The 288,358-nt window shown below is 41.9% G+C and overlaps 3 protein-coding genes across 5 annotated transcripts; 2 read left to right on the forward strand and 1 right to left on the reverse strand.

The window, feature by feature from the left end:
- Nucleotides 1-13,102: 13,102 nt before the first annotated feature.
- Nucleotides 13,103-14,715, forward strand: LOC113265862 (elongation factor 1-alpha 1-like). The gene is given in 3 exon segments (XM_044389436.3): nt 13,103-13,359; nt 13,361-13,904; nt 13,907-14,715. Coding segments are annotated over 3 exon segments (1,281 nt in total). The 5' UTR covers nt 13,103-13,173; the 3' UTR covers nt 14,458-14,715.
- A 24,366-nt stretch (nt 14,716-39,081) lies between these two features.
- Nucleotides 39,082-106,385, reverse strand: LOC113265863 (ferritin light chain-like). 2 transcript variants are annotated; one of them, XM_044389364.3, is made up of 3 exons: nt 106,206-106,385; nt 102,157-102,239; nt 39,082-40,501 (listed from the first exon to the last, which is right to left on the reverse strand). In XM_044389364.3, the coding sequence occupies exons 1-3, from the start codon at nt 106,253-106,255 to the stop codon at nt 40,092-40,094; spliced, it is 543 nt and encodes a 180-aa protein (XP_044245299.2). In that variant the 5' UTR covers nt 106,256-106,385; the 3' UTR covers nt 39,082-40,091. The 2 variants fall into 2 exon arrangements, with proteins under 2 accessions (XP_044245299.2, XP_044245298.1); XM_044389363.3 differs by lacking the exons at nt 102,157-102,239; nt 106,206-106,385 and having other exon boundaries at nt 39,082-40,815.
- A 105-nt stretch (nt 106,386-106,490) lies between these two features.
- On the forward strand, nt 106,491-229,031 carry TSPAN7 (tetraspanin 7). 2 transcript variants are annotated; one of them, XM_026513299.4, is made up of 8 exons: nt 106,491-106,616; nt 207,147-207,335; nt 210,976-211,050; nt 213,411-213,506; nt 214,812-214,967; nt 220,343-220,426; nt 227,717-227,792; nt 228,038-229,031. In XM_026513299.4, exons 1-7 carry the CDS (start codon nt 106,536-106,538, stop codon nt 227,783-227,785), a joined length of 750 nt encoding a protein of 249 aa, XP_026369084.1. In that variant the 5' UTR covers nt 106,491-106,535; the 3' UTR covers nt 227,786-227,792; nt 228,038-229,031. The 2 variants fall into 2 exon arrangements, with proteins under 2 accessions (XP_026369084.1, XP_057166774.1); XM_057310791.1 differs by having other exon boundaries at nt 106,508-106,616; nt 228,553-229,031.
- The last annotated feature ends 59,327 nt before the right edge of the window (nt 229,032-288,358 follow it).

Below are 288,358 nucleotides of genomic sequence, written 5' to 3' on the forward strand. Positions count from 1 at the left end.
TATTCTCTAAAGCAGTACTACACAAATGATAAAGGGAACAATCCAACAAAAATATATAATAATTATAAATATACATGCACCCAACATGGGCACACTCAAATACATAAAGCAACTATTAACAGACACAAAGGAGGAAATTAGTAGTAATATAATAATACTATGGGACTTTAACACCACACTTACATTAATGGATAGATCTTCCAGATAGAAAATCAACAAGAAAATAGTGGAATTAATGATACATTGGACCAGATGGATCTAATAGACATATTCAGAACATTACATCCAACAGCAGTGGAATACACATTCTTTTATTTTTTATTATTATTTTTTTAGGTTCATAGCAAAACAGAGCAGAAAGTAGAGTTGCTATATACCTTCTGCCTTTCTTTTTTTTAATAATTTTTATTTTGTTATATTAGTCACCACACATTCTTTTTTTTTTTTTAAGATTTTATTTATTTATTTGACAGAGATAGAGACAGCCAGCGAGAGAGGGAACACAAGCAGGGGGAGTGGGAGAGGAGGAAGCAGGCTCATAGCGGAGGAGCCTGATGTGGGGCTCAATCCCATAACGCCAGGATCATGCCCTGAGCCAAAGGCAGACGCTTAACGACTGTGCCACCCAGGCGCCCCACCACACATTCTTTTAAAGTACACATGGAACATTGTCCAGGACAGATCACATGTTAGGCCACAAAACAACTCAAAAAGACTGAAATCATATCATGTATCTTTTCCAACCACAATGATATAAAACTAGAAATTAATTGTAAGAAAAAATCTGAAAAGAACATAAATGCATGGGGGTTAAATAAACAATGAATAGGCCAACCAAGAAATCAAAGAGAAAATTAAAAAAATACTTGGAGACAAATTTAAAAATGAAAACACAAATGTCCTAAATCTTTGTGATACAGCAAAAGGTGTTCTAAGAGGGAAGATTATAGCAATACAGGCCTACCTCAGGAAGGAAGAAGAATCTCAAAAAACAGCCTAATCTTACACCTAAAGAAGCTAGAAAAAGAAGAACAAACAAAGCCCAAAGCCAATGGAAGGAGGGAAATAAAAATCAGAGCAGAAATAAATGAAATAGAAACTTAAAAAACAATAGAGTAGATTAATGAAACCAGGAGCTCTTTCTTTGAAAGATTAACAAAATTGATACTCCATTAGCCAGACTCATAAGAAAAAAAAATAGAGACAGAGACTCAAATAAAACCAGAAATTAAAGAGAAATAACAACCAGCACTACAGAAATACAAAGTATTATGAAATAAAAATCTATAATTATTTGTAATCTCAGAGAGATCTGCAATCTCTCTACAAAGAGAATATTATGAAAAATTATATGCCAACAAACTGGACAACCTAGAAAATGGATAAATTCCTAGAAACATACAACCTTCCAAAATTGAGTCAGGAAGAAATAGAAAATTTGAACAGACCAATTACAAGCAACAATATTGAATCAGTAACTTAAAAACTCTCAACAAACAAAATTGATAATCCATTAGCCAGACTCATAAGAGAACAAAAGAGAGACAGAGACTCAAATAAAAACAGATGGCTTCACAGGTGAATCCTAACAAACATTTAAAGAAGAATTAATACCTATTCTTCTCAAAATATTTCAGAAAATAGGAGAGAGGAAGGAAAGGTTCCAAATTCAGTGAGGGCAGGATTACCCTGATACCAAAACCAGATAAAGACACCACTAAAAAAGAAAACTACAGGCCAATATCCCTGATGAACATAGATGCAAAAATCCTCAACAAAATATTAGCAAACTGAATCCAATAATACATTAAACAAACCATTCACCATGATCAAGTGGGATTTATCCCTGGGATGCAAGTGTGGTTCAGTATCTATGAATCAATCAACATGATCCATCACATCAATAAGAAAAAGGATAAAACCTATATGATCATTTCAATAGATGCAGAAAAAGCATTTGGCAAAGTAAAACATCCATTCGTGATAAAAACAAACCACTCTGAACAAATCAAGTTTAGAGGACACATACTTCAACATAATAAAGGCCATATATGAAAATCTAACATCATACTCGATGGTGAAAAACTGAGAGCTTTTCTCCTAAGATCAGAAACAAGACAAGGATGTCTACTCCCCCACCCCTTTATTCAACATAGTACTGGAAGTCCTAGCCACAGCAGTCAGACAACAAAAAAGAAATAAAAGGCATCCAAATTGGTAAGGAAGAAGTAGAATTTTCACTATTTGCAGATGACATGATACTATATTTAGAAAATTTTAAAGACCTCACCAAAAACTACCAGAACTGATAAATGAATTCAGTAAAATTTCAGGATACAAAATTAATATACAGAAATCTGTTGCATTTCTATACATGAATAATGAAGTAGCAAAAAGATAATTTAGGAAAACATTCTCATTTATAATTGTACCAAAAAGAGTAACATATGTAGGAATAAACTTAATCGAGGTGAAAGACTTGTACTCTGAAAACTATAAAACACTGATGAAAGAAACTGAAGATGATACAAACGAAAGGAAAGATGTCCCATGCTCGTGGATCAAAAATACCAATATTGTTTTAAATGTCCATACTTCCTAATGCAATCTACAGAGATAATTCAATCTTTACCAAAATATCAACAGTATTTTTCCACAGAACTAGAACAAATAATCCTAAAATTCGTATGGAACTACAAAAGACCCCAAATAGCCAAAGCAATCATGAGAAATAATACAGCTGGAGGTATCACAATTCCAGATTTCATGATATACTACCAAGCTGCAGTAATCAAAACAGGATGGTACAGGCACAAAAATAGACACATAGATCAATGGAACAGAATAGGTAGCCCAAAAAGAAACCCCTGCTTTTACGGTCAATTATCTGCAACAAACAAGGCAAGAACACACAATGGGAAAAAGACAGTCTCTCCAATAACTGGTGTTGGGAAAACTGGGCAGCTACATGCAAAAGAATGAAACTGGACCACTTTCTTACACCATACACAAAAATAAACTCAAATGGGTTAAAGACCTAAATATGAGACCTGAAACCATAAAATGCCTAGGAAAAAACATAGGCCATAAGCTCTTTGACATCAGCCATAGAAGTATTTTTCTAGATATATCTCCTTTGATAAATGAAACAAAAGCAAAATCAAGCTATTAGGACTATATATACCAAAATAAAAAGGTTTTGCACAACAAAGGAAACCATCAACAGAACAAAAAGACAACCTACTGAATGGGCAAAGATATTTACAAATGACATACCCAATAAAGGGTTAGTATCCAAAATATATGAAGAACTTATATAACTCAACACCAAAAAACAAATAATCCAATTTAAAAAAAATAGGCAGAGGAACTGATTAGACATTTTTCCCAAAGAAGACAGAGAGATGATAAACAAACATATGAAAAGATGCTCAATGTCACTAATCATCAGTGAAATGCAAATCAAAACCACAATGAGATACCACCACACACCTGTCAGAATGGCTAAAATAAGAAACACAAGAAATAACAAGCATTGGTGAGGATGTGGAAAAAAACAAACCCATATGCACAGTTATGGGAATGCAAATTGGTTCAACCACTGTAGAAAACAGTATGAAGGTTCCTCAAAAATTAAAAATAGGATTACCATATAATCCAGTAATTCTACTACTGGGTATTACCTGAATAAAATGAAAACACTAATTCAAAGAGATATATACACCCCTATGTTTATTGTAGCATTATTTACAATAGCCAAGATATGGAAGCAACCCAAGTGTCCATGGATAAATGATAAAGAAGATGTGGTATATATACACACATATATACACAATGGAATATTACTCAGCCATAAAAAAGAATGAAATCTTGCCATTTGCAACAACATGGGTGGATCTAGAGGGTATAATGCTAAATGAAATAGGTCAGTCAGGGAAAGACAAATACCATACGATTTCACTCATATGTAGAATTTAAGAAACAAAACCAATGAATAAAGTAAAAAAGAGACTAACAGAAAACAGACTCCTAAGTATAAAGAAGAAATTGGTAGTTGTCAGAGGGGAGGTAAGTGGGGGGGATGGATGAAATAGGTGAAGGGGATTAAGAGTACCCTTATCGTGATAAGCACTAATGTACAGAATTCTTGAATCATTATATTGTACACCTGAAATAAATATTAACACTATATGTTATATATATACATATATACATATATATGTAATATATGTATATATGTATATATATGTATATATATGTATATATATGTATATGTATATATACATATATGTGTATATATGTATATGTATATATGTATTATATATGTATACATGTATATATATGTATATATGTATATATATATATATATGTATATATGTATATATATATATATATATATATATATATGTATATATATATGAAATAAAGAAGTGCTACTCAAAATGCGGTTTATGGACCAGAGCTGGTCCCTGGCCTATGAACTTTTTGTTACCAGTCTGCAATAAGTACACAAACTGAGGGTATTTACAGTCTTTTATAGAAATTTAACATTTCTGTATTGTTTAAGTGCATGATCATTGTACTCATCTTGCTGAACAAGGCATAGACCAGATAGGGTGTTGAACTTGCTCAGATGAGTTGTATACAGTATGAGCTGTATACTTGTCCTGGGCGGTAATAAACAAAAACAAAAAGCTGTTGTTTTACCATAGAGAGTGTGAGAAGCACTGGTCTAAATCAGTAGTTGGCCAACTACGGTCTGTGAGTCAAAAGCTACTAGTCATCTACCTGGTTTTGCATGACTTTTAGTGGAACAAGACTTGTCCATTCATTTCCTTATTATCTATGCTGCTTTCATCCTACGGAGGCAGAGTTGAGTAGTTGTAGCACAGACACATGGCCTTCAAAGCTTAACCTATTTACTATATGATCCTCTAAAGGTTCACTGATCCTTGCTCTAAAGCTATGGGGGTTTTTTGAACTTTATTTGACTGTAATCCACAGTGAGAAGTGCATTTTACTCTGGAAACAAGTAGACACATACATATCTATGTATCTGAGACAAAAGTTTTACAAATAATATTTATTCACTCTACATTTGATGCACTCTTATATTTGTATTCTATTCTGCTTTATTTTATTTAAAAAAACACTGGACACACATAATAAATTAATATTACAACCTATTATAGATTTTTACCCATAATTTGAAAATCACTGCTTGAAATCCTGTAGCATGTGCCTGGCACAAAGATGGCACATAGAAAATATTTATTGAATAGTTCATTGATATTTACTCATATCAGAGTTATTTCCCCTCCATGTCATATAGGGTTTACTGATATTCAGTATTATTTCCACCTTCCATGTTCTTCCTTGTACCAGAAGGACTGAAAGCCTGGAAACTCTATTTTCCAGATTCCTTTGTCATCAAGGTTCCAGTTAGATTTTGCTATGGCAGAATGAAGGGGGAGCTATTATTCCCTAATGGCAGGTACATGGGGATCAACAGATGCAGGCAGTAAGCATAGGATTTTGCTACACTTCCAGTCATCCACCTGAGAATTATTCTCTCCAGTGCTACAAGCAGCTGAAATAATTGGTGGCAGCTTTGCTGTGATTCTTGTACTTCGACAAAAGGAATTTGAGCGGGAAATTACACAAAGGGAGAGTTACAATCAGTGGTATGCTGGTAAATGTTTAACAACTGGCTGTCTTATTTGTAGGGTGTGCCCATTTCCACAGTGTAAATGGCCAATTTCATCGTGGCATCAGTGAATGGTGAAGTCAGGTCTGTAAACTAGTGGGAGATGGCTGCAACACACTAGGTATAGTATTCCTAGTCCCAGTTTTCACCCACTGTCCAGGCATACCATATTTTACTTCCCAAAATATTTTTATTAATAGAGTCTATTCTTGTTATTCATAGTAATGTTCTATAAAGTCACTGCAAACATTGAATTAGCAAATACTGCACCAGTGCTCCTAAGGAAAATACAGGGTTAGGTTCCTGCAAGTCTTTAGTTGCAACATTTTCATCAACTGATCAGCACGTAACTTTGTTTTATCTGTGTTTCTGTTTAATGATACCTGATTTCAGGGGCGCCTGGGTGGCTCAGTCATTAAGCATCTGCCTTCAGCTCAGGGTGTGATCCCAGGGTCCTGGGATCGAGCCCCACATCGGGCTCCCTGCTCTGCTGGGAGCCTGCTTCTTCCTCTCCCACTCCCCCTGCTTATGTTCCCTCTCTCGCTGGCTGTCTCTCTCTCTGTCAAATAAATAAATAAAATCTTAAAAAAAATGGTACCTGATTTCATCTACATTGAACTAATGGCCAAAGCATTATACCTGAATGAAACTTAGCCAACTCAGCTATTTTCCCCATAAAGCACATCACAGCCTTCTTACACTTAGGAACACTAGCCAGAACTTCAACACTTTGGTTGGTGGCCATTTTTTTAATCATTTAATGGATTTTTATTAATGTGTATCTTTTTTTATTATGTTAGTCACCATACAGTAAATCATTAGTTTTTGATGTAGTGCTCCACGATTCATTGTTTGCTCATAACACCATTATTAACAGCAAAATCACCAGCAGAAGCACAGAAATGGGGAAAACATGGCACTACATAGGCTGCAATAAGGACACTTGTTTATAGTATGAGACCTGAAGCAAGACGGCAGAGCACCGTCATGTTCAACCTCAGCTAGGAACATGCACATTAAGCAAGCAACTCAAAATCTTCACTGCTCGGCACATGTCTGTGAATGACAACAAAATCACCACTAGCATTTATTTGGGTGTTACAAATACATTTTTGTGGGTAGGCAAATTCATAAATAAGGAATCATGAATCCATTTGTGAATCATGAAGATCAACTATCTATTATGATCACCCCAGTGACAAAATAATTAGGTCTTTTCATGGATAGAAAGAATAGGAGCGCTAGAAGAGTTAGTTGGAGAGGAGAAAAGACTTGGAATTTCGGCAAGATTTTGCTGAAGATTGTTTAAAAATCAACTTAAAGGAATTGCAAAGGGCTGGACAAATTAGATTTGTTACAGGATTTATCTTTCTCTAAAGCCCCAGGACCTCAGAATTCTAACCAAATCTAGACTCTTACTATAGATGTTTTAGTCTGCCAGTTGGCAAATGGGATGAACAACAGGGTCACTACCTTCACCCTGAGGACTTTATTGGAATTTATTGCAACACCAGCCTGCTTCTTATTGGTTTTCAAAACGAGGGAGAAATTGAGAAATCCTGAATTCTGGGAGCATCCTTATGAAGTCTGATCTTTTGTTCAGGTCTATTAAAAAATTAGACTGGTGCTGAAAGGGTTTATCACTTTTGTGTCAGATATTCCCTATTTATGCCTCTGGTTCTACTCTTCAGTTTTCTCCATCTTGCTGTCTGCCCTAGGAGCCAGCTTTTATAGACTGCATCAACAAACTTCTTAGTTCTCTGGCTCCTGGTTATCTAATGATAGACACCCATAAATCACAGAACGGTAGGAGAGTAAAGTCAAGGTATTCGTTCCTCTTATTGTTTCCCTGCTGGGTTGCCACAGGTGGGTGGTGGTTACATTTCTTTACCATATGACACAACTGCTGTTGGGTGGCCTTTTTTTGCAGCTACAGCTCTCTTTAGAGATTCCAGGAACTGCTCTCTTTACCCCTCCAGGCTTAGGATTAACGGTCCCTGCTCATACAAATTCCAGAGTACTTCATTGTTCTGTGTTGGTTTTCCTTAATTGTGCCCATACCCTTGGTAAATAGTCTTTTCATGAAATTGCCTTATTATCCTTTTTGGCATGTATGACAATAGGGTCATATTGTTACCTTTTGTGACTCAACTGGTAACAGTGGGTTCAGGTGCTGTCAGCCTAGTCCTTCCATTATAAAGGTCCCTGTTGACTTCCACTTAATGATTTTTACAACTTTTGATGATTGCTGCTAGAATTCTTCAACTATATAGTTAGCCTAAAATATAGCTTGTACAAGAAACAGAATAAATATTTCATTCTTTCTTTTTATTAATCAGTTTTTATTAAAAATTTTATTTATTTATTCATTTGAGAGAGAGAGAGAGAGAGAGCACACGATAGCAAGCATGAGCAGTGGGGAGAGACAGAGGGAGAAGCAGGCTCCCCGCTGAGCAGGATCTGGAGATTATGATCTGAGCTGAAGGCAGACACTTAAATATCTGAGCCACCCAGGCATCCCTTTATTAATCAATTTTTAAAACAGTGACTTGATGTTCTAGTAACTTCCGAACAAGCTCATTTTTTTTCAAAAATTATAAAATCATGGATATTTATATATTTGGTGTGCTTCATTGTTCCTTCTGATGCTCAAATTGTCCCATCTTTCACCAGCAGGAACCTTTTTGTCATGACTCCAATACACTTTGATAACTTCTTTGCTTTCTAGAACAACATGATATCTCAGATTCCTTTTATAGATTTCTGCTCCAGACTTGGAACTAAACATAACTCTAAGGAACTCTGATTCCTTTTTGTGGAAAATGCTATTTAGAGACCACAATTGGAACTTTAGGGGTCCTCATTCCTACCGGGTTTTCATTGCTTCTGTACTTTTTCAGTGAACAGAATTAGGAAATATATGCATTTTTAGAAAGTAAAAAACAAATCCTGAGTTTATACTGATATTTCCAAGTCAAATTTAAAGTTACAGGGTTCTTAACTTATTTGATTTTATATTTGTATCCCTTTTCTCTTACAGTGAAAATATTTGTTCCTAATTAAATTAACATAATTAATAATTTGATTTATCCTACTTCACATATCATTGTTTCGAAAACAATATCTTAAAGATTTATTATTTATTTATTTATTTGGGAGAGAGAGAGAGAGAGAGAGAGAGAGAGAGCATGCACACAAGCAGGAGGAGGGGCAGAAGGAGAGGATCTCAAGCAGACTCCATGCTGAGTGTAGAGCCTGATGTGGGGCTCCACCTCACAACCCTGAGATCATGACCTGAGCCAGAATTCGAGAGTCGGACACATAACCAACTGAGCCACCCAGGTGCCCCCAAAATAACAATATTTTAAAAAATAAGTCTATTGAGAGCAGTATAAGGGGGTTATTTGGTCTTTAGGATATAACCCTCAAGGAATGTAAAGGGATGTAGAAGAGATGCATTTTAAGGCACTTGAAATAATTCTTCTGTGGTTAAGCTACCATATGAATCTATAATTAAGTTCCATCATTAAAGTTTGTTTTATATTTTAGAGGTTGCTCACTTTTTATTCTAATTTAATTTTGGTTTTTGTGTAAAAAAATCTGTGATTCCAAAGTCAAAAAATGATAGAATAAGGTACATCCTGAGAGTTCTGGCTTCCATCATTGTTCTTGCCCACATATTCTCTCCCTCCTCCTGTAAGTGATACCCTTCATTAGCCCCTTCATTGAGGGAAATTTGGGTTATTTCCATTCTTTTTGCTATTGCATATAGGATAAAAGGAACAGTTTTTTTTTAAAAAAATATGTCATCTTGTGTTTTTGCTAGATCTAGAAGTGGGATTGCTTATACACAGGGAAGTGCATATGTAATGCTTTAGAGATGTTAGAAATTCTTCTCCAAAGGAATTGCATTTCCAATAGCTCTGTAATGAGAGTGTCTGTTTCTGAACAGCCACAGCAATGGAGTATGTTGTCAAACCTGAAATTTTTTGCCCTTCTGAAAATAGTATCTCAGTGTAGTTTCAGTTTTCATTTCTCTTATCATGATCAAGGTAGGGTATCTTTGCATATACTTGAAGGCAGTATATCTATTTGTATGTACCTCTGTCTTTTTGAGAGAAGAGAGACTTGAATGCTCTTCAAATTATGTAACATGAATGTCTTAGGTTAGGTTGCTAAGAGGCAGACCTTGAGACAAGGATTCATGTGTAAGTGAATTATTAGGAGGTATTTCCATTAGGCAAATGGGGAAATAGGACAAGGAAGGAAAGGAGGCCAAGCTGGGGTGTGATAGCAAGCAGAATTTCAAGGAATATTGCTTTGGGTCAATCTCAGAGTGGCATTAGAGAGACAATGTAACACACATCTAAGAATTGTCCCCATCAGGGGGAAAGGGAGCTGTAATATTAATTCTCTTCACTGTCTGTCACTGATTAGATGCTGCTCTCGGGGGATATAGATTCCCAGGTACTTCCAGCTTTCCGTGTCTCCAGGCATATCAAGTTTTAGCTGCCTAAGGGTAGTCAGTCAACTAAGAGACTTAGGTGCTGACCCCTAGAACAAAAGTCTACATAAGGACAGAAAGCCTGAAAATGGTAAAGGGATTGGAGGAGTTACCAGTAGAGCACTGGCAGCATCTGCTGCAATGAATAACTACCCATCCCTTATTCATGGAGTGTGAGCACTGTACAAAAGAGACATTTATCAGACATGATTTCAAAATCAACACTGGTGTCTATGATAAATGAGAGAGCATCATTGGCATTTTATGTACTTGATTTGACTTCATAACTGTTTGCTAATAACATGTGTTAAAAGAAAAATATGGTGTATTTTGTACACCCAGTTTTCCCTAGTCACACAATGTTGAGTCAGATGGCTCCTATGAGGCTGCCTTAGAACTTCCACAGATACCTAAGCTAATCCCTTTGTGTGAAATCAACACTTAGACCTGTGTTGGAATTAAAGCAGAGTCCCCCTGACACTAGCATGAGAAATAAACAGAGCCTTGTTTTCCCAGCTAATGAGAGCAAACAGCTCTATCCCAGGAGGCCTTCCTTAGAGGTTTTGCAACTGTAAGATAATCACAAGCAGGCCAGAGGTGCAGTTCAACAATCCTGAATGAGAAACCCGGAAAGGAATAGAACAAAATGCCTTGCTTGACACTATCTAGTGTATCAACCTGTGGCAAGAAGTTTACTGACAAAGCAAACAGATTTTACCTGTTAGGCTTTTGACCCTGGACTCCATGTTTTGATTCATAGAAGGATCTAAAGAGCTGTGAGAGCTCAACATCTCAGAGAGCAGAGAGCTGTTCCTAATTTCATCTATTTTCTTAAAGCTTAAAATTACTGAGTGGAAACATAGAAATTGACTCAGAGTGTAATTTCCCCACATCCATATTTCTTTTCCTTCCTCAATTCTAAAGTTGAATATAGGCAAATTTTAGGGTGAACCAACCTGTCTCAATTTGCCCAGACTTTCTTGGTTTTAGCATTGGAAGTCCTAAATCCAGAGTAACCCCTTAGTATAGGGCAGACTGGGATAGTTGGTTATCCTAGCAATTTCTTGAATAATTTTGGTTACATTAATGGTTTAGGACAGGGCTTCTCAAACTAAAGTGCATTCAGATTCCCTGGATATCTTGTTAACATACGATTCTGACTGAAGACCTGTAAGTCAGCATTTCTAGTTCCCAAGTGATGCTGATGCTACTGGTCTACTCACGGACCGCACTGAGTGGCTAGGGTCAAGGGCAGGCATAATACTGATGCTAAGGTTTTGCTGCAAATCTCCAACATTTGAAGCTTAATTTTAGTTTATCTCTGCTTTGAACTTAACTAAAGAAAAGTGTTTGTGTGATGATATTATTTGTTTGTGAATACTGGGAATAAAGAGAAAGAAATAAATTTACTTGCCCATAGTGCAGTTGGGTTTATGAAAAACAGTTTAAAGGAAGGGTATTCAACTTACAACAAAGCAAATTTTAATTGATGTGAAAATTATAGATGATGGTTGTTGCTCTACTTTTTGTATTATATTATTCACCTTTTATTTAGTTCTTTTCTTGGATTTTGAACAAATTTTGAACATGATATTTTTAGATAATTTTAATTTCATTAACATATCTGTATTGCCCATTCCTATCACAACCACACACAGGCACCATCTGTACCTTCGAATGGAGCTGTGTGTTTTTAAACTGATTTCCTTATTCTTACTTTACAGGAACATATTTCTTTGGAAAGTGCTCAATAAGGATTATTCCTAGACTTATTTCTTCAACTCCCTATCTAAAACTTCATTGACTTACTTTTCTTTGGGCACACTTCCCAATGGCAAATCAGCTTTGAACAACACACTTCAATGATGCCATGAGACAGCTTTGATTCCAGGAAATAAGAGCTGATTTTGAGAATTCCTAAATACCACAGCAGCAGGGCTTCCTGTTATTAATCTCCATTGCTATCATTAACATGATAAACAATATCAAAACCCACACCATACTTTTCCAATGAGTTGTCTAGCATTATTTTTTGCCAGCTTTCTCAATTACAGGGTATCCACTGTTAGTCATATTTGGTCAAGTTTCTATCTATTCTGGGAGAGGATTCATAGAAAACAGCAAACATTTCATTTATCAGTCTTATCACAGTTAAGAGTTATCCTCTCAAATCCACCAACTTTATTGGACTTCTAAATCTATTAATGGTTAGTAATTGTGTGTGCATGTGAACTAGTATGTGTATAAGTATAGTGAAGTGAAAATACATATTACCTTTGTCTATAATAAAATAAGCCCAAATAAATTTATTTTAATTTAAAAAATTTATACTCTACCTTGTACTAGAAATTATTTCACACATCTCAACATAAAAAAATAGCAAGCATTAAAAATGGGGTAAAAAATAAAATAAATCAGAGGATAAAGTGAAACTAGGAATAAATGCAGAAGTAGATACCATACTAATATTCACATCTAGAGTTTAAGTTTCTAGAATCGTATATAATAGAGTCCAAGAGATAAAAGCAAGCCAACTGATCTATATCTTGCACAGGACTAGTTCAATGTAATATTTCTTCTTGTTCCACTGGCATCAGTGCCAAGAGCAAACTGTTTGTCCTAAGAAAATGAAACTTTCAATCAACTAAATTGACATGTTGTTTACATACACTAAAATATACCTATTTTAAGTGTATATTTTGATGAGTTTTGACAAATTTACAAACCTGTGTAAACACTACCACGAATAAGATGCAAACATTTCTAAAACCCCTAAATAATATTCCCATGTACCCCATGCTGGAGAGCCTCCTCACCTCCGGCCCTGGGCAACTATTAATCTGCTTTCTGTTAGTATGGATTAGATCTGTCTTTTTAAAAATGTCATATAAATGGCTTTTTCACAACGGGTTTGCAGCCAGAACACAGGTGTCGTGAAAACCACCACTCAACCTAAACCAAAATGGGAAAGGAAAAGACTCACATCAAGATCGTCGTCATTGGACACGTAGATTCAGGCAAGTCTACCACTACTGGTCATCTGATCTACAAATGTGGTGGGATCGACAAAAGAACTATTGAGAAATTCAAGAAATTCAAGAAGGAAGCTGCTGAGATAGGAAAGGGCTCCTTCAAGTATGCCTGGGTTCTTGGATAAACTAAAAGCTGAACGTGAACATGGTATCTACCTGTGGAAATTCGAGACCAGCAAGTACTATGTGACCATCACTGATGCCCCAGGACACAGAGACTTCATCAAAAACATGATTACAGGCACATCTCAGGCTGACTGTGCTGTCCTAATTGTTGCTGCTGGTGTTGGTGAATTTGAAGCAGGTATCTCCAAGAATGGGCAGACCGGTGAGCATGCCTTTCTGGCTTACACACTGGGTGTAAAACAACTAATTGTTGGTGTTAACAAAATGGACTCCACTGAGCCACCCCACAGCCAGAAGAGATACGAGGAAATCGTTAAGGAAGTCAACACCTACATTAAGAAAATTGGCTACAACCCCGACACAGTAGCATTTGTGCCAGTTTCTGGCTGGAATGGTGACAACGTGCTGGAGTCAAGTGCTAACATGCCTTGGTTCAAGGGATGGAAAGTCACCCGTAAGGATGGGAACGGCAGTGGAACCACACTGCTTGAAGCTCTGGATTGCATTCTGCCACAAACTCGTCCAACAGACAAGCCCTTGCTCCAGTCAATGTTACAACTGAAGTAAAGTCTGTTGAAATGCACCATGAAGCTTTGAGTGAGGCTCTTCCTGGGGACAATGTGGGCTTCAATGTCAAGAACGTATCTGTCAAAGATGTTCGTCGTGGCAATGTGGCTGATGAGGGCAAAAATGACCCACCAATGGAAGCAGCTGGCTTCACGGCTCAAGTGATTATCCTGAACCATCCTTGCCAAATCAGTGCTGGATATGCACCTGTGCTAGATTGTCACACAGCTCACATTGCTTGCAAGTTTGCTGAGCTGAAGGAGAAGATAGATCGTCGTTCTGGAAAAAAGCCGGAAGATGGTCCCAAGTTCTTGAAATCTGGTGATGCTGCCATTGTTGATATGGTTCCTGGCAACCCTATGTGTGTTGAGAGCTTCTCTGACTATCCTCCTCTGGGCCATTCTGCTGTTTGTGACATGAGACAGACAGTTGCTGTGGGTGTCATCAAAGCAGTGGACGAGAAGGCAGCTGGAGCTGGCAAGGTCATCAAGTCTGCCCAGAAAGCTCAGAAGGCTAAATGAATATTATCCCCAATACCTGCCACCCCAGTCTTATCAGTGGTGGAAGAACGGTCTCAGAACTGTTTGTGTCAATTGGCCATTTAAGTTTAATAGTAAAAGACTAGTTAATGATAACAATGCATCGAAAAACCTTCAGAAGGAAAGGAGAATGTTTTGTGGACCATTTGGTTTTTTTGTGTGTGTGGCAGTTTTAAGTTATCAGTTTTTAAATTCAGTACTTTTTAATGGAAACAACTTGACTAAAAATCTGTCACAGAATTTTGAGACCCATTAAAAAGCAAAAGTCTAATGAGAAAAAAAAGGTCATATAAATGAAATCATAGAATATATGTTCTTTTGTGTTGGGCTTCTTTCCTTTAGCATAATATTGTTGAGATTCAGCTGTGCTTTTCTGTGTATCAAAAATCTATTTCTTTTTATTACCGAATAATATTCTGTTGTGTGGATATACAATTCGTTTAACCATTCACGAGTTGATGGACTAATGGTTGTAAGAGAAGGAAATATGAAACAAGCAAAACAAAACTGTAGACCTGTCACTTTGGCTTTATGAATAACAGAAGATAGAAAGAGAGTAGGATTCTTGCTAAAGTACTCTTAAACTCAACAACTAAACTTCTGCCTCCTTTTCTTTCTCTGGGCCTGTTGCTTTTGTAATAATTAATAACAATGTTATTGTACAAACCTAAAATACTTTAGATTTATGTAAATTGTCATTGGCAGAAATCAAAGCATGTCATATTGATCAACTTTGGCTCACATATCATCCCTGAGTGGCAGGCATCTGGCCGAATCTATGATCCTCCCTCAGTTGAAAAGGAAACTTCTGGAAGTAAACTAATATTTTGGGCTGTGGCAGAAATTTGGGACCAAAACCAGGAACACAATATCAAGTTCCCCAGCCCCAAATTACTCTTCTATTCTCTTCCTGCGCCTGAAATGTCAACTAAGAGGCAGAACTGAAATGAAACAAAATCATTTATTTGGGGTCTCATAACTGTCATCAGGAGCACAGATTTGGGTGGCACCATAAATTGTGTCCCACTAGGGAACAAAGTCAGTTTTCAAAGACAAAAGGGAATACTTGTATATGCTGTTTACAAAGAATTTTGATTGGTGTTGGTGGCAGAAAACTAATCTTAGCTAAACATAATTAGTTGCTAAGGCTATCACTAAGCAAACGGTCTGTTACTATAGCAAGTTGTAGATGTTTATGCAGAGTCCTTGGAATATCTGCAGTTTGGCCCAGTTCTGAAGTTCGTGGTTCCACCTAGTGAGGACGAGCATAAGGCCCACCACTTTAATGGCTTCCTGGCTTTATTTTAAAACCCCATTGACATAAGTGACTCCATTTTATTTCACCTTGTACATTATCCTGAAAGGGGTGAGGGAGTGGACTGAACAGGTTAGGCATGGTCCCCTTCCCCTCATCCTCCCTCCAATCACCTCTTCTCACTTCAACCCAAGCAGCTGGTCTTTAACTTGTTTTATCTATTGAATTTCCATGTAAGATTTCATTTGCTAAAATGGTTCTCAGGTTAAAAAAAAATTGAAATCCCATTGAACCAAATCATCCTAAGAAAATGAGGATTCTTGGGGCGCCTGGGTGGCGCAGTCGTTAAAGCATCTGCCTTCGGCTCAGGGCGTGAACCCGGCGTGCCGGGATCGAGTCCCACATCGGGCTCCTCCGCTGGGAGCCTGCTTCTTCCTCTCCCACTTCCCCTGCTGTGTTCCCTCTCTCGCTGGCTGTCTCTCTGTCACATAAATAAATAAATAAAATCTTTAAAAAAAAAAAAAAGAAAAAAAGAAAATGAGGATTCTATTTTAAAATACAAACTTCCCATGATATAATAATGCCTTCCACTTATATGATATTTCTATTTCTTTAAAGACTTTTCACAGACATTTCATTTGGCCAAAAGAACAAAGTTAATCAATAGAGGCAATCAATTAAGAGTATACATTCACAAATGTGTTAAGTCCAGTTAACATTTAATTATCCTTGTTAATAAGAAATGAACCCAGTATGTGCATGCAAAATCCACACACAAACTAAAAACTTAATTAGAGCCAGTAGTTTCTAACTTCTTTCTCATTAAACTTTGTCTGGAAGTCCTAAAAAGTATCCACAGTGTCCACCCCCTCCTCCAAAAAAAAGGGCAGTGTGTGGGGGTTTCATTTCCTGTTTCTCCTGCAGGAGTGTGGTGGTGGAGAAATGAAATAAGAATCTTGGGAAAGCAGAATTTTTTAAACCCTCAGAAATGACTTTCCAAAAACCGATTGCCAAAATTTGACATGATAAAGACATATTTTTAAAAAGTGACTTAAAAGTCTTTCGACAGGCAAATATTAAAACATCAACAAGAGCATGGCTTAACTTTGGGCCATTACTGAGACCAAGAGAAGAGGCAAGGCCATAGGATAGCAGAGTAACAATTGATTCCAGTTTGCCTGGACAGTTACAGTGAACAACCATCAACCATTGTCCTGGCATAACTGTTACTAGCTCCCTCTTTCACTTTCACAATTGTCCTGATCTGGATGATATGGTTATCCTATCTATGAGGAAATGGTGCTAAGCACACATGACTAAAAGTGGGGGCATTTCCTACATGTTTTCTATTTCTCCTTCCCCAAATGATGCTCAAACTGACATGTTGTGTGATCTAAATTACAGATACAGTGAGACTTCTGCTTCCTTCTATTCATTTCTACCACTGATTTGCAGCCCTGTGAGCTTGTTAGAATTATGAAAAATACTGATGCCTGAGAAACATCTTGGAACAATTAAATCAGTGTTGCTGGAGGTCGGGCCTAGTCACAGATACTGTCCCAAAGCTTCCCAGATAATTCTAATATGCGGCCAGGGTTGAGAACCACTGATTCTGACAGATATCAAGCAATTATTTTTATTACAAGGCACCTGGTAATCTGAGTGATGTTTGAAACTTATTATCTCCTTGGGGGAGAAGGATACCCCTGCTCACCACCCTTAACCAAGGACCATAGCTTACTCCCCTTTGCTCCATCCTCTGGGTGGCCAAAGGTCCTGCTCATTCTTGTTATTCTCTGTGCACACAAGAATAAATCATTCTACTTTTTCCTCTGAAATCTTCAATACCCATAGTGATAATATAACAAAGCTTAAATTGTAAAAGTCCAAGTGAAGAGCTGTTTTGCCCTGAGATAAAGCCACTTGAGGTAATAAGTGATAAAAGCATTCAAAGGGACCTTCAAGTTGGCCACTCATTATTTGATGGAAGCTCTGACATTCTCAAAGCTTAGCAGCTGAAGCTAGGTGGCAGTCCTGCTTAGGCAATTAAAGGAGACGCCATTAAGACAATTATAAAGATCCACACAGAAGAAAACCCAAAAGAAGTTACCGCTGAGGTAACATCAACAGGGCACAACCAACTTGCTAACATCGTGCCTTTAAATATAACCTTCCTTATCAAAGTTGGAGAGTTTCCCTAAAATTATGACAACTCTTGAAGTTTCTGGATGCTTCTCAATACTCCATAACTTCTTCATATTCCAGTTTTCTGAAGATTGCCCCTACCACCACCCTTCAGGCATACATCTACAAAGGGGCACTAGCTAATTATTTATTTTCTATAAAATGAAATAATGTGAAGGGATTATGGAGAGTACTGAGAAGCATCTGAAATGGTAATGTACATTACAGATAGCCAAAACAGTGGCAAAATGTGATTCTTTAAAAAGAACATTATCTGTATGTCTATAAGGTTGTTTACCAAAATATGAATAGCATTTATCTCTAGGTGGAAGGAACTGTGGAGATTTTTATGTCCTTTCTGTCTTGCTTAACTTGTTTTATAATAAGCATATTTCCTTTTATTCTAAAATTTCATTGTTTTTATGAGAGTCATAATGTCCTTTAACTTACTAATGTCCATTAGTGATTACATAATTAGCAGATCATGAATGTTTTCTGTCATCTTTTTTCTCAGCCCAAGGCCTGCTTTACTTTAATTGATGGGTCCCCTAATTAGAGTTGTTAATGGATGATGCCAGTGTGTGTTCATCCCAGACAATCAATAGACTGTGCTTGTACTCACTCTAATTTGGAAAGCTAACCAGAAGTTGATGTTTTTGTTTGTTTGCTATTGTTTTGGGACTACCCAAAATGAGGCTAGGGTATATTGAGTTGTGTAAATTTTATACACCCTTAAGTGTTTAACAAAATATTTTGCAGAGCACGTGTAATTTTAGAAATTAAAAGATAAATTGCTACATCAGAACTAAGATCTTGAAAATATTTTGTGATTCTTCTAAATATGTTAAGCATAGTTGAGTTGAGTTAAGTTAAGCATAGTTGAGTTGAGTTAAGCATAGTACATCAAGAAGAACAGTTGGGAATACAGCTGACAGTAACAGTTGAGTAGCCCAATGCCTGATCAACCGTTCTCAAAAATAATGCTTTGATGTGTAACCAGATGTTGAGTGGGATTTTCCTGCTACCCTTGCATTACAGCTAAGGCCCAAGTTTGATGACAAAAGACTAATTAGTACCCTAAATCTAAGTTCATTAAGCCATCTCTGGTTGGGGCTAGCCACACCCCTGCAAGAACTGTAAACCAGAGATGAAAAAAACAGACACTACCATTATCCACTCTACCCTATCCCTCTCCCAGTCAATATAAAAGGAAAACTGGGGGAAGAGCCCATGGGCTTTTAGTATCTGTAAAGTAAGCTGTTTTGACCCTTCACCATTACCACACACCCTTTCTCTGTGTTCGGGAGGATGCTTCCTGCTTCCCTTTTTCAAAGCCAAGATGGGGGCTTTAAGAGACTCATAAGGTTATGGATGCTTTCACTCTCTCCTTGGATGTCTCCTTAGCCAGAAGACTTATTGAACTGTCCCTTTACTATGGGAGGAGGGAAATAAGAATTAAGAGATGGCAAGGTAGGGAACTACCCAATAGAGACTATCAGGCAGGAACAAACCCCATTTAAGTTCATATTTCCTGCTGGTATAAAAGATGCATTCCACATGGATAGAAAGAAGATGCAACTGGGAGTTCCAGTCCTGCTGTACCACTATAGCATGGGAAGAAAGAGGCTTAGCCATCAGAAGAATGTGTTGTGGCAGTAACAACTTGAAGATCTAAAAAGCTATCTAGAATATAGACCAGAGACAAGAGATAAAAATTATAAAAGAAAGATTAAAAGACAAGGAGGAAAATAACCATTTAAAGAGATCATGGATGAGAATTTTCCAAAATTGTTGACAGACACTAAAATCTCATTATGAAATCTTAATAAATCCCAAACAGGATAAATAAAAAGAAATCCACATCCTTCATACATCCTAATGAAACTATGGATTAACAAAGACAGAGAAAATATCAAAATCAGACAAAGAGAAAAGACTAATAATCACTTATAAAGGAATGGCTATTAGATCACTAGCCACATGTGAAGCCAGAAGACAGTGGAATAATATCTTTAATATTCTCAGATTAAATAACTGTCAACTTAGAATTTTGTACCCACAGAAACTATATTTCAAGAATGAAAATGAAGTAGAAAACTGTTTTAGACTAAAATTAAAAGGTCTTTAACACTAGATCCTCATTAAAGTAAATTCTAAAGAACTGTCATTCAAGCAAAAGAAAATAATCTGATGTAAGATCTAAAATGCAAGAAGAAAGATAATGAATAAAATCCAAATTGAGTATATAAAATAATAAAACAAGTGAATATATAGATAGTAATATCTAATATTTAAGCACATAAGGAAACTGAGAAAGAGGAGATACACCTCAGTTCATTTGATGACTATAGATGTAATCAATATATACTCATGATCATAACAGCAAACTAAAGATAAAAGGGACCTCTCTAACCTGATAAAGGACATCTATGAATACTGACAGCAATTATTGCACTTGCTGGTGACAAAATGAAAGGATTACCATTAATATCAGAAAAAAAAAGACAAGGGAGACTTCTGTTACCACTTCTAGTCAACATTGTACTGGACATCCTAGCCTGTGCAATAAAACAAGAAAAAAATTTTAATGCATAAGAATTAAAAAGGAAGGAAAAGCTATCATGATGGCGGATGATGTGATTATCTGTGTAGAAAATCTGACAATTTATAACTTATTAGAGTTAAGAAGAGTTTAGCAGATTTCCTGAATTTAATAAAAAAGTATATAAGTCAATTGCATTTTTACAATGAATCAACAATCTGTTAGAAGATGTATCTCCTCTACTTCTTGAGTTTTGTTAGTAATTTTATTGCTTCATTTCCATATTTTACATTTGCAGTCTACCATTTACTTTAGTGTGAAGTTAGTGCCTACTGCCAGTTCATTTGCCATGGAGTCTCCATTCACTTTTGAGAAAATTTCTTATTTTAGTTTCAGGAAGATTTCAAAGGAGTGTATTTCCTGAATTCTTGTGTATCTGAAAATATTAATCTGTTGGCTCTATACTTGAACAACATTTTAGATGGTTGTAATAGTCTTAGGATTCTTTTTTTCTTTAGAAGTTTATAAGCATTACTGTACTTACTATTTTCTAGGGTTGAATATTACTGTGTAAGAATCAGAAGTCAACCTGATTTTTTCCCTTATAGATGGCTTTATCTTTACGTTTTTTTAAGAAGATTTATTTATTTAAGAGGGAGAGAAAACACTGGTGAGAGGGGAAGGGCCAGAGGGAGAGAGAGAATCTCAAGCAGACTCCCGGCAGAGTGCAGAACCCAATGTAGGGCTTGATCCGATGACCCTAAGATCATGACCTGAGCCAAAATCAAGAATCAGATGCCCAACCAGCTGAGCCACCCAAGCGCCCCAATCTTTATGTTTTAAGCCAAGAGAACACCCTCTTTATTTCTGAGGTCTAAAAAACTTGCTAAGTTTTGTTCTTTTTTTGTTAAAGATTTTAATTTATTTGACAGAGAGAGTGGGAGAGCACAAGCAGGGGCAACAGTAGAGGGAGAGAGAGAAGCAGGCTCCCCGCTGAGCAGGGAGCCTGACGTGGGGCTCAATCCCAGGACCCTGGGAACATGACTGGAGCCAAAGGCAGACACTTAACCATCTGAGCCACCCAGGTGCCCCGATAAGTTTTGTTCTTGCTCACTCTATCAGCCAGGGTCCAGTCATTAAAAGAGACTTCATACTAAGTATTTCAAGAGGGAATTTAATACAGGAAAATCTTCACAGATGTGAGAGAACTGAAAGAACAAAAGAAGAAGAGGAACCCAGAGATAATATCTGCAGGAAACAGCTATCCTTTCTAAGACTAGGAAAACAAAGGGAAGTGATGATCAGAACCTAGAAGCTTGGAGGAGGGGACTCCAATCCCCAAGGAAAGGCTGCTGCTTGGCTGGTGCTGTCACTTAAGAAGTTTGAAGAGACCATGCAGAGCTGAACCTCAGACCTCTGAAGAGTATGCACTTCTGACTGCTGCTGTTATTGAAGGAGCAAGATCAGTCAGTTATGGGAATGCCAAAAGAAGCTGGAAACAGGAACCAGCAAAGTACCTTTGCTGGGTCTATGCCGATGGGGAGTATCATGGAAACAAAAGGGAAGATGTTCCCTAGTCCTGCCCCTTATTGGCAGAGCCTAACAAGGAACAAGCTGGCAAATGAAAAATGTAATTTGAAGAGTCTCAGCCCCAGCATCACCAAATAGAATATAGAAGGGTATGTTTGGAGCTGAGAGATTAATAACTGGCATGCTCATTAAATGTCAAATTTTCCTGGGATACAGTATGCCATTCCCATCTGTATCTTCAAGGCTCCTTTTGTTTCAGCAATGTTTTCTTATTTTATATTTGTGATTTTTCCCCCCATTCCATTATTTGATCCTTAGATTTTCTTCTTGTGGGCTACAGATTGGTGAAAAGAAACCACCTCATGCACATAGCATATGGCTAAATTAATTCCCAGTTTGTTAAGCATAGCATACATAAATCTAGCAGGAGAAAAGAGACTACACAGCGCAGCATGGTTTTGCACACCTTTCAGAGGTCACCACTGCCACAAACACTAAGCCCTTAACAGGGAAACACAGGTGCTATTGTCACTGTCTGCACAGTGTAGGGCCTTGCTGCATCTAAGAAGCTAAATTTCATGTTTGTGATCCAGGATGATACTATGGAAAAATTCTCATAATGTCACAGATATAGTTTTACTTTCTCCATTCCCAGCCTATTTTATTTTATTTTATTTTATTTTATTTTATTTTATTTTATTTTATTTTATTTTATTTAGAACCCATTTTAGAACAACAAATCCCTTCTCCTGGCTGGGGTCTCAGAAAAGAAATCCAAACAATAAAACCCAAAATATATTGAAGAAAAAAATCACATAGTGACTAGTTGTACGATTCTTTCCTTTCCTGTTTTATTTACAGCTTTCGAGTAACAAATTTGTCCTCAAATCCTTACCTTTGAAAGTATCAAGAGTGACTGGCACATAAAGTTCAGTTGAAAGATATTTTATCTGTGTGCTAGTGTAACCTTTAGTTAACACAGAAACCAAAAATTAGATGTGGAAATTTCATTTTGTGTTAGGATGATTGCCCTCCTCCATAATGATGAGTGTGGTGGGTGGATTTGTGAGCTTTCACTGCTAGTCAGGCATCCGCTATTCCTCACCCTGATATAGTCATCTTTTGCAAATTGCTCTTCCAAATGGCAAGCTTCATCTGAAATTAGACACTTTACTAGAGACATTATTTGAGTAACAATTTGAAAGATTCTAAGCTTAAAGGGAGCGGGGGAGGATGATAACTACATGAGCCACAGGAAGCTGTAATGAATGAGTTTATTTACCTGACCAGTTGCCTGCAAAGACAGGAAGAATAGTTATATTCTCTTGACCTCAATCTCTTCTGGTGATACCTTAGATCTAGCTCCATCAATTTATATTTTTAATTACTTACATTTTACTGTTCCTTCCCTTTGCTTACATTTTTAGGTCTACCCGATATTAAAAATAATTATATCCTACCTCCCACAAGCTGCCAAACTCATTGCAATCAAACTTCTTGAAAAAAATTATTCTCATAACCTGCTCATTATTTATTCCCTTCAAATGTGGATTCCAGTTTTGCCGCCCCACTAAAACCACTCACCAATGTCACAGATGACTTGCAAATTATCAATCTCATTGCTATCTCCTTTTCCCCATTCCTCTCCATCTCTCTCCATCTTTTCATGTTGTTCTCCTTGAGTCTCTCTCTCCTCCTGACGTTTATGATACAGAAGCCTCTTTGTTCCACTTTTGGACTCTCCTTCTCTGTCTTCGGCACTGATTTTCTTCCTCCTCAGGCTCTTAAAGGCTTTCTAAGACTTGTCATTCTCACTCTTGCATCTTGATGAGTTCATCAATGTCCGTGGTTTCATCTTAGCAAAACTATGTCTCGATTCATTTATTTCCTCAAGCTCTATTCCTATGTTCACAACTTCATGATGGATGTCACTCCTGGGATAATTCAACAACATCTCAAACTCAACAGATCCAAAGGTAAATTCATTGTGTTCTCCCACGAATTATCTCCTTTCCCAAAGGCTGGAAGCCTGTTCCTCATTCCTCACTGTATCTAATCAATTAGGAAATCTGTGGCTCTCTGCTTTTGCCACATCTGCATCTGCCCCTTAAACTCCATTTTTTTCTTCTCCATTTGCTTTTTTAAAAACGTAAGTATAGTTGACACACAATGTTACATTAATTTCAGGTGTACAACTTAGTGAGTTGACAAGTTTATAGATTACGCTATGCTCACCACAAGCATAGCTACCATCTGTCCCATTACATCGCTATTACAATATCATTGAGTACATTCCTCATGCTGTGCCTTTTATTCCCATGACTTACTCATTCCATAACTGGAGACCTGTATCTCCCACTCGCCTTCACCCAACCCCCGTACCCCCTCCCCTCTGGCAACAATCAATGTGTTCTCTGTATTTATAGGTCTGATTCTGGCTTTTTTCTTTACTCTTTTTTTTTTTTTTTTTGGTTCAAAAGCTGTAGTATTCAAAACAGTATAATCCTGGCACAAAAAACCACATAGATCAATGGAACAGAATAGAGAGCCCAAAAATAAACTTAGGCTTACATGGTCAATTAATCTAGGACAAAGTATATACAATGGGGGAAAAGACAGTCTTTTCAATAAATGATTCTAGGAAAACTGGACAGTTACATATAAAAGAATGAAATTGGACTACTTTCTAACACCTTATACTCCATTCTTAACACCACTGCCCTACTCCCAATCCTCACAATCACTCATATTGTCTTTTGTAATAAGCTTTTAATTTCTCTTCCCCTACCCTTCTTTTCTCACTGCAATCCATCATATTCAACAAGGTCAAATTAATTTCCAAAACTAGATCAATGGTCATTTGCTTGCTCAAATGTCTTCAAGAGCTCCCTAGTTCCTTCTCAATTAAGTGCAAATTTATCATCCCTACATTCAAGCTTCTTTGTGATATATTCCCAACCCATCTATGCTTGGCTCCCCCCCACCATTGCTACTATACACTACAGGAAAACTGAATTACTTGTTGTTCCCTATACCTGTCCCTAGATTCTCTATGCCTTTATTCATTCCACTTCCCTCATCTCTACTTGTAAAATCCTAACAAATATTCAATATCATTTTGGATGCCTTCTTTTCTATCTTCTTTTGTAAAGACTTGGTTGAAACTTCTTCCAAGATCCAATCTGAAATTTCAATTATGTCAATTATTACATCCTGCCTCTAATTACAGTTTTCTGTGAACTTTTTTTATCCTCCCTACTCAGACTGGAACCTCCGTTTTTTAATTGGGTAATATATTGGACAATGTATCTGTGCTCCACAGATCCCTTTTTGCCATTTTACTATTATGTGCCCTTCCTCGACCAACGTCAGTGTTCCTGGAATTGCCAGACCAGCACCTGTGGTGGCTCTTCTTCAGAGTGTTGTCCTCTGCCTATTGGAGCCACTTTGCCCACAAGGTCAGGTGGCTAGCGCTGGGAGTCTCCATCCTCCCACTCTACACTGAGGTGGGTAGCAGTTAACCAGTGGATATAGATCAGAGGACTATGAAAGCACAGCTGCCTGACCTCAAGATGATACAACTTAGAGGGCTAACTCACACTAAGAATTCCCTGCAGGATCAGGCTAAAGATGCCCCTTGTAGGATCTTTGCTGAGATTCTATCTTTGCTTGCCTTCTTCTCATTCCCTGCTCCCTAACCCATCAGCCCATCTCTTAGGGTCCTGCCAGGGAGCCCTGGCTAAGACAAGTAACATTTTTGAGTACCTACTGCATGCCAGGAACCATGCTAAATGTGCATGTAAATAATTTCATTTAAATTTAACCCTCACAACCACTCTGAGAGCTAAGTACTATTATTCTTCTGAATTAACAGATGAGGAAACTAAAGTTCAAGAAGTTACTTTTTCAAGGCTATATAGCTAGTAGGTGGCAATATCAGAAATACAAATAAGGATTCAGAGGCAGCTCAGTCAATCATTTTGCTATGCTCCTTCCAAAACTGCTAAATGAAAGGTAAACATCTAAAGTGGCTCCCCATGATTCCTCCCTCCTGGTATTCACACCCATATTAATCCCTTCTCCTTCCAGTGTGCACCGGACCTAGTGATTTGCCGCTAACAAATACAATATGGCGTAAGTGATGAGATGATACTTCCATGATTAGTTATTTTAGACTGTGACTTCCCTCTTGCTAACAGACCCTCTTGCAAGCTTTGATGAAGCCAGCTCTCATGCTGGGGAGGCCCAAGTGGCAAGGAATTCAGGATGGCTTCCATCAAGATGCCAGCAAGGAACTGAGGCCCTCAGTCCAAACACCTGCAAGAAACTATCTTGCTGACAACCACAAGAGTGAGCTTGGAAGTGAATCCTTCCCCAGTGAGACTACAGTGACAGTCCACCTCCTGATTGCAGTTCATGAGAGATCCTGAGCCAGAGGGCTCAGCCAAGATGTGCCAGGATTCCTGACTCCCAGAAACTGGGAAATAATACACGTGTGGTGTTAAAAAATGGTTTTAAAAACCTGCTGCCCGGAAAGCAGAGAAGGAGTTAGTCTTACTATTCTGTGTAACACTTGCAACTTCTGGCTCAGCAACTCACCAAAGGAAATGCCAACCGATAATCTATCACCTCAGGTGATTTTACAGTTCAGTAAACTTAGCTAGGTGGCAAAGCTTAGTGTGGCGGCAATAAACCACTTGAAAAGCATTACCTTTCCAGTGTGACTGGGACTCGGTATCCTTAGAACCAAGTAAACAACAAATAAATTATGACTGAGGATTGGGTAAAGAATTTTTTAATGCATCCATAATAAGTGTTTGGTTTGGTGCTTATTTCGATCAATTAATCAATCAGTGAGGGGCAATGTGAATCAGGCACCAGCTGGCTTATTGAGCAATGATAAGCGAAGTTATGTTCAGCGTCTCCCAGTCAACAGGTGCCTGTGTCTGCCCCTGCATCTCCGCCCACATATAGCACAGCTGTCATGGAAATGGATATCGGCCAATGACGCTTTCTCCAACTCTTTATTCCTCTTGTTGCCATGGGATGACAGATTAAAATGCAGAAAAGATACAAGTAAAATCGAAAAATATGCAGCCCTCCAACTTTCACAGCAAGAAGAGGTAATAAAACGGAACGGACGACATTGAGGCACAGCTAGCCATGATGATGGTAGGAGTAGAAAAATTTCAGAACATAAAGGCAATTGCATAATGAGCCACGGGAAAAAATACACACCTTCTCCATCATTTTCTTTATCCTTTAAGTGGCTGACAACAACTGTCCTGATTTGTCTGAGACTGTTCTCGTTTTAGCACTGAACGTCCTGTGTCCCAGGAAACAGCTCAGTGACTGGCAAGCCAGAATGGTTGGTCACCCCTAGCAACAAACATTAATTCCCAAAGGGCTCTGCTCCCATTGACATTTGCTTTTTTAATTGGGAAGGGGGTCAATATAAAGCAATTTTCTTCAACTTTCTCTGTGAAAGCTATAAATATTCTATTGGCAGGGCCTATTTTTTAAGGTAGTGCCACAAATTGTATTTCTTCCACTAAAGAGTGATAAAGACATTGGAAAGATTCTACTGATCTAACTCAGGTGAAGTACTGAAGCTGAAAGGTGGGGGATGAGGTAGGGGAGTGGGTTTGGAAGACAGAAAACTGTCAAAAATATGGACTAAGAACACATTTAAATTATCAGTATATTATTGATGGATGGAATCATTTGGCTGGATACAAAGGCACAACTTAATTACGTTCGTAGTCACTTTTCATCCTTAGAAATCTGGGCTTTACAATCTGCAAATTTCACACAGCCAGAAGATGTCTCAGAAGTAAGCCAATTCAAACCTCAACTGTTTGTCTAGCCTTCAAGGAAACCTCAACGCGCGTTTTGCTGCCTGTGACTGACACTGGTTTAAGTAGATCTAAACAGGTGTTATAAGGTAAAAGGATTCCTTGGTTGCCTAAGTTTGGGAAATACCGAGGTAAGCAATATCAAACAAGTTTCTTGATTGCAGAAGTTTTCTAGGCATTTTATATGCTCACAGTGACTCTCAGAAATATACATAAGAATCACCTGGGGAACTTTTAAAAACTACAGATGATTGGGCCCCACCCAGATCTAGGGGATAGGAAAAAAAAAACAAACCCATCACTCTCTGGATAGTTCTGATGTTCACCTGATTAAGAATCCCTGGCTAATGCATACTGTGAATCTACAACAGTAAGAAAATATCTGCAATATCGGCTGTCACAACATTTTTCTAGCCATGTCTCCTCAGGCAAGGGAAACAAAAGCAAAAATAGACTATTGGCACTATCCCAAAAGAAAAAGCTTCTGCACAGCGGAGGAAACCACCAACAAAATGAAAAGGCAACCTACTGAATGGGATAGGATATTTGCAAATGATATTTATGATAAGAGGTTAATATCAAAAATATATAAAGAACTTGTAGCTCAACACCAAAACAAGCAAATAATCTGATTAAAAATGGGCAGAGGACCTGAATAGATATTTTTCCAAAGAAGACATACAGATGGCCAACAGACACATGAAAAGTGCTCAACATCTCTTATCATCAGGGAAATGCAAATCAAAACCACAATAAGATATCACCTTATACCTGTCAGAATGGCTAGAATCAAAAAGACAAGAAATAACAAGTGCTGGCAAGGATGTGGAGAAAAGGGAACCCTCGTGCACTGTTGGTGGGAATGTAAATTGGTACAGCCACCGTGGAAAATAGTATGGAGGTTCTTCTAAAAATTAAAAATAGAAATACCATGTGATCCAGTAATTCCACTACTGGGCATTTACCCAAAAAAACCAAAAACTCTAATTTGAAAAGATTTATGAACCTGTTTATTATAGCATTATTTACAATAATGAAGTTATGGAAGCAATGCAAGTGTCCATTGATAGATGAACGAATACAGAAAGTGTGTTGTGTGTGTGTGTGTATATATATATATATATATATATATATATATAGTATATTGTATATACAATTAAATATTACTTGGCCATAAAAAAGGATGAGATCTTGCCATTTACAACAACACAGAAGAACCTAGAGTATTATGGTAAGTGAAATAAGTCAGACAGAGAAAGGCAAATAATATAAGATTTCACTTATATGTGGAATCTAAAAAACAAATGAACAAACAAACAAAAAGCAGAAACAGACTCTTAAATATAGAGAACAAACTGGTGGTTGCCAGAGGGGTGGGGGTAGGGGAATGGACAGAATAGGCAAAGAGGAGTGGGAGGAATAGGCTTCCACTTATGGAATGAGTAACTCATGGGGATAAAGGGTATATAGCATAAGGAATACAGGCAATAATATTGTAATAGTGTTGTATGGTGACAGATGGTAACTACACTCACAGAGAGCATAGCATAACATATACAGTTGTTGAACACCTGAAACTAACATAACACTGTATGTCAACTATACTTCAATAAAATAAATAAAAATGACAAAAAAAACAGAAAAAAATCTGCAATATATTCTATTTAATCATATATATATATATATATATATATATATATACACACACACAGTTATATATATATATATGTTCTTTCTTCCCTCTCTCTCCCTCCTTCTGTCCCTCCATCTCACCCTCCCTCCCTTCCTTTTTTCTTCCTCTCTTTCTTTCTTTTCATTTTGGTCTTGGGAAACACCGATTTATATTTTGAGGTTTTGTTTGATCAATTATTCTAAAAGGAGAAAATGGAAAATTATAATGATATCTGTAAATAGAATTTGATTTAAAAACAGATTACCTTACACTTTATTTTTTTTAAAGATTTTATTTATTTATTTATTTGACAGAAAGACACAGCCAGTGAGAGAGGGAACACAAGCAGGGGGAGTGGGAGAGGAAGAAGCAGGCTCCCAGCGGAGGAGCCTGACGTGGGGCTCGATCCCAGGAACCCGGGATCACGCCCTGAGCCGAAGGCAGACGTTTAACGACTGAGCCACCCAGGCGCCCCAAACTTACACTTTATTTAACTCTTTAATATGAAAATTTAAAAACATAGAGGAAAGTAAGGACATTAGTATAATGAACTCCCTTATACCATCACAAATGTTCAACAGTTATCGACACATGGCCATCTTGATTCATGTATACTCTAAACCACTTCTCCCCCATCTCCACCACCAGATTTTTTTGAAGCAAATCTCAGATAATCATATTATTTTATTCATAAATATTTCAAAATGTATCTCTAAAAGATAAGAATTCTTTTTAATATTATTGCAATATCACTATCATATAAAAATTAACAATAATTCTTTAATACTATTAAATATTCAGTCAATATGCAAACTTAGAAGTTAACTTAAGATGAATTGACACTTAGTGACAATAAGTTTTCCTAACCCAGAACATAGTATGTCTTTTTATTTTTTCATGTGAATTTTTGTATATTTCAGAAGTGTGTTATAATTTTTCTCATATAGGTTTTAGACTTTTAAAAATAACTTTTCACCTAGGAATTTTATTTTATTTATTTTGGCTTATTCTCTGCTGTTTTTATTTATTTTTCTTTTTTTATTTGAGTAGTTGACACACATTACATTAATTTCAGGTGATGCAGGTTTCCAGTTATTCTTTGCTGTTTTAAATGGGTCTTCACTTCCATTACATTTTCTAACATGTTACCATTGGTATATTTCAAATTTATTAATTTTAATCAGCTTTATTAAGGTATAATTTATATGCAACAATATGCACAGATTTTAAGTGTATGGTTCAATGAGTCTTAATAAAAGTATATACCCATTTAACCACCATTTCCATTATTGATTTTTATATGTTGATTTTATAATCTGCTAATATACTAAATTCTATTTTTTAGTATATACTTTAAAAGTTCTTAACTAGCGTTTGGCCAGTCATTTCAAAAGTCATCATATTCCAATTTGTTTTTTCTGTTTTACTTCTCACTCTATCCCATCATGCCACAAAAGATTTTCTAGTCAGTGCTGTTACAGGAACAGATTTAATGTCAAATTTTGACTGCTCCTAGAGATTTAAATTGTTTTTACAGGCTTAAAGAAACATGATCCTCTTTGCAACAGGTGTCATGCTAAATACAAGTTTACTGATGTAAGCAGCTAATAATAATTGGAATGTGAGCTGACTCAAGAATAGAAATCCGGCTCATTAATATTTGCTTCAGAGAAATAGGCTCAAATGTTCTTCTCAAGTCTCAGTGTGTCCATGACCTGGATGTTTAGATGAATAAATTTGCAGTTGATTCCAGTACTAAGGTTGTCATTACTCAGAGAATTCCAAGTGACCTCTGTCTGAAAAAATGTGTTTACCAAGCCCCAGCTGTTGTACTTATGAATATTTAGGAAGTTACAGTGGCTGGTAATGGTCTCAGTGCCCCCCACCCCAAATGTGACAATTTACCTGAAAGTTGAAAGGTAGACAACTCACTTGCCTAGCTGAGACCAGAATAAGAGCAACAGTTTTGCATGGGAGTCAGAGCTTTCCAGGCTGTGTCGCCCAGAGCCATCAATATCATGAAGACAGACTGTTATCTAGGGGCAAGGTAAAGACAATATATGGAGCAAGGTAGTGGGGGCAGAAGAGTCAGGCATACTGGTTGGAGGATAGAGGTAGAAAATAATGGGGTTTTCCAGAACTTCCTAGAGCCAGTACAGACTATAACACATGAGTTTTTCCTTCATTTTTGTCTTAGTTTGTGGTTGTGAAAAAGCAGACCCCGGGCAAAGGTTTGGGTACAAGTAGTTTATTGGGAGAAGAGGTGTGATCTCCAGAAGCACGGTGAAGGAAGGAAGGAAAGGGTTACTGCTGTGGGCGTCTCCATCTCACTGGGTACTTCCTGAGATACTTTGTAAAACAGGCCTCAGAATTGTCCTACTGAGAGCTGAGGACACTGAGATATTTATATGCTAATTTCCATCCCTTATCAGTTCAAGGTCTCTGTGAGGAAAGGGGTGAGAGTTAACACTGGGCACTTCTGCACTCTCCCACATACAGATCAAGTGTGTTCCTGTGGCCAGAGTGCCCTTTGGCAAGGGGTTGTATGGGAACTATTTATAAGCAATTTCCAGGGTAGATGAAGGGGATGTGGGTGCTTTGATTCTATATTGCTTGTGACTGTTTTTTATGTGTGAGTTTCACTTACTAGCAGGAATGGAAACTCGGAATACATGGGCCAAAGCTTATATCTGTGTTGCTTCCTCCATAAATTCTGGCCAGCTCCTTGCTACTGCAAGATTAAATCCACTAAGCCCACCATGACCTAAGGCCTTGCCCAGATGTCCTATCCAGACTTCTCTTTGTGCCCCACTTTCTCATTTCAGTCACTCCAGTCATTCCACTTACCTCAAGTGCCTAGAATATCTCTTATTTCCTTGTCAACACCGATCATCTTTCAAGATGAGCGAAGTAACTCTTCTTTCATAAAAGTGTTCCATGTCCAACACGAGTAGAGTAATCCTGTCCTCTTTTGCAAACCATTACCTGGCTCTCACCTCTACAATACAATTTATCACACTGTACTGAAGTTATATTTTTATGTGTTAGTCTTGACTACCAGAGTGTGAGCTCATTGAGAAAGTAAACTGTACCATACATTTCTTTAGTTCAGTGCCTGGTATATAGTAAATGCTCAAGAAATATTTTTTGAATGAGTAAATGAACATAACCAATAAATACTTCCTGATTATGTGAAACAAGAGACTGGACATACCTGCTTTGGACACTTCTAATAATACCTCTCAAATATTTATAGATTGAACAGAGAATATTCCCCCAGAATAGGGTATCATTTCCCTTCAGGCAAAGATGATCAAAAACACCTCTGTGTTATTTGCACAAAAAGAAACACATAGGTCAATGGAACAGGATAGAGAGTCCAGAAATAAACCCATGCTTATATGGTCAATTAATCTATGACAAAGGAGGCAAGAACATACAATGGGGAAAAGACAGTGTTTTCAATAAATGGTGCTGAGAAAACTAGACAGCTACATGTAAAAGAATGAAACTAGACTACTTTCTTATACCATACACAGAAATAAACTCAAAATGAACTGAAGACCTAAATGTGAAACTTGACACCATAAAACTCCTGAAAGAAAATATAAGCAGTAGTCTCTTTGATGTTGGCCTTAGCAATATATTTATGGATATGTCTCCTGAGGCAAGAGAAACAAAAGCAAAAATAAACTACTGGGACTACACTGAAATAAAAAGGTTCTGCATAGCGAAGGAAACTATCAGCAAAATGACAAGTCAACCTACTGAAGGGGGGAAGATGACTGCAAATGATAAATCTGCTAATGGGTTAATATGGAAAATATATAAAAAAACTTAACAGCAAAAAAAAGAGAATCCAGTTTAAAAATGTACAGAAGACCTGAACAGACATTTTTCCAGAGAAGACATACAGTTGGCCAACAGACACATGAAAAGTTGCTCAACACCACTAGTCATCAGGGAAATGCAAATGAAAACACAATAAGATAGCACCTTACACCCATCAGAATGATGAGAATCAAAAAGACAGGATATAAGTACTGGCAAGGAAGTGGAGAAAAAGGAAGCCCTATTGACTGTTGCGAACCCCCATGCACAATGCAAGTTGGTGCAACCACTGTGGAAAGCAGTACAGAGGTTCCTCAAAACATTAAGAATAGAAATACCACAAAAACACTAGTTTGAAAAGCTATTTGCACCTCTATGTTCATTGCGGCACTATTTACAATAGCCAACATACAGAAGCAATCTCAGTGTCCATTGATAGATGGATGGATAAAGAAGATGTGGTGCACACCTTCCCCCCCCACACACTGAAATATTACTCAGTCATAAAAAGAACAAGATCTTGCCATTTACAACAACATGAGTGAACCTAGAGGGTATTATCCTAAGTGAAATAAGTAAGACAGAGAAGACAAATACGATATGATTTCATTGTAGAACTTAAAAAACAAACCAAAGAAAAACAGAAACAGACTCATAAATAGAGAAGAAACTGATGGTTGCCAGAGGGGAAAGAGGGGAGGGATGGGCAAAATAGGTCAAGGAGATCAAGAGGCACAAACTTCCAGTTATAAAATAAATAAATCACAGGAATTAAAAGCACAGCATGGGAAATATAGTCTATAATATTATAACAGTGTTGTATAGTGACAGATGGTAACTATACCTACCATGGTGAGCACTGCATAACGTATAGAATTATTGAATCACTAGTGTACCTGAAACAAATATGGCATTGTATATCAACTATAAACAATAATTTAAAAAAAAAATCAAAATAAAAAACACGCCTGTAGTTAAACAAATTGGAATTTTACTCATTGCAAAAAGAGAACACATATCATGAGGGACTTTGGGGTATCTCAATAAGAGTGTGTTTGAAAGAGACTATGATAAGATTTGGGCTCTTCATAGATGATTTGGGGAGGGACAAAAGAAGCAGAGATTTGCTCTAGACTAAATGCTGTCAGAAAGCATGGGCGATGCTATGATTGAGTATTTTGTAAAGGTATGGTCACTGATTTTGTCTGTGCTTAGACAAAATTATGAAATGACCTCCTGGTTTTGTTTCATTTTATCACGATTGCTGAGTAACTTTATCTGAGTTTGGTATTCTGTGAGATTGTTTATGTCCAACAGAACAAAATGGCCTGGCTGTGAACATCATTTGACGAGCTTGTAATAATACTGAGGTCTAGTTATAAACGTCAGGGAAGTTTTGAACATCAGGGTATGCTCTTTGTGATGACAAGTGGAAAGGAAGGCTCGAAAGAAAGGTGCTGATAGTATTCACAAGTGTGGAATGAGAATTGAAAAGAAGGAAATAAAAATGAAAGTCCAACTGAATCTTTCAGCCTGCTCTGTGGCCTTTCAGGTTGACAGGAGTTTTAAAATCCTGAAGTTCTGCATAGTACTAAAGGCATACAATAGCTGAAACAAAGAATTTTTTCACCAGAAAAGCAAGTAGAACAGATTCTCCTTTGAACATATAAAACCATAAGATCTGAAAAATTAAAATACTCAATCCAGCAGCACTATCACTTGTGTAGTGATAAAATAATAGGATTTCCTTTTCCTTGCCTCCCTGTTCTGGCCATTCTCTTTAAAAAAAAAAAAAAAAACTGTTGACACCCTTTTTGGGGATAAGGGTTAGATAAGAAATATGTAAGTATATAATTTATATTCAGGAAGAAAAAACAAATTTGGAATTTTCTGGTAGTTAAATTGTTTGTGAAGCCCTGTGACTAGAAATCTAAGTTCACAGGGTCATTTGAAAGCTGTTACATATTTATTCAACACATTACTTTTGAGCATTTAGTATAACTTAGGTACTATGCCAGATGCAGTAGTTACAGGTCTAAATTATCTGTAATTGACTTTTGTGAGACAACTTCTTATTTAGATACAATTTCAAACTTACAGACTCACCAATTGTTTTTCTTAACTCTATGCAAGTTGGAGAAATTGGACCCAGCCACCCCTAAATACTTTATAGTGTGTGTTTTCTAAAAGGAAAAACATTCTGCTATGTAACTACCATGCAATTACCCAAATCAGGAAATTAAATGTTGATATAATACCATTATTGAATTAAATTTTATAAATTGTCTTAATGTCCTTCATTGTTTCTTTTTCCCTACACAGATCCAATGCAGAATCATACATTTAGTTGTTATGCTTTTTAGTTCTTTAACCTGGGACAATTCCTCAGTATTTCTCTGCCTTTCTTGACCTTCACGCTTTTGAGAATTACAGGCAAGTTGTTTTGTAGAATGCCCCTCAATTCAGATCTGTCTGATGTTCTCTCATTATTAGACTCAGGGTGTGAATTTTTAGCAGGAGTATGTGCTTGATTTTAAATCCCAGTACAGTCTCCTCTACCCACATCTCCCACACTTTGGACACCTTATGCAGGCGGGGGACCTCTGAGGTCTCCTGGTGAAATGCAGACTTCTCTCTGCTTTCTCTTATGATCCCTAATTTAGCCATCAGAATTGCTAACATCCTGAAGAGGATGTCTGCTTCCTGAAGAATTTATACGTAGCTGAAACCTTATATTAATTCAAAACTCTTTCCTACTGTGTGGCCCCCTCCCAAATTCCCCATGTACTAGTGCCTGCTTCATTATTATTGTGAGGAGTAAATTATTCATCAAGGTGGATAAATGGCTTAGGGAGATAAAAAACATGACATGAATGTAGTAAAAACGTTTCCCTCTTCTAAATAAGTAGCATTTTTAGCCCAACCCTTTAAGAGTATACATCCCTCTGGAGAGAAACAGTCAACTGCACAGTTCCCCCAAAACTAGAGCTTTAAACGGGCCCTACAATAAAGGAGAAGTTCAAGGCCTCAGTGATGCCTGAAGTTTTGACTGTGCCTATTCAGTGTCTGCTCCCTCATGCTGAATATCCAAGGCTACCATGGAGTGGCAGGAGGAGGATGTGTGGGTGAAGAGTGGGCAGAGAAGACTCCCAAGAATTGGAAACTATGCAAAGTGTAGCAGCCAGCAGCTAATTAGTTTCAGCTCTGAAATGACCCCTTTGTGTGGCTTGTCCTTCCTGAGAGAAAGGTTAAAATGCTGTCATGCCTGCTTTTAGCAGTGTGGTAATTAAAACAATTAATCCCAGGTCCTAAATAAGGTGGCTTCACTTATTTGGCTGAAGAGAGAATGGTCCTCCTTCATTTTTCCCTCTCCTACTCACTGAACATCACATCCAAAAAATGAGAAAATTCCTGCATTTTACTTCTACACATAGGGCCTATTTTAGAGGGAGGAATGATCATTAAGGAAGATTCTAGAATCTACAGTTGTCTATTTTTCTAAAACTGAGAAGCAAACTTATTTTGAGATGTTACTGCCATAGCTCTTTATGAAGCTCTGCTGGTATACAAAGTCAGTTGATAAAGATAGCTAATAATTATTGTGCATTTAGCATGTGCTGAGCCACATCATAGAGATTTTATATGGTTCCTCCTATTTAATCCTCCCTAAAATCTATGAGTTGGATAGTATTATCCTTATTATAGTCCTGTCCGGTTTGTCAGATGAGGAAGCTGGGACCAAGAAAGGTGAAGAGACTAGACCATGATACCTCAGAGCAGAGGCAAGATTGGAACACAGGCAGGCTGGCCCAGAGCCCATTACTCAACCACCATCCTACCTGTATTTCAGATCCCAACGTGCCTAGAATCTAGTGGGTATCACAAGACAACTAAGAGAAGATGAATCCTTGCCAGATGAGTGGATCAGGTTCATCAGGAAAGAGCTCACAGAACAAAGCAGATTTAAACAAGGCTGAAAGGTAGACTGAGTTTGATTTGGTGAAGAGGGGTATGAAGGGCCTTCCAGGGAAGGGGAGCTACGTGAAAACTGCAAATACTGGGACAAGAAACTGAACACTTTGGCTCTGGCAGACAGTGCCTGCAGCCATTTGCAGGAGACCTTTATCTCCTAGGCCTCATACTACTACTTCTTTTTTTTTTTTTTTAAGATTCTGTTTATTTATTTGAGAGAGAGAGAGGGCACGAGAAGGGTTGGGGGGAGGGGAAGGACAGAGGGAGAGGGAGAAACAAACTCCCTGTTGGGATCATGACCCGAGCCAAAGGCAGACGCTTAACCGACGGAGCCACCCACACCCCCAAGTATAAGGAATTTCATCATAGCCTATAGGAATCATTTATTATAACTCTCTGTGCAAGTATGCGCGTGCACACACGCGCACACACACACACACACACACACACACACACACAGTGGTTAGCCATAAAGGAAATCACTGTGGGACCTGTTTCCAAATTAATCTCTAGAGTTTTAATGTCATCAACTCCCCATTTTTCCACAAATAAACTTGCCAAGAACCTTAGGTCATTTTAAAAAGCCAAACTAATATGTTGTCCATATGTCTTTGAATCATTTATAGTCTTCCCCACAAGTCACTATTTTCCAGCAATTATGTGATGACCAAGGAATATTTCAGTCTATTTGGGAGACTTTATAAAGCTTTCTCCTATGGCCTCATTCTTTTTTTTTTTTTAAAGATTTTATTTATTTATTCGACAGAGATAGAGACAGCCAGCGAGAGAGGGAACACAAGCAGGGGGAGTGGGAGAGGAAGAAGCAGGCTCATAGCAGAAGAGCCTGATGTGGGGCTCGATCCCAGAACGCCGGGATCACGCCCCGAGTCAAAGGCAGACGCTTAACGACTGAGCCACCCAGGCGCCCCTATGGCCTCATTCTTGACATTAAAAGACACTAATAGGTAATGACAAATATAATGTCATCATTTGGAAATAAATGTTTGCATCTTTCTTCCTAAATAATCGACCTTACATTATAGTCTTTCAATTGATCTCACAATATTAGGTGATTTTTTTTCTCATTCTGATTTATGTGTTTATTTTGATTGCTAATTTGAAAATAGTTTTGATTTTAAGTACATGTTTTAAGTACAGAGACCCAAGTTTTAATTCAAATCTGAAAATTGCTAACTACTTCCTTATATCTCTTACTGCCAACTACCAGTAAATAGGCAGAATTCCTTTCTCTAGGAATATCTTTTCCAGCATATTCTTTTTTTATTATCAAAAGACTTTGCATGAAAACAGGAAGATAAGGTTTTCTCCTTAACTGAGCAAAACAACTGTCCCAATCTGTAAAATATTCTTCCTATGCCTCTGACCCTTGTAAGATAAAATAAATGATAGTATGCCTTAGGTCTTCCTGCTCCAGGAAGGAAAGGTGCTGTAGGAAAAGAATTGATTTTTTTCAACTTCTGTGGTTTGAGAACAAGTTACAACTCCAGTTTTGCAAAGTGCAAGGAAAATAATACATAATTATTAGATTCCTATCTGTGGGACACAAATGTATGGATTTAGTAGAAAAGAACTCACCAGAAAAATGAAGCATGTTTTTAAAAGAATGCTACATTTTACTGCTTCTCCTTCTTTTGGCTTCTGGAATTTAACCTCCATCTGACCCACCTCCATTCTAATCACTCTGGCTCTCTTAGTGCTTCCTTAAAGTTATCTTTTCTTTTCTCTGAAATGAACTGCAGAGCCATTTTTTAATCAGCAATATTTAAAGTTTATTTATCTATTTATACACAAACTTGTTCTAGAAAGGGTTTAAGGTGGCTTAAAAGGATCCATAACATACACCAAGAAATTAGTAACAGCACAATCAGAAATGAAGCTTGTGTAAAAATGCTTATACAATCCTACTCATTTACTCTGGGTGGACCACATATTTGGCTCTAAGCTTTCTCACAGGCAGTCAGACAAGGAAACTTAATTAGTTACATCATTTACAGTGTCCATAAAACAAAAACAAACCAATTACCCAAGTGAAGAACTCTTATTCCTAATACTAAGACCAGAAAGAAATTTCTCTTGAGAGGCTTCATAAAGAGGTCAGTGTATGATGTAATAATCAGTGTTCTCAGTAGCAACCTAACTGGAGACACAAAGATGAATTCTGCAGGGCTTTTTCTTATTATATTCAATATAGCAGATGGCATCACAGCAACTTAAAAACCAGGAAAATCGATTTTATCATGAGTTTGAGGGTTGGCGGTGGGCACAATATGATGTGGTCAAGGTACTCAGCTCTCTCCTCTGCTAGGCAAAACTAAAGGTAAATTTTAAAACAATAGTTTAGTCCAGTACCAAGAATGGCTTCAGAGAAATTCTAAAACCTCTAAAACTGTATGCATTTTATGAATAGGTTAAGTTCATTTTTCTTGACAGAGAAAACATAGTGTATCAGATCCTCAATGTACACAGGCAATTCACAAAAATTAGGAACAATTTCTTTAGAAAGTCTAGAGAATTAAACATACTACGAATCCTTCATCCTATTCTGCATATCTCCCCCACCCCAGCCAAGCCTAGCTTTTTTTCCCCTCTCTGCAAAAAGAACCTTTTTTGTTTCCATTTGATCTCACAGCTTGGACAAGTGTTTCATCGTGGTTAAAAAGTTGCCTCCTGGCTGGAGAAAGAGGCTCAAGCAGAAATCCCGACACCAGTGGAATGCAGACAGGTTCCTCAAAGACTGCTGGGCACCGGAGTCTCCTAGTCATGCTTCGGGGTAAGCCTTTCGAGGAGATACTCGCTCAGCCCGGCCTGGGGGCCAGCCAGCCTGCGGAGGTTGGTCAGGTGGTCACCCATCTTCTTGATGAGTTTCATCTCCTCTTCTAGGAAATGGCTCTCCAGAAAGTCACAGAGACGAGGATCTGTGTTGGCAGAACCCAGGGCATGCAGATCCAGAAGGGCCTGGTTCAGGTTCTTCTCCATGGCCATCGCGGCTTCCATAGCATCCACGCTGCTAAGCCACTCATCTTCCGGTAGTTTCTGCGCATCCTGGAGCTGGGGGCAGCCGCTCCACTGGTTTTGCATCTTCAAGAAGCGCTGGGCACCCTCATGCTTCTCCTCAGCCAACTTTTGGAAGAAGTGGCCCATGCCCTTCAGAGCGACATCGTTACCTTCAAAATAAAAGCGCAGAGAGAGGTAGGTGTAGGAGGCCCGCAGATGCAGGTTTACCAGGCGCTGGAGTGCAGCCTCCACCTTGGCGGAATAATTCTGGCGGAGCTCGGCGCTCATGGTTGGTTTGCAACGTGGAGCTAAGCACAAAATATGGCGTTTGCAGGTCCTGGAAATCGGAAGTCTGGGATAGCCAAGATGATTCCACCGGAAGTTGCAAATGGAAGGGGAGGGGCTGGAGGGTGGTGAGAGGTTGGCAGGGATAGGAGGAGGTGGGCAAGGGGTGGGAGGACCCAGTCTGTTCGATCCAAGAGACAGTTCTAGGGGGCTGCTGGGTACACTCTGACGCTAGCTTTTGATAAGAATTTAATTCTTATTTCTTTCTTAATTATTAGAAACAAGTCTTTATCTCATTTTGCCCCAATTCTTACCATAATTCCAAGATGAGGTAAGAATGTCCATGGTAAGAATGTTAAATATTGGTAGTGAAATACCTCCGATCTTCATTTCTTCATTTGTGATTTAAAACTCCCTTGTTTCTTATTTTAGAGTGTATGGGAATATATTGTTTCCTGTTCTTAATCCCTCATTGAGGGTGACTGTTAGTTCCAGTTTGCCCAGAGCAGTCTTTTTGTCCTGGTGTAATTATTAATACCGTACCCTAATAAATAAATAAAATAAATAGTGCCCCCTTTCACACTCAAAAGGGTCCTTGTTTGGAATATACATTACATGGTCATCTTACTTATTAAGAAGGTCAAAATCCACACTACGGAATGAGAAATGGAGAGAGCTTGCAAGACATTGGGTTTGGACATAATTCATTTCCACTTTATTTATCACACAGTAAGAATCCCATTAAATTTTCTATTCAGCCTTCATGTTTTTCATGTGTTGATGCATTCATTCCTTCTAATAGAAGTTCTACTGAATACTGTTTATGTGCCAGGTGTTTTGTTGGGTACTGGTAGCTTCTTGTGATTACCCAGGTACTCCACCATTAACTGAAACATGTCATGTGAAAGGGCACTAAAGATGAAAATGTAGACTTATGAATCCAACCAAAATAAAAAATAACCCATACAGGCTGAGGTAGCTATTCTCAGTTGGAAGATGAGGGTAGAACTAGATGTTCTCATAGGGTCTTTTCCAGGTTTGTGATTTCAAGCTTAGCATTTTATTTTCCTAAATACCACTTGCCTGGGGCTGTTTCACAATTAGAACACTTTCATGTGTTTTCTATCAAACAGGAAGGCATATTCTATTCAGGATAAACAATATTTGAACCCAGAGAGGGGAGTTTTGCTCTAAACCTTGGACCCACATCTACGTGAATATAAAAATTCATTCTTTTGCAGCTACTTCCAAATTTTATTCCTATGTTGCTGGAAACTGACATCTTAAAATTTCAAAAAGAGTTCTGCAGTCTCTGTTCACTGTGTAAGCTAAAATATGAGCACATATCCTGTATCTACACACAGGATATATTGTAAATTTTTTTCATGGAAGGGTTGTTGTCCAAAAGTGTTCTCATGTTGCATTTGAGGTTTCCAAAAACTGTTAGAATTCAGGAAGAGCACATTTTTCAATCCTGGAGGGAACTGGGTAAAACAGCGATAGTTCTGCAGCCTTTCTGGCCTTGGTTCTAGGGCAAAAAAGAGGCTGGGGGTGAAGAGGAGGCGGAAAAACAAAAATTCAAACCCAGGAACAATCCTAGCACTTACTCAAATAGGAAAGAAATTATACAAGATGGAATACCCTCCAAATGATTGCAAAGAAAATGTTCATTTTCTACCTTGTGCATAAACCATTAATCATCATACTGACCTTGTAATGACAAAACGCGAAGCTTAGAGAAAACTTCACTATATAACATATGATCTGTATTACAGCATGTCAGGCTCATTGAATATATTTCAATTTCCTATACATTTATTTATTCTTCTCAGAAAAGAAAAATGCCTATATACACCTTCTCAGATGAGATAGTTTTCTGCCTTGTGAAATGTTAACAAATCTTTCCCTCACCACTTTAGAGAGAAGAGAGTCAATGTTGGAACTGTACTCTGATAGGTGGTTAAGCACATAACTGGCAGAATCAGACCAATGTGGGCTCAACTCCCAGCTTTGCCACTTCCTATGAGTGTGACCTTAGGCAAGTAGCATACGCTCTTTCAGCCTCAGCTTTCTTGCCTGTAAAATGGAACTATTATTATCTCACACATATATCACAAGGACTAAATGATATAATGCATGAGAAAACACTGCCAAACAAGTAGAAAACACTAAAAAATAGTGCTGTATCATCAATGAATTTTGCAGTAAAATTGTGGGGATCCTCTCAAACCCTACTATCAGATTCATATCCCAATAGGTTTTTTTTTTTTAAGTTCAATTAGCCAACATATCCCAATAGGTTTTTATTAAAATTTTTTATTATGCTATGTTAGTCACCATACAGTACATCATTAGTTTTTGATGTAGTGTTCCATGATTCATTGTTTGCATATAACACCCAGTGCTCCACGCAATATGTGCCCTCCTTAATACCCATCACCGGCCTAGCCCAATACCCCACCCTCCTCCCCTCTGAAGCCCTCAGTTTGTTTCCCAGAGTCCACAGTCTCTCATGCTTCATTCCCCCTTCTATTTACACCCCCTTCATTCTTCCCTTCCTTCTCCTACCGATCTCCCTATTTCTTATGTTCCATAAATGCGTGAAACCATATGATAATTGCCTTTCTCTGCTTGACTTATTTCACTTAGCACAATCTCCTCCAGTCCCGTCCATGTTGTTGCAAATGTTGGGTAATCGTTCTTTCTGACGTCTGAGTAATATTCCATTGTATATATGGATGACATCTTCTTTATCCATTCATCTGTTGAAGGGCGTCTCGGCTCCTTCCACGATTTAGCTATTGTGGACAATGCTGCTATGAACATTGGGGTGCATATGGCCCTTCTCCTCACTACGTCTGCATCTTTGGGGTAAATACCCAGTAGTGCAATGGCTGGGTCATAGGGTAGCTCTATTTTTCACTTTTTGAGGGACCCCCCACACTGTTTTCCAAAGTGGTTGTACCAACTTGCATTCCCACCAACAGTGTAAGAGGGATTCCCTTTCTCCACATCCTCTCCAACATTTGTTGTTTCCTGCTTGTCCATTTTTGCCATTCTAACTGGCGTAAGGTGGTATCTCAATGTGGTTTTGATCTGCATTTCCCTGATGGCTAATGATTTTGAACATTTTTTCATGTGTCTGTTAGCCATTTGTATGGCTTCATTGGAAAAATGTCTTTTTATATCTTCTGCCCATTTTTTGATTTGATTATTTGTTTCTCGTGTATTGAGTTTGAGAAGTTCTTTATAGATCTTGGATACCAGCCTTTTATCTGTAGTGTCATTTGCAAATATCTTCTCCCATTCCGTGGACTGCCTCTTAGTTTTTTTGACTGTTTCCTTGACTGTGCAGAAACTTTTTATCTTGATGAATTCCCACAAGTTCATTTTTTCTTTTGTTTCTCTTGCCTTTGGAGATGTATCACGAAAGAAGTTTCTGTGGCTGATGTCAGAGAGGTTACAGCCTATGTTCTCCTCTAGGATTTTGATGGATTCCTGTCTCACCTCGAGGTCTTTCATCCATTTGGAGTTTATCTTTGTGTATGGTGTGAGAGAGTGGTCAAGTTTCATTCTTTTGCATGTAGCTGTCCAATTTTCCCAGCACCATTTATTGAAGAGACTGTCTTTTTTCCACCGGATGTTTTTTCCTGCTTTGTCAAAGATTAGTTGCCCAAAGAGCCGAGGGTCCATTTCTGGGTTCTCTATTCTGTTCCATTGGTCTATGTGTCTGTTTTTGTGCCAGTACCATGCTGTCTTTGTGATCACAGCTTTGTAGTATAGCTTGAAATCCGGCAACGTGATAACCCCAGCTTTGTTTTTCCTTTTCAACAATTCCTTGGCGATTCGGGGCCGTTTCTGATTCCACACAAATTTAAGGGCTGTTTGTTCCAGCTCTCTGAAAAATGTCATTAGTATTTTGATCAGGATGGTGTTAAAAGTGTAGATTGCTCTGGGTAGCATAGACATTTTAACTATGTTTATTCTTCCGATCCATGAGCATGGAATGTTTTTCCATCTTTTTGTGTGTCTTCTTCAATGTCTTTCAACAATGATCTGTAGTTTCTATAATATAGATCCTTTACCTCTCTGGTTAAGTTAATTCCGAGATATCGTATGATTTTTGGTGCTATTGTAAATGGAACTGATTCCCTAATTTCTCTTTCTTCAGTCTTATTGTTTGTGTATAGAAATGCAACTGATTTCTGAGCATTGATTTTGTATCCTGCCACATTACTGAATTGTTCTATGAGGTCTAGTATTTTGGGGGTGGAGTTTTTTGGGTTTTCCACATAGAGTATCATGTCATCTGCGAAGAGAGACAGTTTGACTTCTTTTTTGCTGATTTGAATACCTTTTATTCCTTTTTGTTGTCTGATTGCTGTTGCAATGACTTCTAGTACTATGTTGAACAATAATGGCAAGAGTGGGCATCCTTGTCGTGTTCCTGATCTTAAGGGAAAGGCTTTCAGCTTTTCCCCATTGAGAATGATATCCGCTGTAGGCTTTTCATAGATGGTTTTTATGAAATTGGGGAATGTACCCTCTATCCCTACACTCTGAAGGGTTTTAATCAGGAAAGGAACCAGGGAATTAAAGAAGAGCTTACGCAATTTATGGAAACCAATGAGAATGAAAACACATCGGTCCAAAACCTATGGGACACTGCAAAGGCAGTCCTAAGGGGAAAATACATAGCCATGCAAGCCTCACTCAAAAGAATAGAAAAATCTAAAATGCAGTTTTTATATTCTCACCTTAAGAAGCTAGAGATGGAACAGAAGAACAGGCCTAGGAAGATCGGTAGGGGAAGAAAGGGATAAAGAAAGGGGGGTAATAAGAAGGGGGAATGACGCATGAGAGACTATGGACTATGAGAAACAAACTGAGGGCCTCAGAGGGGAGGGGGTGGGGGATGGGATAGGCTGGTGATGGGTAGTAAGGAGGGCACGTATTGCATGGTGCACTGGGTGTTATACGCAACCAATGAATCATCGAACTTTACATCAAAAACCAGGGGTGTACTGTATGGTGACTAACATAATATAATAAAAAAAATTAAAAAAAAAAAAAGAAGAAGAAGAACAAGCCTAACCCAAGCACGAGAAGGCAGTTGATCAAGATTAGAGCAGAGATCAATGAATTAGAAACCAGGAGCACAGTAGAGCAGATCAACAGAACTAGGGGCTGGTTCTTTGAAAGAATAAATAAGATTGATAAGCCACTGGCCAGACTTATTCTAAAGAATAGAGAAAGAACGCAAATTAATAAAATTATAAATGAAAGGGGAGAGATCACGACCAACACCAAAGAAATAGAAAGAACCATTAGAAGCTATTATCAACAACTATGTGCCAATAAATTAAATAACCTGGAAGAAATGGATGCCTTCCCGGAAACCTATAAACTACCAAGACTGAAACAGGAAGAAATTGATTTTTTAAACAGACCGATTAATTATGAAGAGATTGAAGCAGTGATCAAAAACCTCCCCCAAAACAAGAGTCCAGGGCCTGACGGATTCCCCAGGGAATTCTACCAAACATTCAAAGAAGAAATAATACCTATTCTCCTGAAGCTGTTTCAAAAATAGGAACAGAAGGAAAACTACCAAACTCATTCTATGAGGCCAGTATTACCTTGATCACCAAACCAGGCAAAGACCCCATCAAAAAGGAGAATTACAGACCAATATCCCTGATGAATATGGACGCCAAAATTCTCAACATGATCCTAGCTAATAGGATCCAACAGTACATTAAAAGGGATTATCCATCATGACCAAGTGGGATTCATCCCTGGGATGCAAGGGTGGTTCAACATTTGCAGATTGATCAGTGTGACAGATCACATCAACAAGAAAAGAGTCAAGAACCATATGATCCTTTCAATTGATGCAGAAAAAGCATTTGACAAAATACAGCATTCTTTCCTGATTAAAACCCAATAGGTTTTTGATCCAAGTATCCTCACCACCAACCTGTTTGGCTGAATCACTATTCTCAATGGCAATTTCCTTTCAAGGATGAAAGCACCGAGGCATAGCCTTGGGTGCCAAAGATCTAATTTATTTAAAACATGAGCAAAACCAGCTTCCCTTACTTCCCTTGAGTAAGTGAGATTCAACAACACCTCCTGAGGTCCTCTGTGGCTTTCTTGGCTGTGGAAGCAAGGGAAGCAGTGCCTTGGTGGCAGAGGTCTATTTGTTTTCTCATTTCTCCAGCCCAAGATTATCATCCACTATAGCAAGAAACATCTAGTGAACACTGACTTTATAGGAGAGGGTAAGATTATGGAACATCCCATGTGAATAATAAATTTATCTGCTCTCCCACTCGAATGTAGACTTTGGTATGCTTATGCCTTGGGTCAGATTCCCCAGAAGCAGACCTTGCAATGAAGATTCCTGTGTAAGTGATTTATTGGGAAAGTGCTTCCCAGGGGGAGACCAAAAGAGGGTGGGGAAAGCAGCACAGAGAAAGAAAGGAAGCCAAGGAGCAAGACTGCAATTTCAGGGAAAGTCTGAGCTTGCTAATAATCTCAAGGTTTACCTCAGGAGTATAAATTACAACCAGTGTTTATTTCAAGGAAACTGGATTTTCATAGTCCTGTCCATTGGCTATGGGCGTCCCCAGGGAAATATAAATTCCCATAGTTGTTGTACAGATGAGGCAACTCCAGTAGCCCAAGGGAAAGCCAAAGGTCACAGGTGCTAGTCATTAGCAGAAAAGCATGCCGGAACTGGGTGCTGAGCATACTGGTAAAAGGGATCCGACAGGATTTGGGCAGGGCCTGTATAGTATCCACCACCAGCTTGCTTCCCTACTTGACCTTGGAAGGTACAGTGGAAACAAGAAAACTCATTTAGTAAATTTTTACCATGAATACAACCGATGAAATGAAGACATTATCATAGGTATTAACCCATACGTGTATCTCTTTGTTACTTCCACTTACAGGAAATACAGGGGTTTTGGAGTCTACAACTGAAATCTCTTTTGCCATCACTGAAAATCTGGAACTCTTTTCAGGGGTCTCATTTCCCCTTCAGGGGCCACATATTCAAGGCCAAAGCAGACCCAAATCTCCAGCTAAGAAAGCATTTGCATGTTTTATCAGCCTCTCTTCTGGAACTGACAGCACTCCCTCTATTGGAATCACATATTTATTTGTTTAATAGCTGCACAGACGTACTTAAAAGTGAAAACATCCCTAACAACCCAGAAACTGTCAGGCTGTGAAATGGCTGCCTAAGAACCTGTTATCCAAACCGAACTCACCTGAAAACTGATGTTATACAAACAGCAAAATGGTCTCTGTGTGCTTGTCATTTTTAAAAAAGGAACGGTAAGGGGTACAATTTAGTTCTGAGCTGTTCATCTACTGTAGACAAGGGACAGCTTGACACCAGGGACAGTAGTAAAACAGAAAGAGTTTATCATTTTTCTCTCCTACAACACACACACACACACGCACATGCACACACACATAGCCTCCTCCTCATTCCACCTGCAACCCCCACAAAACTCTGAAGTGCACTGAGAAACTTGTCCACAGCCTAGCCCAGCACGTCCACCTCGCGAAACCTACCCTCCCTGTGCTTCCCATGGGCACCTCAAACAAACAGTGCTTCTCAACTAGGGCTGATTTTGTTCCCCAGAAGACATTTGGCAATGTCCGGAGACATTTTTGGTTATCATAACTGGGAGTGGGGGAGACTCTTCTACTTAATGGCTACGCAACTTTGGGCAAGTTACGTAACCTCTCTGAGTCTTACTCCCTTTAGCTATAAAATACCGGTAATATTATCTACCTCTTAAGATTACTGTGAAGATTCGGTAAGAGAATACAAGGAATTTAATACAACCTCTGACACGTAGTAGCTGCTAAATAAATATCAGCTGCCTTCACTCCTTTTCCCTCTCCATCCTCTCAAATCTCTTATGGCAGCTCTGTCTCACAATAAGTCTGATCCTTTCATTCTGGTTCTAACTTCCAAAAGAATATAAAATAAGTTCATTCCACCTTTCCACTAACCTAAGACTCCCCTTCTCCACCGAAATGCGCCTGGCTTCTTCCACCCCTCCTCAAGCAGCCTGGCTCTGTGGGTCTCTACTCTCTGGTCACTTTCCAAAAGGAAGGAGAGTCCCCCCAAGGAGACAACTTCAACCGCATCGTTACCTAGGATGAAATATACTTGAAGAACACATCCTTTTGATTTTGATGCATGTGGATCAAAATGGGTTCTTTATGGAATAGTGTTCTCTTTTAACATAAAGAACAAAATCTGTCTAGTCAGGAAAGCAAGGCAGGAAGTGATTTTCTCTTTCCTTATCATGCTCCATTTTAACTCTTGCAACTGTTTCCTCTAACCTGTACTTGCCCTTTGGCCCTCCGTGATAAAAAGTATTTTCTGTCACTTTTTAAAAGTAAAATTGTAATGTTTCATAGAAAGAAACAAGATTCACATTCCAAATGGAGGTGGTGTCATATTTCAGAAGGGCTGGCAAATCTGCCCTTAGTGGTTGCCAAGAGGTGGGTTGGACAGACCCAGCTTGAGCTGGAAAGAACATCCAGCCTCGAAATCTGAAGTGGCAACTTTTGCAATGCTACTCTCCCTTCCCCTGCTTGAAGCCCCTCAGTGTTCCTTCTGGTCACGCTGACATCTGGCTGGAGAACAGAGTCACCCAGCAAGAGATTTTGCTTTTCATTACCTATAACATGATCTCATTTTTGTAAATATATGTGTGTGTATGTGTACGTGTGTGTGTAAAGCCACATACCAAAATGTTAACAGTGGTCTGTATGTTTGTGTGGCCAATTCACTTTTCAGTTTTCCATATTATCTGATTTGGGGGGCACTGAGCATATACTTAAAATGATTGCAGAAAAATCCCCCCCCCCAAAAAGACCTGCTTCTATCTTCAAAGAAAAGGAAAAACTTGCTCTCCTGTCTCAGGTATATAGTATGATCTTGGTCCACAAAGCAATGAACAGGACTCAGCATTGTCTCCTGAAGCCAGAGCTGGCTTGATGAGTTGCATCCTCCAGTCTGGTGGCTACCAAGGCACTTCAGAAGCGAGAAATTACAATTCAGGAAAATGAAGGGGTTCTCTCCCCATGCCCCCTCCACTACTTCCTCAGGACTTCATGGGCAATCCTTCCACCCCCTACTAGCCACCAATAACCCAAGGTGCAGTCTGAGGCCTGGGAAGAAAGCAAAATCCCTCCTGGGACTGAGCTGGCTCATAGGGCAGGGATGCTGCCTTATATTTCTTCCTTATGCCCTGCTGGGCCTGGCAGTATGACTGACACAAAGAATCACAGACTCTTGGGGACAATGAAACCTCAAAGGTCATTTGATCCCCATCCTTATCCTCATTGTCAATGCTTAATAATTACCTGAACAAATTACATGCGGCTACTGGTCACTTCAGCTGCTCAAGAGGTTTGAGCCACAGAGTCAGATGCCCCAGTTCACTCAGACACCATCCCCAGCCAGTCCCCCCTGCCAGGGTTCCAGGAATACAAAGACACAACTCGACATTTATGCCTCCATGAGTGGGACAGGAGAAGGGGGCACTGGCCCATGGTGGGATCAGCACCAACAACAGGTCCCATTTACAGCTTCTGGAACATGGCTGCATGTTTGGCATCCATACAAGTCTCCCCTCCCATGGTCCCCCTGCCCCCTCCTCAGGGTGCATGCACATGGCTGCAGGCCAAAACACAGCACTGTTCACCAGTTCGAGATCACGAAATATCTATCTGGGCCTGACTTCTATATAAGCACCAGATGGTAATGATTAAAATTAAATTAAATTAATGTTTGACAGTCCGTGAAGGGCATAAATTGCATGGTGTGCTGGTTGTCCAATCTGTCACCTTGTTTCCCTTGGCTCAGGTCAACAAACAACAGCTGAAAGCTCCCTCTCTGGGTCAAACAGTAGCTTATTTCTCTACTCTGGAAATAGCTGCTCAGTTTACGAGGTTGAAGACTCGTGGGTTGCCAAAATCGTGATTAAGACGCCTTAAAAGGCAGAGAATTCTATCATCTCCCCACAATCTCCAGCAACCATCTCTCAAACACACTGTAATGGCCATTACTGGTTAGAATTCAGAAACAGGGAAATCTGAACTTGGCCTAAGCGCAAACCACTGCCAAAATCACAAAGCAATCTGCAGCTCTAATGACAGCCTTCTTCATTCACATGGTTTTCTACAGCATGTGGGCAGTGCTGATGTGTTATCGAGTTGCAGAAGAATCCATGGTATCACATTTTAAAATCACCCATCTGCCAAGTACTCCCTTCCAGAGAACTTTCAGATTTAGACTTTTGCTCCTTCCCCCGTGTTATGCAGGGATCAGGGTTCCAGTATTTACATTGTCTTTTTACCAACTTACATCCAAAGTCCTACTTCAACCTTTGTACTTTTGCATAAGAACTTTAATGAAATTTTCAAACTGTTCAGTATACGTTCTTTGGCGGCAAGGATCTGTTTCTCTCCATGTAAGCCAAATAGAACAAGCCAGTGAGGCCCACACAAGGCAGCAGAAGCCGGGGTGTATCACCACCCAGATGGCCCTTTAGGAACGAAATGCTTATTCCCCCACCGCCTGGAATGCTGCTGGAGGGTGGCCCTCCACTCTCAGCCCACTTTGGAGATGGCTTCTGTTGAGGAAAACTGCCTCATCCCAGATCTCATATCCTTCTGAGGGTAGCTCACATATCCCAACTGGGGACAACTCTGAGGAGCCCACTTTCCCCCTTATTTTCTTTGCCTGGGCTTGTCTCCCTGACTATATATTTTTTATTAAAGATTTTTATTTATTTATTTGAGAGAGAGAGAGAGAGAGCACAAGCAGGGGGAGGGGCAGAGGGAGAGGGAGAAGGAGACTCCTCACTGAGCAAGGGAGCCCAACATGGGGCTTGATCCCAGGACCCTGAGATCATGGCCTGAACTGAACTCAAAAGTTGGACGCTTAGCCAACTGAGGCACCCAGGCACCCCTGTCTTCCAGATTGTTGCCTGACTCCTTCTCTGACTTCACTCAGGTCTCTGCTCGAATGTCACTTCAGCAGAAAGGTTTCTGCTGATCACTGTTCCTAAAGTAGCACACACTTGCCCCTTCCCTGCAGCGCCCCCTCCATAGTTCCCTGTGCCCTTGTCATGCTTTTGTTTTCTTCATAACTTTTACCACCAGCTGACATTGTTTAGATGTTTATCTATTATTCTGCTTATCACCTGTCTCCTCACTAGAATATAAGCACTATGATGTCTGGGACTTTAGCTGTTTTGTTCATTTTTTTTTTAATCTCCATTACCTAGAAAAAATGTCTAGCACATATAGAAAGGGTAAATATTTGTATTTTTTTGCTTGGTAAATATTTGTGAATCAATAAATGAATGATCAGTATCCTAATATCTTAGCTACTTCCTAGTATTTACACTGCCTAGCTCTCACTCTTCACATCCTGAGAATCAGAGCCCTGACAGAGAAGCAATAATAGTCAAGAACATAGGCTTTGGAGTTAGGCTGACTTACTCACTTAGTTGACACACAATTACATAGCTCTTAAGCTATGTCAGGCGTTGCTCTTGGCACTTTATTTTTTTTAAAGATTTTTATTTATTTGAGAGAAAGAACACGAGTGGGGGCAGGAGAAGAGAGAGGAGGAGGAGTAGACTCTCTTCTGAGCAGGGGAGCCTGACTCAGTCTCAATCCCAGGACCCTGGGACCATGAGCAGAACCAAAGGCAGATGCTTAACTGACTGAGCCACCCAGGTGCGCCACTCTTGGCATTTTAATATTAATGCACTTAATGCTCATAATAGCCATAAGAAGTAGGTATTATTATTATTATTACCTTTTTTAAAAAGATGTATTTATTTGAGAGAGAGAGAAACGCATGGGGGAGGCAAGGGGTAGAGGGGGAGAGAGAACCGCAAGCCAACTTCCCACTGAGCACAGAGCCTGACATGGGGCTTGATCTCATGACCCTGAGATCATGACCTGAGCCAAAATCAAGAGTTGGATGCTCAGCTGACTGAGCCACCCAGGTGCCCCTTATTATTCCCCTTTTAAAGATGAAAACCCTGAGCAACAGAGAGGTTAAGTATTTGCTACAGGTCACACATCTAGTAAGAGTCAGAATTTGAACCCAGTAAGTCTGTCTCCAGAATGTCTGCCACTTAACCAACTGTATAATTTTGAGTAAGTTCCTCTGTGAATTGGTTTGTTTGCCCATGAAAATGGAGATAATAATGCCTGCCACATGGAATTGTAAGCAAGAAATGAGATGATGTCTGTAAAGTGCACAGCGGGGTTCCTGATCCACGTAAGTACTTAATAAAGGATAGTTGTCATTATTTTCCCCCTGCATCCCAACAGACTGCATGAACCTCCAAGTATTACCCCCACCTGAATTTTGTTTCATTTTGGTGCCCTATATTGACTTCATGACCTTTGCTGAAGGCCTTGGATGATATATATCCACTCGCCATTCTGCTGCTCCATGGACAGCTTCAGTCTGTTGCACTGTCGCCCCCTCCCCCCACCACTGTTTGACACCAACCTAACTTACCTTACCCCTGTAGGGGGCCAGGTCCAGAACACTTTGCTTATGCCCTTCCTTGTCAGATCTCAGAATAAAATCATTCTTCGAGGCAGAAGCAGCAAAATTTAGGTGGCATAACTTACCTCTGACAACTAGCCTTAGAGTTCTTTTGGGTTCCCACTACCTAGTGTGATTACTCAGATAAGCCATGGCCCAAATTTGACCACGTGGGGTGGCACTTTCATGCCCTGCCCAGATCCCCCTTTAGTGAAGTCCTTGTTGTCACAGCTGCTAGGAGTCCTGGTGGTAGACAAACAACTGTCCGCTCTCAGCCCTTTCAGGGGTTGCCTCAGTACAGAGAGCCACCTTGACCAAAAGGCAGTTTCCTTGATGACCTTCTGAGGTTGTCCATGTCCAATAACAAATTAATGCAGGAATAGAAATTCCTACCATTCTCGCCCAACTGAAGCCAACTCTGAAGGGCCATCCTGGCTCCAGAACTACTTGAGTGTCAGCCGAGGCTGTTGCTGGGCCTGCATCACAGCTCGGCTTCTCTCTGTGCCCACTCCTGCTTCCTTTTCCTCCTTTTCCTAGGTGTTGATCCCAAGGGCATGCCCTAATCAGCAACCTGCCTCCTATGCTCTGTCTCAGAGTTGGCTTCCCAGAAAGCCCAGCCTATAACCCAAGACCTAGTTCAATTCACTCATAGTCACTGTCAGGGTCTCTGCATTCTTCCAGCAACTATTAAACCCAGGAGACAAAATGGCCTCCCAGGATTACAGCTCCCTGGCCAATTTCCCACCTCATCCCCTATCATTTTTTTACTTTTTCTCAAAGGTATGTCTAGTCTAGCCTGCCTGCTTACACAAGCATATAAGTGAAGCCAGAAAAATGATCTTCCCTGATGCCTATTAATCATTTTTTTGCCTACTGTTCATCGCCTCAGCTCACGGCTTCTCTTTCCTCAAGGAAATGAGACAGATGATCATGGGTTGCCACACAACACTAGTTCTTTACTTTGACCTCATGAGTCTTAGGAGGATTTATCAGTAAACAAGCTCATTTAACTGTAAGTCAGAAGCAAAGAAAGAGTCAGTCATTAAGGGAATATAAACAACTAGGTGCTTTACCCATTCTGTAAAGCTGATATATTTATAAACACGCCCTTGGGCAAGGGTCAGCCTCAATGATAGCCCCTTCGGGAGTAACAAATCCCAAACCACTTATTTGTTATGACTATAAATGACATTTTGATCGGAGTAATCATTAAAATATCTGTACTTTTAATGGCCCATAAAATCTTAACATGCTTCCCTACATCAGATTTCCTACACTACAACTGGATGAACCTCATAGCTTCCATTTGATCTTCTAGATAAAATAACTGCTCTATTTAAGTGTGCAGCACTGTGTGTTTGATAAGTTTCATAAGGTATAAAAAGGCAGCAGAGTATAAACGCTTTTTTTAAAGATTTTCTGTGGGAAGATAATTGATCTCATTAAGCAGGTTTTCCTAAGTAAATCCTTTGCTCCCACAGCATGCAGCCTAATTCTTAAAAGGGAATTAAAAGAATACTTGAGAGTCCATTGGTTTTTCATGTTAGTTTTTGTTTTATTATGTCCCTTTGGAAATATGGTTTCATTTTTGACCTTAGACTGTGTCTAGATATCCAAATGGAGCTGGTATTGTTAGGCAGGCATGGATACTGATCAATATTCTGTCCTTTATAGTGAACGATGATATGATTGATGCTGACCTCAATCTGTATGGACAATTACAGCTGTAAAAACAGATGCTACTCTCACAGGCCCATCCCAGCCATATGCTTTGATTCATGGTGCTGGGCTCTTGGCAGAGATAGGTATTCTGTGTAAGTCAGACTCTGATACCCCTGGACTATCTGAAGATTATTTTTAAAAAGTTATGATTCACTGCTGGTGGGGCTAGCTGCCTCTGTTGCCTCCTAGGATTCTACAAATCCTATGGCTCATGCTCTGAGATTTTGCTTTTGTGCCCCAGAAACTATAACCACCTTATTTCAGACCCCCCCCCCCATAAAGTAGGTACTTGGATCACTGGAACAGTGAATTGACAAAGACTTTTTAAAAAATATTTGGTATTTTGGGGCACCTGGGTGGCTCCGTTGGTTCACCCTCTGCTTTTGGCTCAGGTCATGATCTTGGGGTACCAGGATCAAGCCCTGCCCCCACCTGGTCAGGCTCCCTGCTCAGCGGGGAGCCTGCTTCTCCCTCTCCTGCCCCCCTGCTTGTGCTCTCTCTCTCTCACTCTGCTCTCTCAAATAAATAAATAAAATCTTGAAAAAAATATTTGGTATATTAAAAATCATGGTTGTGTACATCACTATGGGGGAAACTAGTGCAATTTAACATCTTCCCATAGGAGCTTCAGATTTATTGGGGGAGTCAAAATGAAAGCAGAATGATGTTTGCCATCACTGAAATGGGTTGAGGTAAATGATTGCTCACATAATCTGAAAGAGAATCGTGGGGGTCCTTGTTAAAACGCAGTTCCCATCACAGATCTACTGCATCTTTAACAAGCCCCCAAGTGATTCTCATGAACACTAAATGTTAAGAAACACTGCCCCAGAGATGGATTTCAGCCTAAGCATGTTTCCTGCCCTGTCACTAGTTAGTGACTCTCTGTGTTTTGGAAGGAAATGGCAGCATTCAGTGATTATCCCCACCGAAATATGTAATTATTCACCAAAATGATGACATTGATGCCCCACCTAGCATCCCTGTACCAGTCTAGTGTGCCCATCCTCAGCTACTGACTCCATCTCATCCAGAACCAAGGCTGGCTCTATTTATTTGCTATTTAGCAGCTGCGAGTGTTAGCTGCTAACAGCTCACAGCTGCACTCTTCTCTGGAGAGATGTTCTAAACTGACGGGAGCCGCCTCATCCACAGATGCCTAAGAGGTTATACACCCACCAACACAGCAAATGACTAATATGAAGGAACAAAAGACCAGCTCCTTTGCCTCAACAGAGACAACTCTGTGGTGTCATCTTTGCTCTAGAGCTCTCCATAAAATCAGGGTGATGCTAGACTTCTGTTGAATTCACCTCTTTGCTTAGCTTCTTCTCCTGCCTTTCCTGCTTTCTTCATGTCCTTCTTTGGAGGTTTCTCCTGAGGACACTCCCTCAATAGAATCCCTGTCTCATTCTCTGCTTTTAGGTTACTCTACCTAAGGTAATATTGTTATTCAGAAGTTGAGACTTTTCAAAGTGAAAACATGTTATAAAAATAACAAAAGAGATTCTGTGAAGAAATACACAGATATATTTGTAGAAAGATGTAAAAGAAATAGGAGGTCTGGTTCTAAGTAAAATGGGGTAACTACACTCTGTTTATCCCACTCAATGCAGCTATAAAACCTGGAAAGAATGCATAAGGCAGCTATTTGAGGACCCTGAAAAGTACACACTAACATGCAGATTGGGAAAGAAAACAGACCAGAATCCAAAGCACTAACTGGTGATGAGTTTATTGTTTATTTTTCTTCTGCTATCCCTGGCTTAGATGCAAGCAGCCCAAAACCTGGAAGTGGGAACTAGGGCATGGATAAAGAGAGCTCCAGGAGAAGCCCTCTAGTTTTGTCTGGAAGGAGAAGAAAAAGATCTCTTGATGCTTAGAGAGAGTTGGGGAAATCTCCCTGGGTTCTTTTTTCCTTTTCTCTGTTCTCTTGCACTCCAGGAAATCCTGAAGCAGCAGCAGCAGCAACAGCACCAGCAATGGGGGCCTACAGGTGTCCAAAATTCTGAGGGAGGAGAACCCTTATGTCTGATCAGAAGAGCTGTGTCCCAAGAGGACATGGTGAATCCCCATTGCTGTTTTTCTCTCTCTTCCCTCCTACTACTTGGTCTCAGACATGGGTACAACTGTGGGAAGTGCACAGCACAGCACTGTAGCCAAAAGCCCATCTTTCTGGGGTCAGAGACTGAAAGGTGAGCACCAGGGAAGAAAAGGAATGGGGAAATGTTGAAGAGGGTAGAGCTTGGGGAAACAACCCCATAAAATTGTTTATGAATGAGTAAGCTCAGTCTACAGCTGTGCATATGTGAATCTGACCCTAAACAATACAACAATGATTTTGAGAAATGAATTATGGGATAGAACACTGCCCAGTCCCACATCGGCCACTGGGTGGCACACACATGAGATAGAGTTGAATAGTGCTACAAAGGCTTTGTAACTGAACTGACATTGGAAACACAATCCACAGAAGGCTCACTGGAATGTGTGGTCTGAACTCAAACAAACCAATTGCCTATTACTAATATCTACATTCTCCATAGGATTAAACAAGACCCAGAAACTCATAATGCAGAGTCTCCCAAAATATCCAGGATAAAATCTAAAATTACTCACCATACAAGAAAGCAGGAACAATCTCAACTCACAAGGGAAAACACAACCAACAGAACAAAACAAAACAAGATGACACATGTTGGAAATATCAGACAAAAGCTTTAAAGATGACTATTATTAACATATTCCAAGAAGTAAACGAGAACACTCTTGAAATAAATGGAAATATAGAAAGTCTCAATAGAGAAATAGAATAAAGAGGTATCAAATGGAGATTTCGAACTGAAAAATGGAATAGCCAAAATAAAAAATTTGTAAGAAGGGCTCAAGAGGAAAATGAAGATAATAGAGAAAATAGTGAATTTATTGGTATATTAATAGGAATAATTCAACCTAAACAACAGGGAGAAAAATATTGAAAAAAATAATGAACATAGCCTCAGGGACCTGTAGGACAATACTAACGATTTAACATTTGTGACACTGGAATCCCAAAAGGAAATGAGAGAGTATATCATAGAAAAACTCCTTGAGGAAATACTGAGTGGTTAAAACCTTCCCAAATGTGGCATAAGACATAAACCTACTGATTTAAGAGGTTCAACGAATCTCAAATAGTATAAACCCAAAGAAATTCATGCCCAGACACATCATAATCAAACTGCTAAAAAAATAAATACAAAGAAAAAGTGTGGAGAGCATCCAGAGAAAATTTTTGTGATGAGTGTAGGGTCTGTGTCTTTTTTTTGCATGTGGATGTCAGTTGTTCCAGCACCATTTGTTAAATAGACTATCTTTGCTCCATTCTATCACCTCTGTTCTCTTACCAAAGTTTAGTGGTCTATATTTATAGGGGTCTATTTCTGAGCTCTTTATTCTGTTCAACTGATCTATTTTTTCACCAAAACCACACTGTCTTGACTTTTATAACTTTAGAGTAGGTCTTTAAGTCAGGCAGCATCAGTCCTCCAACTTTGTTCTCCTTCAGTATTATGTTGGCTATTCTGGGTCTTTTGCCTCTCCATATAAATACTTAGAATCAGGTTGTTAATATCCATGAAATAACTTACTGCAATTTTGGTTGGCACTGTATTGAATCTATAGATCAACTTGGAAACAACTGACATCATGACATTATTGAGTCTTATCGTGAACATGGAATCTCTCTCCATTTATTTAATTCTTCAATTTCAGTCATCAGAGTTTTGTAGTTTTCCCCACAAAGATCTTATGTATATTTTGTTAGATTTATACATAAGTATTTCATTTTAGGGGGTGCTAATGTAAATGGTATTGTGTTTTTAATTTCAAATTCCACTTGTTCATTGCTGGTATACAGGAAGGTGAGTGACTTTTCTATATTTACCTTGTGTCCAGCAATCTTCCTATAACTGCTTATTAGTTCTAGGAGTTTTTTTGTTGATTCTTTTGGATTTTCTACATAGATGATCATGTCATCTATAAACAAACACAGTTTTATTTTTCCTTTTTTGTCTGCGTACCTTTTATTTCGCTTTCTTGTCTTATTGAATTAGCTAGAACTTCAGGCACAATGTTGAAAAGGAGTGATTAAAAGGGGGGATATGCTTGTCTTGGATCTGATCTTAGAAACATTCAAGTTTCTCACCATTAAGTATGTTACCTGTAAATTTTTTGTACATAGTCTTTATCAAGTTGAGAAAGCTCCCCTCTGTTCTTAGTTTACTGACAGGTTTTATCATAAATTGGTGTTGGACTTTGTCAAATACTTTTTCTATATCTATTGATATGATCATGTGATTTTTCTTTTATTAATTTGTTCATATGATGGGTCATGTTGATTTTTGAATGCTGAACCAGCCTTGCATAACTGAAATAAATTCCACTTAGTCCTGGTGTATAATCTTTTTATAGTTTTTTGGATTTGATTTACTAATATTTTGTTGGGTGACTCTGAATCTATGTTCATGAGAGATATTGTTGTTTCCTTATAATTTCTTTGTCTAATTTGAATATCAGGGTAGTGCTGGCCTCATAGAATGAGTTAGGAAGTATCCCCTCTGCTTCTATCCTGTGAAAGAGATTACAGAGAATTGTTATAATTTCTTCCATAAATGTTTGGTATAATTCACCAGTAAACCCATCTGGGCCTGGTCCTTTCTGTCTTGAAAGGTTATTAATAACTGATTCACTTTCTTTAATAGATATAGGCCTATTCAGATCATCTGTTTCTTTCTTGCGTTTTGGTAGATTGTGTCATGGGATCTGTAGTAATGTCCCTTTTTCATTTCTGATATTAATAATTCGTGTCTTCTCCCTTTTTTCCTTAGTTAGCCTGGATAGGGGCTTACTGATTTTATTGATCTTGTCAAAGAACCAGCTTTGGCTTTTCCTGATTTTTCTCTATTGATTTCCTATTTTCAATTTCTTAGATTTCTGCTTTAGTTATTAATATTTCTTTTATTCTGCTTATTTTGTATTTATTTTTTTCTTCTCTTTCTAGTTTCCTAAGGTGGAAACTTAGAAGATTGATTTTTAGATCTTTCTTTTTAAAAATATTTTTATTTATTTATTTGAGAGAGAGAGAGCGCACAAGCAGGAGAGGAGTAGAGGTAGAGGGAAAAGCAGACTCCCCGCTGAGTAGGGAGCCCAATGTGGGGCTTGATCCCAGGACTCCAGGATCATGACCTGAGCTGAAGGCAGACACTTAACCAACTGAGCCACCCAGGTGCTCCTAGATCTTTCTTTTTTTCTAATACATGTATTCAGTGCTATAAATTTCCCTTTAAGCACTGCTTTCAATGCATCTCACAAACTTTGATAAATTGTGTTTTCATCTCATTTAGTTTAAAATATTTGTTAATTTCTCTTGAGATTTCTACCATGGCGCATGTGTTATTTAGAAGTGTGTTGTTTAATATCTATGTACTTGGGGATTTTCCAATTATCTGTTATTGAGTTCTAGTTTAATTCCATCGTGGTATAAAAAAAGACACTGTATGTTTTCTATTCTTTTAAACTTGTTAAGGTGTGTTTTATGGCCCAGAATGTGGTATATCTTGGTGAATATTCCATGTGAGCGTGACCAAAATGTGTATTCTATGTTGTTGGATGAAGTAATCTATAAATATCAATAATATCCAGTTTATTGCTAGTATTGTTGGGTTCAACTATGTCCTTACCAATTTTCTGCCTGCTGTATCTGTACAATTCTGATTAGGGAGGTGTTGAAGTTTACAACACCATAGTGGATTCATCTATTTCTCATTGCAGTTCTATCAGTTTTTGCTTCATGGTGAAAAACTGTACTTCACAGCATAGTCTGACGCTCTATTGTTAAGCACATACATGTTAAAAACTGTTATGTCTTCTTGGAGAATTGACCACCTTATCATTATATAATACCATTCTTTATTCCTGATCATTTTTATTACTTAGTAGTTTGCACTGCCTGAAATTAACGACTCCTGCTTTCTTTTGATTAGTGTTAGTATGGTATATTTTTCTCCACCACTTATATTTTTTATTATTGAAGTATAATTGTTATACAGCATTATATTAGTTTCAGATGTACAACTTAGTGATTTGACAATTCTATACATTATCTTACACTCTCCACAGAGTGTAGTTACCATCTGTCACCATATGATGATATTGTATATTGTTGACTATATTCCCTATGCTGTACTTTTCATCTCTGTGAATTATTTATTAGTAGAACTTTGTACCTCTTAATCCCCTTCACTTATTTCACCCATTCCCCCTAACCATCTCCCTTCCAGCAACCAACAGTTTGTTCTCTGTATTTATGAGTCTTGTTTCTGGTTTGTTTGTTTTGCTTTTTAGATTCCACATATAAGTGAAATCATATGGTATTTGTCTTTATCTGACTTATTTCACTTAGCACAATACCTTTTAAGTCTATCCATGCTGTCACAAATGGCAAGATCTCATTCTTTTTTATAGCTGAGTAATATTCCATTGTTTGTGTGTGTATACGTGTGTGTGCATAATGTTTTACATATATTATGTGTATACATAACATTTCTTTATCCATTCATCTATTGATGGACACTCAGGCTGCTTCCGTAACTTGGCTATTGTAAATAGTGCTACAATAAGTGTAGGGGTGCATGTATCTTTTATAATTAGTGTTTTCATTTTCTTTGGGTAAATACCCAGTAGTGGAATTACTGGGTCATATGGTAATTCTATTTTTAATTTTCTGAGGAACCTCCATACTGTTTTCCACAGTAGTTGCACCAATTTATATTCCCACCAACAGTGTAGGAAGTTCCATTTACTTAACATCCCCACCAACACTTGTTATTTCTTGTCTTTTTGATTCTAGCTATTCTAACAAGTGTGAAGTAGTATCTCATTGTAGTTTTGATTTGCATTTCCATGATGATTTTTCATGAGTTCATTGGCCATCTGTATGTCTTCTTTGGAAAAATGTCTACTCAGGTCCTGTGCCCATTTTTTAATTGGATTATTCTTCTTGTGTGTGGGTTGAGTTGTGTAAGTTCTTTATGTATTTTGGATATCAACTCCTTAACAGATTTATCATTTGCAAATATTTTCTCCCATTCAGTAATTTTCCTTTTTGTTTTATGTTTTTTTCAATGTGCAAAAGCTTTTTATTTTCATGTATTCCGAACAGTTTTTGCTTTTGCTTCCCTTGTGTGAGGAGACATATCCATAAATAAGTTGCTAATGTCAGTGTCAAAGAGATTATTGCCTATATTTTCTTTTAGGAGTTTTGTGGTTTCAGGTCATCACATTTAGGTCTTTAATCCATTTTGAGTTGTGTGTGGTGTAAGAAAGTGGCCCTGTTTCCTTCTTTTGCATGTAGCTGTCCAGTTTTATCAATACCATTTACTGAAGAGAATGTCTTTTCCCATCGTATATTCTTGCATCCTTTGTCATTGATTAATTGACCATAAAAGTGTGGGTTTATTTCTGGTCTCTCTACTGTTTTTTTTCTGGCCTCTCTATTCTGTTCCATTGATCTATGTGTATATTTTGTGCCAGTACCATATTTTTTTTTACTCTAGCTTTGTAATATATCTTGAAATTTGAGACTGTGATGCACCTAGCTTTGTTGTTCTTTCTCATTATAGCTTTGGTTATTCATGGTTTTTTTGTGGTTCCATATAAATTTTAGGATTATCTGTCCTGTTTCTGTAGAAAATACTATTGGTACAGGGATTGTATGGAATCTGTAGATTACTTTGGGTAGTATGGACATTTTAATAATATTAATTCTTCCAATCCATGAGCATGGTGTATCTTTCAATTTGTTGCATCATCTTCAATTTCTTTCTTCAATGTTTTATAGCTTTCAGAGTGTAGGTCTTTCACTTCCTTGGTTAAATTTATCCCTAGGTATTTTATTCTTTTTGGTACAATTGTAAATTGGATTGTTTTATTAGACCTAATAAATGAATATGGTAAAACTGCAGAATACAAAATTTATATATAGAAATCTGTTGCATTTCTATATACTAATAATGAACTAGCAGAAATAAATTAAGAAAACACTCCATTTACTTTTTAATATATATATGTCTTTATATTTAAAGCAGGTTTCTTGTAGAAAACATATAGTTGTCAAGTTTCTTGATCCCCTCTTAAGTCTCTGTTAATTGGTACATTTAGACCACTGAATTTAAAATGATTATTGATATAGTTGGATTAATGTTTATCATATGCATTACTGTTTTTTATTTGTTGCCATTGTTCCTCTGATTGTCTTCCACTCCTTTTCTGTGGTATGTGGGTTTAATTGAGTATTTCATATGATTCGTTTTCTCTCCTTTCTTAGCATGTTATACTTCTTTTTTAAAAAAAAAAACTTTTTTTGTGGTTGTTCTAGGTTTGCAATATGCATTTACATCTAATCTAATTCTTCTTCCAAATAACACTGTACCACTACACTGGTAGTGTGTGTACCTTATTGTAACAAAATAATCCTAATTCCTTCCTCCCATACCTTGTAGTATTGCTGTCATTAATTTTACTTACATATAAGCATACATAGGCATATATATATGTAGAGAGAGAGAGAAAGAGTCGTATATACACATACACACACGTAAGCATACACAATTGAATACATTGAATTCATTATCTTGAACAAACTCTTATCTGTTAGATGCATTAAGAATAAGAAAAATTAAAAACAAATTATTTTACCTGCACTTATTCCTTCTTTGATGCTCTATCTTTACATAGATCTGAGTTTCTGACACATGCTATTTTCCTTCTTTCAAAGAACTGCTTTAACATTTCTTGCAAGGCAGGTCTACTGGCAACAAATTCCCTCAATTTTTGTTTGTCTGAGAAAGTCTTTTTTTCTCCTTCACTTTTGAAAGATAAATTTACATGGTATAAAACCCTAGATTGGTGTTTTTCTCTTCTCTTAACACTTTAAATATTTTATTCCACTCTCCTCTTGCCTGCATGGCTTCTGAGAAGTTGTATGTGATTCGTAACTTTGTTCCTCTATAGGTAAAGGTGTTTTGTTCCTCTGGCTTCTCCAGGACTTTATCTTTGATATTTTTTTGCAATTTGAAAATGATATGCCAAGTTGGAGGGTGTTTTTTTGGGTTTTTTAAATATATATTTATCCTGCTTGATGTTCTCTCAGCTTCCCTGATCTATGGTTTGATGTCTGACATTAATTTGGAAAAATTCTAAATCAAACTGTTTCAAATATTTCTTCTGTTCTTTTCTCTTCTTTTTCTGGCATTACCATTATTGGTATGTTACATTTTTTTGTAGTTGTCCCACATTCCCTGGATATTCTGTTCTGTTTTTAGTCTTTATTCTCTTTGATTTTTGGTTTTCAAGAATTCTATTGATAGACCGCCTGGCTCACAGATTTTTCTTTCCTCAGTTGGGTCTAGTCTACTAATAGGTCCATCAAAGGCATTCTTCATTTCTGTTACAGTATCTTTTATCTCTTGCATTTCTTTTTGGTTCTTTTTTAGGATTTTCATTTCCCTGCTGACAATGCCCATCTGTTCTTACATGCTGTCTACTTTATCCATTAGGGCCTTTAGCATATTAATCACAGTTGTTTTAAATTCTCAGTCTGGGGGCGCCTGGGTGTCTCAGTCATTGAGCGTCTGCCTTTGGCTCAGGGCATGATCCCAGGGTCCTGGGATCAAGCCTGGCATCGGGCTCCCTGCTCGGTTGGGAGCCTGCTTCTTCCTCTCCCATTCCCCCTGCTGTGTTCCCTCTCTCGCTGGCTGGCTGTCTCTCTGTCAAATGAATAAATAAAATCTTAAAAAAAAAAAAAAACCTCTCAGCCTGATAATTCCAAAGTCTCCATCATGTCTGGTTCTAACTCTTACTATGTCCCTTTGAATTGTTTGTGTTGCCTTTTGGTGTGCCTTGTAAGGGGTGGTTTGTTTTGTTTTGTTTTTAATAGCCAGATATGATGTACCAGGTAAAAGAAACTGCTGCAAATAGGCCTTTAGTAATGTGGTGGTGAGGTGTGGGGAAAGGGAAAGCATTCTAAAATCCTATGATTGGGTCAGTCTTTTAGTGAGCCTATGCCTCTAGATTATAAACTTCACAAGCGTTTCTCAGTTTTTTTTTCACCCTCTGGGGTGCAACAGGATGGCTAGAGTGTGTTGGGGTTGGGTATTTTACTTCTCCCAGTCAGTTAGGGTCTGAAAATACCCTTAGCAGGTTAGGCTCTGGTTAACTAGTTTCCTTTGAGAACAGGCCTTGTTAAGAACAGAGTGTTCTAGCATATTTCAAAATGGTTTCTTTTCCCTTTCCCCTGCTGGAAGACTAAGAGGATATTTCTCTGGTATTTACTGTGGGAACCTGACTGATCTTCTGGAAGTAAATCTTATGATATTGTAGGGGTTCCCCTATGAGTGGGTCCCCCTAGGGTTTTTAACTCTCAGAGTTTTCAACACTGAGCCTCTAGCAAAATGTCAGTTATAATTCAGGTTTCCCTACCCCAGCACTGGCTCCCACGGTGGCTTCTGCTAGTGAATCTCTGCTCCAGTAAGCTGCAAATCCCTTTATTTTCCTTTCTGTCTTCAATCTTGGGGGCAGTGGCTTGCCCTGTGTCTTTCCTTCTCTTATGGATCCAAGAAGAGTTGACTTTTCAGTCTGTTCAGCTTTTTACTTGTTAAAGTAGAGTGGTGACTTCCAAACTCCTCACATGTGGAACTCGAAACCGAAAGTCCCTTGCCAGCAGAACTTTTCTGAAAGAACTGCTAAAAAAAGTTCTTCAGACAGAAAGAAACTTGGAACATTAGAAATGAAAGAAAAGCAACAAAATGGTAAATATCTGGGTAAACAGAATATCCTCTCCTGTTGAGTTCTTTAAAATATGTTTGATAACTGAAAGCAAAATTTATCACATTTTCTGATGAGTTTTTGATGAAAGTTTTCTGATTTTTTGATGAAGTTTTTGATATATACAGATATACTACAAAAAAGGCAACTACAATATAAAGGGTAAATGGACCTATAAGGTGCTAATATTTTTCAACTTAAAATAGTAAAATATTGATTCTGAGTAGACTGTGAAAAGTTGAGTATGTATATTATAATCTATAGAACAAACATTAAAAATACTATATAAAGAGACAGTAAAAAACAATATAAAAAATAAAATGGAATATTAAAACATGTTCAAATAATTGAAAAGGAGGCAGAAAAAGGGAAACAGAGAAATAAAACACAGACGGAACAACCACAAAACAAATAATAAAACAGCCTAAATGCAAACATCAACATTATATTAAATTTAAATGTAAAAGTAAGAGATTGTCAGAATGGATTAAAAAATAACAAAACCGAACTATATGCTATCAACAAAAGACTGACTTTGAATAGAATGATACAGGTATATTAAAGTAAAAAATATATACTTTTACTCAAATATGCAAATACTAATAAAAGGAAAGTCGGAGTGACTAGCGAAAATACAATAGACACTTTGGCAAAGTGGCACAATGCTGAATCAAAGCTACATGTCACCAATAATTCCTTAATAAATTATTTCCATTATTTTCTCAGGAAAATTTTTCTTCATCTCACCCACAGACCTTCCAAGCCTCTAGATACTAAAAAAGCTGTCGAGCTTTAGCTGGTTTGGAATCAGAATCTTACAGATTGCTCTAATCTAATGGCTTCCTTTAAGAACACAAGATGTAACATCTTTCTCCTTTAGGCACAGGGCAATTTTCCAGACAGATCTCTGTTTTCCTTTAACCTGAATAGATGTTTTTGTTTTCTATTTTCGCTTTACCTCCTCTAGTACAAAGCCTTATGCTTCAAAATTACAAGAAAACTAGGTGGCCAAATAACTAATATCACTTGCCTTGCGTCTCATTTGTCAGCTAAGAAAAAACTATGCATGGCCACAAATAAGAAGATACCACTCTGAAATCTTTCTTTTTAAGAATAGTTCTTTGGAAGGATAATTTTCTACCATTTCTATATCACACATCAAAAGTGATAATTATATTTATGACATTCTGGGACAAGTTGGAGGACAGTGACATGGCCAGCAATTGGCTCAGGGCATTGAGTTCCTCTAGGCTGCACTGGGCTGTCCTGAAGGCTGTAGGGAACTGATACACTGCCACACCTATAACCCATTTGTGGAAGCTGCAATCAGAAGGATGGGCACTATTTTAGCATAAAATACAGGATCTTGCTATAGCAATCCTTGTGAATTTCCCTTTTGAGTTTCCATAATCCCCAGTTTAATTGTACTTAATCTCTTTCACTTTTTAAATACTCCAAAAATTTTTAAGTAAAAGAGAGCATTAAATCATGTTACACAGTGGTTTCCTCACATATTAAAACAAAAAAAAAATCAGTACAAAGCTATGTATGCTAACTTCCCACAGAAACAATAGGCAGAGAAATGATAGGGATTTGGGACCCGGTTTCCTAAATTCTGAAATGCTACAGATCCTTTCTCATTTTTGTTTTCCACTACATAATGGAGATAATAACACTTGTGTGCTATGATTGTTGTGAATGTTAAGATGAGATACCTTCTGAAATGTGCTTAGCATAGTACCTGGCACATAGTGGGTACTCAATGAACACAGTTAGCTTCCTCTTCATTTTCATTCCCTAGAGTAATTATTGCTAAAGAAATTGAGAAAAAAGAGATATGTCAGCTTTGAAGTCTCACAGAAGGTTTTATGGAGGCTATGTAATGATCTTGGCCTTGAGGGGAAGCTGAGATTTGATAGGCAGTGAAAAAGAAGAAAGGCCTCCCAGGTCCTGGTAATAAGATGGCATGAAGATAATCCTCGAAGTCTCAGGCAGCCAAAGGTAGGATTAATGAATAAAGAACACTTGCTAAGTAGAAGAGATATTGATTTGGAACCTAGCCTTAAGGAAACACAATGATAAAGTCTTACTTGTGTGGGTGTGAGGGTTGATTCAGGTTAGCCCATGACTACATGGTGAAATAGGCAAAATTTTCCTTCAGTGTTTTTCCAAAATGACTTTGCTATCTTTTCTTCCCTTTCAACATCACTACTCCCAAGGACTCCATTATACTACTTATGCTCAACTATCACCTACTTGGGAAGGAAGTGGGCTAAAAATATCTAATTCATTCTAAAGAGTTTTTGACCTAATGAGTTAACCCTTCTACTTCATCAGCATTTTAAAAGAGAATCTTGGATTGCCTTATGATTAATCAAGAGAAAAGCTCTCCAGTGATTGAATTTCCAGCACTTCTCCTGAGTAGGGAAGATATTTCTGATTATAGAGGCTACCCACTCAAATCACACCACAAAGATAACTTCCCACTCCATCTATGAGTGATAAGGACCCTAATTAGTAGACCTGGGTATGCACAGTCGAGACATAATCATGCCTTAATACCAACATTCTAAATGAGGCTCTAGAAGAATTTGTCTGAATCACCCCCATGCGAGTGTCGGGGTTGAATAGTTGGGAGAAACACCACAGGGATTCCTGGCTGAGGCAGCCCAGGGTACAAAGAAATGGAGGAGCAAGCAAGTGAGAAAAGCCAAGACCCAAAGTAATAGTATTAAATCCAAAGGGGCAGATGCCTGATTAACAAACAGCCTGCATGCTTTTGGAGTTAGGGGAGGTGGGGGTTCAAAATAAGAACTGGTCAGGAATAGCTGTTAAGTCCAAGGGAGTTACAGTGACCAGTCTATCCGTAACACCCATAGCTCATGCTTCTTATTCAGTGACTGCCAGCTGTGACTGCCCACTGGATTAGTCTGAAAGGTTAAAGGCAGAGTGAGCATAAAGGATGCAGCAAAGGACTTGTGATGCTATGGGAAAATTTTAAATAAATATTAGAGAATAATTGGTAGCTATTAAAATACAGAAGCTATGAAGCTATTAGAATACAGAAGTTATGGCACATGCATCCAGAGGAGATAGTAAAATCACAATTTAAAGACTCATTAGACACCCATTCATTTTTAAGACAGGATTTAAGAAAAATAATGAGATCTATCTTGTGGTAGTGCTGAGATATGAGTTAAATGACCCACGAGAGGTCTCTTCAAACCCAAGAGATTCTGTTTAAACGTTAGAATCCATCTGCTGTAATGGAAATTAAATCCAATAAGCATTCTCCTCGGAAAAACATTGCTTTATCTGAGCAATGCTCTATTTGCTCTTCTATTTCTTTCTTTTCATCCCTTCCAAATTAAAAACTGGCTCAAACCTATCTCCAAAGTAATTTTCTTGATATTAACCCCTAAGAACAGGATTCATAGCCTAATATACCAAGAATGGCAAATAGACTTCATCTTGATAGAGGTTTCCTGAACTTTGTGTTGAGAAATATTTTGAAGCTGCATTCAGAGGGCTGTGTCTGATTAGCAATGCCGCCCAGCAGGAAGGAGGGATTAGAGTATGCTTAGCAGGTGTTTGCTACTCCCGCGATATAACAACCCAAGGAGTATCTATAATTAAAAGCAATAAAAAGATAATCTAATATTTTAATAATCTGAAGCATATATGATCTCACAGGTATCAATGAGATTTGAGGCATAGTATAATGGACTCCTTCCACGTATATGGAAATAAGGGGCTAGTTATCGTTCAAAAGAAAAAGATCCAATAGAAGAGGAAAAGGCATAATACTGGTACACTAAGAATAGATAAACTTTTTACAAATCCACTAGCCTAAGGTTGGAACCCTAAGAAAAACATTTAGGTATGATTTAAAGAAGAGAGGAAACAGGAACTGATATTTTTAGGGCCATATACCACAGTGCTTGGCCTAATGGAGGACACACACGACATTCTCCTAATATTGATCACAAAGCTGATTTTATAGGCATAGAGCCGAACTGCAGTTGTCATCCATTTCCAGAGCCATCTTGTTCACCACAAACCTATACTGCCTAAATCTCAGCTGGAACTCTGACCCCCTGCAATGCCTAATAACTTCTATTTCTTTAGACAGCAAAGCCTACTCAGTTGCCTAATGGCCTTCAGGGCCCAGAAGGTAAATCTTGCTGGTAAAATCACTGTGGTTTCCCTGAAGAGCTCTTCCATGGGATTCAACCCAGAATTTCTCAATCCTGGAGTCAACCCCCAGATCCTCACTGTACCATCTAATGTTGTGGAGACTGCATGTGGTTCTGGTGGCTATGGTAATGTGGAAGACTCCAGCCCAGAATAGGTCTTAAATTCCTCCATCCTCCTATCTGCTCTACATGAGATGAGTCAAAGGGGTGTCTGTGGGAGTAGGGGGTGAGGTGGCAGAGGGAAATGAGAGGATATTGCTTGACATATTGTTGGAACTCAAAGATTTATCAAACGGATCATTGAATGAATGAATGGAATCCGGGGAACCACCTTAAATAATGGGAGGAAAAGTGCCTTCTAGACTTGCAAAAATAGATACAGCAAGCCAGAAAAATAAAACCAGGCCACTGTAGATAAGATTGGTGCTTTCCTATTCTACATCCTCCACCTAAGACAGGAAAACTGAGATAGCTTTGCACAGGAGGATTAGCTGTCATTGGGAGAACCCCAAGACAGAAAGGTTAACCTTCAGGTTAGCAGGGGGAAGTTTATATAGTGATGATGAAATTTGGCAGCACTTAATCTGGGAGTTTTCTAGCATGTACGGTATGAAATAAGAGGGTCATGTACGAGATCACTGAAGTGTACAGTGTGTTTTACCTTTGAACCTGGGCTTGGACAAATAGACTTTTTTCTCTTAACAATATGCTGGTATGTTAGGAGATAACAGTAACGAAAACTCCAGAGACTTAACTTTATTTGAGGAAACAACTGTGCTTAGTCTTAGTGACTAGGGATGAACCTGAAATAGTTTCTGAATAAGAAGTTGATTTTGTTTTCAATTTAGTCTTTTCTGAATGTTCATTTTGGATTTTAAGCTGTGCTGCTATTGTCACTTTTAAAGAGAGAGTTTGGTAGTATTTTGCCATCTAAGTAAATTAGTGCATAATGCTGTATGAAATTGGCTATGTTTTGGCTTCATCTAAAAAGCACCTGTGCAGAGGATATACAATCTTGAGAACAAGTAGTATTTATAATCTGGTACCAGAACAAGTTTTGCCTTAGCAAATGCCAATTTTGCGTTACAATTACTTAGACAATGCTTCTGTCTTTTGTTTCGATTTCAGTTATTAACAAGCAAAATATTGTTAATTATGAAATTAAATATGTAACTGAACCTCCACTTAGGTTTTGATACCATGCTAACTGAAATAACTATCTACTCAGTGAAGTTATATGGAAGAAGAGGACATTCTCAGCTCCGACTTACTCATTATCATGGACTGCTGTCAATTGAGAAAGCATACTTCACACCACCAGCCCTACTCTACAGAGCTAGCATGTTTTGAATCTAATGCTCTTCTGTGTAACTTGTTAGACAGCTTAATTCAATCCATGACTGGAACATCGGAAGAAACATTTAATTCGTTCTGTGCTGTTGGGATCAGAAAAGGACTCAGTTTTCTTGGGGCTTGAGAAGACTGGGAATTTACAAAATGTCTATTTTCATTTTAATTAGGAAAAATATGAAATTATGGCATCTGGAGTTGGGAATTCAGAATACCTGGATATTCTGTAGGGCAGGCTCTATGAGCACTGGGAGACAAAAGCCCTCCGGGAGCGGTCCTGTGCTGATGGGTGGGAACTGGATGAGGACAGCTCTCAAGCCTCTCAGGAGGGATAACCCTGAAGTGCGTGTCTAACGTCACGGGTAGCACACTACTGCTGCACAGGGCCAGAGAGTAAATATTTTAGACTCTGCAGCCACATGGTTTGTGTTGTAGCTCTTCGATTGCACTGTTGCAGAATGAAAGCACTCATAAACAATTCACAAATGAGTGAGCGTGGCTATGTTCCAATACAATTTTATTTATGGACACTGAAATCTGAATTTTGCATAATTTTTATGTGATACAAAATATTAGTCTTTTGCTTTTCGTGACTATTAAGAAACATACAAGCCCTTCTTAGCTCACGGGCTGTATAAAACCAGGCTGGATTTGGCCCACAGGCTGAAGTGTGCGAACTGTTCTACATCATCTTTCAAAGTTTCCCTCGGGATTCCACAGTGGTGTCTTGCTGGAAAATTCCCCTTTATCAGTTTCCTTATCTTCCCTGTCTTGCTTCCCTGTCACCTAACAGTATTCTCGGGAATCACCTCCCAGATAAGCTGCTTGCACTGGGATACCTGTCTTGAGGTCTGCTTCTGGGGGAAACACAACTAAGACAACCAGCTTGGCTAATTAATCACCAATTTAAGGGTTCATTGCTTTGGCACCAAGAAGACCCCCAGAAAGACTCCTGCCTATTAGTAGATTTAATAAAAGTCTCCTTTCATTATATTCTCAGACTGACAGCATTAGAAATGCATAACCTTTACCAATCCAGTCTTCTGACTTGTACCTGCAATAAAACTGAGAGTGTTAACACCTGCAATGAGCCCAAGGCAGCCATTTCATCTTGCTTCCATGGCTCTCAAACCCTCATGCTGGGCTTCTCAGCAGTGAGGACATCAAGGTGCTTCTCAGCAGCACGTGTCAGTGAGTCAGAGTTAGCTGAACCATGTGACAGCCCATAGGAATCCAGGGGCCTTGGGAGGGTTGATAATCACTGCAGCAATCTCTGTAGCCATGGGGACTTAGGAAATGGGTCTCCTTCCCAAAGCTCCTTGAAAATAACCAAAGGACTGAATTATTTCCAGATCAAGAAAAGCAGGTGGGTAGATGGGGCATTCATTTTTTTTGGTCCCATATTGTTCCTTTTATGTAGTAATTCCTTTCTTTGCAAATTGAAAAAGCTTTCCTCACCCTGTTCTATGCTGTTCCAGATGGCTATACCCTCTCAACCTGGCAGGTGCCTGCCTGTTGGCAATGAGGCTGTGAACTTACTAAGTACAGCATTTTCAGATCTGCAGACACAAATGAAGCAATGTAGGCTCTTTTATTAATGACAGGCTTTTCTAATAAAAGGATGGACCATGACATGTGAACTACAAGGAGATTATGAAAGCGTATCTGGCTCTAAAGTGCTAGGGACCTGTGCATTCCCTAAAAATTGATTAACAGACACTGGTTTCCTCTACTCCTAATTGGTATGCAACATACAACACAAATATAATTGTAAACTTAAAAGAAAAAAAGCTGACATTCTAGAACTAGCTCTGGGGTGTTTACCATTTCTAACAAAACCCTTCAAAAATGTGTTTTAATTGGGTTTCCATTAGTAAGTCTAATCCACTGGGACTCCCTAATTACTGAGGTAGGTCCTAATTCCCTTTCATCATTATTTTCTCTCTTTTAGTCCAAAATAGAAAGAAAGAAGTTCTCTTTATTAAGATGTGAATTTTAAATTGAGCTTCAGTCCAGCAAAGTAAGCTACCACTGGTCCTTTCTGAGCCTAACCCTCTGGAGGGCTTCATTTTAAAATTCAAAAACAGGGAGATTATTTATCAGTGTGGTTTTGGCAGTGACATAATTGCCCCTTGAAGAAAACAAATTGGCAGACTTGCAAAAGAGGAAGTGATTTTTATTTATTTATTTATTTTGTATGGGAATTAGGTTCTGCAAACAAATGCCTCTGACTACTGGGGCTTAAAAAATGCTGTATGGTGTTCAAATGAAAAAGCAACATGAAGCCAGTGAATGCCCATGGTCGCAGGGTGTGGGAAGTGTAGCCATGGTAATAAAAACCAAAGTGCCAGGGAGTAGCACACCAATGCCCAGAGCCATGAGCTAGCTGAAATTTCTACCTTAGACTCCGCATTTCTGCTTGAAAAACACCTCCTTCTTGATCAGACACACAAAGGCCTATGTTTCTGTTGTGTAGGAGGATGCAGCTAGGATAGAGTAGAGAGAGAACTGGATCAGGTATGGAGCACCCAGGTTATCTCCCTGCTTATAACAGTCTCTGGGTCTGTATGCTGCAGGCTGAGGAGGAGGAGAGAGAGAGCTATTTCTTACCAACAGCCAGCATCACAGCTCTGGCATTTTTTCATCAATTTGCATACCCAGGAACAGCAGGTGTATTTCGGAAGCTTACGGATCACTGCCCCACCTCCCCAACACACATATACCTTCACCTAGGTCTCCCTCCAGGCCCCCTCTATCATATACATTCCCATCCGCTTTTGAATGCTGAAGATTCACAACTAGAGATTTATTCCTTGGATATAAGTCCTTGTTTCTTACTAATGTACACATAATCCTGGCATATATAACACCTTAGCCCCTTAGCTTTTCAATTTACACAAACCCACCGCATTCATTGAAATTAACTCCTTCAAAACAGAAAATTAAAATGAATAAGCTCTATTAATCACTTATACTTTACCGAATACAGGTAGGGAAAGGATTAGGCAAAGGAGGATTAAATAAAGGGGGAGATTGTGTGATCTCTATAATGATCAGGTCAATGCAAATGAAAACTGCCATTATTCTATTCAATCTAACCTCTCATTACCACAAAGAAAGAAGATTCTACAGAGGTGTTTATTTATATTTGCAAGGGTATACTTTTTCTGTGAATGAAATAATAATAAAGTACATTTTAAAAATAAGATTCATATTAAATACTCTGGGAACCTGGAAATGAAATTCATCAGAAAATTCTTCATAATTTAATCTATTTGGCCAGTAGAGATATCGTTACATGGCATTTCTCCAAGTCCCCAAGCTTATTTATATCACTTTGCTATCCTCATAACATCTGTGCTCTTAGGAGAGTAGGAATATATTTAACTGCATATTTTTCTATTTAACTGGGAGAAGATGCATAAAAGCATGGAATTGTAAGAACTGTTGTTATCGTGACAGTGTAGGGAATGTAAAACATTCATAAACAGTTGGTTAGAGTATAACTTGGAGGACAAATTTGGTCACTTTATCCAAACGTATCACGTGATATAATTCAATATAGCAGTACTTTTTCCAGAAAGTTATTGCTTAGGAGCACCCCAACGAACAAGTGAACCAAGGTATAAGATATATGGGAGATACTAAGATACTCGCTGTAACATTGCAAATGTGGCAAATGATGGAAAATTTTAAATATTTGTCAGTAGGTTAAATAAATTACAGCTTATTCACACAATAGAATGATACACAACCACTAAAAAGAATTAAGTAAATTTATACGTACCAATATAGAAAGGTACCCAAGACACTCTATTAAGTAAACTGTAACACATACAATGATACATATATTTTTTACAAGGAGAAATGGACAGGCACCTATTTGTGTGGTTACCTCTGAGGAGAAGGAAGTTGTCAGGGGAAATTTTTACTTTTCCTTTCATAGTCTTCTGAACTGTCTGAATTTTCTTTTGGGGAGTATCCATTTATTACATGTATAAAATATTAATAACAAAATAAAGAAAAATACAAAAGGGAAAAATGATAAAAGTGAATTGTCCTTTTGGAAGCTTACGTAGCTATCATTTGGGCCTACATTCTTTCTTTGACAGTAGCCATACTAGATTAGAAAGAGGTCAGAATTGCCTTCCCTGATGTGCCCTGAACATCAGTGTTCCTGCATAAGTTATAAATTTGTCACTATGAAATAGCACCTACCCTATTAGAATCAGTAAATTGCTCATAGTAATTCTTGGGGGTAACAAGTTTCATAGACTCATCAGCCCTACTTCACACCCCGATCAGGTGTGCAGAGGGAGAGGCTTCTAAATTTAGTCCTTTCAGTCTTCAAGAGCTGCTCATAAGGTTTGATGAATAAGTTGATGTTTGTCCTTCCATGTCTTTCATACATGTATTGTCTTTGACTCTACCTCTTATGCAACCTTGCCTTTCTAGGTAGAAGAATAAGAAATCTTTTAATCTGCCTTCAATAGAGGGACCCCCTGCTTTTCCAGTCATTTTAGCTCCCCTTCTCTGGGCATTGTTCAGCTCCAACATGAAGTTTTTGGAGAGGTTTCAGAATCAGAATTGCAAATGGTTTTCTCAGCATGGTTGTGCAGAGATTTCATGCAATGTTCCCTGTTTTGTTTCTACTGCCTTCTTTCCTGGCAACCCCACTGCCTGGCCAGCCTTTTGGAACAAGCTCTCCCGACTCCTTTTACCCATTTTTTTCCCTCTGCAAGATATCAAACCTCCAAGGTGAAAATGTAAAAAGTTCAGATATTTGTAAATCATGGAATCCCAGAACAGAACTTAAAGGGTCATTAGATTTAATCTTGTCCAAACCTTCCATTTTATAAGTGGGGGAAACTGAGGCCCAGGGAAGTTAAGCAAGGATTCCAACTTAAATTTCCCAACTTCCACGCCAGCCCTCTCTCCATTTCATCTGTGTGAAGAGATATTAGAAATATTTAATAGCTGTATATACCTAAGGCACCACACTGTAGACCCACCTGAGTGCTGGGTTAGGGTCCTGAAGGGACCCTGCTGTGGGGACAATAGCTCTTTATTTGCAGGATCAAGGAATGGTGTGTGGGCTCCTAGGGGATGGACAGAGGTTACTGGGGTGGTGGGTAGAAGGGCTTGTGGAGCTCACAGCAACATCTCTTCACCCACCTATAAAGAAGTATTTCAATATATTAACTGGGACAGTCATCCAAGTGTGTCCCAGTTGTGTAGCATTTGTGTCTATATAGTTCCTTGGTCTAATTTAGATAAAACTTAGGTATATATTATTCTTCATTGCAATGCTTTGATGTGTAAAGACTCAGTCTCTGCAAAGTGATATGCTGTAAATCTTTCAAAATATAGGCATCATGAAAATAACTTCCAGGCACTCTGAACATTACACATAATTAACCAAAATCTAGGGGTCTCACACATTCAGTGGCATTAGAATACTGCAGCCTTTCAGTGTCACTCAAAGATGAAATATTTAAATTGCAAAACAGACACATCTACATAGAAATGTGAGCTCTCTAAAAATGTATGAGCTGATGCTTATCCGTCTTCAAGGAAAAATGAGTCACAGTAATGTTTCCCTCTGTGCAACAGATTTTGAATTGTGATTTATGCAGTTTAAAAGCAGCTAAGTAGCCCTTGTCAGTAAGACTACTGCAAGATTGTTTGATGGCGACCACTTTGTACAAATTACCTATCAATTCAATTCCCCCTCCTCTGAGAAGAATACGGAATACCCCACCCCAGGAAGGGGTGGGGGTGTGTGCATGAAGAGGCTCTTTGTTCTCTCTAGCTCCTTAGGAAGTACTACATAAGACATAGCGTCTGTGAAAGCTAAACAATAGGATGTACAGAAATGTTCCCCCTAAGAAACCTATCTAAGACCCTCACCCCTAACATCTCTCCCATAGCTTGAAATCCCAATATTCCATTTGTCTTGAAGAGTGCCCAAATAAACACACTTATTCCTGATAAGCCATACTTATATCTCTGGTAACCTTTTCCCCCATGGAAAAATGGGGTCTAGATTCTCCCCCAAATTTATTTTCTCATCTATGTATTTAACAGGTTTCAAAAACATCAAAAGTTAAATCATACTTAGTCGTACTTTTAAAGAAATAGTCTGTATCGAAAATAAAATGACTAGATGAATAGAGGTATGGAAGAGGCGCAACATAATATTTGTTGGATGCTGCATGAAAAATTAACCAATATGTATGTCAATTATACCTCAATACACGATTTACAAGTTAACTCATAGGAACTTGTATATTGGAACCGGGGACTTCTGATGCCAAATTTCGTATCCTGTAGAGTTCAATCAGAGAAACAAAACCACTACACACTAAACACACACACACACACACACACACACACACACACACACGAGTGCATGCACAAAAGGGATTTGTTACAGGGATTTGACCTTACACAATCGTGGAAGCTAGTTAAGCAGTCTCTGTAAGATTGTTGTCTTTGCTTCCGATGCTGAAGCTTAAAGTCCACAGAGCAGGCAGTGGGGGAAGGGAAGATGGATATGCAGTGAGGGAAAGCAAGAATGAGCTGAAACCCATAAACGCAAGCTGAAGACCACAAGGAGGGGCTGAAAAACTGTCAGTTCAGGTCTCTAACCTTAATGAAATGGTTGTTCTGTAGAAGCTGGGGATCCTTCATCACAGAACTAAGCCCACACAGCTAGCCCAGGAATAGAAGCAGCTGAAGGAAGAATTAGGGGAGGGTGGAACAGCTGAAAACCCAGCTGCTGTCTCACGCCAGTGAAGGAAATTAGCAGATCCGTGACAATGTGTGTGAGCTCCCAAGTGGCTGCTGTTCTCTTCTTCCCTCCAAATCTCATAGAAGAATCTCTTTTGGCCCACCATAACTGGGAACATGTAGGAAAGCGATTTCTGAAATATGCAGTGCAGCCTAGCAAAGTCGACAGTGCAAAGCCACCATGCTAGTCACTATACTCGGGGAGAAGACAGAAGTGTTAACAGATTTCTGAGTCTCTAACAAATAGAAATGAAGGTCTCTGTCCAGCAGGGCACAGAAGAGGGCAAAGGTACAGCAAGGAGAGAAAAGGTAGTATATATTTGGTTAGTCACCCTCCCTCCTACTATTCATTAAAAATGTGTATTGAGCATTTACTCTGTCAGGCCCCATATTAAATCGTATTTTTCAAAGATGGCCACACCAATATATCCCTACCAGCATGTTCATCTTATACTGTGATGGTGAAACTCCTCTATCAAGGGATGTGATTCATGTTCACTCCCCTTAAATCTGGGCAGGACTGTGACTATGGCAGAAGTGATGCTGCATAGCTTCTGAAGCGAGATCATAAAGGTTACTGGATTTCCATCAAGCTCTCTATCTCTCTGGAGATTCTCTTTTTTTAAAAGATTTATTTATCTATTTTAGAGAGAGAGAGAGAGCGAGAGCATGAGCAGGGGGAGGGGCAGAGGGAGATAGAGAGACAGAGAATCCTCAAGCAGACTACCCCACTTAGCAGGGCTTGATCCTAGGACCTTGAGATCATGACCTGAGCCAAAATCAAGAGTCGGATGCTTAACCAACTGAGCCACCTAGGCTCCCCTCTCTGGAGATTCTTATCATCAACTCAGTCTCCATGTTCATGAAGCCCAGCCCACCCGGAGAGGTCACGTGTAGATGTTCTAGTTGATATTTCCACCTATTATCTCAGCACCAACCAACTAGCATCAATCACTAAAAATAGGAGTGAGTTTTCAAATGATTCCTGCCCCCAGTCTTCAGGTATTGCCCCCAAATTGATGTCAAATGAGGAAGATGAGCTGTCCCCACTGAGTCTTGCTCAAACTACAGATTTGTGAGCAAAATAAATGTCCATTATTTCAAGCCACCAAGTTTTGGGGTAATTTGTTACACAGCCACAGTAACTGAAACAGGTTCTTTGCCAGATTGACGGGATATAACAACTGATAAATAGTTATATGGAATCATACATAATTACCTAAATCCATTTTTCTGTAGTATTAAATGCACTGGCTTGAAGCTAGGTTTTTAGTGAATACTTTTGTATAAATAATGGTATGTTTTTAACTTTTTATCTTGAAGTAATTATAGATTTGCATGAAATTTTAAGAAATAATACAGAGAGATCACATATATTCTTCATCTAGTTTCCCCTAAAAGTGGTAACATCTTACCTAACAAGGAACAATATCACAACCAGGAAACTGACATTGATACAATTTACCAATTTTATTCAGGTTTCACCAGTTTTATACGTGTGTGTGTGTGTGTGTGTGTGCGCGTGTGTATTTAGTTCTAGGCAATTTTATCACATGTAGTTTCATGTGATGACCATCACAGACAAGATCCACAAAAATTCCCTCACAAGAATCTCTGCAGAACCCTTCATAGCTACAGCCATCTCCTTCCCACCGCTACCACAACTCTCAATTCCTGGCAACCATTAATCTGTTCTCCATATCTATGATTTTTGCATTTCAAGAATGTTATATAAATGAAATCATACAGTATGTAAACTTTTGAGACCACCTTTTTTTTTTTTTTTTTTTTTTACTCAGCATAATTCTCTGGAAATCCATCCAAGTTGTTGTGCATATCAGTAGCTCAGTCCTTTTTATAGCTGAGCAGTATTTCATGATATGGATGATGTCCCAGAGCTGTTTAAGCATCCACTCAATAAGGAACAATTGCGTTGTTTTCTGCTTAGAGATATTATGAATAAAGCTACATGAACATTCGTGTACAGCTTTTGTGTGAAGATGAATTTTCATTTGTCTACGATAAACACACAAAAGTGAAATTGGTGGGTTGTACAGTAAGCACAATGTTTAGTTTTGTAAGAAACTGTCATATTTTTCCAAAGCATCTGTACCGTACATTCCCATCAGCAATGTATAAGTGATCCGGTTTCTTCTGTAGCCTCACTAGCATTTAGTGATATCACTATTTTGAATTTCAGTCATTCTGATAGGTGTATAGTGATAGAATGATATATTTTGTAATATGACTAGACCAGATATGCATAAATTCTGTGCACATCTAAACTCTTGTTTACCCCAGGGGTCTTATTTTCTTTAGGGTCTCTAGGCCTAGGGCCTGCCGAGAAACTTCTCACCCATGTCAAATGTTGGGAGGACCACTTTTTTTTTCTCCCACCTCTTTCCCCTTGACCATCCTCTTTGAAATGGAGAAGAGAATGAGTTACTTAAGGTCTATAGCTAATGGCTGCCTTACTTTCTTAGAAATCATTCCTAATAGATATGCAGAGGCAGAATACATTGCTTTGTTCCAAAAAAATATTTAAATAAATTTTCTACAACAAGATACCTTAATGAGGAATGAGGAATTCAAGATAAGGAAAGATAAGGACAGGGAGATGATTAAATCTGGAATAAAATTAAATATATAAAATGCATAAGGTCTCTTGCTATTGAGTCACAAATCTGTGCATTTATAGAGTTAAGAGGGCGATGTAGTGAGTTATCTAATTCATAACACTTATTAGGAAATACTAAAGCAGTTGTGAGTGAAGCAGGTTGGGAATAAGTCAATAAGGAGTCAGGGACTGAAGCTGTGCTAAACTGAAATGCTCATGCATAGTCTAAGAGGGCAACCACTATTCCGCTTTAGCTAATGTTGCCAAGAGGAAAAAGTAGGCCCAGTGTTTCCAGATTTTCCAATTTTTTTAAGAGGCTACAAAGTCAGATTTGTAAGGAGTTATCTGCTGATTTTTAATATATTAACAACTATATCAGTTAAAATACTAGCTGAACAAAATACTTTTGCAGTCCAGAGTTGGCCTAGCAATGCCGGTTGAAAACCTCTGGCTCGGAAAAGTAGACAGGAACATTTTACACAAGGCAATCCTTGTAAATATGACCTCTCTCAACTTAGCTTTGGGTAAATATTGAACATCAGTGAGTTGATGGTTATGCTGACATGTGTACAAAATACAGATTGTCTGTGTTGTTGGTCAACTGTGGTGCCATATGCTTTCGTGGTTAGTCAACAATAATAAAAAAGTAACCAAAGACTTGAACAGGCACTTCACAAAAGATATCCAAATTGCCAGTAAGCATAGTAAAATGTGCTCAATATCATTAGCCATTAGGGAAATAGAAGTTGAAACCACAATGAGATAAAACTATATACCCACCAGAATAAAAAATCAAAAACACTGAGTGTGGGTAAAGATGTAGAGCAACTAGAACTCTCCAACATTGCTGATAGGAATGCAGAATTTTACATCCTTGTTGTTTCTTTTAAAATGTATTATAGTCCTTCTTCATGATCAGCAATTCCATTTCTACATATGTATTAGCCAAAAGAAATTAATGCATAAATTCATAGAAAGACTTATACAAGAACGGTCAGAGCAGCTTTACTGAGACTAGCCATCCACTGAAAATATCCCAAATGTCCATCAACCGGCAAATGAATAAACAAAAAACTCCATGGTATATTCATACAACTAATGAGCAATAAAAGGAACTCATTAAGATGCATCCAACAATATGGATTAATCTAAAAAAAACACATTAGGTTGAGTGAAAGGAGCCTTATATAAAGGACTGGATATATGATTCCATTTATATGGCATTCAAGAACAAGAAAACTGATGGTAATTTAAAAACTGGTTGTCTCTATGGGTGGAGGAATTGACTACAAAAGAGAGTAAAAGATGTTTCTGGGAGATAGAAATGTTCCACATCTTGAGCTGGGTGATAGTTACATGATGTATACATTTGTTAAAGTTCTCCGAAGTATATATATAAGACCCTTGCAGTTTGCTGTATGTAAATTATACCTCAGTAATGTACTAAAGTAATAGCTCAGTTCTGATAGAAACAACTATGGAAAGACACCGCTGGCCTGGCCCAACTAACCTCTGCAGCTTCATACGGGGGAAAATGTCAGCCTCCATGATGGCATGTTATACCTGGGTGCATGCGCTGGGCCAGTTCCACACAGAGGTGGTAAAGCACATACAGAGAACGACTGAAGCGAAAAACCCTTCTTCCCCAAGACAATACCCATCACACAGAGAGGCAGTACATGCTAGTGGCTAAGAAAATGACTTTGAAGTCAAATAGCATAGATTCAAATTCTGGATCCCCCAAATATTAGCTGGGTAACCTTGAACAAATTCTTTTACTGTTCTAAGCCTCTTAATTCACATCTATAAGATGGACATAATAATACCTTCTTCAAAGTGTTGCCATGGAGATTTTTTCAAAAGTGCTAACCTAGTACAATGACACACACATACCCAAGTATTCAATAAATGGTAGCATTTCACACTAGTCTTATGTGAACCAAATGTCTGAACATTTAATCTTCAAGGCTTGTCTACTGCCTTCTCCCTGAGATCCTTTCACCACCCTAAGACTCCTAGGAAGAGTAACACACCAAGTCCTTAATACCTTAGTGCAAATTACCTTTAGTAAGAAATGACTTCCTCATAGTAAAGAAGGGTGGGTAAGTTGTAGAGTAATTTACTTGGGGTAGATGTAGAAGACAGCGTGCCTAAAGGAGAATGTGGCATTTTAGGGTTCCCTGTTTACAAGTAACTGAAACAAGTTCTACTTAACTGAAGGCAGAATGTTAAAAAGTCATTCTTGGGGGTCTGCAGCAATCAATGTCACTCTACAGACCTAGGGCACAGAATCAAAAACCAACAACTCCAAGCAGGAAGTGACTAATTAGTGCATGACCTCTAATTGCTTTTGTGCATCAATTGCTCAAAATTCAAAGTCTTAGGAGAGACAATGTATTATCCAAGTTCAGGTCAACTTCTCCATCCTGTCTCTTAAAGTGGGCAAGGCAAGTAAGGACTGAATGCCTTTGGTTTCCAAATGGGAAGGCAGAACCCTAATGAGGGAGAACTATTCCCTAAAATAAAAGTGGAGAACCCTTAGAAAGTGGCAGCTGATAACAAATGTCTACCAGAAAAAACACAGGTCAGAGCAGTGGAGGGCAGAGGAGGCCCTTTTCCCCTTCTCGGCTGCTTAATTGGCTGTATTTGGAGCTTAATGACCTGTTTAGTGATTTCTTTATTAAATTCACCTCAACAACAGCTCTGAGCAGCAGAGAGGGACCATCCATTTATCTCCTCATTAGTCACCTGTTCTGTATCTCACTGTATTTCTTAAAAGCCTAAGTGCTTTCTGGGAAGGTCAGCAAGAAGCCTAGAATAAATATTGAAGAGTGTCATTTTGTGGTACATATTTTATACGTATAAAAGTTAAAAGATCAGGGTGACTTCTTGCACAAATCATAGGAAAGCAACTGTACTAGCAAGATATACACAGTAATTGTCAGAAGATGGAAATGCAGAGAAACTGACTTGACTTTTCAGTTTGTGTAAGTATTGCCAGAATAAACATTTCACTCTCACGGCAATATTACTTCGGTGTTGCCCACTATGGCTTTCTAGGGAAGGAGGCCAAAATATAAATTTGAAAATCATAATATAACTAAAGCTTAATTAAAAAAATTTTTCTCCTTCTTTCCTATATGCATTTTCCTCAGCTTGAGAGAAACCATGTACTGCCATGGTAAAGTATTTTGTTCAACAACTTTATCGCCAAAGTTTTTTAATTCAGTTAATGTGTGTGTGTGTGTGTGTGTGTTTTAAAGATTTTATTCGTTTGAGAGAAAGAGAGCATGCATGAGTCGAGGAAGGGGCAGAGGGAGAGGGAGAAGCAGACTCCACACTGAGCAGGGAGCCCAACGCAGGGCTCGATTCCAGGACCCCGAGATCATGATTTGAGCTGAAGGCAGATGCGCAAACGACTGAGCCACCCAGGCACCCCAATGTATATATGTGTTATAAAGTCTGTAAATGTTGACAACTGCCTTTTTAATTTTGATTGTTATAATAGCATAGCTTTTTTACTTAGTTTGGAATCATTCATGCATGTTAACCTATTCCAAATATACTTCTGCTCCCTAGGCATATTCAAGTAGTAAAAACCTTGTTTTTACTATGATGCTGAACTTCACAAAATAGTATTTCCATATTGTATCACAAGACAACTGTATCTTCAAAGTTGAACTTTTTCACTGAATTTTCAATTAGTAATAACCTCATATTTTTCCCTGTGACAGAACGAACTTCTAAAAACTTTACTTTGGTTCCTTGAATTGAGTGAAAATAAAATTGAACCACCATTGTTATGAACAGGTTTTCCATTTGAAGCTTCCACTATCACTGATATAAAACTGACCTCACCTAATTCTTTTTGCAGTTCTGCTACTAATGGAGCTAACACAGTAACATGTATCATTTTGTTTTTAATATGTATACATGAAAACTTAGAATAAAAATGAACATTAATTTTGTAAAATGATTGATCTAAATGAAAAGTCATGTCTTACAGAGTGATACATTACTACATCTTCCGAATATGCACATGTTAAACTGATATCCTCAGACCCAGGCTTCTTAAATAAAGTACTAAGATTCAAAACAGATATTTATGTATCCCACAGATTTATGTCCCTGGATTTTATACAGTCAATTATATTATTTTGCCTCCCAAGATGAATGGTAAACGGCTCCAAAAATTTTGTGCAAATTATATGCCCATGACCAACTTTCTTGATAAATAGAAATTCAGTAGTTCATTTGTCATTAATAATCACGCACTTCATGTTTTTAAGCTCATTGGAACTAAAAGGGTTTATTGCAAAATAAAAAAGCATTATTAAACAGTAAACTAGTTATTTATTAGCATCATACAATAAATGACAAAAGTACTGTATAATATTCAAGCTTATCTATCAGGGGTTGGCAAACTACTACCTGTGGGCCAAATCCAGCTCATGACCTGTCTATGTAAATAAAGTTTTATTGGAGCACAGACTCTTTCCTTTATGTGTTGTCTATGGTTAAAACAGACACCAGATGATCCACAAAGCCTAAAATATTTACTCCCTTTAAAGAAAATATTTGCCAACCTCTGCTCTATATGTAACACAGCAAGGCTGGTCAGCCTCTTTTTCCTGTACATATTTTATATATACCTAACCAGGCTTTCTCACCCTTGGGACTATTGATATTTGGGGCTGGATAATTCTTTGTTGAGGAAGAGGGGGCTATTCTGGGCATTGTGGGATGTTTAAGAGCATCCTTGGTCTCCACACTCTAGGTGCCACTAGCACCCTCCTATTTGCAACAACCAAAAATGTCTACAAGACATTGCCAAATACCTTCGGGTGGGCAAAATCATCCCCAGTTGAAAATCACTGACCTAAACTATAATTTCCGTCTGATCCCACCAACTGGGACCTGACAGTTTTGTGCATCTTGCAGGCTGTGGCTTAATACGCAACCATGAATGACTGGTAACTTCATGTGGCCAGCAAGGGCAAAGTAGTGTCGAATACTTTTCCCACCACCTTCCAAGGCCAGTGGGCCTTCAGTTGTCTCTAGTCATGGATGAAGCACACTTCATCAAATCGTTGAACGCCCTGCATTCTGTCTTTAGAAAGCATGTGTTAGTAACTTTGTGTCTGGAAAGGGTCAGGAAATGAGCACTGGGTTATTGCTAATCATTTCCAGCATTAACTACATGTTAAACTGAGCACTTGGTTCACTGCCTATTTATCTCACACACTACGAGAGGAGATTATGGCACAAGCTCTAACTATAAAGTATCAAACTGTGAACTGAATGAAAGAATGGGTAATGCATAACAAATCCACTACAAAATTTCTATCTTCTTGTTTTTGGATTCCTTCACCTGTATCATACCAAGAAACTTTTAGCATCTCAACCTCTTTTACCCTGGCCCCCTTATTGAGTCCAGCTGAACAAACCATTGGAATCACTTCTAGCGTCTTAAGCTAGCACAATGAAATCAGAATCTCCTTCAAAGTGCTTCCTAAATAATCATTTCAGACTGATCTAGTGTTTTCTTCTGCTTTCCTGGGTATAGTACTCACTGAATTTATTGTGATAAATTGCCAATATACATTAGAAAATTCACAATTTGCCAACTGGAGCCTGCCATGTCCTAATTCTAGTTTAGGTGTGGCAATAATCAGAGGCAGTTAGCTAGGAAGCCAAAAGGAATTTTCTCTCCTTTTAAAGTTAACACACTCAGCAAGGTTGTTACAGAGTCTTCAAGGAATGAACAGATTGATCAACCAGGAGAGGAAGGAAGGCTCTGTAGGGTTTGGGGTGCTGAGTTATCTGCCTCCTACATGTCTCTGTTCCAATTCTGGGGATCCTACTCCCACCCAAGCCAAATATAACTTTTATGTAAAATATCTAGTAAACCAATGTTTTTTTATACATCAGCCTAAGAATCAAAATTTGAGTTTTGTTTTAGCTATCTCAGCCCAGTACCAGCAAGTGATAAGAGATTCTTTGTATAAAATCATAGAAATTCCACAAATTTCTGCTTTTGCCTTGATACAAGCTCTTCTCTTTCTTTAAACTGTCAAGTTCAGCTAGAAGAAATTTATACTATACATTTTGAACTCCTTAGGCCTTTCATATTATTCTGACTGCCCCTACATCCCTCAGAACCTTACCTAAAATGAGGATGTAACTCCTAGTAAGCAAAGATAATAATTTAATGGAGTTATTTTTGTTTTGTCTTGTTCTTTGAGGGGGGGGGTAGGGGGAGGAGCAGAGGGAGAAGGAGAAAGAGACTCTTAAGTGGGCTCCACGTCCAGCATGGAGACCAACTCAGGGCTGAATCTCACAACCCTGAGATCATGACCTGAGCCAAAATCAAGAGTCAGATGCTCAACCAACAGCCACCCAGGTGCCCCCAGATAGGTTGTAAACCATCACATTCCCCAACTATGGAAAAACGATCCAAAAGCTAATGGGTAGCTATGAATACGAGGACTATGATTGATGTACTCTACAAAAGGTATCCACCAAAATATCAACAGTGTTTAGATTAGGGAATAAAATTATATATTTCCTGCATATGTTTTCTGAGTTTTCATCAATGAACACATATCCCTTAATTTAAAAATTAGATATGTGGGATGCCTGGGCAGCTCAGTCGGTTAAGCACCTGCCTTCGGCTCCAGTCATGATCCCAGGGTCCTGGGATGGAGTCCCACATCAGGCTCCTTGCTCAGCAGGGAATCTGCTTCTCCCTCTGCCTGCCACTCCCCCTGCTTGTGCTCTCTCACTCTTGTTCCCTCTCTGGAAAATAAATAAAGAAAATCTTTAAAAAAATAAAAATAAATAAAAATAACCCATGCAAACACATCCTCAAATTTAAGTTTGATAAGAAAAAAATTCAGGATAAAATATCAGAATACCTATAATCTAAATTTTTAAGACATTTTAACAGCTTTAGTGAGATATGATTTTATATCATAAAATTCACTTAAGTGTACAATTAAATGGTTTTTTAGTAAATTTATAGTTTGTAACATCACCGAAATCCAAATTTAGGACATTCCCACCACCCCAAGAGGACCCCTCCCTTCAGTTAATCCCACTTTTAGTCAATCTCCCCTACTCCCAGCCCAAGGCAACCATTATCTAATTTCTGTCTCTATAGATTTGCCAATTCTTGTACAATATGTAGTCTTCTCTGTCTGGCTGCTTTCCCTTCACGAAGTGTTTTTGAGATTCAACAATGTTGTAGCATCTATCAGTCCTTTGTTCCTTTTCATTGCTGAATAAAATTCCATTGTATGGATACGCCATGATTTGTTCATTTCTTCTGCAGTTGAAGGGCATTTGGACTGTTTCTAGTTTTTAACTATTATAAATAATGTTGCTATTAACATTCACATATATGACTTTGTGTGAACACTGGTTTCATTTTTCTTGGGTAGATACCCAGGAGAATTGCTACATCATGTGGAAAATACATGTTTATCTTTTTAAGATACTGCCAAACTTCTTCCAAAATTGCTGTACCATTTAATATGCTCATCTGTATTAGGCTATCATGTCTCTGTATTGGCCCTAATATTCTTTAATGTCTGTTGCTGATTGTAGCCACTCTTGTGGATACAGAGTGGTGACTCATTTTGCTTTTTATTTGCATTGCCCTAAGCGCGTGACTGGAACGGACCCACCCTTGCATATTTTCATATATTTATCAGCCAGTTATATGTCCTCTTTTGTGAAATATCCAAATCTTTTCCTCATTTTTAATTATTTGTCTTCTTACTGAGTTGTAAGAGTTCTTTATATATTCTAGATATAAGGCTTTCATGAGATGTATAATTTGCAAATATTTTCTTCTAGTATGTAAACACTCTCCCAGTTAGGAACCTAGATTTGATGCTTTCAACAGTATAATTATCACCAATTATTTGATTTTGTTCATGGAACACACCAAATTTGAAGCAAACTGAGTTAATGAGAAGGTGTGCTCTGGAAAAGCTCTGCTTCTAAGGTTTGAAATTGAGGCAATTGCAGTTGTCCAGTAGCCGGCAATAATTCAGTCACTTTAGAAAGCTTGCACAATTATATCTTGACTACCAACTTGCATCCGGAGAAAAAATAAAGAAAAAATATACAAGATGACTAAATATATCCTGAAAAACTAAATCAATACACTTATTTGTTTTTGAGGATTTATTTATTTGAGAGAGAGAGCACAAGCAGTGGGGACAGGCAGAGGGAGGGAGAAGCAGACTCCCCACTGAGCAGGGAGCCCAATACAGTAGGGCTTGATCCCAGGACCCTGAGATCATGGCGTGAGCCGAAGGCAGATACTTAACCATCTGAGCCACCCAGGTGTCCTGAGGAACTTGTTTTCTTGGAACCCTTCCACATTTCAGGTTGCTTTGGGGCCAGATTGATTCCCAAAATGGCCTAGTGATGCCATTCTGGCTCTGTAACTTCCTAGGGCAGGGCCTCTGAAGGATGTTTGTACTGATGACCTCTTTGGCAGTCTACAGAAGCCCATGTAACCCTTCTCAGAGTGTTTTTATTTTTTACTTAAAAAAAAAAAAGATTTATTTATTTGAGAGAGAAAGAGCATGCACAAGTGGGGGGTGGAGAGGCCGAGGGAGAGAGAGAATCTCAACCAGACTTGGCGCTGAGCACAGAGCCTGATGTGGGTCTCCATCCCGGAACTCTGGGATCATGACCTGAGCCAAAGGCAGACACTTAACCGACTCAGCCACCCAGGTGCCCCTCAAACCAATACATTTAATGCATGTTCCTGACACTGGTTTACATTCTAGTAGCACTGAAAATTGTTTTGCCTCTTATCTAGGGACTGAGAATCAAAGCATAAGAGCATATTTTCAAAAATGATAAACTAAGGGGTCTTTTGAAATAAGCACTTCTTATTTCAAAAGGAAAATAGTAGTTCTGGATTTTAATTTCACAACTAAAATGTAAATCATTTTAACATTTTATCCGCATCTGGCTGGCTCTATCTATGTAAAATAAAGCAGGTGGCTCAATTCGGCAAACATTTATTGAGCATCTGTTAAATGAGGCCCTGTGCTAGGTGTGGCAGGGAATATCAGGACAAGAAAAATTACTTAACTGCATTCTATTAAATGAGGTAACCTCTAACCTAAGTGGTGAGATGTGCAGGACAATTTTATGATATGCTTAATTCTGTATTCTGCTAGTAAAAGGTAAAATTGTAGAAGGGGTATAAGAATGAAAGTCTTTCTGCCTCACTTTTGGCTGAGTCCCCAAAGGAGGAGAAAAACCAGTAAATTCTAAATACATTCATGTGCCCGAGGACTTGCAAAAAGAATGGAATAAAAGTAATGTTTTCCAATCCTTAGCACATCATCTATCTTGAAGACACATAATTGGCTTCTAGGGGGCCGCTCAGCTTTGCAAGTGCCTCTGGGCTTGGGAGACTGATGTCTGACAGTCTCAGAGACAAGTCCAAATGTTGGGAAACAGTTTTTTTTTTTAATTATTCGTACATTTCCTTATACAAAGGGGAGAACTGAACATATGCATTTTATTGTTTTACCTCCAGTTGCGACAAAGTGGGTATTTTGTTTGATTGCTTGTTTGTTTACCCTACCTGTATTTGTATTTCCTCCTTTTTCACACAAAAGTTAGCATATGCACTGTACTGAATCTTGCCAATTTTTCTTAATAATATATTTTAGAGGGGCACCTGGGTGGCTCAGTCAGTTAAGTGTCTGCCTTCGGTTCAGGTCACAATCCTAGGGTCCTGGGATCAAGCCCCGTCTCGGGCTCCCTGCTTAGTGGGGAGTCTGTTTCTCCCTCTGTCTCTGCCCCTCCTCCCTGCTCATGCTCTCTTTCTCAAATGAATAAATATAATCTTTAAGAAAATAATAATATATTTTAGAATTTGTAACACACCAACACGTAAAAGCATCCTCAATCTTTTCATATATGCATAGCATTTTATTGTATAGATGTGTCATAATTTCTTAAACCAATCCTAACTTGATGGACACTGGGTGGCTTCCAAGCTTTTAAGTATTACCAAAATAAAAAAGCAACCATGAACAACCTTGCATATCCACCTTCATATGTGTGTGTGTGTGTGTGCGCGCGCACATGTGTGGTAGATGAATGTGCATTCTGATGCCTGCAAAATGTTTCCCAGTCTCCCCAACTGCTTAGAGAGCCTATAGTGCCTATATAATCTATTCAGCTATGGAGGAAGCCCTTGACAGAATATGTGACAAGTGCACGTACACACGTACATGTTCAGAAGTATAATTCCTGGGCCCAAAACTGCCTGTGTCATTTTGATGAATATTGCCAAATTGCCCTTCATAAGAGATATATACTCTTTTCCACCAGAAATGTATATGGGTGCTTGTTTCTTTACATAGTTTTCAATGATCTCAGTTTTTTAACTAAAAAAAAAAAAAAACCACAAAGAAACAAAAACTAGTTTTATAGTCCCTCAGCCAGAATCAGGCTTTATTTTTTATCCCTGTGTAGGCAAGTTCATTCTTCTAATTTGCAGACAGGCTAACCCAAGCGCAAATAGGTTCTTTCTAAACACAGGCCTCAAGTTATTACATTTCTAAGCATCTTTTCTTCTGGTTTCTGCTATAATTTATGTTACATGATACATTTCCTTTTAATTATTTCTTCTTAAAAATGTGAAACATTTGACCCATCAGGACATAGTGGTGGTAGCTCTAAATGGAGCAATAAGCTCATGTTAATACATACTATAAAATCATTCCACTTCCTTACTCAAAAAAGAAGGGTCCCTTGAGGCTGAACATTATCAAATTCTACCCTCTTTTCGGAAATATTACCAGTTTGTGAGATACAAAGAACTTAAAACCCTTGGACATTTATAATTTATCTTTTTATGCTTTCCACATATCTAAAAATTACTTAAAATATAAAATCACTCATTTAGAAAAAGGTTTTTCAGATAATTTGCCCATAAAGAAAAACTGATTTGCATTTTTCCCAAAGAAAATTAGGAAAACAAGCTTCGTGCTACTGTTAACATAGTTTGTGTTTAAGTCACGACATGAGGTTGATCAAAAATTTATAATGCTTTGCTGCATAACCCCAGATGAATAAGCAGAATTTGGCCTCCTATTTAGGTGTAGTGTTATAACAACCACCACAATGCACATTTGTATGGTGCTTTATAGTATACAAAGCTCTTCCACGTACATGATAGTAATTCCAGTTACCATTGATCATACACACAAGGTATTTTGATAAGCTGTACACTAGGAAGTATTAGTCTATTTTTACCCAAGATAAAGAATGAAAATACATTATTTGCTTAAGGTCAAAAAGCCAGTGAATTATAAGTCATAGAGACAAGAAGCAGAATGGTAGTTGCCAGGGGTTAGGGAGGGGAGAATGGGGAGTTAGCATTTAATGGGTATAGAGTTCTAGTTATGCAAGATGACAGAGTTCTGGAGACAATGGTGGTGATGCTTGCTCAAGATTCACTGAACTATATACTTAAAAATGGCTATGGTGGTAAATTTTATGTTATGTGTATTTTAATAATTATTTATTTATGGGAGACAGAGAGAGAGAGAGAGAAAGCAAGCATGAGCAGGGGGAGGGGCAGAGGGAGAAGCAGGCTCCCCACTGAGCAGGGAGCCCGATGATGCAGGGCTGGATTCCAGGACCCTGGGATCATGACCTGAGCCAAACGCAGACACCCAACCAACTGAGCCACCCAGTCGCCCTTGTTATGTGTATTTTATTACAATAAAAAAACTGGGGGCGGTGAGCTAGTGAATAGGAAGCTTGAATTTGATTGTATTTCTTTTTGTTTTGTTTTTAAAGATTTATTTATTTTAGAGAGAGAGAGAAGAGCAGAGAGGGGGAGAGGCAGAGAGAGAGAGAAAGGGAGAGAATCTCCAGCAGACTCCCTGCTGAGCACAGAGCCCAGGACCCTGAGATCATGACCTGCACCAAAATCAAGAGTCAGACACTTAACCAATTGAGCCACCCAGGCACCCCTGATTTCATTTCTGTCCACCTTCTTCTTTCTACTCAGAGCAATTATTATTCCCATGTTATAGATCAGGGGACTAAGGCCCAGGAGGACTGCATTGACTTAAGTCACTTAACTATCAAGTGTCAGAGTTGGAATTCAATCCAATGGAAATGATTTGAAAACCAAAGGCTACGCACAGGAAGTCAAAATAAAATCAAAGGCTCATCTAACCGCTCAGGGTTGGGCACTCTTGAGTTAATCATTTTACCTGTCTGGGCAGCAGTCTACTCAGCTGTAAAATAAAAGTACTTATATAGATCAGAGTTGGGTTTCTGTTTTTAATTCAACGTTTTTGACAACAACTTACGGTAAGAAATGTGCACACACACACACACCTTACCTACTAGGCTGGATTTCCCAGAGCAGACCTTGAGATAAGTATTCAAGTACAAGTGATTTACCAAGGATGTGCTTCCAGGAGCAACTGGTAACTGGTATGGGAGTAGAAGACGCACAGCAGGAAAGGGACAGAAATCAAGGAAGGGTAAGATTTCAGGTGAAGTCTCAGCCTCAGCCTGATCCCATGGGGAGCTCTGGAGCATAAAATACACCACAGAGTTTGACTCACCTTGAGGCAAGAGAGCTGGGCTTTCACATTTCATTCCCAGTCTCTGGTTACAAGCCACCAGGAAGACATAACCTCTAGGCATTTCAGCCCACGGTACCTGTTGTAGCCAGTCCCCAAAGGTGGCCCCCAATGATCTCTGTCTTGTGGTATTCACACCTTTGTGTATTTCCCTCCTAATACTGTTCCATGGTTGGTGTGTATAGCCTATAAAATATAGCAGAAGTGTATGTCACTTATGAGATTAAGATATAAAAGACTGGGGCTTCCATTCTGGATTTTCTCTTTCTTGGATCACTGCCTCTGCGGGAAGAAAGGTCTCATTTTATGAGCAGTCCTATGAAGAGGCCCATGACACAGACTCTCATAACAAGGAACTAAGGCCTCCAGCCTACAGGCAGCAAGGAACGAAGGCTTGCCAACAGCTACATGAGTCAGTTTGAAGGAAGAGCCTCCAGCCCCACTCAAGTCTTGAGATGACCGCAGCCCCAACTGAACAGCTTTACTGTACTTTCACGAGACACCCCAGGCCAGAACCACACAGCTAAGTTGCTCTTGGATTCCTGACCCTCAGAAATTATGTGGGATAATAAATGTTTGTCATTTTGGGGCTCCTGGGTGGCTCAGTCAGTTACGCATCTGCCTTTGGCTCAGGTCATCATCTCCAGATCCTGGGATCAAGCTCTGTGTTGGGCTCCCTGCTCAGCAGGGAGTCTGCTTGTCCCTCTGCCCCTCCCCCCTGCTCATGCTCTCTCTCTGGCTTTCTCTCTTTCTCAAATAAATAAAATCTTAAAAATAATAATAATAAATAAATGTTTGTCATTTTAAGTCACCAGGTTTTTGAAAAATTTGTTATGTCACAACAGATAAATAATAGAAATATATTAAGCTAGGGGTGCCTGGGTGGCTCAGTCGTTAAGCGTCTGTCTTCGGCTCAGGGCGTGATCCCAGAGTCCTGGGATCGAGCCCCACATCAGGCTCCTCCGCTATGAGGCTGCTTCTTCCTCTCCCACTCCCCCTGCCTGTGTTCCCTCTCTCGCTGGCTGTCTCTCTCTCTCTGTCAAATAAATAAATAAAATCTTAAAAAAAATATATATTAAGCTAATGTATCTCCAGTAGCGGAAGAGTAGTTTTCTTTTTTTCTTTTTAAAGATTTTATTTATTTATTTGACAGAGGAGAGAGACAGCCAGCGAGAGAGGGAACACAGGCAGGGGGAGTGGGAGAGGAAGAAGCAGCCTCATAGCGGAGGAGCCTGATGTGGGGCTCGATCCCAGGACTCTGGGATCACGCCCTGAGCCGAAGACAGACGCTTAACGACTGAGCCACCCAGGCGCCCCCAGAAGAGTAGTTTTCTAAAGAACCATTGGGAAGATTCTTTAAGAGAAAAGCACAAAGACACTGAGGAATGGGCAGAACCAGAAAAAGAGACCTGAGGGGATGCGGGCAGAGCATCAATCATGTCTGCTATCATTCTAAGACAAATGTTTCACGAAACAACACTTACCCTTATTACATGCAATGCACTTTGATAATCTCTATTTTATTATATTCTTATGTGCTTTATTAAATGACAGAAGCCCTTAAACTGATTTCAAAATCCAATAAGAGGTTGTGAACTGCAGTTGAAAAATAGTGAACTTAATCATCTTTGAGGTCTCTTTTAGATCTAAACTTTCATAATTAGAAGGCAGTGCAGTGTTCTCACAATGATAACTAACATTTATTGAGCACCCACTGTGCCAGAACTGTTTCAAACACTTCACATACACTGCCTCATATAAAGACAATAAGGTAGGTACTATTAATATCCCCATTTTACAGATGTGGAGACTGGTAAATGGCAGAGGCCAGAAGGAAAGCCAGGCAGCCTGACTTCCAAAATCTACTGTCACGAGTTTAGGCTCCTACATCAGACTGCTTGGGTTCAAATCCTGATGCCAAACAGTTGATCAGTACGTTTCTAATTATGATCATGAAATAAGCCAATTAGGAAGCCAGCAGGTTACTGATGGGGATAATTCTAATAAAAAATGTTTAGAGCCACGGTTATGCATGTCAACTGAATTCACAGGTTAACTCCTTGATAAGCAGCTCAATGTTCTGCTCTGCTTTAGCCACGCTGACCCGGTCTTCACCTTAAATGTTGTCAGTTGTGCATTTAAAGAAGATGGGGCTCTGGCCTGAGTTATAGAACATCTGTATGCTTGAATGTCTAAAGTACGTATCACTCTAACCAGATAGAAGGGATTTCAATGGACTCATTTTTATATATTGGCTTATCAAGGTGCAATCAAAGATAATTCTCTAATAAATGAATCTAAATTAAAATAAATTAATCACCCTTGTGTAGAAAATATTTGAACAGGAGTCAATGAACACTAATTAATCTTTGGATTTCAAAATAGGGCCCAATAAACATTATGATAAAAATGACTAAAAATGGTAAAAAAAACAAAAAACAACTGCACAGAACCTGGACACCTGCAACTATCATCTTTTTGGCTGAATTCTTCCAAGCCAAGTCTCCATCAATTATATCTTTTACGTCACAGGAACACAGTATTTATTACAGGTATTGGGATCAGTGGAAGAGCATGAAGTCCTTTTAATAAAAGATTATCACTAACCAAAGATTCATATATCTGCTGAGTAAATTATCTAGAGCTGCACACATATAGGGGATACGTGAGGATGTTTCAGCAGCTGCTATGTGGTGAGGTGACTTAGAATAAGAGGACAGAAGGAAAAAAATGGTTTATGTCCCACTTCAGACCCTACTGCAGAATTATGGACTATAGGGCAACAGGAATGACTGCAACCTAGCTTGCAATACTGTTAGCAGAGGTAAGACACTGGTTTCTTGTCACCTACTTAAAAAAAAGTCATTTTGAATATATTGCTGAAGAGGGAGTTGTGGAAGGTATTGTGGTTCTCCCAAGCCAAATACCAATCTAGATGTCCTGAAAAATTAACAGTGTGAAAATTTTTCTAATTATAAAAGAAATACATGCTTTCACAGAACATTTAGTAAATGCAGAAAATGTAAAGAATAAAAGAAAAAAATCACAAAATATAAAGATATCAGATCATGAGGTAATAATTATCACTGTGTGTGTCTCCAAATTGGCATCATACTATATACACTTTTTATAATTTCATTTTTTTTACTAAAAAATACTATGGGAATTTCCCTGTATCAAAGTATTCTACTACAGTATTCTACTACAACATTAATTTGATGGCTGCATAGAATTCCATTCTATGGACATGTAGCATTTGTAACAGTATCCAGTCAAGCAAAAGAAATTACTCTGTACATTTAATGTAGAAACAACTTAATGCTAATGATAGGCCACAAAGTTATAAAAGTGCTAAAAAAGGAAAAAGGTGTGTATTAGTTAGCTATTGCTATATAACAAACCACTGCAAACTTGCAGGTGTAAAACCAGTTATTTAAGAGTAAATTCTGTGGTCAGCATTTAGGATGGGCTCCTCTAGGCAGTTCTCTGGTCTCAGTTGAGGCCCCTAATACATCTGTGGTTGGTTGTGGATTGGCTCTGCCTATCTTGGCTGGGCTCCTTTACAGATTTGAGACCTCAGCTGGGACAGGGGGGCTGGCTAGACTCTGACACTCATGATTTCTCATTCTCTAGCAGGCCAGCATGGGCTTATTCCATTAGCAGTCATGAGGCTCCAGAGAGTGAGCAGAAGGGTGAGTTCCCCTGAGGCCTAGGCTTGGGACCATCATAGTGCTATTTTCTCTGCATTCTATTGTTCAAATTAAGGAACAAGGCCAGCACAGATTCAAAGAGTGGAGAAACAGATTCCACTTTTTATGGGAAGAGATTCAAAATCACATGTCAAAAGGGCATGTAAACAGGAAGAGAAAGAATTCTGTCCAGTTTTACAAATGATCATGGTGTGTCTTACCTAGGAGCAGAAAGCTGCTACCACTCTTCAGCTGGAGGCCACAAGCTCACACTTGATGCTGACCTGTGAGAAGTACTACTGCCACCTCTTTTGGAGGTCCTGCTACCACTGAATAGAAACCCAGCAGTCCATAACTAATGCCATTAAAACTGCACATGAAACATTCTCCAGAATGGATCACATGTGAGGCCACAGAACAAGTCTCAATAAATTTAAGACGACTGAAATCACATCACACATTCTTAACAACCACAACATTATGCAACTAGAAATCAATTACAAGAAAAAAAAACTGGAAGAAATACATACGTGTGGAGGCTAAACAACATGCTACTAAGCAACCAATGGGTCAATGAAGAAATCAAAGAGGAAATTAATTTAAAAAATGGAGACAAATGAAAATGAAAACACAACAGTCCAAAATCTTTGGCATGCAGTGAAAGCAGTTCTAAGAGGGAAATTTATAGCAATACAGGCTTAACTCAAGAAACAAGAAAAATTTCAAACAATGTAACCTTATACCAAAAGGAGCTAGAAGAAGAAGAATAAAGCCCAAAGTGAGTAGAAGAAAGACAGGAATAAAGATCAGAGTGGAAATAAATGAAATAGAGACTAAAAACTTAAAATAAAAAAGATCAATGAAACAAAGACCTGGTTCTCTGAAGAAATAAACAAAATTGATAAACCTTAAATCAGATTTGTCAAGTAAAAAGAGAGGACCCAAATAAAATCAGAAATAAAAGAGAATAACCAATACCACAGAAATACAAAGGATTATAAGAAACTACAATGAAAAATTATATGCCAACAAATTGGACAATCTAGAAGGAAGGGATAAATTCCTAGAACCATACAATTTTTGAAAAGTGAATCAGAAAGAAATAGAAAATATGAAGAGATCAATTTTTAGCAGTGAAATTGAATCAGTAATCAAAAAAACTCCCAACAGAATTCTGAGACCAGAAGGATTCACAGGTGAATTCTACAAAACATTTAAAAAAGAGATACTACCTATTCTCCTCAAACTACTCCACAAAACAGAAGAGGAAGGAAGCTTCCAAATACATTCTACAAGGCAGGCATTACCCTGATACCAAAACCAAAGACAATACAAAAAAAGAAAACTAGAGGATAATATCCCTGATGAACACAGATAAAAAAATCCTCAACAAAATATTAATACAACACTGTATTCAACAATACATTAAAAGGATCATTTACTACAATCAAGTGGAATTTATTCCAGGGATGCAAGGATGGTTCAATATCTGTCAATGTGAATACCACATTAACTAAATGAAGGATAAAATCATATGATCATCTTAATAGACGCAGAGAACACATTTGATAAATTTCAAAATCCATTCGTGATAAAAACCCTCAAAAACGTGGGTTTACAAGGAACATACCTCAACTTACTGAAGGCCATATATGAGAAACCCACAGGTAGCATCATGCACAATGATGAAAAAACTGGGAGCTTTTCGTCTAAGATCAGGAACAAAACAAGGATGTCCACTCTCACTCACTTTTATTCAACATAGTACTGGAATTCCTTGTCACAACAGTCAGGCAAGAAAAAGTAATAAAAGGGGGCGCCTGGGTGGCACAGCGGTTAAGCGTCTGCCTTCGGCTCAGGGCGTGATCCCCGCGTTATGGGATCGAGCCCCACATCAGGCTCCTCTGCTATGAGCCTGCTTCTTCCTTTCCCACTCCCCCTGCTTGTGCTCCCTCTCTCGCTGGCCGTCTCTATCTCTGTCAAATAAATAAATAAAATCTTTAAAAAAAAAAAGAAAAAGTAATAAAAGGCATCCAAATTGGTAAGGAAGAAGTAAAATTGCCACTATTTACAGATGACATAGAAAACCCTGAAGACTCCACCAAAAAACTATTAGAATAAATTCAGTAAAGTTTCAGTATACAAAATTAATATACAGAAATCTGTTGCATTTCTATACACTAATAGTGAAGTAGCAGAAAGAGAAATTAAGAAAACAATTCCATTTACAATTTCACCAAAAAGAATAAAACACCCAGGAATAAGCTTAACCAAGGTGGTCAAAGGCCTGTGCTCTAAAAACTATAAAACACTGATGAAAGAAACTGAGGTTAATGCAAACAAATGGAAAGATATATCATGCTCATGGACTGGGAGAATTAATATTGTTAAAATGTCCATACTACCCAAAGCAATCTACAGATTCAGTGCAATCTCTATTAAGATACCAATAGCATTTTTTCACAGAAATAGAATAACACCAAAATCTGTATAGAACCACAAAAAACCCCAAATAACCAAAACAATCTTGAGGAAGAAGAACAAAGCTGGAGGTATCACAATCCTAGATTTTAAGATATATTACAAAGCTATAATAAAACAATACAATACTGGCACAAAAATAGACACATAGATCAAAAGAACAGAGTAGAGATCCCAGAAGTAAACCCACATCTATATGTTCAACTAGTCTACAACAAAGGAGACAAAAATATACAATGGGAAAAAGACATTCTCTTCAATAAATGGTGTTGAGAAAACTGGCCAGCAACATACAGAAGAATGAAACTGGACCAATTTCTTACACCAGACACAAAAATGAACTCAAAATGCATTAAACCCCTAAATGTGAGATCTGAAACCATAAAACTCATAAAAGAAAACATGGATAATAATGGCTTTAACATTGGCCTTAGCAACATTTTTCTAGATACGTCTCCTCAGGCAAGAGAAACAAAAACAAAAATAGACTGCTAGGACTACATCAAAATAAAAAGCTTTTGCACAGTGAAGGAAACCATCAACAAAATGAAAAGGCAACCTACTAAATGGGAGAAGCTATTTGCAAATGACATATCTGATAAGGGTTTAATATCCAAAATACATAAAGAACTTCTACAACTCAACACCAAAAAAAAAAAAATCCAGTTAATAAAATGGGCAGAAGACCTGAATAGACATTTTTACAAAGAAGACATACAGATGGCCAACAGACACATGAAAAAATGTTCAACATCGCTCATCTTCAGGGAAATGCAAATCAAAACTACAATGAGCTATCATCTCACACCAGTCTAAATGGCTAATATCAAAAAGACAAAATATAACAAGTTTGAGGGAAGATGTGGAGAAAAAGGAATGCTTGTGCACTCCTGGTGGGAATACAAATTGGTGCAGCCACTGTGGAAAAGAGTATAGAGGTTCCCCCCCAAATTAAAAAGAGAATTACCATACAATCCAGTAATTCCACCACTGAATATTTACCTGAAGAAAATGAAAACACTAATTCGAAAAGATATATGCACCCCCATGCTTATTGCATTATTTACTATAGCCAAAATATGGAAGCAACCCAAGTGTCTATCTACCGATGAATGAATAAAGAAGATGTAATATGTATTTGCATTTGGTTGACATTTGAAGGCATTATTCTTAAGTCATAATGATATGTTTTTGTATTGTATCCCCAAATACACAAAAGTTTTATCTGCACTTCCCTATGTCCAAATAGCTGCAGGATAAATATGAGATCCCAAAAACAATTTTTAAAAAAATGTTTCTAGGGTTTAGCCCCTATACACAGTGTTTCTTTTTAATAATTTATTTTTTTACTATAAATATAATATTGCTTGTAGAAAAAATCAAATGAACATTTTCAATGGTGAAATTCCATTGTAATACAACTCACTGCTCAAAGATTATCATGCATTTTCATCCTGATTTTTTCATTTGAACACTCTAATACACTATATTTTTATATTTATAGAGGATTATAATTCTCTTCTATAACTTGTTTTTATTAGTAAAAAATAATTATGTATTATATCTTGAAGGATCTTTTGTTTTAATACAGCTGAATGATCTAATATTAAAAACCTGTATCATAGAATTCTATAGTATAGATATGCTAAATTTTTTTTTATGGTTCATCTTCCCCAGTAGAGTATACACTCCCTGAGGACAGGGACCTGGCTTGGTTTGGCCATAGCTATATCCCGAGTGTTTACAAAAGTGCCTGGCAAATAGCAGGTGCTCAAAAATTTTGTAGAATAAATGACTAAATGGCAAAACACTATTGATGAATATTTGTACTGTTTCCATTTTTTACTCTTCCAATAATGAATTTTGCAATTAGTAATCTTATAGGTATATTTTGTAACCTATTTATTTTTGTACAGCAAATTCCTAGAGAAGGAATTGCTAGGTCAAAAAAAAAAAAAAAAAACAACCAAAACTAAAGAACTTCAACCCCTCTCAAGCTCCTCCCAACATGTTCAGGAAGTCCCCAAGTGTAAAGGGAGGTGGCACTTGAATTTATAAATCTGGTCTTCCTATCTATCATCTAGTGCTGCTACAGCTCACAAATGTAGTCCTGTTACTAAGTGGCACTGACCTTTTCCTTCATTTTAGCTTGTGCTGTTTGAGGAAGTTGTCTGAATATCTTATGTTTCCACCCCATGTTCTGAGACATTCAACTGCCTGTCTGTTGAAATGAGAACAGTACCCTTTGTCCCTGCTAATTTTTTGTTCAGCAGGCTATATTGGCTACAAAACTTTGTGCTCCCAGTATCTTTATGAAATTTTTTTCCTCATTTAGCTTTTTAAAAAAAAAAAAAAAACATACGCTTTTTCTCCAGGCTCAGGGGTAAATCCATATGAGGAAAAGGCATCATTCATTCCACATCCTCATCCATGTCCTATGGGGCTGTCCTCAGAACAAACCTAACCTTCTGATGCTTATGAAGGCTCCTTAAACCAAATTTGCAAACTTCAGTTGTCTCCTCTCTCTGGTCGAGTGCTTTCCCGAGTGGCTTGTGCAAACATACCTTTAGCAGGTGCAGTGTCAGTCCTGCAGATTTTTCTGACACCCAGGGTAAAAGTCATCTTTGTGTTCAGGTAGAGAGGGACCCTGGAAACACAGAGATATATTAATAAATAGAGAAATTTAGATGAATGCACATACACTCAAATTTCATCTCAGCAAGTTTCCAAACAGTTCAAGATTTCCCCCCCATTAAGTCCTACAACTCTAGTGTTTTAATTTTTTGGGAGGGATTCCTTTATAAATATTCCCATCACAGCTCCTGGATGCTTGCTAAGTCAGGGTAGAGGGCTGAAATTTGATCTTTGTGCAATGATGGGAAGCCACTGGAGGGTTTTAAGCAAGACAGCGCCACGATATGGTTTGTGTTTGAAAAAGATCACTCTGGTGGCTGTGTGAACAATAGATTGAGGGGGTGACGGTAGCAGGGCCAGGTAGGTGATTTGGTGGCAGTCCAGTTCTCCTTGAAGTGCTGCTGAATTTAAGGCAAATAAAAATCAAAATCTCCCCTTTAGGCAAAATATTAAAATTCTTATTATTATCTAATAGGACCTGGATGAGCTGACCTCTTTTTAGCCTCCTGTATACCATCTTTGCTCCTGCTATTGAGCCTCGCTGACTTTGTCAGCTCCCCAAAGGCAGCATTCCTTCAGGCCTCAGGGCCTCCGGACTTGCTATGGTTATTTGTGTGATAAAATACACACAAAGTTTATTATTTTAACCATTTTAAAGTGTACGATTCAGTGGCATTAAGTACATTCACAATGTTGTACAACCATCACCACTATCTAGCGCCAGAACTTTTTCACCACCTCGAGAGAAAACCCTGGAACTACTAAGCAGACATTTCCCATTACCCCTCCCCCCAGCCCCAGGCAACCACTAATCTGCTTCCTATCTCTATGGACTTGCCTGTTCTGGATGGTTCATACAAACGTAATAATACAATATGGGGGCTGTGTATCTGGCTTCTTTTACTCAGGATGTTTTCAAGATTCATCTACGTTGTCACATGTGTCGGCACTTCATTCCTTTTTATGACTGAATAATATTCCATCGTACGGAGAGACCACGTTTTGATCTGTTTGTCAGCTGGTAGACATTGAGGCTGTTTCCACCATTCAGCGACTGTGACTAGTGCTGCTGCAGAACATTCACATACAAGTTTTTGTTTGTACACCCGTCTGCACTTCTTCTGGCTATATACCTGGCAGTGGAATTGCTGGGTGATATGGTCGCTGTGGTTCTATTTTGAGCAACCGGACATCAGTGACTCTTAGGCATGTTATTAGTCTCTGTGGCTGCTTTAACGAAGTACCACAAAACAGGTGGCTCACATGACAGAAATTTCTTCTCTCACAGTTTTGGAGGCCAGAAGTCTGAAATCCAAGTGTCAGCAGGGTCATGGTCCCCCTGAGACTGGGGAAAATTGTTTCTTGCCTCTTCCACACCTTGGCATTCCTTGGCTTCCCCTGTGTGTCTCTGTGCCTTCATATGGACCCCACCTCATATCTCTTCTTCTTTTAAGGACATCAGTCATACTGGATTAAGGGCCCACCCTCCTCCAGTATAGCCTCATCTCAGCTTAAATAATTGCATCTGCAACAATCCTATTTCCAAGCAGGGTCACATTCTGAGGTACTGAAGGTAGGACTTCAGCATATCTTTTGGAGGGACACAATTTAATCCATGACAAACTGACAGACATTACTGTGCATCTGAATCCCATAAGGATCTTGTTAACATGGTCTTGGAGTGGGGCCCGAGGTTCTGCATTTTCAGCAAGCTCTCCCAGTGGATGCCAGGTTCAAGGATAGGGTGACCAACTTGTTCTGGTTTGCCAACGACTTTTCTGGCTTCAGCACCGAAAATCCAGAGTGCAAGGAAACCCCTCAATCCTAGGAAAATTAGGACAGTTTGTCACCCTATGAAATCACCCAGACCACAATTTGAGTGGCAAGGATATAGCAATGAGCTATATAAATTAACCCATTAATTACATTATCAAATATTCATATTTATCTTTACATTTAAATAATCTATTTTTGCTAGAACAGTCCCAAGTTTTCAAGAATCTGGACCTAAGAGTTATCCCCGGAAAGCTCCAAACTGTGAAATAGTTGAGCTGATGGGTACCATCTGTGAATATGTGTTAATTCATAAAATTATCTATGATGTTCAGCAGTGTCCCTGTTAGGTTGAAAATCGAGATTTCTGACTCCTTTACAGGGTAATTACGCATGGGCAAGACCTTTTGAGGCTAAGCGTAGCCACTGGGTTTGAAGTGTTCAGTATCCTTTTCCTGCTGATTCCTGGGGACTGTAAAAATGCAGGAGAAAGCTCCTTTCTGAAGTTGGGTTTAAGCTCATTGCAATAGGGTCAGTATCCTTCAACTCTTGAGTCCTATTAGGACCACCTAAAGAACTTAAAACTGCTGTGACCAAATGATTCAGGCTACCTGGGATTGGGCACAGGCAGTCATAGTTTTTCGCTTTTTTTATAAGCTCTCCAGGTGATCCAAATTAGTAACCAGTGTTAAGAATAATTGTGCAGGAACCTCCCTTAAAACAGAAACCTTGCCAATCTGTTCCTAATTTTTTTTCACCTGCACACATATTCCTCTCCACTCCCCTCTATGCCCACATATCCTTTTGTTATGGTTGGTCATTTCCTTAAGCAGCTTCTCCTCTTCCTCCTGTTTGTGTCCTGTTTATACAATGACCTCACTGACCTGGGACCATGTACAACTTACTGGAGGTAATAATTACTCCTGCAACAACTGACCTTGGCAGGCTTTCCTCAAGCCTATTGACTGTTTTTTGCTCTTTCACAAAAGGTGTCTTTAACATCATCCATGATAGAGTTAGCCTGTGATAGTGTTGCTATTTTGACTGCAAAATCTCTCAGGAATCAAGCTAAATCTCCCACAGAATCTGTACTGTATGTTCCTCTACAAACCAGCCACAGGAAATCTGGGTGGAGTGTACATTACTCTTTTATTGGGATATAATTCACATGTCATAAAAGCCACCCTTCTTAAGTGTACAATTCAGTGGGTTTTAGTAGGTTCACAAAACTGTGCAATCATTACCACTATCGAATTCCAGAATATTTTTGTCACTCCAAAAAGAAACCCCCTACTCATTAACAGCCACTCCTTATCCCTGCCACCCCTCCCCCTGCAACCTCTATTTCTGTCTCTGTGGATCTGTCTATTCTGGACATTGCCTATAAATGGATCATTCAACACTGGTCTTTTGTGTCTAGCTTCCTTCATTCACTTAGCAGATTTTCAAGGTTCATACATGCAGCATGTATAAGTCCTTCATTCCTTTTTGTGGCCAAATAATTTTCCATTGAATGGATTTACTACATTATGTTTATCCATGCATAACTGATGAACATTAAAGTTGTTCCTGCTTTGGGGCTACAATAATGCTACGAACATTCCTGTACAAACTTTTGTGTGAACATGTTTTCAAATCTCTTGGGTATATATCTAGGAGAATTGCTGGGTCATATGGTAGCTCTATGTTTGGCTTTTTGAGGAACTTCCGAATTGTTTTCGAACATTATTTTTTGACCTTGATACAACTCTCTCTTTCCTGGGTGCGGGGTGGTTTGAACTTGTCAGGTAGGGAAAAATGGTTCTTAGGCGCTTTAAACATTTTTTCTGTTATATGCTAAACATTTTACGTACAGAAAGAATGGTACTCCATACAGAAATTTGTCGTATGGCATCATTTCAAAATGTGAGGACCTCTAAAAAATGGTGTTCCTGTGGTGGCGAGGGTTTGGGGTGTCTGAGCTCCCAGGTTCCTGACTATCCCTCCAGCTGTATCTCCGGCCACCTGTCACAGTCTGTTCCTGGCACAGACAGGCCGGCTTGTTCCAAGGACACGACTATTGGGCCACTTCCATCTGAGAAGGCCTGGTGGGGCGCCTAAATGCAGAAACGTGACTGCTTTTCGGGGATACCAATAAAGCTCGTGTCGCCAGGTGCAGACAGTCCTGCAAATGTAAAGCCCTACTGTGCATCAAACAGAAACTTACGTGCCCATGGCGGCCTGGAAGAGGTTGCGCTGACCTCCGACCCCTTCCATTCCCTCCCCGCGGCCCTGCCCGGCTCTTGGCCTGGGGGTCTGAGCCTGCGCGGGCTTGCCGGCGCGGGCGGCCTTCTCAGCATGCGCAGTCGCTGCCCGCCCGGCTCCTTAAATCGGCGCCCCGCGGACTGCGCGCTCACGCACGCGCACGGCCTCGTCTGCGCGCGCACGGGGCCTCTCGCGGCACGCGCCCCCGCCCCGCCCCGCCCCGCCTCCTCCCCCCTCCCGCGCGCCCGCCCGCCGCCCGCCGCCGCCGCCGCCGCCGCCGGAGCTCTGTAGTATGGCATCGAGGAGAATGGAGACCAAACCTGTGATAACCTGTCTCAAAACCCTCCTCATCATCTATTCCTTCGTTTTCTGGGTGAGTGGCCAAGCCGGGCGGGTGGCCGGGCCTCCGGCCGTCAATCCTTTTAGTGATGCTTGGAGAAAGGAAAAGAGGGGGAAAAAACCCAAACCAAAAATCTCGTCTCGGTCCCCTCCTTAAGGAGATAGGCTCAGGGGGCTGGGCTGGGGCTTGCAGGATGGCGGGGTGCAAGCTTGGGGCTGCTTGGACCCTGGACCCCGCCCGGTGCAGGCTGCAAGGGGTTGCGTGGTGGCGGTGACTGCAGGTTGTCGACCTTTCCCAAATTTGTTTTAATGCACTGATTTATTTTTTTAAGCTCGCGTGATAGGGTCAGCCTCTAGGGAAAGTTGAGGGTTTATTCATCTGTTTCCCTCTCTGGACAACCCTCCCCGACCTCCCTTACCAGCCTGTTCGAGGTGGCTCTAGGAGCTAACCTGGCTGGGAGAGGGTGCGGGAGCACTGGGTTTGATCCCAGATTCCCGGTTATTCCCAACCCAGCGGGGCTGCGAGAGGGAGGTGCCAGGAGCCCTGTGCCTGCCTGGCTGGGCAAGGGCGACCAGAGCCCCCCAAGCGTACTGCTGGGGAGAGGGAGCTACCGTCGCGCGGAGACGCACAGAGGGGAGAGGGTCTTACATAAACTAAGGGCATCTTTGAGCTTCCCCGGGGACCCAAGAGGTGGGTCTTTTCCTTTTCCCACTCCTCTCCACCCCTCCGCTCTTCATCTGGTCTGTTATTGCGCGAACCCAATCCGCAGAGTCCTGAGGGAAGACCCCCGCCACTTGGTGACAGCAATAGCGCCCCAACTCTACTCCCCATCTAACCAGTGCTGCTCCCAGTCCTTGAAGCTCAATGCAGAAGGGTGACGTCATCCCCTCAGCTGAGGCCTCGGGGGGCTGCGTGGTGCACCTCGAGGAGGGATGCGCCCTTATGCGCGCGGGGGTAGCTGGAGGAGGGGGGGGGGGACAAGGCTTGTGCCTTACCTCATCCTGTTTGGCAATTCGTGGAATCAGTGCGGGGCTGACACTGCAGTGATTCACTTGGAGGGGTGGGTGGTACCTAAAGACTGTTCCCTGTTGTTTCTCTTTCCATGTAGAAACCCCCTCCCCAAGTTCCCCATTTCCACATCAAGCCACAGCCACCCTGCAGGAGAATAAATGTCTCTTACCACCTACCCCTCCTCCCCAGTAATTTGGGTCATTTCACCTTTCAAGGCACTCATTTTGAAACCTGAGGCTCTGTAGAAAAAGCTAATCCCGCCTTTGGTTGTTTTTCTCTGTGCCCCCCCCCCGCCCCAATTAGGCCTAATTTGGGCTTGAAACCTGGCATAGTACTGTGTGAGGTACCCAGACTTAGGTTGATGGTGAACTAGGCTGTTTGTAATGACCAACTGTTTGTAATGACCAAGGCAGAAGCTGAGATTTATTAAGGATGAAAAAAAAATCTCTAATGCATGCCCCCGACCGCCGCGGGCATTTCCTTGTCACTGGCATTGGTGATTCTTCAGGTCGGGGAACTGTGGACCCTGGGGACCAGATATTCCAAGAGCTCTGCAGTGAGACAGGATTAGATTAACTGGTATATCACACAAGGCAGACACAGAAACGGACTTTGGACTGAAAACGACACAGGTTGAACATTTTTGCCGAAACTTTCTAGTAGCCATTCCTGGTTTAGTTTATTATTTATTTCCTTAAATCTCTGTGTTTGGCACTTTAGTATTTACTTGACTTCTTATTTGTTACTGGAGTAAATCATATGGGTGATTATTTTTAGCTTCCTGAAAAATAAGATTTACAGTATATATGGAGTGTTGTTCTTCCAGCATCACTGCAGGCTGGTGAAGAAGGGAGTCTTCTAGACGGAGGCTTTTCATCTGTCTCTTTAATTCTTCTTGCTTACCTCCCGCGCCCCACCCCGTGCATATAATTAATTAATGCCCCCTAATACATCTTAAACAAACACTACATTTTATGTCCTCTGAAGTTCTTGATGCCTGCGTTCTAAGTTTTTATAATCTTAAATAAAATGTTTACCTGGAGCATTTTCAGTAGTTTAAATAACATTCAGTCATTTCACAACCAAAAGAATGAGATCTCTCCAGATTCGAGGTTATTTTAAATAAGACATTCTCATTAATAAAGTATTGTCCAACTGTCCTGTTTTCCATTGTACTTTAAATGCTGGTTGCTTTTTTAAAAAGCAGCTTTATTGAAATATAATTCACGTACCATATAATTCACCCTTTTAAGAATGTACAGTTCATTGGTTTTTAGTATATTCACAGATACATGCAGCCATCACCCCAGTCAATTTTAGAACATTTTCATTACCTGTAAAAGAAACTCCATACCATTTAGCTATCATCCCCCCACCCTCCCCTCCCCAAGCAATCACTAATCTACTTTCTGTCTCTGTAGATTTCCCTATTCTGAATATTTTATATAAATCATATAGTATGTGGTCTTTTGTGAATGGTTTCTTTCACTTAATGTAATATTTTTAAGATTCCTCCATGTTCCTTCTTTTTATTGCCAAATAATACTCCACTGTATGACTATATCACGGTTCTTTCATCCGTTTGTTGGTTGATGGGCATTGGGGTTGTTCCTACCTTTTGGATATTGTGAACGCTGCTATAATGATCACGTACAAATGTTTGTGTGAATGTATATTTTCAGATCTCTTTGCTGGGAATTGCTGGGTCATATAGTAGCTCTATGTTTAATTGTTTGAAGACCTGCCATACTGTTTTCCAAGTGACTGCACCATTTTTTATCCCCCCCCAGCAGTGTATGGGGGTTTTGATTTCTCCACATTGTCACCAACATTTGTTACTATCTGACTTTGTGATTCTAACCATCCTCATAGATATCTCATTGTGGTTTTGAGTTGAATTTCCCTGATGACTAGTGATGCTGAACATCTTTTTATGTGCTTTTGGTCATTTGTATATCTTTCTTGCAGAAATGTCTATTCATATCCTTTGCCCATTTTTTATGTGGGTTATTGAGTTGCAAGTGTCCTTTATATATTCTTGATTTAAGACTCTTATTGGATATATCATTTGCAAATATTTTCTCCTATTCTGTGCATTGCCTTTTCCCTTTCTTGATGGTGTCCTTTGAAGTACAAAAGTTTATTTTGATAAAGTCCAATTTACCTATTTTTCTTGCCTTGCTTGTGTTTTCAGCGTCATATCTAGGAATCTTTTGCCAAATCCAAGATCATGAATAAAATGCTGTTTATTAGAGTGATTTATCAATTCAGGAAATACAGTTGAGAAATTTATCTTTTTCTAGCACCTAGAACTATGTCTGGCACATAGTAGGTACTCCAATATCTGTCAAAACTTCTGGGGTTAGGTTAGGTAATTAACAAAAAAGATGACGTTGTTCTTTTAAGTGGAAGATGGAGGGAAGATTAGGCAGAATTGTTTCCTTTGTGTTCCTTGTGAATTGTTTTAATAGGACTACGTCTCTTCCCTTCGGTTTAGACTTAGGACCAGAAGACATTTGAGCTTAAAATAGTGGTAGACCAGTAGCATCAAGAGGTGGCTGTACCTGAGCATTTACTCAAGCAGAAATCTAATGTTAGGGAAGATTTCTTCTTCCCACTCTCCCCTTCTTTAAGATTTTATTTATCTATTCGACAGAGATAGAGACAGCCAGCGAGAGAGGGAACACAAGCAGGGGGAGTGGGAGAGGAAGAAGGCTCACAGCGGAGGAGCCCGACGTGGGGCTCGATCCCATAACGCCAGGATCACGCCCCGACCGAAGGCAGACGCTCAACCGCTGTGCCACCCAGGCGCCCCCCACTCTCCCCTTCTGAGGTGTTCCTCTAAAGCAGTGGTTCTCAACAGGGACCTTATTGCCCACCCGTCTGACATTTGGCGATGTCTGGAGACCTTTTGGTTCACAGCTGGGGATGGAGTGCTATTGGCATCTAGTGGATAGAGGCCACAGGTGCTGCTAAACATCCTATAAAGCATAGGACAGGCCCTCACGGCAAAGAATTATCTGGCTCAAAATGTTAACAGTGCTTGCAACCTATACGCTATTAGACTTGACATAATAGTAAGTCCTATGAAGAAAAATAAAGTCTTATGCAAAACTAACTGTGTTTTCCGGTGTTTGCAACCACCATACCAGAGCGTGCTCAACACAATTCCAAGTGAGAAGAAAAACAGTCTCTGTGGTGGATTGTAATTCTTTTTTGAAGATGAAAGGTAGGTAGTTCTTTATATAATAGTGTCTAAATGGGTAAGATGATTTGTCTTCCAGTAAGTAACATCACCTGAATGCTAGGTAAATGGATCCTTTCTTTTCCCTGATTTATGTGTTTCATTTTCAGATTTATAGCAGAAGAGGAAAAAAACACACCTAGGAATAAGTTATCCTGTGCTTCAAAGACTAGCAAACAGTGCCTGGCACATAATAGGTTTACCCAGGAAGTATTTACTTAATGAATGAATGAATAAATGAAATTTTATTGACTACTCTTGGGCTCATTTATTTATTTCAATTTACCTTAATCGGGAGGCTTTTAAAAACAGTGTTCTTTTCAGGCTACCTGCGCTGATTGAATGTATTCCTGATATTGATGTATACAAACACGGGATACGGGACTTAATATAAGAATCGCTTATCCTAATGATAGTTCGGTTACTATATTTTTGTGATCAGCTACTTTGCCAGACATTTTAGTTACCTAAAATCTAAAATTGGGATTGGAATTAATTTGTTAAACTTGAATAAAAAAGATATTTATTTTGTCCTAATACAAAACAAAATATCTCTTCTTCACAACAAATACAATTATTTCAACAACAAGCAGGACGACTTTATAAATATGCCACTTATTAGGTAAATTGTTTTGATTTATAATTTTTAATGCATTTTAGACACTCTTTTGAGTTCTTAATCCACTGCATCTAAATCCACTAAATAATGTGTGAAGAGAAATATCTTTTGCTCCATTTCAGCGTATATTGGATTTGATTTCTTCTTTGACTATCCAGGGACCTAATTAGCTCATCAGTAGTGCTATCAAATTCTCTTATGGTGAAATAGGAATGATTCTTTTTTTCATTGGGTAAGCATCACCAACCTTTCTTGGGGAGGATTTAAAAGAATAAGGTCAAAATATTTTTCTTTTTTCTTTTGTCATCCAGAAAGTTTAGGTCCTTGGGTTAAATAGAGGAGAAAAATATCTTAAAGAGCACTCCCTACATTTTACCAAGTGTTTGAATCTTGGCACATACTAAAATTTATACTTATTATTTTGCATATCAGTGTAATTCAATAAACATTCATTAAATGGCAGTTACATGCCAGGTATCTCAATAGAATGTTTACCAACTTTTGCTAGCTGCTGCTTCATTTTTAACTAATGCCCTTGTTCTTCTACTACTCAACTTTTCAGTATTAGGTGTTATATATTGTCTTCCCACTATGGAAGATGAAGATTTCGCTCTCTCACGTTCACATCCTTTCTGTATTGGGGTAGACCCCAATATATCGTTTATCATTATTGTATATTGTTCTGGCTGCACTAGTCAGTGGTTACATTAATGTAAGCCTACTCACTAGGTAAGCCTACTCACAGCTGAGCCATTTAGTGTGTATATTATGATTGCTTGCACAGCTTTTTGTTTTCCCTGTAGTTAAAATTGCCTTGTTTTATATCCTTTGCTTATATCCTTTTCCATGTTTGCCCCTAATGTTTCCCCATACTCTCCCCAAGAGCTGTGTATCTTCACTCAGTATGTTCAAACACTTCATGAATCCTGTCTGTTCCCATTGGAGACACTTCTCCTAGAGCATCCTGACCTTCAACCTGGACTAGTGTTCTCTGGGCCTTTGAAAGAGCCAGCATCAGTTTAATCACCCTTTACCATCATCCTGGGGAACCTAGTCTCCTTTTATGTTCGATCCTCAGTTTCCTATATGTCCCGTTTTTCTCTTCCTTGGTTTGTTCTTTCATTTTGGTGGAGCAAATCTAGTAACTTTGTGGAAAAGGATGCATGGTAGGTTAATAATTTGAGGTCTTTCAGGTGTGAAAATCTTATTTTGCTCTTGTACTTAATTTGATAGTTTGGCTGAGTATAGAATTCTAGTTTGTAAATTATTTACCCTCAGAGTGTTGCTGTCTCCTCCCCTCCTCCCAATGTTCTTGCTTTTGTTACTATTGAGAAATCAAATCTTATTCTAATTCTTCTTAAATTCTGCTTTTCCTTCTCTGAAAATTTTTGGAAACTCGTTCTTGGTGCTCTGAAACTTGACCAGAATATGTCTTGTTATGTGTTTGTTTTCATTTCTTTCCTGTAGATCCTTTCAATCTGGCAACTGAGTTCCTTCAGTTTGGGGAAATTTTCTTGAATTGTTTTTTTTGATTACTTTCCTTTCATTTTCCCTATTCTCCCTTTCAGTGTTGTACCTCTTAGATTCTCTAATTTTCTTTCCTATTTTTTACCTCTTCATCTTTTATTTAAGACTTTATTTTTAAGTAATCTCTACACCCAACATGGGGCTTGAACTCACAACCCCAAGATCAAGAGTTGCATGCTCCACCGACTGAGGCATCCAGGTGCCCCTACCTCTTCATCTTTTTGGCTCTACTTTGTGGGACATCTCTCCCACTAGATTTTGTGTTTTATATGTTGATTTCTAGGAGCTCCTTTTTGAGATCTGAATATTCCTTTCCTAGCATCTTGCTCTTGTTTCAAAAATGTAATCTCTTTTTATAACCCCTCCGGCAATATTACTGATTTTTAAAAGTTTGCTTCTTCTGTATGGTTTCCTTCAAACTTCTCTGTTTTCTGGCATATTACAGACCTCAAATTTCTGATAAACTTTTGCTCTTTGTTCTGTACATGTTTAAGAGTAGAGCTAAAAAGCTGATTGGAAGCTCCTACTATATGAAATGGGAGTTTGTTGATTTTAAGTTGGGTGATTTGGCTGGACAATTGAGTTTTGGAAACGAGGTCAGTATCTTTAGGTCTTTTCCCTGGGTCTGATCACATCTCCTACAGAAGCATCTTCAAATCCTCTCTTTAAATGAAAAAAGTTAGGAATTTGGATGTCTTCACGTGCAGTATATGAGCCTTTGTCAAGCTCCTATAAGTATAGAATCTGTGTCCACTGCGCTTTTGTTTCGCAGTTCAGAGACCCTCTGTTTTATTCACCCTCCCTAGAAAATAAATCCCAGCCTATGCTGGAATGGGGAAAGGCAAGAGACAGAAGTTGGAGGGGATCTAATTACTTTTACAGAAGATATTTTTTTTTACCAGATCCTTCTTATTTTAGCCCCTTTTTCATCCCCAGTTCCAGGTGTACATTAAGCTGCCTTTTGAGGGTGCTTGTGTGCAAATATTTTGTTCTTGGCTTTTCTCATAGCTGCCATAAGATCTGGCTTTTTCTCAGCTTCTGAAATGTCATTGCATTTGTCTCGTCTTCCATTCTCTTTGTTATTGTGGGTTTTAAAAATCCTTTTAGTGTCATTTCAGTGAAGTTTTGGGAGATAGCCAAGGTAAATGGATGTGTTCAATCCATCATCTTTAACTGAAAGTCCTTTATATTTGTATCTCTTCATTGTATGGTACTAATTAAATACATAGTTGTTTGTGAGTGATTGACTAGAGCATCTAAAATGGCAATAGTTGGGCTCTTCTAGTAGATATTGGTATCTACTTCTCAGTTTTTAAAAAGCTTTATGGATGTCAAGGGGAGTGTTCTAGGTTTTAACAGACTAACTAAGGCACATCCTCTTTAAGGTCACATGGCCATCAGGGACTACGGTTGGATAAATGAGAATGAAGCTGTGAAGGTTGCTGCTGCTTTTTTGCTCTTCTAATTTCTTCCCACCAGGTGAAGGCCCATGTGCCTTCTGACCTAATTCAGACTTTGCTATATTAATTTAATGTGGAAACACCAGAGTTCAAAGTATGATGTTAAATGGGTTATTGCTCTGCCGTTTTTCTGTTACTACAAAGATAACTCTTCATGTTTATTATAGGACTTGTACATTATAATCTGAACAATCTTTTCTTAATCAACTTTACTTCCTATATGCAATATGTGGTTAAGATATGTGCACTACCTTTTATAGCATTTGGGGAACATTAAGTCTTTTCCACTTAGTAGTTGCTTAGAAACTAGAGGAATTTTTGTCCAATTAGAATGAAATACTTTCCTCAATTTTAATTATAGCCAGAGTTCTTGATTTGACCCCACCATGAGCTATATTACTTATGAGTCATTGACTGTTCAGCATTATATACTGTTTTAAGTAAGCACCTCAGAAGGTGCTGAGATTTGAAAGTCATCTCTGACTGCGTTTCTTTGTTTAAATGTATCAAACCCTTGACATGGGTGACTAATGCACTGCTAAACCAAATCAAAGCACACTTTAAAATATATTCATATGTCTTTTTCTCCTTTGTTCCCATTACAGCATCCTCTGATTTGGGTTCTCTCTTCATGGCAAACAGATCATTGGATTACTGCTCTTAAATTTCTTTTTTTGGGGGGCGCTTGGGTGGCACAGTCGGTTAAGTGTTTGACTCTTGGTTTTGGCTCAGGTCATGATCTTGGGGTTGAGACCGAGCCCCAAACTGGGCTCCTTGCTCAGCACGGAGTCTGTTTAAGATGCTCTCCCCACCTCTAAAATAAATAAATCTTTAATTTTTTTTCTTTTTTTTTTTTGGCTGTTATCCCCCTTGCCATGACAGAAGGCTTTTCATTCTTGGCTCCACATTTTTGGCCTCTTTTATATAGAGCCCCAATATTCATCAAGAAAAGGACATGGGGGGAAAGATAGGAGAGGGTTTTTCTTCGTTTTTCCTTTTCGTTATTTGATCAGTTGAACATGAAAGCATGTTAACTAGTTTGTGGTAGTATTAAGGATCACAGTTCTATTGTGCAAGATTTTCTTTAGTGCTTTCTGTAAGACAGAGTGGGTGTTTTCATCATCTGTTTTAGAAGAAATTGCAGGTGCCTTTTACTAGAAGATGGAATGGGTCAGGTACAGATACTAATTGAGCAATCTAGATCAGTGATTCTCAACCCTGTGTGCCCATCAGGATTGCCTAAGGAGACCTAAAATATATGCTTAGGCTCCACCCCAAGAGATTCTGAACCAGTTGGTCTGGAGTTGGGTACCAACATTTCTGTCTTTTAAATTATCTCTCAGGTGATTCAGCTATTCAAGTAGGATTGAGAACTATTGATTCCAAGAGAACTCAATATATAATAGCAGCCCTGGTTCACCTTGAGTCTCCTGGATCTGGAGATTGCTAGGGAATATGTAGCTGTTGAGTATCTGGTGTTGGTTTATTGATTTGTTCTGCTTTGCTCCAAAGTCTGAAGCTAGGTTTCCAGTGTCTCTGAGTAAATCAAAGTGTCCTTGTCACTTTTGGGAGACCTTGCTACTCATTTCTAACTATAGGTGTACTCATCAGCATCACCAAGGGACTTTTAAAAGATGTGTGGTCCTATCTCCTGATTTTAATTGATCTGGAGAGCAGCCTGGGTATGTATTTTTTAAAACCAGTCACAAGGTGATTCTGATTCCTGGGATGTGATTCTGTGGTCTGTGATACAGTTTGTTATAAATAAATTCTTACCATATGAATGCTTTTCTGTGACGTGATCTGTTGTGCTAAAGCTAGTTTGAGAAGATTCCACAAGCAAGATGTAGCCCATCTCGTATTTTTCTTACCCACTGAACTGGTCTCTGGCAAAGGTCTCCAGTTGAAATCTTGGAGTTGGAGTAGTTTCTTTTCTTCAGGGTGTATCTATTTCTGTTCACAGTTGCACTTAGAAGAAGTTAAAAAGAGTCCTGGTTTGCCCTCTGTCAAAAGATTAGACTATTATCCAATATATGAAACAAAAAGCAAAGTAGGAGAGAGAGAGTTTATGAGTAAAGTAGATTTCTGATCCTTTAGGGAAGTGTGGTCGTATTTGGGAGTTGCTTTGGTTACAGAGGCATGAGTGGTTGACCTTGACTCTAGAACCATTTGGGTGAGACTGTTGTTGATTGACTCTGAAAAGTGTGTTCACTGCAGTGCGTCTGCTGCTGCTTGGTTGACCTTGAATTCTCTGAGACTGTCATTGTAATTGGCTTTCAGAAGTATGTTCCCTGAAGCAAGTTGAGTTGTCATTGATAATTAGACTGAGGTGAATTGCCATTGATCAAATAGGTTTAAAAGGGGGTGCTGGTGGTTACTAGTTACCATACCTATTGAATAATCAATTTTCCTCTCCCCAGAAGTATAGAGACTTTTATTCTTGCCTCAGACTACCAATTCTTGCTTCTCTGAGAAATGAAGTTGCTTCCGCACTTTAGTCCCATTCTCCAAACATCATCATGGTGATATACAGAATTCCTGGGTCAGTTAATTGTTCTAATCGTTCCACAAAGATTATTTGAGAATTTCTGATTTCCAGGGATTGTTCCAGGACTTCCCAAAGGTAGACCCCGTTGCACTGAAAAGGAACCTGAAGCTTGATAATATGAGTGTGGGTGGTAAATGTTCATTGTACATTCTCATCACTACTTCTGTTCATTTTCTATTTCTAATGAAACATTTGAGGATTTCTTGCTTCACTCAATTTCTGTTTCATATTCTAAACTGTATCAGTCACTTGGTATTCTTTTAACTATTGCCCTCTCTTGTAGGGGATTCGAAATCAGTCCTATGTGAAGTCTTGATTTGGACATTTGCTGTGTGACCTCAGGCAAGCCACATAAGTATCTCTGAGCCTCAGTTCCCTCTTCAGGATTGAGATCCATGCTTACCTGCCTTAGTCAGGTGTTTGAAAGTTAAATGACATTCAAGTGCTTTGTAAAGTGTGACGCACACATGTTTTGGCCATCTTATTCCTTATGGTATAGTGTGTTGCTTTTTTTCCTTAATATCTTGCACATGGGGAGGTACTATGTCTGTTAAATGAGTAAATTGATCACAACACTCCCTATCATGAAAAGCAAGGATGATTAACTTTTTGGATTTTATAGTTTGCTACCAAAAAGAACTGGGATTGCAAAAGTGTTTGAATAGGAACCAAAGATATGATGAGGTTAGGTCACTGAGTTTAGCTCTGTCATTGAAATAAGAGGATTCTTATGCAGGATAAATAAATATAAATCTGTCACTTAAATGAAGTGTTGATGACTTACCTTATTATTTTTCAGTAAACTTTTAATTTTGGAACAGTTTTGAATTTACAGAAAAATTGTGGAGATAGTACATAGTTTCCATATACCATGTAACCAGTTTTTCCCCTTATTAGCATCTTATATGAGTATTGTACATTTGTTACAGTTAGTGAACCAGGAATGATACATTATTAACTAAAGTCCACACTTCATTCAGATTTTCTGAATTTTTACCTAATATCCAATTTAGGCTACTATATTACATTTACTAGTATTACATTTAGACTTCTTTTGGCTATGACAGTTTCTCAGACTTTCCTTGTTTTTGATGACTGACAATTTTTCAACAGTAGGAGTCATATACTTTGTGCAGTGTCCCTCTGTTGGGATTTGTCTGATGTTTTTCTCATGGTTACTAGGGTTATGTGTTTTGGGAAAAAAGACCACAGAGGTTAAGTGCCATTTTCATCCCAACATATGAAGGGTGCATACTATCAAGATGACTTATTGCTGTTGATGTTGACCTTGATTACCTGGCTGAGATGGTAAAGTTACTCTCTTTCCGTCTTCCCATACTGTGTTCTTTGGAAGAAAGTCACTATGCCTAGATCACACTTAAGGAGTGGGGAGTTATACACCACTTCCTTGAGGGTAGAGTATCTACCATTCTTTTATTAACAGAGATCATTTCCACTCAATAAATGTTAAAACCAACAGTAAATATTTTTTTAAAAATAATAAGATATTAAAAACATTTGAGTCAGTTGGGAACTAGACAAGGATTCTTTCTTACTATGATTATTTATGATTTTGGTTTATCTAGATATGCAATAAAAAACAACAAAAACCTTTATGTTGGATCTTTTCATGGATACAATTGTTGTATACTAAGAAACCCAATAGATTCTGGTTAAAAAAAAAAAAAACTAAGAGAATTTGTTAAAGTGGCCAATTGGATACGAGATAAAATTACAAAAATTACTTGCTTTTCATTATTTTAGCATAAGTCTTAGAAAAGGAGAGAGAGGAAAAATTCCAGTCTCAGTAGCAACAGATATAGTAAGTACTTTAGAATAAAGCTAACAAGAAAGACAAGGCTCTTATATGAAGAAAACTGAAGTTTTATTGAAGGTCATAAAATAAGATCTGAACAGATTAAAGGACACTGTGTACTTGAGTGGGGAGATTTATTATCATAAAAATACCAGTTTTCTAAAAATGTGTTTAGTGTCATTCCAAATAGAATCCTGACAGGACTTTTTTGAGGGGTAAGGGTGATACTTGATAAAATAATAATGTTTATATAGAAGAACAAATGCCTGAAAAATCAAGAGAAATTGAGATGAAAAAGGAAGTAGGTACCCTACCAGTTATCAGAATATACTATTGTGGCAGATAGACTATAAGATGGCTGCTCTTGACTCCCACTTCCTGGTATTCATGCCCTTATGTAACCTCCTCCACTTGGGTCTGACAGGACCTATGACTTGTTTCTAATTGAATACAACAAAGATGTTCAAATGCATGTGAATACATGTTCATGATTACATTAGATAAGACTGTAATGTCTACCTTCCTGAGAGACTCTCCCTGGCTGGCTTCGAAGAAGTAAGCTCCCATATTGTGATCTGCTATGGAGAGGGCCACATGGCAAGGAACTGAGGGCAGCTCTGGCTGACCGGCAGCAAGAAACCGAGGCCCCCAGTTTGGCAGCCTGCAAGCAACAGAATGATGCCAACAATCAAGTGATCTTGGAAGCAGATCCTTCCCCTTGTAGGCCTCGGATGAAACTGCAGCCTCCTGACCCCTTGATGGAAGCTATGTGAGACTCTGAAACAGAAGACCCAGTTAAGCGGTGCCCAGATTCCTGACCCTGCAGAAACTGGGAGGTAATAATTGTATGCTGTTTTACGCCTCTACATTTGTGGTAATACGTAACTAATAGAGCTATGAAGTGACTAATTGATTCAATCTCTTATTGACTTAGAAAGAGACAAATAGGTCAGTGGAACAATAGAGAATCCAAAAATAAATTCTAGTGTATATGGTTTACTATATGAAAAAGAACATTCATTTTAGTGAGAAAAAAGCTAGGTTTAAATGATGCTACTGGATATATAGAAGGAAGTAAAGTTGGAGCCCTTGCTTAAATAATATTAAAGCTTCTAGTTGGTTTAAATGCATAAATATAAAACCAAAACCAAATCCTGTAAGAAAATACAGAGATTATACGCAGGACATGAGTCAGAGAGACTGCCTTAAGCCAGCTGAAGACTCAGAAGCAATTTAAAAAATGTCTTTCTTATAAAATTTTTAAAATTATATGGCAAAAGTTACAATAAAGTCATTTAAATGGTCGTGGTGAGATAAGGAGCTGTTATCTAATATACTATTTTCTTCATTAATAAAGTCCTGTTACAAAAAAAATTATTTACATTCTGATGCAAGCTTCTCGTCTTGGACTGATGACAGTTTGCTGATCAGCGCTGGCCCACTGACCACACTTTGGCAATCACTGCTCTAGGAAAGGGGTCAGCAAACCATTTCTATAAAGGAACAGATAATAAATATTTTTGGCTTTGTGGGCCATATGATCCCGGTTGAAAATACTCAGCTTTGCCATTGTCATGTGAAATCAGCATAGACAAATGTAAATAAAGAAGCAAAGCTATCTTCAAATGAAACTTTATTTACAAAAAGGTGGGCAGCCCAATTTGACCCATGGGCTATGGTTTTCTGACTCCTGCTCTAGGAGATACCAATATAAGGAAGGAATAATCCTTAGCCTCAAGTGTTAAAGTTTAAAGTTTAAATGGGAGGCGTGCCTGGGTGGCTCAATCATTAAGTGTCTGTCTTTGGCTCAGGTCATGATCCTGGGGTCTTGGGATTGAGCCCCGCATTGGGCTTTCCCTCTCCCTCTGCCTGCTGCTCCCCCTATTTGTGCTTGCTCTCTTTGTGTCAAATAAATAAATAAAGTCTTTTAAAAGATGAAGTTTAAATGGGCATGTAAGAGTGGGAGTGAAGCAAGCCTCCCAATTTTGGGCTTGAAAGAGCTAGCCATGCACTATCCAATACAGCAGCCACTTGAGTGCTTCACATGTGGCTAGTCCAAATTGAGATGTGCTCCAAGTATAAAATACATAGATGTTGAAGAATTAATATGAAAAAAATCTCCATTTTTATATTATGTGTTGAAATGTTAATATTCTGGGCCTATTAAGTTAAAACATTATTAAAATTAATTTCACCTGTTTCTTTTTAATTTCAGTGTGGCTAGTAAGAGAATTTAAAGTCAAGTATGCAGTACACCAATAGATCTAGCACTGGACTAAAAGTACTAGAAGTTTAAATTAAGTGCTGTGGGGCCAAGGGAGAGCTCATCTATCCGGGGAATTTGGGAAAGTGAAATGGACAGAATCCACCTTGGAGAATGACAGGATTTTGACAAGTGGTGCCCTGGGAGGATCACGACTGCTCTCAGATGGAGGAAGTGGCATAAATAGAATGGTTTCTGTGTTTCAGACAGGAGTGAGTTTAGCTATAATCAGGGACCAAATGTGGTGCATCTAGGTAAGTACACATAGGCCTTATGGTGGGTTGACTGCATGGGTTAGGGCTTTGGACCTATTTTTGCTGGAGGAGTGGGAAGACTAGACCATACTTTCAAGCAGGGAGTGGTAGCTTTGGAAGCTGTTTACAGGCCTAATCTAGAAACAGTAAGTTGGTTGGGTTGGAATAAGAAAGGCAAGAAGTGGTGAAACCTGGTTAAAAAGCACAGGGTCTTCTCTAGGGTGACAATGAGAATGCAGGATAGAGGATAGTGAACAGCCACTTTATGAGAAGACAAGGATATTTGTGAATGAGGGAGACCTCCCGTGTTATGTGCTTGAAGAACCTGGACGATGGTGATGCCCTTGTAGAAATGCAGACCTTAAAAGTTGGTTTGAGATTAATAAGATGTGCTCCATTTTGCATGTGTTCAGTTGGGGATGCCCATAGATTTAAGAGCTAGGCCAGCTCTCAGAAGCTTGCTCACTTGTGTTCCTTGCTGACAAAAGTGGCCCTGCGCACTTCTTTACATTTGGCCCTCTCTGTACTTCCTGACCTTTCCCACTGTCCACCATGAACATTGTGAATTGACCAGGAGAAAGGATCTGACCCTTGGCTATTTGCTTGTTGGCTGGTCAGTGGAACTTAAGATGACCAGGCTTGTGAGATCTGGACAGAGCAGTTCTTTGGGGGCACTTGAACTCAAGACACAAGAGACATGGCTGATGTAGGGACAGAAGGAGAAAGAAACACAGGGACAAGTAGCAGAGAAAGGAAAAACTTCAGTGAGTGGGCCCAGTGACCTCCTGGCCACTAGACTCTGCAGGTTCCTCAGCAGCTCTCTAGGAGCCCACACTTTTCCCTCTGGCCTGGAAGAATGGCTTTTCATGGTTGTGGGGAGGTATGGCCAAGCAGGTGTGATTCCTAGCTCCCTATTCTCTCCTTTTCTCCTAACAGTAAAGCTCCTTGGCTAACAAAGAAGGGTTATGAGGTTGATGTTTAAAGTTGTTAAAAAGTCAAGTTCCGAATTAAAAGAGGAGGTCGGTGTGGAGATGCAAAATTGAGGTCTGTCCATTTGTTCGCATAAGAAGCGTGAGATCATAAACAGGACTCTTTTTCAACTGCATGGTAAGCCCAGAGTTCTACATGGAGTCGATGCTAAATTGCTTGTTGGTAGTAGGTCTAATAGGTGTAGCAAAGCATTCGGCCAGCATTCAGCACTAACGGAAGCCTGAGTTTCCAGTAAACCTCATTTAAGGGATGAAGGTTCTGCGACAAGGTAGAAGCAAGTTATTGGAGCAAGTTACTTATTAATCTCCTTAACAGCAGCTGCGCTATTTGTGACGTGAAGCTGGCCGTTGTTTATATTCCTCAGAGATGTTTTGAGAACAAACAAGTAACTGCTTTGTATGTTGTATTTTTCATAAGATCGTCCCGGTCTGCAGAGGTAGCTAGCCTGACAGTTTTTGTAAGTGGCTTAGAACACGCAGCTCTGAATGTTGGCTCAATGAGTGCTTTGGGGGGCCTTTGATTTGGTCTAGATGACAAATGGAGGTGAAATGCACTTCTCCACGTCATTGGAAACTCAGATCAAAGTCTTTTAAACCAAGATGTCAGGAGCCAACTCTGTATCTAGCATGTGAATACTTTTGAGATAAAAATCCAGGAAAAGAGAGGTGCATAAATGAATAAATATTCTAATGAAAAGCTGTTCAAATAAGCTCTCTATAAAACAGTCTGTATATATGGTATACCATTTTTGTAAGGAAGAAAATGCATGTAACAAATCCTGGAGGGGGACCCATATCAGAATGTTAATAGTTATAGCTGGGTGGTAAGATAATTTGTGGGTTACTTTTTTTCTATGCTTTATTTTCTGAGGCTTCTTTCCTCCCCTTACATAGAGCACGAATTACATTTGCAATTAAGAAAACAGTAAATGCTATTTTAAAAACAAAAATTTGGGGGCACCTGGCTGGCTCAGTCAGTAGAGCATGCAACTCTTGATCTCCGGGTCGTGAGTTCAAGCCCCATGTGTGGCGTAGAGTTTAATTAAAAAAAAAAAAATATATATATATATATATACACACACACACACACACACACACACACACATATATACATACACACATATAAAATTTTCTGGGCATTTTATAGCGTGTAGTTTTCCTTTGTTCCTCAAGGATGGAGTGCCTATTTTTACATCATCAGGTCATTCATAATGCAGCAGTTTTTTGACCCACTCCATTTTAGCTACTAGATTAAGTTAATGCAGACCGAAAAGATTTAACTTGATTTTTAAGCCTTGTCTCTTCAAAATAAAAGAAAATGCCCGCTTCTATTAAACAATGAAAGATTTTTTTCGCGATGTGTTTCAAATACAATATTAATACAGGGCGTAATATGATAATTTGTATCTACCACCCAACTTTATCAGATCTTGGTATTATGCCTTATTTGCTTTGGATATTTAGTTTTTAAAGAAAGATGAAAAATTACAGTTGAGTCCTCTACATCTCTCTGTCATAAATTCAGAGTTTATAAGTTGAGTAAATATAAATTGTGTACATTTACTAATACATGCATATCTATAGTGATTATAAAGTATCGGTTTCAGATTTTTAAACTTTGTATAAGTGAACCACACTATGGATCTTGTTTTGAAACTTGCATTTTTTGCTCACCATTGTTTGACATGTTTCCACGTTGATAAATGCAGCTCAAGTTTAGGGGCTGACAAAGTATGGCCCATGGGCCAAATCTAGCCAGCCACCTCTTTTTGTATGTAAACTAGGTATTGTAAGGAAACTAGGGCTGCTTTCACACCAACACAGCAGAGTTGAATAGTTGCACCAGAGACTAGATGGCCCAGAAAGCCCACAATATTTACTGTCTACAGAAAATATTTTACAGAAAATAGTAAATATTTACTGTTTACAGAAAGTTGGCCTATCTCTGATCTAGTTCATTCTTGGTGTGGATATATCATTATTTATCTGTTTTCTTGCCCAGTGGGGGCACTTCTTTCCTGTTTCTAAGAAGTGATGCTTTCGTGAACATTGGTGTGTGTGTGTGTGTGTGTGTGTGTGTGTGTATATTATATATATATAATATATATATTATATATATATAATATATATATAATATATATAATATATATATATAATATATATATAATATATATAATATATATATAATATATATAATATATATATAATATATATATATCTTCTTACCAGGTGAGTGAGAGCATTTCCAGTGTAGCATGTTGATTATAAACAATTAAACTTTTCTATATTTTGGTCCTGTTTGTCATACTTAGCAAAAAAAAAAAAAAATCCAAGGCAAACAATGGCCCTGTTAGCCAATAGGTGTGTTATTTAGTGGCTTAAGAGAGAGAAGATATTTTTACTGTTGATTTCAATGCTTTTTCTCAAAGTGGATTTTTCTCGCTGAAGAGGGCAAAGTGCTGAGTGATGCATATGGAGCAAAGGGAGGGTTACAAATGGTTCCGTCAGCAGCAAGGGAGTACCCTGTATACGGTCAACTGTATTAGGTCATGGCGATGTTGTTACTATTTAGAGCTGCTACTTGATTAGTGAGCGTTTACTGAAGGAAAAGGATAGTATTTTTTAAAAAGATTTTTATTTTTATTTAGTGACAGAGAGCGAGAGAGGGAGAGAGCACAAGCAGGGGGAGGGGCAGAGGAAGAGGGAAAAGCAGACTCCCTGCTGAGCAGGGAGCCCTACACGGGGCTCGATCCCAGGATCCCAGGATCATGACCTGAGCCGAAGGCATACGCTTAACCGACTGAGCCAGCCAGGCAGCCTGGACAAGGATAGTAGTAAACACTTCATGTGCATTATCTTATTTAATTCCCATAGCAACCTGTTGAGGTAGTAATTACTGTTCCTCATTTTGAGAAGCGGCAGCTGGGGTCCAGAGTTTGGCCCAAGGTCATGTTTAAGTAAGGCTTCCATTTGGACCTCTCCACCTGCACTGGGCCTGGTGCTCTTCCAGTGGGGCCCAGTTTTCCACGGTAGACCTCTGAAGATGGGTGAGAGGGTACTCTGAGAGTCCACACTGCTCTGAGGCACAAGTGCTCGTCGGCGCCAGCCTTGGCTCCCATAAGCTGGCCATGGCTTCATGCACAAAGAAGCGGCCTTGGTTTTCCAGAAAGGTCAATGCTTACAACTTCAGTGGGAGTCATTATCTTCTATGGTTCTTTTGTAGAAAACTGAGGCCAGGGCCATCTTTTCTCATGTTTTCCCGTCCTCTCAGCTCAAAACTCCCAGTTTCTCAAGTGGGCATTATACTGCTCCACAGGTAAGTGGTGGCAGTCGAAGACTGTCCAAGGGACCCTAATGTCAGTCACAGAGCTCTTCCTGAACAACTGGGCAGCTGCCCATTCACTTCCTGAGGTCTGAATCTCTAAATGTCTTTGTCCCTCTTCAGTTTATGGCCAGGGTGGGCAAGACATAAGAGATCCTGAAAACCTTCATGGGGATAGTCTTGCTACTCTCATTAAACAAACAAACAAACATGCCTACAAGACTAAATTACTGTCCCAAACTGCATGGGTATTATTTGTCTCGCTGCTGTGAAAGATGGTAAGAATGTCAGCTTGTCTCTCATGGCTATAAGCTCCCAACCACATTGAACAAGACAGAAGCCAAGTCATGAAAAGCTGCTGGAGATGCAGTTTTTTCTTTGCTTTAAAGAAACAAAGCTGAAAGCAGAGGAATCCTCAGGCATTTTCCTGTGGAGCTGACACTAGCTTAAACAGTTACCTAATCCACAGGTTAAGCTCATTGGCACAATTGCCAAGTCAAAGTTTGTCAGCTACAGTGAACTTGCTTCCTCCCTTGAACTTGCTTCCTCCCTTGAACTTGCTTTCAAGCAATAATCTGACCAGTTGTTTATGCCCCTAATGAATGGCAAGAAAACAACACTACCCTGCTTTATAATGACAATAAAAACTTTTTGCCATGAAACATAATTGTCAACCAAAAATTTTCCATGGCCGATGAATATCAGTTGTACAATCAGCTGATGTGTAGACTTGGGTACACAGTCTTTAAGTCTTTCAAATCTGCCTTGTATGTTTGCCTTCTGAAGATGCCTATCGAACATCAATTGAGGGACTTGTGGTTTTTCTAAACTCATTGTCAATTGGACTTCTCTTTGCATATTGATTTTTTTTAAAGATTTTATTTATTTATTCGACAGAGATAGAGACAGCCAGCGAGAGAGGGAACACAAGCAGGGGGAGTGGGAGAGGAAGAAGCAGGCTCACAGCAGAGGAGCCTGATGTGGGGCTCGATCCCAGAACGCCGGGATCACGCCCTGAGCTGAAGGCAGACGCTTAACCGCTGTGCCACCCAGGCGCCCCTGCATATTGATTTTTTGACACCACCAGCTCTAAACTTAATCTATTGTGTGACAGCAATCAAATAGTTTTGAAATTATGAAACTGATGTAGTTTTCCATGCTTCATTGTTTGCGTATAACACCCAGTGCTCATTGCAATATGTGCCCCCTTAATACCCATTACCATGCTAACCCCTCCCACCACCCCCCTTTCCTCTGAATCAGAAACTAATGAAGTACTGTATGGTAACTAACGTAACATTAAAAAAAAAAAGACTTAGATAGGACCAAGGTGCTCATTCTATCTCAGTAACATTTAAATTAAAAAAATTTTGGGGGGGACACCTGGGTGGCTCAGTTGGTTAAGCATCTGCCTTCCGCTCGGGTCATGATCCCAGGATCCTGGCCTCAAGCCAGGCGTCTGAGCTTCTTGCTCAGCAGGGAGCCTGCTTCTCCCTCTGCCTGCCATTCCCCCTGCTTGTGCTCGCTTGCCCTCTGACAAATAAATAAATAATAATAATAAAAAAAGAAATTATGAACCTGAGCACGCCACCAGGAAAAGCCCCTGATGAACATGATTTGATCATATCGCTTCCAATTAGCCTGTGGGCTTTGTCGTTGTATTTTCACATCTGTGCAATTGTAATAACCCTAAATGCACAGTTCTGCTCTTTCCAGTTAATGTGGTTCACATGTGGACTGCATCGGCATGTGTTGAAATGGTTGTATTACATTGTGTTTGAAAAATTAAGTCTTTATGGTATGGGAAAGCCATAAAGAAGTGTCAGAAAACACATACAGCTTAAATAAAGAATTAAAAAGCTACTACTCATCCAGCTCACCTCCAAGGTTAAGAACTGGAACATTGTCAGGGCCCCTCCATAGCCTCCCGAGTGACCCTCTCTCTCATATTTTCCTCTGTAGGAAAACTATACAGACTGATTTATCATCCATCCCCTTGCTTTTGGGAGTTCTACCACATATGGATGTACCCTTAAATAGCCTAGTACTTCTCTTTTGTTTTTGTCTGTCTTTGAATATATGTACGTTGAGAATACTCCATGTGTTCTGTGACTTCTTTGACTTAACGTAAAAGATCCAGCCATGTTGTTACCTGGGGCTAGGTTTATTCTTTCTCATTGCTTTATAATATTTCAGTATATGACTGTACCACAGATTACTCATTCTGTTTTTGGACATTTGGGTGGTCCTCAGTTTGCTTTTATGAATAATGCTGCTATGAATATTCTTTTGTTTACTGTTGAACATCTGTGAAAATGTAGATGCATCTTTAGTTTAAAAGATGCTGCTAAACCCCTTTTTCTAGTGATTATGGATTGGTGAGAATTCTAGTTGTTTCACATCTTCTCCAGCACTTCATCTTGTTAAACATCTCAATGTTTTTCCAATTCGGTGGATGTTTAATAGTATTATGGTGCTTTTAATTTGTGTTCCTCTGGCTAATAACAAGAAAGTATATATTTTCATATATTTGTTGCCCATTCTTATAATCACTTTGGGGGCTATATTTCATTGTCCCATGAAAAGACATCTTATTTTTTCCCTAACTCTTATGATGTGAAAGATTTAAAATTTTTTAGTATAGTTGGCACACAGTGTTATGTTACTCTCAGGTGTACAACATAGGGATTCACCTTCTTTATATGTTATACTATGCTCACCACAAGTGTGGCTACCTTCTGACACCATACACCACCCCCCTCCCCTCTGGTGAGAATGCAGAGAAAAAGGAACCTTCCTGCAGTGTTGATGGGAATGCAAATTGGTGCAGCCACTGTGGAAAACAGTATGGAAGTTTCTCCAAAAATTAAAAATAGAACTACCATATGATCCATTAATTCTCCTACTGGGTATTTACCCAAAGAAAATGAAGACACTAGCTTTGGCCAGATTTTCGTAATAAATCCTTACTTAATAGATCCTTGTTATAAGGATGTAATGCGGAGATTCTCAGCGGGAGGGGGGGAGGTTTGCCCTCAGGGGAACATTTGGCAGTGTCTATAAACATTTTTGGTTGTCACAACTAAAAGGAGAAGGTGAGGCTGAGAAACCCCGCTCTAGGCTAAGCAAGTTTCTTTCCCTCGGTTTCCTCCCCAGTCACCGTTGGTTCCATGTTTTATGAGTGAATTATCTGTTCCCAGTCATGTTGCATTTATGTGCAATGCAATATGCTAATTTTAAGTGTGTGATTTGATGAATTTTGACAAAAGCATACTGTTGTGCAACCGCCATTGTACTCATGTTTAATATGTTTAAATTTTAATTCTGTAGCTTCAAATATGTATTCGTTAAATAATACTGTATTACGGGGCAGAAGGAAACTTAAAGTAATTCAGGGACTGTCGGGTAGTTTATGATTCATAGGTAGAACATACGGTAATCCATGAAGGACGATGCCATTGAGCTGAGTCCTGAGTTTTACCCCATTTTAATACGAATCTGGTGGGTGCTTCATTTTACTTGGAGGGTCATGTTTAGTTCTCTGAATGATTGGCTTAGTGGAGACTTGTCTTAGCCTCTATCACAAAGTATGAAGTTTTAGGTCCACAAATTTCTGGATTCTTTTGCATTTTCTAGGGTTTTTTTGTTGTTGTTGTTCATTCAGGTTAAAATAAAACTGGGTGTTTGAAAGCAAACCCAGAATATATACTACTGTCCTAAAAGATAATTTCCAGAATGTTGGCTACTTTGGTGGTTAAATTTAACCTCGGTAAGCAGTAGCAGTTGTCTGCGGTAAAGTGAATGGAAACCCTTGCTTACATTGCTGAACCACATTCTTAGAGGGGGAGCTTTGCCTTGACCACTAACTGCTGTGATTGGAGCTTGGGAGATGATTTGAGAGGAGAATTGAAGTTATATGTGAGTCGGAGTGCTTGGCAGGTGCTTTCTCTTTTCCCCTTTGATTCCCTTTCCAGTCAAGGTGGTATTCATATTCTGGGTTTTATAGGCAGTTTATTAGTGTGTCTCGAGAAACACAGAAAAGTTAGGTGGGAAGGTGGTCAGCAGTTGTGTTCATATTACTATACCGTAATAAGAATATAACAATTCTTACATAATAGCAAAAAATGAGGTAAGGTTTGGAGCATTGCAACATTTAGAGGCATTTAAGTACATTTTAATACTATAGGTTATGGCTCAGAATAACCACAGGAATCTTGCTGGTTTTATTTGTGGATTTAGTTCAGGCAAACTATCAACAGTACCGAAATGATACTCTGTGAAAAGGAAAAAAAAATTACCCACAAATTTAAAATGCTGTGTTTGCTGGTTTTCCTCTCTTGGCCTTGTGTGCCAATCAAGAATTGCTGGAGAAAGAAGTCATGTTGAACCCTTCTGCCAATTCCACCATGTAATCTTGGGATGATTTGTGTCACCCCTCATGGTAACCTGAGTATTTCGGAACACTCATGATGAAAAGAGTCTTCCAACTTGAGACAATCAGGACTCTTTTCGAACAACATTTCAAATGCTAAGAAAAGGTTTCTGCACGGATGTTTGTCCTCAGTGCTTTCTTCCATGGCCTCTGAGCCTGGGATGCCATCTTACTCACTGGCAATCGAGTTCCAGGAGTGAGTGTCTTGTCCAGAAGAAGTGATATTTTGGAGTGGCTTTGTCTTTGTTTTGAAAGAAGGCATTAATAGAACAATCCCAGTTTATTTTTGATAATGGGCTAGAACATGGACAAAAATCTCAGGCATTTAAATTCCCCATTTGTCCCTGCTTCTCTTCACTGCTTACTTACCCTTCTCCACCACCTACTTTCACTGGCCCTCTTGACAAGAAGGGTGTTTTGCTAATGGATATGTGGTTATTTAACCCTCAGGCCGAGGCTAGGTTAGCGTTAGAAGGGTGGATTGGATTTTCTGAGTTGAGAATTTCTGTTTGATGCTGCTCAGGCCTTTTAGTTGGTTAGCCACATGATTGGCACTGAGCCACTAAGAGATAATGATTTGGTGAAAGTGCTTAAAGAGCACTGTAAAACTTTTAAAGTCTGGAGGAGCGCAACAGATTTGGAATCCTGCTCTACTAAACAGATTGTGCCCTGATGTTTTTCATTCAACAAGAATTTTCCCATGTCTTTAAAAATTCTTTAAAAATAGCATTAAATGGTCATGTATTTTTCTATCCTGAGGTTCATTTGTTAGCCGTTTTTCTGCTCTACCACACACAGGTTGTTTCTAGTTTTTCACTAATATCAGATTGTGATTAGTAGCTTTGAACTTAAATCTTTGGCTTTGCATTTCATTATTTGCTTAAGCTAACTTCCTTATGGAAGGATTAACTATGAATGTTTTTAGATATTGAAAATTTTTGCCAGAAAAAAGCTTTCAGCAAGGATGTTTGCCAATATCCTCCTGCTAATTGCCTAAGAAAATGTTAATTACAGCACACTCATGCCATTGACAAAGATTTAAAAACATTTTAGAATTTAGTTTTAAAAAATGAGTAAATTATATATATGTGTGTGTGTGTTTAATTATAAGATGAAACTTTAAAAATCTGTATTTTATGGGGGCGTGTAAGTGGCTCAGTCGGTTAAGCGTCTGCCTTCGGCTCCGGTCATTATCTCAGGGTCCTGAGATCGAGCCCCACATCAGGTTGCCTGCTCGGCGGGAGGCCTGCTTCTCCCTCTCCCACTTCCCCTGCTTGTGCTCACTCTCTGGCTATCTCTCTCTCTCTCTGTCAAATAAATAAATAAAATATTAAATTAATATAAAAATCTGTATTTTATGACTTGTCTTTTCTTTTACTCTGGCCATTTTTCTATTAGTGGTGTTTTATTGTTTTGTAAGAGGGTTTATACATTAAAGCTGTCTATCCATTATTTTGTGTGTTGCACATTATCTAATATTGTCATTCCTCTTGTAATTTATGAGGTAAGAGCTGTTTAAATTATGAATTTGATAAAATAAAAAGTAAACTTATATATAGCTGTAACGCTATAGAAAGGGTTGGTACTAATGCTTCTTTACTTCTCTACAAGGACCTGACTGGGCATAACCCTAAAGGCATTGTGGCTGAGAATTCATGATCTGATCTGGATTCAGCTTTTCTCTAGCACTTTTATGACCCCTTTGCCCCTTTTTTCTTAATTGCCTCACACTTCATGAGCCAGGTTGGTGTGTTACTTTATTGTACTAATGTTATCACTCCTAATTGCAGGAAGTTGTTAGTCTTTGCTACTTACGACCTTGATCAAAGTTTCCTAATACTGTCTTTTAATTTCTAAGAAGTTTTCTCAGTTGTGTGATGTCACAGATATGTTTATTGGGAATGGCTCACGTCTGTTAGCCTGGCCACAAATGCTTCAGATAGTTGTTGCTCTCGAGGAGTTTATACTCCAATGGTGGGGAGCATGTAGTGAACGTGCAAAGAAAAGGTAGAATTTTGCCACGCATATTTGTTTGCTTGCTTGGTGATTTTTTTAACAACTTTATTGAGGTATAAATGACATACCGTAAACCAAACCTATTTAAAGTGTACAATTGAAATTTTGGCATATGTATGTACCTGCGAAGCTATCACCATAATTAAGTAAGTGAGCATATCCATCCTGCCAAAAGCTTCCTGTGCCCTTGGTAATCTACCATCGTGCCACTTCCCATTTCCCATTCCCAGGCAACTACTGATCTGCTTTCCATCTCTACAGTTTGGACTTTCCAGAATTTTACAGACATGCAATCATACAGTATGTACTCTTTTGTCTGGCTTTTTTCACTCAGCACCATTATTTTGAGATTCATCCATGTTGTAATGTATATTTATTTCACTTCCTTTTTTCATTTCAAATGAAATTCCTGAGTAGTTTTTCATTAAATGGATGTATCTCAGTATGTTTACCCATTGATTTGTTGGTGGACAGAGATTTGTGTTTTTTTCCAATTTCTGGCAATTAGCAATAAAGCTGTTATATATATTTACATACAAATGTTTCTATGGACATATGCTTTCATTTCTCTTGGGTAAATACCTAGGCCAGCAATGACTGAATCATATGGTAGGTATCTGTTTAACTTTTCTGGAAACTGCCAAACTGGTCTTCAAAATGGTTGTACTGTTTTACATTCACATCTACAGTTCCAGTTTCTCTGTAGCCTCACCAACACTTGGCATGGTAAGTTTTTGAAATTTTATTTATTTTCATAGATGTGCAGAAGTATCTTGTTGCAGTTTTAATTTGTATTTTCTCGATGATTAATGATGTTGGGCATTTTTGTTCTTATCCATTACTATTTTATTGTGGTAAAATATATATCATATAAAATTTACCATTTTAATAATTTTCAAGGGATTATTTTAGTGACATTAAGTACATTCACATTGTCACGTAATCACCACTACCATCTATCTATAGAGCTCTTTCCATTTTGCAGAATGGAAACTCTCTACCCATTAACCAATAACTCCCTGTTCCTCCCTTCCCCAACACTGTCAACCACCATTTTACTTTTTCTCCATGAATTGGACTACTCTAGGGACCTCATATAAGTAGACTCACCCAGTATTTGTCCTATCGTCTTATTTCACTTAGCACAGTGTTCTCAAGGTTCATCCATGTTGTAGCATTTGTCAGAATTTCCTTCTTTTTTAAGGCTGAAAAACATTCCATTGTATGTATATATCACATTTTTTCATGTGCTTATTTGCATCTGCATATGTTCTTTGGTGAAGTGTCTGTTCAAATCTTTTGCCCATTAGTTTTTGGATGGTTATTTTCTTATAATTTTGTGTTGAGAGGTCTTTATATTTTTTGGATACAAGTCCTTTATTAGATATATGAATTACAAATATGTTCTTCTAGTCTGTGTCTTGCTTTTCATTCTCTTAATAGTGTCTTTAAAAGAGCTAATGTTTTTAATCTTGATCAAGTCCAATTTATCAGTTTCTTCTCTAAGGATCATGCTTGTGGTTTCATACCTAAGACATCTTTGCCTAACTGAAGGTCACAAACGTTTTCTCCTACGCCTTCTTCTCAAAGTTTTATGCTTTTATGTTCAACATTCAGGCCTATAATCCATTTTCATTTGATTTTTGTGTACAGTACAAAATGTGGATCAAAGTTGATTTTTTGGGCATATGGACATCCAGTTGTTCCAGCACCATTTGTTAAAAAGACTTTTCTGCTGAATTGCCTTTGCACCCTTGTTGAAAATCAGCTGCCTATGTTTGAGTCTATGTCTACAATCTCTGTTTTGGTCCATCTATTTGTCAGTACTTTAGTACCACACTGCCTTCATTGCAGAAGTTTTAGAAGAATTCTTGAAATCAAGCAGTGTTAGTTCTCCAACTTTGTTCTTCCTTTTGATTCCATTTCCTGGAAGTGACTTATAGAATTAGCATTAATTCTTCCTTGAATATTTAGTAGATTTCACCAGTGAAGCCATCTGGGTCTGGAGTTTTATTTATGAAAATGTTTTTGACAATAAATTTAGTTTCTTTAATAGATACATATCTCAGCTTTTCCATTTTTTGAGTGAGCTATGGTAGTATGTATCTTTCAAGGAGTTAGTCCATTTCCTCTAGGTTATCAAATTTATTGGCATAAAGTTTTTAGTAATATTCCTTGATGATGCTTTCAATATTTGTAGAATCTGTAGTGATTTTTTCCCCCGAACTTCTTGTTGTAATTTGTGTTTTCTCTCTGTTTTTCCAGCTCAGTCCAGCTAGAGGTTCATCAATTTTATTGATCTTCTCAAAGAACAAGTTTTTGGTTTCATTGATTTTTTTTTTTTGTGGGGTGTTTTTTTGTTTTTTGGGGGGGTTGGTTTTTTGGGGTTTTTTTGTTTTTTGGGTTTTTTTTTTTTTTTTGGTCTTAGTGAATTTGGCTCTGATCTTATTTCCTTTCTCCTACTGACTTTGGGTTCAATTTTCTCTTGCTTTTCCAGCTTCTTAAACAAGAAACTGAAGTCATGGATTTGAGACCTTTCTTCTTTCCTAATATAAGCATTCAATGCTATACATTATCCCCTAAATGTTTTAGCTGCCTTTCCAAATTTTTACTATGTTGTCTTCTCATTTTCATTCAGTTCAAAATTCTAACTTCTCTTTTGATTTTTTTTCTTTAACCCATGGGTAATTTAGAAGTGTGTTATTTTATTTCCAAATAGTTGGGGGATTTTCTAGATATCTTCATCTTATTGATTTGTAAATTAATTTCTTTGTGGGAAGAACATACTTTATATGACATGAATCCCTTTTATTGAAATTTTATAGTCCAGAATGTGGTCTTGTGTGCTAAAAGTTTTCCATGTGTGCTAGAAAAAGAATATATATTTTGCCCTTGTTGGGTAGAATGTTCTATGTATTTCAACACTGATAATGTTCAAAATTTCTATATACTTAACTAATTTTATCAATACTTATTTTATCAATTGAAAGAGTCTTTTTGAAATCTCCAGCTAGAGTTCTAGACTTGTCAAATTCTCCTTGAAGTTCTATCAGTTTTGTTTCATGTATTTTGAAGCTCTGTTCTTAAATGCCCTTGTGATAAATTGAGCCTTTTTCATTCTGAAATGAACTTCTTTATCCCTAGTAATATTCTATGCTCTGAAATGTACTTACTTTGTTTAATGTTAATATAGCTACTCCAGTTTTCTTTTGACTAGTGTTAGTATGTTATATTTTTTTTCTATCTTTTTACTTTTAACCTATTTGTGTCTTTATATGTAAAGTATGTTGCTTATATTCAGAATAAAGGTGGGTCCTGCTTTATTTTTTCCAATTTGACAATCTCTGCCTTTTAACTGAGGTGTTTAGACCACTTACATTTATTTTTTTTAAGATTTTATTTATTTATTTGAGAGAGAGAGAGAGAATGCACTAGCAGGTGGAGAGGAAGGGGCAGAGGAAGAAGCAGACTCCCCGCTGAGCAGGAAGCCCCACATGGGGCTCAGTCCCAGGATCCCAGGATCATAACCTGAGCCAAAGGCAGACACTTAACCAACTGAGCCACCCAGGTGCCCCTAGACCACTTACATTTAATGTGACTATTCATATGGTTAGGTTTAAATCTATTATTTTGCAGTGCTTTCTAATTGTCCCACCTCTCCTTTATTCCTTTTTTGTGCCTTATTTTTTATTTTTTTAATGATTTTTATGTTGGCCTATTAGCTATAATTCTTTGTTTTGTGATTTTATTGGTTGCTTTAGGGTTAATAGTATACATTTTTAACTTATTTCAAGGTCTGCCAGGATAGTATACCACCTCAATTATAAGAATCTTATAATAGTATACAGTACTTCCATTTCTCCATTTCTAGCCTTTCTTCTTTTCTTTTATACATTTTATTTTTTGTATGCTCTGAACACTACACTACATTGTTGCTTTTTGTTTAAACAGTCCTATTTTAAATACATTTGAAAAATAAGAGGAAATCTTATATTTATCCAGTATTTATTTCTAGTACACTTCATTCCTTTATGCAGATCCATATTTCCATCTGGTACCATTTTATTTCTTTCTAAAGTACTTATTTCAACATTTTTCTTGGTATAATTTAGTTGGTGATGAATTCTTCTTGCTTTCATGTGTCTGAAAAATTATTTCACCTTTTTTTTTGAAAGATATCTTTGCTGCTATAGAATTCTAGGTTGATAGTTTTAAAATTTCTGTATTTTCAAGATGTTGCTCTTTTGTCTTCTTGCTTCTATTGTTTCTAATGAGAAATATATCATCCTTATCTTTATTCCTCTATATGCAATATTTCTGTTTTCTCTGGCAGCTTTTAAGATTTTTTTCATCATTAGTTTTGAGCAATTTGATTATGATATGCTTTGGTGTACTTTTCTTCATGTTTTGTTTGGGGTTTGTTGAGCTTCTTGAATATGTATGCTTAATGATTGCACAAAATTTGGGAAATTCAAGCTAATATTTCCACAATTCTTTTTTCTGTCCCAACCTTTCTTTTTTTTTTTATTTCAGAATGGCATTTAGAAATTAGAGCCTGTGCCCTACGGGTGCTCATTTGGTACTGGGATGTCATTGTTTCTAGGCCTTCCCAGTGGTTAGGACATACATGTAAACATATACTAACTATGGAAACACATATATCATTATATTGTCTTTTTTCTTTCTTTCATCTTTCTGTCTTTTTTTCTTCCTTCCTATCTATCTGCCATCTATTTATCTATCAATTCATGAGCTCATACTGAACCTCTGATTCTAATCCAACACCACATGGTTCATTCCAGTCTTCTTTCTCTAATGGTGAGAAATCTGGTTCTCATTATCTATAATATATGTAAATATATTATCTTCTTTAGTCCTAGTATACACTAAAGTAGAATCAGAATTGCTATCCCAAACCCTTGTGAGAAACACATTTTCGGGCTAGAGTACAGTTCTTGATACAGTTACTTTTTTTTTTTGTCTTTTTTTTTTAAGATTGTATTTATTTATTTGAGAGAGAGAGAGAAAATAAGTGGGGGTGGGGGCAGAGGGAGAAGCAAGACTTCCCACTGAGCAGGGAGCCTGATGTGGGGGTCGATTCCAGGTTGCTGGGTTCATGACCTAAGCCAAAGGCAGACACTTAACTGACTGAGCCACCCAGGCACCCCAGTCCTTTTGTTGTCTTAAATCAAGATATTGTTTTCCATGATTACTAAGACTAGTTCTTTTCTTCCCCATTCCATTCAGTGTGGTTACTTATTCACTGGTGATACAATTGGGTTGTTAGTGTTTGTATTTCATTTTGCTGTCTTCCTTAAAGCATACACATCTTGGTTGATTGTAACTATATTGTTCATATGTGAAGCATTGTTCTGGTTCTCAGAGTCAGGGCTCTGAGAAAAGATATACTTGCAAGCGTCACTCCCTCCTCATTCCTACTATCCCTTTCCATTGTGTTCCATTCCTTCCCATCCACCCCCTTAGATAACCAATTCCTTTAGTTTCTGGTTCAAATTTTTAGCTTCTAGTTTACCCTCACTGTATTTCTTTTGCACAAATGAAAAGATACATGTTATGTTTTCTTATATTCCCATTTTTCTTAAATGAAGATTAGCATACCATAGATACATTTTTTGCACTTTGCCTTTTTCGCTTAACAACTTATCCTACAAATCATTCCATAGCCATATCAGTTCATAGAGATCTTCCTTGTTCTTTTTTAACAGTGGCATAGCACTCCAGTGTGTGGCTGTACCGTAGTTTATTTAGCCACTCTCCTATAGATTGGCATTTAGGTCTTTTTCAATTATTTTGTCATTGCTAACACTTTTGCAATGAATGATCTTGTGAGTAAGTATTTTTGCATTAGAGATATTTCCTTAGTGTAGATTCCTAGAAGTGGGATTCCTGGGACAAATAGCCGTTTTTGTCCCTCTGTTCACTTAAAGAATTTCTGATTTGTATCAGAAAATAGAAGCTTTTCTTTGCATTTCCTTCCTCCCATGGTTTTGAGCGAAGCAAAAATAAATTTGTAAAGGAGTGTAGGTAAGGACTTTTCCCAATGTGTCTGGTACTCCAAGTACACTTTTTCTAATATCTAACCTCACCTTCCCGTGAGCATTAGGTTCCTACAGTCATTCCCTCCTCTTTCTTTAAATATCTCTTTTCATAAAACACTCTTCCATATGTTCTGACATGTCCTTAATTTGTAGCTTGAGCTGAGATTTGCTCACTGAAGTGTAATTATCTGCATTTTATCTTTATCTTGTCGAGTTTAAAAATACAACAAAACTGGTGTTACATTAATGATACATAGTCAATTGAGGACAGTTATTTTTTTTTACCTGCATTTGGTACCATGTGTGCCAAAGAAACTTGGCTTAAAGAAAGAAGATAACTGTGGATAGTTTTTGAGTTGCATGGAAAATCAAACTTGCTGAAGTAGTGGAGAACCCTATGGTCTCAGGTGCAACTTTGACTTTTTAAATTGTTAAACACAAACTATCAAGTTGGACTCAGTGGCCTGGAAGGATCAGTCTTGAGAATCCCAAAGGCCTTTCTTACTCTCTGCCTTCCACAAATGTCTGCCCCGCTGAGGCACCAGTGAACACAGTCTTCTTTTTTATCTGCTCTGTTGTTATTTTCATAGTTCTGCACATCTTTGTGAGAGACCAATGTCCCTCTGGTTTATATCTTGGACGTTAAATTTCCGTTGAGGCCTTTACATCAAATTGCTCTTCCCACAGGCTCTTGGGTGCCAGATTTCCTTCCAAAATGGCAGATCGCCGGATATGCACTTCTACTGCTCTTTATTTCCCAAAGTTCTCTTTGATTTATAGTGTGTATCTGGGGGTAAGAGTACAGAGGCAATGAGAAGCCAATGCCGCTATCTGCAGATAACAGCTTCCGAATAATCCTAGCCTTTATCTGCATGTTCAAATGGACAAGTGGTACTTTGGCCACTTGTGGCAGCTGCCTGCAAATGAAGTAGTCTGTACCTTTTGGATGCTTGTCCCTTTACTTCCTTAATATTGCGAATGGTCCACTGGGAGAGGAGAAAAATAATCTTAACTCTGAGGTGTTATTTGGAAAATAATATTGAGATCCTAACATACTTTGTTTTAATTTCTTTACAACACCAGTAGACTTAGGTAGAAAAAATGAACGGCACTGCTTACTCTAGATTATTTTACATGTGGAACTGCTGGTATTTGGAAAGCTTAATTACTTTTTAATATCTGTCACATAATCTTAAACTGAAGTGCTTGTTTTTTTAATCTACGTAACTCTTGTCTATTGGGGGTAGGTCAGTGTTGGGGCTGATGAATTTCTTGAGTAGCTTTGCTCCTCAAAGCCTGTGTAGCATTGGTATCATCTGGGATTAGCTGGAAATGAAAACTCCTCAGGTCTGACCCCAGACCTCTTGAATCAATTTCTATTGTTCACAAGATCCCTAGGGATTCATGAGCACGGTAAAGTTTGAGAATCACTAACCTAGAAGATGGGCAATTTGTTTAGGAATCAGGACACCTAGAATTTAATACTGGTCCTTTGCATTTTTTTTTTGAAACAGGAACATTGTTCTTAATTCTCCAAAACTTTGATTTTCTCACATTTAAAAACTTATTTATAACTGGGTTTTTCCAGGTTCACAGGAGATGAGCAGAGGGGTCATTTAGATATAATGTCTGAAGAGACACTTTTGAATTCCTCAGGGAAAAGCACATAACTACAAAGATTTGGCATTGTTAGTGACTCACTCTGCCTACCTACTAAAGTACCTTTTGATAACTTCAGGCAAGGAAGGATCTCTTAGTGATATAGTCAATCCTCATTATTCATGGATTCTGTATTTGTAAATTTGCCTACTGGCTAAAATCCATTTGTAACCCCCAAATCAGTACTTTCTTTGCAGTCATGCACAGAGTTGTAAAAAATTTGAGTCACCTGATACATTCCCAGTTAAGGTTGAACATGGCAATGTTCTGCCTTCTTTTTTAAACACTTATACTGCAAACAAGTGTCCTTTCTATGGTCTATTTAATGTCACATTTTTCCCATTTTTGTGCTTTTGGTTGGTGATTATATTATTTAAAATGGCCCCCAAATGCAGTGCTCAAGGGCTGGCTAGTGCTGCCAAGGGTAAGAAGGCTGTGTGTGATGTGCCTTATGGAGAAAATACATATGTTAGATAAACTTAATTTAAGGATGAGTTATAGTGATTTTGGCCATGAGTTTGTGTTAGTGAACCAACAATATATATTAAATAGGTGTCTCTCAACAGAAACACACATAAACGAAGGTTTCATGTTTACTGGTTGACAAAATTGTGTAACCCGGAGTTCTCAGGAATCTAACTCTATTTCCACTAGGAGCAATAGGTCTGTGTTGATTCAGTGTTTGTGGTGCTTTTATAGAACATAAGAGCTGTGAATAATGAGAATCAACCATATGGGGATTTTTTTGTTGTTAAAGATTTTATTTATTTATTTTAGAGACAGCCTGTGAGTAAGCTGGCATGGGGGGCAGGGGGAGAGTGGAGGAAGAGGGAGAGAGAATCTGAAGCAAACTCCCCACTGAGTGTGGAGCCCAATGCAGGGCTTGATCCCATGACTGTGAGATCATGACTTGAGCCCAAACCAAGAGTCAGACGCTTAACCAACTGAGCCACCCAGGCACCCCTCAACTGTATGTTTAAAAAACAATTAGACTAGCATCCCAACTGGGCATCATTGTCTTCTTTATGGATGATGGGGAGATGAGTTATGAGAAATTTAGTTGTGGGGTCCCTGGGCAGTGAAGTTGCTTAAGCTTCCTTCTCTTGGTTTTGGCTCAGGTGATGATCTCAGGGTCGTGAGATCCAGCCCTGCCTCTGACTCCGTGCTCAGCATGGAGTCTGCTTAAGACTTTCTCTCCCTCTCCCCCTGGAGCTCTCTCTCTCTCTCTCTCTCTCTCTCTCTCTCCCTCCCTCTCTCTCTCAGATAAATAAATCTTTTTAAAAAATTGAGTTGTACTCTATGAGCACAAATTCAAATAAAGATACCTGGTAATGTACACAAAATGTACTTTACCAATATTTGGAGGCTTTCTTGGAATTGAAACAATATGATAGGGAGGCTTTTCTCTTCCTCTGGGTAAGGTTGCATTATTTTAGGCACGGCATGTGAAACAGTTGTACTCCAGTTGCTTTTAGAGCACCAATTTGTGTGTTAAGCTCATTTTCTTTTGGCTCTGTGTCTTCTTTTTCAGTTAACTTTGCTGCATAAATATTATTGAAATCTGTGTCTTGCCCTCCTGGATCCATGATCCTTGTGGCTGTGTCAGTCCAGGTCCACAACCTGTATTTCCTGGATCCTAGACTAATGTCCCAACTGCTCTTACCTCCACCCCACCCTCCAGTACAGCCCACTTTCTACTATAGCAAATCTGATTCTATCCCTCCACTGTGTGAAATTGCTAAGTGGCCCCTAGTTGCCTTGAGATAAAGTTCCCAATACTCTGAGATATGACCTCTGACTTCCTTGCCACTGTGCTTGAAGATCCCTACCTCTTGAAGTTCTCCCACCCCTGTGCCTTTGAATGATCAGTCCTTCTGCTTCCCTTTCTTCTTCATCTACCAAGCAGTCACCTCTAGGTTTAAGATGCTGAAAATTACCTTCTGTATTGAGATGGTAGATTAAAAAAAATTTTTTTTTCTCCCTCCATTAAGCAGTGATAACCTTGATGGAAAGGAATAATTTTGTTCAGTTCAGTGTGACTAGTGCCTTTTATAGGAATGTGTGGCCAACAGGTCATTGGAAGTATTGAGTAAATGAGAATTTAGGGGTGAGTCTGATCTGATTAGTGTCATAATAGACTGGTTTTGTATCAATAGCCCTGATCTGTACCAGTTCTGATATCACTAATCTTCAGGAAAATCCAGGGTAGAATATATAATGAACGTTTAATTCTAGAAAATACAAAAAAAAATTGAGGGTGAGGAGATTAGCTATGAAGTACAATAGCAACTTGTTTCATGTGGTTAGTTGTTTTAAAACGAGTGAGCGATGCTTAGTGTGGCATTTGTTTGTTAAGAGATAAAGAACATAGAATGAATTCATGCAATAAAATATTGATACCCTAGATCTTAATTCCTCCTTTTCTTGATTCATACAGTGAGTAATATATAGCAGTCAAAATAAATGAACTACTGCAATGAAGAACACTGTGGGTGAATCTTATTAATATAACAAATGAAAGCAGGTCCCTCATGATAGGTATATATTGACATTCAATGCAAGGTTCCAGATAGTGGTTACCTTGGGAGGAGGGAGGTAGGGGAAAGGGATGGGGATAAACACATTAATCACATAAAGAGATTGTTCATATTCTAGTCTCTATGTTAGGGTGTGTGTGTGTGTGTGTGTGTGTGTTTATAAAATAACTACAAACAAGGTTGTGAAGAATGGTCATGAACCAAAGATTTTGATTAATATGACTTACCCAATTCTCTTTACCTGAGCTCCACACTTTTTAAAAAAATCTCTATTTGGAAATGTTAGGGGAGCCCCCACCCCTTTATCCTCTCTTGAAGTGAACCCAAGCACATATATAAGAATTCTTAAGTGTTACTTATGGGGAAGAAAGTGAATAAAATGACCAAACATAAAATGTAATATTAATGGTAAATTCAAAGACAGTAGGCATTATGAAAATGAGAAAATAATGGGAACAATGCACAAATGGCCCATCTTGTTTGAGTCAGTAAAGTACTGGAGATGCGGAGATGAATTGCAATCAGCTTTAAAGGAGTCCCCCATTTTGTGGTGCTTGTATTAGCTTGTCCTACATTTTCTTGGCAGCAGGAAGAAAGCACAGGGCACTATTGAAAGAAAAGCAACTCTGTGAGGCCCGTGAGAAAAATATGCATCCTATCTCTTCCCTGTTGCACACCACAGAAAAAGACCCTTGTCTTCCAGTTTTATGAGAAATACCCTCTGTTGGAAAATGATTTTGTTTTACATTTCTCCCAAGAGCACTCACTCTCGTGCTCAATTTCTTGTCAATTGCGCCTTCCCTTTTCTGCTAGAATCCTTGAAATCCCTTTCTAGTAGCAGTTGGTGCAAGACAATGTGCATTTATTTTGGTGGCAGCCTTTTCTAGTTTTCATGCCAGAATGTCTGCCTTCACAATGAGCTAGTTTTAAGGCACTTTAGATTTCAGCTGATTCCCAGTATCAGATGTGAACAGACAAAATTCTATGTGAATTCCCTCTTTTGGCAGGAGCTTTAGTTACCCTCTTGGTGGAGTCCAGAGAAAGGAGTCGAGGGTTGCTTGGATTCCTAAGTCATTAAAAAACAAAAACAAAAAACCTCTATCATGAGGGTCTCGTGGTCTCCTTGGTGATATGTGACCATTTCCCTCCTGGAAGAGCTATTCTATGTATTTCTAGTAACAGCAGGAGAGGATAGATATTTGGGTGAGCTGTGTACCCAGCTGGAAAGCTTAAGTACACAAAGGCTCTTAAACTTCCCTTGATCTCATTTTTCCCCTAACCCCCTACTTTCTTGTTTTGTAAAGCAGAGAAATGGAAGGCCCTCTTGTGAAAAGCACCTCACTTAAGGCTCAAGGCCCCCCCTTCTCTTCTGTGGCCCTTTGTTCTGTTTCTTCCATCTGCAAGGGAAGCTCTTAAGCTCTGCGAGTTGTTTGTCACTTCCAGAGATACGACGCTGTTTCTGTCACGTCTATCCAACCCCACCAAGAATGGCATCTTACTGTTTGATGACCTATAAATAGGAGGCCTGAGAGTAATTTAACCATGTTTGTGTGTTTCCCCAGCCCTGTTCCTTTTGTCTCTGCAGCTAGCAAGTGTCAGAGACTTATTACGTGAATGAATTTGGGGGATTTCGAGCTGAAAGTGATATCCTTTTTGCCCAATTAGCAGGAAAGCTAATTATGCTTTGTGTGCTTTCTAATAGCGATAGGTATTATGTCCACATTGTCACCCATCTCCCAGGACAGCCTGCGTTTTTCACATCTTAGCAGTAGAGTTCCCAGAAGCTGCGCACGTGCATGCCTCGTGCCCCTGTCTACAGGATGTTGGCCAGAGTCCCACTAGTCAAAAGCAGTCACATCACCAAGCCCAGAGTCGTTGTGAGACAGGATACGACCCAAGGGCTTGGGTAGGAGGTGTGACTTTATTGGGGCTGTTACTGTAATAGTCTCCCACAGTGGACTTTTGAGTTGCCAGATGCTTTCAGTAAAATGGAAGCAGAGCTGCTGTTGCTGGGATGAAGGAGGAGAGCTGAGGGTGGAGGAAAACCCAGTTTCTGTAGTGGTGCGATGAATGGGCTTTCTGATTGAGAAATTGTAAGACAGGCTGGCAAAGGGATTTTTATGAAAAGTGTCTTTAGTATTAAAGCCCATTCACTTTTGTGAATCCTTGAGAAGAGAAGGCACCAAAGGCAGTGAATAAATGTAAAGACTAATAGATCAGTCTACATACAAATGAAGAACTCTTATCTGGCAAACACTGTGAATGAACAAGGAAAACACAGCTGGGGAAGTTATTGATAATACACAAAGGGGAAATACTCCTAAAATTAACCAAGACAAATACGCCAATGGGAAAATCAGCAAAGGTCATAAAGAGGATATTTACAAAAGAAGAAATATCAATATCCACATGGCTGCCAATAAACATTTAAGAAAGCATTCGTTTTATCCTGTAATCAAAGAAAGACAAACAAATATAAATTTCTGACAAATGTCAACTGCTGCTATATTTTCATAGCACGTCTAGAAGAGAAGGGTAAGGGAATGCAGAGACAGGTAGAGGGAGTTGCAGTTCTAGAGAGGGCCTCTCTGGGGTGGTGCCAGTGGAGCAGAGGCCCAAAATGAAGTGAGGGCACAGGCCACATGTTCTAGAAGCATTCCACGCTGAGGTAAGAGTGATGGTGAGGTCCTGAGGTGGAAGGAAGCAGTGGGAAAGCCAGCTAGTGTATGGCTGCAGCTACCTGAGCGGGGGAGTAGTAGAGAATATGTTGATATACATATATAGATACACAGATATCTCTATATATAGTGACGTAATCAGACACATTGTGTGATAAATTTAAAAAAACGAATGTCAGAGCCTACAAAATGGGAGAAATTTTTGCAAATCGTGTATCTGAAAAGGGACTTATATCAGGAGTATATGAACAGCTCTTAGAAATCAATAGTAAAAAGGCAAATAATACAATGAAAAAATGGGCAAAGGTTCTGAATACACATTCCTCCAAAGCAGATACCCAAAAGGTCAGTAGGTACATGAAAAAGGCTTGATATCATTAGCCATTAGGAAAATGCAAATCAAAGTAACACTGAGATACCACTTCCCACCCACTAGAATGTCTATAATAAAAAAGACAGAAATACCAAGTGTTGGCAAGGATGTAGAGAAATTGGAATCCTCCTATATTGGTGGTAAAAATGTAAAATGGTGCAGCCACTGTGGAAAACAGTCTGGCAGTTCCTTCAACACTTAAACATGGAGTTACCATGTGATCAGGCAATTCTACTCATATACATATACCCAAGAGAAATGAGAATGTACTTCTGGGGCACCTGAGTGCCTCAGTTGGTTAAATGTCTGACTCTTGGTTTCGGCTGAGGTCATGATCTCATGGGTTGTGGGATCAAGCTCTGTGTGGGGCTCCTCACTCAGTGGGGAGTCTGCTTGAAAGTTTCTCTCCCTCTGCCCCTTCCCCTGCTCACGCTCCCTCCTCTCTCACTGTCTCTCTCTAAAAATAAATAAATCTTTTAAAAAAAGAAAACGTACTTCCACACAAAAACTTTGCAAGAACATTCACAGCAGCAGTATTCATAATAGCCAAATAGTGGAAACAACCCCAATGTTTATCAACTGATGGAAGGATAAATAATATGTGATATATGCAGGCAATGGAATATTATTTGGCAATTAAAAGGAATGAAGTACTGATTCATGGTACAACACAGGTGAACCTTAAAAACATTATGCTAAGTGAAGAAAGCCAGTTGTAAAAGACCATATATTGTATGATTCCATTTATATAAAATGTCCAAAATAGGCAAATCTATGGAGACAGAATGTAGATTACTGTTTGCCTAGAGTTGGGAGGATGGGGAGATTTGGGAGCAACAGCTAAGGGGTGTGGAGTTTCTTTAATGTTGCTTTAAAAATATTCATATCTTATTATGCATTTAATGAATCTTTTTAAAAAGGAAATATAAATAGGAATGTTTTAGAAAAATCAGTGATAAATAGAGAATAGAATTCCAAAGAGGCAGCACCTAGCTCAGCTGAGGAAGGGTGAGTAGTCGGAAAATGTGCAAGATAAAGCATTAGTTGACTTTGGTCTTGGTACCTATAAGAGCCAGAGCTACAGCCTTCTGCAAGATATCAGTTTGGAGTTTTTAGGTAGATCTTTTGGACCAGGAATCTTGAATCCAAAGTCCATGATATTGGTAGTCTACAACCTAGAAATGATGAATGTAGAAAAAGACATCTGCTCCCAACATTTCTCTGTCACAAGAGAAGACCCCTTTGTAAAGATGCACCTAAATTGCAATGTTTTTTGCCTAGTGGAAGCATTTTTTTATTTTTTATTGAAATTCAGTTTAGTTAACGTAGTGTATTATTAGTTTCAGGGATAGAATTTAGTGATTCCTTAGTTGCATACAACACCCAGTGCTCATTCCCTCAAGTGCCCTCCTTCATGCCCGTCACCCAGTTACCCCTTTTCTCTACCCACCTCCCCTCCAGCAACCCTCAGTTTGTTCCCTAGAGTTAAGAGTCTCTTATGGTTTGCCTCCCTCTCTGATTTTATCTTAATTTTTCCTTCACTTCCCCTATGTTCATCTGTTTTGTTTCTTAAATTCCACATATGAATGAAAATTTTAAATTTTTTCATACTATCAGTTTTATTGTAAATCTATTGTGATTAGACATCTAAGACCATTTATAACATTGTGTGAGGAAATGTGTCCAGGTTTCAAATAAATGATTTAGAAGTGATCTTTGGGAAGCCAGCTTTTTTTGTGAGATAGAACTACCTACAATTCAGAGCTCCTCCCTGAGTGTTGGTGTGGATATAGGTAAGAACAGCCTGAGAAAATAAGATAAGGAGCTCCAGCTCTTCTTGTAGATTCATGCATAGTCAAATTCCTATTCTAGTGTTTGCTGTTCCAATGTTCTGGGAGCTAAGGTCGAAGTCTGCACTTTAGCTTGTTAAATGTGATTTGCATGCAGTCGACATCTCAGGTCTCTGGTGTATGATGAATTTCATTAATCCAGTGATTTGTACAAAGAGTCTGAATTAAACCCTTCTTCATGCTCCAGAGACTGTTTTGGGCTGTTCTGTATTGGTTGCCACAGTTTCTCCAAGTGTAGCAATGTAAAAAGGAAAAGACAGCTAGGAATGAAAGATAATCCAGAGACCTGAAGGTACAATATTGCAGATCTCGAAACAGGGAGAAAATAAGGTCGCTTTATTTCAATGTCTCACTTAGAATAACTGCTTTTTCCCTCTAGTTTTGTGAAGACAAACAATTAGACTCTCGCGCGCTTCAGTTTCTTATCCTGTAATAGTAGTTTTCACTTAGATTGTTTGCTTTATGTGTCTGGAGAGCTTATAAAACTGCAGATACCTGGACCCCACCCCTAGAGCTTCTGGGTCAGTACATGCATGCTGGGGCCAGAGAATTTGCATTTCTAGCAAGCACCCATGCAATGCCGCTGAGCAACCACACTGTTAGTAGCATTCATCTTTAAAACTTAGAAAGCCACTTTCAACTCTAGTATTTTGCAATTCTGTGATTTCATGTTCTTACATCTGAGGCATATGCTTGCAACCAGAAGTGAGCACTGATCCTTGAATTGCAAGTCTGTAGGGACTTACTTTCTTCCTGACCCTCCCTGCAGAAACCGGACCAGAGCCATGTTTAGTGTCTACAAAAGGACTGGTTTTTGCTCTAATTTTAGTTTTGAGAGAAAAAGGTGGGGAAGAGAAGCCAGTTCTGAATTGGAACTAAGATTACCAAGTGAGTCTCGAATGGCTTCAAAGCTCGATCTTTTTGCTCTCTAAGTATCACCAACCTCTGGCATCCCCTGATCTTCACTGACATAGCCTGCCTGTCCCTGGTGGGGAAGGATCCCAGCCTTTAGGAAATTCAGGAGAACTGGAGGAATAAAGCAAAGTTAGGAAAGATGAAGGGCCAGAGGGTTGTAAGAAAAAAGTCAAAGTAAATTGGGGACGCTAAGCTCTTAGTTCATTTAAACATTTGTTCCTTATAGGCAATTCACACTTCTAGGAAAGTTCTAGAGATGCCATTCAGAGAGAACAAAGTAGGGTCTCAAGAATCTACCATTGCAAAATAACTTGACTGCCAGCCATGGTGACAGCAGGATCCAGTGTGGGCAACCCTCACCTGAGAAGACAGTATTTGGTTTTAAAATGTTCAGTCCTATTGCTCTTGTTTTCTGGCCATGTCTTAGTGGATAAAGAGCTGTGTGATAGTTTCCTTTCCTAGGTGTTACTCCTGAAGCTTGTTATATACAGCTCTCAAGGAACAGGGGAAAAGTTAAAAAGAGGTCTACTCTCTTTTTTATTATATCTATTTTATTATGTCTTTATTGCCTTTTAGTTTTGAATTTTTTCATATTTTATTCATTCATTTAATTGTACCAGCCATACATAATTAATTAGAAATTACTCCCCCAGAGAAAAATCCCCACAATCCCATTTATCAGAGACAACTTCCTTTAACTTACTATAGCCATCCATGCATTTTTCTATTAGTATCCTTATTTTCTACACAGATGGAGTCCTGCTACCCAAATAATTTAACCACCTTTTTTTTCACTAACTTTATTGCAGAGACTTTTCCATTTCACTCAATACATGCCATAGGACTCCATCGCGTGAATATACCATCCTCTAGGTAACCAGCACTCCATGATACTTTCATTCCCTTTTTTGCCTTTAAACAATGTGAAGACCTTTCTTGTGCGCACGTTTTTGCCTGTGTGACCAGTTAATTTCCAAGAATAAATCCTTAGAGGCAGAATCCTGGGTCAGTGGGTATACACCCTGAATGCTTTTGATACCCATGGAGAAATGTTGGGCCTGTTTACATACTCTCTCAGCAGTGTGTGATTAGTCATCTGCATGTTTCAAAATGAGTTTTTATTCTTTTTAAGAGGCTACTTCATGGCATTAGAGAATTTAAGTGTGGGTTTTTGAATGAAAGCATTAGCAAGCTGAACATATTTGAAGTGTTGTTGGTGAATATTCTTTAGAGCTCTCTTGACACAACTGTATTTAGGAATTGCACGTATGAAAATATCTTCCCTCAAATACTATTTGATGTTTATTCTTGCACTTGAAAAGCTCATACAGCCAAATATCTGTTCACACATACATTTCAAGACTATATTCAGTTTTGATCTCCTGTTATAAACATCTTTTAGAATTAATGGATTTCTGTGCATGGTGCTTGGCATATGGCTTTTTTTTTGTTTTTTTAAGTAAAGTTAGAAAAAATTCAGGGACCTCTGTCTCCTACAATGGAACAGAGAACCCTTGGGAAAATACTCCTTTATCCTCTGAGTGGAGGCAGGGACGTGTTCCTTGGAAAGGAAAAACTTGGAATTCTAAAACCATTCTTGCCAATTCCTGCAAAATCAGCCCTCAGATTTCACACCAGGTTATTAACAAAGACACGGATGTCTGAAATGATGGAAAGAAGGGTGGACACAGCAAGAAGAATGTTGCTATGTTATGTTAAATTTCCCTCTTGGACCTCAAAAATGCCCTTTTGGCCAGAATTGGATAAAGTCCCATTATAAAAATAAGAGGCAGTGCAGAAGATTTGAGGGATGTGTGTCCCCAAAAATATGCAACTGGCATCCTGAAGAAAGTTTTATCTGAATCTGAATTATTTTAGTTCATACAATTGCCAATTTCTTTTTTAGTGTCTCTTTGGAGCTTTTATAGAAACTGGTTCAATGTTTTATTTAACATTTCTGAGGCATGTTCTATGTCATAGCCATTGTGGTAAGCCTCTATAAATATCAACTGATTTAATGCCTACCACCCTGTACGGTATGGGTACTAATATGAGCCCATTTTGCAAATGAGCAAACTGGGGCACAGGTCAGTTATATAAAATTGCCCACTATTCAGCCAACGAGTGACAAAGCCGGTGGTCAAACTCAGGCAGCCTGTCTCAAGACTCTATGCTCTTAATCACTTAGCATACACACTTCGTTAGAGCAGTGATGGGTTTTAGGAAATGTTATATTTTTGACAGAAAGGAACTGGTCACCATTATTCTCTCGTAGACCATCGTTCTCACCCTTGGCTGCACATCAGGAATCTTGACGCTTGGGAAGCTCTTCAAACTTCCGTAGCCCCTGGCCCAGTAAATCAGTGAGCCGCAGGCATCAGCAGTTTTGAAAGCTGCGCCGGTGATTCCAGTGTGCAGCCAAGGTTGAGAAGCTCTGGTCTAGGAGAGGTGCATTACCGATAGCCATGACTCGATCAGAAACATTGAGGAAAAAGAGCACTGTGACCACATCTTGATTCCCTTCATTGAGTCTTCTAAGAGGTGAACTTACAAAGGAGCACTCTTGTCTCAAGTGGAGGCAGTTTAAGTGGGGGAAAAAACGATTCCTTCTGAAGATTCTGGTTCTGACAATGTTTTAGAAAAGTCGGGGGTTAAGGCAAGAAACAACAATTGTTGGAGAGGGTGTGGAGAAAGGGGATCCCTCCTACATTGTTGGTGGGAATGCAAGTTGGTACAGCCACTCTGGAAAACAGTGTGGAGGTCCCTTAAAAAGTTAAAAATTGAGCTACCCTATGACCCAGCCATTGCACTACTGGGTGTTTACCCCAAAGATACAGACGTAGTGAAGAGAAGGGCCATATGCACCCCAATGTTCATAGCAGCAATGTCCACAATAGCTAAATCGTGGAAGGAGCCGAGATGCCCTTCAACAGATGACTGGATTAAGAAGTTGTGGTCCATATATACAATGGAATATTACTCAGCTACCAGAAAGAACGAGTTCTCAACATTTGCTACAACATGGACGGCACTGGAGGAGATAATGCTAAGTGAAATAAGTCAAGCAGAGAAAGATAACTATCATATGATTTCTCTCATCTATGGAACATAAGAACTAGGATGATCGGTAGGGGAAGAAAGGGATAAAGAAAGGGGGGGTAATCAGAAGGGGGAATGAAACATGAGAGACTATGGACTCTGAGAAACAAACTGAGGGCCTCAGAGGGAAGGGGGGTGGGGGAATGGGATAGACCGGTGATGGGTAGTAAGGAGGGCACGTATTGCATGATGCACTGGGTGTTATACACAACTAATGAATCATCGAGCCTTACATCGGAAACCGGGGATGTACTGTATGGTGACTAACATAATATAATAAAAAATCATTAAAAAAAAAGTCGGGGGTTTGTGTTAATATCAGTTCACCAGCTGTTTCACTTTATTGCTTGGATGAGTGGAATAGATACCTTCACTCAAGTCAGAGGGCAGGTGCTTTGATCCTGTACACCTGCCCCTCCAGGTGAACCCCCCAAAAGAGGTGACAGAAAATCACTGGCAATAGGGAATGGAGGCTGTGTCTCAGCTAGATGACTGAGCAGCGGCCAGAGGCTTGGGCTGTGGTGTCCTGAGTCTTATGCGAGAGCTGTAGAACTCTTTTTTTTTTTATTTTCCTGTAGAGCTCTTTTTCTTTCTTTCTTTGACTGCACAGAGAAGGGGAACATGGAGCACAGGAGAATTTGGAAAGACTTTTTCTGTTAGAGCAGCTTTGTGAAATTGAACAACAAAACTCCTTTCAAGAAAAACAATTTGTAACCATGGCGCCCTGAGCACAGCCTACATAGCATTTAAGGAAATCTACCAAACATGGGTCAGTAGTTAATGGTAAACATTTCTCCTGTTTCTTCTGCATCATGCTGGGAAAGTGAATAGGTTGTTGGGGGTGTTTATTTTGAAATTGCCAGTCTGTCTGAAGAAGACTAAAACATGTCGGGGAGATGGCGAACACAATTTCTTCTGATGAGACACTTAGTTTGTCTCAGAAGCCTGCCAGTGGTGGGAATCCCTCTGGTAGAGGAGCGCTAGGGTTTTTCTCATTATGGCTATACACAAAAGCTAATTATAGAGGGTCCCATTTCTGCTTGTTCCTGTTGTAAAGTGTCTTGTAGAATTGCATTTCTGTGACTGCTGTCTTGGGTCACATAAAAGGAATGTGATAACTGGAATAATCTGTCTACTGCTGTTTTGGGGGACAACAGAGACAAATGGTACAGATTCTATGGAATGTGTGATGTAATCTGTGACCCAAATAATTTTTTTCATTGCAAAATGTACCCGAAATACAGAAGAATGTTTCTTAGCTATAAGACAGCATGAAGAATATTAAAACAAACACCTATGTGTCCACCCTCCAGTTTAAGAAATAGGACAATAGCTCCAGAACGACCTTTTCCCCTGCCCCTTCCTCCATTTGCATGAAAGTCCTTCCCCCGCAGGGATAACCACTACTCTACCTTCTGTTGCCCATTTTCTCTTCTTTTTAGTGCCCTCATGTCCGTGTGTATCCCTAAACAGTATATCGCTTTCCAAACAACCTAGCTGTAAGCACAAACCTAGCTGCGTAAGGAAGGGGAGCATGGCTTCTGTACAATGAAGGTCCCAAGAGAAGGTAATCTAAGCCCAGTCTCTGGGAGAAGTGTGGCTTCCGGTCCCATGAGAGTGTTCTGGGGAAGTCGGTGGGCAAAGGCAGAGTGAGTCCACAGGAAAACGAGGCTCTCCACTATCAGGGCATGGGAGGGTGTTGTAAGGTGGTGCCAGGTACTAGAGGCCCAGCAGGAAGATGGGGGGGGCGGGCAAGGGCAACTCTGCATTTCCTGCTTCTCAGTTCCCTGGGGGCCTACCTCTAGCTCTCAGAAAGAGGTCAAGGCTGAATGCCACTGTGGAGTGAAATGAGAGTCCTCTGCCTCTGCCAACGTAGGTAGCAGGGCGTGGTAGGGAGAACCGCCAGTGATCCACGGTCAGGAAAAGCAACCCGGGAAGGACCTGGGCCCTGCTGGTCTGGTCCTTCTGTCTGCCAGGTCAGTGATGACAGTTCTCAGCATGACCATTTCTGCAGAGTCCCTTCGCTCCAGCCTGGATTGGCTGCTCTCTTCTTTGGGTGCCCAGCCCTCATCCCGGGGCTGTCCTTGCAGCCTCATCCAGGCTGTTCCTTAACCTCTCTCCTGTGTCTTCCTCTTGGCCTGTTTTGGTGATGCCAGTCCTCCAGCAACTTTGTGGGAAAGGCTACATGGGAAGTGAAGTGTTCAAGGCCTTGCCTGCTGGAAAATGTCTATTTTTCCGTTACGCTCGATTGGCAGTTGGGGCAGAGAATTCCAAGTTCAAAATCAAAGTTCTGAGTTAACACGTTGCTCCCTTGTCCTCAATTTCTACTCTTGCTATCGAGAAGTGTGAAGCCATTGCGATTCCTGATAGGCTGCTTGTGACCTGATTTTTTTTTTCTCTCTGGAAGCTTATAAAGTCTTTTTTTGTCCCCAAGGATCTGAAATGTGTCACTAACGGGCCGGGACATGGACTTGTTTTGATCCCCTGTGCCAGGTGGAGCACGGTACGTCACGTGCCATTTCGCCCTGACACCTCAACTCCTTCCGTTCGGGAAGTGTTTTTTGAATATTCCTTCTGTTTCCCCATTTCCCCCTTCTCCTCCCACAGCTTGCATTTGTGGGCGATACCTCCAAACACTTCTATTGTTTTTAATGTCTCCTGAATATTTTTTGGATTCTGAGAATGTCGTTTTGGTTTCTTCATGGGGGAGGGTTTTTTTTTTTACCTTATTTCCTGGATATAGTATGTTACCTCTCCAAGGATATCACTGATGTATATTTGCCTAAGTTTTCTGTGAACGCGGTAGTCTGTGTTCCCACCAAGTTATACTGGCTTGTTTTCATCTCTCACCTTTGGTAGAGGTTTGCATAGATGTCTGGTAATCCTGGGTTGCGTGGGGGACTAGGAAGGTGTTGGGGAGTTCTGATTAGGTGGGTAGAGATCTGGGTTGGGCATTTTCAGGAAGACCCCAATGTCTGATACCTTGAAGTCTTTCCCCTTGAGTTGCTTAGATGCCCCTGAGAAGCCTTCCCGTCTCCTGCTGGAAGGGGTGGGTCTGCTGTTCAGCCTGGCAGCGCCTAGGGGAAGAGCACTGGGGTGGGGCTGTCTCGGCATTCAGGGCTCAGCTCCCCTTTATCCGGTCACTTAATGCCCCTGCTCGCCCCAGAGAACGCATGGCCCAACTATGCCTCCCAAGCCACATGCCCTGTTTTCCCATCTTCAGGAACTGATCCTCTGAATGGTGGCCTGAATGGGGAACGGACGGTGGAATGAAGCAAGGAGCTAGTAGGAGCAGCTTCTAAGACTGCTTTCTTTCCACCATTCTCTTTATCTGCCCCCCCCACCCCCAACTCCGCCTTGCAGAGGAGCCCGAGGCCCGTTGTCTGCTTTCCTCCCTGCTGGTTTGAGATCAGGTTTTCCCCACCTCACCTGCCGCCTGCTGAGTTCATTACCACTCTCATCTGTTTTGCAGCTTCTAAATCTTCCTCGCTGTTACCCTCTCTCCTTTTCACCTGGGTTTGTCTTTTAAAAAACCAACCCCTTTCTGTGGTCTTCGTGGGTCACAAGACAGTGGAATGAGATGCGCGCGTCTCGTCTGCCAGCTTAACCTAGAAGCTGGAATTTCTTTCCTTTTTTTTTTTTAAATACGTTATTTGGATCCAGTACATTTTTGACTCTATGAAGCCAAAGGCCAAGTCCTGTAACAAGGTGATGTGGAAATGTTGGTGTTCAGAGCCGACGGCCAAGAAAAGAATGCTTGAGATGTCTTCGGTGCAAAAAGGTATTTTTATTAAAGCACAGGAACAGGACCCGTGGGCAGAAAGAGCTGCTGCCCTGGGATTGTGAGGAGCAACTGATGATATACTGAGGAGTTGGGGGAGATAAAGACGTGGGAAGTTTCCAAAAGGACTTTCATATGCTAAAAAAGACTCCGGGGATGCTGGAGGCCTTGCTATTGTTGAGCTAAGGGTTTTGTTTTTTTGTTTTTGTCTTTGTTTTTTTAATTTTTTTCCCCTCTAGTAAGGCATTAACATTAAGATTGAAAGTTCCTGAAGGAATGTTCTACTCTGCCTGCCTCAAGTATTTGTCAATGGGCTGCGGGTTTTAAGGACAGTTAATTTTATCTACGTTTCTTTTGTCTTTGTTCCCCACATCAAAATTTTCTGGCCATTTATTGAACACCTTTGTGCCAGGTTCTGGTAAGCCCTTTGCCTGTACAGACAACCAAGCAGGAATGGATGTTATCCTTAGTTTTACAAAAGACAAAACTGACACTCAGATTAAGCAGTGCACCCAGGGTCACTGCTCAAAAGTGACAGTGCTGGCATCTGAATCCAGTCCAAGATCTGGGTTTTGAAACCCTGTGAAAGTTTTTAACACACCCAGTGCTTTCCTTTAGACCAGGAGCTGATTTGAACTAATGCCTCTGAATTCTATGAGGATCTCTGAGTTAATTGGACTTTGAAGGAGAAAAAAATATTCTGGCATGTATTGGGTTGAGTAACCTTGCCTGGGCTTTTGAAAAGTGAATGGGGCACCCACAAAGCGTGAGAAGCACCTGCTTTCCCCAGCTGCAGCGTCTCCCGCCTCCCTGCTAGCTTGGTGTGTGGCTGAAGGTCATTCATAGCCGCCGTTGCGGCTGTCCATAGAACAAAGCATGCATGGTTCTCTAGCCCACCCAGTAGAATGTGTGTCCTACTGGTGAGATGGTGCTGTAATGAAGGACTTATTTTCTGTATGGCCACAAAGCTAGGTAACTCATTGCCCATTCACTATCATGAGCAGCATTTCATTTCCCTATTGACGGTTTTGCCTTTTGCTGCAATCGTGTGAAGCCATTGATTTGCAAAATAAATACAGCCGTAAATGGGAGCTTTAGAGTCTTGACAGATTTAATTACGATGATGAGATTTTTTGCAAACCTTTTTCAGACTGTATTACGTATCTAAAAAAAAAAAACTGTGCTTCAAACCTAAAAAGTTGCCTATAGCTTTAAGTATGTACTAAGTAGATTTGAATATTTGAGGATTGGAAATATTGGTAAACAATGAGACCTTTTTTCCTGAATGTTGAGAGTGTTATCATTCTTTAATAGGTTTCAGCTTCACTGAGCTTTCTAAGCATGGCTGCCGGCTTGTTAAGAATAAGGTTCTGTTTATATTCTTGCCCATGGCTGTGCCTCGTCCTTTGCTTAGAAAAATGTAATATAAACCACTTACGAATAACTGAAAATAAGATTTCTAAAAGTGCAAAGTAGTATCAACCTACCTCTGCCTATGAACCCTTGAAATTAGCTAGGCTTCCATTTGAATACAGTGTTTTGAGACAAATTATTTTTAGTCTCTCCAGAGAGAACACGTTTCGTTTAAAGGGATTTAAAGAGTGCTGGAGCTATTTCAGCTGCTTTAAAATGCACATTCCGGGCCTTTTTCTGGTCCTTAAGTTCTAAAGAAAAGACTATGCTAAGGACACTTGGTAAACTGCTTACAGTATTGGCTTTCATATTTAATCAGACCTTTACAAAGGAGAGAAAAAGATGGGTAACATATGCCTTGAGTATTTAATTTGAGAGAAATAAAGGGCCTTACCTTATATTTTATTTTTAACTGTCTTCGTCATGGGACTATCATGTCTTCCATTCTTACTACCGAAGGGAAAATATTTAGGTGTCTCGTATCAGAAAAACCTGCTATACCAAAGCCAGATTTTGAGTCCGAAGATAAGTTCAGAAAACCTTGTCAACACAGACCTGCAGTCCTGAGGCCATCATCCCTTTAGACCTTGCGAGGGGGGGCCAGTACTGGAGAAAGCCTGGACTTCGGTGTTGGATGTAGGTTTCAATTCTGTGCACACCTTGCATTCTTGGAAAAGCCATTTGACCTCTCTGGGCTTGTTTCTGCTTCAGTAAAATGGGGAAAAACCCCAACTTCCATCATTTTTTGTAAGGTTTAGAAAGAGTGCACCTGAGGCGGTAGGCCCTAGTTATGATAGAGCCGAATTAACAGCATTTACTACCTGCTCGCCTCTCAGGGTTTTATGCGTATTAACTCTTAACAACCTTCTAAGGTAGGCACTATATTAATATCCCCGTCTTACAGATGGGAAAACTGAGGCATGGAGAGTTTTAATGTGCTCTGAGGTATACAGCTTTAAACCCATACCGTCTGACTCCAGAGCCTCCGTCTCTAGTGCCACACGGTGCTGGCTGAGAAGATGTTGGATCGTCGTTGTCTGTCAGGCAGTTGCTCTCTCGTTCATCCCTCTGGCCCCATCGCATGCCATAGGTAGTGGTAGGCGTTCCCTAAGTGTTTGCTGAATGAGTGATGAAGAAATTTCCCAAACTGACTGAGGTGGGCCACTCTTGATGCACGAAACATGTTCTTCAGAGCCAGCCTATTCCGTCTCCCTGAGCACCTCCTCGGACCTTGGGGTACCGGCGCCAGACCCTCTGTCAGTGTTTCGACTGAGATTTCCACAGCATGGCTGACCTCCATGGCCAGCCTGGCCCTAACAGCCCCAAAACAACTCTGAAAAATGTGCTTGCTGAATACAGATCTTCACAAGCGATTCCCCTAGAGCAGGAGTCGGCGCAGTGTTTCTGTAAAAGGGCCAGATAGTAAATATTTTAGACTTTGCAGGCCATAGGGCTTCTGTCACAACTTCTTCACTGTAGCTCGGAAGCAGCCCCAGACAATAAATAAATGGATGGGTGCGGCTGGGATCCAAGAAAACTTTATTTACAAAAAGAAGCTGGCCGGCTACATTGGGCCTGAGCGCTGTCTTTTGTCACCTCTGCCACAAGATCGCTGGTTTTCCCACTTTGTCGTGCTGAAGAATAACCTAGGGTATACCTTTTTAAATAAAGATCCTGGGCCCTACCACTGTTAAATGATAATATTCAGAAAAAGGTAAAGTCTTTCATGCACAGATAAAAATGAACACGTGTTAACGATTTTATTTTACTCCTATGAGGGAACCCGGCAGATGCTATAAAGCAGTTCAAAGGGGGAAAAGGCAGAAAGTATAAATTTATCTTGAGTAAAGGAATTGAATTGCAAATTGGGGCCAACCTGGTTTTATTCTGCAGGGAGAAGGGAAATCCATCAAAACTGGACAGTGACAGAGTTTTTATGTCACTCAGTCACCTACAACTCTGAGAGTGGCAAAATAGCTCCAAGGCAGTGAAAACCAGGAGGCTGATAATCTGGAGGGATGTGCAATATGTAGACAACACAGAATTTTCTTCCAGAACATGTATTCTATATGCCCCCGAGAGACTGGTTCCGTAGGTCTGATGTTACACTCAGAAATCGGTATTTTGAACAGCTCTCCGAAGCTTCATGCCACACAAAAAGTCTGTTAGTCTGTGTGCTCCTCCTCTTTTTCCCAGGATTCTTCTTTCTGCTCAGCCCTCCTCTCCCGATTTAGAGACACCAACCCTCGCCTCGTGAGGTTCCCCCATCCATTTCACCAGCTGGGCAACAAGTCGTCTCTCTGTTGTAGGGAGTGGTGTGGGGACAGGGAGAGATTGGCTATTGGGAAAAACTCATCTGCATCTTTTATTTTTGCCATTGGTTTGCTCATGTCAGGGAGAAGGACCAAAAGGATGGTGGGGGAGACTTTCCCCAAATTGAGCATAAAAGTAGTTTACGTGGACTAAGGAAAGGGTGTCTGCCACAGAGGATAAAGGATAAACTTTGAAAGCTCTCAGTGCAGTCCCAGGAAGCAGGGAGGAAGGGAGACCAGGAGAATCTTGCCAGCCCTGGAGGGACAGTCAGGTGGGCACAGACTGGGAAAGCAGGAAACCCGACAAACAATCAGGAGCACGGAGACCTCAGTAAGCACGTTAGGAAAGTCAGAACTCATTAAGTCGGCAATCCATTAGACATTTACTTTTCTGCAGATCTTTAACTGCCAACAACTGTTCTGCTCCATCAACTGCTGTTCCTCCCCTGACAGAACAGCAAACCCGCCTTGTGCATTTCCCGAGGATGGGAAAGTTCAGAAAAGCCCCAGACTGTCAGCCACTTGACTTCCTTTTTACTAGGTTTTCTGTCTATGAAAAAATAAAGGGGACGGATGGCTGGGTGTCCTTGATACAAGGTTTCTGGAAATTACCATCAAGTCAGGGCAGTTGGGACATAATTTCCCTCTGATTCGCTGTCCAGTGGGAGCTGTCCCTTTGTGTCTGAGAGAGAGGGTGGGAACGTAAGGAGGGTTCAGTCCCCCCGAGCCTTTCACTCAAACAGTTCCAGCTTTTCAGACTCTACCCCTAGTCACAGAGCTGCCTTGAAAATAGTACTATTTCATGCTACTGGGAGAAAGCCCTGTCACTTCCTGCGAATTCCCCTGCTCAGCGAGTTCTGCCGTTTAAAGGGAAGACATGTTTCCATCACATAATTCCCCACAAGATGCTGTGCAAGGTCCGGGGGCTTTGAGAGACAGGGGACACAGATCCTGGCTGTGTGGAATTGGGAGTGGGTAGCCCGTCGTCTCTCTGTGCACGGTGGTAGGTGGGCAGGCATGCCCGGTGGCACAGACTCCACCAGTTAGTTGTATTATACTGGGAGCTGGGTGGCTTCGCCTCCTGGCGTTGAAACGCTGGCCTTGAACATATCATGCTCCTTTAACATCTGTGTCTTCCTGAAGATTCCATCCCCATCTTGTCTTTGCTCCAAGATCTTATCCCAGAACTTGCCTGTTTGGCCAGCACAGTCAAGTTACCACTTATTCTGAAATCTTAGCCAGCCCAGAAATGCAGTTTTCTGCCAGGGTCAACAGCCTGAAATGGTAAAAAGGCCCAGGTGGCGGCCACTGCTGCCCCGAGGTCTCCTGGGCATCCTGCTTGAGCCGGAGGCAGAGGGGGCAGCCGCCGTGGCAGCCGTTGGGGTCCCACCAGCACGAGGAATGTAACACCGGAGTCTGCCCTGCTGGAACTTGGTGCTTCCCCGGGCGAACATGAACCTCACATGGCTGCCCAGCCCCTGCTGTGTTCCCTCCGCTCGGAGTGCTTGATGCCTCCCCAAAGAATCCAGCAACAGCGTGCCCTTCTTGTAGGAGATACTCTTCCTGCCCTCATCTCGATTACACTCTCAAGGGCACCTGCCTTGGGAAAGGTCACCCATGTTAATGAGCTAAGGCCAAGCCTCAGGCCAGAGTCCGTCTGAGAAAGCTACCTAAAGAGGTCTTCGTATTGTTTCCAAAATGACCCTTTGCCCCGTGTTTTTTAGCGTTACCCCCAGCAGCCTTCAGGGGGCTGGCTGATAGCTTGGGTGACAGGCAGGAGCCTGTTTTCAGGCAGAGCATATTGTCATTTTAGATTCCTAAGCCGGAGTTCCTAATTTAGACTAGAAATCTGAGCAGCGCTGTGACTTCCACAGTATCGACACGCTCTATTTTGTAGTCGGTACAATTTAAGAATGGAATTTTAGGATTGTTTCAAATGCGTTCCTGCATTGTATACATAATTTTATTTGGGGGAGGGGTTGTAGATAGTCATAAATACAGAAGTTTTAAAAAGCTACATTGGGAGAGGACACGAAAAAGAAAAATCTCTAAAGCAGTGAGCTCTCCAAAGCAAACATGAAGCCATTCAGACTTCCCTGATTTAAAGATACTCTATTTTCCCGTTCTTTTCTCGGAGACCGTTGTTATCTTCTGGGCTACAGGAATGAGCGTGATGTATTTACTGTTATGCAGACCCATTTGGAAGTTCCCGAGGGCCAGGGCAGGGGTGGATGGACCTGTCCGCCTGTGCAGCGTTGTGGAAGTCGTGTTTTAGGAGAGAAACAATGGGACGTGGGGGAAAGGCAGGTAGGACAGCCATGGCAAGTACACAGTTCTGACATTCTCTGTACCCTTGGGTTGCAACTCAAGCCCATCAGTGGTGGCAGGCCGTCAGGTAAACCCTCTTGCTGGGTCACACTACCCTGACCACCACCAAGTAAACAACTCTTTCCATGGAAACACATGGGGATGTCCAGACCTAGCTCTTGCCTTTTGCTGCCAGGCAAGGCCCTGCTTCAGTCTTTGAGTCCTTTCCTGGGAGCTAGGCCCTGAATCTGCCCTCTTGGAGTCCTCGGCTTAGAAATTGCTTGTCTTTTTTGTTTGGCCTTGACAACCAGATTTTTCTCAATCCTCTGTCCCCAGTAAGCAAGGAAGTTGTCCCCGTGGACCTACAGTGTGTGTCTACAGAGAAGTGATGAAAAGGATCGGAAGTCTTCCTCCCCAGCTCTCGCAGTGGCCTGTAGAGACTTGGCTCTGAGGTGTGGGCAGTTCCTCTGCTGTCCTTTGTCAGCCTTCCAAGGAGCCACCCCAAGTCTGGAATCCGTAAGCTCTCAGGGCAGAAGAAACCCACCATCAGGCAGAGCACTAGACAGGGGGCAGGTGGGTCTGAGTATGTGTTGCCATGACATTTGGTGAGGACTGAAGAGTGTGGGAAAACTTGTGACTGACCTCTGCCCCGTGGTGTCCCAAAAGCGCTGACTCACGGAGGGCAGGGCAGGTGCTTTTCATCACTCTCTTCCCGACACTTAGCATGATGCCTGACACATAGAAGCCCAGTAGATAGGTACCTAGAGCCTGCCAGAGTTAGGGAGGCTTTCTTTCTGGATAGATTGGAACAGCCTCTCCATCTTGGAGGCATGATATGGGCAACCAGGGGTGTTGGATTCTGTGGCAGTTTATCACCAAAACATTTTCAGCTATATTCTAAGCAACAGTCAAGTCTGATTGATGCCAGGAGGCTTAAGGTAAAAGGATTGGCTATTAGCAAGGACTGCATAGGTTTCTAAAGACATTTTGACATTTTAATTTACCCTGAAAACAGACTACTTCACTGGTTTTAAAGCAAGATCAACCCATCCTATAGAATTTTACTGTTCATTTTTAAAGATAACACTTTTCTTTCAACCTTCATTTGACGCAGTAGTTTTAAAAATCCTGGGCAGATAAACCTGGTTATTCTATCATTGGTGGTCTTTTTAAGTTTTAGGAAGTGATCCCAGTAAACCAAACCTGAGCCTCTGAATAAGATATTGTCTTCCATTACAGCTATATGGGATGAATTGGTAGACCCGAGCTTTTCACGTGGATTTTTTGGAATGTATCTTAAAGGAACAATGCAATAGAAATGCAGCTAGAGGAAGAACAGAAAGATTAAAGTAATAAGATCTAAGACTATAAGGAAAAGAGTAGAAGGCCAGAGGAATTCTCATCAAAATATTTCAAACAGGGGCGGGCGCTGGGTGGCTCAGTCAGTTAAGCGTCTGCCTTCAGCTCAGGTCATGATCTCAGGGTCCTAGGATTGAGTCCGGTGTCCGGCTTAGAAGGGAGACTGTTTCTCCCTCTCCCTCTGTCCCTCCCTCTGCTCGTGCACTCTCTCTCTCTCTCAAATAAATAAATAAATAAAATCTTTAAAATATATATACTTCAAACAGTTCCCCTGAGTGCAAACTAGTAATGGTGCGTGGCTCCAGGAAAGGGAGCAAAGAGCTTAGGGGTGGGTTCCGGGTAAAAGGCAGATTCTCTTCACCATAGAATCCTTTTGTGTCCTTTAAATTTTGTATGACATTCATTTATGATCTTTCAGAAATTAACTAGTTAAAAACAAAACACAGCAACTTCCTGATGAGAAAAAAGGAATAATTGCTGTGTCATTTGACTTTTAGAAACCTAGCAGCCAAGCTCTGGTGGTGGCTGTGCTGGCCCATCCCACTCGGTTTTGCTGACATAATTACTTTCCAACCAGGCTGACTTCACGAACAGATGCAGCTACAGAATTTTAATCCAGGCTATGCTGTCGAGATAAGTAACCTCTGCGTTTACAGCCTACCCTAGGGCTTTGTATAGCCAATAGCCCACATGTTTGTAATTTATAAAGGCAAAAAATTTTAATTTAATCATAGTACCCTGCTTTTGGATTCCTGAAGCAAGTCTGAAAATTTTCAGGTTGCCCAACCTTGGCAAGACCTCAGCGTATTGATTATTGATCTTAAGGTTTGTTCTTTAAACGATCCGAAATTTTTCACGCTTAGGTCCAGGATCTAAGCTTCGTTTGATTTGCCTGGGGCCGAAAGGCTCCAAGTCACTGAATTTCCTTGGTTCTAAAAGAAAAGCTATAACTTTGCTTAAGACTCTGACTGGTATGTGGTATCTTGCATTAGATCAGGTCCCAGTGCTCCTTGGAAAGGTGGAGGGATCAAGACCCATGTTGGCAAGTTCACCTTCAGTGGGGTGTAAGGCAGGACAGTGGTGAGGCAAAGAAAAGCCCATTTCACCGGCCTGTGATCTGGGTGTCCGTAACTCGTTCAGTTCAGACTGGGTTCTTTTCTTTCTTTCCCCAATGAAGAGTGTGTAAAGGTGTGATCCCCAAAGTGCTGTGCGGATCTTAGTCGTGCACATATTTCTCTGTTTAGGACAGCTTTGTCTGCTGATGGTAAGAAGCTGGTTTTCTCCTCATTCACCATAACAAGCGATAGGGTGTGGAAGACAGAAGCAAAGATTTGAGGTCCAAAGAGCCAAATCCTCACCTAGCTCCTCTACAACCTTCGATGGCTGGCTCGGAGCAAGTCCCAGTTGAGTTGTAGGGTTTTTTAATCCTCACTGTTGAGGCCGCCCCCTCCTCCATCACAGGGAGGCTGTAGGGTTCTATTGAAGAAGACCCTGTGTATGAGGCAGCACTTGGTGAACAGGGAGGTGTGATCATTGTCAATCTTATTTACTCCCGCTCATAAGCGTTACTGGCAGACCCTGTGATTTCTGAGAAACTTGGCTTTCCCCAGAGTGAGGAGACAAGCTACTGAAGCTAATGCCATGTGGGAAAGTAAGATCAAAGACCTTTCTGGAGCTCAGCTTCCATTCTCTGGTTAAGCAAGAAGAGGATTGAATTTCAGTCGCTGAGGATTTTGAAGCTCACCATACGTTCTAGGAATTTTTCTTGATTCGGCTTCCAGAGCACCCCATTCTCTTGGTTTTCCTTACAACTCACTGGTTTTCTCAGCTCCCTTTACTAGTTCTTCCTCTTTCTCTGTACTCACTCTCTTGGCGACCTCATCCCATCTCATGACTTTTTAAATACCCCCAAAATCCTGAAAACTCCCAGACTCTCTCCTGATATCCAAACTCCTGTCCCACAGTTTTGTCTGCTTGGATATCTCCAATCTTGTCTCCCCAATCTAAACTGATCTCCTCCTCTCAGAGAAAACAAAGAACCAATTCAAGGTGTCAACAGCCCGGTTTCAAAGATTCTTGTTCTCTTGACAAACATCTCTATGAGCTTTGGGGTGTGTTTTGTTTTGTTTTTATTTCTTTTGGTTTTGTTTGTTTGAGAGCCCTGCAGCGTAGTTCTTTATAAAGATGGGATAGCCCAGGCTGGCTCTAGGCTAGAGGTATGACCAAATAATATATTAGCCATAATTTTCCATTCAGCATTTCTGGTTTCTACCCAGGAAGCCACAATAGTCAGCCCTCAAGAGTGCTGTTATTAGAAACGTTGAGTCATAAAGCTGTATGAAGCCTACCAGCTAGAGGAAATGTTGCTGCCAGATTGGCTCTGACCATGCACATCTCTTGAGACCCTTAAAGCCAGATTCATGATGAAAGGTGTCATGGAAGGGCAAATTATTGTATTTATTTTTAGGTTATTAAATTATTTATGCTAGTAGTGGAGTAACTTCTCTGCTTTTTGACTAATAAATGTTGACTTAGTAGGGTCTTAATAGGGCATAGTAAGCTCCCCGGTCCTTCGAAATTGGTTTCAGTTTTAGTTGTTCTTTATATTAAGAAACGTTGCTTAGAAGTAGTTCCCAGAGCCTAAAAGATTAAGGCAAGAAGAAACAAATTATCAAGGCAGAATTATCTTGCTTGACTATAAGTAGTGTATTTAATATTTCTGTTTCTTACTCAAATTAAAAAGAAAAAATAGAATATTGAGTGCCCATTCTTCTAAGGTCGTGGTTCTCAACCTTGGCTGCACATTGGTATCACCTGGGGTACTTAAAGAACACTGATGCCTGGTCCCACCCCCAGAGATTCTAATTTAATTGGTTCTGGGTGTGGCCCAGGCATCAGGAGTTTGCAAAGCTCCCCAGATGATTCTAATGTACAACCAAGGATTGAGAATTCTTAAAGTAGGGACTTAAATACTTTGCAGACATCTGTCCTAATTTTTTTGTTTTCTGGAAGAAACAGGAAACTTCTTGGAATTTTCCCTATCTTTTACTTATTTGTGGAAGACATGAAAATGAACAACAGTTCCCCTTCGCCTTTAAACATTATATTTTTCCAGAATCGGCAGCACTAGCTACACGTAGCTAGTCAACAGGGCATGGAGCAGATACATTTCATACCCTGTTCACTGTACGAGACTCATTTGTGTCTCTCTCAATGTGTCTAAACCCTGAGACCAGCTTGCCATCGCCTAGCCAGTAAGTTGCAGGCCTGAGATTTGAACCCTGATCTTTCTGACCCCCAAATTCCTTTGTTTAAGGAGAATGGGCAAAGCTTATTAGAATCCACCAAAACCCATTTCATCCTCTTGCAAGGCACACAGCTAGACTACCTTTCTTGGCTTCCCTCAAAGTTAAGTGTGGCCACATGACTGGGTTCTAGTCCATGCAATGAGAGCAGAAGTAACATAAGTCACCTCGATGCCTGGCCTCCCCAGATCATCCTCCATTTTTTCCCCATTTTCTGGCCATGAGGGAGGACCTTTGGATGGCCACCTGCCACATAGCCACAGTATCATTCTACATGAACAAGAAAAATGGCGTTAAGGGAAAGATCTGGTGTTTATGTGTTTGAGCAGCTAGTCAGTCCTACCCGAAGATAACTACCGTGCATTCATGACTCAGTAGAAAGGGAAAGGCTGAAGAGTAAATGGAGAGGGGAGTAAATAATGGAGTAGAGATCCCGGGATGTGGGATCCTGAGCACAAGTGGGAGCGTTAGTCTTGAACAAGTGAAAGGACACATCTTTGATGTTGACATTTCGGAAAGAGGAAGAAGCAAGTGTGGGGGCAGGTGCATTTCGAGGTATGGCGGGAAACTAAGGTGATTTTTTTTTGATGGCTTCAATTTTCTTTGTGATGTTTAAGAGATAACTCATCTATGGGAACTTCATGAGGTAGGGTAGGTGGTTCGAGGAGATAATGTTTGAAAAAGTCCTGTGGAGAGTGGGAAAGAGATACGAGAGAGGTAGTAGCAGTTAGCGTCAAGAATTCAGTAAGGATGGGGCGCCTGGGTGGCACAGCGGTTAAGCGTCTGCCTTTGGCTCAGGGCGTGATCCCGGCGTTCTGGGATCGAGCCCCACATCAGGCTCCTCCACTATGAGCCTGCTTCTTCCTCTCCCACTCCCCCTGCTTGTGTTCCCTCTCTCGCTGGCTGTCTCTATCTCTGTCGAATAAATAAATAAAATCTTTAAAAAGAAAAAAGAATTCAGTAAAGATGGAAATCATGTGAATTTGTCACTGCAAACACAATGTTTCTCGTTCACTGCCATTTCTTCAATGTTCAGCATTGTGCCTGGGACATGGCAGGTTTTAAATAAATAATCGAAGAATAAATACAATGACACTAAATAAGAGAGAGCTGGAAAAATGAGAGGGTGTGGGCAGAGAGTGGGATTTTTAATTTACTTTTCTGGAGGTAGAGTGTTTGCTGGTGCTGACAAATTTTATGTGGTGGCCAGGGGAGTAGGTGGCAGCCGTGGAATGGAGGTGAAGCTCATTGACATTGGGGGGGACCTCAAGACTGAGATGCTAAAGGCAGGAAGTCACTCTGGACGGTAGGGCATGGTGTAGAGTAAAACTGTCAGCCAGCTGTCAGTCTTCAAGACTACAAAGGGGTCGGTGCTTTACCAGGAAGAGGTAGAGTGCAGTATATGGTATAGCCAGATAGTCCGAGCAGCAGGGGAGAAGAGATGACCCTCTGTACGAAATGGGATTGGGTCATGAGAAAAGTGCTAACAAGCTTCGTAGCCATGAATGAGAAGTATTTACTGCGCATGTTTCTAGAGTCAGATGGAGATCACCGAGGTGACTCTAATGGTCTTGGCTGGGCTTTCTCGTAAGTCTGGGGGTTAGCTAGCTATCAGCCGACCTATGCTGGGGTAACTTGACTGTGTTCTGTGTATTTCTCATCAGCTTCCTGGGACCGATAGACTACCCTGGGCGTAGCTTGATCATAGTGATGAGAGCAGACAAGAACACGAGCAAGCTCAATTGTTCAAGTGTTTTTCAGGTCTCTGCTTGGGTCATATTTGCTAACGTCTTATTGGTCCAAGCAAGTCATAGACTAAAAGCTCAGAGTAAGTCATAAAGTCATATGGCAAAGGGTAAGGATTTGAAGAGAGATTAAAAAAAAAAAAAGAAACAGGGCTGTTTTTGCAATCTGTCACACTTTTGGAAAGTGGATAGAGAGAGGAATTGAAGAGACTGACGAGAAGGGTTTACATCCAGGGGTGAGCAGGGATGACTTGTACGTAAAGCTGGTATGGTGTATGGCTAGTAGAAGCATTGGTTCCAGTAGATCTCTGATGGATTGAGGTGGGAAATATGAGCTCTTTCAGGAAGAGCATGATCCACTTACCCTCTTAGCCTTGGTTTCCCCCTCTATAAATGGGGATGTTAACATTTTTCAAATTAAGATTAGAATGAGGCAATACATTTGAAAACATTTTGTAAATGACGAACTTAAGATGGGGGGGTAGGTGTGCATAGATCAGCTGACAGCTAGTTCACCCCCAGCCTGTGCATAAGCCCAGCCAAGATCATCTAAGCCATGGAGAAATGTCCAGACCAGATTATCACGTAACTCTATATAGATGTCTCAAACCCCCACCAACATTTCAGTGACTCCAACCATAGGTCTGCTAAAAAAAAAAAAAAGTATTTTTCCTTTATCATTAGGAGACTATCAAACTGAGTAACCTTGGGATGGATGGCATGGGTGACTGATACCAGGTGGCACAGAAGAATTCAGGTAATTTGGGTGCCCTCCACCCAGCCCCTGCTACATCCTTAGAGGTCACAGTAGGAGTCTCTAGCTCTTTCAGAGAATCTGCTCAGAGCCCTCTGGGCTGGAATCTGGGCAAACAAGCCTGCCTAACTCCCGGAGGGGCTTGCTCTAGGCTGGCTCTCCCTTGACTAAAGGTGCACATCCCTGCTGGTGAGGGAAGTGTTCTCAGATGTAGGGGTCTAGACCCTAACTGCCTCCTCCTGGTCAGTGTCCGGAAACAGGGGTCCATAGGCATTAATCCCAAGTTCTCTTCTTCCCATGCTCCTCCCCAGGGCCTACCGTGGGTCAGGGGGACTGTGTTGGTAAGTGTCCTGTGGGTCCCAAGCCAGGTATGTCGATGACTCTGGTGTGATCCTGGTCACATCTATAAGGATCCATCCAGGGGGACTGCACCAAACATGATATTTTCATCCTGGGAGCACTTGCAGTGGCAATTCTGTTAAAAAAAAATCTGTAGTCTTTTACTGAACAGAGAAATAGCCCTTACCTGTGCATGGTGTGGCCCAGGTACATTGTGCCCATCTGGGGAGGCTTCCAGATGAATGTTCTGCATCTTGACTTCAGTAGCACAATAAAAATCTTGGCATACAAGATTTTATTATCTGCTGTATCGCTCTGTGTTTCAGCTCAGGTCAGTATTAGAACTGAACGTCAGGGGCGCCTGGGTGGCACAGCGGTTGGGCGTCTGCCTTCGGCTCAGGGCGTGATCCTGGCGTTACGGGATCGAGCCCCACATCAGGCTCCTCCGCTATGAGCCTGCTTCTTCCTCTCCCACTCCCCCTGCTTGTGTTCCCTCTCTCGCTGGCTGTCTCTATCCTGTCGAATAAATAAATAAAATCTTTAACAAAAAAAAAAAAAAAGAACGTCAAAGTTTTTCATTTTAAATTCAGCTGTCAGCTAACTGTTCTCACTGTTTTTAACGCCTCTGCCCTCTTGACCATTCCTTGGTGGATTTGGAAAGCTGGGTTATTTCCAGCATTTATGTTTGTCAATGTATTGACTTGATTCTCACTTTACATTTATTGAGTATTTGATTTTCATTTTGCCCCCCCCCCTTTTTTTGTATTCGATGGCACCATCATTAGGATAGCTCCCTTCATGAGGGTATATTTCAGTTTGTTTTGTAAAACTGACATATGGGAAATGTCAAAAACCTGGGATCTTTAGTGATAAATTACTGCTCATTTATTTTAGAAATCTGTAATGTAGCTTAGTACTGGCCCAACCTTGACAACGTAGATTCCTACTGTGTGGTTTTAAATTTTGACCAGAGGCCAACTTGTTTACAGATTTGCATGAACACAGATATATTACAGAAACTTGGCAGTTTCAGAAGCTCAAAGAGTATAACCAGCGGGTTCTTTGCCTATTTGTTTAAGGAAATGCTTCTGCCACTGAGCTTTGGTGCCTGGAGCAGGATTTATCAGAATCAGGGTGGGGACTGTCATTCCAGTGTCCCAGGGGGTTGGGAACAATGATCACAGCTCTAGTGAGACACTGAAGCGTTGTCCCTCGCTCCTCTGGTTGGGGCTCTTTCAGAGCTCGAAATGGGGAGTCGGGCCCTCTGTTTCCCTCAGCCACCATTCTGCGCTGAGAAGACTAGTTCTGACTTAGGCCCAGTGTTTCTTCCCCTTCCTCGATCTGTACCCCACTGCTGCCTTTGCCTTTCTAGACCACCTGCCCAGTGGCTTTCTTGGGGTGTGAGGCTAGCAGCAGGAGAGGGGAGTTAGATTGAGAGAGATCTCAAGACCACCTCCCGCAGTTTGCAAGTAAAGGCAAGAACCTCTGACCTAAGGAAATTAGTGCAATGCAGGATGCTTTGATTTTTACAGCTATTTTTAATGGCCAATAGGTTTTAGGGCTTAGATAGTCTTTGGGTTTGGGCTAGAGTAGCATAGCTGTAGTGAAGAACTAGGTCACGTGTTTCAAATGCTTTTCCCTTTAATATTTTTCTTTTCTTTTTAAAGAAAGTCTGCAACAGTTTTGTTCAATAGAAATATAATGTGGGCCTGATAGGTCATTTTAATTTTCTAGTGCCCACATTAAAAAGTAAAAAGAGGTGAAATGAATGAGATATTTTCCACTTCTTTATGTTTCACGCCAAGTCCTTGAAACCCAGTGTGCGCTTTACACTTACAGCACAGCTCAATTTGCAGCAGCCAAGTTCAAGTGTTCAGTGGCCACTGTGGCTAGTGGTTACCATAATGGAGAGCACAGACCTACAGCATTAAGGAGGTGATGTGTTACGGTGTGGAGAATCTTCTACTACAGTTCCTGAATTGATGTTGTTGTTAACAGCAGCATTCTTTTGAAAAATTTTTTAAAGATTATTTTTTTATTTGAGAGAGAGAGAGCACGTGCACACAAGTCGACGGGGCAGAGGGAGAGGGAGAAGCAGACTCCCCACTGAGCGCAGAGCCTGATGCAGGGCTTGATCCCAGGACCCCAAGGTCATGACCTGAGCCAAAGTCAAACACTTAACCTACTGAGCCACCCAGGCACCCCATACAGCAGCATTCTGATTAAATTTGGGGCAATATACTTGAAGGGCTTAAATTGCATCCACAATGATCACATCGTTCACTAGATCACCCTTCGGCACCTTGTGTTTTGAATAGCACCGGAAGAGAACTTGTGGATAACCACTGCTGTTTCCAGAGGAACCTGGGAATAGCACAGCTGAGCAGAAATATTCAGCCCAACTGCGATGTAGGACAGTGTCCATGTGGCTGCATATACATAATTCAAGAATCACCTCTCCCCTCTCCTCCTCCTAGAAAAGGACAGGAGGTGTGATACTCAGGGCTCAAATCTCTAAGAGCCTTAGAGCTTGGTTGCTGCTTAATGCTGTCTGACCTGAGGGCCTCCAGTGCCCTGAAGTGTGGCTAGTGTGGCACATGTTTGTAAGACTTTCAGGAATGTGGCCTTCTCACCATCTTGTTTCCCCTAGACTTACTTCATCTTTAGGTCCTTACTCAATTTAGCATTTGTTGTTCTACAATGATCGAGTGCTTTTACTGCCTTGTCTACAAACTCTAGAAATCAGGCCATTCTCATCTAAATGGCATTGGTTGTTTTGTTGTTTTGGGGTTTTTTTTGCACAGGAAGGGGGAGGAGTGACTCTGGAATTGGCCTGATTGTATAGTTGCGGCCAGAATGAGTTTGCTTTCCCTCTCACAGTATTGTACGATGGAAGGTTTGGGATTCTTGTGGTCATGCCGGAGAAGAAGAATGGGGCACTTTCAAAATTCAGAACGTTACAAAAAGAAGAAAAGAACACCCAAAGGATCATTTTAATGTACCCATTCTGGTGTAGTTATTTTATGCCTATTTACAATCCAAAATGCCCAAGTCAGTTTAGGAGATGGTTGTGTCCTTCATGTAGTCTCAAAAGTGTTGTTATGCACTATTTTATTTATGATTTTGATATATTGCCAAATGTGTACTCATTTCGAGGAGAAAATATGTGATGAGTATGCCTCTCTGGTCTGTAGCTGTCTTTATGTTAATGATTTTTGAAACTAAGCCATGAGTTTCAAGAATGGTCAATGCACGTGCCTCTCCCAATAAATATTATTTTAAATGGGTTTGGTTTTGGGTTTTTTTGTTTGGTTGGTTTGTTTTTAGTTTCTATTTCCCATGGTAGGACCAGATTTACCTCCATTTGGACTCAAAGTCGGGCCTAATGGTGAGGACCATGCCACCCTGGTATGGCCAGGTAAAGACTGTTGATGGATATAACAATAGCCTCCATATGATATGATTTAAAATCCAAGCAGGTTTACAAATGGGGACCAAACATACGCAGGGCAGTTTTTGTGTCTATCTCTCCTCTTCTGATGTAATGATATGCTATGTGTACAGTATACTTTTGTGGGGGGGGACCAGCATAGCTTTCTTTTAAAAAAAAAAAAAGATTTTATTTATTTATTTGAGAGGGGAAGTGCACATGCAACAGCACAAGTCGGGGAGAGAGAGGGGCAGGGGAAGGGGGAGAAGCAGGCTCCCCACTTAGCAGGGAGTCCGATGCGGGGCTCCATCCCAGGACCCTGGGATCATGACTTGAGCCGAAGGCAGACGCTTAACCAACTGAGCCAGCCAGGCACCCCCATATCTTTCTTTTTTAATCTGTCTTGTTTCTTCTTTCAACTTCTACAGCTGTCTTTTTGGTGTGGTCTCAGATAGATTCTAGATGCTGTTTTTACTCTCAAGTGACCTTGAGAAGACTCCTGCAACACAGCACCATAGTTGTGCAGAAATGCCCCATCTATGAAGGCAAGTGAGCATCGCTCACGTTCACATCTGCACAATGCAAGAGCAGAAATCCAGTACCAAGAACTGGCTAAATCTTGAATTCTAGTCCTTTAACCTGTGTTGCCCATTTACACATTTCTCTGGGGACAAAGTGGGGCAGCAGGTAGTTTTTTTCCCCTTTAAGCTGGATAACAAATGACTGGTTTGCTAGAATGCTTCGCTATTCATAGGTGTACTAAGCTTTGGAACGTGAACTGCTTTTATTTCCTTAATTTTTTTAATCCACCAGGCTTAAAAGTAAATATTTTCCATCCAATTCCTTAAACATCAGTTATGAATTATCTTTTCATCCTGGCAGCCTAATGGTGGTGGTGTGAGTGCATTTTATGGCAGGGTTTGGGAGCAACTTAAAGGAGAACGGGCGATGATTGGCATGGATGTGTGTTTTTGTATTGAAGTGTAGTTAACATACAATGTTATGGTAGTTTTAGGTACACTACATAGTGATTCAACAATTTTATACATTATGCAGTGTTCCCCACAATAGTTACCATCTGTCAGCATACAAAGTTATTACAGTATTATTGCTATATTCCTTATGTCATACCTTACATCCCCATGACTTCTTTATTTTATAGCTAGAAGTTTGCACCTCTTAATTTCCTTCACCTATTTTGCCCATCCCAGAACCCTGTGGTGTATGTATGTATGCATGTATGTATGTGTACACACACACACACACGGATATTACTAAGCCATAAAAAAGGATGCGATCTTGACATTTGGGACAACATGGATGGACCTAGAGGGTATTATGCTAAGTGAAATAAGTCAAGAAAGACAAATACCATATGATTTCACTTATATGTGGAATCCAAAAAACAAAACAGATGAACAAAAACAGCTCGTAAGTACAGAGGACAAACTGGTGGCATGGACGTGGCTTTGAATGGCCATAGTCCTTTTGGGAATTTCTGTTCCCCACCTATTTGCACAGAGGCCATTTGAATAAGCATTGTCTCACTCTGTTTTGATGTGTTTCCAGAATCCCAGGTTTAAAATGGAGTAACTGCTACTGCGCTCCTGATTTTGCTTCTTGGCTTTATAATCCATTATGCAGCATAAAATTGAAGGTACTTACTTAAATTCTCAGCTTTCATGCTGTGACCTTACTTCTCCCAGACAGTACTTTCAACAGGTATAAAAACTGCAAAGGCTTTTTTGAGTCTGGTAAATCTTTGATATATCTTCTGCAATTATATTTGTATGTCACGTGACTGTGTTAAACTCCAGAGAAGACACATCATTTAGAGGACATTCTCTAGTGGATTGGTTCTAAAATTACACTTGACTTAATTGGTATAAACTGCTCACCTTCTAACTGCACTAATGCCATCAAGGTTTCAACAGTGTGGCATTCTGAAGTTGCCCCAGACAATTGGTCTTCATATTGTATCTGTAGCAATGATGACACTAATTGGTAAAATTCTACTGTACAGAGTTGTAGGATTCCAAGTTAGTATTTATTTGTTCAGTTTGCATAAAACTCTCTTAGGTCCACCTCCAAAATCAGTGGCTATTAACCTTCTTCAGAAAATTTCATTTCTGAACAAAGATACTCTAAAAAGTAGAATCATTAAAATATTAAGTTTAAGCTGGGGGCAAAGAGAATTGTGTTAATAAGTGGAACCACAGTTAATTTCAGCTTCTAATTCTGTCGAGCTACCGTACCATCAAGAGTTCTTTTCTGGCTGCCAGCAGACAGATGGAAATGAAGGTTTGAAATGGTTGGCCTTCTGGCATTTAATTAATCTCGGAAGAAGTTGAAGTCCAGTTTGATTTCATGACTTAATGCTGTAATATTCATTGACTATCATTTATCAGCATTATACTGTCAGGAAGGTATCTCTTCCAAGTGTTACACATGTGACTATCTACAAAATGGCTTTTATCATAGAGGAACACTTTAAGGCTTGAATATTGAGTGCTGATTTCATTGTTGTCAGCACTGTTAATGAGAAAAATTTTTTCTTCTAGTAGTCAGGAATATAAACCAGAACATTAACTGATAAAGAGGAAGAAAGATGATCTGTAAGAGGGTAAACCTTGGGAGGGGTATGCAGCTATATAGGGAAAGAAGACTAGAGGTCATTTGGTCCGGTTTTTGGTTTTTTTTGACTGCAGAAGTCTCTGTTGCCATTCCCTGGACCAAAGAGTATTCATCCTCTAGAAATGGGTCATGTAGGAGCCCACCAAGTAGTCTAAGGAAATGCAGTATAGATTTATGTACAGTTTTCTTAAATATGCTTTCTTTTTTTTCAAGAGTTTATTTGTCAGAGAGAAAAAGCACACAAGCGCATAAGCAGGGAGAGCGGCAGGCAGAGGGAGAGGGAAAGCAGACTCCCCACTGAGCAGGGAACCCAATGTGGGGCTCGATCCCAGACCTTAGGCTCATAGCCTGAGCTGAAGGCAGATGTTTGACTGAGCCACCCAGGCGCCCCTTAAATATGCCTTCTTAAAACATATCCTTTTGGTCATGGTTTTGCTTTGAAGAAAAAGCAGAATAAGTCTACTTATACTTGCACATGATAACCCTTAAGATTTTTAAAGGCATTTATCATGTTTTCCTGATGTTAAAGTCAACTTGATTTAAGCCATTAGTCAAGGAGAAGATTCTAGTTTTTTGTTTGTTTTGTTTTGTTTTGTTTTTAGTAAGAAGCTGGTCCTCCTTAGTCATTCAACCGTCACATAGTTATTGAGTGTAGACTTTGAATAAGGCCTTATAAATTTAGGTAATGCCTGAATTTGGCCTTAAGAGTAGTCCAGGGGTGCCTGAGTGGCTCAGTTGGTTAAGCATCCAACTCTTGATTTTGGCTCAGGTCATGATGTCAGGGTTGTGAGATCAAGCCCCATGTCGGGCTTTGTCCGGGGCGTGGAGCCTGCTTGAGATTCTCTCTCTCCCTCTCCCTCCGCCCCTCCTTCCCATAAAAAAAAAGAGAGAAGTAGTCCAGTAATAGAAGCTATGTACAGAATTGATAGTTACAAAGTGGACCACAAAGCCAGTACACTTACAGATGGTAATAAATTTAATTTTTAAAGGTACCTCCCCTCTAGTTAACTTTTTCAGCCAAGTAATCATTATATCAGAAATATTTACAGTGTTGACTGAGGTAGAGCTATAGCTAATTTCCAGGTAAATCTAACTGGATAACTTAATCATGAGAATTTTCTTCAACATACACATTCACAGAGAAAGCACTCTCTCTGACTTTTTATCCATTTGTTATAAAATTTGAAGTGTTAACATTTTGGTCGTATCAATGTAAACTACTTATCGGGTTAATCAAACATTTCCTATTTATGGGTTAATGCCATTTTTTCTTTTTTCTTTTTTTTAGATTTTATTTATTTATTTGACAGACAGCCAGCCAGCGAGAGAGGGAACACAAGCAGGGGGAGTGGGAGAGGAAGAAGCGGGCTCCCAGCAGAGGAGCCCGATGAGGGGCTCGATCCCAGGACTCTGGGATCATGCCCTGAGCCGAAGGCAGACGCTTAATGACTGAGCCACCCAGGCGCCCCATCATTTTGTCTCTTAATTTTTATTTTCCTTTTACATTTCTTTTAAAGATTTATTTTAGAGAGAGTGGGGAGGCAGAGGGAGAGGGAGAGAGAGAATCTTAAGCAGACTCCATGCTGAGCGTGGAACTCGATGCAGGGATTGATCTCGGGATCCTGAGATCAGACCTGAGCGAAAACCAAGAGTCAGACGCTTAACAGACTGCGCCACCCGGGCACCTTTTCTGTTTACATTTCTAAATGCTTTCTCAATTCGAGTAAAGTAGATCATAGAGGACCTAATATTTTTAATACCTATAGATTGTATTGCTGTTTTGTTTTAAAAACGCTTATCACTTGAATGATCTTTTATATTGGGTTCGTAGATGATATCCACCAATTTGCTAATTTAATTTTCTTGAACATTTTGTTAACTAAGTCCTGCCTTCAAGTTTTCTTATATTGTGGTTGAGAGATGCCTATGTCAGAACTAGCTCCTTCGTATTAGTGAGAAATCGATGTAAGGTAACACTGTTAACCTAGTTCCTGCTCATTAATACTTGAAAGTATACAAATGAAGATCTTTAGGATCAGTCTTCTCACTTTTAATTCGAAATGATTTGCCTATTAAATATGTATACAGATGTTCCTAATGCAAAGAAGTAACTGACAGAAAACTCCTTGAAACCAGGTAGCTGATAGCAAAGGCTCCTGGGGTTTGGGAAGAGTTGGGGGTGAGGATAAGGTAAATTAGCACATGCCCTTAGAATCCAAAAGGTCCAACAGGCTTGTACAAGGCTTTAGAAAATAACCACCATCAGAGCACTCTTCTATCATTCCACAACTCATGTGCATATGTGAATCATTGTAGGAGTTTGGAAATGATTTGTCCATATCATTTCGAAGATCTGTTTGGTAGTTGATTTAAGACAGAACCGATGTTTTTGGGACTTGGACTCACCTCGTTCCCCAGTTAGGGCTGTGACTCCTCTGTTTCTGTGTTTCACCCAGCAGATCCCCATCCAGGCCATCTGACATAGCCCCAGGCTCTATTCCATCTCTCTGAGAGCGGCCGAGTTCTAGAAGTGGGCAAGAGAGAGCTGCCATGGTAGCGGCGTTACCAATTCCTCTACCTTCTTCAGGACTTTATTCTCAGCATCCAGACTTCTTTCCCTGCCTTCCCCCTTTCCCTCATGAGGGCCCTCAACGTTTATTGACACAGCTCTTCAAGGCATCCAAAGGGTCCTCATAAAACTTCTTTCTAGAAGGCCAGGGACATGACAGAATTGAGAGGCAGAGGTGCCAGAACTAGCACTTGAACCTCAGCTGTCCAGTGTTGCCAAACCTGTCTGCTGCCTGTGCGCAGAAGCTGATAAGCAGCCATGGTCAGGAGGGATCCAGGAAACGAGCCCTTCCCCCATGAACAGATGTGAGGACACTTATCTAGGACAAAGGCCGCAAGCGAAGCAGCATGTGGCCCACCAGGCAGGGTGGTAAGCCCTGGTTCTGACTCTATGGTCAGCTTCCAGGCCCTGACCCCTGCCTCCTCCTGGAACTTCAGTATCTGCTGACTGGACTCTGTGCGCGCTCTCACTACTGCCATTGCCGATTCTCCTTCCTCTCCTTGTTTGCTGGCAGCCTGACACGGACGTGCATCTGGGGGTGCTTCTGGAACTCATGACTTCCTTCTGTGAACATCCATGACATCTTTGCCTGGAACCCTGAAGGTTGGAAGAGAAAAGCGCTACTCAATCCAGTCAATGAAATCAATTTTAAATTAATTTTAAAGGAAACACACCCTAAGACCTAGTTTGAATTTTCTACTTTAAGTGGGTGGAGGGGTTTTCTAGTAGAGGCTCAGAGGCCTCTGAAGGGAGAAAAATGTTATGGGATGACTCTTACGTGACGATTTGCCAAGACTTTTAGGGGCAGAGGCGATGTCCTAAAAGGGTCTTCTACACTATTTCCATTTCCTGCGGAAGATGATATAGGCATTGGGTTAAACTTCTTATGAAAGAGACACCATTTCCCATTCTCTCCTGACGAAGTCTAATGGTATTTCATTTCATTTCTAGACATGTCCTTGCCAGCAAGAGAAGAAAAAGAAAGCAAGCTTTGGAATAATCTAAAATACTGCTGCTGATACTTAAATGTTTATCGAACGCTTACTGTATGCCCCATACTGTGTGTTATTTCCTTTAGTCCTTAGTACAGTCTTGTGAAAAAGGTAATAACATTATCTTCATTTAACAGATAAGGAAACTGAGGCAGAGGCAAAGTAAGTTGCCCCAAGTCCCACGTCAGGAAATCACAGAGTGGAACTCTAGCCCATTTTCTAAAACTTACCCTAGCTGCGTGGTCCCTTCCAGAGGAGGTGGGCTGTGGGTCAGTCAGTGTGGCCACCCCATTACAAACTCTAGGGGGTGCCAGGCAGGGCTTGGGTTATGAATAGTACCCTATGAAGTTCATTGCAGACTTCCTATTTCTGGCAGAGGATTCAGTTACTCCTTTTTAGACCAAACTTTTGAAATTCCTTACTGGCAGCCCCACTCATTCATATGCACTTGCTAATTAGGGGAAAATATTTTTGCAAAACTTAAATGGGCTGTACCCCAGCTTCAAGACAGGCCACATTTGAGCCAAAGAGTGCAAAAACCTCTTGATATTTATGATTAGAATAGCTAAGTATCCTTACCCTCTCCACTCTTTAGTGAGAAAAAACCACTTAGCAGTGGTTTCTTTTATTATTTTCCTTTTCCTTTGCTCAAATTGCTTCTTAACTATCATCCTGACTTCGGGTAAATGACCCTTATTCGTTCTTTTCTCCTAGAGAAACATTTAAAATTGCACATTACCCTCAGTTCCAAACAGTTGTCCCTGTTTACAATCAAATTTCTTGCACTCTGGAGCAGCGAGGCACGAGGCAAGTCCCCAAGGTAGTTTTTGGAGGAGAATCAGCACAAAGAGTAGATAGGGGAAAAAGCGGGATCTCGGCCCCAGTGCCATCCTGTTGAGCAGAAGTGAAAGATGATAGACACCCATGACAGAAGACAGTTCGGAGGCACCTGGGGGGATGGGCCAAGCCAGCGAACCGTAGGCCTTTGGCCCTTGTGATGAGCAGTCAGTATGAGGACTGGGCAGGGATTTTTTTCCCCCGGTGCTTTCTCTAATAAAACTATTGTCCTATTGAAGTGACATCACAGGGCAAATTGCCAAGTGTCACAAAGCATGGGGCCATAAGAAATGACCCCTTCGTAGTCCAGGTTTATCGTTGCATCCTGACTTTCTGGGAGGTTTTGCCTTCGCTGGCTACCCTGGAAGTTCCCGTGTCCTCGTAGAATTTCAGCTTACTTCTGCTTTTGGTGTCCTGCAAATTGGCCTCTGGGTATTCCCACGAGCAGATTTCCTTCCTGTAAAATTCCAAAAGCGCTGTTTTTAATTCATATGACCCATGAATTCCTGTGAATACAGTTATTCTGATGTTGCTTTAGCCTTGTGTACCATGGCCCATCATTTCCTTCCTGTAAGAATCCTTCCCCATTTGACTTCGTTTTACACATTCAAGGTCATGTACATATCTAAGAGAGAATCTTGTGTCTTTGATCCTAGACGTAGACGTGTCATGGCAGTCACTGCTTCGTTCCACACTAGGTCCCTTGAGTGGCCTGGTTCAGCAGAGCTTGTTTTCCTCCTGTGCTGCTTAGTTATTCTTGGGGGTGCTGAACTCAGTTTTTCCTTCCCGGTACCTCTTGAAATGCAGCCATCTCTCCTCACAGGAGAGCAAGCCCCTGCTGATAGGAAATCTTTCCGTGTGCGCACGCACGCAGCAATTTGCCAGCATGGACGGCTGCCAATGGTTTTCTCTAGTTGCAAGGAGTTTATTTTCCCTGGGTGACACTGCTGTGCCACCCAGGTGGCCTGCGACATAGTAGGCTCCTCATCGAGAGAAGCTTCTTTGTGGAGAGGCACCTCTGGTGTACTTGGGGTTCCCATAGACATTTGTGGCGTTTGAGTGATGCAAAAAAAAAAAAAATTTCACGTTGCATCGATTGTTGGCTCATTGTGAAGCATAGGGTGTGTCAATGTTAGGGTATACTGTAGGCCCCTCAAGAGGTCACGGATTGCCTCAGCCCCGGAAGGGCTGGCTGCCTGTTAACATGAGGTCTGGAGCCTGCAGAGTCCCTTAGAGCCACTCACCCTTGACTGCCTTGTTGAGGGGAAGTGTTAAGGATTCCCCACTGTGTGCCCTGACTCTACTGGGCATGCCCTGGGGCCCTGGCTAACTCTGTGAGATGGGGGGGGAAGGCAACTCCCTAGAGCCGCACCTCAGAGAGCTATACCTCCCTCCCCAATTCTGGCAAAATGCCTTTAACATCCCATCCATTTTTTTTCTTTTGATTTTATTTTTTATTTTTTACTCTTATTTTTAAGGAGGGCACATGGTGTGATGAGCACTGTCCATTTTTTTTTAATTGAACTTATATTGACTTCTCTCCTTCTCTCCGTGTGTGGTGCGCTCCGAAAACCCAAAGCAGGCTCTCTCCGTGCAATCTAAGTGCTACCTATAAAAAGGGTTTTCCCTAGAGGAGAAAATACCAGGCTGTGTGCTCGTATTGAGGGTGGGCTTTGGGAAGCTGTCATTTCAGTTGTGTCTATGCGGTTTCAATATAAACCTTATTTCTTAGGTAGATGGATCGTGTTCAAGTCTGAAGCCCCTGACTCAGGGGGTCCGGCCTTCTGTCTTAGTCTCACATTGCCTCCAACTCCCCTCAGCTTGCTTTTGCCGTTGGCCCAGCTCCTGCTCTGCAGAACCTCAGTTGTGGGGAACCCTCCTTAATTATATGGTGGACCTGGGCCTCTGCTAGGTCTTTAATCATCAAAGATGGATTAAATTATGACCACACTGCACTTTCTGAAGCAAAAGATATACTCGTGGACTTAAGATTTCCTTATGAGTTAAAACAGATGAGTTTTGTATTAATTCTCAGTTAATAAGAAAACTCACTGAACCCCAGCAGGATACTTGGTAAGCATTTTGGTTCGTCGATGCTTCTCCCTAGATCCAGGAGTTCAGAGTGGACAGCAAGCAGAGGCCTTCTCCGGGGAAAGGGCAGGCTTTGGCAGCTGGTATTTTCATGCTCTAACAGGTGGGGGCTCCTGACATGCGTGGAGAATGCACTTAGCTCTCTACACCACACCATTTGCCCCTGACCTATGGCATGGGGAAGGAATTGTTCTAGCAAGCTCTTCCGAGCCACAGCTACAAAGTCTCCTTAAAGGCATATTTATTTAGTCTTTAGAAGAGGAATGAGCAGAGAATAGTCACAGCTCCCGTTTACTGGGCACTGATTCTAAGGCATGGGCCTAGCAGATTAGAGCTTACTTTATCTCCTCCCAGCTGCTTCCACTCTCAGGTGGCTTTCGTCATCCCCCTTTTACAGAGAAGAAAACTGGGTGTTAAGGAAGTGAAGTAACTTAGCCAAGGTCCCATACCGAAGCGGCAGTGAAGGGATACTGACGAAGCCAAGCCATGAGCCCAGTGCTCACCTGCCACGGTCTTTCGTTTGGGGACTGTATATTCCCTCCTGCCTGGAGTGTTCTCTCCTGCCCCTTCTGAGCCATCAGAATCTATTCCATCTGGCAGGCCCTAATCTAAATGTTGACTTTCTGGAAGCCCTTTTTGCTTCTCCTGGTGAGAAGTGATTTCCTGTTCTCTGTACCCATGTGGCACATGGTTGGCCCTCTGTGGGCATGTCACATTCTGCTGCATAGTGGTTTATTGTTGTCAGATATTGTTGTTCGTGCACTGTACTTCTCAATGGATGGTTCTCTTACTACTCTTTTTTTTTAGATTTGTTTATATATTTATTTTTGAAAGCGAGAGCACGCATGCGCATGAGCCTGGGGGAAGGCCAGATGGAGAGAAGGAATATCAAGCAGACTCCACACTAAGCATGGAGCTCAGCGCGGGGCTCAATCTCATGACCCTGAGATCACGACCTGAGCCAAAACCAAGAGTCAGACCCTCAACTGACTGAGCCACCCAAGCACCCCTCTTTTGCTTCCTCTTTGGTTTTGCTGAGGGGGTACCTGCTGTCTTCATCGGTGGGGTCTACTTTGGCAATTTCAAGTTCAGGCTCAACCTTTCCTTCCTCTCTGAGCAATGAATCTTGTCCTTGAGGGACGAGAATATTTCCCTTCACCCTTGTAGTAATCACTGGGAAGTAATCCTAAATGAGGATCAGGATATTTTCTGATTGTGACCATATTTGCCAGTGTGATTCTTTCGGAACTTTCAGCCACGAACAGGATAGGCTTTTTTGAAAATATGTACACAAGGAAAAATGACAGCTTTTATTTTACAAAAAGATCTGTTCCATTTTTTGCTGTTACACGCCTTCATGAGTTTGAAAGGGGACAGAGAGGAAGCCAGGAGGAATAGAAGTAGGTTTAAAATATGCTGGTTTCAAAATTGGGTTTTTATTGCATTTTACAAGTCTGAAGGTAATCAACACTTGGTTTTACCAGGGTTGGATGTCTAGGGAGCCTTCCTTGGAGGGGAAGGAAATTACTATTTCTTGAGCCCCTTCTGCGGGGAGAGGGCTTCCTCCCCAACCCCTTTGAAAACTCATAAATAGCATGATGGCAAGAGATGGGAAGAAAGGGGCAGTTCCCAAGATACGGATAGGGAAACAGGCTCAGGGAAGTGGTGCTCAAAGTTACAACACTCCCTGGCTGCTAGAGCTTGAACCGGAACCCAGGCCCACCGTGCCCCAAAGCTCTTGTCCGCAGCACTTGTTGTTCAAGGAGAAGCCCTGGAACTTTCTAGGTGGGGTAAGAGAACTCTTTCAATTAGTGTCTCATGAACAAGCTCTCCCCTCGTTTTGCCTTGATTAAATCACTTACACTTGGAGATGAATTGCTATTTTATTGCCTGTTAAGGGCATTTTTCTCTCTTAAAGTGTTAAAATTTAACTATAAAATATGCCTTTAAAGTGAAATTTCAGGGACTCTGACATTTATATGGGAAGGAAAGATGGCAGCCAGATCACACCTCATGCTTCTCCAATCACTTTCCAAGTTTGACGCACTAAAACTAAGCACCTTAATGATGTTTCATCCAATCCTGACTATACCTCCATGAGGGAAGTATGATGTCCTCATTTGACACATGAGACAAGGGAGGCTTTGCCCAAGGTCACACAGCCAAGGTGAGGTAGGCCAGGGAGCTGGGTTCTGTGTATCGGCCTTTGTTCTAGAGGATTCATGTGTGAATTCTTGGTCTCAGAGACCAGGTACAACCTCTCGGAGAGAGGACCCAAATATGTTTGCGTATTGTGAAAGCACGCGCTTCCTTCTCAACTCGCCAAACCCATGTCCTGGCTAATTTTTATCTTCAGGGTGATGCTGGCAGTTAGCGACGGGAAAAGGAGGCCAAAACCCCTCTCTGAGGGAGGCAACAGCCCACTTAGTTCCAGAGTGTTTGCCATTTTGTCCCCATGGCCCAGACACCATCTTCCATTTTGCAGTTCCGAGGTTGAGGCTCAGACCAAAAGTGGCAGAGGGAGGTTGTAAAAGGAGGGGCTAAAAAGGGGAGAGACAAAAAAGAAATGCTTTTTCCCTAGATCATCTCCTGGTCTTTTGGAAAGCCCTCTTCCCAGTTTATCCTGGGATTCGTAAGGTCCGGCCCCACTGGCCACCATCTATTGCTGCTGCTGCCACTCAGTTTTCCTCACAAAGTGGAAAATACTGGTTTCCATTAGGTCTGAAGAGAGTAGATAGTTGTCCCTCCTTTTTTTTCGCCTGAAAACCCTGAGCCATTTCTTTTGTTCCGTCTCGGGCATGCTGTGGTGTGTGCATGTGTTTCGCTGGAGTGACTTTGTAACTGGTCTTCAACCCTGCCTGCAGGGATTCCTAGGGCTTAAAGGAAACCCATCTCCAGGTTAAGGGGACCATTAAATTGGACAGCTGTGGCTGGCCGTCTCAGGACTAAACTGAGGGTTCAGGGCGACCACGACTAATAGAAGAAGTCAGCAAAGTGATGTGGAATAAGGCAGGGCAAGTGGACAGTAACCATCGTGGCGGAACGAGCCACCCCACCTTCTAGTGGACGTGCCTATGACCCTTCGCTGTGCTCGTCGCTGTGCTGAGGACTCTGGCGGACCCAGAAAAGACTGGGAGGTCTCCTCTACCTTCCAGCTCTGGTCTCTTGGAGAGCTAAGACCTAAAACGTGAAACAAATAAGGAAGGAGTAAGCATGTCCCTGTGAGGGCAGAGTGGCCTTTGTAAGGTAGGGTGCTCAGGGGAATTGGCTTCAGTGGGGCAGTATTGAGAGGAAAATGGGTTCAAGAAGATACCACGTGTGATGTGAGGAGGCCTCTCTCTACAGGGAAGGTGCACACCTAAGTGCTGGAAATAGAGTGAAATCACATAATAGAAACAGATACCAGAGCGGGCAGCTGGAGGGCAGCGGTTAAAAGCATAGACTGCAGCGTACTGCTTGCACTCAGATCTTGGCTCTGCCACTTACTGATGCTGTGACCTTGGGCAGCTTATCGCACCACTGTGTACCTCCATTTCCTTATCTGCAAAGTGGGGAGTAGTAGCAGTGTCTACCTCATGGGAGGTAAGATTGCTCTAAGGATGAACCGAGTTCACGCCCACATACACACGAGTTCCGATAGACCGGCGATGCCCTGTAAGCCGTGCGGAAGAAACCTTTGCTGGAAGAGGACAGGGCGGAGGTCAGCTCGAGTTGTACAATAGGTCCTCACCAACAGGGTCTTGCAGATGTCCACGACATGTCCAGGCGGATGATGAGTAAAGGTGCAAAATGGCCTGACGGGCTGTAGGGAGCTACAGCTGCATCGGTGACGTAGCAACAGCAGATCTGGGTGTAGGGGATTGCAGTCCTGGGGGAAAAGATGACCCGAGTTGGGCAGTAAGGGATGGATAGACCCTGGGTAGGCGCTGAAGGAATGCTTTTCGGGTCGGAGAGAATTGTCTGAGCAGAGGTATAGAGATAAGGCTGTTTGTTCAGACAAATATAAAAGAGTATGCAAAAAAGGTCACGGGGGGGGGGGGGGCGCCTGGGTGGCACAGCGGTTAAGCGTCTGCCTTCGGCTCAGGGCGTCATCCCGGCATTATGGGATCGAGCCCCACATCAGGCTCCTCTACTATGAGCCTGCTTCTTCCTCTCCCACTCCCCCTGCTTGTGTTCCCTCTCTCGCTGGCTGTCACTATCTCTGTCAAATAAATAAATAAAATCTTTAAAAAAAAAATTCACAAGGGGGACATTTTCAGCAATGTGGCTCAGACCTGGAAGACAGGGCCTAATACTGAAACTATGGAATCGAGAGTTAGCCTTTAATAAACTGGAGTTTCCCCAATTTTACTAAGGAAAGCAAAAATGTCGGGATTCGAGCTGGGCCGGAGAGGAAAGAAAACAGTGATAAGAAGGCAAAGCAAATCAGAGATTGAGGGAAACCGGGGAACAAAGCAGTTTTGCTTTGGTGGTAGTGAATGCAAGTTGATAAGGACAGGCAGAAAGGCTGGGATCTTTGCTCTTAAAAGAACAATAAGTGAACTCGCTGGGGTTCATGGCACTGAACGCTCTGTGCTGCTCTGACTCCGTGGTATGAATTGTGCTCCCACCGTAGGATGGATGGTTCCAGTGAGTGTGATAAAATTAGCGGAGCCCAAACTCCCATCCTTCCCGAACTCTGCTGACCTCAGTGAACGACGCACAGGAGAGAGATTTTGATTCAAGAGGGTGATGTATAGGCTAAAATTATTCTGAGTCACCTATCTTGGGGACGATTTTGCTGAGAAGTGCTGATGCAACCTTGTGTGACCAAACGACAGTAATTGGAAATGGGGAGAAGGCACACGAATAGCCACATAAATTTTTGGGGGGGTGATTTTATTCTTTAAGTCATCTCTACACCCAACATGGAGCTTGAACTTACAACCCCAAGATCAAGAGTCGCCTGCTCTACCGACTGAGCCAGCCAGGCGCCCCCCCCCAATAAATCTCTATGCAGTAAAATACCGTACCATGGTTTTTCAGTCATTTAACAAGTGTCCCTTTTGATGTGTGTCTTTTGCATTTCCTTAATAATTTGCAGATTTCAGAGTAAATGACATACTGTGACTATAAAGCATCGTGATAAATCTATCCATGTCCCCCAGAAACTCTTTTACACCCCCCTCCTCTAATAGAAATTGTTTAGAGGCCTTTCAAGGGGACACTTTCAAGGAGTCTGTGTAGATGAATAACTGAATGACTTGGGTTCTAGTGCTGGTTCTGCCTCTAACCAGCTGTGTGCTCTCGGGCAAATATTCTGCTCTCCTGGGCCTCAGTCTTCTCATGTGTAAAATTGTATAACATTGTTTTTGCCAGGTTGAAATATTCGTTTGAAAATTTGAAAACACGGATGCAATGTATTATACAAAGAAAGGTCTTAATATCATAATAAAGTTATTGTTGGAAGGGAACAAAAGCCAGGGGCTACCTGCCCTGGGAAGGTAGACACTCAGTGGAAAATGAAATTCCTTTATAGGAACTATTCTCATGGGAAATTGGGGGGAAAGGTTAAAAACAGAAGAAAAACCCAACCTATCCCTACAAACCTAAATGTTAGAGTTTGTTATAAGTTATCAGCAAGATTTACCTGAACCCCCTCGGTTTGTCTCTAGGAGCAGTAATCAGCTTCATTTAGGGCCTTCAAACCTGAGGTAGTTGAAGGTCACCTGAAAGACATGTCTGGACGTGATCTGCTCTCAGAATCGGACTCAGTAGCATCTAACTGTTTTCTGTTGCTTTGGCTCCCGGGGGCGAGAGGAGCACAGCCACCACTGTGGGTTGCTGACCCTGCATTTGGTCTGACACTGGGAGATGAAGGCGACATGAGCAGCAGGCAGCCAGCCCGCTTTGCTGTGGTGAAGGCTGGCAGGCCCGCGGTGGTTGGTTGTCTAGGCTACAGGGAGTGCGGTCTCCGGAGAACCGAGGATGGCAGAGAGAGGCCAGAGCCGGTCTAGTGGAAAGGCCAATGCCAGATCCAAGGCTTTCTATTGGCAGGAGGGATTTCCAGAAACTTGCGAAGGTGGTAGAAGGTAGCAAGAACTTGACCAGTTGTTAATGACTAAGGAGCTGGCCAAGAAGTGAGTGTTTCCCAGGTGCAAGCTCAGAACCAGCTCCTCCTCAGTGAAAAGCCGAAGCGAACCAACCTGACCGAGGGAACGACATGCATTGTGCCCCCTGTGGTACTTGGTAAACCTTGGTGTTGACTTGGCAGCTCACACCCTTCCAAGAAAGGATGTTCTGGAGGTAGGTAATGATGCCAATGAAGATAGTAGCTAATATTGACTGATGCTTCTGAGGCACCAGGCAGCCTTCCGAGTACTTCATCCATATTCCCTGCAGTAACCCCACCAGCCCTGTCAGGGGGTTACCGTCATCACTGACCCTATTTTGCAGATGAGGGAAGGCACACACACAGGTAACTTGCTATAGGCCTCCCAGCTGGTAAGAGCTGTAGAAACCAGTATTCTAACCCAGGCGCTCTGCCCCTGAGCCTGTGCTTGTGGCCGCCACTGACCCCTGCCTCTCACTCTCTCACTGCTGACAGTGACTGACTTCTGACGCACTATCCCGTGGCAGTTTAGGACATGTCAGGACCCCAGTGTTTCCAGTCAAGTCGCCCCGCTCATCTATACTCATACTCTGACAATAGCAGGTCGAGCCCAGTCAGGCCGCTCATCACTCCTGTGATGTGTGCAATCTCCCGAGGTGGCTGGGGGTGAGGAGGGTGCACGCTGGAGCCCTCCTTGGCTCCCAGGAGCTTCTAGTCCTGCTGCTCTGTGAGCTCATGGCTGCCTGCTGGGTCTCACATCCTGAGGCAGAGCTGCCGATGAAGGAGCCGAGAAACTCCATGCCTCTTCCAAGAGTTCAATTTATTTATTATTTGTTTTTAATTTTAATTTTTTTTTAGATTTTATTTATTCGACAGAGAGAGAGAGAGACAGTGACAGAGGGAACACAAGCAGGGGGGAGTGTGAGAGGGAGAAGCAGGCTTCCCGCTGAGCAGGGAGCCGGATGCAGGGCTTGATCCCAGGACCCCGGGATCATGACCTGAGCCAAAGGCAGATGCTTGACGACTGAGCCACCCAGGGGTCCCCAAGAGTTCAATTTAAAACGACTTGTTATTATGGATTCGGACATGAATGAAAACAAGCTTTTCCTGGAGAAGGCAGAAATGACCATGCAGAAAGTTGGGAGATGGTTATCCTCTAGCTGCAAGACAGTGTGGTTTATTTTTCTAAAAGCCGGAGCAGACCTCTGGATTCATAACTGTCTAGATGCTTAAGAGAATCAAAGACTCCCAAGAGGCAATTCCGCACATAAAAGGATTCTAGGCAGTGCAGATGCTTGGTAGCATTTATGTGTGTGGAAATATTTGGAAGAGCTTAATAATAACAGTATTAATCATAAAATAGCAATGGGATAACCACAGTTTTTGTTTAATATTTGCTGCTTACCAGGCCTGAATGACTGCTGAGAACGTTGACATATTATCTATTTAAGCCACTCATCAACTCTGTGAAGAGTAGAGCAGAGCCACGGTACGCATGAAGAACTTGGAAGTGTACAATTGTTTTCTTGCTGTCTGCCCAACCTACGTGAAACTTAGAGTAATTCTTGTCAATCACTTGGCAGTGAGTTACTGGCAAGATGAGTTACTGGGAAGCACTGGCAAGTTCCAGATTTTTATTGGTCAAATAGACTTAAAACTCTGGTTTTTAATCTAGTAATAGTTGGTGTACTTTTTTTTTTAAGAGCACAAGAGCGAGGGTTGCGGGGAGAGGCAGAGGGAAGGAGAGAGAGAAAAAGAGAGAGAATTCTAAGCAGGTTCCACGCCCAGCGGGTAGCCTAACTCGGGGCTTGAGCTCACGACCCCGAGATGATGACCTGAGCCAAAATCAAGAGTCAGACTCTCAACAGACTGAGCCAGCCAGGCGCTCCTAGTTGGTGCACTTTCTCATGGAGCCTGTAAAGATATTAGAACTTTGGGGCAAAGTCTTCTTGTAAAGAGTACAGATGGTACCACAGAGCTTTTGCTCTAAGCATTTGTATCACGCCTTTGCTAAAGAAAGGGAAAGCTGCAGGATCCGGGACCCAGGGCGTTGTGGCCGCAGCTTCGCATAGTAAACTGTGTTTGGCAATTTGGCCCCTGCACATGCACACGGCTAGCTGTGGGACTCTGTGGAGATGGTATTTGCTTTCATTCTTCCCCTGAGAGTGGCCGTGGAATTGAGTCGCTGCGTTGGGAGGGCCGGGTACCTGTCGAACGGGGGTTCTCCACGGGGGATGTCAGACACGAGAAAGATGGGTGTAGCTGGAGAGAGCGTGTTCACAGCCACCATTGCTTGGAAGAATTTTTTGAAACTCCATGTGATCTTAAAGGAGGGCATGAGCTTTGCTGTGCCGACTGAAAGGGGTGCAAGTTGAAGAGTAAACAGCTCCAGTGACTTCACTGTTCCAGCGCATAATGGTGTATGATCTCTGGGCTGTAATTATATGCACTTATGTGAAGCAAAATGTTGCTACATTAAAAAAAAATTGTGTTAAAGCAATGGGGTGTCCATTTCAATTGTTAAAGGTCTGCCTTTGCACATGCACAGTGCAGCAACTTCATGGCTCTTATCTTTACTTCTGGGATATATTTGTACCTCCAGATTGCCAGTGATTGGTGGCCAAAGGAGAGCAGATCGTTTCATGGTCCTTCACTGAGGTCGGTGCTTACACTCCCCTGTGCTCCACTTAGCAAGAACAGCGCTGATGTATATCTCGAAGATAACCCGAAAACTCTCTGGCCTTTGGGGAGAATTAAGGGTGCTCCAGGGCGGAAGGTAGACATCAAAGTTTGCAAACGGCTGGCTCTAGATTTTCTTCTAAGTACACCCAGCTAACAATGCAAACACTTAAAAAAAATTATCCTCACGGCTCTATTCTAACAGAAGATGCTGCGGGTCGGTTTTGCTAGCTGGTGTCCTTTAGTTAAGTTCTGTAAATTATCCCCCCCACTTGGATTAAGGGGAAGAGAATGCATGCAATTAATACATCAACTCATCACAGTAAATTTGTCCTGAATTTTACAAAATATATTTTTGCAATACAGAATTGTGTGTCCCAGGATTCTATTTTTAACACTCTTAGTTTCTAGAAGGGACCAAATCAATTGAGCAAGTAAGCATTTCTCCAGTTGGTCCTCAAAGTCGGGCACCATAGCGGGTGCTCCTGGAAGTATAAAACACAGTGGCTCAGTTCCTAACCTCATTCACGTGCTTGTGTGCTATCAAGATGACAAGATGGACACCTGCAAAGTGTAAGACAGATGGAAACTACAGTCTTCAAAGTGATAAAAATGTAGCAGTATTGGTGGCTTGGTTTTATTTTAACTCTTTGATTTTCACTCTTTACTCTCAGGGTTCGAATACCAAAGAGCTCTAGACCCTGGCTGTTAGGCGTGCACAGAGTCCTGGGGTTTGTGGCCGATTGGATGGTCCACTCCGATTCCTCTACATTTGGATGATGTTACTAAAGTCATCTTTCAGGGGTACTTCACAGTTTAGAGTACCTGGTCAGGCCCAAGTCAGATATACAAAATAAAATTAATTAAACCATGGAAAGCTAACTGATACAAGTTCGTGACGTAGTATAGTCAAAAGGACTTGACCTATGAGTCAAGGCTTTCATTTTAGTTCTGTCTTGGTCACTTAGAGACTGTGGGACTTCGGTTAACACTTAATTTTCTCTGGATCTGCAGCTTCATCATACAAGGGGACATGCTGATCTTGCGGCCCTACTGGGGTTCTTACAAGTATTCAGTGGAGTCTACGAATGAAAATAGTTTATAAAAAAAAAACTGTAAAGCACATTACAGATGTGATGATATTTTAATCTTCCTTGTTACATAAAATTCAGGCACCCTTTTCTTCCTCCTGTTGTCTCCAATGGTTATGTAATTACATTTCTTCATTCTTTTCTGCTTGTGTTTTGGGGTCCTCCCTGAAAACACACCTCGGTGAAAGATGAGAGTCCCCTCCGTTACCCCTCATGCCCCTCCCGTCAGTCTCATCCCCTCCATGGATAGTCACTCATGATTTCTCTCACTGTAGGTTAGTTTTGCAATTTAAGTGAATTGAGAAGCAACACATGCCAATATTGTTTTTCCTGTTGTGTAAGGAGGGACCCTGGTGCAATCCCAGACTCGCTTGTTTATTTACGATACCATTTACTTTAAAAAGTTCTTATGACTACCCTCTAGCATTGTGGAAGGTGTCTGTTTCATGTGTCTTTGAACCTCAGGCTCTTTGTCCTCCCCAAAAGAATATGTTGACAGGTTGACACAGTGTGACAACTATTCCTCTGTTGTGTTTTCCCATTTCTCTCCCAACAGCCAAACCCCCATTCTTGGGTTGGTGGTGTCCCTGCTGCAGGACCGGAAGCCACCATTGGCTGAGCTGGCAAGTCGGAAGAGGGGTGGGATTAAACCAGATTTGGCAGACACTCAGTGTAGGCGTGAGGTGTTCCAAGGGTCCAGCCAACCCCCGTTGGATTTGAAGAGAGAAGTACTTTGAATGGTCCTTAGAGTAGAGTGAGTTCTGCAGTGGTAGATTGCTTGAGGAGAGTGTCTTCATTTACTTGAAGTCACGTGGCATGGAGCCTCACCTGTGGTCAAGGACCTGAGCCATGTTTGGGGGAGGAGCCAAGGAAAGGATCTGGCCTCCCACAGGTTGCCGAGTGCTGCACCCACTCCCAGGTCACCCCAATTATGTGGCCAGGACTTTCCTCATGTAAGCTGATTCTGGCTCTTCAAGGGGGTCTCCCCCAGGCCCCTCCTAGGCAAAGGGTTGTGCTGGTGACAGGGCTGTCTCAAGAGGCAGTGACCTGGTCTTCCATCAGAACCTTCTGGTGCCACATAGACTGGAGTGTTTAACCAAGGCTTCACAGTCTCTCCCTTATTGCAGGAGGAGAGGGTTGGCTGAGCCTCTCAGTGGTGGGCACAGTAATCGGCGGGTCGCCCTGTTCCCAGCTTTTTCTGAGCATCTCTTCTGCTAGCTCTTGCTGACAAGATGGGGCACGGGGACATGGTCTGGGCCCCATCGCCGCGGATTGCATCAGAGAGGTCACCTGACCTGAGGTCGGCCCCTCAGATTCCGTCCTCCACAAATTGGCAGTCCGTCTCCAGGGCTGCTTGCCAGTCTTGGTTGGATGTGTGAATCAGGAGGTGCTCTGATGGGAGGCTCTTGGCACTCTGCACAGAAAGAGAGGGATGTGGTCGGTGTGCAAGAGAAGCACACCCCAGAGCCCTTGCTGTGGGAGTGGGAGAGGCTAACTCTCCTGGCTCCCGTCCTCAGAGTTACCAGCTGCTTGTGCCGTCCCTTAAGATGCCTGCAGCCCTCAGGAAACCTTCCCTTTTGCTCCAGGTGGCTTGTGTGGCTTTTCCCTGAACCACATGGCCCACCGTTATGATACTTTCTGATCGAACCACCCAAGGCAAAATGACTTGGAAGAATAGTTGAGCAAAAATGACAATGCCCATCGATTTCTGCGGCCCGAATATACCCTGGAGCCTGCTGGCCTGCTGGTCCATGCCGCTAGCGAGTCCGTGCAGTCCCGTGGCCACCGTCCCTCCCAGCATGTGCCAGGACTTCGGACGACTCTTGGCTTTGAGTACAAACGTGGGGCAAGATCCGGTGGCTTCCCCCATGCCTGAAAAGAGTGTCATTGGTCATTAGCTTGTGTGCAGGGCAGGGAGGGCTCAGCAGGTCTGGCCCCTGACACATTCCTTAAGGAGCGGTCAGCAGGCCGATCACTTGACGCAAACACTGTCCCCCAGTGGGGAAGGTGTATTGACTTTCCCTGAGAAGCCTGGCTTTCTACAATAAGTTGCTGATGGCGACTTTCAGGGAAGGGGGGGCTTCCATCTGTGGCCTCTGAGTTGGGGGGACCCAATTACCAAGCTGTACTTTTCTGAGCTGCTGGTTTGCTTCAGACCACAGCAGTCCTGTCATTTCTAAGCACAAGCTCGGAGGGTGGTCTGTCTCCAGTCCCGTGTGCGTCTCCCGTCCCTGAGGTTGCCGTCTCTGCAACTTCACGGTCCAAAGTGGAGGTGCCCGTTGATGTGTCCGAGATGAGACCTATTTGCTCTGCAGGGACTCCCTTGGCTCACACGTAGTTATCCAGACCAAGCGCTAGGTTCCCCGGGATGGTCCTAGTTAATAACCCAGCCCCACCAGGGACTCATCTGTTGGTGGGGCGTGGGCTATGGGGATGCAGAAGGGTGTCACAAAGGCTTAGAACGCAAGGTAAAATGCTGTTCATAAGAGCTACGTGGAAAATGGAAAGCATGTTCAGAGGACGATGAAATGATTCCTGTCTTGGAGTGTCGGGAAAGGCCTCTTGCTGGAAAGGCCCTGTTAGTTTTGCTTGCAAGGGCAGGTGGGACCCAGCTGGGCGGCCGTGGGATGGGGGCGGAGCACGTAGCACCAGCACGTGCCACGCAGGCACGAGCTCACCGGTGGCAGCTCTGTCACCTCAAGGGCAAAAGGGGGAGCTGTATTTGCCCCCATAACCATGACCAAGAGCTAATTACATAGCTTTTCTAAGGAGCTATGTAAGTGTTTTACAGGGAACAGATTTCTGGTGCAACATACCATTCCTAACAGCACCTTTTTAGATACTTTTTTTTTTTTTTTACTTCCAACGTATGTTAGGTTTTTTTTTTTTTAAAGATTTCATTTATTTATTCGACAGAGATAGAAACAGCCAGCGAGAGAGGGAACACAAGCAGGAGGAGTGGGAGAGGAAGAAGCAGGCTCACAGCAGAGGAGCCTGATATGGGGCTCGATCTCACAACGCCAGGATCACGCCCTGAGCTGAAGGCAGACGCTTAACCGCTGTGCCACCCAGGCGCCCCGTATGTTAGGTTTTTGACAGAATTTTTGTCTATACGTGGAAAAGTATGAAGGTTGCCTCTACAGCTTTTATAAATTTATCTTTCACCAGCTTCACTGATTCTTAAAATCAGCCAGGATTTGTGAGTCTAGGTGAGACAAGGTCAAAATTGTGTTTGCCTCGGGAAAATAAAAGTATCATAATAGTAAAGCAAGTGCTCCTTCAGGTGCCGTATCCCCTTTTAAAGAACACAGCCCATTTTAGTCGCAACCTCATTATGCTGAACAGGTATTTCTGTTGCACTTCATGTGGCAAAATTATGTGACCTATCACTTCCTTTTGGAGATCAAAGGAAACGTAACTCGGAGTCTGGGAAAATGGTTGCCCTGGTTCCTGTGTTGCTAACGCGCCTATTCATTCATGTATGAAAATCCTGGGAGATAATTGGCTGGGAAACGTACAAAGCTTCCAGAACAATAGTCAGGATCAGAATGACTTTTCGGGCAATTCTGCCTTTCCTGCTGGCTTCCCATCCCCAGGACTTCTGTCCCATGCTTGCCTCTGGAGACACTGTGGGAGTGCCCGGAAAGCTGTTTACCTTCTGTTGTCACACTTCCCAAGGCAACCCACTCCATTTTGGGCAATGCCTTATTATTAGAAAGTTCTTCCCTATATTGAGACCGAAATCTGTTTCTCTATAACTTTCCCCAATACTGGCTTAAATATAGACTTTTGAGGACTGACCTAGAAACACAGGCACCATGTCTGACACTGTTTCCACAAGAAAATGCATTCAGAGTTCCAAACAAGTAATGTATAAATAATCTTCGGGGGCTCAACCCCATTCATAAGGGGGTGCATGCCTGGTAGCAGACATGGGAGACACTCGCCAGGAAAGGGGAAGGGGGCAGATCAGTGCTCACAGGGTCAGTCTGTGGAGTCCATCTGTTCACACCCCTGCCCTTCCCCACGTTTCCTGCATGTTGACAACTACAAAGTGCCTACAAAGTTTGGGGAAATTGTTTCAGAATGCTGGTTTCCTCACAACCCATCCTTAAGAAGCATCTAGGCAACATAAAACCAGGCTTCTCTCTGCATCTCTCCCCTTCCTGGACCTCAGCCTCTGGGAGCTGGCTGGTGTCGCTCACACTGCTGTGGGACACAGACAATCATTGTGGCCGGGGGGGAAGCTGCCTTCAAGTTGGACAGAAGTGAATTTAACACTGGGCTGTACCCCTTATTAGCTTTGTGACTTGGAGCAAATTGGGTAAATAAATAAATTTATTTATTTATCAGAGAGAGCAGAGGAAGGGGCAGAGGGAGAGGGAGAGAGAACCCTCAAGCAGACCCCCCCACTGAGCGTAGAGCCCAGCACGGGGCTCGATCTCACAACCCTAAGATCACGCCCTGAGCTGAAACCAAGGATCAGTCACTTAACCGGCTGAGTCACCCAGGCGCCCTGCAAAGCCGCAGTATTTAAAGGCTGGTTTTCATCCACAGAACAGAGATTAAGGGTAAATGTGATGAAGCGTGTAAGGAGCATGGTACTGCTCAATAAAAGCCATTTATCACAGGCGTGCACATGGGTAGCTGTTTGTGGACTCTGCCCTTAGTTTGTGAAGGTCGGATCATGTCCCCCTGCCAGGCTGTGGGGCAGGTGGGTGTGTCGCCACTACGCTAGCTGGCCGCTCAGCCCGTCACTTTGGGTCGGAGCTGCTTTGACAGCCACAGCTTCAGAGTGGGTTCCCCTTGTATGTATTTCAGCCACGGAGTTCTTGTGTTTTTTTCTCAGGGTGAGACCCAGAGTACTTTAGTTTCCTGAACTTTTCCCAGAACGTGCTACAGTTGTCCAGGTGCATGCCAAGCTTTCCTGAGTCTTCTGATCGGTCCTCGTATCCACTTGTGTGGGACGTTTGTAATACTGGACATTTCTGGCTCATCCCAACATATACATCAGAGTATTTCATCCCCATTCCGGTTCATTTAAAGTACCAAGCCGTAGCTTGGAGCAGAGCATGTTTCCATTTCTATAGATTTTCCTGCTTGAAAGGGGAGAGATAATGGACAGCGTTTTTAAATAAGTCCGTTAGTGACTATGCCCGCAGGTTTCCATTTTTCTTTTTTAATTGTGGCAGCCAAATTCTCAGGGTTGAGTATCAACCTGGCATCATTGCTAGGATGCATGACGCTGGCTTCTGAGCTTTTCTTACAGAGGCGACAGGGTCAGAGGGTTGGGGGACAAAGAACCTTCTTCTGGGCAGGCTACCTGGGAGGACGTTAAGGGCAGGCGGTGGTTGAGGGCCAGGCCTTTCAGTGCCTGTTCTGCCACTTAGAGCTGATGACCTCGGGCAAGTGTGATAGGATTATTAGGAGACCGAGCTAGGGAGAGCATTAGAGCACTTAGCATAGTGCCCTGTACACAGTAAGCACCCCCTTCAAGCTCCCCTCCCATACTGTTGTACATATTTTGAGAGAGAAAGCTTGCTGGTGTAAGCACTGCTCATTCTCTTGACTCCTAACCATCAATTATTGACCGCATGGAGTTCTAGGATGTTAGAGCTTCGAATTACATTTCCATTAGTGGATTAGACCTAGCCATTCCCACGCTCTTTCTCATGTAGTCCCCCTGGTGGTCAAAAGCAGACATTTATGAAGCAATGTGCCGGGTTAGAAGCGAATTGGCCAGAGAACAGGTTTTTTAATCTCAGTGCAACTGCCTGGTCCTATGAGAGTCAAGTCTGCTATCTGGCTTCCTTAGTGCAGGGCCAGTGACCGTCGATCTCCTGGCCTCCAAAGCTCACACTTGCCTACCAGTCTGTCCTCTCGTATTCAATCGCATAACAAATATTTACTGAGCCCCTACTGTGGGACAGGCTTTTGTCTTGGCTTTGGGGATACATCAGTAAACCAGGCAAAATCCCCCTGACTTCATGGAGTTTGAGATTCATTTGGGGAGACAGATGAAGCAAGTAAATCCACTCGTGTTCGGAGATGGTAAGCGCAGAGGAGAAAAACCAAGCAGGAAAGGAGGGAAGGGCTCGCTGAGGAGCAGAGACTTGAAGAAAGGAGGGATCTCTGAAGTCCAGGCAAAGGAAAGAGCAAGTGCAAAGTCCCCACAGCAGGAACCAGGCACAGCCAAAAGGCCCGTGAGGGCTGGAGCTGAGTAATCGACGAGGGCGCCCCTGGAGGTCAGGGTCAGAAGAACCAGGGAGGTTCAACCAGGTTCAAGCCAGGTTGGGCCTTGCAGGCGACGGTGAGAGGGTTGGCTCCTCCCCTGTGAGGTGGGATGTGTAGAAGGTTTTGAGCAAACGAGTCATATTGGACTCTCGTTTGGACACTGTCACCCTGACTGCAGTGTTGAGAACAGAGCCGTGGGAGCTAAGGGAGAGACAGGGAGAGATGCCACGGATGGCGGCTTGGCCCAGGTGGTAGTGGTAGACATGGTGAAGTATCCTCTTCGTGGCTTTTCTGAAATAACTGATTTTTTTTTTTTGCCAAGAACGTGTGTTACCTAAAGTTAATTTTTTTCCCCCTGTGATACCCTGTCCATATTAGACCTCTGCGTTGTCCCTGTGTGTCTTGTTTGGTGGTGGTCTCATATAGGTGTGTGGTATGTCTATTTGAATATTGGGAGGAAAGTTAATTAAATCATGAATAGAAGTGAGGGGTTTTTTTTTTCTTTCCTTAAATCATCTCAGGAGAAAGATAGGACCACTGAAAGAAGACCACCTACTGCTTGTATAAGGATCTTGTTATTCAGTGCTGCTTACGGGTTTCCTCCACAGATTTGACTCATCTAATAATAGGCCCTCTTCTGGCATTATGTCTCATCAGTGCCAAGTTCATCTGAAGAGAGGCATGAGCTCCCCCAGACACCCCACTCCCTGAGCCCCCATCAACACATAGCCAGATCGAGCACAGGCCTTCGGGGATCACCTCACTGTCTATGTTCTAGCATCTTCCTGTTGACTTTCCACATGTATGTATGATGTGTACCTATCCATGGAAGACTGGGGGTTTGTTTTTGGTATTTGGGAGATGATAATCATATATAGAAATGCTGCAAAGAAAGTTTTCCCTTTTGCAAATAATGGAACTCCTGGAAAGCTCAATCTGTTCAATGTAATCACAAGAGAGACATGTGCTCTTCAGTCCTGGATTGGCATTTCAGTTCACATGTATGCACTCGCCAATAGGACTGGTTTATCCACACTCAGTCTCATCAGCTATCCCCCAGGGACACAGCCCCTGGAAAGCATCTGAATTCAAAGATGAGAGATTGCCACTAAGATTCACTCTGCATTTATTAAGCTCCCAACCTGTGCTCATCATGGGCACAGTGACTGGCTTTCGAATTAAAAGTTGGGAATCACACTCAGACAAGCAGTGATTCTATTAAATGCGCATTAGGACAGAATGTCTGAGCGACCCATTGTCTTAGAAGATCAGACACAGGATGTGAGTGGGTGAGGCTTTGGTGGTTACGGAGGAGGTAAAGGACCTTATTTCCTCCCACAAGATTCTTCAAATCTTGATACACCCACAATTAACAATGCAGGACACGGTAAATGTGCAGTGAGCAGAAACTCTCTGTCAACAGGCATTAATAACGCAGTCGTAGCTCTTGTTTACAAGCTTACACTGACACGATCTTCTTTTAAAATCTCTTTTCTTATTAGTGTGGAATTTGATCCATCTTTTCACAGCACTGGTCCAGTCCTAGGTCACCCGAGGAAGGGAAGCAAGAGAAGGGCTTTCTCCCCACAGCACTTCCTTCAGATGCTCGGCGGCCACCTGCTAATGCCGCTGATAAGGCTGGCGGTTGGTTCTCCCGGCACTGGCACTCACCTGCCAACAGCTTTTAAATGCAAGTGAGATCAACTTGGGGGTTCTGCAGAGGAGGTGTGACATAGAGGGAATCCCCCAGACATTAAGCTTCTGTCACTTTAGCCACTACAGCTGGTCCTGATTTTTAAGTACACAAATCTCCCCGTAAGTGGCTTTGCTGCCCCAGTTCTTCGTAGGCATTCACCTATATGCCATCTATTTATATATCTGGGTCATCAGTGAGACCAGAGGTGGGAGCTACATCCAGACAATCTTAACCTCTGGTTTGTTCACTTCTTTCTTTTACGTGCTCTTAGAGGCTGGAAGTTGGGGTAAGACACTTTGCGGTGGTGTAAATCACAAACCTAACTCCTGTTTTGAACATTTTCAGGGAGAACTCAGCAATACTTACAAATGAAAATTAATGCTGAGAAGCTCAGAATAAGCGGCGCTTAAAATTTCTCCCCAGTATAATGGAACATTTCTCAATGTGCTAATAAGCATGGAGCGAAATTCTCTTTTGCTTCTGGGGCCTTTCTTTTGTGGACTTTTTTTTTTCTTAAGAGGGAGGAGACCTAAAGTCCAGAATCTTTGAGGGTAATATACAGGAAATGCAAAAGCAATTCAGGGCTGCCCATTCTGTCTCATTTCCTAGTAGGATATACAGAGTCCCTAATAACATGTTTGGAAATTTCCTGTGACCCTTTGTTGAATAATGGAATTAAGTACAAGGTGGAACCGGCCGGCCTCATTTGTAGGGGTTTAGTAACTCAAGTAGTGAAAGGCTGTTTGGGTAAAGTGGTCTTGATTATGATTTTAGCAGCTGTGTAGCCCTGACTTTCTGTGAGAGGTCCATTTCAGATGTCTCCACTATGTTCGGCCCCGTATTGATCAATTGCCCAGCCAGCACAGGCCCTTGGGGAACACTTATTGACCAGTGTGGTCTGCATCCTAGGGAACAGTTGGGCTTGATCTTGGCCTCTCTGGGGACCCCTGGGCAACTCAAAGAAACACATAAAACTTAAGCACTGGAAGGACTCCTATGGATGTTATGCAAGCTGGTGGTTGCATATTTAAGACATCTGGGAGAAGGACAGAAGCGTTGTTTGATAGACTCAAAGCGTTCCTGGAGCTGTTGCCTATGACACGATCAGCTGCTTTACTACACACGTGAAGAAAGGCCTGTGGTGAGCCCACAGCAGGAGCTGGAATTCCTGACTTTTCATAGTGCTGTTCAAAGCCCTTTTCATATTTTCAGAAGCATCTATGTATGATCTGTTCGACAGTGTGTACATCAGACCCCGGCTGCTCACTGATAAAATCCAAACAGAAGCTAGAGTTTTTGACAAATCACTCTGGGCTCGTGACCTAGCTCCTGGAATTTGAATTCTGTGAATTGGCTACAGGATGAAGTAATCTGTAAATATAAAATACAATTGTAGTGGGCTTTACTGGGTGTATAAATGAAGAGTGCCATGTCTGGCCACTGGCATGCCTAGAGCTCATGAACTGCACTGCCCTTTTGTTTCCCATAAGTCTTTAGGGGAATAAAAATGTCTTTCTTCCATGTCTCCTACTTCTCCTATCGGCAGCCACCTTCATAGACTTGTCCACTCTGTTCTGCGTCTCCTCACTGTTCCCCCAAATTCCGGCATCATCCCAACTTTCTAGTGACTCTCTTCCTCCAGCCTCAGCCCTGTCCTTCCCACCATCCTCTGCTTCTGTCTCCTGAGACATATCTTTCCCTCAGCTGTCACTTCCAGCCTCAGCCGTCACCTGCATCTCTGACTCGCTCCCAAACTTCAGTCTCACCTCCCCGAGTGCCTTCAGAACGTTCCTCGGGTGGCCTTTGGTCACATCAAACCCAACAGAAAACAGAGCCGGAACCAGACAGTCTCTGGGTTCCCTAATGGTTCTCAAACTCAGTTTTAACAAATCAGTGTTTAAGATTATCTCAATTCTCTCCCTCTTCTCAACTTCCCTATCCCCTTTTAGTGATTGCACTAATCTCCCTCTCTTCCACACATACCACAGTCATAAAAGCAAGGGAGCAAAAGGGCCGAGTTGGCTAACATACTTGCCTAGAAAGAAGCAGCTCAAAGCATAAGTCTTATCGCTCTTAAGACGACATGTCATCTTCATATAAAAAGGAAAGCTTGTTGTTACGCGAGTAACCTTACGAATTTTTGAGCGTCCATGTAAAACTGCAATGCCTGCCCCCCTAGGCGTTTTTCTTTCCTTCTCTTTCCCAGCAACCACTTGTCATGTCAGAAAGCTGGCAGAACAGTGGGCGTTGGGTCCAGAGACGAGCCGGCTTTCGTACTCCCACGGTTGACAGTTTGTCAGTCACAGGGAGGACCTAATAAACTTTCTGGTGCTGATTTTCCCAGTGGGCACATCCCTAATTAGATTTGCAAGTGAATAAGCATGTCAAGTTGGAGATTGTGATTTGGTGTCTCAGAATGTTAGAGCTGGAGGGGAGCGCCGGCAATCAGGTTTTTCCACCTCCTGATCTTACAGAAGAGGGAACCAAGGCCCAGAAAGGTTAGGTGATCTGCCCCAAGTCACACAGCTAATGTGAGATAAACTGCAACTGAAGCCCTGGGATCCTAACTCCCAGCCCGGAGCTCTTCCCTTCACCTGCCTTGTAAATAAGTACACTGCCTCCCCTTCTGCCCCTCAGCTGGAGTGGGTTCTCAAGCCCCCTGGAAAACCCCAATCAAGTCTGCCTCTTAGCCCAACCCCGTATTTTCACAAATAACTTGTAATAAATCTTGAGTTGTAAATAGGACAGATTCACACTGTTCCTTCTGCAAGTTTAAAGAGAAAACCACGACATGGTGGAAACTGCTGGTTTGTCTGCCTTTCCTGTTGCTTTATCATCCCACGTACAAAATCAGGTCGGAACCCCGGGCAAGCGCCCTGCCCCGAGATCTCCCCAGCAACACACTTCAAGTAAGAGGGGGCAGAAAGCAGAGTTTGCGTGGCTGCTTCTTAAAATCTAACTTCTGAGGACCCTGTCTTTTAATGTTTTAATTACTGTTTTAATTATTATTTAATTGTATTTATTTTAATTATGATATGGATGGAGTTTCTGTGTCATGTGGTTTTTCTGAGTTAGAGAATCATCTGGACTCGGGGCGGAATATTTCACAATGCCTCTGTGTGGAGTCGCCAGGAGAGAATTAACTTGGAAGCCTCTGGGAAGATCAATCTGTGGCTTTCGCCTAACATGCTGTCTAGCTGAGATTCCGGCCTACGATTTCTTCTGTTTCTTTAGGCTGGTTTTTCGTTCCTATGCTTTCTATCCCAGATGGCTTCTTAGGATGGGGTGTCTTCGAGAGAGCTGGTGCTTCTCTAATTCAGTTTTTCATGGTCTTTTTTCCCCCCTCTTATTGCATAATACATGGGTTCATGAGCCCCACCTACAAGTAGAGATACACATTATGCCAATGGTAACCCAAGTGCATATTTCGTATCTCATGCAATTAAGGAAATAAAGAGTACATGGACTTAGCTCCGTCAGACCCAAACCTGGCACAGCCTTTCGTGGGCTTGAGAGGAGCTGCTGCTGCTCCGTCAGATGGCTGTGGTTTGTGTGCAGGGGAAGCAGCGGGCTCCAGTGAAATGCCTGTGGGCATGTGAGAAAGATAGAAGCACCATCTCCCTGGCTCCTCTCTGAGGACCAGGAGGCTGCAGGGACAATAGGGAGACTTCCCAGCCTTAGCTGTGTTGACCTGGTGGGGGGCAAAGGACTGCACAGATCTCTGCCATTGCTCCCCAAGTATCCACTTCTGAATGAGAATGCACCTCAGGAGATCTCTTCCAGAGCATTTTGGACACCCCATGCTATATTGGCCAACTTACACGTAGTATCCTTTCAATGCAATTGTAGGGTAAAGTGAGCCATCACATTTTCTAGTTCTGATCTACATTTTCTGGTGCCACCATGATAGCTCTTTTGGCCTCCTCACCAAGCCTAAATTAGAAGTAGCCGGAAGTACTCTACTACCCATATATTCTGAGCTGCCCCGGAAGCACACAGAAACTGTCGAGCCGCCATGAGAGGCTGGGAATGAGAGGAGACCCCGAGACTCAGCCTGGCTACTGCTGGTGGGTGCCGGGCCTGCCCTCCTGGCTTGTGCTTGACACGAGAACGTGTGAGGTGGTGGCAGCACCTTCCCCAGGCCACTCATGTGGGCTCTGACTTGTAGGCTCTGATCTGTCCCCTCTTCAGCCACCCTGTTGGCTGCTCGCTAATGGAGTCTTCTGAGAAAGAAGCAAAACTTCCATGAGAAAATGACACACTGATGGGTTTAGAAATTGCAGGGCTCTGAGGAGCTCAGACACAAAATTGCTTTGGTGAGCGTGAGCTTACTCTTGGTGACAAAAGCAGAAGAGGCGTGTCAAAGGAGCCCATGCCTTGCTTTTCACCCTGTGGGCGCTTATAAAGGTACACGTAGCGGGGAGTGTGCATGTGCGCATGTGCGTGTGTATTGACAGGAACCAAGAAGAAAATCACACAGTGTATAACAATGACTTTTGACTTTGACTCGTCTTTGTAGGCTTCTTATCCTTAGTGAGAAGCATTATTACAGTAGACAAAATGAGAGAAAGCGTGAGTTTGTGTTTTATGGCTCTTCAGCCCTTGGCTGGTCATTTTTTCCCTCATCTTCCTGGCACTTTTGTCCCATACTTGCCCCAAGCCCACCACCACCGCCACCACCCACTGTGGCTCTCTTGCCACACCACACGCTGTAGCCCAACCTTCTTTCCCTTGTTCAGTTCATCATCTCATCTTTGTGCTTAAGCATTGGGATTTCCCCCAGATGATGATGCCTGCTTGGATTGGCCTTCGTACCACTTCTGATGGCTCCTCAGAGAGATTCAGAAAGTATAGCAGGTCGATGGCTAGCAGGAGACTTCTTGTCCCTTCTCACATCTACCATCAGCTGTTTTATTCATTTGCTCAGCAGACACGTACTAGACATTGACCATGTGCCAGACACACAGCTCCTGCCCTCAAGGGGGTCACAGTCCTGTATGTACATGGGAGGGGGATAGGGCGCTGCATGACAGCAGCATAGTACAGGGTAGTTCTTTGTAAGGAGACTGGGAGGAGTGGGTACAGTATGCCGTGCGAGTTAAGGATGTAGACAGGCAGTCATAGGAACAGGAAGAATTCTTGCCAAGAGGATCATCACGAGCCAAGGTTGAGAAACAGTAAAGCGCAGGAAATACACAGAGAACAGCTCGGGTTTACTGGAACCACATAGAATGCATAAAGAGGAGGGAGGGAGAGGAGGCTGTAGAGGTGGGTTCAGTGTGTGCAGAAGGCCTTGTGTGTATGTGGGGTTCGGCCTTCCAAACACAGAGTTGAGCTATCGGGGATCTCGGAGTGTTGAGAAGAGCAACATTGGAGAAGGCCTTTTCTCTCTGGGCTGTTCTTAGATTCCTAGCAGACAGGTGCTGGATGGGGCCCATCTATGCCAGTCCCCATGTCATTAGGAAGAAGAGCTCCTTAGAGGATGACTAGCTTGATCCAGGTCAAGGTACTGGATGGCTTTTCTCCCACACAATGTGGTGCCCACAGCGTTGTGTTTCTTTGCTTCCATTGGCAATCTTTAAGAGGCACCCTTGAGGTCTGCAAAAATAGCCCTTTAATTTTAACGTAATTTATATTTTATGAACATTTTAACAAAGTTGATATTATAGGTTTTGTACTTGACCTGAGCGCGCTGTCCTATACGAAGCAATGGTGGCATTCAGAGAAATTACTTTTTAAAAGGAGAAAAGGGATCAAAATGTTAATACTGTTACCCTTAAAATCCGGATTTGGGTTAACTTTGATATACTGCATATAATATTTGTTGTGGTAGTAAGTGCACTGTATAAAGTGACTGGTCACAGAAATCTAAGCCATCAGACTCTTCCCTTGGGTCGCTAAAGTCACTGCATCCCAACGATGTATGTCTGCAGTGTTATGAATCTCTTGGGGGGGCAGTCACATGAAAGAACAAGTCTATAGAGGAGACGTGTCTTCAGCCTAAATAGCACCTGGCTTAACCGAGTTCTTGGTTTCGATCAGTACATTGGCACCGTGACATTTATAGCATTAGGCAGATAATGGTAGAAGTGGGAAATAGGGGATGAGGTTTTCCTCTGGTTCCATTTTAAGGCCCTTCACAATATCCACCCGATGGAAGAGTTTTGTGAATTTGTGACAGTTGAAGGACTCTTTCACGAGGCAGAGGTTCCAAGACCCAGAGAAGTGAAATGGCCGTGTTTGGCACTGGATTAAGCATTGAGACATAAAAGACAGCCCCGGGGGCTCCTAGGTGGCTTAGTCGTTAAGCGTCTTCCTTAGGCTAAGGGCGTGATCCCGGGTTCTGGGATCGAGTCCCGCATCAGGCTCCTCCGCTGGGAGCCTGCTTCTTCCTCTCCCACTCCCCCTGCCTGTGTTCTCTCTCTCGCTGGCTGGCTCTCTCTCTCTGTCAAATAAATAAATAAAATCTTAAAAAAAAAAATAAAAGACAGCCTAGGCACTCTCCCGTCTCCCTAACGTTCACTGCGTTCTCACCCCTAATGAGCGGAGAGGTGAATCTTAAATTTTGCTTCTGGTGGATGAAAAGCATTTTACGTTTCCAGTTTATGCTCCGGATGGCGGAAGAGGCTGCGCAAGGGAGCTGCTTTCTCTAGCAGCCACCAGGTGTCAGCAGAGCACTTGAAACTCTCGGCAGCCTACATCCTTGGTTTTCTGATCTCACGGAGGCTTTCCCCCCATTGGAACTTTTCAAAGGCGGTAGACCTCCACTGGGCCACCTTCTCCCAAATATCAGTGTCAAATGCTTTCTCTTCAAGATCGCATCACACTCATTCACCTTCCCCTTATAAAACTAGCACTAGTCCCTCCATCCTTTTCTGATTGAAAGCTTTTAATTCTGTCTTTCATGGTGATGGTTCTACAGAGTAGAGCGGCAACTGGGGTGGGGGTAGGAGGATATCACCAAGCTCTTGCTTTTCCCGCTCATCCCTTCTGCCAAATGGGCGGAGCGCGCCACACGGAGAAACAGTCTGATGGTGGATCTTGGTGGCTCCAGACTGCAGGGGTTTTTAGAATGTACGGGAGAGAGACCCAGGCATCTTCACCGGCCTCGCTGTTTGGTTCCTCGTGTAGCACGGATTTGGGACAGTGTGTTGATGGACAGGGGAGACCTTGGCAAGGTGCGTATTGATTCGTATCCTGCTGCTTTGCTCCTGTTTCTCATCACGCCTCCTCACTTGGATGGCCAGGCTGGACAGGAAGCTGTGGCATTTGCTATAGGGCATTGGGCGATAGGGTGGGACAGAACTTGGGAAAGGGCTCCCTTGGACACCCAGGCTTCTTTCGAGCCTCACAAGGTGTCAGAAGAGGTGCCAGTTAGAGGGTTGTCTGTTTGAACGAGTGGTTAAGCTACTGGAAAACTGAAAGAGAGACCAACTGGGGAGATAGAGACCCAAAGTCAACCCTTGGCTTTAGCAGCTGAAGCTTCTAGAGTACATAGCATGTAGCCCCAAGTCTGTCCCCTAAAGGAAGGGCCTGACTGATGCAAGGTTCTGCAGTTTAGACATGCTGTGGCGATTTCCTTTGGGCCGATCGGTGGTATTTGCCAAATCGCATTATAGCTAATTCCAGGAATGATTCAGATTCTTCTGTTGTTTTATATTGAATAAAGCACTGTAAATAAGGCAGGGTATTGAGGGAGATTCAAAAATATTTTGAATGTTTTGCTTTTGTAGAGATTTTTGTTATAACACGGAAAGAAAATCATCATGCTCCTTAAAACATCATGCAAAATGTCCTTAAAACGTACCGTATCCACACGTGCCATTGAAGAGGGTGGCCGACATTCTTATTGGCCTTATGCCCAGCTCAGCATTGGGTGGCGGCTCTCCAACCAGGCCTGGGAGGGCTCTCAGATCTGTATTAGCTCGAACGTGCATTTTTCAGAAACAACTTTAAAAAAAGCTTCCTTGTTGTCGGCTAGACTTCCAATCCATGTGGAAACCGCATATGGCTTTGTGTAAGGGCCAGATCTTATTGTACAAAACCAAAGTGTCTTTAGTCTGGGACGGCTTGAGCGACTGGTCTCCGACACTTCCCGCCGCTTCGGGGGCTCCTGCAGCAAGTGCCACTTGCCCAGAGGAACGTGAGTCTTCACATCCAGGCCACATCGTGGTGTCGATCTCACCTTCACAGTTTCACAGTCCCTTCTCTCCCCTCCCCCCGACCTTTTCAGATCACTGGGGTGATCCTGCTGGCTGTTGGAGTCTGGGGCAAACTCACTCTGGGCACCTACATCTCCCTGATTGCCGAGAACTCCACAAATGCTCCCTACGTGCTCATCGGAACTGGCACCACTATCGTGGTTTTTGGCCTGTTTGGATGCTTCGCGACCTGCCGTGGTAGCCCGTGGATGCTGAAACTGGTGAGTCTGTCACAACATCATGCTGCTCTTTCAACAGCTTCGTGAAAAAACACAAATCACATGAAAGCGACATGGCCCTTCTTGAAGCCACACACAAGCCAATATGCACGGACTCGAATTTGAGTCCAGACTCTTACCCAATCCGCCCTTTAATCCCTTAGAGGGCAGAACAACCCCAAACGTGGCCTGGCACAGACAAATCCGCTTCTGGTCCCTCAAGGTAGGTGGTGATAAAGCAGCGGCCTGTGGTTCCCAGAAGCCATTTATATCCTCACGGCGAGATGCCTTGGTCCAGTTTCGAATTCCTTCTTAGAAGGCTCTTCAGGGATGTGATGTGCAGCTTTGGCGGGCAAGGCAGCATCCCGAACATCAGCAGCCTTTCGGCTTCAAGTTCCCACTGGAGAAATACGTTCTGCCTCCTTGAACTTGGCCGTGCTTGGCTGTGCGGGCACACTCTTCTCTCAGCCTGCACACCCCGACTCAGCACCGTGGGAGTGGAGCTGAGCCAGAGCCTCCCCGCTCAACGGAGGGTTGGTGCCGCACCAACTGGTGGCTACCAGGCCCAGTGCCGGGCGTCTTTACTGCACTAGGACGCACACAGCGTGATGCTTCCCAAAGGGTAAGGGCCAGGCTGTTGCAAGGCCGTTACCATGATTCTTAATGTTTTGGTAGACTCGTTGCCTAATTGTCCACTCACCGCCCATGCTCTTCATCAATGAGCATTAACGTTAAAGGATTTTATAGATAAAAGGTAGCAAGGGCCTCTCCTCAAAAGAACATTTTGTTTAAAGAGATTTCTTTCAGACGCCTCGTTTTGTGAAAGGGGAGAGTGGAGAGTCCCTCAGTGCTGTGTTTAGCCCTAGGTTAGGGTGACATTGAATACCCTCTAGTGACAGATAGGGGGGTGAGGGTGACTCAGTCCAAAGGAACCACCTTGCAAAGTGGCGCCGGTCAGTCTCTCTCTTGACAAGCTCATGGAGGTAGTGTTTGCTCCAGCCACTTCTGTCCTGCACACCGTGCGGGAGGTCGATGCCCTGGCCAGCAAGGATTCTTCCAGGTTGGTGGAAAAGCCATAGTGAGGCCATACAGAGGCATTTCTGCTGCTGTCACCTGCCGCTCTAGGCTGGCACCCTGAGTCCACCGTCTAGCGCTTCTTACAAGCACAAGGATTTCTTTTGGTCTAGTCCTCAACTCTGCATGCCTGCTTAGATCACCTGGGCAGCTTTTTAAAAACACCTTCGCCAGGGGTCCCACCACCGGTCAGCTGAACCAGAATGTGTGGCAGCGGGACGCTGGCATCCTATTGTCCAAAAGCTCTCAAGGGGATTGGATGGTACAGCAAGGGTTGAGAGCCTCCCGTTTAGTACAATGAGGAGCAAGGGGAGAATTCACTTCCGACGCAGAGAAAAGAAAGATGGCTAAGAATCCATCTGTCCAAACAAGAAGGGAGGAGACCTGGCTTAGGTCTTTAGTGGCGGGGATGTCACCTCTTGGGGCCTCTGTCCCCACGTATGAAAGAATACCACTGGACTCCGCCAAAGGCGGTTTCAAACCGCTCTGCCATTTTCTCCTACCACTTGTGAGCTCATTAGCAGGTGAGCCTTTGGGGAGAAGTTTTGGGGGTTTTGTTTAGTTTTTGTCTTTGGTCTTTAAAAAAACCATCAGTTCCTTTTCTCTGCCGGATGCTGTACTGGATACATAAGCTGTCCAGCTTCCCCCAGTGAGTGTGGGGAGAGCTGGGATTGGAACCCACAGATGTCTCCTTCCAAAGCCAGGACTCTTTCCGCTGCAGGATTTTCATGTGGAGAAAACTCGACCCCTACCACCTATATTTAGTACAAGCTTTCCCCGGTAGGCTTTTGGCCAAGGCCTACTGAAGGAGAAGCAGCTGTTCTCTGGGAGCTCCTGGAAACAGGGAACTTTCCAGAGACAGGAAACTGCCGATCTGGCCAACAGGAGCGGAAGTCACTTGATTAACTGTCAGTCTAGAATTTTATGGTCCTTATTTAACCCCATTAATTGCAAAACAACTGAAAATAACTATTTCCACTTTATGGAGGCCCAAAGTGGCGGCCTCTTTCCTAAGAGTTAGCCCACAACAAAGCTAGGACTCACACCTAGGAGGACTTCTGACCACATAGTCAAATGTCCTTTTTCCCACCTGCCTCCTGATGGTTACTTTCCCACAGGACTTTCTGGTGGATTCTAGGCCTGTTGTGAGACTCTCTCTGGAGTCAAATGTGCTTCTCATTGCATTTTGTACTAAGTTGAGAGACAGATGTCACACACACGGAGCATTCTACTCAGAACTGTGTTTGCTGTTTTACAGGCTGTGCTTTAAGTGTGTGTAGAGACATGGTTAAGATTCGAACAAAACTGGCCTTTTAAGCCAGTATTTCCTCCTTTTAACATATGTGCCACTAGCGGAGAAAAATAATTTCTGATCCTGTGCACATATGTACACTTTACAAGTAAGCAGCGCAACCACGTCAAGTCTATCCAAATTCTACAGCATCACCTAGGACCATTCCAAACATTCAGGACTGTTGTATTTCATTTTGAGATGAGAAGAAACAGATTGTAAGACATATGCCTTATAGGAAAAGAATCCCTTCTCTTTCCTTTTATCTGCCTTTCAAAGCCACAAAAATGGAAACCCTTAATGTCTCATAAGTACCATGTAATTTATCCCTGAGCTAAGCACGCGCACGTGCACACACAAGCACACACACAAAATCAACTTGGAAAGTACGGGAAGCATGAAATGAATAAGGAGCACTAAGGCTTTTAGATACTTAAAAACAGTATTGTAGCTTATTTGCTTTTTAAAGGCTCTCAACTCCAGAACCAGAGAGGCAAGTAGCCCCCTGGCCCCTGTTCTAAGTGCTGCCTCAAGCCTGATCACCATATTGACGAAGAACGTTGACCTGTGTGCATTCTGGTCTTTCTGTCAGCATGAGCTTGATACAGTTGCAAAGGAAGGCAGTCTGAAGCCGTTTTAGGAGATGTGCTCAAGGAAACTGCAGGGATTTACCCAAGCGAAGAGAAGCAGCGGGCTCACATCCTGGCTGTGGTCACACATACGAAGGGCCCTTGCATAGGAGCAAGGTTGGGCTTGTTCTCGGATCTTCTGAAAGCCGTTCTAGCACCAGGGAGTGGAAGTCACAAGTAGGCAGACTGTGGCCAAGACAAAGGAGGTCTTTCCAGCAATGGGAATGGTTTGGAAGCTGAATGGGCCACTAGGGGTACGTGGGTGGAGGGACTAGGCTCAGCTTGCAGAAGCCGGATGAAGGGTGCCTGAAGACGCCTGCTGACCATTATGGAGGAGGTGGTATGAAGGACCACCCGACAGGGCAGAACTGTTACCTCCAGATTCCCGATTTCTCCTGGTTGAGCTGAGTCTCCGGCTGAGCTCTCCTCAGCATGTGTGGCCCGAAACACTTATGCATATTAGACAGACACACTTCTATATTGAGGCTCATGTGGGGAAATCTGGACAAGAGTATTTTTAAATTTTTCCTCAGCTTTGGGGGATATGAGGATTTGTGTGATTCCCTGTGATGGAGAAGTCCCCTGCCCCAAAGGAGCGCTCATCCCAATCCTAATGTGTCTGCCTTTGTCCCCTGCACTTGATTTTCAGTATGCCATGTTTCTGTCGCTGGTGTTCCTGGCTGAGCTGGTAGCTGGCATTTCTGGGTTCGTGTTCCGCCATGAGGTGAGTATACACAAAGTAGAGAACTCGCTTAGAGGGTCTTTGGGAGGAGGAGTTTTGGAACTTCCTGTGATGTGTGAGGGGCCCATAGAGGCTAGCTGCCATCTCCGCTGGTATCGCTGTTTTCGAAACGTCACTTCATAGGGACTGAAATGCCAATAAAAATCTAAATGCAGGAATTTCACCAAACTCGAAACCTTAGTAGTTGATCGTCATTCTGTTTTGTGATGTAGTTCCTGATCAAATACCCCTTTTAAAATGGCAGCTTCAACAAGGCACAAGTCGGTGTCTATACAACGAGATTTCTGTGACTGCTTGATTTCCCGCAAACAGCCTGCGCTCCCCTCTTCCCTCCCCAGAGTCCTGGGGGCCGCCCCTTGCCAAATGGGGGGTAGAAGCCAAGCCCAGGAGTGACGAGCGCTGCTACTCTGTGTGGTGGCGAGGGGAAGGAGAGAAGGGCCATCATGATCTGAAACCCCTACACGGCTTTCTTTCTGATGGACATGTGATAGTTTAGACTTCAGAGGCTGGAGAAAAAGAATTCTGAATACTGTTTTGTGATCGTAACTGCAGTTTCAAGGACATTGCTGGCTGTTTTGTATCCTGTGCGGCCCTCCTCCCATGTACTGTCACTGTGGCCGCTCTGTTTAGACAATGAGTAGGCACGAGACGTCCTCATGCTGTCTGTAGCCACCACGGTGTCCCCTTGTCAGACATGCGTAGCGGTGACGGGTCAGACAGGGTATGCGCTACGGTGAAGTGCTGGCTCTACCACCCCCACAGTCTGTTAGTGTACCCTGTAGATAGCAGTAAAGCCAGAAGTAGAGACGCCTGTGTTAGAAAGGAAAAAAAAAAAACCCCAACAGGATAGAAGTAGAAAACGCACTGAGGCTGTTGAAAGTCTGGCATGATCTGTGCCAGACCCCACCTCAGTGCTTGGCCAAGTTCAGTTCCCGGTGAGCTTGCTCGTGGTGCTTTCCGCCCGTTTTCCCCATTGCTCTGGTTTTCCCCTTACCGGAGGTGCGATCTTGGGTGTCAAGGCCAACTTCTAGAACGCATTTTGTATATGGATGCTGCATCTGGAATTAGATTCCCCATTCTTATTGTCAGGCAAGGTGAAAGCTGGTGAAGACCCGGCCCCCACAGCCCTAGAGGTGCCCCTGATGGGTCTGTGAACTGCAGACAGAGCTGAGGCCCTTGCCCACTCTCCTCCCACGTGCTGCCATGACTGGGCTCCCCAGGGGGTGGGGAGAGGGATACCCAGGGCCTGGACACCCTCATCCAGCTCACCTCTGTGCATCTGACACACTGAGGGGAGTGGTGGGTGGGGGTTAAGACGCCACCCTTTGACCACCGGCAAGGGGCTTGTTTCTCCAGTGGAAGTTGTCAGAATGGCCCAGGGTCTATTCCGTGGGCACCTGCCCACCCCACAGAGACAGTGCAGGTGCAGGGAGATGAAAGGACACGGCCAAGTGTGGTATCCACCTTGGCTTAGACGCTGCATGTGACTAGTGTCCGTTGAGCTCTTGTAACTAAGCGTTCCATGGGCAAATCGCCTGGTATTCAAGCAAGGAGCATGCCTCTGTAAGAGAGTCACCATACTTAGCCCAAAGCTTCCCACCAGGCAATTAATGTCATTTGCTGTCCTCCCACTCCAGAGTCGTTTCGGCAGTCGGGGGCAGTCTCACCAGACGTGGGGAGTTGCCTGGTAACACACCTGACGCCCCCCCCACACAGCAGGTTTCCAGGGGAACAGAGCTTGATAGTGAACCCATGGCCAAATGTGCTCCCGGAGGAGGAGGAAGGGTTTGTGAACTACCTCGTAACAAGAAAAGTTCACGTCCTGCTGCCTCTCTTTTTGGCCTCGATAAAGACAGGTTCAGTGCAGGTTGGTACGGCCCTACTCCCGTATGCTAGAACAGGGATCCGTGTCTAGTCACAGCGCCGTCAGTCTTCCTGCCCTCCAGTGGCCTGCCCTTTGTTCTTCTGAGCGAGGGCAAGAGAAGTTACAGACGGAAAGGTGGCCATCAATCAATTTGAAGAAAATCAGGAGAAAAACCAGGCCTGAGATTGGGGCTCACTCTCACGGCTCTTTCAGAAACTGTCCACGTCAGTGGGTCATTTCACAAGGCAGGCTTCTTCCTCTGGATTGGGGATGAGGAAACCATTTTTTTTTTTTAAATTCCCAAGCTAATAAATCCCTCAGCATATTTTCTGAGATCTTTTGTCTCAGAAAACAGGGCATTCCCTCCCTGGCCTACATCGATTCAGAAATTTTCAGAAGAGGCAATTTGGGGTAGAAGTCAGTCTGAGTCCATTTGGGTGGCGGTGGACCGGAACCACATCTCTCCTGCCTTCCGCAGATCAAGGACACCTTCCTGAGGACTTATACGGATGCCATGCAGAATTACAACGGCAATGACGAGAGGAGCCGGGCAGTGGATCACGTGCAGCGCAGCGTAAGTGACATCAGGCCTTAGACTTGGGGGCCACTGTGCGTATGGGGCCATCAGCACTTGCTGTGATTCCCGTCCTCCGGTTCCATTTCCAAGAGTTCGCACCCAGGACTTGTCCAGGGCCCAGTTATCCAGGTAATGAGCGTCAAGAGGGACCAGTGCCTGTGGCTTGACTTTCATCAGGATGAATCATGAGCGTCCCAAGGAAAGCTAGCTTGGCCCTTAAAATCCAAAGTCTTGGAAAGGAGGCGGTGAGTGCATGGCAGCCCTGCTTAGCATTGGCTCCCAAAGGCTGGCATTCTGCAAGTGGTGTCTTTAGGCTGAGTGGAGAGCTCTGGTGAGCTGTGTTTCCTGGCTTGAGCAGGGGAGCAGGGCTGGACAGTGGGCCTAGAAGAAGCTGAGGGTCTGGCAGGAGTGGGACTGCCCCAGGCTGCCTGGTGCTTTGCAGAGGACGTGAGGGAAGTAGCGGTCCCCAGCCTGGAGGTGCTCAGGGGGACAGGAGCTGGCGTTCAAGCCTCACGGCCCATCTGGATCACCTGAGGAGCTCTTTGGTTGGTTGGTGGGGGAGGGTGCGTGTTTTGTTTTGTCTTTTACTTTGGTAGTAGTATTTTTATGTTTATTTTTTTGGCATTTTGATAACATTCCAATCTCAATAGAAAAGTTGCAAGAAGAGCATAAGGAACTGTATATCCTTTACCCAGATTCAGTAATTCATTTCTACTTTTGCCCCCATTTCCTTTAACATTCTCTCCATCAGGGGTTGACACACCTTTTCTGGAAAGGGTCTTGATTTATAAAAGCAGGTAGTGGGTGGGCTGTAGTTTACCAACACCAGCTCTCTCTTCCTCTTCTCTCCTTTCTCTTCCTTCCCCCCCCCAAACCATTTACTTATTGGCATAGATCCTGTGATCTATAAGCCTTACGAAGAGCTTTTCAAAGCCATTTCTGTCTCGGCTCCCCCATCAACCAGCCCGATTTAGTCGCTCCGTACCTTTAACAGCAGCCAGCCCACACAGGTGAATTCGGTGCGGAGCCAGGCCAGAGAACCCCTGCTTTACTTTGTGGCCGTGGTAAGAAAGGCAACACAACATGCAGTCTAGGACTACCTGCCTTCTCGCAGTGGAGTCGGGCTCCCCAGTGAGCGTGACGGTTCGCGGCGCCTCAGCTCGCCTTCGCTCACCAAAGCCGTGCCTGTTGACTTAGGGCCTCGGCCCGAGTTTCTCGTTTGAATGGCGCAGGGTGGCGAGGCGGGGGCCCACGGTGTCTGTGACCCGCGCACTTGGGTTCTTTCCCTTTCCCCCGCGACAGCTGAGCTGCTGCGGCGTGCAGAACTACACCAACTGGAGCACCAGCCCCTACTTCCTGGAGCACGGCATCCCCCCGAGTTGCTGCATGAACGACACCGACTGCAACCCCCAGGACCTGCACAATCTGACTGTGGCCGCCGCCAAAGTGAACCAGAAGGTGGGCGTCCTCTCAGCCCTGATGGGATCCGTGGTGAACGTTTTGGGGGGGTGGTGGAGGCTTTTGGTGTGTGTGTTTCTGTGAAACTGTGACAAATGGGTTAGAAACGGCAGTGTAGGTGAACGTGCAGAATCTTTCCCTGTGGCCCTGCGCTGCCTGGGACAGGGCACCCGAGGCTGTCCGCTCTGGAGGAGCAGCTGTGACGCAGCAAGAAGCCACCGGGCGCGGGGAGGGAGGTCGAGCAACCGTTCCTGTTCACCTGGTGCTGATGTCAGACAGGGAGTGTGGCCTTGCTTCTTTCTGGCTGTCTTTCTTCTGCTTACGCTACCTTCTAAACATGGAATTGTTCACAGCTGGGTGCCAGTCCTTAGCAGGAAGGGGGACGAGAGTTGACAGACAACATCTGCTTCTGCCAGGAGGGTGGCCTTCATTTTAGGGGTTTCTCTGCTCTAGGAAAAGAAATCAGCAACTCCATTTCAACTCACTGTCAGCATCCTGACTCCCAAAGAAATCAGAGAGAGAGAGAGTAAGAGAGAGAGAGAACTGGCTAAAAGAAATTATACAGGTAGTACACAGTGAAAATGAGGGAAATAAACTTTCAGTCGTCAGAAGGAAGACCGATTCTGTCTTCCACTCCACAGAGAATATGGCGAAGGCGTGATAAAACATGTATGAAGGCTGTGTCCGTATTCTTAAACATTTAGAGAAATGCCACATAGAAAATGTGTTTTGGTAAAGCAGAAGGGAGGAAAAAAACCAACCCTGCTGTTGACTTTACCTGCTGTTACTCAGCCATCGGGTAAATTTTCTTTTCTTACTCAGATAAAATTCTGTTCTTCCAAGGTCTTCAACACTTGATGTGATCTGGGCCAGCTACTGAATAATTCATAGAAGATAGCCATCCTCTCAAGATGAGAATGTTAAGAGACAGTTTCTGTATTTTACCCATCTAATGTTGGTATTTGTAGCATAAATGCTGCAGGGCACTGTTGCCATTCTAGAAGCTCCTTTTGTCATCCTGGGCTTATTGCTTGTTATTGATAAGCTGAGGTAAGATGTTCCGCGCTGACCACTTCTTGTCTTAGCTAAGAAGACATCTGTTCCTCTTGGAATTTTCTTATGAACCCAGAGGTTGAGGCTTCCTTTGCCTCTCATCGGTAAGGTGACTTCCGGTCTCTTCATGGGCAGCCCCACTGAGCCCCCGGAGATGTCCATATGCCGCCATTTTACGAAGCACCGTGCGTACCCAGCTCCAACGGACACTCCAATTATAAAAGGCGACCTGGAAGTCGGGAGCATGGGCAGTTTGAATTCCGGCTCGGCCACCTGCAAGGGCTGACCTTTCTTGGTCTTATTTTCTTATTTTTCTCCACTGTAAAAGGGAGATGATCATTCCTGCCTCTTAGGACTGAGCGGAGGGCTGAAGAAGATGAAGTAGCTGACGAACTGTGAAGTGTGCTGTTCAGTGTCAACTGCAGTGCGAACAGCACCTGGGTGATGGGGGTGATGGTGAGGTTTGTCTCCCGCCGTAGCGCGCTGTCCTCTATGAGCAGGTCCTCAGAGGGAGGTTCTCGCATGAGTCTTCCAAAGCAAGTTTAGAGTCCGAGCCTATAGTGCATCTCTATGGTCTTTAGAATTATTTCCAGAAAGAAAGTAACTTTTTTCCTCCATTTCATTCATTGATAACCTGCAAATTGACCTCACTCCCTGCCTCCCCCCCACCCCCATCCTGCTGGATTTACATTTTCCTGGGGCCCTCAGATACCTGGAGAAGGGGCTTACCTTCTCTAACCTGGCTTTCTCTGTGGAGAAAAAATGAGTAAAGACTGAAATGTGTCTACTGGGTCTCATGCGATGTTCCCGTTTGGGGCCCACACAGACCTCTGAGACAGATGAAGGCCCGGGTCTGAGTCTCAGACGCCTCACCCATAAAAGGCAGGAGTTCGGGCTGGGGTGAATACGCTAATATTCTAGGGGAATGTTAGCCCCTCTCTCCTGACTCCGTCCCCCGGGAGGCTTAACTGCTGCCACCCTGTGTTCTATGGAATCCTGTTGTCTAGAACACATGCATCCTAAATCCCTGTAGATCTTTTTGTGTCTTGAACCCTACGATTTAATAGCACAGAAACATGACTCTTGGCTCTCACCTGGCAGCCGGGGAAACCTGCCTTGTACAAGTCACTGGGAGAGAGGGGGAGGGAGGTGAGACTAGTTAAACAGGGCGTTTATTGTTTTGTGTAGGGAGATGGGATTTGTTTTGCTTTTGCCAGCAAGATGTTGAAATATCTCCAAGTTCACGCGGCTGACAGCACTGACTGAGCCCCTGCTCCATCGGAATTCTTGACATTTTTTAAGAGCAACGGCAAGAGGGAGAGAGAGAATTATTCTGGCTGGCAGCTACCGAGACACCTCTTCCCAGAACCCGACTGGGACTAGCTGTCTACTCCTCGTATTGCTAGTCCACCGTGTACAGACGTTGCCCATGGGTGACTGTTGGTTTTGACATGCCGAGAGGGCCAGCAAAGGACCTGTTCTGTTTCTGGATGTTTCCTAGGACACTTAGCAGGTCTCTGTAGGTTTCTCTCACACCGGACCACCAGGCTTTCATTTGAGGAAATGAAAAGAGATTGCTGTGGGCAGATAAGATCACGGTGTAGTGGGGAATGTGAGGTGGAACGCAATCATGGTCTTGCCGTCTGCAGATCTGAGCTGAGACCTGGAGAATGGGCTCACGGGTCTGCCTGGTGAGTAACAGAGGAATCCAGAGATGGAAAGCTTTGATTTCAACCTTGGTCTTACACTGTTTAGACAATGACAAAGAAGCAAAATCACTTCTATCTTTTCATTTGTAAGGAACCCTGCCACTGATAGGATTCATTAGTTTGCTTTCTTCTTTGGAGTGAAAAGCCATGGGAGAACTTTTCTTCTGGAAGAGTGCTCCTCAAGCTTTAATGGGCAGCTGAAACATCTAGAGATAGTGATCACAGTTATTAAAATTCATTAAAAATGAGCAACCCAGGGATTTGGCAGATTCTGATGGAGGAAGTGTGGAGTGAGGCCGCTGATTCTGCATTTCTAGGAAGCTCTCAGGGGCTACTGCTGCCCCTGGAGGAACCCCACTTTGAGGAGCAAGGTTGAGAGAGAACGATTTTGTCACAGTTGTTTCCGGTTTCTCTTGCTGGTTGGAGTGGGCTTATCAAAAATGTGATTGACTCTGCTCCGAGTCTCCTACAAATGGAACAGAAATCATATGTCAGAAAAATATATTCTGCTTACATGCAGAATTGAAGTTCATAGGAAAAATATCTATGTCAAGATATATTGCAGAGTAAGAAAATCTCCTGCCTCGCTTTTCTCTGGTCTTCATTGTTGGGTTTGGGTTTCCATATCTTGAGGTGACCTACCACTGGCACTGGGCTGAACTTCATCCCTCTGCCCAACCATCACCGTGGGGGGGGGGAGAAGATACGGTCATGATACCCACCTGGGCAAAACGCAGTCTTAGCTGCTACCATCTGGGAAAGTATTCCGATATCCATCTCTCTTCTCACCTTGAATTCTTCCTAACCCAACCTGCTCTCCCTTCCACTACCTTTTGAAAAGTAGTGTGATAGATACTTTCACTAGTAAAAACGAAATCAGCAAGCAGTCTTCTACTACAAAGGGAGAATCAAATTTCAAAATTCCTCATGAGCAGAAACATATTTCCTTTCCCACCCGCCCCCAGCCTTCAAATTTGCATCAGCTAACCAAGGAGTATAGTTGGCCCATTGCATTGAAAACACGTGTCAAAGCACTGCTGCTAAGTTAACGCACTTCTCTGCAGACGGACTGCAGATGCATAAAATATCACTTATTAGAAGGTACAGTGCTGGTAGAATTTTCATAAGCTATGAGACATGTTAAATTGCTAAATTTTGAATTTCAATGTGGGAGACATGGTTTTTTGTGGTCTTCAGATATTATTGCAATTTAGTGTGCCTTTCTTGATAAACAAAAATCCTTTTTACCCTGTTTATGAAATTAATGTCTTGATTTCTGCAGACTTTATATATTCAAGTAGAAGCCATTTTTCAGAAAACTGGAAAAAGACCACGTCTTCTGAGACTGTATAAGTCAGTTCAGAAATCTAGGCTGACTTGACCCAGTTTCAAATAAATATACATATAAACACACACAGACACACACACACACACACACAGAGTTCAACCTTTCAGGCGTTTAGCAGGAAGAGTCGGCTTTTGTCTTTGCGTCATGGGTGAAACACAAAATGTGGTGTTTTCTACCTGGACTAGGTTGATAAAATAGAATCCCGAATAACAACAGCAAAAAAAACTTGTTTAGCAACATTGTTGAATTCCAGCCAGATCATTAATTCTAAAGAAAGGTGATTCACTTTATCAGTATTACACTAACATTGAAATTGGTTAAAATGGGTGTTGGTTTTCGTCACAACATTTGGAGACTTCATAGTATGTTAAAGGGAAATTCACTTCATTTTATGGATGAAGTTATTGACATCTAGAAAGGAGAAGTGAGGGGCGCCTGGGTGGCTCAGTCGGTTAGGCGTCCCACTCTTGGTTTCAGCTCAGGTCATGATCTCAGGGTCGCGCAGGCAGTCTGCTTGAGATTCTCTCTCTCCCTCTCCCTCTGCTACTCCCGCTCTCTCTCTCTCAAAATAAATAAATAAATCTTAAAAAGGAGATGTGATTTATTCAAGGTCACATAGTAAATATATGGAAAAGATGACTTTAAAACAGGTTTTTCCCTGTTAAAAAATAAAGTTAATGGTCTCCTTAGGAAGAACCCCCAAATACCATAAAGGTGGCAGGCATTCAAACACCCCCCCTCCAACCTGACGGCTTCACTTTATTTCTCTAAGATTATATCACTGGTTGTCAAAATGCTAGTAACTCTGTTTATTATGCTGAGTCTTTCTGTGCAAGGAGTGGAATGCCTCCTATGGTTGCAGTCTGTGGGGTTTGCCTCACAGGTCTGACAGATCTGCTACTCTTAATCCTACCACCGAAACATTTCTGGATGAAGCTACGTATCTGGGACTTCTTTAAACTAATCCAGCCAGGGGAGGAGAGCTGGGGAGATGTAAATGAAACCAGATTGGCCACATGTTCATTCTGAGGTTAGAGAGTCACTTGGGGGGGGGGTCACAGTATTACTCTCTGTACCTTTCCGTATGTTTGAAATTTTCCTTTTTTTAAGTTTGCAGAGAATGCTAGTGAGTTCCTAGGGTGAGTTGCAGCTGTATTTGCCGACTGTGGGTCAGAGTGTATGTGGGGAGTAACACAGCCGAGCCTGGCCTGGGTGTGAAATGCGTCTCTGAGGCCCCCGCTCTGTCTCTCTCTCTCTGTTTGCAGGGTTGTTATGATCTGGTGACCAGTTTCATGGAGACCAACATGGGAATCATCGCTGGAGTGGCGTTTGGAATCGCGTTCTCCCAGGTAGGCCGTGTCATTGCGCAGGCAGGCCTGGCCTCCCCCGGCCTCCCGCCTGGGCTTCCGTCCCCGGTCTCTGGATTCCCCGCCTGCCCCCTGGGCCTCAGGAGAGGCTGATAGATGGGGTCAGAGCTCCTTGCTCATTAGTCCTCAGGTCATCTGTTTATTGATTTTCCTTTTCCAACTTAAATGAAGTTTTGCCATCAAGGGAATATCGGTTACAGTTCAACTAATGACTAGCTCCAGAAAACAACTTGCTTCTTCTGTAGGTCAAATGGAGGTTAACTGAACAAAGTGCTGGCTTAATTGGAGCATAAACGACTCCCAACATCAAATGGCTGATCTGGATTCGGGGGAGGCTTTTTTCCCTGGTTGACCTGTCCCTGTTTTGTTCTTCGTTCCTGGCAATTATGCACGAGCTGTCTCCCTTCCCAGAAAGCCTACGGTTAGCGAACTTCATCTTGCAAGCATTACTTTCATCCTAAGTTTGACTGTCGTTCCTTAAGAGGAAACGGAATTTTTGTCAGTTAAATTGTGTAGCCCTTTATCTGCACCCAGCCTCTGTAAAAAAAAATGGGAGAAGTCATTCTGCCAGCGGCGTGCGCCACACGTATTCAAGGCTAGAACAAGAGTGAGCTGACTCTTCAGTTTGGCCCCTCTGCCCCCCGCAGGGCAGTACCCACAGGCCTCCGATCTCCCAGCCCAACGATCACGTTGCGACGACAGTGCCGCGCGTGGGAGGACTGGCATGTATACTTTACCAGACGAAAACTCGATATATGTTTAACTCAGATTGTTTTCAGACCAACAGATCATTTTTCCAACAAAGCCCAATTAACATTCTCTCGGTAATGTTTCCACCACTCTAATTTCCCCTGCCTGAATGCTATATTTGCTCTCTCAGACTATACTTACCTTCTCCCTGCCCCCCATACCGCCTGCCTTCCTGCCCAGCAATGCAGATGCACATTCCTTCTAGCCCAGTTCGTTCTTCTAACTTTTTAATCGAAATGCGGCATACACGGAAAAGATGTAAATTATAAATGCACAGCTTACTAAATCAGCACAACGTGAACATACCTGTGTCACCCTCACTTAGATCAAGGACCAGGACATGGCCTAGTAGTTTTTGCAAAGATAGGGTTTCGCCCTGGGTCAGTTGACAGACTTCTTCCTCAGCAGTGACAGAAACCTGGGTGACTTTTCCTCTCACAAGAGCACGTGGACTCATCCCACGGGAGTGCGTGCGCTCCTGTGGCGCCTTCAGCGTTCTCTGACCATGATTCTTCGTTGTTTGCAGCTCATGAAGGGAATTAAGCCCGCAACACGCAAACCAAGATGGCACTGCAAACAGTGCCAGTCCGTCTCCAGAGACGTTTCCCAACAGTTGCCGCCCCACGCTTTCTTCCGACTGCTACCCTACCTGAGTAGTAATACTTCGGGGATGCGTCGGTAATGCCAGGGGACGTTTCTGAGGCTCCGGGACCCGCGTCCAATACAGACGTGCAAGGTGCCCTGGAAAGCTGACACATCCGTCTGTGCATGTATCTGCAGGGTCAGGTTAATGCCCCCGACAGGCCAGACGCATGCTTGGTGCCTGGGGACTACTGTCCCCTCGGAGGAAGGAATATAGGTGAAGTCTCCCCTGATGGCTCTCCCAGAACCATAAAGGGACGTGATGCCAATACTCTCCATGGGGAGAAGAGAGCCTCACAGAGCCTGGAATCTCATGGATAAAATGTCATGTCATCTAAGAATATTCCTGCACGGCCAGGAGGGGCACGGGGGATTCTCCCATTTTCATTAGTGAGGTGAACCAAGTCATGAAGGATCTGATTAAGGCCTCTCTTCTACTTCTCTCTCATGCTTCCCTATGAAGTGTGGGGGAGATTTCTGCTTTAGACAGATTGCCTGATGAACATTAATCTGTCTGTGCTAACCTTGAAGAAATCCCCAACATGGGGATTGTGGAGTTTGCTCTGTGGCCCTCTGGGGGCAGTGAGAGAGGGAGGGGCCAGCATCCCTGAGGGAACCCACAAACAGAAACTCTCTGCAGAGACTTTAGGTCTCATCAAGGTACCACACAGTTGTTGGGATAAGACAACAAAACACAAAGCCCAGTGGCATCGCCTAGCCAATACCATTCACCCACAGGACCAGACAGGTACAGCGAGGCCGAGACGTGAGACCTGCCTGCCATGCTCAGTGGGAGGCAGGGGAAGAAGAGCCACGGCTGCCTTTTACTAGCGTGACGTCCTAGGAGCTGCAGTTTTTAATGGCGCCAGCAGCCGCAGGGTTTCTGGAAGCTGAAGCTGGCTTCCAGATAGCCAGTAGATCCAGGGCCTCTCCGGGACAGCAGTGGCCACCAACCAGACGCCCATTCAGGAAGAACCAGCCATACCGGTCCTGGTCAATAACCCAGAACCCAAGCTTTAGGCACATGTATTCAAAATTTTTAAGACTGGTGTCAGAGTCAAACCTAGCAGATGTTGGCTGATGTAGGCGAATCAGTCACGTTGGCCAATGTCTTGGCCATCCTATACTAAGCAGGCTCTCCTGACTAGAGGCCAAAGTAGGTAGAAAGGAACAGAGCTCTGTCACGTATTCTCTCCCCCCCCCGCTTCTCCCTCCCCCCTTTCCTCTCCCGCCCTCCACCTGCTCCTTGCCCTTTCCCTCACCTGCTCTGCTGACACCCACATCCATGCTATCATCTGTGGGAACAAACTGGCCTTGCACATCCGTCATGTCAGAAATTAAAGGCGGTATAAGGAGGAAGGCAAACTAAGCCGAGGCTTGCCTTTCCATAGACTGTGCAAAAACTTGGTCCCTGGTTAGCTCGTTTAGCCGATTTGAAGCCCTCGAGTTCTGTTTTGGGGCAGCAGGATTGGGCAGGCATTCAGTGCTTCTCTTCACAAACTCCCATGGCCTGAGCCCTCCCAAGGGAAAACCCATCTGTCTGGACTCGATGGGCAGGTCCTGCTCCCCTGTAAATTCCTAGCAGGAAGTTGAGTGTTTTGGCAGGGAACCTCCTCCCTGCACCTTTGGAGCTACTCTTTTACTCAAGGGAGCTTGGAGAGGGAGACACACACAAGCAGTGGGTGAGTGTGTGCGCGTGTGCCCGCGTGCGTGCACGAGAGGGACAGGGAGAGAGGGGATGAGAATGGGACTATCGCCCGCGCCCCTCCCCTTGGTTGGCCTTCTGCTGTGTGTTGCAGGCAGGGAGTGGGAACACTTCCAATGTAAATGGACACAGGCCTTCGCTAGACATGGATTAATCCTCCACGTCACAGAATAGTCCTGAGTGGGGACGGTAGAGCTATTTTCCAGAAGGGGAGGGTTGAGTGGCTTGCTTGCGGTTGGGCTGCTATTCTGATCCAGGCTTACAGTTCTGACCTCCCCACCTGGCCTGCCGTATTAAACATTTGGGCCAAGGATCACCCTTGTTCTAGCCTCAGACAGCACTTAAAGGGAACTCGTTTTGTGCTTTTATAACGAAAGGAGTTGAGTCTCTGAAATTGAAAGGAAAAAGGTAGTCATCAAAAAATACAGGTCCTCCTCCTACCCACCCATCCCCTGACCCTCACCCCTGCGGGGCCTCCCCCGGGGCCCACAGGCTGCTGGGATGATTCATTATGAACCAGGAACTCTTTTCTGGGACTTGTTGACCTTTTCCATGTAGAGGGCTGGACAAAGCTGTTGATAGCCTTGACGAGACACGGCCAAAGAAGGCTAACGGAGCAGTTCACTTACTCCCCCGGTATCTTCAGGGCCCGAGATGGTCCCTAATAGCACTTATACAGTTTTAGGTCAAACCAGATTCCTTGGCACTTGCCCAAGACATGGAAGTTTTATTTAGTCTCCCACCTCGGTCATTAGCATACAGTCTCCACAGGCTTTATAAGGATCTAAGTTTTTCACCTATTGCTTGTCGCTTGCTTGTTCAGAAAGTTGCCTTTACAGCTTTGCTGTCCTCTCTGTGGACAGGAATCAGGAATTGGGCCACCGTTGCCTCCCATGGTGATGGCAGGGACGACGCCCTCGGCCTCTCGCCCCTTACCTCTCTGGTCTTTGCTGGCCTGGGCCCCACCTCTCTTGCGCCCCTCTCTCCTACCTCTTGGCATCTGCCGGGTCCCCGGTGATTTGCAGAGCCCCAGGGAGACAACCCATGTCTCTCGAGCTTCGTGGCGCTCGGACCGCTCAGGCTGTCTATGTGGGAGGGCCTTGAGAAAGCCTGGAGTCAGCCTTCTGTTAAGTAGAGGCCCTTTCTTCTCTCTCCCCCTCTCTGGTTTCTCAGTTCTCGAAGCGGCAAAATGTCCCAGAGGCTTCCATGACCCAAAAGAAAGCAGAATATAGTACTGACAAGGCAGACAGTGGTAAAAATAAAATGTCACCTCAAAAAAACTAGATGGAGATGAATTACAGAGTCTTAGTCAACCAAATATAAGTAATCTGGTCTAAAACTCCAGAGGCTGTCTGGCACCAGGCCTTTCACCAGCCGCGGGAACGGCAAGGGGTGGCTCTGGGGTCTCCGTCCTGAAGGGTTTCCAGCATGAGAGACCAACCCCCTTTTCCTCTCTCCATCCGGGGCTTAAAGCAGAAGTCTGGCCCAGTGCCTACTGACTGCAGCCTTGATACACCCCAGCAGCGTGCTTCTCGGGGGCACAGAGCATACCGCTGCTCCTTGAGGTTTTCCATATGGTTAGCCTGGAACAGGTTTTCGTCTATATAAGGATGGACATTTCTGTCTACAGATGAACTGGGTCTAGTGGCAAGCAAGCGTTTGTCCTGACTCACACTGAGGCAGAGCCCTGACGGCCTGAACAGGCTTCCCGTTACGTACCCAGAAATGACCTGGTAACGGCTGCTATGAAATATAGGGTGCTTCTCCCAGCTACTGACTTTCCCTTAACTTGGTACTTAGAGAGGTGAGAGGTCAAAGTTTTCTCTCAAATATGGTAAAAACACTATAGCAAATTTGAAATCCGTAACCCTGCGAATAATCCAAAATGCCTACCACACCCCAAATCCTAGTTTTTCTTGCACTAGAATTTAATAAAATAAAAGCCAGTGTGTACAAAATACTGTTTTCATATAGCTTGTAGGAACCTCAGTTCAGGATGCTTTTTTTTTTTTTTTTAGGAAAACAAATTCCTTAGTAGATGTTGGAAAATAATTTTAAAAATCTGTCGTCTTCTGTGGGCAAACAGGAGGTATGTTCCTGCCCCAGAAATATAAAACTCAGTAAGGTGTTTTTTTGTTTTGGTTTGGTTTGGTTTTGGTTTTTTGTTTTTTAGAAAGCATCTTTCTTTTTTCAAATTTTTTATTTAAATTCAATTTAGTTAACATGTACTGTATTATTAGTTTCAGGGTAAAATACAGTAAGTTTAAAAGCAAGTAGCTTTCATTTGTACCGATACTTGTTTCTGTGACAAAGTATGTCCAGTGCTTAAAAATGATGCTGTTCCTGTTTTGGGAAAAAAAGAAGTGGAAGCACATGCTATATTTCCCTGAAAGCAGAAATTTTAGATACAAGAAATATTTAAGCATTCTAAGGAGTCTTCTGGCTGTGTCGCTCACGAATTGCCATGGAGGCCAGGAGCATCAGCACTGAATTATGGGAGCGTTGCAAACCACGGAGTAGAATGGTCACTGTCCTAAGTGCTTCAAGCACACGTGAGCTCAACAGGGAAACACGAAACACGAAACTGATCAGCTTTACAAAGAAAAAAGAGTTGAGGGACTCGAGATGAAACGAAGAGATACCCACGGAAACCCCTCTGTCCAGAGTTTGCAATGCAAGGCAGGAAGGAACCCCTGATAGCGTGAAACAGAGAAGTGATTTTGGAAAGGACAGGGTCTGGGCTGAGCTGTAGGGGTGGGGGGCCAGGAAAGGGGCTGTCCTCCGACAGGGGAAGGACAGTGGAACCTTAAGCCCTCTGTGAGCTACCAGTGTGGTTTGGGGGAAAAATGTTTAACCTCCCCTGAGCCCATTTTCTTATCTGGAAGGTTGGGATGGTCATATTGTGCAGGGATGTGGTGAGGGTTAAATAACATGGTACACTTGGATATGCTATACCTCTAATGCTTGCTTGTTTTTTGGCCGAAATCTGATCTTTAAGAGTATCGAGTGTGTTAGGGGCATCTGGGTGGCTGAGTCGGTTAAGTGTCGGACTTGATTTTGGCTCAGGTCATGATATCAGGGTCATGAGATTGAGCCCCAATTCGGGCTCTATGCTCGGCATGGAGCCTGCCTGAGATTCTCCCCACCTGTGCTTTCTCTCTCTCTCTCTCTCTCTCTCTCTCTCTCTCTCTCTCTCTCAAAAAGTATCAAGTGTGTTCTGGTGTACATTGGTCCCAGAAAATGGCGGGGGGGTTAATTTGTGTCATTTGGCACAGAATTCTGGAGGTTACAGCCATGGTTCCTTTGGTGGTTTGGTGGTTTGGGCAGGATACTATGTATTTTGTGGCACAAAATGAGGTTGGCCAGAGCCTTGGTAGGAGAAAGGGGGAGTCCAATAAGGTGGTGATTTTTCCTCACCTGATGGAACTTACGGTTTTTATATTTCACAGCATAGTTTTGCTTTTAAAAAGGAAGATAAGAATCAGGGATTTCAGCAAGAAAGGTAGCCGGGAGGACTGGCACCCGACCGGGTGGGTGGAAAGCCAGGGGACCGGAGCTCAGGGGTTGCCCCCAGCCATAGTGGGACCCGGTGTGGCTGCGTGTGTCCCACCTGTAGGATAAGGGCCGCCGCGTGGCCTGCATGAACTGCTTCTCTCTCCCGGAAGGCCTGTTGGCACACCAGCGCTGGGCGCCAGCCCTCAGAGCGTCGCAGTCCGCACGTCTGAGGTGGAAACCAACATGTAGGCTTAAAATATCTATAGGGTGAGAGACAAAGAGATTGTCCTGTCAGCTAAGGATGGCTGAGCGATTGCACCATGTTGAGATATCTTCCCAATGCGCCTGTTTGGCCTTTTTGTGCATACCTTGCTAATTCTGTGGTCCTTCCATTTTTTCCCTACTGTCGTAACCTGTCAAAAGTTGTTTTTAAGCAGCCAGAGCACGCTAGAGTGGAACCTTATGACCAGTTCTAGAACCTCCAGTTGCCCTGCCCTAGCAGTCAGACCCCACCAGTCTTAGACCCCACCAGCGAAGTCACGTTCGATCTTTTTCATTAGTGCGCTTTTCCTCATTTGCATACAAAAGCCCTCGGTTGTTAAAAATTACATCTGGGGGGTCAAAGAAGTGTGCAGGGCGGTGACTTGAGATTGTGGTCTTCGTTTCTCTTCTGGCAACAGCTGATCGGCATGCTGCTGGCCTGCTGTCTGTCCCGGTTCATCACGGCCAACCAGTATGAGATGGTGTAAGGAGAAGGTGAGTGCACGTGGGGAGCGTTTAATTTCGGGGTTCTCCCTCTGGGGCCCACGCCGCCCTGCACATGGGCAAGGGTGCCGCCCGGCCACTCAACTCCTTGACCTCGGTGGCACCTGCGCACGTGCTGAAACCCCGTTTCCGTGGAGCTGGGGAGGATGGTGCGGAACGTCTGAACGCTGCTTTTAGCTTGCTACCCTAAGTCCTCCGTGGCGGTAGTCACTCACGTGGTTTAATTTCTCTCGCAGTCTTTCAAGCACGGTGGAGTCAGACACCTGTTCTAAAAAGGAACCACAGCACTCTCTGAAAGACTTCCAGAGGATGTTAGAGCACAGTACCTAACACACCCGCCCCGCGCTCCCCTAACCCCCAGCCAGCGTGCAACCGACCCGCCCGCGCAGCCTCCGCTCCGCCTGCCAGCCCGCATCCCGCGTAGCGTTCCATTTCGTGAAACCCCGTCGTGCCGGAGTGTAGCCGGGTTCCCTGCATCCAGTCCTAGTGGACCCCACCTGAGGCCCCCTGCGTGCCAGCGCCTCCATCCGTGCTTGGTCCAACTCTAGCTCATTGTAGGTGACTGGTTATCACGCCATCCCTGGCCCGGCCGGGCCCTGCATGTAGTGTGGAAGGTTCCCGCTCGCCCTTCGTCGGGATTGATAAATGCCATACCCCTTGATGTAGATAAGCTGATAGCTAAATGTTCTTTTGGCTTAATCTCCTTTGGTTTAGTTTTCCCTTTACTAAGGCCCTTTCCTACCTTGTTCAGGCTGCCTAGGCTGTGTAAAGAGAGAGAGAGACATCAGTAATCGTCCGTGAGGAGAAAAAAGCCTGCGTCATGCACGAAGGAAACAGCTGAGCGTTAGGTGGCCTTCTTGCTCGTTATTGTTACGTGCCTGGGCACGTGTAGACAGCTTAGCGGCCCCATGCCTCTCGGATGAAACCTGTATAATCCTGTTACCAAGCTGTATTGTTGCCTCCTGTGAAGGAGATATTACTTCTGTTCTTCCCCAATTAATTAATTGCTCTTGTGTTATTTTACTTCTTTCTGTATTTTTTCTTTGCATTGACATTATGGACATCGAGGACCTCAGCAAATCAGTTTAAAAAATGAGTGTGAAGGGGGAACAAAAGTCAAAATATTTTTAGAAGATCTTAAGAAACAATGCCTCTGTCTAGCATGCCAACAAGAATGCATTGATATTGTGAACATTTGTGATACATGTATTAATAAATAGAATCATTACAGATTGCTGTGTTTTGTTCTTTGCTTATTGTGTAAGCTTCTAAACACGTATTTCTACTTCATCTTGCTCTATAGGGGATTGGGAGTAGACCACCTTACACACTACCACACCCCTCCACGCATGCTCCCACCCTTCCACGCATGCTCCCGCTCCTCCACGCACGCTTCCACCCTTCCACGCACGCTCCCACCCCTCCACACGTGCTCCCACCCATCCACGCACGCTCCCACCCTTCCACGCACACTCCCACCCCTCCATGCATGCTCCCACCCTTCCACACGTGCTCCCACCCCACAAAACTAGCTTCTGGCAGTGCAAAAACTGAAGGGTCAGACTCTTTTATGGACATTTCAGAAACCTGAATCATTTATCGTGAACAAGATGTATTGTTGGCTGCAGAAATAGAAGCTTCATATTATTTCAGGCTAGAGGCAGAAAGAATTCGGCAAAGTTTTCAAAATCCGAATGTCATTTACAAAAAAAAAAAAAAATGGAAACGAGCATCTATTCTTTCCTTCCTTGTTTCTAACAAGCATGTATTCTTCCCTTCCTTCTTTCTTGTCTGGATTGAAGAAACTCAGTCTGGAGAACAGATGACATCAGACCATGAAGTCGTCCCCGTGCCCTGGTTTGTACTAAAGTATGGAATCCTTACACTTGATTTAAGCGTTTTAGCAATAGGTGCAGTATAGATTATCTGCAATCTGTATTTTCCTTCTTAATGAGTCACCTTAAAAAAAAAAAAACCTCATGAAAGCATATATTGATTGTTCCCAAATAAGTGGATCTAAAAAGCTCCCTCTTGTCTGTAGAACAGACAGTTCCTCTTTAAAGGGTCAACATTTTTAGGGAATTAAGATCTTTCTTGGAGTTTCCTTCGGTTTTTCTCTAACTTTCTGTGTTGCGTTCTTAGCTCATTAATTTGTGCTTTAAAAAATGTGCTGCTTTAGCTGGATTTCAGTTTTGGTTTGCAATTTTTGTTGTCTTTTATTCCAGACATTTTGCAGTTTTCTTTAGGATTTATGCACTGAACCATATAGGAATTGATTTTTTTTTTAATTTCCAAATGTGTAGAGTTTGAGGCTGCCTTTTTGTTCAAACACACTTGGTTTGTAAGATAAAGATTCTTTATTATTTGTTGAGGCTCGGTGCCCTAGTATATGGCCCCTGTTTGTTCTGTGTTGAAAGGTATGTGTATTTTCTAATTATAGGTGCAGGGTTAGAACAAGGTTGTAAATACATTCAAATAGTAAATTTTAGGACTATTGTTCAAATTGTGTGTTCTTAGGAATATTTTATCCGTTTGACCTATCAGGTTCTGAGAATGGTGCTTAAAATCCCCTACGGGGACTGTGAATTTTGTCAGTTTTTGCTTCGTGTATTTTTTTAAAAGATTTTTATTTATTTGTCAGAGGGAGAGCACAAGCAGGGGGAGCAACAGGCAGAGGAAGAAGCACGCTCCCCACTGAGCAGGCAGCAGGATACAGGACTCGATCCCAGGACTTTGGGATCATGACCCAAGCCAAAGGCAGACACTTCACCGACTGAGCCCCCCAGGTGCCCCTTGCTTCATGTATTTTTAAGCTATGTTGTTAGGGACATGCAAATTCAAGATTATGTCTCATTGATGAATTATTTCCTTTGTCATTATGGGCTGACCCTCTTTATCCCTAATTATGATTTCTCTTTTAAAGTTCATTGTGTCTGACATTATAGTTGTTATGATTACTTTTCTTTTGGTGAATATTTGCCAAGGGTATTGTTTCAGATCCCTCTGCTTTCAGCCTCTCTGTGTAATATTTTAGACGTGTCTCTTAAACAGCATATAGCTATATATTTTTTTCTTTTGTAGCTCAGTCTGAGAAAGTCTTAACTGAAAAGCTTAATCCATTTATATATTGTTATTACTGATATATTTGGTTTTATTTCTAACACATTTTTTTCCTGTCTACTCTTCATTTCTTGTTTTTCTTCGCTGCCTCTTTATTTTGAATTTATGCATTATATGTTTATTCTTTTCGTGGTTAATCTTAATTTCTTACTGTGCATACTTGAAATGGAAAGTTAATCAGAATCTCCATCTTCTTCCAAAATAACGCAAAGACCTTGGAGTGCTTTAATTCTGGGCACCTCTCGCTTAACCACCGTGCTTCCGTTCCCTGATGCGGTATTCCTGCCGTCTCCCGAAATGGATCCTGTCACTGTTTTTAGGGTTTATTTAGATTTATCTACATGCATATGAGTTTTTTGTTTCATTTTGGGTTTTTAAACATTGCTTCTTGAATCTTACCCTTTGGGGTTCAGTTTTGGGTTTTTTGAAGTACGTGTTTTGTTTTTTATTTCATTAAGGGGTTTATATGTGCTAAATCATCTCAAACTTTGAAAAATGTCCATGTCATTCGCATTCTTGAATGATGGTTTAACTGGGGCTAAAATTCTAGCCTGGTAGTTGAAGGTAGTTCTGGCCTTCTGCTATTATTAACAATAAGTCTGATTGTTCATTTTTGGGTCATTTATCATTTCTCCCTAGTAATGTCATTCCCCCTAGTTGCCTTTAAAACCGTCTTTTCCCCCCGGTTTTATTGAGATATAATTGACCTATAACATTGTGTAAATTCAAGATGAACAGTGGGATGATGTGACACGTGTACATTGTGAAATGTTCACTTCAGTGAGGTTGGTTAACACGTCCTTCACTTCATATAACTCCCAGTTTTGTTATTGTCATGATGAGAACATTAAAGGGCTCCCTTCATATCAACTTTCAAGTATATAATACAGTATTTTTAACTGTAGTCACCATGCTCTATGTTACATCCCCGGAACTTATAAATCAAAGTTTCTGCTCTTTGACCAACATCTCCCCATTTCCTCCACCTCCCAGGACTAGGTCCTGTTCTTTTTATAGATGCTAAAAAAAGACAATTGCATGCTGACCTTTGGATAGCCGAATCATGGTTAGTACCAGACAGCCTTGGTCATCATTGCACGTAAAGCACCCGGAAGAAAATAACGCGGGTCTTATACTGATGCTACTCCGGCGCTGTTGGATTGGGTGTTTTAACGCTTTGAATCTAATTGCCAGATATTCTTCTTTCTAATCTTTATGCAAAAACAACTCACTGAAACACTGGAAGACTCTCCCTTTGTGATACTCTTCCACATAGGATGGACTTTTCCGTCGTCTGTGTCGTGTGGAGCCTTTCATTTTGTTTCCATGTCTTTATTTCTTGAAGAGCATCCTGGATCACTTCCTAGGTTATGTCTTCCAGTTCTTTCCTCAATTTTGTCTAATTATTTTTAATATTCTGTAACTTATTTTTCTTTTTTTTTTTTTTTGGTCAAAATCTTCTGTTCTTTTTCTTTAGTGGCCTTTTCTTTCGCTGACTTCCCATCTTGTCTCTGCTAATCCTCAACTGTGTTTATCCTTTCTTTCAGATATTCTGATATCTAAAGTTCGTGAGTGCTAATCCTCTTGGACGTTGGATTTGCTGACCGTCACTCATTCTAGATTGTTCTCTTATATTTTTAGTTTCTGTAAGTAAGCTTCAGGGAGGATTTTTAAAAATGCCTTCTTATTTGGGATGAATTTTAGATTTATGCAGAGGTTGCAATGACAATACAGTGATTTCCTGCCAGTCCCCCCGATGTTAACACCTTCTATTACCCCTGGTACATTTGTCAAAACTAAGAAACCAACACTGGTACATTACTATTAACTAAACTCCAGATTTTACTTAGATTTCACCAGTTTTTCCTCCAATGTCTTTTTGTTGCTGTTGTTCTAGGATCCAATCCAGGATATTACGTTACATGTAGAGAGTGGATTGATTTTTCTGTGGTAGTACCATGCTATCTGGGTTATAGAATTGTCCCTGTGGAGAGATTTGCATTTGTTTAGCCAGGCACCCAGAAGTTTTGTTGATCCGGAACCAGATTTTATATTAGCTTCTCAGCTTGAGGAATCATATACAACATAGGTAGTATAAATTTAGACTCCACACCTGTACATGTTTGTTATTTCTATAGGTTTTTTCCTACTTTCCCCTTCACTGGATTTATGCAGGGTCATGCGATACAGATCATTTCTCAGTGTGGGCCCGAGAATATGTCTCTTGACCCTTTGTAAGGGTTCAGTTCTCCAGGCATTGAAGAGTTACTAGGTCCAATACCCACCACACCCTCTACCCCGGTCCCTGATAGAACACAGCCCATGAGCCTGTTGCTCCAGCTTTAAGTTTCTTTGTTTCTCTTGGTGGTTCATCTTTTTGTCTTCAGATGTGTAGTTAATTCTTTTTTTTAAAAGATTATTTATTTATTTGACAGAGATAGAGACACAGCGAGAGAGGGAACACAAGCAGGGGGAGTGGGAGAGGAAGAAGCAGGCTCCCAGTGGAGCAGGGAGCCCGATGCGGGACTCGATCCCAGGACTCTGGGATCACGCCCTGAGCCGAAGGCAGACGCTTGACGACTGAGCCACCCAGACACCCCAGATGTATAATTAATTCTTAAACACACTTTTATCCACTCTGAGGTTCTGCCTAGTGTGTATGGCTTCATTTGTTTTTCAGTTTTTCATGTTACCAGGACCTATATTCTATTATTTGCAATATATTGCATGTTGCCTCCTTGTTCTCTAATTGTTTTGTGTGTAAATAATTTCACTCACAGTTGGTTAGGATCTTTTAACAGTATTCTTGAGGGTGAGGACAATGTCAGTACTGCCCTTATATCCCCACAGTGACTGGCAAAAAAGAACTTTTTAGGTTCTCAAATTACTTCGTAAATAACAAACGAATGAACTCTAAGTCTTTAAACTATGTGCCAGGAGCTTCACTGGTCTTATGTACATATATTTTCTTCGTTTATTTTAGTTGTTCCTTGAGTCCTATTTGTTATTTTATCGCTAGAATTCTATGGCATTCTATTTTTGCCTCATGTCTTGTTTTCCATTTAATGTATTACTATTTTTATCTCATGGATTTGTCATAGTTTCTCTCACTGTCCTCAATATAAATAACTCTTCATGTCTTGAGTAGTACCGGTATGATCCAACACAGATTCTTACTTAGACTTATAGTTAGAATCCTGAGATTTTTGTTTCCTAGAGGAGGAAAAGTGGTGGCTTCTGTCTCCTAATAGAACCTTCGAGATAGCTGTATAAATAGGTTAACGCTCTGTGTACGCACAGCAAGTTTGACCTATTACCCAGTACTGTTTGCCACAGAGAGCTGCCAGGGCCCGGAGGAATTCCTTTATCTGTTCTTGGATCCTTTTGATCCATTGTGTGATGTTTCCAGGGAGTAATAGAACTTAATTCAAAGAAGAGTGATAGAAGACTTACTGGATTTAGGCCATGGGACATGCGAGGAAGAAGATGTCTTCAAGCAGTGTTGATTAATTTCCATGTATATAGCAGATCGTGCACGCATCTTTTTACTGGAATAATTTAGGTCTGTACAGTTGATTGTGAAAAGGTCAATATAACATCTTCTATGAATACAGATGTATTAGTCACCTATTTCTTTATGAAAATTACCCCATCACTTAGCAATTTAAAATAACAAACACTTATTATCACAGTTTCTATGGCTCAGGAATCCAGGCGTGGCTCAGCTGGGTGCCTCTGGTTCTCAAGGTCTCTCATGCAGTTGCAGTTAAGCTGTTGGTTGGGGCTGCGATCTCCTTTAAAGGCTCAGCTTGGGGGAGGGAAATCCACTCTGGCCTCATTCAGGTGCTCATTGACAGGTCTTGGTCCCTCGCCACAGGGACCTTTCCATAGGATTGCCCTGTCCCTCCATAGGCGGACTCGGCAGCTGACTTGCCCCAGGGTGAGAGATCCAAGAGAGAGGGACTAAGAATGTTTAAGGCAGAAGCCACTTTCTTACAACCTAACCTCAGAAGTGACATGCCATCGCTTCTCTAAAACTCTATTTGTTGGAAGTCAGTGAATAAGTCTAGTCCATGCAGAAAGGGAAGGGATGACTCGAAGGTGTGAATGCCAGCAGGCTAGGGTCACCGGAGGCCACTTTAGAGGCTACCTGCCGCAACTAGATTTGCTTCCCTTTGGGACATACTGAATGACACACCCAGTTGACAGAGAACAGTAACTAAACTGAGGAAGAAGACTTTTGTACAATAAGTTTACACTCCACTGTCATTGATCTTGGTGTTTTCCGTTCATTTTTTCATCACTAGCCAAAGCTTGCTTCCCCCCCACCCCCGTTTTGGCACCACTTCCTCAAATATTTTTCTTTAGGAGTTAGAATTTGTGATAGTCAGCAAAATCAAATGCTGCAAGTTTCCAAATATTAGAACTATTTTTCATTATCTTGGAAGATTTTCTAATTTGTTCATGTCTACTATCTTTTGGAAAAAAAATCTAGTAATTATCTCATTTCTGTACTGCCACACACCTCTTGGCGAATTAACCCTGCAGAGAAAACATTAAAAGTAAATGACTTGGTATTTGATTTTTAACCCTTTCTTCCATTACCTTCACGAGGATCCTTTTAAAGGATGCTGGCTGCAGTTGAAGGGATGGAGCAGTGGGGTTGATACTGGTTCTATTTGTAATTTCTTTGGTAGCAAGAAGATCACATTTTTAAGAGGACATTGATAAACTGATAGATGAATATGTCCAAAGTACTCTCCAGAATAGTAAGCATCTAGAAATCATGTTAGAGCTGAAGGGATCTGTGACAGCCTGGTTATGCAGGTTTGCGTGCAGGGGAGTGCGGCATGTTGGGGAGGTATGGAAAAGCATGGGAAATAATTTTTTTATTTATTTGAGAGAGAGAGAGAGAGAGAGCAAGTGAGCACAGAGGCAGAGGGAGAAGAAGACTCCCCTGCTGAGCAGGGAGCCCGACTCAGGGCTCAATCCCCGGACCCTGAGATCATGACCTGAGCCGAAGGCAGACATTTAACTGGCTGAGCGCCCCAATAATTTTCTTTTTTAAAGATTGAGTTCATGAGAGCTCAAGCCTGGGCCATCTGCACACTCTCCTCCTGGGCAGTTTTACCCATCGCTGTTGCTCAAGTGACTTCCGTCTTCACTTAGCCGGCTCGCATATCTCTTTGGAGCTACAGATCTGTATGATTCAGCTGTCAACAACCACAGGGCTGAAGGAGTAGAAGCCCAGCGTGGTGGTAGTGGTGAGGCTGACTTGGACAGCAAATCAAGGGAATGTCCAGGTCAGTCTGGTGTGGATTAAGAGGAATGAGCATTTTTGGTGGCCTTTATTTATGCAAGCATTTCATGGATATTTATTGAACACCTACGATGTGCCAGGCACACTTGTGAATATGGGGCTACCACGTGGCAAGACAGAGCAGGCCTTTGCCCTCGTGCAGCTTACGTTTTTATGGAAGCAGGCAGATGATCAATGTATGAAAGAAGAAAATGAGTGATCTATTTTAGAAAGAAATTGGAAGTGGGTGACGTTGATGGCCTTAAACAGTCCAGCTTTTGCTCTGTGTTTGAATTTGTCTCTGAGAATGGGCAGTCAAGCTCTGACATCTCCTCTGAGTTCATTTCGATGTGGGCTGAGATGCACTTGAAGCTTTGGGTCGGGCAGGGTGCGCCCGGTCGCTGTGTGTATGTGGGGAAACCGGCCGTTTATGGTTATGTACACAAGGCTGAAAAGGTCCCCCAAGTAAGAACCCTGAAGACGCTTCCAGAAATTCAGTTATTGTCTAATCAAAGTTCTCGCCTTGCAAAGAAGAGTTAAGAGCTAACTTCCTACGGAAGACGTAACTGTGCGCGCGCACGCGCATCAGTGAGGCGTGCCCGTGCTATGCGCGGGGTTGATTAGCCTGTGGACGACCTCCGGCCCTCCCCCCGCAGGGCCACACCAACTCTGCATGTTGTGACCTTGGACTTGAAGAAAGGGCTTCAAAGCTTCTTAAAGTTAGAAAACCTCGTGACGCTCCTGAGAAGAATCAGCTACACAAAATATGGCCCTAGATCAGCAGTGGGGGGCTTCGCTGGGAGCGTGTTACACGTGCAGCACCTTTGGCCTTGCCCCAAATCGGAGTCGGAATCTGCATTTTTACAGGATCTCCAGGGGATTCATATTCACAAAAATGTGAGAAATCCTAATTTGGGCCACTGGTTCCCTAACTTGGCCGTGCTTTGGCATCACCTGAGAGTGAAAGATCCCCGGAGGACGGCGATGTGCAGCCCAGCCTGAGAACACTGACACGGGCCCCAGACTGAACCTGAGAATGATCAGTGTCCTGAAAATGTGGGCCGTTTGGCCCCCTGGAAAACCAGGGCTAGCGTGTGAAGTCAATCGGCTAGAACCCCCTACCACCGGGGTAGGGTGACACAGCCTCCCACCGCAGCCCAGCCCCACATCCTCCTGGAATATGGAAGCCAGTATGTAATGACTGGAGAGTGGCTATTCTTGTAAGTGGGTGGGGGGGGGTGGCGAGGGCATTGAGAATTCCTTTCCAGCAGATGGTATCATTTATCAGCTGGTTTAGACAGCAGCAAGATCTCATTTATATGCAGCGATTTTCTGTCTTCACCAGGGATTAACTCAGTAGCAACACTCAGAAAGACTACCCTGCCTGCTACTCACCCTATCCAGTTTAAATTTATTTTATGTAATTGTATGCAATAATTTATCTGTGCGATTCCTCCAGGGGAGGAAGCCACACGGATTGCTCAAACCGCTGAAGGCAGTAAACAGAATATGGCCTTATGCATTTGTGAAGCCATAAAGCAAATAGCAGGGGATTGTTGAGGGAGGGGAGAAGGTGGCTGAACATTCAGAAGAGGATACCTTGGGGGGGGCACTTCTTCCTTTCACCCCCTCTATCTCCCAGAAATATGGTTCAGCAAATTCAATCTGCATTAGGAATTTCTGATTTTTTACTTTTTAAAAAAGAAAACTGAATCGTGGAAACAGGCAAGCGCATGCTCTATCCTTTAAATTCCAGTGGTTTAAATTCTTTGTGGTCCCAGAGTTGCTTTAGCAGAACAAGTGGAGGTGAGCTAAGAGAAGGTGGGTGTGAAGTTCTATTTTCTTGCTCAAGAGGCAGGCTACCCTGAGCTTTTGGTTACAGGACACTCATGCTGGCCCATTAGAACATGCAAGAAATCTAAGCCGGTACCTTCAGGAGGTAAGTATTCTTTTCATTCAGTAGATGAAGGTATTAAGGCTTCCAAGACTTGTGATCTTCCAGACCCAGTGTGCATGACAGCTGAAAATACCAGAATGTGCTTACATCGCAAAGCCAGAATCCCTAACTCCGTATATGAGTACCATTTCTCACGGATTAATCATGGGAGTACCCATGCCTGTCTACCGGGGCACAGATGATCAATGGGTAAACACAGAGTAGCCAGTCCACTTGGAGATAAATTATTACATGTGATTCTGTATCCACCCAGTTCCTTTGACATAATAGCATTTCATTTCAAAAGAGACTCTGACCCTTGTCAGAGATCTGTGCTGGGCCTTCTTATGAGGAAGAGACAGGAAGTCCAAAACCTAGCTGTTTGTCCCAGAACAACCCGTAGTCCATGAAATTGTTCTGAATTAAGAATTGTAATCTTCTCAGCAATCTTCATTCTGTTTTTATTGTGGTAAAAACATATAACATGAGATCGGCCCTCCTAACGAATTAAAAGCAAACAGCACAGTATTGTTGTCTGTAAGCATGATGTAGCACAGATATCTCTAGAACTTATTTGTCTTGCTTAACTGAAACTTTATACCCATTGAACAGCAACTCTCCATTTCCCGCTCTCCCTAGCCCTTGGAAACCACCATCCTACTCTCAGCTTCCGTGAGTTTAAATGACTCTGTATGCCATAAGATGCTTGTTGTACAGGAAATCGTGATTTGGTTTGAAGATTCTCTAATTTCCTTTTATCTTCCCAATTCTAGTGTCTCTACGCCTTCACTATTATAAGGAAGACATGCTCCCAAAGGAATAAAAGTGGTGGTGGGAGGGGAGAGACAGTAACAGCATTATTGTTGTATCAACTAAAACAAGGATTCACATGATCAATGAACTTTATCACAATACCCCCCCAAATAATTTTATGTTAATAGATCTTAGGGGGTAAAATTTGCTTATTAATTCTGGATTCTGAGTGTAAGAATCGGGAAGATATTTGGGGGGCACAAGTGCTTTGGGGCTATGGGACCTGATTACAAAGGTAGGTATGAGGCTAGGCAATCTCTAGCCTTGTTCAAATTTTAAATTTAAAAATAAATTGCAAGACTTACTGGTGACTACACTTACTGTGGCAAGCACTGAGTGTTGTATAGAATTGTCGAAACATTAGTTTGTACACCTGAAGCTAATATAACACTGTTTTAATTACACATCAATTAAAAATGCTGAGACAAACAAATGAATTGTAACAAATCTTGGAACTTTCAAAACAGGGATTCCTTAATGTAACAATTTTCCTGTGATGGATGGTTGTGAGTAAGAGTAGAAGGAGACACACAGCCAAAGTCCTGGGCATCACTGCCAATGGAGAATTTCCAAAAATGAAGTCACGATGGCTCGGAAATCGTAATATAAACCAATGAGAAAACTGGATTTTTAAAAATTCCCTTTACATAGGACTCTCTCAGATCTCATGTTCTAAGCCACCAGTAGCTTTGTCTCACGACTCTGAGGTAAGTCAAGTCCCACTGGCAACCTCGAGGATGTTGTTTATGCCTTTGGGCCACGTTGGGAGGAAAGATCTCGGAGCCAGGGCATTTCTGTGGACTGTTTGCTATTTACCCACGGCCTGGCTTCTGGATCACAGTCGAAACACAGTGATCAAGTCTGAGCTGTCAGCCTGAAGGCTGGTAGTGAGTCGATTTCCACGCAGATGGCAACACAACCCTATCATGCTTACCTCTGGAGCCTCCTAAAAATGAGATTCTAAAAAAAAGCACACTTCCCCCAGGAAAGCCCAAGGGTGCCCGCTGCATCCCTTCCAAACCTCCTCGCAGCCCACCCCCTACCTTTCCAGCCAGCAACCTCGCACAGACTAACTCCCAGAGAGTTTCATGGGAGAAAGAGAAGGGGCCATTAGTAACTTCACAGGCAGGGGCCAGCAATGAGGATAAATGTGCCCTTTCCCACAGAGTCCCGTGAGATTTGTGGCAGATATTATTTAAAGTTCAAAACAACTATATATTAAAATGAATCCGCACAGGCAAGAAGGGGAGAATCAGTCAATCAGTCACATCTGCTGCCCTTCAGGCAAACAGTCTGCAGCTTTTTTTCATAAAAATGTAAGATTATTATGAAAGATATTGGCTCTAGCAGGGACATCTACCCTTATTCCGAGGTATCTTCTGCCGAGTGCCCGGATGTATAAAGGTGTGGCACAGAGCGAAGTGAGCCCAGCCTGGGGGTTTTGTATCTTCACATAGAACAACAGTCATCGCCACGAGGCCAGAGCTCCTTAAATCCCCCCACCTACCTTGATAAGGTGCTCTCACTAGAGAGAGAAAAAAGGCAATCACTTCGATGGTTTCTTGCCTTTTGCCCAATTTGGGGGTTTCCTCCATCACCAGTTCAGCTGAAGAAAACCAAACCTTCCCTCTTTCCTGCTTTCCCCTAGGAAGGCGAGTCTGCTTTGCCCCCGCGGCGTACTCCGAGGATCCCCTGATATACCACCAACTCCACTCGGGGGAAATCAACCGGGGCCCCCTTCGAAACCCTCCAAGGGAGCTCTGGATCGGGTGCCGGGGCCCTCCTGCTGCCACTGAGCCTCATTTCTGCTGGCCTTCGGAGGAGAAGGGACGCTCCCTGGGGAGAAGAAAAGGAGGCCATGAATGGCATCCCCTGCTGAATGGCAGCAAGGCTAACACCCTGGCAATTAGAAGGGCAAAAATTAAGCGCCAACGATGTTAAAATGGATATATAAAGAGCACTCAGCTATGGCTCATAATAGGCTCTTCCTAAGTATATACCTCAAAATAGTGAGGGCAAATGTTCACTAAAAGGTCCAGCAAGCATACCCACAGCAGCTTTGTTCACAATAGCCCGAAAGCAGAAGCGACTCAAGTATCCAGCAACAGCACGATGGACAAACTGCAGCGCGTTCCTAGAACGAATGGATGGACAAATCCGAAACTAAACTGTGGCAAATGGAGCCCAACGACATACAAAAACAGTAATACGTTTTAATACATGGGGTTTATCTCAGGAATTAGCAAACCTTCTCTTCTACCTTGTACTGAAAGTTCTAGCCAGGACCATCAGACAAGACAAAGAAATAAAATGCATCTAGACTGGACAGGAAGAAATAAAAATTTTCTATGTAGAAAAAACCTGATGGAATTTCAAAAATGACAAGTGAATCCATGAGCCAGCAACGAATCATCAGAGATTGAGATTTTTAAAAATACCATTTACAACATCAAAAAACATGAACTACTTGGTGATAAATTTTATCAAAGATGGATCAGGCCCATATATTGAAAAGTATAAAAAACATTTCTAAGAGAAATTAAGGAAGAGCCAAATAAGAGAGATCTCAGAAACTCAACAGTGATGTCCGTTCCCCTCAAACTGATCAGTTCAGCGCAATCCTAATCATAATCCCGACAGGCTTTTTTTTTTTTTTTTTGTAGAAATGGATATGTTGATTCTAAAATTCACAAGAAAATGCCAAAACCACTGAAAAAGAACAAAGTTGAAGGGCTAATGCTATTTGATTTCAAGAAATATTATAAAGCATCAGTAATCAAAACACTGTGGTATTGGAGTCAGGTAGTTAAAGAGATTAATAGAGTAGAATAGAAAGTCCAGAAATAGATCCATGCATACACAGACGACTGATTTTTCACAAAGGCTCAAAAACAACAGAGTAAAGGAAAGATAGCCTTTGCATCAAATGGTGCTGGAACACTTGGATATCCACATGCAAAAAACTGAACTTCTATTCACATCTTGCACAGACTTTAATTCAAAACACATCACAGACCTAAAGTAAAATGTAAATCTATAAAAGTTCTAGAAAAAACATGAGAGGTTATGTGCTACAGGTTGGGTTATTTCTTAGGTAAGCCATTGAAAAGAAAATGCAATGACAGCTATGGACTGGAAGAGAATCTTTACAAACCATGAATCAGTTAAAGGACTTGTATACCAAATATATATAAAAAAATTCGCAAAACTCAGTAAGAAAACAACCCAGAGAAAGTGGGCAAAATGTTTGAACAGACGTTGCACCAAAGAAGATATACAGATGGCAAAATACATGATAATATGCCCTATCTCATTAGTCATTAGGAAAATGGAAAGTCAAACCACGAGTTATCCCTATTTACCAATTGGAAAGTCTAAAATTAAAATGATCTACTGTGCTAGGTGTTGATTTAGCATACTAACTGGGACATTCACACACTGCAGGCAGGGATGCAAATGGTACAACCACTTTGGAAACTATCTTGTCAACTTCTTAAAACGTTCAAGAAACATTTATCATATGATCTATCCATTAAATTCCTAGGTATTTATTTACCCAGGAGGAATAACAGCATGGGCCCATACAAATATTTGGACATGAGTGGTCACAGCAGCTTTATCTGTCATAGCCCCAAATTATAAATGACACAAATGTCTATCAACAGGTGAATGGATAGACAAATTGGAATGAACTATTGATACACGACAACATAGATGAATCTCAAAATGCTGAGTGAAAAAAATCCAAAGAAGAGCGTGTACTGTGTGGTTCCCTTTATAGAAAATTATGGAAAATACAAGCTCCACCATGTGACCGTAATGAGATCAGTGTCGGCGTGGGGCCACGGGTGGGGATAGGGTAGGAGTGAAGGGAGAGAGAAAAAGGGACACAAAATTTGGGGCAGGGGGTGATCTGTTCATGATCACAACGGTGCTGATGGGCTCACCGGTGCAACTTACGTCAAAGGTCATCACGCTGTGCACTTTGAATATGTGGTTTATTGTGTATCCGATATGTGTGTGTAGACCCAGCAGTTCTGGTTGGGTAGAAATGAAAATATCTTGTTCACACAAAAACTTGTACTCAAAGGTTCACAGCAACATTACTCATAATGGCCCCAAAGTAGAAGCAACCCAAAGGTCCATGTAGTGATGAATGGATAAAGAAAACGCGGTATGTCCATACAATAGAATATTATTGGATAATAAGGAGAAAGAGAGTGCTGGCACAGGCTGCAACATGGATGACCCTGGAAAACATGCTGAGTGAAAGAAACTGGTCAGGAAAGATCATATATGGGTATGATTCTACCTCCACAGAAGTAAGAGTCGTATCTATAGAGACAGAAAGTAGATTAGCGGTTGCCTAGGCATTGGGGGGAATAATTGGTACTTATTCTTTAAAAGGTCTATTTTGTGTTACTGAGTTCTTCCGAGTCTTCCCCTAAGCGTGGTTGATTTAAAAAGTGGACCAGATTCTTGCGCAGGTCAGCAAGAACTACGTCACATTTTCCTATGTGAAGTTTATTTGGGTTGTGACATTCTATGAAGGGTGTTTGAATTCCTTGAATTCTTAACCCTACTGCTTGCTTAAGAGTCATTTTTCTTGGATGGGAAGAGTCATTTCTGTACATGCTAATGTGTAAAAATGTTTCTATAAGCAAGTGTGTGCGTTCCTGGCAATGGGATTGTAAGCTCAAGTCACTGAAGGGCGTATCTCTGTTTTTAAACTTTTCGTTCAAGTGTAAGAGATATACAGAAAGGGCTTGTATCATAAACATGTTTTTGATGAATTTTCTGAAACTAAGCATACTCATATCACTAGCACCCAGATCAAGGTACAGAATGTTCCTAGTGCCCCAGAAACTCCCTCATGTTCAGAAAAGAATGTCTTTTTTTTCTAACTAGGGTAAGGAAAGTCACATAAAAATTATTATCTCAATTGTTGGCAAGTACACGGTCCAGTAGTGCTAAGTATATTCACGTTATTTGTATTGTGTATTCAGTCTCCAGAACGTTGCCTCTTGCGGATCTGAAATTCTGTACCCATTAAACCAACTCTTTATTTCTCCCATCTGCAGTCCCTGATAACCATTCTGCTTTGTTTCTTTCTGTTTCATTTTTCTTTCTGAGTGTGATTACTTTAGATACTTCATATAAGTGGAATCATGCAGGATTTGTCTTTTTGGGACTGGCTTATGTCACTCCTCATAATGTCTCAAGCTTCATCTAGGTTGTGGCACATGTCAGAATTGCCTTCCTTTCGAAGGCTGAAGAATGTTCCATTGTATGGGTACATCACATTCTGTGGATCTGCTCATCTGAAGGTGGACATTTGGGTTGCCTCCACCTCTCGGCTACTGTGAATAAGGCTGCTATGAAGACAGGGGTGCAAATATGAGAATTTCTGTTAATATTAAAAGTCGCCAACTTTGATGACACTAATGTCAGGCATTGTTCTAAAGGCTTTATGGACGTGATCTCATTTAATCTTCACAGGAACAGTATGAGTTAGGAAACACTCTCATTATTCTCGTTTTACAGATGAAGAAACTGAGCAACGGGAAGGTTTCCCAAGGTCACACCAGTGGAGCTGGGATTCTCACCACATCAGACTGGGCCCAGTGCCACACACTTCACCACCACCATGCTGTATTGCCTCCTTTTTCGGGGAGGGGAGAAGGAGAGGCTCAAAAAAAGAAGAAAAAGAAATATATATATTTCTGTGTTATCTCAATAACTTTATGGTGGTCATTACATTCTATATATTTTTTTTAAATGAGCCTTACCTTACACTGGTTCGACCAATATAATGTGGTCCAGATGACATTGTCCCTGTTTTCGACCTAAACTTTACCGGAATCCTGGTGGCTTCTGTTTTTGCATTCTTGCATCCCAGTTATCAGGCTGTGACAATGCCCAGGACAGACAACTGAATGATTAGAGACCACAAAAGAGCAGCTCCGTAGGTCGAGAGGCTGTCTTGGACTGGCTAGCCCCAGCAAAGTTCCCGGATGAACGCAGCTACACGGACCCACCCCAGCCAACCCTATGGGAACAGAACTCACACCACTGATCCCTACTTCAATGCTTAATCCATAGAATTAGAAAAAATAATAAATTGTTGTCATATTTTTTTAAAAAATCACCTCTTGAATACTGCCTCTTTTTAAAGTTTTATATAATGATGTTACAAAGTATCTCCCATAAAATATTACACATGTGTGGGCTCATAAAACGTTCAGGTCTCCCAATTGCAGTCCCCTTTAATTAAAAACATGAGCATTCCCTCTTGGAGCCCCCGATTTCTTTCAATTTTGACTCATTTACAAACTGCAATATCATAAGACATATTTATTAAGCACCTGACCTTCTAAAGCTCCTTTTCTTGTTCTGGCCAAGTATTTGAGATACGCTATACATTGGAAAGAAGAAATCAAAATTAGCTTCATGTACTCGATTCTATAAAAAGTTATTAGCAATTAATACGGACTTAGGGGGGAGGGGAGTAATTAGCCCTCTTGCCCTGAAAATTAATAGGTCCTTTTCATTATACTCCTAAGGGGTATTTTGGCCAATAACATTCCATTTCAGATTAATGTAAAACGAAAACTACATTATTTGAGAATGCCGGCTACAAAACGATTACAAACCACAAATCTCACAAAGATTAACGGGGAAGGACGATCAAGCGGAACAACGAACTATTAATAATTCCAAACAGGATGAAGGTAATAAAATCAATGTGTCAGTCATTCTACCAGGATAAAGAAGCCACAGTATTTTCCGGGGGTCATGGCCAGACTTAAGCAAAGTAAGAGTTGTAGTTCTTTCTAGATTAACCTCTAGCTAGTTACCGGTAGTTACAAAAGAAACGAAGCACACTCCGGAAGCTCCAAGTTTATAACGCATGGGTCGGTACACAAAGATACTCTCTTTTGTTCGTTTCTCGGGAAAACTCTCTCCCCTTTGCTGTACGGAAGGCCGAACACTGCGCAAGGTTAAGTGCGTAACAATTCCAAGCGAACCACTAGGGGGCAGAAGGTTGACCACCGGCTGACGGGTTACCCTGAGAACCCACGCACCCCCGCGGCGACTTGAGATAGGCTGCTGCTGCTATTGCCTCCTGTAGCTTCACTGGAATTTGAATTTATCATCTTTGCTTACTAAGAACCGGAAACCAAGATAAAATTGCCTCGTTTTCTCTTGTGCATCTGTTGTGATGCTCCAGTCGCCACAGGGGGAGGAATATTGCCCTGGGGGGGGCGGTGGCACGGTAGCAGCCGCGCAGGGGTCTCTGTCTGGTGGTATAAGGCCACCCGTGGCCACACTGCTCAATCTCCTCCAGTCATGTCACACCGGGCATCGGCTTCGCCTCTCCGGCTCTGTCCCCCCACGTTGACACGTAGCCAGGAGAAGTTGCAAAGGAACGAATAAACAAGTATGAAATATGTGTTATAAATCCTGGCATCCCTGCCAATTTCTGAAACTTTTACCCCATGTAAAGGCACAAAGATGTATCTTCCATAAGGCACTAGAAGCTGCATTATGAAGTACCCCAACAATCTCATTCCTGCATCCCTGCGATCGTCTATACACCGAGGAGAAGTAAACACTTGTGTTGTTTCATTCAACAAACTGGGCATTTAATATGTGTCAGATTAAAGATGCATAAAATATGAACCCTGTCCTCATAGAGCTCTCAATCAACTGGGAAGCCCAATACAAGAAAGGAAAAATACCATAAATAAATAAAATACCACATTCTGTGTGAAACCAGTGATTTGGATGCGGTATTGCTTAGCTGCGTGTGGGGAACCAAAATGGGGGAATCAGGTCTCAGAAAATGCTTTGCTTCCTGGGGGAGGGCCCCCTGAGTCTAGTTTTAAAGGATGAATAGAGGCGCAGAGAAAAGGTGTAAGAGCATTAGAGCCAAGGCAGACATTTGGAGCAAAAGGCAAGAATAGGATGGTGTCAGGGTGGGGGGTGGGCAGGTAGCATAAGCCGTTCTGTGTCGCTGCTGTGTTTAGTGAGAGTTGTGAGACACACAGCAGGGGGAACTGAGACAAGGACTGAGCTCCATGGGCCTTATACGCCAGGCTGAGAATCCGGGACCTCACCCTGTAGCCAACAGAGAGCTGGAGAATGTTTCAGGAGGGGAGTGTGATCATTCTGGAAGGATTTGAGGGGCATGAGACTAAGGTCAGAGAGACAAAGCAAAAAGTGGCTACAATTATCCAGGGATGATGCAAACCTCAGCTAAGGCACTGAGAGCTGGCGAGGAAAAGGGTCACGTTTGGTAGAGCCTGGTAATTGACTGGATGTAGGAAGTGGGGGCAAACGAGGTCTCGAGGAAGAGTCTCGGATTTCCAGCTTGGATGACTGGGAGGGTGGTGGGGCCACCGTGGAGATGGAGGACACATGAACAGGAGCAGGCTAGGGGACAACAATGAGTCAGGTTTTCGTGAGGTTAAGCCTGGGTGCCTCAGAGACACACAGGTGCAGTTGTCTGGAGGGCATATGAATATCAGCGGGGTGAGCCTGGGTTTGGCATCAGAGGTTGTTCTGGCTACAGTCTTAAGTCACTGGTGCCAGACAATAAGGGATGGAGGAGATTTTTCCAGAGCAGAAGGGCAAGGACTGAGTGGTTGGAGTATCCCAGGATTGAATGGATAGATGGAGGTTGTGGGTCACCAGGCTGGGACAGAGAAGGAATGGCCAGAGGCAGGCACCTTGTGGTAGAAAGTTTTGAGAAGGACCTCACATCACATGCTAGAAGCATCCCAACGTCCTACGCATGTCATTCAGTTAAGTAAATATTGGAGAGCATAGTACTGTGATGTTCCCCATGGGGGAGAGGGGGCCACAAGAAATCTACCACAGGACTCTTGACCTCAAGAGCCTTCTAATCGAATTGGGGAAACAAAACTCACTCATAAAAGAGGTTAAATAAGAGCCTAAGGAAGAGGCAAACAGCTGGGGAGGGTGAGGTCTAGAAGAGTCTGTGGGAGTGAAGGAACCAAGATTTCAAAGAGAAACGGGACCTGGCTGACTTTGGGGGCCAGATGGGCCATGGGAGGGAATTTGCCAAGGAACGGGGAGATGACAACAGAGCCCAAGGAGAGGACGAGGTGATGTCTACTGTGGACGGACTGGCTACTTCACATCTCAGAACACAGACAAACCTTCCTGGAAAGTTGGCTCAAAGCCAGGTCTGAAAGGGCATGAATGCCCACCTGGGGAGTTCAGCGTGTGTATAGGGGAAATGGAAAGTTCAGGGCAGGAAGAGGATTGCCTTCATTAACCGAGCGCGTATTCTCCAAAAAGGAGTAAGAAGAAATGTTTCCGACCTTCAGAGAGAAATGAAAGCAGTGTCGTAGAGAAATTCATACAATGCTGGTGTATCTCTTATTTCCTAATTTTGAAATAGTCTGACAAATCCAATGTTTCTTTTACTTTCAGAAGGTATAATCTATCTTCTCTGTTTTTGTTGTCCAACTTCCTGGCAACTGTCGTTTTCTGCCTAACCCACAAACTTGAGAAAAGAACAAAATTCTACATCAGTGAGACTTAGCCTATGAGATTCTATAAACTTCATACTTTCCTAGTAGCTCTGCTCCTTCAGAGAGTGTCAGAGACACCTACGTCCAGATTCTTCAGAAATCACAAAAATATAGGTACATTAGTCAAGTGAATAAACAGTAATATCAATGTGGCGCTATATAGCAAAAGAACTTTCGGAAATGTGAGTGTATCTCATCCTTATTTAAAACCCTTAAATCTTACAATTCAATAAAAGAAAGGGTAACAAGTTAATGGAAAAGCGGGCAAAGAGCATGAAGAGGCAGTTCAAAGAAAAAGAATCACAAATAGCCACAAGTACATGAGAAATGCTCTTCACTCTTACACTCCACTAACATTTAAAGAAATACATATAAAAACAGACAAATGACTGCTTTCCACATTCGATAATGTTCACTGTGGTCCTCTGTTGATGGCGTTGTAGGGACTCTTGTCCAATGTTAATGGCAGTGTAAATTGGTAGGTCTCCTGGGAAGGACAATTTGGCATTCGCTTTCACGTTGTAAATGCATACACTCCTTGACCCAGCAATTTCGCTCCTAGAAATTTCTCCTACGGATATGCTTGCACAAGTGTTTCAAGATGTGTATAAAAGGATCCCCACTGCAGCATTTTTGTTGTTGATTTTTCTTTCCCCCCTTTTTTAAAACAAACAAACAGGGGCTCCTGGGTGGCACAGCGGTTAAGCGTCTGCCTTCGGCTCAGGGCATGATCCCGGCATTATGGGATCGAGCCCCACATCAGGCTCTTCTGCTATGAGCCTGCTTCTTCCTCTCCCACTCCCCCTGCTTGTGTTTCCTCTCTCGCTGGCTGTCTCTATCTCTGTCAAATAAATAAATAAAATCTTTAAAAAAATAAAAAAATAAAACAAACAAACAAACTCTAGACCATCCAGTAAGAGACGGCTGATTAGAGGGACTGTGGTATCTGCAGACATGAGACACTGCGAAGTCATAAACTGAATGGCGGAGATTGGGCTGTGCTCTGGTGGCCTTGGCCATGATCTATACCCTGAGAGACCCTCTATGTCCTCCCTTCAGACTCCGATTTATTCCTGAAAGCCTGGCCACTAAGCGAAGAGCTGTTTCATGAGAAACTGCGTACATCAGTCCCACTGGGAAATCTGTGTTGTGCTCTAATCCAACCTCGAATACTCCAAAATGTTTTGCATGTAGGCAAAGAGACCAGCTGCGTGATGAAAACAAGTCGACGTAAGGAATAAACATCAGGTTTGCAAGTGTGCACATAACGATGGGCCGGAGTTCTTGCCCAAAGGGGAAGAGACTGAAGAGTGGCCGGTGGCCGGGGGAGCGGGGTGTAAGAGAGCCGCTCCTCGGGAGGTGAATTTGGCTTTCTGTGCCATTTTCTTTACTTTTATGTGGGCTCCTTCCTTTCTTGCCCTGAAACTGCTCTTGAAAGTAAAGCTCCAGCACAGAAGAACGCTGTGGGGGTGACATAAAGGCTAAACGCCGAGTAGAAATAGCGCATGTCAACTACAGACTGAATGTACGTAGAAGGTGCGAGGCTTCATTGCTCTCGCTTGGTCTGTGTATACGAAACAAAACACTTGGGCTCCAGTCAAACATGGGGCACAGTTCAGATGAGTTCTAGAGATAATCTCTGACTAGAAGCTGCTAATCGAGGAAATAGGTGAGTGTGTCTTTGCCTAAAAACACAGTGTCAAAACCCTCTTTTTAATGCATCTAGTTAGTATGTTTTGTGGAGGAAAATCATTATGCCAATCCAAAAAAAATGTGATGTCCCCCCGGCCCCCAGTGGTGTGACTTTTCAAGAGCAGTTATAAAAAAGATTGGTAATTTGGTGGGAAAAAAAAAAAACCCAAGTCAGTACAACATAGTACAATCTCCTTTTAAAAAGGCTCCATACCCATAATGACATGTTTCTGGAGAGAAGATTCTGAAAATAAATGTAAGAAACTGGAGCAGTGGTCTTTCTGGAAGAGAGAAGTGGAGGCAAAAAAGACTTATGTGTGCTATTTAAATGTTTATTATGTGATGGTAAAATTTTTTGTAATAAAAAAACAGGCTACATAAAGAATCCTTCAGAGACTTCCCACAGACTAAAGAGAGCAGTTCGAGTTTGAGTTCGGGTATTGACATAGAGAACGCTGCCGGATCTGTCCACACAGGCACCACCCATGCCCCGCGTGCCTTTGTTACAGCCCCAGCAAACCACCTGCCCTTCCCAGAATGCAGTATGCATCCCTGAACTTCCGGGCTTTTGTGCTGTCTGTTCCCTCTCTCGGAAATGCCCTTTCCAAACTCATCTATCAGAAAACTCCCTTCTTTCCTCCAAGATCGAGTTCAAGCGCACCTTCCCATTGGATTTCTTTCCTGACCTACCCACACCCCAGTCCCTCCCAGGCAGCTATGTCCAGGAGTGCTTTTCCCTGGGATGAATGCCTGCGGTTCCACTGATGTGCTGTGAATGGCTCCTCCTGGCCACGCCCAGCTGCTTGGGCCACCATTTTCCAATCTAAGGAAGGAGTAGCTTAAGGAGGAGGGTATGGGACGCATGTACCGCCTGCCCCCGTCTGGGTGCAGGGTTCACTCACAAATGTCATGGCATCTCTCCCAACTTCTGGTCATCAGAGCCAAATAGCTGCTTCGTGGACCCTTTCCCTTAAGGCTATGAGACCCGAAGCCGGAGGCTTACGTCTTACTGGCTTGGTTCATCCTAGAACCTGGGAGGATGGGGCTCTGACGGCTGTGGGCTCGCCTACTTAATTTTACTTGGTGAGACAAGGACACTCTTCAAAGCAAGATTCCGCTGGGTTCATCTTGGACTCGCAAGCAACCCCTCCATCTAAATCTGGTGATTGCATTCAGTTTCAGTTTTCATAAGAAGAGAAAGAACCACCTATAGGAAGAAGTTCCTATAACATATCCTTCATGTCCACACGCTCGAGGTCAAATACTTACAAACAAAACTCTAAGAAATATCCGCTACAAAATACGCAAGAGTCGCCAGTGAAATTCCGAAAAAGGAAAACAATACAGAGACACTGACCCTACCAGAAGAGAAAACTTACAGGGATGGCTCAGCAATTGAAAAGGTGTTTGAATAATGAATGAGACCCCCGGAAGAGAACAGAAAGTCCAGAAATTAAGCCGGGTCCGTGATGTCAATATATGATCAAGCTGGCCTCTCTGGTCAGGAGGCTCACGAACACTCTGGACAACTGGGTGGTGATGTGAGAAACCGCAAAGTGGGGTCTAACCCTCCCGTTGTGTGGGTGAGCCAGAACAAGCTCCAGAGGAATCGGAGGCTTAAATGTAAGAAGGAAACCATAAAAGCATTTTAAGAAACATGGGTGAATAGGCGAAGAATATACACACTTCTCACGCACACACAGGCAACAATAGAAATGGCCCCTAAAACGAGGAAAAATACACCCCATCTCTGTCATAATTAGAACAATGCAAATTAAAATTACACTGAGGTATTATTTCTCACCTCAGATTGGCCAAAATCTAAACACATCACAGCACATTCTCTTGGTAAAGTGTGGGGCAGAAGATATCCGCTCGTACAATACGTGTGGAAATGCAAATGGTCTAACCTGTATGGAGGGCAAACTGACGCTATCTGTCAGAATTACAAATGTGTTTACCTTCTGAACCTAGTGCACAGATGCACGTGCACATGTAAGAAATGACATATGTTCATGATTATTCATTGCGGCTCTGTTTGTAATTGCAAACGATTGGGCGCAGCTCAATTGTCCATTAATAGGAGACTAAAGAAACTTTGCCATAGCCACGCAACGGGATACTACGCAGTTGCTAAAATAGAATGGAGGTACTCTTCTCTAGGTACCAATATGGGAAAAAAAAAGCTCTAGGGTATATTCAGTGGAAAGGGGGGGCAGAACATCATCTGTGGTATGCCTCCTTTTGCATAAGACATGGGAAATATGAGAATATTCATATTTTCTTGTGTTTGCGTAAGGAAGCACTGGAACCCAATAAACTATGATGACTGATTACCAAAGCAGGACAGGAGAAATGGAAGTGGATGGAGACAGAGGTAAGAGGAATATGCCTTAATATATGTCTTTCCATCTTACTTTAACTTTTGGCTGAGTACACTTCTAAAAAAAAAATAGAAATAAAATTCAAAAATATACTCTGCGGAAAACTTTTGCCAAAGGCGGAGATAAATAACACAAGAGTGAAGTAGAGCTTATGCCTTAGAAGAAATCAAAGTCAAATGTGTTCTACTGTATTGTTAACTTTCCTTCTTAGCATGTACTGCGATCATTCGCTTGGCGCGATGGCCCTGTTGTATGTCAAACTAGGATGTTGGCACTGAGAGAACTCTGGAGAATACTAACAATACATTATTAGGTCTACAGATTAGAAAAAGATACCCATAAAAGGTACAATCTATATTTCCATCAATTATTCATTGAGGATCCATATGGTGGAGGATGGTTGAGTACTTTGTAGGTAAATAAAAATGTGGTTCTTGGCTTCGAGAAAATGACATCTGATGATCAAACCGTCATTAGACTAATCATTTCCAAGTGTGAACTTACACCAAGATTTCCTCACTAAGATGAAGCTGTTAAACATCATGATTGTTAGGGAAACGTACCTTGGAATCTTCTTCTGGTTCAATGACCCTGAGGCTGATTTTATCCTCTCCTGTACGAACCCCAGGTTTTTCAGTGGTGTTCTGGATCAGAGGACTGTCATAATTCAAGCTTTCCTTTTCACATCTCTATCAACATCGTTTTCTTCATCTTCATCATTGAAGCTTGCTCTGTCCTCTCTGTCTTTTTGCCAGCACGTCTCTCTCCTCATCTCTTTGATGCTGTTCAGTCACCTAGAAAGATGTGCAGTGGCATTCACAGGCAATGATTGGCATCAGCTTTCCCTCATTATTCTGCCATAGAGTCAGCATTGAAATCGATGGGAAACCAAGTGCAATCACATGAAATTGATTGCCATTTGGGTCCTATTGATTATCCTGCCAAATCTACGACAAGAAGAATAGCTGTGTGGGAGGGCAAAAAGGCAGTGACTACACATGCTTCAGCTGCCATGGGAGGTTGGCTAAAATGGCAGCTGCCCATGGATCTAGATCAGAAAATATGAAAAGGATGCCCTTATAGGAAAGCATGCCATTGAAGGGGAAACATTTATTCTTGCCCACTAATAATGGCCTCTGAAACATACCTTCAAAGGTAGTCATTCAATAATTCTCCTTTTTTGACCCTTAAAAGTTGTTTGAGACCTGAAGACTTCTGGGACCATCTTGGACTGAGTTACTATAGATGATCCTTCCGCTACAAACACATAGAGATGCTGGATAGACTATGTCAACGATAACTTTTAAATATATAGCTTCGTTCAAAATGAAGGAAAGCAAATCCCTACGAGTGCAAAATTAAGAGGAAATCAAAAGCAAGTTCCCATGGACTTGGGGTGGAGATAGGGCAGCATCAGACCCAGATATAGGGCCTATGGCCAAGTATTGGGGTTTAATGACCATAAAAGATGTGGCCTTTTGTCCATGCAAGACAAGTTAGAATTTATTTCATTCATGAAGCCAGAGTTCCAGAAAGAGCTGTCCCCTCAGTGAAGCTAGACTAGAAAAACTCTCCTGATTGGCCCAAGGATTTAACGGGAACGATGTGTCTGCCCCCAACTCTAGATGGATCAAAAAAAAAAGTTTCTTGTAAGAAAATTAAGCCACTGGTTTGTGCCACAAGTGGATGTGGAGTATGAATTTTCACTACCCATATGGTATGAGAATCCCTAAGCTGAGAAATCAATATAAAAACCGGTTTTAGACCAACAAAACCTCTGAGCCACCTGGCTGAGGGAAATGGAAACACATCCTGTAGAGAACCTTCTATAATCCAGGACACGTGGGACTTCAGAAACGTGATGGTTTAAAAAATATCCATGGTATTCCACTGAGCGGTGGGATCTCTGCTTCTTCACTTCATCCAGGAAGGCTTGTGACTGCTTCGATCCACAGAATACAGCTGAGGAGATGCTGCATGCATTCTGAGGCTAGGCTTGAGAGGTCTTGAGGCGACACCCTGTTTGCTGAAACATTCATGCTGGAGCCCTAAACCTCCACATAAAGAAGAATCACCATGCTGAGGCCGCCATGCTGGAGAGTCCCACCCATGTAGGTGGGAACACCTACATGTCAGCTGTTGGCTGACAGCCAGAACCAGCTGCCAGCCCTGTGCATCAGCCATCTTGGATGCCTAGCCCAGTTAAGCCTTCAGATGACTCAAGGCCCAGGTGGCATCTGATTGCAACAACATGAAAGAAGCCAAGCAAGAACTGCCCGGTCAAACCCTTCCAGAATTTCTGACCCGCAGAATTGTGAGCAACATAAAATAGTCATTTTAAGCCACTACGCTTTGGAGTAATTTGTTTGTAGCACTAGCTAATCAGAAGAAGGGGGAAGAAAATCTCTGGTGAAGAGATGCTCACTAACACAAATTGTGACTGTGAGAAGAAATGATCCTCGATGAGGGAGAAGGCCACCGACAACGTGCCGGGCGATACTGAGAGCTGGAAAGAGTGACATACTATGAAAGAGACCATATGTGAGATGTGTTAAAAATATAAGGAAGTTTGACATACAGTTTGTTAGTGAGATTCTAGAGAATCAGGCAGTTTCCAACGTTGTTGGTAGGGGCACAGAATCTTCTAACCTCTGCTCAGAACAATTGGGTTACAGCTATCAAAATTACAAATGTAGTTACCCTTTGACCCAGGGATCCCACTCTGTGACTCGATCCCAGAGATGTGCCTGAGTGCATGCAAAATGACAAGTTACCCACTGCAGTATTCTGTGTAAGAGTAAAAGGCTGGACAACCCAGGTGCAGGGGACTGGCTCAACTAACCATGGTGTACTCACACAAGGGAATGCTATGCCATCGCAAACAAGAAGAAGGCCATGTTTTTCAGTGCTAAAAGTAAAACAGGATGCCGTCTATATAGTATATGATGCTACCTTATGGTAAGAAAGGAAGAAAATCGGAATATATATTGGAAAATCCTTACATTTGTATGAAGAAACACGGTGCGGATACACAGCAAACCAATAAATGAAGTTACTTACTGAGGGAGGAATATGTTGTTTTGATTTATAAGCTTTATGAATAAAATGAGACTTCAAACGAGACACTTTAAAATGATAAAAGGAGGAGTCAAAACCATAATGAAAGAAAAAGACACCATGAAAAAGAAGTATTTTTTAAAAAGAAAATGAAAAACAGAATCATTAAAATTAAAAACTCAGTGGCTATGTTAGCCCCAGCTGGAAATCAACCTGTGCAAATGATTCATAATGTAGCAGAGAGATGAAGAGGTGGAAAACAGGACCGAGAGACTAAGAAACATGGAGGCAAGAACGAGAAGGTCCAACATATATCTAGTAAGAGTTCCAGGGGCGCCTGGGTGGCTCAGTTGGTTGAGCGTCCACCTTTTGGTTTCAGCTCAGGTCGTGATCTCAGGGTCGTGGGATTGCCCCCTCCCCCACCCCCCGCGTTGGGCCTCGTCCTCCGGGGGAGTCTATTTGAGATTCTCTTCCTCTGCTCCTCCCCCCACTCACTCTCTCTCTCTAAAATGGGTAAATAAATCTTAAAAAAAAAAAAGAAATTTACGAGTTCCAGAAGGCAAGATTAGAGAGAATGGGGTAGAGATCATCACAGTGAAAGTGCAAAATACCAAAAACAAGGAGGAAGTTGTAATCAGGGAAAAAAGACCAAGGAACAAAAATTAGACTGAAAACAGACTGTTCATCAATAACAATAACGTCAGAAGACAATTGAACACTATTTTCAACTGCAAACCTCACTTCTTTTCTCAGCTAGATTTGTATTCCAGATCAAGTCAAAACAAAGACATTTTTAGAGGAACAAGAAGGAGAAAGTTGACCACTTACGGACGTTTGTTGAAAAATCTCTAGAGAATATACTTTAATAAGGAGAGAACCCAGGAGAAAGAAGTAGAATATAAGAGGCAATGTGAGTGGTCATTGTTCAACATGGTATTCAAATCTAAATAAATGTTAGCTACAAAACCGGTAACAATGATAATAAGTAATAGAAAATTAAAAACAAGGGGCCACTAAATACTAGACAACAAAAACATGGAAGGTGAGGGGGGTGATGCTTGGAGTTTGTGTTCAGAGATCTTATCTTGTTCAGGAAAAGGGTGGAGATACTAACTTTTTAGATCAAATGAGCATGTTAAGCATTTAAGGGTGCCCAATAAAAGAATAGAAATGGAATAGTTTCCAAACCAGAAGATGAAAAAAGAGGAAGCAATTTTTACTTCTTTTTTTATTTTCTGGAGGAAGCAATTTTTAAAAGATCAATTAAAAAAACAAAAACAAAAACACCCAGGAAACCAAGAGAAGTCATGGTGAAAGGGAAATGCAAAATCAGCTGTTAGAAATAAATAAAAATACACTAGTAACCACAAGAATATGTATGAATTCAACTCAAAAGTCCTAAAATAGTTTCTTGCCTTGGATTTTTTTTAATCCAGAAAAACTCCTTAAATATGACAGAAAGGGGCTGAAAATAGAGGGATGAAGAAGAAAGACAGGCCAACCAAAGAATAACAAAAAGAAATCAGACATAGCAATATTTATGTCAAATGAAATAATCTTCAAGGCAAAAGGCATTATTTGAGATTAAGTAGGTCATTACATAGTAAAATAATCGACCAGGAATATATAATAGTCATAAACTACTATGCATCCAAAAATAGATCTTTAAAATACATAAGGCAAAAAGTTAGTAATACTGCATAGACAATTTTAAAACTCCACAATTAGTGGGAATTTTCACACATCTCTTTCAGAAAGACATAGATCAAGAAGAAGGCTTCATAAGTGCATAAAGGAGTCGAACAACACGATTCACAAGCTGAATCTAATGGAATGTGTAGAACAGAGTCCAAAAGCCTGTGAATAGTCCTAACCTGTGAATAGATACTTTTCTTAGCAACACCTAAGAAAACACACAAAAACTGACTACATACTTAATTATAAAAATGTCTCAAACATGTCAAATAATACCTCGCCACCAGGCCAAAATGATGATATAGAAACCATATACTGCTTTACATCATCTCTCATTCGACTTATTTAGTGTTTGCTCAAGTGTGTGTGAACTTACCAAATGTGCGTATCTTTGGAGAACAAATGGAGAGTGCAAGTTTCCTAAAAAGAAATAAAGGTCATTTTTCCTGTTTGCTGGAGATTCCATCTCCTCTGATTTCATCGTCCACGTGTTGCTATTTTTCATTGTTATTGAGCTGTCCATCAGAAGGGTGATGTGTAATTGGCAATGTTTGTTCTCCTCATCTCTGAATGAAATTTGTGAGCTCTCAGTCTGACCTCAAGTTTTGGTGGCAAGGATGAAATGTAGGGTAGCAGACAGAATAAGAGTTCTTAAGAAGATCTTTTTTTTTTCTTGTCCACATATTTAAACATTCTCACGAGCTTTGTAGACTCACTAGCAAACAGCTGAATTATAGAGACGCGTTGCTTTATTAATCATTCCCCTGACCTTAGTCCTGTGAACCTGGCAGCAGAAGAGAACCTGGGCTGGCAGAATGGTGGCAAACAAATAATGAATTGAGGCTGTCCTCTTCCTCTAATCACAGCCCGCGATGCTCCACTGGCGTGGTAGAAAGATGTCTTTGTTTTTCTTCCTTTCTTCCTCAAGCTCAGTACAAAAATCGGTAGTTCTCAAGCCTGTTATTACAGCCCTGCATGGGCTTGTTTTTTTCTTAAGTTTCAGATGTTATAATTTCCAAACAATATCCTAATTGTACATGACGGGGGCTTGGGATGGAAAAGATCTTTTCTATGTGCCAGGAAGATAAGACGTATTCTCTAAGTCTGTCCCATAACTATAGCAACTTTGGGGGCACTGATCCAATTTTGGATCATCAGTGCAAAGCTTATAGCATCAATTGATACACCACGTTGAGACTCATGGCCCTATACTATTGGGCCAAGTTGAGCGCCTATCAAGAAGAATATAGACCTGTAATTGTACGCAAAATACATGTGCAGACACGCAGATTGGGTGATGGTCATTAATCCGTCCAGGGCCACCCACCCGGTGAAGGATATCTCAGCGTTTGACTCTAGCTGTCGCTTATGCCACCACATGACTCCACTGTTTGTTCTACAAGCTGTGTGCTTTGGACTAAGGGCTTAAGTCACTGCAAGATACAGTGTGTTTTAGCAACAGAATCCTTATCTACCTTGCAAAAGAAAGCCTATGTAGTTGTACCATTGGCGTGTCCAAAGCAGCTCCATCCACCCACAGTTTGAAGAACATGTAACCAGTTTTACTGAGTTTCACGTAGCGAACCAAACAAAACCAAACATAAACACGTCTTAGGTTTTTGTTTGCAGCAATTGGGATCTATAACTTCATTTACTCGCTTATTTGTTCCCTTCTGTAACAAGCATTTGTGAAATGTCCACTGTGTGCCCAGCATCACATTAGATCTTATGGAAGATAAAAAAGGCCATTGAAGATATGGCTCCTATCATGGAAAAGCTCAAAATTCAGCTGGAGAAAAGCAGTATAGAAATAGACTTAAAGACAAAACAACTGTGGGATGACCCTACAATAATAAAGAGACAAATATGAGACCATGTGGGATGGACTTCAGAATTCAAAAAAAGAAAAATGTCATTAGAAAATGGTATTCAGGAAGTGAGGCCTACCTGATAAGTAGCATCATAAAGACTTGCAAGTGTGGGTTAGTTCAGTTAGGAGGGCAGCTTGCCTTTGGAAACCAGCAGGAGCCAGAGTCAGAGTGTGGGACTGAGCCCTCTCTGACCTCCTAAACAGACACAGCTTTCCCTCTTCCGGTCCTTGTTTGAGCACCCATCCCATTTCCTGAGACCTGATGAGGCTGTCTGCCTCGTTTCCCACAAATAGGGGCTCTGTCATCTCATCTGAACAGCTCTGGCACGTGGTTGATGTCACATATCCCTGGTGAATGAATGAATGGCAGGTGAGCTTGGGTTGTAGAAGGACTTTGGGGGGGCATCATGTATTATGATTCTAAATGCTCTTGTTACATGCTCTGCTACTGTGTCCTATTCTGCCAAAATAATGCCTCATACACTGAGTGAAAATTATATATTACTGCCTCACTTTATTTACAAGATAAATGCTTTAAAAAAAAAACAATGGCGTGTCTTTTTCCAGGTGTTGATCGGGTGGCTCTCATCTGCTCTAGTTATCACAGGATTTACAGATTTGTGAGATTCAAAGAATGTAATGGATGTAATCATGGTCCCAGCTAACAAGACTCACGAGTAGAACTTCACTCATTTTGTGAAGGTTTTTACTTGTTAAGCCAAATTTTAAAATTATTTTAATATTCCATGCTTAAGCGAGACCCCATGTGCCCTGCTGATGACAATGACACCACTTCTCTTCCTATTTTGTACTTCAGCCTCTGAGATAATATGTGCCTGGATAAGAACAGTTACAGAAAGTGGGCTTTGACAATCTCGTGTAGTACTTCGCTCGTGGTGATCCTTACCCTGTCACTAGAGGCAGGATAAGGGGGCGTTCCGATCACCCTAAGAGACTTAGGACACAGAAATTGCCAACAAGTGCTTCCAAAAGAAATGTTCTGCTTTGAGTAAGAATGTTCAGCGAGCCGATCTGAGAAGACCCCTGAGCAACGTCTTCATAGCTTCCGTTTGCAGGCACGTCCCAGAAAGGGCCACAGGTCCCCTCCAGGAGGCTGCAGGAACGTCACAGGTAAAGAAAGCCTATAAGAACCTCAGGGATACCCAATAATATGCCCCATCCTGAGGAACAGAGAAGGAGAGGGATGAATCAAATAACATCAACAGATAATGGAGGCACGGCAGAAGAACAAGGAAACCTGGTGTGTGGCGACACAAATAAGGTGAAAAGAGAAGAAGGAAACTATCAGGCTATCAAAGACCAGCATAAATCAGAAATGGCAAAGCTCTGAAATGCTACGGCTAACCAACAGGAGGGTGTTCAAAATGCTTTCAAGACTTAGGGGCGAATTAGCAAATAAAGAAAAAACCACGTCGGAAACAAAGACTCTGGGTAACACGCGAGCGCACAGGCTCCACGTGAAGGGTGGTGAGGGAAACAGAGGACGGAAGAAGAAAGTGGAACAAGCAGGAATCAAATCCTTCTGTGAAAAGCAAATTTCATGATCTCTAACCACTTGAATCTTGCCCCCAAAACACTTTGGTTTATTTTTCTACTTTATTTGTTGAAGTTTGATTAATCTTACCCGAAGAGGTTACAGATAATTAATTTTTTAAAAATCCAGTTTCAAATAGATATTCCTAAAACCAATTTTGCGTTCAGATTCTTCGCAATTCATTTGATAATTCAAAAGCATTAACAAAAACATTTTTAATCTGCTTTTCAAAGGGAACATCTGTGCATTACTGTGTGTGACAGTAGCTTTGTTACGGCAAGTGAAACATCTGGAGAGACTTGATTACTTGTTGACAGAAACTCCAATGCAAAACACAGGTGAACGGCAATGTATTCTCAGTGGGCTCAAATGAATAAAGCTCAGCCAATGGGGTTGACCTAAGCTAATAAACTGGAACATGGCAGTATTGGAGCCCTTGATTACCAAGCCATTCCTTATAGTGAGTCTGTATCTATGGCCGATGTTGGTTCTTACATAACTTGAAAGAACAAGAATTAAGACCTTTAGGCGTGTGGCTTTTACTCTGGAAGTTCGGGATGGCCCGTTGAATGTCCTTGTTAACACTCCGCCAGAAACTAAGAAAATCCAGGTCTCAACAATCCAGATTGTTTGAACCCATGGTGATATGATTTTTCAGTCTTTCTTTTTAATTTTTAATACCCTTTTTCAGTCCATTTGGTTACTAGGGTCAGTTCGGAGTCTTCTTTGCCAACGAACAGCCCTAGGACTGCAGAGGTAAGTAGATAAACAAGCGGCTTCTAAGACCCCAGAAGCTGATTTATTGAGCATTCTGACTTCATGACAGCTTCGTTGGGTAAATAATGTGGTGCACGCGCAGGTGCCTAACAGAGTGCTAAGCTTGTGCTAAGAACTCAGTAAAAGTTGAATCTAGGTGTTGAAGATACTGCTGATCATAAAGGCCTTTCCACCTCGTTTCTTGATGGCAGAGAACCTCCCATTCCAGAGACTGAAAATGGCAGCTGCTCGTTTTCCAGCCTCTCTCGCAGCTAAGGCATGGACATGTGACCTGATTCTGGCCACTGAGAACTGAGGAAGGGGCTCCTGGGGAAGCCTTCCTTATAAGACATCCCTCATGGGTAGAAACAGCTCTCTTCTTCAGTTGGACAGTGTTGTGTTTCCATTCAATGCCTGGGACCGTGACAGCCACTTTGCAATCATGGGGAGTGGGGACAGGCTTAAGTACCTAGATAATACCCTGAGGAGGGCAGAGTGGAAAGATGGAGGGCATCCAGGTCCTTAGTGACACCGTGGAACCATCGAACCGACCCTGACACCACCCACCTCTAGATTTCTTTTTTTGTATATTAAATGAGAAGTATCCTGATAGTGAAGCAATTTTAGTTGGGTATTCGTTATATGCAGCCAAAAGCATTAGAGCCAATATATTGAGAGAACTCTCTCCTTTCCAATCTTTCAATAGAAGCTAACCGCAGTTTTCCTTTAATGTGCCCAATAAAACATCCATCAATGAGTTGCCACTGGGGGGAGCGGGTCCCCCTGCCCCCCCAAGTCCATTTCAACGTTCACCCACCACTTGTCCTCAAATCTTCTTCATCCACAAAATGGAGGTTGTTCCCGTTCCTATTTCTCAACCCATTGAGTGTTTATGGTGACTGGTAACCTAATTGATTTGTAGTCCCCAAATTAAAGGCACTAGAAAAGATTTTTTTAAATGGTAGTTTTCCATAGGAGTTCTGCCCAGGCTGTGCTGTAATTTATGGATGTGCTAACAGGCTAAAGGACAAAGTGATCTGTAATTCACCAGCAGAGCCCTGAGAGGCTGCATAATGTACGTTCCTCCCCATCATCACACAAGTAATAACCATCAAACACACTGTGGGCAATGAGCGACTCCCTTGCTCCGGAGCTTGTACCCTGCCCTGGATCCCAGCCCGGTGCCCAACAGTCTTTGGTGATGACATCCCAGAGAGACCGGGAGCCCAAACATGAGGAGAGCAGATCAGCACAGTGCCTCACAGAATCCAGCCCAGATTGAAAAGTAATGAACAATTACAGGGCATCAAATTAATAATTAATGAAGACGTAAGCGATGAGCGTCAATACTGAACTGCTCGGTGAAATCTATTCCAGCAAGAGAAAGCAGCAGCGGTCTGGAGAGGGCAACTGCCTTTCTTACGAGCCATTGTTCTTTAACTTCTCTCCAGCTCTAGCTGAGGCCTTGGCCCAGATTCCCCAAACAGCTGACAGTTGCAGCTCGAGTGAAATCAATCTTAAAATCCTCCTAGCCATTTTACTCCTAATTTCCCTCCTTTGTCCACCCCTTCTCTCTGTTCAGACTATGCGCTCAGAAACAGACTCCACGTAGCGTCTCCGACATCAGACTTGCCTTGTGCCAACCTCCTGTGCGTCCCTCTGTCGGCTGGGTGTCTGCGCTGCTGAGGGGGGCATGGTCACTCCGAGGCAACTCATCACCCCTCAGAGCGCGGACTGCTGCTGAACCCACTTGTGTCAGGGGAACCTGCCAATTCCTCCGTCAGACCTGGGGCGGGGGGGGGGGGGTGTTGAAGGTGCTGGTCCATGAAATAACGCAGGAGAAAGGGAGAAGGTGCCGGAAGCAGGGGAGAGAGAATCATGGGCTACAGCGGGGAATGAAGAATGATAGCTGGTTGCACAGGACAGTAAGCCCCCAAGGGGGCCGAAAGATGCCAGGGGCTAATCTTTGTGGCTCGGTTTACTCTTTGGCCCCACGCACGAGAGGCAATAACAGCACTGGGGGCCGGAAGCAAAAAGAGCACCCGAGGAAAACAGTTCCCCGGCCAACAGCCCCTGCCCCCAACCAAGCAAGGGATTGAAAGATGAGGAACCAAACCTAGAGGCTCCTTTTCTCTTTTCCCAGGTCAGGCTGGGAAAGAGCAGTGACTTCGTCCAGCAGGGAAAGAACACATCGTGTCTGCTGGTTCACCAGCCCTGCAGCAGTCTGTAGAAACTTCTTCACCGTGCTAGGGGCTGAAGTCCATTCCCAGAGCAGCCAGGCTCTGACCTAAGCGGTACAGAGCCCTCGGTGAGACTGCGCGAGCCTCAGAGGAGGTGAGCTTGGCCCTCTGCTCATGATCACGTCTGCCCCTGGAGCAGCCGCAGATGCCCCCTCCCCCTGCGGTGGCCTCAGAGAGACTCCACCAAGAGGGATCCCCAAGACGGCAGCCGCTGCTCTTGGAGAATACCCATGCTTGCTCACCCACCCTGTGTCCCTGCTCCCGAGCGCTCGCCGCGGACCGGAATGGAGAGGAGGGCTGCTCAGTCACCCTGTCATCACCTTTTAGAACTGTTGTGCGCGATCCGGTAGCTCAGCGGGTGGCTTTCTGTCGTGACCTATTTTATTTGTGAAGACTGATTCTAGGACCTACAAGACTCTTGGTCCCACGCTAATTTTTTTCTTTCTCTAAACAGACTTGTGAAGGCTCAAGTGAGGCTACGTGTCACAGAAGATGAACTGCTCTCCCCTGCAATGCTGGAAACAGAAACCACTCGAGGTATTTGAAACACGGGGGAGTTAACCCCAGCAGCTGGTTACATGGGGCAGAGGAGGGTAAGAAGTCAAGGAAGGGCCCACAGGCGACACAGACGGTAGCCGCAGCGGGAAGGTGCCACTACCCTTAGGACGAGGAGGCCGCGGGAGGAGGTGGTGTTACCAGACGCCGAAGTTATGCTCGTGTGGCAGAAGCTAGAGACAAGCTGAAGGCTGCCGGGCGAGGGCTTCTATTTGTCTATAGGTGACTAACAGGTCAGCCCCCAAACCTAGCAGAGGCAAACAACAAAACCGATTACCTCACAGTTTCTGCAGCTCAAGAATTCGGGAGCAGCTTAGTTGGGTGGTTCTGGTTCACGGTCTCCCACGAGGCTGCGATCAAGGTGTCGGTTGGGGCTGCTCAAGGCTCTACTGGAAAGGATCTCTGCTTCCAAGCTCATTCGTGTGGATGTTGACGGGCCTCAAGTCTTCACCGGCTGTCGGTTGAAGACATCAGTTCCTTGCCACGTGGGCCTCCCCATAGGGCCGTGCTCAATATGGCATGCTGTCCCTGTAGAGCAAGGGCTCTGAGAGACAGAGAGAGAGAGCACGAGCACATGAGAAGGGGGGAACAGGATGGAAGACACAGTCTTTTTGTGACCTCATCTTGGAAGTAACATCCTAACACTTTAGCCATATTCTGTTTGTTAGAAGGGAGCCACTTGGGCCAACCCACACTCAAGAAGAAGGGACTACAAAGGACAATGAAGACCGGGAGGCTGAATCACGGGGAGGCCTCTTAGAGGCCGCCTGCCACAGGACTGCGGCCGCAGAGACAGACGCAGCTCCAGGCTTTGGGGGCCCAAAGCTCAGACAATCTGGGGAACCCTTTTGAAGCTAAATAATGCAAAATTACAAATACAAAATTACACTCAGGTCCAGCAACTGGTGAACGAATAAAGAAGTGGGGACTACCCATACAATGGATACTATTTCGCAATAAGAAAGGAAAAACACAATTGACACATGCTATAGCACGGATAAGCCTCAGAAACACGACGCGCCGTGAAGGAAACCAATCACGAAGGACCACTTCCCATACAGTTCCATTGATACGAAATGTCCAGGATGGGCAAATTCATGGAGACAGAAAGTGGATTCGTGCTTACCGGGCCCTGGGCTCAGGAGCCAAGATGGACTGAAAAGACCTGAGGGAACTTTTGGGGGCCAATGGAAATGTTCTAAAATTGGAATTGGATTGTGGTGACGGTTGCACAACTCGATAACATTTACTAAAAACCATCGAACCATACACTTACAATGGGTGATTTTTATGGTTTGTAAATTAACTTTCAAAAAAGCTGTTAATGAATTATACACACAGGGCATTGGAAGGGGCTGTGCAAGTGAGAGGCCCTGGGGCTTAAGCTTCATGAACTCTCAGGAAACTTGTCTCAGTGGAAGAGACAGAGCTATTGCAGGCAAGCCGGAGGCAATGAGGCCAGGCTTCCGCCCACCAGTTTCTGTCCGGGCCTCCTATTGGCCTGCCCTGCCCAGAAGGCGGGGACATGGAGTGCTTTGTCACACCGAGACGAGGAGAAGTAGGGCTGGGAATAGATCTGAGAGCAGACAGGCAAATGACAGGCCTGTGGGCCAACCCCCCGCAGTGGTACCTCCACACCTGACTGCCAAGACAACTCAGACCAACTCTAGTCTTTTGGTGTTGACAGATGTCTTGAGGGGAAATACAGAGAAAACCCACGTTTCCAAATGAAGGCCTAAGCTGTGGATTATTTATCATGAAGCAACATAGAACACAGGATTTGTTGGTTAGCTTGTCATTCACTAGTCACCTGAAGGCTCGAAATCATTTATTTGGGCACACTGGAGGATGGAGGGCCAGGCTTTGGGTTGGTAGGAGGAGAAGGAGGAGATAACTCAAGGAAGAATATTGCATATGTCAAATATTTATTATTGAATGAACTTCCCTGGCAGCCTCTCTCATTGAACTCTTGCAGGCAATGGGTACCAAGGGCAGGGCAGTGAGTGCAGTGGGCCCCAGGTGCAGGCAATAGGAGGATGCATCGTGGGGCACCTGGGGGGCTCAGCTGTTAAGCGTCTGCCTTTGGCTCGAGTCATGATCCCAGGGTCCTGGGATCGAGCCCCGCATCGGGCTCCCTGCTCGGTGGGAAGCCTGCTTCTCCCTCTCACACTCCCCTTGCTTGTGTTCCCTTCTCTCGCTGTCTCTCTCTGTCAAATAAATAAATAAAATCTTTTTTTAAAAAAAAAGGAGGATGCATTGTTGGTGGGCAAATTTTAAACAATAAAACCTACTACAAATCTGTACCTTTTATTATCAACGTGTGCAAGTAGTTCAGAATGTCAGTGATAATACTCTTCCCCTTGTCGCCCCCCTGCAAATATCGTATTGAGTTCAGTTCTAAAATTCCCAAGGTCACTGTTGAGTTTTAAATGCTATATATGTGAGTTTCAAATAGGCACATTTGCATTACTTACCCTTTAATAAAGATTGTTTTCTGCATGGAAGATGATGCAGAGGACCCCCCACCCCATTACACAGGAGACCGCTGACACAGGTGGGCTCAGCCACGCACATTCGCTTTTACGGTAAGTTCGTGTTGGTGAGAAACCATCTGTGCTCACTTTGGGTGCAGTTTGTGTCCCTAGTCCTGGTGGTACTACATATTTCCGCTTTCAAATGGTACGTGGCGAACGCACAGATAGCACAGTGATGGTGAAAACAAAGAAACAGAACTTGCGATGCCTTGATCTGCATTCTAGGTACAAATCATTCTTTGAAACACGTGGCGTTCACTCTAGTGGGCATGTTTCTTCATGTGGTTTCCCCATCTTTATTTTTTTTAAGATTTTATTTATTTATTTGAGAGAGAAAGAGAGAGCGAGAGAGCACAAGCAGGGGAAGCGGTAGGCAGAGGGAAAAGCAGGCTCCCCACTGACCAAGGAGCTCCTTGCGGGACGCAATCCAAAGACCCCAGGATCATGACCTGAGCAGAAGGCAGACATTTCACCGACTGAGCCACCCAGGCTTCCTGGTTTCCCCGTCTTTAAAAAGCATATGAATACAGATAAAAATATTGATCCAGGGGCGCCTGGGTAGCGCAGTCGTTAAGCGTCTGCCTTCGGCTCAGGGCGTGATCCCGGCGTTCCAGGATCGAGTCCCACATCGGGCTCCTCCACTGGGAGCCTGCTTCTTCCTCTCCCACTCCCCTGCTGTGTTCCCTCTCTCGCTGGCTGTCTCTCTGTCACATAAATAAATAAAAAAATCTTTAAAAAATATATTGATCCAATGTCTTTTTCCTTTTTGGTATGATGATATTTATATTTATTTCATTTTATATTTTTACTGGAATGGAAGTTCAAGAAAAGACAATTTTTCACTGTGTTTCTTTGCTGGCTGTTAGAATCATTTGTTTCCTTTTAGGATTCTTATGGGAAAAGGTTTTGTCGTATAGGGGAGGACAGGGTTAAGAATTAACTGCTGTGGGTGGCAAATACACTAGGTATGCTACCACTTCTAACCAAAAAGTATTACATCCCCCCAAATAATGAACCTGAGGCTCAAAGAAGTTAAGAAATCTGCTTAAATTTGCAGAAGTGCTAAATCACAGACCGGGGATTCTAGCAAATATTGTACAGTCAATAGCATGTGTGCTTTACATTTCCGAACTCATACCAACCACAACCATTCGACTGGGGAGTATCATCATCCCGATTTTACAGATGTGGGAATTGAGGTACAGAGGGGCCAAATGACTTCCCCAAGGTGCCACCGCTGTAAATGGCAGAACAAGGATTTGAACCCTGGTCATAACTGCTCCGGACGCTGGCTAGATTCACCTGAATCTACGTACCCTCCTGAACTGAGGTTTACTTCTGAAGCCCTGCTCAATGCTATGGCTGCTGCAGCTGAGAGACTTGGACCCACTTCTGTGGCTGCTGTCCTCTCTGCCATCCACTCCCCCCAGAAGGAAATCTCCCAGCAGACGCCTGTGTGTGATTCCTAAGGACACACTTGCAGTATATTCTGAATTTAGCTCAGTTCTGTTGTTTACCAGAGGCTTTGAGGAGGGAAGGATGAAAAAGAAGCCTGACTTTTAAGAAACTGGGATCCTTGGGATTCTAAGATCTATTTAACTCCCCGCAGACGTCCTTGCAAAAGGCTCAAGAAAACTGCTCAGCGCTTATCACAGGTAATACCGCCGCCCAACACTAGATGGCAAAATGGTGCTATGTTACTGTGCTGTGAGCCGGAAGAGCCTGGTATAAAAGTCTTCCAAAAAATTCAAATCCACTGAACTGTCCTTTAAAAAAAAAAATGTTTATTTTTGGAAAACAAAGTTCTATACGAGGTTAATATCTTAATTTTCTAAATCATCGTTTAGAAATGCCCTATTTTGAATTGTCCGAGTCTCCTAGGCTCTATCAAATAGGTAAATAGATGTCTCTTTGCCTAATGGCCAGCTGGTCAAAAGCTACCTCCTAATTGATCAGATAAAAATGGGAGGATAACAGAAGATAATGGAGATAGTACGAAATGTACTTTCAAAAGCTGCATGTTAACATAAATGTGACATCGATGTGACAAATGTGTATGGCACAGATGTCATCTGTCATGGCCTCTTCTGTTTAAATAAACTTAGAAGCAAATAACAAATTGGACACGCGGCTGTTTCTCATTTCACTCATTCAGGAAGAAGCACCTCTTATGTACAAGGCAGTTGCAGGCAACACAGAATACAAAGAGAGTTCTACTCTGGCATTTGCACAATCTGTGTTCTAGAAGGGGACAAAAGACATATGCACTGGTAAGGGACTGCCAACGTCAGCCTCTGAATCAGTCTTTCTCCAGAGCGTCACAGTTAGAGCTGCTGGCCCCCTCCCCTCCCCCACTCTGCAAGCCTTGGGACCACCCAGGGTCCTCACGGGGCGGGGGGGGGGGGGGGCAGGCAGCAAGCCCATCAACATAGCAAGACTGGCCCCATCCAACAGGGGCTCAGGGCTGAGTCTGTAGGATTGCTTTCTGAATTGTCTTGGCAAATCAAATCCAGGAGAGTCCCTGCCTTATCAGAGGTGCAGAACACCTATTAGCAGAAGGTAGAAAAGAATCATGGTGTACAGCCACCGAGGAGAATTGGTCTAGGAAGTTTTCTAGAACACTGCCTTGGGCAATGAAAAGAAGGTGGAATTACAGGCATGGAATATCATCTGCAAAGACACAGAGGCAGAACCCCCCCTGTCCTGGTGGGGGGAGCCTGCAGGGCTTAAAGCCATGGTCCTTGAATGTGGTCCTGCCAGCAGCAGTCCCATCGCTAGGAAACTGTTAGGAACGCAAACTCTCAGGTGCGACCCCAGAACTACTGAGTGAGAAAGTTTGGGGGTGGGGCCTGGCCATCTGTGTGTTAACAGGCCCCCCGACGTGGTTCTGCTGTGTGCTCAAGGTCCAGAACCCCTGGGTCACAGCATGGCCCCTGCCAGGGAGTGGTGATAGACAAGGTAAGCTGCACAAGGGTTAGACCTTGAAGAGCCTTGAGCTACAGAGATTGTTTCTTCTATTTGTTTCATGTCGTGCCATATGGGAGCCACTGAGGGTTTCTGAGCAAGGGTGTGACCAGACAGATCTGTGCTTCAAGCCCATCAGGATGACCTGGAGGATGGGGTGGAGGGAGGCGAGAAGCCCTCCTTCAGAGAATCTCTAGCTTCGCTTCTGCCTTCACCGCAAAGCTCCGCCCCTGGTTCTCTCCTTTTTCTCTAGCCTTGTCTCCCGGTGAGCCCACCCCGCTCCTGGTGTCAGCCACGCCAGTCAGCAGGTGACTTCCAAACCTCTTTGGTCTGTATCTTAATGCCGAGTGGGCTGGCTCAACTTCCTGGGTAACCTTGCTGCCTTCTCACACTCAGCACAGATAGATTGGGACTCATTGTCCACAAATTAGTTTCCTCTCCTGCCTTCCAGACTTCTGCTAATGGCCAGACTGTCTCCCCTGACACTTATTTAGGCTACGACCGCCTTTAGGATCCTCCCCAAAGCTCCTTCCACCCCTAGACCCATTGAATCACTGCCTATTCATGTTCCAGGAGCCCTAGGCTCATGCTGTCATCCCAACACATAGACATGAGTGTTGGTCTTCGAGGGTGAACACCTTTACGGAAAAATATGTATATGAGGCAGAGAAGCGGGATCGGGTAGAACACAGCTGTTTAGTGAATGGAGGAGTGAGCTCTGCCCCTCAAAGCTGAGGGAGAAAGCACAGAGATGCAGGCAGTGCCGATTGGGGTGGGGGCTGCGAGACTCGCACGGAGCGCGGGCAGCAGGGTGGTGGGAGGGAAAGATCGGTTATGAAGAGGTGGCGTTGGGTTCGAAGAAATTACAGAGGCAGTGGGTATGGAAGCACAGGCAGCAGGTATAGATAAAGCCTTCTAGAAGACTGGGGAAGAAAGGAAGGGAGAGGGGCTATCATTTCATAGGAGAAGGGAGGTAAAGGGAAGGGTATGGAGGGGGATTGTCAAAGGTAGGGGAAACTTGAGGATGCAATTCAAGAAAAAGCAAAAAAAAAAAAATCAGTGGAGTAGGAAAGACTTAAGATGACAGAGAAGGGTCGAGGGAGTGCTCAAAACTCACAAAGCCCAGGGGCGGATGAGGTCGCGGACAGAGGAAGGGGCTGGTCTGGGAGCAGAGGCTCCGGCTCAGATGTGTCAGCGGGTGGGCTGGATTTATGGTTTCTGAACATTTCATCTCCGAGGGAAAGGTGGAAAAAGCTCCAGGGATGTTGAGGTGCCAAGACAGAGAGGCCCGCAAGCTCACAGAGACGTCTGTGATGTTGAGGAGAGGTAAATAGAAGCAGGCCCCGGTGGGGGGGGTAGCCTTGGGGAGAAGGGAAAATGTTTGGCCCACACAGAATCCGCCGGCGAGTCAGCAAACGGCCCCCAACACGAACTTCCAGGCTTTGTGCACCTTGGGCCCAGGGCCCAACTGTCTTTGCTCCTCACCTTGCCTGTTGAAAGCCTTCTGGTCTTCAAGGCCCAGGACAAAAGTCACTTTCTCTCTGAAATCTTCCCACTTTCTCTCTGAAATCTTCCTTGAGCGCCTCCCTCCCCCTTCCTCAGGTACAGCTGTTCTCAATAGCATTTCTCTAGTGCTTTCCAGCTTAAAAGCAATTACGCATACCTTTTCTTACATACCACGTTATCCTAAGGAACCACTCTCTCCTCTGAAGCTATATCACACTCTATTCATTACAAGAATGTAGCACTCTATCAGTTCTTGTTTGCCCCAAACTCCACAACAGTGAGTTTATTAGAAGCCGGGATTGCTTCTGACTCTCCTTTGGAACCCCCTGTGCCCGGTGTACCACCTGGCCCATGTTAGAAATGCAAAGACATGGGTTGAATTAAAGAAATGAATCTCTATTTAAAATATATTCTTAAATAAAAAATGCAAAAGAAAAGAAAATATATGCTTACAACAAGCCTTCTGATTCTTCAAGACCCAGTCTGGTGACAATTTATTCTTACCCCCATCAGTAGTATCTTCTCCAGGTTAAGTACACACAGTTCCTTCCACCTGGTTCCACAGAAAATGTATTTTCATTCTTTAGTTTTCAAAGGAATTTTGTTCCAACTTCTCGAAATTATTCTTAAACCTTTCAAGTGGAGGAGCCAGAAATGGCCTCGGTGAGTTCTGAACCACGAATGCTTCATTCCTGCAGGTCTGGCACACGTGTGGGGTGGGCTCTGACTAGCTTTTCCTTCTAGCTACTGAAAGGCGTTAGTAGGCACAACAAGGATCTGGCCCCCAATTCAGCTTGCATTACTCGTGATTGTTAAGCACTGAGCGCTCTTGTCTTGAAAGACATAGTAAAAGACCATCCTTTTGCTTGGGATGAACCAGAGGAAATTCTAAATATGCAGTCTGGTTTTAAGTACATCCCAGCGATTTTGGTCCGTAGGCAACTCAGAACCTTCTGCTTGACCTGTGGCATCCAAGTGCGGGGTGAAACAAACCGAACGACCTCCTGAAAGTCTAAAAGGATGAGGGCAGGTTGCCGTCATCCAAGCTCCACGTACAATTTCCTGGAGTTTGTAGGAATCCCAGCAGGAAGGCGATGGAAGCCATGCTTGAACACTGTGAGTACCACTTCACTGATGGCCGCTGTGTTCTAGAAGCCATTCCTGCCTCCCCTTGTTACTGTTGAAGTCTGTGGGGAGAGAGGGATTGTGGTGAAGGGGTTCTCAGTGTTTCCCACCTAGCCACACATGAGGGTTACTCGCATGTGTTAAAAATCTGATCCTGGGCCTCGCTCCCCTGAGATACTGATTCAATTCATCTGAGGTTGAGCCAGAGAACATACAGTTTTTAAAAAATCATTTAAGTTTGGATTCTCTCAGAATCGGACCTCGAGACAAAAACGTGAGAGCAAGTTTATTTGAGGGAAAATTCCAGAAAGTTACGATAGGGGAGTAAGGAAGGGGAGAAGTCCACTAAGGTATGTGTTATTGGGCAGGTTACCACAGTGGGAAACCATGGCTCAATTCCACTAGAAACGTGTGGGGACAGTAAAGATCACATCTAAGAAATATTTCATCCAAGTTGCAGATAAGCCTGGGGCAGATGGTAACTTTCATTGTTGGCTCCCCAGCACTGCCAGCCTGACTTAATGGGTAAACCAAGGGGGCTCTGGCAACCAGAGAAAGCCCAACAGCAAAGAGCTGCAGATGTGGTCAGCTGGAGGCCATCCGGTTGGCTTGCACGGAGATGGGCTGTGTCCAGGGGCTACAGGTGGGCACTAACAGTCATCCCTGCTGATTTGGGACACAGCCAAGGCTCAGAAGAGACCAGATTTGGGGAAACTCACTAGGATTTTATGCAAAATTCAGCAGGCTTTTTTTTTTTATACCCTTTTTTCCATGACCTTACTGACCACACTCCTTCCTTTGACGACAACCATCAACAGAGATGACAATTCCAAGCTTTTACATTGAAATGGATTCCAATCCACTCTAAAATTTCAGCTGCAGCACTTATTACCAAGCAACTCATGTGAACAATGCACGACTGACAAGAGATGGTTGGATTAGGAGGAAAGATAAAAGCACAGTGTCTCGTCTATTGCTAGAGAAGGAGAGAAGGGTCATCATAGACCACATCGAGGTGTCGCAATTGTCTCCGCAGCTTACGAAGCCAAGGACACTGACGGTTTCTATGCATCAGGACTGCCTGGGATGCCTTCCAGCTGCAGCATTGGGACCTTAATAAACGAGCCATATTATGTTTATACTTTACTGTTTAAGTAATGCTATTTCACTCTGTGTAAAGCCACTTAAAACACCAGTGGAAACACATGCATGGACCATGAAACAACTTTAAATGGATAATCAATTTTTATCACATATTGAGGGTTAGACTGGTATATCTGAGTGAATTATGAAAGTCTGTATGTGCTCTGGCTAGGAGTGTTTGCATACCAAATCTTTTTCTTTGTCACAGAACCAATCTGTTGAAGGGAGTTGGGAGTTTCCAAAATCTAACACAGAAAAGCTTTTGTTCTGGAGAATTTTCAGAATTGCAAAAACACGGGTGTATTTTATTTGGGCTTACATGTGAAGGTATTGAAATATCTTAATTCCTGCGTACAATGATCCCCCCCTAAGATAGAGGGTATAGGATCAACAAAAAGACACCAAGAAGGTATGGCCAGCACGCACATAAGCTTATTGGTAATAGGTCTAGAGGGTACAGTGTACCCTAAAACTTATGGGGCTTGGTTTTAGAACAAACATGAAGAATCTGTTTATGCAGTGTCGAATACACACGTGGAATTCATTACACCCGCAAAGCTGGGCAGGATGGGAAGGTGAATGTGCTCAAGGAGAATTTGGATCAATTCGTGGGTCACAGAACCGTAGCAGTTCACTAAAGGCAAATCAGACAGGTGCAAGTTACATCCCTAACTTCTGAAGATGACGGCATGAATGCAAATCGCCACATTCTTACAGAGGAGGGGTATCACCTTCCCATACAGGACACGAGATTGGTGGGCCTCTGACACGTTGGGACATTTCTTATGTTAAGTAGTGGATGTCAAAAATGTCATAAGACCTGAGTGCCCTGAACCACCAAGAAGCTATCAGCTCTTTGATTTCCCGAGTTCCTTGAAGCACTTGTCACTGCTTTTGGGGTCCCAAACATAAATGGAATGGAGAAGGTGCCCTGTCGCTATGACTGTCCCGACACATCCCACAAAACACTTATCAACTGTGACCTAAAACTTCCTGAAGCACTTCCAGAATCAATTTTATCCTCTCTTTGTAAATGAGGACCCAGAATTGTGGAAGGCAACAGGCCAACCTCAATTCTTCAAAACATGATCCATGCCTCATCCAAACATTAACTCATTAATTCAGCATGTTTGAGCATTCGAAGTGCTAAGCTACGTTTAGGATCAGTACTCCTGCTGACATTTCCTAATCGCTGGTTGGTTTCACTTTTAAAACCCAGTATTACATAAGGTTTGACTACATCACATATCAAGGGAGACTATTTCAATCCAGTCCCCATTTGATATTTGACCATGTGACACATTCACACACTCGGGCAAACCACAGGAGCGACATGTGTTCCTTAAATCTGAACCTTAACATCGTGACAGGTTCCTATCAAGAGCTCTGATGCTGTAAGATAGGATTTTGTGACAATTTTAACTTGTGTTAATTGATGCATTAAATCGTGGAATATTTTCTTAACCATAGTCTGACCTGTGTGCTGAGTATTGAATAAACATCTGTCTTAATGTAAAACACTCTTACCTGAGAAAGAACATTCTGGTTTTGTTTTAGGTCATCATTCACACGGATCTTTTCTAACTCATCCTATTTTTCAAAATCTTCATAAAATCTCTGATAATTTATTTCTGTTACCTCTGCCCTCTTTATGATTTGCAGGTCAAGAAGGAGGAGGAGGAAGAGAAAGAAATTTAAAGAGACTGAATTTATTATCAAAGAAGAAATAATTTGTGCATAACAAATGTGCATTTAGCCAACAAATGACTTTGGTCAAACCTCCATTTTAAGCGATGAATGTATCAAGTTCATTAGAGAGGTAAATGCTGGTAGTATTCATTTAATCATATAAAATTCCTTAGCAATAATTTATAAATTTGGGTTTAAGAGAAAAATAACTAGAAATTTCCATTTGAAAAAAGTTGCTATCAAATGGTGGACATTGTGATACACTATAACGATTCTGGTTAAATCAAGGAATAGTTTGAGTACAAAAATAATGCATCAAAAGTATTTTTTTAAGATTTTATTTCTAAGCAATCTCTACACCCAATGTGGGGCTCAAACTTGCAACCCCAAGATCAAGAGTCGCTCACTCCACCGACTGAGCCCGCCAGGCGCCCTTGCATCAAAAGTATTTTTAAAATTAAAATCGAAATAGCTCATTCCTGCTCAGTAAATGTCATAGAAAAGGAGCAAAGTTATGTTTTCCTTTCCTTTCAGCCTGAAACTCCTAGTTTCTGTGCAAAATTGGCATGAAAATAGAAGGAATATACAAGGAATTGAAGAAAATACTAAACTATGAAAAGGATTACTGTTACTAAAGCCAACAAAGTTTTATATCCCACATCAATTCCTTGAACTCCAGTCTCTTGAAATAACTCAATGGTAGAGAATAGTGAATAAATAAATTCATTCATTTGTTTAAAAGCAATTTTAAGTACCTGCGTGTCTTGTGTATTACACACTTCATGGGAACAGTCAAGGGGGGGGGTCACAAAAGCAATTACAAACCATTTCAAAGTTGTAATTATATTGCAAAGCAATACACAGAAAATGATCAGAAAATTATATAATAATACACGAATGAGGACAAATGAAATAATACAGCATAATCTGCATACCTAAATGCAGAAAGGACATAGATGGAAATATCTGATTTCTGGTTAGAAGAATAATTTACAAACTCTAGTGGTTAGCCAAATAACAAAAAGATGAATACGCATACACTCTAAATATCCACACACACATACATGTCATCGAACATTCCTGTTGCTTCCAAATTACTCTGCAACCAGGTTTCTTCCTAGCTAACACTGTATCCGCTGTAATTTCTATTTCCCAAGTCTTTTTAAAAGCATTTTATGTATGTATGTATGTACGTATTATTTATTTGGAGTGTGCGTACGTGTGGGGGGGGGGTGGGCAGAGCAAGAGGGAGAGAGAGAATCCCAAGCAGACATTGAGCTGAGCATGGAGACCGACATGGCGCTCGATCCCATGACCCTGAGATCATGACCTGAGCCAAAACCAAGAGTCGGACACTTAACCAACTGAACCACCAAGGTGCCCCTCTATTTCCCAATTCTCTAGTTGGAGTTGGATAGTAATTCAGCAGTTTTCAACAAATGGTGAATAAAGAGAAAATAGCAGCAGATAGTCCTCCTAATGGGAGATCCCCATGGACCCCAGAAATGAACTTCAACTCTTCCGAATTCGTGCAAAAGTCCTCACGTATTTGTTTCCAATTCCGCATTAGGCAAAAATATGCACTATTGCTATGTTCTACCTTAACATTCTTCTTCCTCACGTCTCTAAATTCTAACGCATCTATAACATTCATTTGATGAATAATAACATTTCAGTGCACTTGGTAATACATATGTTTTTTATTTGCCACAAAGAACTGTATTTCCTCAACTGATTTATGTGCCACCTGGACAAAATTATTTTTATTATGGTTTATTTCATTTTCTCCAGCATCCAAAACTGAAAAACACTTGTAAACCTCCAATGACAATGCTAAAAAAAAATGCCTTGACATTCAAAATCAAAACTCCACGTTTCTTCAGAGAACCCCAGTGAAATATGCAGCTGCAGTACTTTTAAACTAGCAAATTCAAGGTAAAACCAAACAGCCTCCTATTTTTTGCTGTGTCTCCTTACGGACAACTAGATAAAATTCACTGACAGTTCCAAATTTTTTCCAAACAGAGATAACTATTTAGGTTTAGAGCTTGCATAAGGGACTTGTAAAGAAACTATCCAAACCATAAAAAATGATCATGACGTAATAACAAAGAAAGTTAATGATATTTCCTAATCACATGACTTCATTTCCTGAATTATACTTCATCTAGGACCTGAGGAAAAGCACAGGGAATGTTCTCCTATTCCTAAGTTAAAAGTACTTCTTCACAGATCGTTATGTGGGCATCATTTCAATGACTTCCACCGAATTTTCTTGATAATTTTTGAACCAAACAAATCACAACATGTTAAAGCTAGCAATTCACAGAATGTTCGGGTAACATATCAAATGTTGGAGGCCATTAGCCTAATGAATATAACATGGACTCATTTCATTCCTCCTTTCCTGGAATAGCTTTGGATTTCAAACATTTGTTAGCCATTAACTACACTTTGCATCTAATACTTCATATGTGTATAATGCATTTTAGAGTCCACATGCAAAACTAACTTATTTGTGATCCTGTAACTCTACTAATGGTCTTGCCCAATAACCACGAAGGTCACCCCCCCGCCCCTTTCTGAACAATTACTTCTGACTTGAGCTAAACAGATGAACAGGACTCTTCACCCAAAGATACTTTCTGTGCCTTTCAAAGTCACCCAACCAAAGTTCTCCAGAATCTTCTCTAAATGGTTCATTGTTTTGCTTTTTTTTCTATTTATCTCCTAACTAAGTCAACATTTGTATCATTATAATCGCTCTTTCAAAATCTGGTGACACTTCAGTATTTTTGCATGATTCTGTGAAGTCAACCAAAATAGAGATGCTCTTTTGTTAATGAACAGGCTCCCAAATATAGGCCGTAACACACACAAACATGCATGCTCACAATGTAGGTATTTCATGACTCGGGCATGCCTAACTTATGAATGGCCTTATGCACACAAACAGCTAACCAGCGATGGCATCAGTTGCTTCGTAAGTAGCCCTAAGAGTCATCTCTATTGCCCTGTCTCGTTCTCTACTCAGACTGACCCACAGACTTTGGGAGGGGAGAGAGTGCGGTATTCTGAATTCCACCAGATAACATGTACATTTGTAAGCTGTGGATTTACAAAGTAATTTACAAAGTAGTTACACATGCTGCTGCCCACTCCCACCAACACACACACACTCATACACATGCTCACAAAACGGCTGCTATATGTATGATGTCTGTAAATGCTCACTCACATGTGGAGTGTCTTCATATATGTATTATGAATTACCCGGTAGCTTCTAGAGCCCTCCAGATATGTTCCACAAAACTGATTTGGGTCACAACCCCAGGACCAACAGCATAGAGGGACCTAGCTGGGGGCTGCAGGCTAGTTCCCAGAATGGCCCAACCCAGCTCTCAGAATAGCCAGTAAACTCTACTGCCTGGGTTAAGTTATTTCTCAGCATACCTCTAACAATGACCCTTTTTCTGTGGTCAAGCCTCTGCAAAGGTATTTTAAGTCCCAAACAACCAAATGGATAATGATTCTCATTCATTTATTGAAGAATGAATTTATTCTACATTTACTGAGTACTTACTATGCTCAAAACTGTGTTTTGTCTATGGACAAAGAGGACACACACACACACACACACACACACACACACACGACCAGACAAGGAGAATATAATAGTTGCTATGAAACAGGCTCAAATGGAAATGAGAACCCAGAGTTCAAAGATAAGTACTTGGACCGAGGAGCTCAGGGATGACTTCATGGAATAAGTCTTGGTTTGGCTCTGCCTTGAAAGATGGAAGTGAATTCAAATGTGTGGAAATGGGGCTGGGAGAAGAGGGTAGGTGTTTAGGCACAGAAGTAGAGAAAGTGCAGAGTCACTGAAGAGAATAGTATGATCAGAACATGGTGTATGTGATGGGGAGAAGAGGCAACCAGACAAGACGAGGAGCTGGAAGCAGATGTGGGGAGCACTCACTGACAAGATGAGGGGTTGGGTGGCCAATGGAGTCACAGAGCAGGGTTTTCATCGTTTGTCTGTAAACTGTTTCTGTAACTGTGAAATATACCAGAAATTCCAAGAAGTATATAGATCATAAGTATATAGCCAAGGGAATTATCATAAAGCAAATACCTATGGACCTACCACCCAGGTCAGGAAACAGAACACTGCTGGTGCTTCAGAGGCCCACCCTCCATGTGTCCTCTTAGTCACTCTATCACCCCCTCAAGGGTAACCACTAACCTGACTTTTACGACGATGACATCATTGCTTTTCTTTATGGTTTTACCACCCAGGCATGCACTCCTTCAACACAGTTTAATTTTGCTTGTTTTGTGAGCTTTACATAAATACAATAATGTAGTAGATAGACATTGTTTTGTGTGTCTGGCTTCTCATATTCAGTGTTGTGTTTGTGGGTTTCGTCCACGTGCTGTGGTAGCTGTATTTCATTCATTTTCCTCGCTCTAGAGTATGCCTTTGTGTGAATGTACCACATCTCTTTACTGTTGATAGATGTTTGGGTTGTTTCTGGTCTGGGGCGATCAGGAAGAGTGTTGCTGGGAACCTTCTTGAAACCCATCTCTTGATGTGTATACTATCTCCTGAGGTTTGCAGCCTTGCAGCAACCCATGAGGCTGGAATAGCCTGCAGAGAGACTAGTGACAAGGAAACTCTTCTGAACATCAGGAATCTAGCTAGGCACTCCTAACTAGTCTGGAGGCTCTGACGCAGGATGTCACCTCACTGGTCAAAAACTCTCTAGGCAGAAAGTCTTTGGGTTCCAATATTCAAACCAAAGTAGGAACATTTTCTTTTTTTTTCTTTTAACATTGGATTGTGTAGGAGCAAGGGATTAGATTTATCATAATCCTCGGTACATGATGGACTCATCATTGGTCCACTCGTGGACTGCTTTAATTAATTTTTCATTCTGTTTATCGGTTAGTTTGAATAATGTAATAATCACCTGCAAATCCATAGCCCCAAACAAAAGCCCGGACCTTGGTCATAACTTCGGCTAACGCTATGTTTCCCTCATCATTCCATCCTCTGGCTTCTCCCCACCTGGAGTAGAGGTAGTTTTGAACATTACATAAAACCCTCAAAAAGGACTATTGACCCCAAGTAAGTATCCATTTGTGCTAGGCAAGTAGAAAAGAATATTGATTTCATTCTCTTTATGTCCCGTTATTTCCAGGGAGGCAGATAAATGATAAAACAATAAGTTGTGTGAATCATGTGAACACACATTCTTCCAGGACAAAGAAAGCAATTGCAAGGGCTTCACAGTGTTTTCATATGTAAGTACTCATTCCTTTTAGAAATGTTTCTAGCAGAAATACTGCTTATGCAACACCGACTTCAAGATACGCCAGGAAATCTGAGAAACCCATTCCTTGATGATGAAATTGAACAACGCCATGGAGTTGAGATCCCCTTTTGTAGGTTTTGCCACCAAAATCGTTTGGTTTTCAGTTTCCCCGTGAATGCATGCCTTTGGTAGAATGATTAATGCCTGGACAGAGAAAAGGGATCCGAACATCATGGTTTCGAGAGAAGGACGATAAATCCATTATTACAAAGTTACAGTAGATGGTGCTAGACGGGTGCAAAAGATTCCAACAGTCATTTGGGCCACCTTCGAGATTTCTCCTGAGCTTAGCAGTTTAGAAAATGTGCAATTTAGATTTATCAATTCAGGAGAGGCACTCAGATAAAACAGTTGAATTAGTGAGATCAATGAATGCAGAACCCTATAATTAGACAAATGTTAAGGTTTTTATGGAAATTAACAATGGAGACAACTTTAAAGCCGAGGTCAAATCGTCTATCTTTCTGGGGTATTGGTGCCAATGTTAAATTACTAAAAGAATGATTTTCCATTCATTTAAAATAATGTCATCTGTAAAGTTAATTTTTAAGCTAATTTGCTCTTGGTCTTAGTTATTTAGTATTTATAAAGTATTTGTACACTTTGTAGGTTGGCTTTGAGATTTAAATGTCCTGTATAATGTATGCAAAGTGAGTTACAAAGTCTTACCTAGTTATAAATTATTCTATAGATGTAAATTCATATTTTTATTATTACCACTTGAAAGTGCTTTTTGAATATTTGCGTTCATTACTTTTTCACAGCTACCTTGTGCTGGGGGAGTCTTCCTCTTATTCTTGTAGCATTTTAGGTGAAATGGCCAAGACATAGGATAATGAAGTAAAGAGCTTCGAACGTGTATGTTTTCCCCTCGCAGCCACAGTACAAAATGACTCAAATCGGTGAGCCAGAGATCAGGCAAGCACCTGCCCTTAATGAGAGGATTATCTGCAGTTAAGAAGAGAGGCTCCAAACCATCTCACTGGGCACGTCTCTGTATCAGACGCTTCCTTCCCACGATCTGCTCGGCACTCGCTAGACGCGTTGGTCCCTGGCTTCCCTTGAGACAGGAGCAACACGACAGCGCTCACCGTATTCAGGATGGGACTTATCTCCGAATCTGTCACTGACTGCAAGAAAATGTCGGATCTAGCGTCAGTCACCCTTTGCCTCTCCCCGGAGCCACATCCAGTCGAGATTCATTTATCGAACCGGGCCTGGAGAAAATTCCTTTTTCTGAAAGGTAACCCATATTCTCCAGTGTTCGGTGCTATGTCCAGCCGAAAAGACTCTCTTAAATGCATATTAGCAAATCCTTGGAACTACAAATGCTTTTTCAGAGGCTGGAAGGTCATACTTTTAAGTGAACTCTTTCTCTCTATTGATGAATCATTATGGCCTATTGATTGAACGCGTGAGATACAGTTCTACCACATCCGTGCGCCTTATCCAAACAGAAGAGAAAATGTCCTAGCGGTGGGGATATGATCGGTAGTCACAGGGTTGGGGTAGTGCTTTGCTTTTTAGAGAACCTAGCATGCACATGCTTCAGTTAATATAATATTAGTATTCGTAGTAAACAATGGTAGTAATCCGGGTATTTCTTTTACTCATTTTCCAATATGTGCTTAGCGGTGGTTGTCCCTGAAAGAACTCATCCTTGCTGTGATCAATAGTCACAGTAGCCACGGTGGAGACGGCTTCTACAATCGCACTGACAGTATATCCAGAAACTAATATGCAATAGGCCTGTCCAGTAAGAAGGAGGAGAAAAATCCATACTTTGAAATGTCATGGAAGCTATTCCTGCAGTTGCCCAGCAGCCGACTTTCAAATGTTAATAATTAGGCTGTGGGCCAGGCCTCTTGCTCGGCAGCTAATGCGCTGTGCCCGCTACACGCCGGAGACCTCCCGCCGACACTCCCTGGAAGCTCTCCTATCTTCCAGCCTGAGCGTGGAGCACAGTAGAGGTGACACTGGGCGCCTTTAGAGGAGAGAGCCGCGTGATGTATCACCACTCACCAGCCCTCACCGGAGACCTGTTTAGAGTGAGATTACAGTCTCAGCAGAGCCTCTCATTTCTCCTGGTCACAGGGTTACGAAGCACTTTACAACTTGTGCGAGAGGAAGGCAGGGAGGGATTTAAATGCAAGGCTGGCAGAGCCCCTCCATAAACCTCAGCCAGATCAGCCCTGATTCACAAGAAGTTTCTGCTTCCTCTGCCTTAGCGGCAGCCGGATCAACATTTATAGAAAAATGTAAACTTGAAACATGGAATGGAATGTGAGTCGACCATATTTCATCGGATCACAGATTTAACAGACAACTTGAGAAGACTCTGAAATTCTGGCACGCAAATGGCTCTTTCTCGGAGTCGAGGTATCTTTACTACCGATCTCCATGGAGCACCTACCAACGCTAACGGGGGAACAACCCTAATAAGGTCAACAAAAATGTTCTTGTAATAGTGTTCATTAACAGCGCTGCTCGGTGACTGTTTAAAATTGTTCCTGCTACAGTCTCTCCCGTGGATGAAATCATTTGTTTCCTTTTTAACTAGTGCTTGGAATTCTATGATTTCCAAATCTTCACCTATGCCCTTACCTTTAAGCCATGATCTAGCATTATTATTTTTATTATTTTAAATTGACAATTTCTAGGGATGGTCTCAGCGGTTTTTGAAAGTTAATCCATCAGAAAATGAGCTAATATTCCCTTCTTGAAACTGCTATTAGTATAACCACCCACTTCCCAACTTCGTAACATCATCACTGTGCTTCCCTCCTCTCCTTTGCCTCCTGCACATAATTCACCACAAAGCCCAGCTTTTAATTTTTTCCTCTATGATATCTCGACTCTCTATTTGTTAATTTACTAAATATGTATTTAGTGACAGGAACAGTGCTACGAACGGGGGTTCTGTGCTAGAGCTAGTCCTGGGATCTGCTTATGTGCATAGTCATTATCCTGGACCAAATCTGTGGTGGATTAAAGATGGCCGCCAACCCCTTGATAGTTCTCCCAATGACAGGTCTTATTGCTCTTATGAGATTCTAAGTCTTTTAAGGTATAGACTTTAGGCTCTATACATGGACTAAATAGAAGACCCACTACAATTAACATTTGTTAACCCACCAAAAAAATTCATGTCAATTAGAACTAGACAGCCTCCCATCGGTGTTGGTGTGACCTTTGGGGTTTCCCAAGAGTCTAGAAAGACTTTTATCTCTACAATCAGAGATTGTGTACTGCATTGTCTTAATTTTGATAAAATTCCCTTGGAAGAGCTCATTAGGACTCTTTCTGATGATGCTTCATAAACTGTGGAGGGAGGGTTGTTTCTCTTACAACAGAAAGAAGCAAATCAAATATTTCCAAGGATCTTCTAGTGGATTCCAAGAGGCCAGATCTACACACCTATTAAAGAGGCCCCAGGAACAGTTCGAATTTGCCATATCAATGTCATAGGGCAGTGATAAGTCATGACCTTAAATTTAAGCATTGATTTTAAGTTATCAATAAACCCTTTGAACTCTGCAAGTGCTTGGCAGTCATTCTGAGTAAGACCTAAATAACCTAATTTGAAATTTAGTGTAGTTGGCAAAAAGCTAATAAGAGGAAGGTTGATGTGTCAAAGAATGGTAATTTTAAAACTACATAAATATGCTGTACAAACACAACAACAATTTTCAGTTGTTCCGAGAAATCTTATTTCTTCAGGAATTGCTTTGGGCCCTCTCCCACCACCCAGTAGAGAAAAACAAAGCAAGCAAAACGATGAGTGACATTCATTCGGTTTGCAAAGCCATGAGCAATGTTGGTCCTAGTTATTATGTGTGCTTTATTTTTACAGACATTTAATAAAAACAAACAATTCGACGAGTATGTATTGAGCACTTAACCATGTAAAAGCTCTGTGCAGGAATCGTTTTTCCATAATCTACTTGGGAAGGGGGAGAAATGTACATAAATAACCAGAAAACACTGCATGATGTAAATTGCAAAAACGAAATATAAAAATATAAGCACGATGCTTCAGGAATCCCACGGGGAAGTGATTAATTTCACTTGGAGGAAGGTGTGGATGAGGACAGGACTCAGTAAAGGAGTCCTGGAAGGATCACTTTTCTTCTAGGGATTGAGGAGTCATTTCAACCAACAGAAGAGGTGGGAGGGAAGGGACAGGAGGAAAGAGTAATTTCGGTTGAGGGAACTGCGTGAGCAATGTGAGGATACATTTGGGGAAATAAAATTGGGAAATGAAGAGGACAGGTTCCCCTGTGGCTGCTACACAGGGTCTGGGGTGGGTAGGGGGAGAACCAGTTGGGGAAGTAGATTGTTTGGGACATTAGACCTCCCAGGGCATCTGGATTTTGCAGGCCATGGAAAGCCGTAGAGGGTTTTGAGCAGGGGAACGACATTGCTGCTAAATTTTTTGTTGTTGTTAAGTTTGTCATCAATAAAAGGATTTGAAATAACCCAGATGTTCAATACAGAGACTGGTTGGAAAAGGAATAGTACACCCCCACGATGGAGTGTGAAGCCACCATAAAAGGAAAAAGGACAATTTCTATACATAAATACATCTCCAGAATATGTCATTCAGAAAAAAAAATAGAAAGCAGTGTATTTAGCATGCTATCCTATATTTAAGAAAGGGAGGAAATACTAATAAACACATATACAGACATACATGTTTGCTGTATTTGCCCCCAGAAAAGAAGTTACTGGAAGGGCAAATGAAAAACTAATAAAGATATTTACCTGTAGAGGAGAGGGAAGAGGCAGGGTGAGGAGATAGTGTTTGCAGTGGAATTTTTCTGAACAGAACTTATTATATGATTTTGACTTTGGAAATCCAGGTGCATTTTAGGCATTTAAACGCAATTGTGAAAGGAAGCGAATTGGTGGCAAATACAGCAGACAGGGTGGGAGCAAGGAAGCTCCTTAGGAGGCTACCGTAGGAATTCAGTCTAGATACGATAAGGGTCCTGAACGACATTGCGGGGGGCAATGGGAGGTGGAGAAGAGGCACAGACACTGGTGTGGCCAAGCCCCCCTCTGCCCCCTGCTTTCCCGTGTCTCTTGAAAGTGTCTGTCTGATGGAGGACAACTTCTGCAACTTTTGAGTTTACCCCTGGGGACCCTGGAGAGTGGTGGGAGAGCCACCACAGCTGAATGAAGTGAGTGGTCTGGGCCGTGAAACTTACATTTTGTTAACTACTGATTAGCCCTTCCTAGCTCAGCCCACACTAGCCCAGGAGGGGGCACAGATGAGGGTGTGGGTAGAAATGGCTATAGTAACAAAAACACCTTCACGCTGAGCCCCCTGAACCTCGCAGGGTTCCTAAAGCCTCCAGGTCCTTCGACTTTTCCTGGAATGACTCAGAGTCACCCACTACCTAGTTAGGTGCTGTGGCTGGTTAGGTGGGTCCTTGCTTTGTTTGTCTAGAGTGATCGTCACGAGCTGATCTTGCCACCAGCCCAGACCCCACTCATCTCCTAATCACTGCCCACTTTGATGCCATTGCTCCCAAGGCTGCCCCGTCGACCTCACTGGAGGTGGCCTTGTTCTGACTGCCCTGGCCCCCTTCAGAGCACAAGTTTGCTGAGGCTGGGGAAGGGAACACCCAAGGAGCATCCACCAGAATCAGAGCAACCAACGGATCTGGACTCGCTACTCCGAGGGATTGGGGGAGCCATTGTCTCCTTTACACCGGGGGATTTTCATCCTAGGACCCGCATGTTTGTTAATTCTCATCGTGATCATTTCAAGGAAGACTGCTTTGAAGAACTGTCAAAAGCAAGCGCATTTGCCTGACACTGGGTAGGGGGTAATATTTTGGTTCATTGTATCACAATTCTTTATACCTTACATATAAGTTATAATTATTCTTCAGTATCTGTTCAATACTTAATGATTTTTTTTAATTCCTTTGACCCTTCAGGGGAGTTACGAGGTTTGCTTCACCTGCGTTCAAGTTCCAGCTCCAAAATTAGTAGCGGGGTGACTTCGAGCAAGTTACTTGATTTCCTCATCTGTGAAATGGGAAGATCGTAGTACCCAGCTCATAGGTGGTTGTGAGGATTAAACACAAAAATGCATGTCAAGTGCTTAGCCCCATAGTACTGGGGCATAGTAAGTGTTTATTAATATTCACTATCACTATTATGATGGTGAGGTGAGGGAAAATGCTCAGAATAAAATATGGAGTGGAAGGACTCTAAAAGACTCATTGCCTTAAAATGACATATATAAAATATGTAACATATAAAAATACTATCTGGCTGTTACGTAGAGAAATAATACTGGAATGAAATAAGACACAAGGATATATTGGTGGCTATCTTTTGGGAAGCGTGACAACAGGTGATTTTCGGTGCCTTTTTTATCCTTCTCTTTCCCAATTCTCTACCACTAAATACAGTCACTTTCATAATTTGGAGAAGAACAATAAATGTTCTCTTAAAAGGATAAGAGAAGGTGAAAGTGACTGGGGCATCCTAGATTTGCGGAGCCAGAAGCAAAATGAGGCTGAGGAGCTAAACCGGAGGCAGGCCTCACAGAGCCCGGCGAGCTACCCCAGGGCTTTGGGACTCTGTCTTTGCCTGGCCGTGGAGGCCAGTCAAAGGCGTCAGGCATGGGAGTGGCAGGACCACGTCTGGATTTCTCAGAGCTCACATTAGACTCGAGGTTTCCAACAAAAGATGGTGAAGTAAAGGTATATTGGTCCCACTCTTTCGCTCCAAGCCCACAGCTTTGAATGAAGGAAAACGAAAGAAAATTCCAGTCACAATGAAGCTAAGAAATGGCTACTATGACCCACACCATAGAGCATATCCGCCCAGTACAGTGGAACTCCGGTAAAGTCATGGGCCGCTGTTGGTAGCTAACCAATAACGCTCCAGATCTCAAGGCATCTAGAGGCAAGCCTCGTCCTGTTGAGGATGGGCTGGGGCGGTGAGCCGGCTATGGTGGAGTAGGGCCCCTCACTGTGTAGACTTCTTTCCACCCTGAAGCACTACGGGGAAAGCCAAGGTGAAGAAAAGGCACTGTGGATATGCCATCTTTGTTTTCCCCAGCCCAGATAAACTTCCTCTAGATACGGCAAAGTTGACAACAGCTTGCCACAAGGTTGCTGGTGGCGGGAGCCAGAGAGCAAAGAAAAAACTGAACCAAACAAGACAAAAACAAACAAACAAAAAACCATAAAAAACACGTGTCCATGAAAGAAACAATTCCAGAGAGCTGAAGAGTTAAATAACCGACCATCCCTGTGAAAGAGACCTTCCCCTTAAGGGGTGCGCCAAGAGCTGATGGAGACAGGTCACCTGCAGGGAAGAGATACAGATTTGGATACACAATTTTCTAAGCCACCTACCTGGTTGAAAGCCACAGGCAACACAGCTTACTTCCTTTCATCCCCCTCACAGTGTTCCTTTGCTTTGTTCATTCGAAGTCAAATTTGCCTACAATAAGAGGCACAGATCTTGAGTTTACAATTCAATGGGTCCCGGTAAATGTATACACCTCCGTAATCACCACCCCCCAACAAGAACACTAGAGAACAGGCCCATCACTCCAGGAAGCTCTTTTGTGCCCCCAGGGCAGTCAATCACTCAAGCCCTCCCCGCCCTCCATCGTCACAATCACTGTTCCGATTTCCATCTCCGTAGGTTGGC

Source organism: Ursus arctos, chromosome X, assembly GCF_023065955.2.
Source record: "Ursus arctos isolate Adak ecotype North America chromosome X, UrsArc2.0, whole genome shotgun sequence".
Classification (NCBI taxonomy): Eukaryota; Metazoa; Chordata; class Mammalia; order Carnivora; family Ursidae; genus Ursus; species Ursus arctos.

Coding starts and splice junctions, on each gene's coding strand:
- LOC113265863 (XM_044389364.3), bottom strand. CDS start 106,255: ATGGAAGGGGTCGGAGGTCAGCGCAACCTCTTCCAGGCCGCCATGGGC. Junction 102,240..106,205: donor TTCCAGGCCGCCATGGGCAC/GTAAGTTTCTGT, acceptor CTGTGTTTCCAG/GGTCCCTCTCTACCTGAACA. Junction 40,502..102,156: donor TGACACTGCACCTGCTAAAG/GTATGTTTGCAC, acceptor TTTATTTTGAAG/GTAACGATGTCGCTCTGAAG.
- TSPAN7 (XM_026513299.4), top strand. CDS start 106,536: ATGGCATCGAGGAGAATGGAGACCAAACCTGTGATAACCTGTCTCAAA. Junction 106,617..207,146: donor TCTATTCCTTCGTTTTCTGG/GTGAGTGGCCAA, acceptor CGACCTTTTCAG/ATCACTGGGGTGATCCTGCT. Junction 213,507..214,811: donor TGGATCACGTGCAGCGCAGC/GTAAGTGACATC, acceptor CCCCCGCGACAG/CTGAGCTGCTGCGGCGTGCA.